We start from the raw sequence: 236,440 nt of genomic DNA, 5'->3' as shown, positions 1-236,440 counted from the left end.
TTATAACCATATTGACATTTGTATAAATGTATGCTAAACTCCTTTTCATGGTACATGGACATCGTTATATTTTTTTATCAATTAATTTAGTAAAACTGCATATACTTTCTAAATTAGTGGACTAACCACTATAAAATCGCTATTCTCTTGAGAAATAGACACAACAAAGGTTCCAAACTTATTTGACCATCATCATATGTTATTTCAGGATTAAAATATGTGTTAAAACAATATTGTCATATTTTTTGAATTTTTTTCAAAATCTATGTGATAACAACCCCAACGAAAATATTGAGTTTTTTTGGTAAATCTTCTATATATTGAAGATAATAATCTTTAGATTTGCTTTAAAATTTATAACCATATTATAAATTTTTATTAATGTATACTAAACTCATTTTCATGGTACATGGACATCGTTCTAATTTTTCATAAATTAATTTAGTAAACTGCATATACTCCCTAAATAAGTGGACTAACCATAATAAAATTGATATTCCCTAGAGAAACGGAGACAACAAAGGTTCCAAACTTCTTTCAACTTCATCATATGTTATTGAAGGATGCAACTATGTATTAAAACAGTATTATCATATTTTTTGATTTTTTCTCAAAATCTATGTGTTAACCCTTATGAAAATATTGAGTTTTTCGGTAAATGCTCTATATACTAAAGCCTATAATCTTTAGTGTTGTTTTAAAATTTCTAACCACATTTTATATTTGTGTTAATGTATGATAAACTCTCTTTCATGGTACATGGACATCGTTCTTATTTTTTATCAATTAATTTAGTGAAACTGCATATACTCCTTAAATCAAAGGAATAACCACAGTAAAATCGTTATTATCTTGAAAAACGGAGACAACAAAGGTTCCAAACCTATTTGAACATCATTATATGTTTGTGTAAGATGCAACTATGCATTAAAACAGTATTGTCATATTTTTAAATTTTTCTCAAAATCTATGTGTTAACCCCTACGAAAATATTGAATTTTTCAGTAAATGCTAATATACTGAAGCCTATTATTTTTTAGTGCTGTTTTAAAACTTCTAGCCATATTCTTCATTTTACTAATATATGCTAAACTCCATTTTATGGTACATGGGAATCGTTCTAATTTTTAATCAATTAATTTAGTAAAACTGCATATACTTTTTAAACTAGTTGACTAACCACTATAAAATCGCTATTCTCTTGAGAAACGGAGACAACAAAGGTTTCAAACCTCTTTGACCATCATCATATGTTATTTCAGGATTCAACTATGTGTTAAGACAATATTGTCATATTTTTTTTGATTTTTCTCAAAATTTATGTGTTAACCCCTACGAAAATATTGAGTTTTTCGGTAAATGCTCTATATATTGAAGTTTATAATCTGTAGATTTGTTTTAAAATTTATAACCACATTATACATTTGTATTAATGTATACTAAACTCATTAAAACATTATTGTCATATTTTTGAATTTTACTCAAAATCTATGTGTTAACCCCTACGAAAATATTGATTTTTTCGGTAAATGCTATATATATACAGATGCCTATTATTTTTAGTGTTGTTTTAAAATTTCTAGCCATATTCTTCATTTTTACTAATGTATGCTAAACTTCATTTTATGGTACATGGGCATCTTTCTAATTTTTAATCAATTAATTTAGTAAATCTGCATATACTTTTTAAACTAGTTGACTAACCACTATAAAATCGCTATTCTCTTGAGAAATGGAGACAATAAAGGTTCCAAACCTCTTTGACCATCATCATATGTTATTGAAGGATTCAACTATGTATTAAAAATGTATTGTCATATTTTTTAATTTTTTCTCAAAATCTATGTGTTAACCCCCACCGTCTCCTGCTCCTCTTCCGCCGTCGTCTCCGACGGCGCAGTCATATCCGATGGCTTCGCCGGAGATTTTTCTCCCCCCTTTCCGTCTCTGCTTTTCTCATTCGACGCTGTTTCGTCTCGACTCGACTCCGGCGCCATCTCACGACTAGGAGAGGACAGATCCTCCTCCGTCTGCTCCACCGTCTCCTGCTCCTCTTCCGCCGTCGTCTCCAAAGGCTTCGCCGGAGATTTTTCTCCCCCCTTTCCGCCTCTAACCCCCTACGAAAATATTAAGTTTTTCGGTAAATTATCTATATACTGAAACCTATAATCTTTAGATTTTAAAAAAAAATTATAAACAAATTAACATTTGTATCAATGTATGCTAAACTTCTTTTCATGGTACATGAACATCGTTATATTTTTCATCAATTAATTTAGTAAAACTGCATATGCTTTCTAAATTAATGGACTAACCACTATAAAATCGATATTTTCTTGAGAAATGGACACAACAAAGGTTCCAAACTTCTTTGACCATCATCATATGTTTCTGCAGGAGACAACTATGTGTTAAAATAATATTGTCATATTTTTTCAAAATCAATCTGTTAATCCCAACGAAAATATTGAGTTTTTCGAGCTCTATATATTGAAGATATTAATCTTTAGATTTGTTTTAAAATTTATAACCACATTATACATTTGTATTAATGTATACTAAATTCATTTTCAGGGTACATGGACATCGTTCTAATTTGTTATTAATTAATTTAGTAAACTGCATATACTCCCTAAATCAGTAGACTAACCACTATAAAATTGATATTCCCTAGAGAAACGGAGACAAAAAAGGTTCAAAACTTCTTTAAAAATCATCATATGTTATTGAAGGATGCAACAATGTATTAAAAAAGTGTTATCATATTTTTTGAATTTTTCTTAAAATCTATGTGTTAACCCTTACGAAAATATTGAGTTTTTCGGTAAATGATCTATATATTCAAGCCTATAATCTTTAGATTTGTTTTAAAATTTATAACGACGTTACACATTTGTATCAATGTATGCTAAACTCTTTTTCATGGTACATGGACATCGTTATAATTATTTATCAATTAATTTAGTAAAACTGCATATACTTTCTAAATTAGTGGACAAACCACTATAAAATCGCTATTCTCTTGAGAAATGGAGACAACAAAGGTTTCAAACTTCTTTGACCATCATCATATGTTATTGCAGGATTCAACTCTATGTTAAAACAATATAGTCATATTTTTTTTATTTTTTTTCAAAATTCTCTATATATTGAAGATATTAATCTTTAGATTTTTTTTTTAAATTTATAACCACATTATACATTTGTATTAATGTATACTAAACTCATTTTCAGGGTACATGGACGTCGTTCTAATTTGTTATTAATTAATTTAGTAAACTGCATGGACTAACCACTATAAAATTGATATTCCCTAGAGAAACGGAGACAACAAAGGTTCAAAACTTCTTTCAACATCATCATATGTTATTGAAGGATGCAACAATGTATTAAAACAGTGTTATCATATTTTTTGAATTTTTCTCAAAATCTATGTGTTAACCCTTACGAAAATATTGAGTTTTTCGGTAAATGATCTTTATATTGAAGCCTATAATCTTTAGATTTGTTTTAAAATTTATAACCAATTACACATTTGTATCAGTTTATGCTAAACTCTTTTTCATGGTACATGGACATCGTTATAATTATTTATCAATTAATTTAGTAAAACTGCATATACTTTCTAAATTAGTGGACAAACCACTATAAAATCGCTATTCTCTTGAGAAATGGAGACAACAAAGGTTTCAAACTTCTTTGACCATCATCATATGTTATTGCAGGATTCAACTCTGTGTTAAAACAATATAGTCATATTTTTTTTTTTTTCAAAATGCTCTATATATTGAAGATATTATCTTTAGATTTTTTTTTAAATTTATAACCACATTATACATTTGTATTAATGTATACTAAACTCATTTTCAGGGTACATGGACATCGTTCTAATTTGTTATTAATTAATTTAGTATACTGCATATACTCCCTAAATCAGTGGACTAACCACTATAAAATTGATATTCCCTAGAGAAACGGAGACAACAAAGGTTCAAAACTTCTTTCAACATCATCATATGTTATTGAAGGATGCAACAATGTATTAAAACAGTGTTATCATATTTTTTGAATTTTTCTCAAAATCTATGTGTTAACCCTTACGAAAATATTGAGTTTTTCGGTAAATGATCTTTATATTGAAGCCTATAATCTTTAGATTTGTTTTAAAATTTATAACCAATTACACATTTGTATCAATTTATGCTAAACTCTTTTTCATGGTACATGGACATCGTTATAATTATTTATCAATTAATTTAGTAAAACTGCATATACTTTCTAAATTAGTGGACAAACCAGTATAAAATCGCTATTCTCTTGAGAAATGGAGACAACAAAGGTTTCAAACTTCTTTGACCATCATCATATGTTATTGCAGGATTCAAATATGTGTTAAAACAATATTGTCATATTTTTTTATTTTTTTCAAAATCTACGTGTTAACCCCTACGAAAATATTGAGTTTTTCGGTAAATGCTCTATATATTGAAGATAATAATCTTTAGATTTGTTTTAAAATTTATAAACACCTTATAAATATGTATTAATGTGTACTAAACTCATTTTTATGGTACAGGGACATCGTTCTAATTTTTTATCAATTAATTTAGTAAACTGCATATACTCCTTAAATCAGTTGACTAACTACTATAAAATTGATATTCCCTAGAGAAACGGAGACAACAAAGGTTCAAAACTTATTTCAACATCATCATATGTTATTGAAGAATGCAACAATGTATTAAAATAGTATTGTCATATTTTTGAATTATTCTTAAAATCTATGTGTCCCTACGAAAATATTGAGTTTTTCGTTAAATACTCTATATAATGAAGCCTATATTCTTTGGTGTTGTTTTAAAATTTTTAACCATATTCTTCATTTTTATTAATGTATTCTAAACTCCATTTTATGGTACAAGGGATCCTTCTAATTTTTAATCAATTAATTTAGTAAAACTGCATATACTTTTTAAATTAGTTGACTAACCACTATAAAATCGCTATTCTCTAGAGAAACAGAGACAACAAAGGTTTTAAACCTCTTTGACCAACATCATATGTTATTGCAAGATTCAACTATGTATTAAAAATGTATTGTCATATTTTTTGAAGCCTATAACCTTTAGATTTTAAAAAAAAATTATAACCACATCAACATTTGTATCAATGTATGCTAAACTCTTTTTCATGGTACATGAACATCGTTATATTTTTTATCAATTAATTTAGTTAAACTGCATATACTTTCTAAATTACTGGACTAACCACTATAAAATCGATATTTTCTCGAGAAATGGACACAAAAAAGGTTCCAAACTTCTTTGACCATCATCATATGTTTTTGCAGGATTCAACTATTTGTTAAAACAATATAGTCACATTTTTTTATTTTTTTTCAAAATCTATGTGTTTAACCCCTACGAAAATTTTGAGTTTTTCGGTAAATGCTCTATATATTGAAGATATTAATCTTTAGATTTTTTTAAAAATTTATAACCACATTATACATTTGTATTAATATATACTAAACTCATTTTCAGGGTACATGGACATCGTTCTAATTTGTTATTAATTAATTTAGTAAACTGCATATACTCCCTAAATCAGTGGACTAACCACTATAAAATTGATATTCCCTAGAGAAACGGAGACAACAAAGGTTCAAAACTCTTTTCAACATCATCATATGTTATTGAAGGATGCAACAATGTATTAAAACAGTGTTATCATATTTTTTGAATTTTTCTCAAAATCAATGTGGTAACCCTTACGAAAATATTGAGTTTTTCGGTAAATAATCTATATATTGAAGCCTATAATCTTTAGATTTGTTTTAAAATTTATAACCAATTACACATTTGTATCAATTTATGCTAAACTATTTTTCATGGTACATGGACATCGTTATAATTATTTATCAATTAATTTAGTAAAACTGCATATACTTTCTAAATTAGTGGACAAACCACTATAAAATCGCTATTCTCTTGAGAATTGGAGACAACAAAGGTATCAAACTTCTTTGACCATCATCATATGTTATTGCAGGATTCAACTATGTGTTAAAACAATATTGTCATATTTTTTTATTTTTTTTTCAAAATCTATGTGTTAACCCCTACGAAAATATTGAGTTTTTCGGTAAATGCTCTATATATTGATGATAATAATCTTTAGATTTGTTTTAAAATTTATAACCACATTATACATTTGTATTAATGTGTACTAAACTCATTTTCATTGTACATGGAGATCGTTCTAATTTTTTATCAATTAATTTAGTAAACAAATCAGTGGACTAAGCACTATAAAATTGATATTCCCTAGAGAAACGGAGACAACAAAGGTTCAAAACTTCTTTCAAAATCATCATATGTTATCGAAGGATGCAACAATGTATTAAAATAGTATTGTCATATTTTTGAATTTTTCTCAAAATCTATGTATTAACCCCTTACGAAAATATTGAGTTTTTCGTTAAATGCTCTATATACTGAAGCCTATAATCTTTGGTGTTGTTTTAAAATTTCTAACCATATTCTTCAATTTTAATAATGTATGTTAAACTCCTTTTTATGGTACATGAGCATAGTTCTAAATTTTAATCAATTAATCTAGTAAAACTGCATATACTTTTTAAACTAGTTGACTAACCACTATAAAATCGCTATGTGTTAACTCCTACGAAAATATTGAGTTTTTCAGTAAATGATCTATATATTGAATCCTATAACCTTTAGATTTTTTTAAAAAAATTATAACCACATTAACATTTGTATCAATGTATGCTAAACTCATTTTATGGTACATGAACATCGTTATATTTTTATCAATTAATTTAGTAAAATTGCATATACTTTCTAAATTTGTGGACTAACCACTATAAAATCGATATTTGTTTGAGAAATGGACACAAAAAAGGTTCCAAACTTCTTTTACCATCATCATATTTTTTGCAGGATTCAACTATGTGTTAAAACAATATAGTCATATTTTTTGAATTATTTTCAAAATCTATGTGTTAACCCCTACGAAAATATTGAGTTTTTCGGTAAATGCTCTATATATTGAAGATATTAATCTGTAGTTTTGTTTTAAAATTTATAACCACATTATAAATTTGTATTAATGTATATTAAACTCATTTTCAGGGTACATGGACATCGTTCTAATATGTTATTAATTAATTTCGTAAACTGCATATACTCCCTAAATCAGTACACTAACCACTATAAAATTGATATTGCTTAGAGAAACGAAGACAACAAAGGTTCAAAACTTTTTTCAACATCATCATATATTATTGAAGGATGCAACAATGTATTAAAATAGTATTGTCATCTTTTTTGAATTTTTCTCAAAATCTATGTGTTAACCCCTACGAAAATATTGAGTTTTTCGTTAAATGCTTTATATACTGAAGCCTATATTCTTTGGTGTTGTTTTAAAATTTCTAACCACATTATACATTTGTGTTAATGTATGTTAAACTATCTTTCATGGTACATGAGCATCGTTCTTATTTTTTATCAATTAATTTAGTAAAACTGCATATACTCCTTTAATCAATGGAATAACCACAGTAAAATCGTTATTATCTTGAGAAACGAAGACAACGAAGGTTCCAAACCTATTTGACCATCATTATATGTTTGTGTAAGATGCAACTATGCGTTAAAACAGTATTGTCATAATTTTGATTTTTTCTCAAAATCTATGTGTTAACCCCTACGAAAATATTGAATTTTTCGGTAAATGTTATATATACTGAAGCTTATTATTTTTAGAGCTGTTTCTAGCCATATTCTTCATTTTAACTAATGTATGCTAAACTCCATTTTATGGTACACGGGCATCGTTCTAATTTTTGATCAATTAATTTAGTAAAACTGCATATACTTTCTAAACAAGTTGACTAACCACTATAAAATCGCTATTCTATTTAGGAACGAAAAAAACAAAGGTTCCAAACATCTTTGGTCATCATCATATGTTATTGAAAGATTCAACTATGTAATAAAACAGTATTGTCATAATTGTTTTCTCAACGTGTTAACCCCTACGAAAATATTGAGTTTTTCGGTAAATGTTCTATATATTGAAGATATTAATCTTTAGATTTGTTTTAAAATTTATAACCACATTATACATTTGTATTAATGTATACTAAACTCATTTTCAGGGTACATGGAGATCGTTCTAATTTGTTATTAAATAATTTAATAAATTGCATATACTCCCTAAATCAGTGAACTAACCACTATAAAATTGATATTCCCTAGAGAAATGGAGACAACAAAGGTTCAAAACTTCTTTCAACATCATCATATGTTATTGAAGGATGCAACAATGTATTAAAACAGTGTTATCATATTTTTTGAATTTTCTCAAAATCTATGTATGATCTATATATTGAAGCCTATAATCTTTAGTTCTAAATTTTAATCAATTAATTTAGTAAAACTGCATATACTTTTTAAAATAGTTGACTAACCACTATAAAATCGTTATTCTATAGAGAAACGGAGACAACAAAGTTGCAAACTGCTTTGACATTCATCATATGTTATTGAAGGATGCAACTATGTATTAAAAATGTATTGTCATATTTTTTGCAGCCTATAACCTTTAGATTTTTAAAAAAAATTATAACCACATCAACATTTGTATCAATGTATGCTAAACTCTTTTTCATGGTACATGAACATCGTTATATTTTTTATCAATTAATTTAGTTAAACTGCATATACTTTCTAAATTACTGGACTAACCACTATAAAATCGATATTTTCTCGAGAAATGGACACAAAAAAGGTTCCAATCTTCTTTGACCATCATCATATGTTTTTGCAGGATTCAACTATGTGTTAAAACAATATAGTCATACTTTTTGAATTTTTTTCAAAATCTATGTGTTAACCCCTACGAAAATTTTGAGTTTTTCGGTAAATGCTCTATATATTGAAGATATTAATCTTTAGATTTGTTTTAAAATTTATAACCACATTATACATTTGTATTAATGTATACTAAACTCATTTTCAGGGTACATGGACTTCGTTCTAATTTGTTATTAATTAATTTAGTAAACTGCATATACTCCCTAAATCAGTGGACTAACCACTATAAAATTGATATTCCCTAAAGAAACGGAGACAACAAAGGTTCAAAACTTTTTTCAAAATCATCATATGTTATTGAAGGATGAAACAATGTATTAAAAAAGTGTTATCATATTTTTTGAATTTTTCTCAAAACCTATGTGTTAACCCTTACGAAAATATTGAGTTTTTCGGTAAATGATCTATATATTGAAGCCTATCATCTTTAGATTTGTTTTAAAATTTATAGCGACGTTACACATTTGTATCAATTTATGCTAAACTCTTTTTCATGGTACATGGACATCGTTATAATTATTTATCAATTAATTTAGTAAAACTGCATATACTTTCTAAATTAGTGGACAAACCACTATAAAATCGCTATTTTCTTGAGAAATGGAGACAACAAAGGTTTCAAACTTCTTTGACCATCATCATATGTTATTGCAGGATTCAACTATGTGTTAAAACAATATTGTCATATTTTTTTATTTTTTTTTCAAAATCTACGTGTTAACCCCTACGAAAATATTGAGTTTTTCGGTAAATGCTCTATATATTGAAGATAATAATATTTAGATTTGTTTTAAAATTTATAAACACCTTATACATTTGTATTAATGTGTACTAAACTCATTTTCATGGTACATGGACATCGTTCTAATGTTTTTATCAATTAATTTAGTAAACTGCATATACTCCTTAAATCAGTTGAATAACTACTATAAAATTGATATTCCCTAGAGAAACGAAGACAACAAAGGTTCAAAACTTCTTTCAACATCATCATATGTTATTGAAGAATGCAACAATGTATTAAAATAGTATTGTCATATTTTTGAATTTTTCTCAAAATCTATGTGTCCCTACGAAAATATTGAGTTTTTCGTTAAATGCTCTATATAATGAAGCCTATAATATTTGGTATTGTTTTAAAATTTCTAACCATATTCTTCATTTTTATTAATGTATTCTAAACTCCATTTTATGGTACAAGGGATCCTTCTAATTTTTAATCAATTAATTTAGTAAAACTGCATATACTTTTTAAACTAGTTGACTAACCACTATAAAATCGCTATTCTCTTGAGAAACAGAGACAACAAAGGTTCCAAACCTCTTTGACCAACATCATATGTTATTGCAAGATTCAACTATGTATTAAAAATATATTGTCATATTTTTTGAAGCCTATAACCTTTAGATTTTAAAAAACAATTATAACCACATCAACATTTGTATCAATGTATGCTAAACTCTTTTTCATGGTACATGAACATCGTTATATTTTTTATCAATTAATTTAGTAAAACTGCATATACTTTCTAAATTAGTGGACTAACCACTATAAAATCGATATTTTCTTGAGAAATGGACACAAAAAAGGTTCCAATCTTCTTTGACCATCATCATATGTTTTTGCAGGATTCAACTATGTGTTAAAACAATATAGTCACATTTTTTAAAATTTTTTTCAAAATCTATGTGTTAACCCCTACGAAAATTTTGACTTTTTCGGTAAATGCTCTATATATTGAAGATATTAATCTTTAGATTTTTTAAAAAATTTATAACCACATTATACATTTGTATTAATGTATACTAAACTCATTTTCAGGGTACATGGACATCGTTCTAATTTGTTATTAATTAATTTAGTAAACTGCATATACTCCCTAAATCAGTGGACTAACCACTATAAAATTGATATTCCCTAGAGAAACGGAGAAAACAAAGGTTCAAAACTTCTTTCAACATCATCATATGTTATTGAAGGATGCAACAATGTATTAAAACAGTGTTATCATATTTTTTGAATTTTTCTCAAAATCTATGTGTTAACCCTTACGAAAATATTGAGTTTTTCGGTAAATGATCTTTATAATGAAGCCTATAGTCTTTAGATTTGTTTTAAAATTTATAACCAATTACACATTTGTATCAATTTATGCTAAACTCTTTTTCATGGTACATGGACATCGTTATAATTATTTATCAATTAATTTAGTAAAACTGCATATACTTTCTAAATTAGTGGACAAACCACTATAAAATCGCTATTCTCTTGAGAAATGGAGACAACAAAGGTTTCAAACTTCTTTGACCATCATCATATGTTATTGCAGGATTCAACTCTGTGTTAAAACAATATTGTCATATTTTTTTATTTTTTTCAAAATCTACGTGTTAACCCCTACGAAAATTTTGAGTTTTTTGGTAAATGCTCTATATATTGAAGATAATAATCTTTAGATTTGTTTTAAAATTTATAAACACCATATAAATTTGTATTAATGTGTACTAAACTCATTTTTATGGTACATGGACATCGTTCTAATTTTTTATCAATTAATTTAGTAAACTGCATATACTCCTTAAATCAGTTGACTAACTACTATAAAATTGATATTCCCTAGAGAAACGGAGACAACAAAGGTTCAAAACTTATTTCAACATCATCATATGTTATTGAAGAATGCAACAATGTATTAAAATAGTATTGTCATATTTTTGAATTATTCTTAAAATCTATGTGTCCCTACGAAAATATTGAGTTTTTCGTTAAATACTCTATATAATGAAGCTTTTATTCTTTGGTGTTGTTTTAAAATTTCTAACCATATTCTTCATTTTTATTAATGTATTATAAACTCCATTTTATGGTACAAGGGATCGTTCTAATTTTTAATCAATTAATTTAGTAAAACTGCATATACTTTTTAAATTAGTTGACTAACCACTATAAAATCGCTATTCTCTTGAGAAACAGAGACAACAAAGGTTTCAAACCTCTTTGACCAACATCATATGTAATTGCAAGATTCAACTATGTATTAAAAATGAAATGTCATATTTTTTGAAGCCTATAGCCTTTAGATTTAAAAAAAAAATTATAACCACATCAACATTTGTATCAATGTATGCTAAACTCTTTTTCACGGTACATGAACATCGTTATATTTTTTATCAATTAATTTAGTTAAACTGCATATACTTTCTAAATTAGTGGACTAACCACTATAAAATCGATATTTTCTCGAGAAATGGACACAAAAAAGGTTCCAAACTTCTTTGACCATCATCATATGTTTTAGCAGGATTCAACTATGTGTTAAAACAATATAGTCTCATTTTTTGAATTTTTTTCAAAATCTATGTGTTAACCCCTACGAAAATTTTGAGTTTTTCGGTAAATGCTCTATATATTGAAGATATTAATCTTTAGATTTTTTTAAAAAAATTTATAACCACATTATACATTGGTATTAATATATACTAAACTCATTTTCAGGGTACATGGACATCGTTCTAATTTGTTATTAATTAATTTAGTAAACTGCATATACTCCCTAAATCAGTGGACTAACCACTATAAAATTGATATTCCCTGGAGAAACGGAAACAACAAAGATTCAAAACTTCTTTCAACATCATCATATGTTATTGAAGGATGCAACAATGTATTAAAACAGTGTTATCATATTTTTTGAATTTTTCTCAAAATCAATGTGGTAACCCTTACGAAAATATTGAGTTTTTCGGTAAATGATCTATATATTGAAGCCTATCATCTTTAGATTTGTTTTAAAATTTATAGCGACGTTACACATTTGTATCAATTTATGCTAAACTCTTTTTCATGGTACATGGACATCGTTATAATTATTTATCAATTAATTTAGTAAAACTGCATATACTTTCTAAATTAGTAGACAAACCACTATAAAATCGCTATTCTCTTGAGAATTGGAGACAACAAAGGTTTCAAACTTCTTTGACCTTCATCATATGTTATTGCAGGATTCAACTATGTGTTAAAACAATATTGTCATATTTTTTATTTTTTTTCAAAATCTATGTGTTAACCCCTACGAAAATATTGAGTTTTTCGGTAAATGCTCTATATACTGATGATAATAATCTTTAGATTTGTTTTTATATTTATAACCACATTATAAATTTGTATTAATGTGTACTAAACTCATTTTCATGGTACATGGAGATCATTCTAATTTTTTATCAATTAATTTAGTAAACAAATCAGTGGACTAAGCACTATAAAATTGATATTCCCTAGAGAAACGGAGACAACAAAGGTTCAAAACTTCTTTCAAAATCATCATATGTTATCGAAGGATGCAACAATGTATTAAAATAGTATTGTCATATTTTTGAATTTTTCTCAAAATCTATGTATTAACCCCCTACGAAAATATTGAGTTTTTCGTTAAATGCTCTATATACTGAAGCCTATAATCTTTGGTGTTGTTTTAAAATTTCTAACCATATTCTTCAATTTTACTAATGAATGTTAAACTCCTTTTTATGGTACATGAGCATAGTTCTAAATTTTAATCAATTAATCTAGTAAAACTGCATATACTTTTTAAACTAGTTGACTAACCACTATAAAATCGCTATTCTCTTGAGAAACGGAGACAACTAAGGTTGCAAACCTCTTTGACCAACATCATATGTTATTTCAAGATTCAACTATGTATTAAAAATGTATTTTCATATTTTTTAAATTTTTCTCAAAATCTATGTGTTAACTCATACGAAAATATTGAATTTTTCAGTAAATGATCTATATATTGAATCCTATAACCTTTAGATTTTTAAAAAAAAATTATAACCACATTAACATTTGTATCAATGTATGCTAAACTCATTTTCATGGTACATGAACATCGTTATATTTTTATCAATTAATTTAGTAAAATTGCATATACTTTCTAAATTAGTGGACTAACCACTATAAAATCGATATTTGTTTGAGAAATGGACACAAAAAAGGTTCCAAACTTCTTTGACCATCATCATATTTTGCAGGATTAAACTATGTGTTAAAACAATATAGTCATATTTTTTGAATTATTTTCAAAATCTATGTGTTAACCCCTACAAAAATATTGAGTTTTCGGTAAATGCTCTATATATTGAAGATATTAATCTGTAGTTTTGTTTTAAAATTTATAACCACATTATAAATTTGTATTAATGTATATTAAACTCATTTTCAGGGTACATGGACATCGTTCTAATTTGTTATTAATTAATTTCGTAAACTGCATATACTCCCTAAATCAGTAGACTAACCACTATAAAATTGATATTCCCTAGAGAAACGGAGACAACAAAGGTTCAAAACTTTTTTCAACATCATCATATGTTATTGAAGGATGCAACAATGTATTAAAATAGTATTGTCATCTTTTTTGAATTTTTCTCAAAATCTATGTGTTAACTCCTACGAAAATATTGAGTTTTTCGTTAAATGCTTTATATACTGAAGCCTATATTCTTTGGTGTTGTTTTAAAATTTCTAACCACATTATACATTTGTATTAGTGTATACTAAACTCATTTTCAGGGTACATGGAGATCGTTCTAATTTGTTATTAAATAATTTAATAAATTGCATATACTCCCTAAATCAGTGGACTAACCACTATAAAATTGATATTCCCTAGAGAAATGGAGACAACAAAGGTTCAAAACTTCTTTCAACATCATCATATGTTATTGAAGGATGCAACAATGTATTAAAACAGTGTTATCATATTTTTTGAATTTTTCTCAAAATCTATGTATGATCTATATATTGAAGCCTATAATCTTTAGATTTGTTTTAAAATTTATAACCACATTACACATTTGTATCAATGTATTCTAAACTCTTTTTCATGGTACATGGACATCGTTATAATTATTTATCAATTAATTTAGTAAAACTGCATATACTTTCTAAATTAGTGGACTAACCACTATAAAATCGCTATCCTCTTGAGGAATGGAGACAACAAAGGTTTCAAACTTCTCTGACCATCGTCATATGTTATTTCCGGATTCAACTATGTGTTAAAACAATATTGTCATATTTTTTTATTTTCTTTCGAAATCTATGTGTTAACCCCTACGAACATATTGAGTTTTTCGGTAAATGCTCTATATATTGAAGATAATAATCTTTAGATTTGTTTTAAAATTTATAACCACATTATACATTTGTATTAATGGGTACTAAACTCATTTTCATGGTACATGGACATCGTTCTAATTTTTTATCAATTAATTTAGTAAACTGCATATACTCCCTAAATAAGTGGACTAACCACTATAAAATTGATATTTCCTAGAGAAACGGAGACAACAAAGGTTCAAAACTTCTTTCAACATCATCATATGTTATTGAGGGATGCAAAAATGTATAAAAATAGTATTGTCATATTTTGAATTTTCTCAAAATCTATGTGTTAACCCCTACGAAAATATTTAGTTTTTCGTTAAATGTTATATATACTGAAGCCTATAATCTATGGTGTTGTTTTAAAATTTCTAACCATATTCTTCATTTTTACTAATGTATGCTAGACTCCATTTTATGGTACATGGACATCGTTCTAATTTTTAATCAATGAATTTAGTAAAACTGCATATACTTTATAAACTAGTTGACTAACCACTATAAAATCGCTATTCTCTTGAGAAACGGAGACAACAAAGGTTCCAAACCTCTTTGACCAACATCATATGTTATTGCAAGATTCAACTATGTATTTAAAATGTATTGTCATATTTTTTTATTTTTTTCTCAAAATCTATGTGTTAACCCCTACGAAAATATTGAGTTTTTCAGTAAATGATCTATATATTGAAGCCTATAACCTTTAGATTTTTAAAAAAAATTATAGCCACGTTAACATTTGTATCAATGTATGCTAAACTCCTTTTAATGGTACATGATCATCGTTACATTTTTTATCAATTAAGTTAGTAAAATTGCATATACTTTCTAAATTAGTGGATTAACCACTATAAAATCGATATTTTCTTGAGAAATGGACACAAAAAGGTTCCAAACTTCTTTGACCATCATAATATGTTTTGCAGGATTCAACTATGTGTTAAAACAATATAATCATATTTTTGAATTTTTTTCAAAATCTAAGTGTTAACCACCCCCTACGAAAATATTGAGTTTTTCGGTAAATGCTCTATATATTGAAGATAATAATCTTTAGATTTGTTTTAAAATTTATAACCACATTATACATTTGTATTAATGTATACTAAACTCATCTTCATGGTACATGAACATCTTTCTAATTTGTTATTAATTAATTTAGTAAACTGCATATACTCCCTAAATTAGTGGACTAACTACTATAAAATTGATATTCCCTAGAGAAACGGAGACAACAAAGGTTCAAAATTCTTTCAACATCATCATATATTATTAAAGGATGCAACAATGTATTAAAATAGTATTGTCATATTTTTGAATTTTTTTCATAATCTATGTGTTAACCCCTACGAAAATATTGAGTTTTTCGTTAAATGCTATATATACTGAAGCCTATAATCTTTGGTGTTGTTTTAAAATTTGTAACCATATTCTTCATTTTTACTAATGTATGCTAAACTCCATTTTATGGTACATGGGCATAGTTCTAAATTTTAATCAATTAATCTAGTAAAACTGCATATACTTTTTAAAATAGTTGACTAACCACTATAAAATCGTTATTCTCTAGAGAAACGGAGACAACAAAGGTTGCAAACTGCTTTGACATTCATCATATGTTATTGAAGGATGCAACTATGCATAAAAACATTATTTTCATATTTTTGAATTTTTCTCAAAATCTAGGTATTAACACCTCTACGAAAATATTGAGTTTTTCGGTAAATGCTCTATATACTGAAGCCTATAATCTTTAGTGTTGTTTTAAAATTTCTAACCACATTCTACATTTGTGTTAATGTATGATAAACTCTCTTTCATGGTACATGGGCATCGTTCTTATTTTTTATCAATTAATTTAGTGAAACTGCATATACTCCTTAAATCAATGGAATAACCTTAGTAAAATCGTTATTATCTTCAAAAACGGAGACAACAAAGGTTTCAAACCTCTTTGACCATAATCATATGTTATTGCAGGATTCAACTATGTATTAAAAATGTATTGTCATATTTTTTTATTTTTTCTCAAAATCTATGTGTTAATCCCTACGAAAATGTTGAGTTTTTCGGTAAATGATTTATATATTGAAGCCTATAATCTTTAGATTTTTAAAAAAAATTATAACCACTTTAACATTTGTATCAATGTATGCTAAACTCATTTTCATGGTACATGAACATCGTTATAATTATTTATCAATTAATTTAGTAAAACTGCATATACTTTCTAAATTAGTAGACAAACCACTATAAAATCGCTATTCTCTTGAGAATTGGAGACAACAAAGGTTTCAAACTTCTTTGACCATCATCATATGTTATTGCAGGATTCAACTATGTGTTAAAACAATATTGTCATATTTTTTATTTTTTTTTTCAAAATCTATGTGTTAACCCCTACGAAAATATTGAGTTTTTCGGTAAATGCTCTATATATTGAAGATAATAATCTTTAGATTTGTTTTAAAATTTATAACCATATTATACATTTGAATTAATGTATACTAAACTCACCTTCATGGTACATGGACATCGTTCTAATTTGTTATTAATTAATTTAGTAAACTGCATATACTCCCTAACTCAGTGGACTCACTACTATAAAATTGATATTCCCTAGAGAAACGGAGACAACAAATGTTCAAAACTTTTTTAAACATCGTCATATGTTATTGAAGGATGCAACAATGTATTAAAATAGTATTGTTATATTTTTGAATTTTTCTCAAAATCTATGTGTTAACCCCTACGAAAATATTGAGTTTTTCGTTAAATGCTCTATATACTGAAGCCTATAATCTATGGTGTTGTTTTAAAATTTCTAACCATATTCTTCATTTTTACTAATGTATGCTTGACTCCATTTTATGGTACATGGGCATCGTTCTAATTTTTAATCAATTAATTTAGTAAAACTGCATATACTTTTTAAACTAGTTGACTAACCACTATAAAATCGCTATTCTCTTGAGAAACGGAGACAACAAAGGTTCCAAACCTCTTTGAACAACATCATATGTTATTGCAAGATTCAAATATGTATTAAAAATGTATTGTCATATTTTTTGAATTTTTCTCAAAATCTATGTGTTAACTCCTACGAAAATATTGAGTTTTACGGTAAATGATCTATATATTGAATCCTATAACCTTTAGATTTTTAAAAAAAAATATAACCACATTAACATTTGTATCAATGTATGCTAAACTCATTTTCATGGTACATTAACATCGTTATATTTTTTATCAATTAATTTAGTAAAATTGCATATACTTTCTAAATTAGTGGACTAACAACTATAAAATCGATATTTTCTTGAGAAATGGACACAAAAAAGATTCCAAACTTCTTTGACCATCATCATATTTTTTGCAGGATTCAGCTATGTGTTAAAACAATATAGTAATATTTTTTGAATTGTTTTCAAAATCTATGTGTTACCCCCCTATGAAAATATTACGTTTTTCGGTAAATGCTCTATATATTGAAGATATTAATCTTTAGAATTGTTTTAAAATTTATAACCACATTATAAATTTGTATTAATGTATATTAAACTCATTTTCAGGGTAAATGGACATCGTTCTAATTTGTTATTAATTAATTTAGTAAACTGCATATCCCTAAATCAGTACACTAACCACTATAAAATTGATATTCCCTAGAGAAATGGAGACAACAAAGGTTCAAAACTCCTTTCAATATTATCATATTTTATTGAAGGATGCAACAATGTATTAAAATAGTATTGTCATCTTTTTTGAATTTTTCTCAAAATCTATGTGTTAACCCCTACGAAAATATTGAGTTTTTCGTTAAATGCTCTATATACCGAAGCCTATAATCTTTGGTGTTGTTTTAAAATTTCTAACCACATTCTACATTTGTGTTAATGTATGTTAAATTCTCTTTCATGGTACATGAGCATCGTTCTTATTTTTTATCAATTCATTTATTAAAACTGCATATACTCCTTTAATCAATGGAATAACCACAGTAAAATCGTTATTATCTTGAGAAACGGAGACACCGAAGGTTCCAAACCTATTTGACCATCATTATATGTTTGTGTAAGATGCAGCTATGTGTTAAAACAGTATTGTCATAATTTTGAATTTTTCTCAAAATCTATGTGTTAACCCCTACGAAAATATTGAATCTTTCGGTAAATGTTATATATACTGAAGCTTATTATTTTTAGTGCTGTTTTAAAATTTCTAGCCATATTCTTCATTTTAACTAATGTATGCTAAACTCCATTTTATGGTACACGGGCATCGTTCTAATTTTTAATCAATTAATTTAGTAAAACTGCATATACTTTCTAAACTAGTTGACTAACCACTATAAAATCGCTATTCTCTTGAGAAACGGAAAAAGCAAAGGTTCCAAACCTCTTTGGCCATCATCACATGTTATTGCAAGATTAAACTCTGTAATAAAACAGTATTGTTATATTTTTTGAATTTTTCTCAAAATCTATGTGTTAACCCCTACGAAAATATTGAGTTTTTTGGTAAATGTTATATATATTGAAGATATTAATCTTTAGATTTGTTTTAAAATTTATAACCACATTATACATTTGTATTAATGTATACTAAACTCATTTTCAGGGTACATGGACATGTTCTAATTTGTTATTAATTAATTTAATAAACTGCATATACTCCCTAAATTAGTGGACTAACCACTATAAAATAGATATTCCCTAGAGAAACGGAGACAACAAAAATTCAAAACTTCTTTCAACATCATCATATGTTATTGAAGGATGCAACAATGTATTAAAACAGTGTTATCATATTTTTTAAATTTTTCTCAAAATCTATGCGTCCCTTACGAAAATATTGAGTTTTTCGGTAAATGATCTATATATTGAAGCCTATAATCTTTAGATTTGTTTTAAAATTTATAACCACATTACAAATTTGTATCAATGTATGCTAAACTCTTTTTCATGGTACATGGACATCGTTTAATTATTTATCAATTAATTTAGTAAAACTGCATATACTTTCTAAATTAGTGGATTAACCACTATAAAATCAATATTTTCTTGAGAAATGGACACAACAAAGGTTCCAAACTTCTTTGACCATCATCATATGTTATTGCAGGATTCAACTATGTGTTAAAACAATATTGTCATATTTTTTTATTTTTTTTTCAAAATCTATGTGTTAACCCATACGAAAATATTGAATTTTTCAGTAAATGCTAATAAACTGAAGCCTATTATTTTTTAGTGTTGTTTTAAAACTTCTAGCCATATTCTTCATTTTTACTAATATATGCTAAACTCCATTTTATGGTACATGGGCATCGTTCTAATTTTTAATCAATTACTTTAGTAAAACTGCATATACTTTTTAAACTAGTTGACTAACCACTATAAAATCGCTATTCTCTTGAGAAACGGAGACAACAAAGGTTTCAAACCTCTTTGACCATCATCATATGTTATTTCAGGATTCAACTATGTGTTAAAACAATATTGTCATATTTTTTTGATTTTTCTCAAAATCTATGGGTAACCCCTACGAAAATATTGAGTTTTTCGGTAAATGCTCTATATATTGAAGCTTATAATCTTTAGATTTGTTTTAAAATTTATAAGCACATTATACATTTGTATTAATGTATACTAAACTCATTAAAACATTATTGTCATATTTTTGAATTTTACTCAAAATCTATGTGTTAACCCCTACGAAAATATTGAATTTTTCGGTAAATGCTATATATATACTGAAGCCTATTATTTTTAGTGCAATTTTAAAATTTCTAGCCATATTCTTCATTTTTACTAACGTACGCTAAACTCCATTTTATGGTACATGGGCATCGTTCTAATTTTTAATCAATTAATTTAGTAAAACTGCATATACTTTTTAAACTAGTTGACTAACCACTATAAAATCGCTATTCTCTTGAAAAACGGAGACAACAAAGGTTCCAAACATCTTTGACCATCATCATATGTTATTGTAGGATTCAACTACGTATTAAAAATGTATTTTCATATTTTTAAAAAATTTCTCAAAATCTATGTGTTAACCCCTACGAAAATATTGAGTTTTTCGGTAAATTATCTATATATTGAAGCCTATAATATTTAGATTTTTTAAAAAAATTATAACCACATTAACATTTGTATCAATGTATGCTAAACTCCTTTTCATGGTACATGAACATCGTTATATTTTTTATCAATTAATTTAGTATAACTGCATATACTTTCTAAATTAGTGGACTAACCATTATAAAATCGATATTTTTTTGAGAAATGGACACAACAAAGGTTCCAAACTTCTTTGACCATCGTCATATGTTTTTGCAGGTTTCAACTATATGTTAAAACAATATAGTCATATTTTTTGAATTTATTTCAAAATCTATCTGTTAACCCCAACAAAAATATTGAGTTTTTCGGTAAATGCTCTATATATTGAAGATATTAATCTTTAGATTTGTTTTAAAATTTATCACCACATTATACATTTGTATTAATGTATACTAAACTCATTTTCAGGGTACATGGACATCGTTCTAATTTGTTATTAATTAATTTAGTAAACTGCATATACTCCCTAAATTAGTGTACTAACCACTATAAAATTGATATTCCCTATAGAAACGGACACAACAAAGGTTCAAAACTTCTTTCAACATCATCATATGTTATTGAAAGATGCAACAATGTATTAAAACAATGTTATCATATTTTTTGAATTTTTCTCAAAATTTATGTGTTTAGCCCCTACGAAAATATTGAGTTTTCGGTAAATGATCGATATATTGAAGCCTATAATCTTTAGATTTGTTTTAAAATTTATAACCACATTGACATTTGTATCAATGTATGCTAAACTCCTTTTCATGGTACATGGACATCGTTATATTTTTTATCAATTAATTTAGTAAAACTGCATATATTTTCTAAATTAGTGGACTAACCACTATAAAATCGCTATTCTCTTGAGAAATTGACACAGCAAAGGTTCCAAACTTCTTTGCCATCATCATATGTTATTTCAGGATTCAACTATGTTAAAACAATATTGTCATATTTTTTGAATTTTTTTCAAAATCTGTGTGTTAACAACCCCTACGAAAATATTGAGTTTTTTGGTAAATCCTCTATATATTGAAGATAATAAATTTAGATTTGTTTTAAAATTTATAACCACATTATACATTTTTATTAATGTATAGTAAACTCATTTTCATGGTAAATAGACATCGTTCTAATTTTTTTTCAATTAATTTAGTAAACTGCATATACTCCCTAAATAAGTGGACTTACCATAATAAAATTGATATTCTCTAGAGAAACGGAGACAACAAAGGTTCCAAACTTCTTTCAACTTCGTCAAGATGCAACTATGTATTAAAACAGTATTGTCATATTTTTTGAATTTTTCTCAAAATCTATGTGTTAACCCTTACGAAAATATTGAGTTTTTCGGTAAATGCTTTATATACTAAAGCCTATAATCTTTAGTGTTGTTTTAAAATTTCTAATCACATTTTATATTTGTGTTAACGTATAATAAACTCTCTTTCATGGTACATTGGCATCGTTCTTATTTTTTATCAATTAATTTAGTGAAACTGCATATACTCCTTAAATTAAAGGAATAACCACAGTAAAATCGTTATTATCTTGAAAAACGGAGACAACAAAGGTTTCAAACATATTTGAACATCATTATATGTTTGTGCAAGATGCAACTATGCATTAAAACAGTATTGTCATATTTTTAAATTTTTCTCAAAATCTATGTGTTAACATCCCCTACGAAAATATTGAATTTTTCAGTAAATGCTAATATACTGAAGCCTATTATTTTTTAGTGCTGTTTTAAAACTTCTAGCCATATTCTTCATTTTAATAATATATGCTAAACTCCATTTTATAGTACATGGGCATCGTTCTAATCTTTAATCAATTAATTTAGTAAAACTGCATATACTTTTTAAACTAGTTGACTAACCACTATAAAATCGCTATTCTCTTGAGAAACGGAGACAACAAAGGTTTCAAACCTCTTTGACCATCATCATATGTTATTTCAGGATTCAACTATGTGTTAAAACAATATTGTCATATTTTTTGATTTTTCTCAAAATTTATGTGTTAACCCCTACGAAAATATTGAGTTTTTCGGTAAATGCTCTATATATTGAAGCTTATAATCTTTAGATTTGTTTTAAAATTTATAACCACATTATACATTTGTATTAATGTATACTAAATTCATTAAAACATTATTTTCATATTTTTGAATTTTACTCAAAATCTATGTGTTAACCCCTACGAAAATATTGAATTTTTCGGTAAATGCTATATATATACAGAAGCCTATTATTTTTAGTGCTGTTTTAAAATTTCTAGCCATATTCTTCATTTTTACTAATGTATGCTAAACTTCATTTTATGGTACATGGGCATCGTTCTAATTTTTAATCAATTAATTTAGTAAAACTGCATATACTTATTAAACTAGTTGACTAACCACTATAAAATCGCTATTCTCTTGAGAAATGGAGACAACAAAGGTTCCAAACCTCTTTGACCATCATCATATGTTATTGAAGGATTCAACTATGTATTAAAAATGTATTGTCATATTTTTTAAATTTTTCTCAAAATCTATGTGTTAACCCCCACCGTCTCCTGCTCCTCTTCCGCAGTCGTATCCGATGTCTTCGCCAGAGATTTTTCTCCCCCCTTTCCGTCTCTGCTTTTCTCATTCGACGCCATTTCGTCTCGACTCGACTCCGGCGCCATCTCACGACTAGGAGAGGACAGATCCTCCTCCGTCTGCCCCACCGTCTCCTGCTCCTCTTCCGCCGTCGTCTCCGAAGGCTTCGCCGGAGATTTTTCTCCCCCTTTCCGTCTCTAACCCCCTACGAAAATATTGAGTTTTTCGGTAAATTATCTATATATTGAAGCCTATAATCTTTAGATTTTTTAAAAAAATTATAAACAAATTAACATTTGTATCAATGTATGCTAAACTTCTTTTCATGGTACATGAACATCGTTATATTTTTTATCAATTAATTTAGTAAAACTGCATATGTTTTCTAAATTAGTGGATTAACCACTATAAAATCGATATTTTCTTGAGAAATGGACACAACAAAGGTTCCAAACTTCTTTGACCATCATCATATGTTTCTGCAGGATTCAACTATGTGTTAAAATAATATCGTCATATTTTTTCAAAATCAATCTGTTAATCCCAACGAAAATATTGAGTTTTTTGGAGCTCTATATATTGAAGATATTAATCTTTAGATTTGTTTTAAAATTTATAACCATATTATACATTTGTATTAATGTATACTAAACTCATTTTCAGAGTACATGGACATCGTTCTAATTTGTTATTAATTAATTTAGTAAACTGCATATATTCCCTAAATCAGTGGACTAACCACTATAAAATTGATATTCCCTAGAGAAACGGAGACAACAAAGGTTCAAAACTTCTTTCAACATCATCATATGTTATTGAAGGATGCAACAATGTATTAAAACAGTGTTATCATATTTTTTGAATTTTTCTCAAAATCAATGTGTTAACCCTTACGAAAATATTGAGTTTTTCGGTAAATGATCTATATATAGAAGCCTATAATCTTTAGATTTGTTTTAAAATTTATAACCAATTACACATTTGTATCAATTTATGCTAAACTCTTTTTCATGGTACATGGACATCGTTATAATTATTTATCAATTAATTTAGTAAAACTGCATATACTTTCTAAATTAGTAGACAAACCACTATAAAATCGCTATTCTCTTGAGAATTGGAGACAACAAAGGTTTCAAACTTCTTTGACCATCATCATATGTTATTGCAGGATTCAACTATGTGTTAAAACAATATTGTCATATTTTTTATTTTTTTTCAAAATCTATGTGTTAACCCCTACGAAAATATTGAGTTTTTCGGTAAATGCTCTATATACTGATGATAATAATATTTAGATTTGTTTTTATATTTATAACCACATTATAAATTTGTATTAATGTGTACTAAACTCATTTTCATGGTACATGGAGATCATTCTAATTTTTTATCAATTAATTTAGTAAACAAATCAGTGGACTAAGCACTATAAAATTGATATTCCCTAGAGAAACGGAGACAACAAAGGTTCAAAACTTCTTTCAACATCATCATATGTTATCGAAGGATGCAACAATGTATTAAAATAGTATTGTTATATATTTACTGAAGCCTATATTCTTTGGTGTTGTTTTAAAATTTCTAACCATATTCTTCAATTTTACTAATGTATGCTAAACTCCTTTTTATGGTACATGAGCATAGTTCTAAATTTTAATCAATTAATCTAGTAAAACTGCATATACTTTTTAAACTAGTTGACTAACCACTATAAAATCGCTATTCTCTTGAGAAACAGAGACAACAAAGGTTGCAAACCTCTTTGACCAACATCATATGTTATTGCAAGATTAAACTATGTATTAAAAATGTACTGTCATATTTTTTGAATTTTTCTCAAAATCTATGTGTTAACTCCTACGAAAATATTGAGTTTTCGGTAAACTATCTATATATTGAAGCCTATAACCTTTAGATTTTAAAAACAAATTATAACCACATTAACTTTTGTATCAATGTATGCTTAACTCATTTTCATGGTACATGAATATCGTTATATTTTTTATCAATTAATTTAGTAAAATTGCATATACTTTCTAAATTAGTGGACTAACCACTATAAAATCGATATTTTTTTGAGAAATGGACACAAAAAATGTTCCAAACTTCTTTGACCATCATCATATTTTTTGCAGGATTCAACTATGTGTTAAAACAATATAGTCATATTTTTTGAATTATTTTCAAAATCTATGTGTTACCCCTACTAAAATATTGAGTTTTTCGGTAAATGCTCTATATATTGAAGATATTAATCCTTAGATTTGTTTTAAAATTTATAACTACATTATAAATTTGTATTAATGTATATTAAACTCATTTTCAGGGTACATGGACATCGTTCTAATTTGTTATTAATTAATTTAGTAAACTGCATATACTCCCTAAATCAGTGGACTAACCACTATAAAATTGATATTCCCTAGAGAAACGGAGACAACAATGGTTCAAAACTTCTTTCAACATCATCATATGTTATTGAAGGATGCAACAATGTATTAAAATAGTATTGTCATCTTTTTTGAATTTTTCTCAAAATCTATGTGTTAAATGCTTTATATACTGAAGCTTATAATCTTTGGTGTTGTTTTAAAATTTCTAACCACATTCTACATTTGTGTTAATCTATGTTAAACTCTCTTTCATGGTACATGAGCATCGTTCTTATTTTTTATCAATTAATTTAATAAAACTGCATATACTCCTTTAATCAATGGAATAACAACAGTAAAATCGTTATTATCTTTAGAAACGAAGACAAGGAAGGTTCCAACCCTATTTGACTATCATTATATGTTTGTGTAAGATGCAACTATGTGTTAAAACAGTATTGTCATAATTTTAAATTTTTCTCAAAATCTATGTGTTAACCCGTACGAAAATATTGAATTTTTCGGTAAATGTTAAATATACTAAAGCTTATTATTTTTAGTGCTTTTAAAAATTTCTAGCCATATTCTTCATTTTAACTAATGTATGCTAAACTCCATTTTATGGTACACGGGCATCATTCTAATTTTTAATCAATTAATTTAGTAAAACTGCATATACTTTCTAAACTAGTTGACTAACCACTATAAAATCGCTATTTTGTTGAGAATCGGAAAAAACAAAGGTTCCAAACCTCTTTGGCCATCATCATAGGTTATTGAAAGATTCAACTATGTAATAAAACAGTATTGTCATTTTTGTTTCTCAAAATCTACGTGTTAACTCCTACGAAAATATTGAGTTTTTCGGTAAATGTTCTATATATTGAAGATATTATTCTTTAGATTTGTTTTAAAATTTATAACCACATTATACATTTGTATTAATGTATACTAAACTCATTTTCAGGGTACATGGAGATCGTTCTAATTTGTTATTAAATAATTTAATAAATTGCATATACTCCCTAAATCAGTGGACTAACCACTATAAAGTTGATATTCCCTAGAGAAACAGAGACAACAAAGGTTCAAAACTTCTTTCAACATCATCATATGTTATTGAAGGATGCAACAATGTATTAAAACAGTGTTATCATATTTTTTGAATTTTTCTCAAAATCTATGTGTTAACCCTTACGAAAATATTGAGTTTTTCGGTAAATGATCTATATATTGAAGCCTATAATCTGTAGATTTGTTTTAAAATTTATAACCACATTACACATTTGTATAAATGTATGCTAAACTATTTTTCATATTACATGGACATCGTTATAATTATTTATCAATTAATTTAGTAAAACTGCATATACTTTCTAAATTAGGGGACTAACCGCTATAAAATCGCTATTCTCTTGAGGAATGGAGACAACAAAGGTTTCAAACTTCTCTGACCATCGTCATATGTTATTGCCGGATTCAACTATGTGTTAAAACAATATTGTCATATTTTTTTATATTCTTTCAAAATCTATGTGTTAACCCCAACGAAAAAATTGAGTTTTTCGGTAAATGCTCTATATATTGAAGATAATAATCTTTAGATTTTTTTAAAAAAATTATAACCACATTATACATTTGTATTAATGTGTACTAAACACATTTTCATGGTACATGGACATCGTTCTAATTTTTTATCAATTAATTTAGCAAAACTGCATATACTCCCTAAATCAGTGGACTTTCCACTATAAAATTGATATTCCCTAGAGAAACGGAGACAACAAAGGTTCAAAACTTCTTTAAACATCATCATATGTTATTGAAGGATGCGACAATGTATTAAAATAGTATTGTCATATTTTTGAATTTTTCTCAAAATCTATGTGTTAACCCCTACGAAAATATTGAGTTTTTCGTTAAATGTTCTATATACTGAAGCCTATAATCTATGGTGTTGTTTTGAAATTTCTAACCATATTCTTCATTTTTACTAATGTATGCTAGACTCCATTTTATGGTACATTGGCATCGTTCTAATTTTTAATCAATTAATTTCGTAAAACTGCATATATTTTTTAAACTAGTTAACTAACCACTATAAAATCGCTATTCTCTTGAGAAACGGAGACAACAAAGGTTTCAAACCTCTTTGACCAACATCATATGTTATTGCAATATTCAACTATGTATTAAAAATGTATTGTCATATTTTTTTATTTTTTTCTCAAAATCTAAGTGTTAACCCCTACGGAAATATTGAGTTTTTCGGTAAATGATCTATATATTGAAGCCTATAACCTTTAGATTTTTAAAAAAAATTATAACCACATTAACATTTGTATCAATGTATGCTAAACTCCTTTTCATGGTACATGAACATCGTTACATTTTTTATTAATTAATTTAGTAAAATTGCATATACTTTCTAAATTAGTGGATTAACCACTATAAAATCGATATTTTCTTGAGAAATGGACACAAAAAGGTTTCAAACTTCTTTGACCATCATAATATGTTTTTCAGGATTCAACTATGTGTTAAAATAATATAGTCCTATTTTTTGAATTTTTTTCAAAATCTATGTGTTAACCACCCCCTACAAAAATATTGAGTTTTTCGGTAAATGCTCTATATATTGAAGATAATAATATTTAGATTTGTTTTAAAATTTATAACCACATTATACATTTGTATTAATATATACTAAACTCATCTTCATGGTACATGGACATCGTTCTAATTTGTTATTAATTAATTTAGTAAACTGCATATACTCCCTAAATCAGTGGAGTAACTACTATAAAATTGATATTCCCTAGAGAAACGGAGACAACAAAGGTTCAAAACTTCTTTCAACATCATCATATGTTATTGAAGGATGCAACAATGTATTAAAACAGTATTGTCATCTTTTTTGAATTGTTCTCAAAATCTATGTGTTTAACCCTTACGAAAATATTGAGTTTTTCGTTAAATGCTCTATATACTGAAGCCTATAATCTACGGTGTTGTTTTAAAATTTGTAACCATATTCTTCATTTTTACTAATGTATGCTAGACTCCATTTTATGGTACATGGGCGTCGTTCTAATTTTTAATCAATTAATTTAGTAAAACTGCATATACTTTTTAAACTAGTTGACTAACCACTATAAAATCGCTATTCTCTTGAGAAACAGAGACAACAAAGGTTCCAAACCTCTTTGACCAACATTATATGTTATTGCAAGATTCAAATATGTATTAAAAATGCATTGTCATATTTTTTGAATTTTTCTCAAAATCCTACGAAAATATTGCGTTTTTCGGGAAATGATCTATATATTGAAGCCTATAACCTTTAGATTTTTTTAAAAAATTATAACCACATTAACATTTGTATCAATGTATGCTAAACTCATTTTCATGGTACATGAACATCGTTATATTTTTTATCAATTAATTTAGTAAAATTGCATATACTTTCTAAATTAGTGGACTAACAACTATAAAATCGATATTTTCTTGAGAAATGGACACAAAAAACATTCCAAACTTCTTTGACCATCATCATAATTTTTGCAGGATTCAACTATGTGTTAAAACAATATAGTAATATTTTTTGAATTATTTTCAAAATCTATGTGTTACCCCCTACGAAAATATTGAGTTTTCGGTAAATGCTCTATATATTGAAGATATTAATCTTTATATTTGTTTTAAAATTTATAACCACATTATAAATTTGTATTAATGTATATTAAACTCATTTTCAGGGTAAATGGACATCGTTCTAATTTGTTATTAATTAATTTAGTAAACTGCATATACTCCCTAAATCAGTACACTAACCACTATAAAATAGATATTCCCTAGAGAAACGGAGACAACAAAGGTTCAAAACTTCTTTCAACATTATCATTTTTTATTGAAGAATGCAACAATGTATTAAAATAGTATTGTCATCTTTTTTGAATTTTTCTCAAAATCTATGTGTTAACCCCTACGAAAATATTGAGTTTTTCGTTAAATGCTCTATATACCGAAGCCTATAATCTTTGGTGTTGTTTTAAAATTTCTAACCACATTCTACATTTGTGTTAATGTATGTTAAACTCTCTTTCATGGTACATGAGCATCGTTCTTATTTTTTATCAATTAATTTAGTAAAACTGCATATACTCTTTTAATCAATGGGATAACCACAGTAAAATCGTTATTATCTTGAGAAACGGAGACAACGAAGGTTCCAAACCTATTTGACCATCATTATATGTTTGTGTAAGATGCAACTATGTGTTAAAACAGTATTATCATAATTTTGAATTTTTCTCAAAATCTATGTGTTAACCCCTACGAAAATATTGAATTTTTCGGTAAATGTTATATATACTGAAGCTTATTATTTTTAGTGCTGTTTTAAAATTTCTAGCCATATTCTTCATTTTAACTAATGTATGCTAAACTCCATTTTATGGTACACGGGCATCGTTCTAACTTTTAATCAATTAATTTAGTTAAACTGCATATACTTTCTAAACTAGTTGGCTAACCACTATAAAACCGCTGTTCTCTTGAGAAACCAAAAAAACAAAGATTCCAAACCTCTTTGGCCATCATCATATGTTATTTCAAGATTCAACTATGTAATAAAACAGTATTGTCATATTTTTTGAATTTTTCTCAAAATCTATGTGTTAACCCCTACGAAAATATTGAGTTTTTCTGTAAATGTTATATATATTGAAGATATTAATCTTTAGATTTGTTTTAAAATTTATAACCACATTATACATTTGTATTAATGTATACTAAACTCATTTTCAGGGTACATGGACATCGTTCTAATTTGTTATTAATTAATTTAATAAACTGCATATACTCCCTAAATCAGTGGACTAACCACTATAAAATTGATATTCCCTAGAGAAACGGAGACAACAAAAGTTCAAAACTTCTTTCAACATCATCATATGTTATCGAATGATGCAAGAATGTATTAAAACAGTGTTATCATATTTTTTGAATTTTTCTCAAAATCTATGTGTTAACCCTTACGAAAATATTGAGTTTTTCGGTAAATGATCTAAATATTGAAGCCTATAATCTTTAGATTTGTTTTAAAATTTATAACCACATTAAAAATTTGTATCAATGTATGCTAAACTCTTTTTCATGGTACATGGACATCGTTATAATTATTTATCAATTAATTTAGTAAAACTGCATAAACTTTCTAAATTAGTGGACTAACCACTATAAAATCGTTATTCTCTTGAGAAATGAAGACAACAAAGGTTTCAAACTTCTTTGACCATCATCATATGTTATTGCAGGATTCAACTATGTGTTAAAACAATATTTTCATATTTTTTTTTATTTTTTTTCAAAATCTATGTGTTAGCCCTTACGAATATATTGAGTTTTTCGGTAAATGCTATATATATTGAAGATAATAATCTTTAGATTTGTTTTAAAATTTATAACCACATTATACATTTGTATTAATGTGTACTAAACTCATTTCCATGGTATATGGACATCGTTCTAATTTTTTATCAATTAATTTATTAAACTGCATATACTCCCTAAATCAGTGGATTAACCACTATAAAATTGATATTCCCTAGAGAAACGGAGACAACAAAGTTTCCAAACTTCTTTCAACATAATCATAAGTTATTGAAGGATGCAACTATGTATTAAAACAGTTTTTCATGTTTTTTGAACTTTTCTCAAAATATATGTGTTAACCCTTACGAAAATATTGAGTTTTTCGGTAAATGCTCTATATACTGAAGCCTATAATCTTTAGTGTTGTTTTAAAATTTCTAACCACATTCTACATTTGTGTTAATGTATGATAAACTCTCTTTCATAGTACATGAGCATCGTTCTTATTTTTTATCAATTAATTTAGTGAAACTGCATATACTTCTTAAATCAATGGAATAACCACAGTAAAATCGTTATTATCTTGAAAAACGGAGACAACAAAGGTTTCAAACCTCTTTGACCATCATCATATGTTATTGCAGGATTCAACTATGTATTAAAAATGTATTGTCATATTTTTTGAATTTTTCTCAAAATCTATGTGTTAACCCTTACGAAAATGTTGAGTTTTTCGGTAAATGATTTATTATTGAAGCCTATAATCTTTAGATTTTTAAAAAAAATTATAAACACGTTAACATTTGTATCAATGTATGCTAAACTCATTTTCATGGTACATGAACATCGTTATATTTTTGATCAATTAATTTAGTAAAACTGCATATACTTTCTAAATTAGTGGATTAACCACTATAAAATCGATATTTTCTTTAGAAATGGACACAACAAAGGTTCCAATCTTCTTTGACCATCATCATATGTTTTTGCAGGATTCAACTATGTGTTAAAACACTATAGTCATATTTTTTGAATTTTTTTCAAAATCTATGTGTTAACCCCTACGAAAATATTGAGTTTTTCGGTAAATGCTCTATATATTGAAGATAATAATCTTTAGATTTGTCTTAAAATTTATAACCACATTATACATATGTATTAATGTATACTAAACTCATCTTCATGGTACATGGACATCGTTCTAATTTGTTATCAATTAATTTAGTAAACTGCATATACTCCCTAAATCAGTGGAGTAACTACTATAAAATTGATATTCCCTAGAGAAACGGAGACAACAAAGGTTCAAAACTTCTTTCAACATCATCATATGTTATTGAAGGATGCAACAATGTATTAAAACAGTATTGTCATCTTTTTTGAATTGTTCTCAAAATCTATGTGTTTAACCCTTACGAAAATATTGAGTTTTTCGTTAAATGCTCTATATACTGAAGCCTATAATCTTTGGTGCTGTTTTAAAATTTATAACCACATTCTACATTTTTGTTAATGTATGTTAAACTCTCTTTCATGGTACATGAGCATCTTTCTTATTTTTATCAATTAATTTAGTAAAACTGCATATACTCCTTAAATCAATGGAATAACCATAGTAAAATCGTTATTATCTTGAGAAACGGAGACATCAAAGGTTCCAAACCTATTTGACCATCATTATATGTTTGTGTATTATACAACTATGTGTTAACCCCGACGAAAATATTGAATTTTTCGGTAAATGTTATATATACTGAAGCCTATTATTTTTAGTGTTGTTTTAAAATTTCTAGACATATTCTTCATTTTTACTAATGTATGTTAAACTCCATTTTATGGTACAGGGGCATCGTTCTAATTTTTAATCAATTAATTTAGTAAAACTGCATATACTTTCTAAACTAGTTGACTAACCACTATAAAATCGCTATTCTCTTGAGAAACGCAGAAACAAAGGTTCCAAACCTCTTTGGTCATCATCATATGTTATTCCAATATTCAACTATGTAATAAAACAGTATAGTCATATTTTTGAATTTTTCTCAAAATCTATGTGTTTAACCCCCTACGAAAATTTTGAGTTTTTCGGTAAATGCTCTATATATTGAAGATATTAATCTTTAGATTTGTTTTAAAATTTATAACCATATTATACATTTGTATTAATGTATACTAAACTCATTTTCAGGGTACATGGACATCGTTCTAATTTGATATTAATTAATTTAGTAAACTGCATATACTCCCTAAATCAGTGGACTAACCACTATAAAATTGATATTCCCTAGAGAAACAGACACAACAAAGGTTCAAAACTTCTTTCAACATCATCATATGTTATTGAAAGATGCAACAATGTATTAAAACAATGTTATCATATTTTTTGAATTTTTCTCAAAATCTATGTGTTAACTCTTACGAAAATATTGAGTTTTTCGGTAAATAATCTATATATTGAAGCCTATAATCTTTAGATTTATTTTAAAATTTATAACCACATTACACATTTGTATCAATGTATACTAAACTCTTTTTTCATGGTACATGGTAATTATTTATCAATTAATTTAGTAAAACTGCATAAACTTTCTAAATTAGTGGATTAACCGCTATAAAATCGCTATTCTCTTGAGAAATAGAGACAACAAAGGTTCCAAACTTCTTTGACCATCATCATATATTATTGCAGGATTCACCTATGTGTTAAAACAATATTGACATATTTTTTTATTTTTTTTTCAAAATTTATGTGTATTGAGTTTTTCGGTAAATGTTCTATATATTGAAGATAATAATCTTTAGATTTGTTTTAAAATTTATAATCACGTTATACATTTGTATTAATGTATACTAAACTTATTTTCATGGTACATGGACATTGGTCTAATTTTTTATCAATTAATTAAGTAAATTGCATATAATCCCTAAATCAGTGGTCTAACCACTATAAAATTGATATTCCCTAGAGAAACGGAGACAGCAAAGGTTCCAAACTTCATTCAACATCATCATATGTTATTGAACGATGTAAATATGTATTAAAACAGTATTTTCATATTTTTTGAATTTTCTCAAAATCTATGTTTTAACCGTTACGAAAATATTGAGTTTTTCGGTAAATGCTCTATATACTGAAGCCTATAATCTTTATTGTTGTTTTAAAATTTCTAACCACATTCTATATTTGTGTTAATGTATGATAAACTCTCTTTCATGGTACGTGGGCATCGTTCTTATTTTTTATCAATTAATTTAGTGAAACTGCATATACTCCTTAAATCAATGGAATAACCACAATAAAATCGTTATTATCTTGAGAAACGGAGACAACAAAGGTTCCAAACCTATTTGAACATCATTATATGTTTGTGTAAGATGCAACTATGCATTAAAGCAGTATTTTCATATTTTTGAATTTTTCTTAAAATCTATGTGTCCCTACGAAAATATTGAATTTTTCAGTAAATACTAATTTACTTAAGCCTATTATTTTTAGTGCTGTTTTAAAACTTCTAGCCATATTCTTTATTTTTACTAATATATGCTAAACTTCCTTTTATGGTACATGGACATCGTTCTAATTTTTAATCAATTAGTTTAGTAAAACTGCATATACTTTCTAAATTAGTTGACTAACCACTATCAAATCGTTATTCTCTTGAGAAACGGAGACAACAAAGGTTTCAAACCTCTTTGACCATCATCATATGTTATTGCAAGATTCAAATATGTATTAAAACAGTGTTATCATATTTTTTGAATTTTTCTCAAAATCTATGTGTTAACCCTTACGAAAATATTGAGTTTTTCGGTAAATGATCTATATATTGAAGCCTATAATCTTTAGATTTGTTTTAAAATTTATAACCACATTACACATTTTTATCAAAGTATGATTAACTTCTTTTCATGGTACATGGACATCGTTATAATTTTTTATCAATTAATTTAGTAAAACTGCATATATTTTCTAAATTAGTGGACTAACCACTGTCAGATGTACTTTGTACATTGTGGTACACTGTACGTTGTACACTGCGGTACGTTGTACACTCTTGTACAACTATGCTGTACGCTGTGTTTTACACTATACATTGCGGTTTATGCTACGTTGTACATTGTACACAGCGGTGTACGCCTCCGTGTATGCCAAGTGTACGCTCCAGTGTACGCCCTAGTTTACGCTCCGGTACGCCCCGGTGTACGCCCTGGTGTACGCCCCCGTGTACTCACTGGTTTACGCTCCGGTGTACGCCCCCGTGTACGCTTTCATGTATGCTACAGTGTATGCTACGGTGTATTTCTTAGTGTACGCTATGGTGTACACTGCAGTGCACTGTACATTGCGTTACACCACAATGTATTCTACGGTGTATATCTTAGTATACGTTATGGTGTACGCCCGGGGTACACAGAAGTGTACGCTCCGATGTACGCTATGTGTACGCCCTGGTGTACGTCCGGTGTACATTCCGGTGCACACCCCGGTGCACGTCCATTTGTACGCCCCCGTGTGCACTCTAATGTATGTTATGGTGTAGGGTGTATGCTACGATGTACACTCTGGTATACTACTATAGTGTATATTGTACACTACGTTGTACAACGGAGTGTACTTTATTGTATAGCTCGATGTACATTATTTTGTACACCATGTATTATCAACAGGAAGCAAGTTTATATACACCATAGTGTACACAATATTCATACTATATGCATTTAGCATAGCGTAGACATAGTGAACAAAAACAATAAGCAATAGTAAAGGGATCATAGTAAGATTCAAATAAAACATGAAAGCCAAGTATTGGATGCCATTCAAATAGGTTCTTGGTTTGGATTTTATTTTTTTTTGTTTTGAATCAAGTAAAAAAACTAATATTATGTACTATGTATACTTTGTTTTACAACTTTGATTTTTATAAAAAAATCAGCTTAGTCTTATCCTTGTGTTGTCAAACCTTAATCCCGGAATTTTAATGACCTTTCTGGATGGCTAACTAATACACGACTGAACAATGGATTTCAATATATTATAACATTGATCTTCAAATTGCCCAAGACCTCTTAACCTTTTTTGTGAATTAGAAATTTGAAAAGCAAATATAAAGATGACTTAGTTTGTAGCTCAAAGAAATGAGATTTTAAGAATCCTAATTATGCATACTGGGTAGTGTAAGTCCAAAGTCATTGTCGTTAGGATATATAATGATATAGCGTAAGAATAAATTAAAAACTGATGAAATGTTTGTTGGCATAGAATGAGTAGATAATATTCCTTTATTCGATATTAGGTTTCTTGAACTCCAATAATTCATTATTTAACTATGTTTTAGTAATATGTAAAGCTTAAATTTTTAATGCGAAAAAAATAGACAACACAGATTCACGATAATTAATTGTTCAAGTATCATATTCATTTATTTACTCTCGTCATCGTGTTGCGTCTATTATACAAAAGGTGGAGCAACTTTTACCTTATAATGGGGTTGCTTTGCAAGGGAAACAACGACGTACAATAAGACAATTGATAGAAAACAAAGAGACAAAAAACTAAGTTGTTTGAAATGCTCGACATTTCTACATCTTTAACGACGCTACTTGAAAATGCCAAATATATATATGTGTGTATTTCAATCTAAAATATATGCATAGACATAGTTTATACTTTATAAGACATCTCAACTACGGCCAGTTACACCCAAAAAACTACGGCCAGGTCTCATATATATGAAAATAATTTGATTGATATATATATATATATATATATATATATATATATACATAAAAGAAATTTGTGTAATTTAACCCAAAAGCTTGTGTGAAATTTACCATGGTCTTAGAGTTTGCAAACATGAAGAACAAGATATGGAACTTCTTAACATTAGCGCCCCAGAAAACAAAATATGAAACTTCTATAAACCCATAAAAATCTTATCTAAGCATAAGTAAACGTTTAACTTTTTCTGAATATAAGTAAATGTTTAACTTATCTTCGCAAGTCCATCTTTACAAGTTTACAACCTTTTACATCGAATTATCAGATGTAACAGGTCATTCGGTTAGGTTGTGTCTCCGATTACCATGGTTTGAACACGTCATCCCAGCACTAGAACCAATCGCCCGGGCGATCTGCGTTTCTAGTGGATGTGTTCTTCCGGTTACTGCGATGGCTCCGGACTGCTTTGTTTGGAGTGGCTGCTTCTTCTCAACCCGTTTTGTATAGGTTCTCTTGTTGTTCGTGGCTTCTCTGTTGTCCCCTCTCTGCAATAATGCTCGTCTTATGTTATGCGAGTGAGGCTGCTCGGGTGTTGCTCTCTGTCCATGGTGGCTACAGTTAAGATGTCTTTCGCGAGCTGTTCTTGAGGAGCCATTCTCTTAGATCTGATCATTGGGTACTGCCAAATCTACCGGGTTCAGGTCTTGTGCTTCACCGTGGTTCCATATTTTGTGGCAAGTGGTCGTACTGATTTGTTTGTGTCCTATGGTTTTGTTGCTATGCTCGTAGTTGTTCTCTTTGTATAGCTTAGGCTGAGTAGGTGTTTTAGTTTAAATATTTTGCATCTGCTTCTCCATGTTTCTATATGTAGTTCTGTCAAAAAAAAAATGGTAATAAATTTTAACAGTTTTACCAAAAAAAAAAAAAAATTATCAGACAAACAGCGAAAGTTATGAAGCTATACAATTTCATTAAAATTAATATAAAACATAGGTGTGACCACTCGATCGTAACATATACGCAGAGGCAGGAAAAAACCGTTGGAGATTATGGTTAGGTTTGGCCAAAGACAAAGCATCACTTTCTACTTTTATCCTCAGGATTGGACCAAGTTGTGGTCACTATGGAGAGCCTATACGCTACATCATTCATTTATTGAACTTGATAAATGTAGCAATGTAAAACAAAAACATCGAAACAAATTTTTGTTTTGAACGTTAGAAAGAAAATTATTGATATGGGATTTTATCAGCTTTTCACGTATTGAATGTGTTTTCTTTCATATTTACCTTGACGAGATGACGCATTCATTGTTGTGGATTGAATGCTTCGTTAAATTAACACTTTTGAAATTTGGAAAACTTTATATTTCAAACTATTTTAAATCAGATGCAGTGCTTTTTAACCTTTAAAAAGAAAATAGAAAATATTTTGTATTTTGTATTTTGAGTTATCTAATAACATAATCAGATAAGTCAAAGTACAAGAATAAAATCTGACAAAATTAGATTTAGAGTATATAGATATATTGATATAATTCAGCCGAAATTGTAACTTACTTTTCATTTTCTCTGTCCTTGTTATTTAGTTATTCTAATTTCGAACTTTACAAAATTTAAAAAATTGATATCACAAAGTATAATAAAAATTGAAGCTGTGATATAAATCCATAAGGAGTTTTCGTAAGGAGTCGTGGTTGGTCCAACTGAAGACGTCGGGTCCAATTGGCCTAAACCAAAATAGTGACACCAACAAGAAGAACATTTGTGAATGTTCAAGAGTAATAATAAACGTGACAAGTAGATACAAATTGTTGTTAGAGGAACTAGCATTTGATGAATGCAACTTTCTTCTTAAAATATCAATTATGATTTTATAGAATGCAATATACAAATCTTGTAGAATACATGTTACCAACAACAAAAGAAATGGGTAGAATACGTAATTTCTAATATTTTGTGGTTAACAAATCACAATCAAAAACTAGAAACAAGAGAAATAAATAACCAAAAAAAAAAGAAAGAGAGAGAAATAAACCGGAGGGGATCGAAGGTGGATCCGTCGACCACACGATTGCCATAATGAAAAACATTAAAAGGAAGGATGTTGTCGTCATCGATTTGGATTAGTTTACAATTAACGCGAAGATTAAAATAATAGTTAATCAACTTGTGCGTAGAGAGAGATAAAGTAGTTGTTTTTAAAACTGAAGCTGAAGATGCAGAGATCGAGGAGAGAGCAAGGAGAGCCTCGTCACTCACACAAGTCTTCGATTGAAGAAAGAAAGAGCTCATTAGTGTAATGCGATTCAAGCACGAGAATATCCAGTGAGGCTCTTTCCTTCCTTCCTTCCTTCGAGAGCGTTTTGGCTTCACGTGTTTAGATATCGAAGACTGTGTTGAAAGAGAGAGAGAGAGAGACCGGCGTAGTGATAATGGGTGCTTCGCCGGAGAAGTTGAGAATCGACATGCGAGAGGTAGAAGAGAAAAGAAGAGAGAGCAGCTGCTGCAGCAGCTCTGATTTTCTGATATCGGAAACAATCAGACGAGAGGAGGAGGAAAGCCCTGGCACTACGGAGGATTTCACAGCTTCTCCGCTTTCGTCTCGTTGGTCGGTGAAGAATGTCGACGACGGAGATAAGAAGCTTCGCCCCGTCTGTGCCAAACAATCAAGAGTCTCAGGTTCGTCCAAATGCACCCACCAAGTGTTTGCTTTTATTCCTCACTCACACTCTCAGTCTTAAAGTTCGTACCTTTGGCTATTTTGTTTACCCCTTGGAGTTTAATTTAAAATGCTGTTCTGACTAATGTAGAGATTGAGATGATGAAGGAAAGGTTTTCGAAGCTACTACTTGGAGAAGATATGTCTGGTTCTGGAAATGGCGTCTGCACTGCTCTTGCCATCTCTAACGCCATCACTAATCTTTGCGGTATGTGAAACCATCACTCTCGTGGCTTGTTGATTTAGTTCTTCTTTCGACAGATCTTGATAGGCTTGACTTTGTAAAAAATAAAGCTACCTTGTTCGGGCAACTATGGAGGTTAGAGCCTCTTCCTAAGGAGAAGAAAGACATGTGGAGACGAGAAATGGAATGGCTTCTCTGTGTCAGTGATCACATTGTTGAGATGACTCCTACTTGGCAAACATTCCCCGATGGAACCAAACTCGAGGTACATTTTGCTTATTGAGGATTTTGGATTTGTTAGGCTTGTTTGGATTTGGCAAACATTCTCAGCTTTTTTGGATGCCATTGTTTGTAGATAATGACCTGCAGACCAAGATCAGACCTTTATGTTAACCTCCCAGCTCTCAGAAAACTGGATAACATGCTTCTCGTAAGAACCCATAACCTCTCTAGCTTCTCTTTAGAGTAGTAGCAAAGGCCTCATCTTCTTCTCCTTACCTCTTTGCAGGAGATATTAGATAGCTTTGAGGAGACTGAGTTTTGGTATGTCGACCAAGGAATCGTGGCACACGAATCAGCAGCAGACGGATCATCTTCTTTTCGAAAATCATTTCAGAGACAAGAAGACAAATGGTGGCTACCGGTTCCACGTGTTTCACCAGGAGGCTTGCAAGAGAACTCAAGAAAACAGTTGCAGCATAAACGAGACTGCACTAATCAGATACTAAAAGCTGCTATGGCCATCAACAGCATCACACTCGCCGACATGGAGATCCCTGAATCATATCTCGAATCTCTTCCACGGGTAATAATATGGGAAACAAATCAATATACAATCTATATATTCAGCTACTACCTTTAAACCGTAAATTGCATTTTTTTCTTGTTAAATGTTTTCAGAGAGGAAGATCATGCCTCGGTGATTTGATCTACAGATACATTTCGTCAGATCAATTCTCACCTGAATATCTTCTTGATTGCCTTGACTTATCCTCTGAACACCAAGCCATAGAGATAGCTAACCGAGTCGAGTCATCCATCTACCTGTGGCACAAAAGGTCTAATTCAAAACCAGCTACTAATACCAAAACGTCGTGGGAGATGGTGAAAGAACTAATGGTTGATGGAGAGAAGCTAGAGTTGATGGCTGATCGAGCTGAAAGTCTGTTGATTTCCTTAAAACAACGGTTCCCTGGTCTCCCTCAAACCGCTCTTGACATGAGCAAAATCCAATACAACAAGGTAGCTTTCTCTCTAGAGATCCCCCAATCTTTCTGCTGTTTTTGATTGAATTCGTGGTTAAACAGTTTTCCATCTTGTTCTTTTGTTTTTAGGACATTGGAAAATCGATTCTGGAAAGCTACTCGAGAGTTCTAGAGAGCTTAGCGTTCAACATTGTCGCACGTATCGATGACTTGCTTTTTGTTGATGATCTTACAAGACACTCATCGGATCAGATACCGACTACATTAGGTAACAACGGTAGTGACGCTGTTAAGAACAATGCATTGTCTGCTACAACCTACACAACTCCAAGCTACTCTCCTGCAAAACCGGAGCTGGGAACATCAGTCACAACAGTGCCGCCGTCTCCTTCAAGGTTCAAGATTCCTCACAGTAGCAGCGTTAAAAGGGTCTTGACGGCTTATGTAACAAAGAACGAACCAAGACTGAAGGATATTCAGGTGGAAAGATCAAGCCGTTCATCGTCGAGTGAGAGGTTGTCTCTAGAGAAATGCATGAAGGAGTCGTTGAATGTATCGAACCTTGATCCTGGGATTTGAAAATGAATGCTCTAACTACTTGGAATAGTAGTCTCTGCTTTTGGATCTGTTCTGTTTTTTTATTATTATTACTACTTTCTCCTCCCTAGTGTTCCCTTTCTTTCTTCTTCTTGCTTGTGTGTATAGCTTTTAGATTGTATGATATTTGGAAAGATTGGGTTTAAGAGTTACAGAAAAGGAGTCTTGAGACGATAAACAGATCAGAATTTTTAGCTTTGAAGTTGTGAAGTGTATCAGGATTTTCTTATAAAAAAGTGGATGAAAGACTAAAGGAACAAGAACTACGACAAATGTATAAAGAAGCGGGAAACAACAACCTTTATAGCAATCCAAACCGATTTAACCAGACCAACTACACCATCACTCAAAAAATACATAGCAAAATAACAACTGTTTCCTTCAATGAAACTTTAGAACCAACAGCAGTTGATTTTATTTATATGCATGGAAACTTGAAACTTACTAGAGTTTTCTTACAAAACCCATATCACTGTCTTATTCATATTCTACGGAAAGTTAAATCTTGAACCGGTCGGGTTAATCACTAAAACCACGACAAAACCCCCCCCCAGACAAGCTTTCCTGGTCTTTTGCATCTAACCTTACAAACTTCTTAATACTTTTTTTGTAATAATAAGATGAGAAGTTTTTACTAATACCAACTGAGATCCACTGCTACCTCTATTCTTTTTCTTCTTCCTATGTACCTGCGGAATCAAACAGCGAACCAAACCAAAATCAGACTTTTCAGTCTTAGAACCGGGAGTAGAATTGTTCAACAATACCTTGCTGCCTTTGTAGTATAACACACTGGCTCAAGTAGTAAGATCTCCACTTAGTAATACAGAGACCCTGTAAGTTTGCAAAGAGCAGTTAGACAACGGAACAAAACAAAACAAGATAAAAAAAGATGGGGAATCAGATACCTTGCCACCAATTTCCTCTGGAAGCACTTCCGGAATCATCTTCGCCTCCCTCTTTCTTCTTCTGCTAACGAAACAAAAAAACATAACCCAATAGTTCAAAAATAATCTCTGAACAAGAGCGATAACTCTAGATTCTTTAGAGACAACAGTCAATGAACGACAGCAATAATAAGTTTAGTACTAAGACCCTTATTATAGCTCATCAACAATAACCAGTGACCAAGCACGATAACGTTAGTTCTAAACACTTTTAAAACCTCACCAAAAAAGGGTTCACAAGACCTAGTTATTGTACATGAACAATATATAACCAATGAAGTTTTTGTATTACCGCAGCAGAGTTGGCGCTGGAATTCTGACTCTGAGGCTGGAAATAAACATCAGGGCCACCGTAATAGATGGAAGAGCTCAGATGACAAGGTTGAACTCTCTCTTGTTGTTCCTGTTGATAAACTGATCCAAACTCTAATCTGTTTTTCTCAACATCACCACCTGCACATATAAACATTTCAAAACCTCCATTTATAAAATAAATAAATAAATAAATGAAATAAAGAGCAAGAACAAAGGCTTTCGTCAAAAGATTACCAGCCTTGGAGGACTTGTCGTTCCAGCCACCAGTCACAGTCTCTTGTCCCATCACCTTATGAAACAAAAGAACACACCCCATCAAATCTCAAAATCAAATTTTGATTAGAGAAACTTGTGCTCCAAGCCACCAATCACGACAAACTCTTCTTTATCTTTGTGGGGTTTTCCACTTTAAAATATATAAAAAAGTCTTCTTTTTCAAAATTAATCCTTTTTTTTCTCTTTGCAAACTATGAATAAGAACGAAATGATCTGCTATGATCGGATCAGAACAATTTCGAAAACCCTAATTTGTAAAATCTCAAAGAAATCGGCAATTAATGGAATTAGAAACAGAGATGCGCCCGATCAAAATAATAAAAATAAAAATCGAACCTTTAGAAGAAAAGAATCTCACCTTAGAAGGAGGAGCAAAAATGGATCCGAAAATCCCAGAGGAAGAAGAAGAAGGAGGATTATCTCTGGACCCAAAAAGCTGAGAAGTTAGAGATGGAGAAGAAGGAGAGGAACCGCTCTTCTTTATTCCTTCCATTCTTTCCTCTTTTTCAGCTGAACCCAACAATTCTCTGTATTGTATTAATACATACACCCGCGAGAGTATATGGAGACGTGTATGTATGAATCTGTGATGTTAGAGAGATTGCAACTTTTTTGAGAGACACAGAGAGGGGTAACAAAACCGTGGGTAGTTCTCATTTATTTATATACCAAGGATTCCAACCTAATTACACCTTCATTTTATATATATATATATTTTTTTTTTTCCAAGTATCAAATCAAATCTTTTTTTTGGAAACTAAAATCTTTTAGTTTTCCATGTTTATTTTACTTATATAATAGTATAATTTGTTTACGTGTAACATTCAACATTATTATGAACTTTTCTTATAAGTACTTACTAGATTAAGATCCGCGCCTTGCGCGGGATAAACATTATATATATAATTTATTTTATGTATTATATGTTCTTACATATTATATTATAAAATAATAAATATATATTGAATAATTAAAAGTCAGTAACTATTACATATATAATTAAATTGGTGCGAACATATAAATCAATTTTATTAATCCAAACATCTTTTTTAAAAAAATTGATAGGATATGTAATTAAATTTAAATGATATTAAAATACATAGTATATTTTTAATATTAATGTCTATTTTTTTTTTTAAATGATGTTTTCTACTCATATGTTTTTTTATCATGTGTATTTTTAATAGCAAAAACTTTAAATTACTGATAACAAAATTTTCATTGTGGGATTAATAATTTTAGTAATTGATAATTTAAAAAAATTTATCAATGTTAATTCAAAACTTTTATCAAAAAAAATTATTCAAAGTAAATTTTGAAACTAAAATATTTATTTATTCAATATGGTGTATAGTTTAATTTAGAATGATATATATACATATATATTTTAAATCTTAATGATTAATTAAATTAGACTTTTACTTATATGATTTTCTAATCATTTGTATTTTGTCATAACAAAAATTTTAAACCATGGATCGCAAAATTTGAATGTGAGACTTTTAACAGTTTTAGTAATTTATAGTCATTTTTTAAAATTCAAAATATAAAATATACAGAAAAATCTAAATTTTTATAATATGGTTATTGTGTTTTTTTTTTAATTATTTTAATAGTTTTAAATTAAACAAATTTGATAGAAGATACTTCTTTTTTTATCAGATCTTTATTATTCAAAATCATTAATTGTCATATATACTTAACCCACATTAGGCAATTCCGTAATCTTTATTTAAGGAAATAATAAATGACATTAATAATGAATTTATGGTTAGTTTAATAAAAAGCTTATTATATAATTAGATGGATCAACCTATTTCTCTAATAATTCTAATAATCATCCTAGTGATGACATGTGGCTACAAAAAGAAGTTGTAATGTTTCACAAATAATATATAGGGGATAAATTTATGTTTTATTAATCTAAAACCAACATAATAAGTTATTATTTATGTTTTCAGACGGTTAAATCAAACATCAAAATATTTATATATGTCAAATATTTTTTATCAAAATATATGCTTATTATTGTGTTAAAATTTTTAAACACTCCTATCTAAAAATAGTTTAGAAAATATCTTTATATAAGTGTTTTTTGTTGACTAATATTTAATTATAATTTTTTTGGTATCTTAATTTTTAAATTTTATAATAAAAATATTGTTTCAGATAGCAACACAATATATAAGAATATATTTTTTTTTAAATGATAATTTTATTTTATTACTCAGAGTCAATTATTTAATATTTAATATAACATATAAATTTTGTATGATTGAAATAAAATTTGTTTTAATTATATATAAAATTAATCAAGTGTATTGTTTTAATTAAAAAAATTAGTGAATCAGTTAGAAATTAATAATAAATCAATAACCTAGCTAAAAATCTAAAACCTAATAAAAATATGACAAATAAGAAAAACTAACTAAATTTTAATATATAACATATAAATTTAATATTATTAAAATAAAATTCATTTTTAACATATATAAGATTCATTAAGGGTATTTTTTAAATTAATAAATTAGTGACTTCGCTAAAAATAAATAATAAATCAATGATTTAGCTAAAACCTGATAAAAACATGACAAATTAGCAAAATTAACTAAAATCTTGGAGAACATGACAAATCAGCAAAATCACTTCATAAATAATAATATAGATAGATGTAACTGATATATTTAATATGTTTTTTTAATAACACCATAATTTTATTAATATCAAAAGAGATTTAACAAATTATCAGAATGAAACCTACAATAAATATATTATTGAGCTGAACATGATAATAGAATAATAATAACAGGATGCTACCTAAATTTATTGTAAGATAAACTGATTCGCTAAATTTTGTATTGTTGTTCTTAGTTTTATATGATTTTGTGTTAAGATATCATCCATTGTGTGTTATTATTGAGCTGAACATGATAATAGAATAGTAATAACACAATGCTTCCTAAATCTATTGTAAGATAAACTGATTCTCTAATTTTTGTATCGTTGTTTTCAGTTTTATATGATTTTTTCCAACTCGTTTTACCATTTAATATGTTTAATTTGTTTATATTCTAGTTTTATTCAGCAAAATACCAAAAATGCATATGCTAATTATGGTGATACAACTTTAGCAGTACCAATATAAGGAAAATTTGTATCATGTACGGTGACAACAAAATAAACTATGAGATAGTTAGAAATATCAAAAGTATATATTTGATTTTTGTTTTAATTTTCATATACTATTTTATTGCAATGATATATTTACTTGTCCTGCGTAATAGTTTTTGCTTTATTGTAATTTCTCTAAAGCATATCTTACTCTTTTAAATTCGTTGTTACTTTGTGAGAGATAAAGCAAGTTTAAACCACGCGTTAGTGGTCCAGTGGCGATCCTCGACCTGGGAAGTCATGGGTTCGAGTCCCGCTAGCGGATGTTGCTTTTGAGGGCCTTCGGGCCCAATACGGACACTTCCAACTACGCTGGCCACTGGTGGGATTTAAATGGGGTGATCACCAGCCCTCCTGGAGACCTCGGCGGGCTCCCCGGCTTAGCTCCGGTGGACGGTCATTGGTTGATAGTCGGAGCCTTACGAGGTCTTCGGATACCAGGGTTATCAAAAAAAAAATAAAACTTGATCTTCTAAGTGGTAATCTGGATACTTTTTCTAGGATGAGCCAATAACAATTCGACATCTGGTACAATTGAACATATATAACAATTTACAGCGACTAAGAGCATCATTATCCCAGAAACTCCAAATTGGGTTTCTTAATTATTATTTTTTTTTTACTTTTTCGAATTTAGAAAAAATAAAAATTAAAAACGAACCCATACGTTAAGAACTCGTCTAGTATCCTTGGATAAAGATGCAGGGAAGGTTATATCTCTTGGATGACTTAACTAACTGAATATTTGCTGACATACATACTACCGAAGAACAAAAAAGAAGGAAACGTAGCGTCGGTAGTTAGTTGGAGTATAATATAAAGTTTTTTTCTAGGAATCAATATCAATTACCGTTATCTTGTTACTTCCATACAACTCCCACTCGAGGTGTCTAATAGAACGATCGACACATGGCTATCGAATAGTAAGTAGGCCCAGTCTTATCTTAGGCCGGTAGTTGCCGCCACTTGCTACGAGTAACTCCATAACAAACAAACAAATACTATCCAAAATGGATAATTAGCGAACCCACGTAAGGATGAGTCAAAGCTCGTTGGGTGACTCTTCCACGTCTCTCATTCGCTCTTTGAAGATATCAGTTTCACGTGACAGTTAAAAAAAAGAACAAAAAATCCTTATCGTATACTTCTACATGACCTTATCTCTTTCATATTGTCGGCTGCAATATTGAAATTGACCTCTCTAAATATCTCATTGCGATGAATGAGACGTTACATTAAATGCGAATCAATTTGTATCTTTTTCCAACTTCGTTTTTTCAATATGCTTAGTATAGTTTTTCGAGATGTGAACGAATCAGTTTGAAATATACTTGCCTTTCAAATCAAATTCATTTTTCAAAAATATGCATGAGAAAAGTAAAAGATATTACATGCATAAGCCCAGGCTACTTCCGGCGGGGGTTTTGTTCTAGACCAAGAAGACGGGAACTCAATCTCGGGTTCCTTTGGGAGAAATCAAGTCCTCTCTTCCATTCACGCGGAGTTCCAGTTCCTGCTATGGGCAATGGGGAAGAATCTATGCATTTTGAATCGGATTGTCTGCAGATCGAAGAAGGAGAATATTCGCCATCCTTGACTTCAGAATTAGATAAATTCTTTCATCTCCGTTCTTTGTTTACTTTATTTTCCTTTTTTTTATTCATCGTGAGTTCAATTCTCGTGCAGATCTCCTTGCTAAGGATGCTCGTATGAAAAACTCTGAATTCTCCCATGTAAACATTTTGGTTCATCCGGGGTTAGCTCAGTCTAACCACCCCGAACCAGTTTAATGAAATATTGATCTTTTGTTGTCAAAAAAAAAAAAAAAGCTCAGGCTAACCGTCTAAGGCCTAATTGTTTTTTTCAAAATAAAGTTCAAGTTTCGAACGTGGTTTGGTTTGGTAGTTGATTCTCATGTGGGCTATACGAAACATATTAGTAAACATTTTTGTATACTTCATGGCATCGGGCAAATGATAGAGAAACATTTATTTTAATGGATTTGAAAATCTGAACTAAATCTAGTGTTATTGGTTCTATGATTTTCAAATTTGTATTAAAATCATGTGTTATTGGTTTAATGATTCATAAATTCTGTATCAAATCAAGTGTTATTCAATTGTACGGATTTACTAATATATTTGATTTTATAATGGATTTGAATGGATTTGTTTGGATTTTTTAGTTAAAAATACAAAGACTCAAATCCGAGAGAAAACCTCTGGATTTGCATATTTTACTTGAATTTATAAATACTATATGGATTTCTAAATCAATCAAAATATATAAACCAATAACATCTCGGCATGCATGTAGGCATTCCCATTCCACATCCTGAAAGCAGATGCAAAGCGGCCTACGACGAATTATATTGGGCTCCTTACGTAGTATAGAGCTTAATGGCTCATAACAATAAATGGGCTTGCTTAGGTTTTAAAATAAGAAGAAAAAAACGGTTGCACCCGGGTGCTATGACAACCATTTTATTTTAGCTAAAATAGCATAAACCAGTCTATCAACAAAATAAATCATAAATCAATTTATGAAATGAAAAGGGTATGGAAGAGATAGTGGCGTAATACAGATACAGCGCCCAGGAGTCACGCAACCGAACAGATGACGTCATTACAGTGTTCTCTGTACCACTGCCTCGTGGACCCTATTCTATAAAGCTTATTTGAAAAATAAAAAAAGACATCATAAACTTTTTATTTTCTCGGGATAAGATTAAATAACAAATATACCATCTTATCAAAGAAAATATTATACGTTGGCTTAACTACTTCTGTGTATTTCTGTTTATACATCTGTAATTTCTGTTTGAATCAATGAAATCATTCTGAGGAAAAAAACAACTTCTGTGTATTTCATTTTCTTACGAAACTATAATGAATTCCTGGTACTTCTAAAAACAATGTTAAACTATTAACCTTATTAGGCGCTAATAACCTTTCAAATTTCTTTTATAACATACTCCTTCCATTCCAAAATATAAGATGTTCTAGGTAAAACACGGTTATTAATAAAATTATTTTCTATCTAAAATATATTATTGAAACTATAAATTAAAAATATTTAATCAATTACAAAATATAACTATTAAATTTGATTGGTTACACAGATTTTGATAAAGTAAAAACTACCAAAAAATATGAAAACATCTTACATATTAAAACATAAAATATTTTCTAAACATCTTACATTTTAGAATAGAATGAGTATAATCGACCACAACTAGAAAAAACTACTGCATTATGTTATTCATGATTAACATAAATTTAACTGAAATACTCCCTCTGTTTCAAAATACTTTATGTTTTAGGTGAATACACAAGAATTAAGGTATACTCTTTTTCCTAAAAATAACATTAAAAATATAAAGTAAAACTAAGTCAGCCAATCATAAAAACAACTATAAAACATTATTGGTGACACAGTTTTCTGTAAAACTAAAACTAATATAAAAATATCAAAACATCAAGTATTTTGAAACATTTTAAACTCTCAAAACATCCTCTATTTTGAAACGGAGGGAGTGGTATTTATTATGTGTAGAAGTCTTTAGCAAAGTTATTATTTTTACATGGTTAATTACTATTCTCTTCGATCTTACTTGTGTGATAAGTCGTGCAATTTGTAGTCAGTCCTTTTCGTTCATTCATTGTGTCATTGTTTGTAGTTCATTACTTCATTATCTAAACTACGTTCTAACTTGTAAGCTAATAAGAGAAAGATTGATCAAAAAAAAAAAAGGTAAAAAGAGAAAGAATTTACAAAACGATAAAATCAGTAAGCTTTTCACATAGGTACTAACTACTAAGTTGGATTTGATGGAACATAACATAATATAGTCGTCGACATGTGGTGTGGATTTGTCATTTTTTGATGATATGACTATTTATTAAATCTAATTTTAAGCGTTCATCTAATTTGATTTACGAGCACTAATTATATGTGTGTATATATTGGTTCAAATTTTTAAAAAAGCATCGAGTGACTGATGTGATTTTTACTTTAAGAAGTGAGTTTGATTTATTTTTCAATATGCCAAAATATGGTATTGGTACCATGAAATTTGATTTCTATTTTCATAATTCTCCTTTCATATTTTGATATGTAACATATGTATTGTAGGTGTTGTGAGACGTAGTTATCCTACATTTTTCTAATCGATTACGATTTTTTTCAAAAATGTTAAGATTAGTCATTTTATTTGATGAAAATTATATTGTAGTGCGTGGACGGCAAAAAGAAATATTGTGTGCGTGGAGTGCACTCGCAAGTGAATAGAAAATGAGTAGATATTTGTTCCAGAACGAACATGTACGGAGTTTTATGAAGAACGAGAAACGGCGTTACATCAAATGACGGCAAACTCGGTGGATTCTCGCTAAGCAAAAGATTTGTGCAGACAAAATCAAACGTATTAATGTTTGAAATTTATTTATAAATAAAATCTAGACGACGTCACCGGAGAATCACATTGGACTCAGAACTTGAGTCTTTGCAGTTGAACAGTATCTGTATACTTTAATTAACTCCTGCTAAATTGCGAACAGTCTCTCTAGATTCACAAAGAAAGCTTTTTCTCTCCTGCTCTATAGATTTTTTTTTTTCCATCTATTTATTTTATTAATGTCCAAATTACAGGAAACAAACCCAAGTACAATACATAGATAGAAGAAAGCCTAAACCCGAATGGCAAACTAAGCCCACTTGGGCCCAAAACCCATGAAACGAAAACCCTAATTGAAGGGGTGCCGCCAACTGCGTGTCAAGGGGAAACCTGCGTACCATGACCGTCGCAACTTGACCACCATGCCCAAAGCCCTTGCCTCTACGTCGCGCAAGACGCTCAAAGACCACCACTTCATCATCACCGCTTATTCCAACGGAGATCTTCAATCGATCTAGATCGAGATCTCATCCTTAACACAAACGAAGCCACCACACTCAGAACCATCTTCAGTCCGCCGGAGAGCATCATCAAACGAATCAATATCTCATCCGACCATTAAAACATACAGAAAAAAGAAATAAAACCAGAAGCCCCAAAAACACTGCCTCCTTCTCACGGGACATCCCGAGCCGACTACAACGACTCCCGCAGAGCCAAAACCACCAAACGCCTTCATAGACAACGACGCAGAGCTAAGAGAGTCTCCGTCCCCCGGGAACAAGAGCCGGAGCTATATAAGCCTCCACCACCCGGAAACCAAGCTAAAAGGAAAAAAACGCTTTCTACCTCTCCAAAACAGACACATCAAATCGAGCAAAGGATCCAAAAACGGATAGGGGAACTCAACGCCGGACCGATGGTGGCTGTGGAAGCCCCTCCATCGGTCGGAAACCAGATCTCACTTTCTCTCCACTCCTACTCTGTAGATTTATGATGTAGGTAATCTATAGAATGATAAAAAAATGTTGGATTTTTTTTTTTGCTGTTGTTTTTGTTTGAATTACGTCTTGCAAAATCACAATTATCCAGAGTTGTGTAATAAATCAAATAGTGCAAAACATGCTTGTGCTAAATGACTCCAATAAAATCAATAAGGGCATATATGCTATCTATCGTCCTATATATTAAATGAAAAGTCACTTAATTGATTTTTGCTTAGGTGTAAATCATAAAGAAAATTTAAGAAAAATTATTATAATTTGATTAGTTGAAGAATATTCAAATTTTAATTATTTTAATTAGATCTAAAATAAAAAGTAAACCTAGAATAATTAACATCACTTACCAAATAATCTAAATGATATTACAAATAATATTTTATGGCAATAATGTTTGATTAATTATTTTTATATTTATGTACTACATAAAATAATTAGTAGAACACAATTTATAGAAATAGATATAATGATTTCATATTCTTATATAAAATATTATATTCGTAGATAAAAAATGATAATAATTATTAATGTCTTATAATGTCCATATATGTCTGATAAGTCATTTATAAAAAAAATAAAATATTTATAAAGTTATCTATCATGGCTTACAAAATTATTTATCTTAATTTAAATTATTTATACGAGTTTATAAACATTTATAAAAAAAATTATATATATTAAATGAGAAGTCACTTAAGCGACTTTTGCTTACATGTCGATTATTAGTGGAGTCTTAAGATTTTTTTTATAATTTTATGGGTCGATAATTTTTAAATTTTTTTTAGTTTATATTTAAAATAAAAATAAATCTAGAGCCAATTAATATCACTTGAAAAATAATCTAAATTATATTACAAATAATTATTTATGGTAACTAATTGTTGAAATAATATAAAAAATATTATATTTTGATCAATTCTTTTTTATATTTATAAACTATGTAATATAATGAACATAACTTTTTATCATTTTTAATTATTTTAATTACATCAAAAATAAAAGGTAAGTCTAAAACTAATTACTACCACTTGCCAAATAACCTAAATGATATTACGAATAATAATTAATGGTAGCTAATTTTCAAAAATATAGAAAGTGTAATAATTTTTGATCAATTCTTTTTATATTTATATACTACATAAAATTATGAATATTAAACAATATACATAAATCGATATAATGATTTCATATTTATATAAAAATATAGTTGTATCGATAATAATTATTAATCTCTTATAATGTTCATATATGCTTTATAAATAATTATGCTTTGAAGATTGGAAAGATTATATTTAAAGGAACATGTAAGAACTTTAATTTAACTTTTTTGCATTTAAGCCAAATATAGTGAATAAGGTAATGTTATCATTGAAAATAATTCTGAGATGGATTTTTGGTGTATTACTATTTTGAAAGATAAATAAATATTTGGGAAAGCATATGTAAAAAGTTAGGAAAATATTAGCAAAAATTTAATAAAAAGAACGAAATTATAACGAGGAAAATAATGTGATAATTACATATATATAATTCCACGAGCATTTGTTATTACTGAATATTCATCAGTTATTTTTACATCAAATTTATAAAAACTTTACGACTGATTTTCAAACTATTTGAAGTTAAAAATTATATTTTTAGTGTTTCTAATTATTACTCAAAATTTGAGACATTGTATCATAATATATATTTTCTTACAATATTTATATTTACGAATTCACGGACAACCAACTAGTTTGTTTTAAGTATGCATCCAAGTTATACTGTAATAAACATAAAAATAGTTTATAAAAGTAAGTGTTGGTTATTACCAGATGATCCAAGCATCTTATTTGTAGAAAAGGATTTGTATGCAATTGAAAATGATATGTACTTCCTGATATCCAAAAAATATGGATGATAATACATTTTTATTCAAATTACCATACTCGCGTAATGTTTATTACTTCTGAATCAAATCATCCAAATTACCTTCAAATCTTTTTAATTTTCTAATAAAGAAATTTATGTATCATCGCCATGGAAGCAACGATTGAAGTATGACTCTTAGAACATCTTTATCCCTCTAAAGAAAGGGTTGCTTATGGCCTGGGGCTCCACCAAAAACACAAGCAACATTCCTTCTGCATGCAAAATAAGCATCCAGTTTTCTTTATTGCTTGTATTGTTTGCGGACCCCATTAACACGTGGCGGTCAGCAATTGGTGCACTTTTTAATAATAATAAAAAAAATTTAAGCAATTTTTCATGGTTGTTAAGATAATCATGCTATTAGATCTCAGGGCATTACGAGTTGCGACTGATTTCTTTACCATAGTGGAATAAAGCGAGACAGTGGGTTTTACTTTTGTCCAAAAGATTATATTAAGTTAAATTTCAATAGTCTTGTGGTTGGGATGTTCTTTCATTATGATCAACCAAGCCATTAACTCATAATTATGTTTTAACCTCTTGAACTTTCATACAAAATAGATTTATGTTCATATATTACTAGGGATCGGAGTGAATAATTTAATGGTTATGTAAATGATACTATTAGAGTCGCAAAAGATTCATTGTATATACAGAGAACTACTATTTGTTTGTCAGCTACAGAGAGCTAATTAATAAAATCGCAGTATGTTAAATTTCAATTTTTTTTTATTTTCAGCCAAGCAATTATGAAAAAGAACGATTGCTCGGTATATCTCCATATGTGTGTAAAATCCGTGATGTAATGTAATAACTGAAGAGCAGAACTAATAATTACGTGCACTTTAATATACTGTGATACTTTAATGGAGTGCTTTGGTTCTTTTCAATTTTGTGGTCCAAATTAGCCAAAAGAGGAAATACTTTATATATAAATAAATGTAACAGGAAAGAAAACACTTGCTTAATGTTCGAAACACATTTTCAAATGCTTTACGTCGCATTATTTCCCATGCAAACGAAAATCATCTAATGATTATTTCAAACATGATTATTACAATACAGTAGAACTTACTATTCCGTTTTTAATCATTTTCTGGCAGATTTATAATACAATTTTTGCTAACTCACAAGCAGAGGTTTTTAATCATTTCCTGGCAGATTTATAATTCACGGGGTTTTTTAACTCGCTCTAATAACTTAGACCATCCTACGCAAAAATTTACTCTATATTTTACTCTAAAATAGAATAATTATATTATATAGTTAAATTTATTCCAACGGTTCATTCTATAATAGAGTAAAAAAACAACATTAGACTATATCTACTCTATTAAAATAGAGTCCTGTTTGAAATTACCATGGCATGCTTTTTAATTTGGGCTTATTAAACAATGTTGTGACTTAATATTAAAATATGTTTCATATACAAATTTATATGGTAACCAACATACTTAAATTGCTGACAAAAAAAAAAAAAAACCAACATACTTAAACTAAACCAATCTTCATTTAAACCATCATTTACAATTCGGTTTAAGTTTTGGAACTGTTCAAATTGTGTTTCATTAATATAAAATATACTCAGTTAATTTGGTTAGTCAATATTTAGTTATATGAACAATCATAATCGTTCCCAAAATTTACCAAAACTTCCAAAGCTACGTATTACATTATCAACACCACAATGCTTATCAAATCTAGATAAACAAAAAGGCAATTCGTTCAACTAGAACTCTGGCAATAACAATTGTCTTGGAGTCGATAACATATATCTCTTCAAGGTTTAACAAAAATTCAGAGTCATTTAACCCTGAATTTCTGATCCTGCTTTATCAAGAAAATTTGCATACGAATGACCAATATGAATAACTTTTGTCTTTGAGTCAATAACATAGATCTCTTCAAGGTCTCACAAATTCAGGGTTGTTTAATCCTCTATTCTAATAATGCTTTGTCAAGAAAACCTGCATATGAATGAACAAGATGAAGATGAAAACAATATTCTCAAATATCATTTTTTAAAATGTTTTACATCGACGATTAATTTGTATATTTATATATACAATTAAAAGATTTTATGTTGCATCATAATAGTGGAAAATTATATGTTTCATACAGTAACCATCATTTTATATTAATGAGTTAGTCTAACAACATTTTAAAAAATACATAAAATATGTGAAAACATTTTAGTATCTATGCATATTGTATAAACTTCCTACATTGATGGAAAGAAGATACAGAACAATTGACACTTTCTTATATGTTAAATGGTTGCTACAAAAACCTCCCTAAATTTCTGGTACAATTCTAGATATCTTAACAAATAATTTAAACTCAATATTTTCTGAACAATCATCTCTTATATATTAAAAGAGAAGCATTGTAATAAATGCATTCACATTATAATAGACATGTGGCAATCTCACAATGATTTGATAATAAGTATGCTAACGTGTTCACACTATATACATAAATGTGTTCATACTATGTACTTTGCGATTTTTTTTAATATAAAACTCATATAAATGGTTCCAATAAAACTTTAGATTTTTCGGTTCAAACAAAAATAGATAACGAATCAAAAGCCAAACTATATATATATTATTTTTATTGTTTACGGATAAAGTTGAGCAAAATATTCATAAATTTTGATTCGATTCGTTATCCGTTTTGATTTGAACCAAAAAATCTGGATATCCGTAACTCTACGAAACAAATCAAATACTAAAATACAATATCCAAAAAAGAAGCAAATCACAAATACCAATATTTTTAGGAACGAATATCTAATTTGATCTGTTATATGCATATATATACATATATGTAAAGAAAATATATATATATATATATATATATATATATATATATATATATATATATATATATATATGTTATATATATTATACTTTATATCAGTTTTACAATATTTTATGAATTAAATTTATTATATTAGGTACTAGAATTTAAAAAGTTAAATAATGTTTTATTTTTGTAACAAAATGTTATTATTAAAAAAAATAATTATTTTAAAATTTTATTTTATTTACGGATCAAATCAGATATTCTTTAAAATTCTAAAACATTTCGGATATCCGAGTCACCAAATATCTAGGTGGCTAAAGATCGAATCGACACAAATGCTTCCAAATACCCAGATATTCGATATGTGCCCACTCCTATTTACGGATACAATTTTATTTTCTTTATATGTAAAAATGACTTATGTCAAGGCCTTTTTTATTTTAAATTAATTTTAATTTTATCTTTCATGTATTATTTTGAACAAAAATGTCATTTAATATTAATTAACAATATTTTTATATATTTGTCAACTATTTTTGTATACTTTTTACATACACATATATGTGCACCTTGATGTGAGCACATTTTAACTAAGTATTCACCACAACTGAAGTGTCTAATTTTTTTGAAAGTTGAAATATTTTTTCTTAATGATTCTTTCACTACCGACCAAATTGTAGTGAAACGATTTGTTTTAATAATTTTCTTTTCTTTTTATTAAACTATTATATGTTTAGAAACTATTGGTTCGACATGACAGTTATTTAAAATTCATAACATGAAAATAAACAAATAATATTATTTTTTTGTTTTTACCGGAAAAAACCAAAAAACCAAACATTTTAACCAAATAAACTAAAATGAATATTAATTTAAAATAATAGTTATATTTTAGAAGATTAAAAACCAAAAAAAAACTTAAAACCGAACCAATATCCAGATTAAACAGATTTAATATCTTTTTATTAAAAATTACGAAACTAATAATCACATCCCGCGCAAGGCGCAGATTATTACCTAGTTAATATAATTAATATCTTGACAAAATATCTTAGATTTTACCTAGATTACGTAGTACAATAAATTACACTATTAAAAATACTTTTGATGAAACTTTTCATTAGCACAAACGAACCATAAACAACGTAAAAATGAATCCTTTTTCAATTGGCTCCTTTAAAACTTATCACCTTGCTAAAAGGTGTAAAGCACAAACGAAAACGTAAAAAATGAATCATTTTTCAATGGCTCCTTTAAACCCTATCACCTTGCTAAAAGGTTGTAAATTTGAAATTAAAATTATTTAATATCAATATATCATATATATATATATATATCATAGTTATTATAAATAGTGATCTAAAATATAAAATATTATCATCTATACCAGACACACACATTTCAAAAAAATCTTAAATCTTACAAATATATATATTTAATTATAAAAAATACATCAAATAAAAAGGTAAAATTTACAAAACGGGTTGGAAATTTGCTAAAGTTATGTATTAGATATATAAATTTACTACAAATAAAAACAAATACAAATGAATAGTATAAAATAAGATAGTATCAGTATAATTTTCAAATTTGTATGATTCTAACAAACTAAACATGTTATGATTTAAAAAAATTAACATGTATCATGTTTATCATAAAGAAGGTAAAAAAAAATTAAACCACAACTTTAATAAAACTTAAAGACGAATAAATTTTTTACTAAAAGTATATTTACAAAATAATCCTGCCCTCGAAAAGGGCGGGTCAAAATCTAGTTTCACATTATTATAGAGTAATTCTATTATAAAGTAAGTCTACTATAGAGTGAACCATTCAAGCAAATTAAACTCTATAATAGAGTTACTCTATTTTAACGTGAAATATAGATGAAATTTTTGTGTTCTATGGGAATGTTTTCAGAACGCATAAATAATAATCGTATTCCTTTGAACGACAAAATCATACTCAGTAATTATTGTCATTGTCTATTTTATATACTGAGCATAATTTTTGTCATCAAACAGGAATAATAAGGCAGTAAAATATGAAATAGGGTTTACAATTTTTTTATCCTCGTATGAAGGCTGTTGTCTGTTGACCTTTTTAACTGACAATGCATGGGTGACCGCATTAGTATTTATTAATTTGTTTACTGTGTATGTTAATATAGTTTACCTAAGTAATTTGTTGAAAATTAGTGAAGAAAAATACTGTAGTAATTGAATAATTGATTATATACTACAAAACTGAAATGCTCAAATTGGTTCTCTCGTTAACCTTGCGGGACACACCATCCACGCGTACTAGAGCGATTAGTATGATTATAATTTATGGTGTAAAAAGGTATTTATTCGAGCAAAAGAAAAGAAGAAAAACGACAAAAAGAAGACTTAAAAAGTAGTAGAAATGTCAGAAAGTATGTGAAAGACTAAGACACAGAACAGTTTGTACAAAGAACCTGTTCGACTGTCACCGGTTACAGCCGGTCATCTTCTCTCGATTTCCAATACAGCCTCTCCCACCAAACCCGGGATTTTTCACTTTTCAGTTTATACAACTTTAAATCATCTATACAAATCTCTAAATTACACTATTCTAGCTGATTTGCATGATAAAATTCAGCATCAATTACCGAACACAAAAAGTTTGACGAGTATACATCGCTTCCATACTCGTCTTTTTTCCAATGTTTAACACATCTTCCAAGAGGCAAGAGTTATATAGATGCGGTAAAATAGATACAAGTTAACGTGTATTGTTACTGTTGCACCCAAAAATAAGTACGCATGTGTACAAATGAAATAAATGATATAGTAAGAAAACCGAATAGAACGCAACAAATTGCTATTTGCCACCGCAATGGACTACTACGAAACTAATTAGTACCACGTTCAAAAACATTCCGATGGGTTGTGAACTTTACGATGACTAATCGTAAAATATAGATGAAAGTACACTATAAGACGGTTAAACAATTTGTAACCTAAATTTACAAATCAATATATAAAATTATCATAAGAAATGTCTTCTAAAATTTTGTTTTACGAATAACTAAATATAAACAACTATAATACGGGATCATGCAAAATAACTATAGTAAAAATATGCAGAATCATGTCACTTCTTATTCATTCTATGGATCACATACGAGAGAGCATTAACTATAGCTAGCTAGTAGCAAACATCAGACGGATGATCCTTTGACCAAAACTGTAATGCTCAATAATTTATTCCGCAATAAACATAACAGGTCTATAATAAGAACGTAGATATTTTTGTTTTCAGACAAAATAATTTATGATGATATACATACCTACTTGATAGTGCTTCGAAAAGAAAGCAAAAGAAGCCTCTCTCTCTCTCTCTCTCTCTCTCAACCTCCTACTCTCGTTTCACTGTCACACCATTATCTCTTCCACTGTTACTTCTCTCTCTCTCTCTTCTTCTTCTGCATCTCGAAATCATCTTTCTCCATGGCAGATGCTTATGAGCCTTACCATGTCCTCCAACAAAGCCGACGTGATAAACTTCGGATTCCTTCTCTCGATTCCCACTTCCACTTTCACCATCCTCATCCTCCTTCCTCTTCCGGTGGCGGCGCCGGCGTATATCCTCTCGGAGACTCCGACTATCTCGCCGCCGGTGGATTTCACTCCAATAACAATAGCCACATATCCAACCCTAGCTACAGTAATTTCATGGGATTTCTTGGTGGTCCTTCTTCCTCTTCATCCAACGCTGTTGCCGTCGCCGGAGATCATTCCTTTCACGACGGACTCTCCTCCGGAGACGTTCTTGTCTTCAAACCCGAGCCCTTATCTCTGTCCTTGTCATCTCACCCCAGACTAACGTACGATCTAGTCGTTCCCGGCGTTGTTAACTCCGGATTCGGTAGATCCGCCGCTGAAGCAGCCGCTGCCACCGTTACCGTCGCCTCGAGAAGCTCTGGCCCTCTCGGACCGTTCACTGGTTACGCATCGATTCTGAAAGGATCGAGGTTCTTGAAACCAGCACAGATACTTCTTGATGAGTTCTGTAATGTGGGTCATGGTATTTACACCGACAAAAACATCGACGAAGACGATTCTTCTTTGCTCTTTGATCCGACGGTTGAGAGTCTCTGCGGCACTTCCGACTCCGGTGGAGGAGAATATATGAAGAACAAATCAAAGCTCATCTCCATGCTGGACGAGGTATTATATATTAATGATACAATCTTGTTTTATATTCCTTATAAAGAACCAGATAAACCTGTTAATTCAGCGATTAGTATTGTCTTAAACTTTCTCATACTTCCATGTACATATGTGTATTACTGTGTTAAAATGTTCACAGTTTTTGGTCGGTGTCCTTCGAAGTTGGAGACAAAATTTGATAAATGATATGTGATAAATTGGTGTCTCCTAAAAAGATCTTCCTTGGAAAATGAAACTCTTGCAAAGCCATTTAAAATCTATATCGTTTTAATATATTTTATCTCATTCATTTTAATTAAACGTTCCCTACGTTTAGCATGAATAGAAGTATAGAATGATCTTATTAAGTCCCATATTATGACATGATATATATATACAAGGCTTGCCCCCCTTCTTCCTTATTTGTTACGTTTAATAGATTTTAAGGTTATACTAAAGTCTAAATTAATTATAAGGGATATCTAGATTTGTGAATTGGATGCTTCAAATCTTAGGGATATAAATTTAGTGATAAAAAGAGAATTTCTTCTTTATGAAAGGGAATATATGCACGAGACTGTTTATGTACTTATGTGAACTTAAAGATAGGGGTTTAAAGACTATGATTAGTTTATTCCGAGGTATATATATTAACATATTTTTTTAAGTGAGAAGATAATGTCTGATCCAATGGAAGCTATAATTTACATATTTTTAGTTAGATAATGGATTCGAATCTAAAGACATTTCCTCATGACGTTTTACAAGGTTTACAAGAGGTATAAGCAATACTATGAGCAGCTTCAAGCTGTGATGGGTTCATTCGAATGCGTAGCAGGTCTCGGGCATGCAGCTCCTTACGCGAGTTTAACCTTAAAGGCATTGTCTAGGCATTTCAAGTGTTTGAAGAATGCTATAACGGAGCAACTACAGCTTAGCACAAATAACAAGATACAACAACAACAATCTGGTCATCTGATGATATCTGAGAATAGAACTGAGTCTATGCGATTTGGAGGAAGTGATAGTAGTAGAGGCTTGTGTTCTGCTGGTCAAAGACATGGGTTTCCTGACAACCATGCTCCTGTTTGGAGACCGCACCGGGGCTTACCCGAACGCGCAGTCACCGTTCTAAGGGCTTGGCTCTTCGATCACTTTTTGCATCCGTAAGTATTTATGATTTTAGCCATATATATTTTTTATGGTTTTGAAAGCAGTTTATTTGAGTTTGAGCTTAGTTCTAACTGTCCTATGTGTTAACCATGTCAATTCAATCAGACCATCAATTTATTTTATTGAAGTTACAGTTGTAACTTGACATAAGCAAAGTCCAATACCCGATATCTATATGTCTACATCATATCTCATTTTTGATATTAATGTGTCAGGATGACATGCACCACTTATTTATATGATTGTGATTACATAGCTATAGATGCAAGAATGTGTATGTATGCATAGAAGTGTATAATAACTTGGAAGTATGTTTTTGATGGGACATTTCGAATGCTTGTTTTCTCTCGGACATGGATATGTCGTTTTGTAAATGTAATCATGTGTCTGTATATGAGTATATATTGTGAGAAAAATAATTGGTGTGTGTATCTTTTGTTGCAGTTATCCAACTGATACAGACAAACTCATGTTGGCTAAACAGACGGGTCTCTCCAGAAATCAGGTTTTCGCTTCTTCTTTTTTTTTGAAAATTCATCAGGTTTTCACTTGGGAAATCTTCAGTTTTGTTTTTCCTTTATTTCTTGTTTTTTCTTCTTCATAGCTTAAGGCATTTCTTACTATATAATTAAGCGCATATAAATAGTTTTTTTTAGAAAATAGGAAAACTATGCGCATATAAGCTTACAAAATGAGATTCTGCTCTCTGCGGTTATGTACGTTTATCAGCCTTCACTAAGTATTGCACTATATATTCTTGTCCAAAAAAATCTTGAAATTTTTACACAAGTTAATTTTGTAGGAAATAATCTAGAACGGCTTTTTAATAAAGCAAAATATGAATTTAAAATACAACAAAATAATGCAGTATTTACATTCCAATAACTCTATTTAGTCCAGTTTATTTCTAGTGTGAAGAATTTAGTTCGTCATTAAATAAAATTAACTAAATACCTAGGGTTTCTTTTTTGCTTTCCTTAGTTTTACTTCCTAGGTTATTAGGTTATGATTGATAACCATTAATTATCTTAAGATTTTTTTTTTGCAAATGTATTATATTATTGGTGGATTAGTAACTGTATTATTTTTAGGTATCGAATTGGTTCATAAACGCACGAGTTAGGGTATGGAAGCCGATGGTGGAAGAGATTCATATGCTAGAGACTCGACAATCTCAGAGATCTTCTTCTTGGAGGGACGAGCGTAACACCACCACCGTCTTCCCCGATAACAACAACCCTTCTTCCTCCACGGCTCAGCAAAGAGCTAACAATAACTCATCACCCGCTAGGCGGGTGCAAAATGACGACGTTCATGGCACCACCACCAACAATAATAGCAACAACTTTATGAACGCTGGAAACAGTGGTAGCGGCGGCGCGGTTGCCTTCTCCTACGGTATTGCGTCGTCTAATGTAGCGGGAATGAGTAGCAGCACAAATGGAGGAGTGTCGTTGACGTTAGGGCTTCATCATCAGATTGGGTTGCCGGAGCCTTTTCCGATGACAACTGCTCAGAGGTTTGGACTTGAAGGTGGCAGTAGTGGTGGAGGAGGTGGGTCTTACGGTGGTGGCGGTGGGTATGAAGTGCAAAATCGTCAGTTTGGGAGAGACTTTATTGGAGGTAGTAATCCTCAGTTTCTACATGATTTTGTAGGATGAGATTATTTGTGTGTTGATACAAAATATGTTTGACGTTTGGCTATGTATTATGGAAAATTGTAATGAAAATGATGTGTATATTTTTAGTGTTTTCATTTTTTTTGTTAGTGTTTTCCTTTTGACGAGTATCTCTAAGGAATGAAAATTGAAATGAATTCTATAGGCTCTAGCTCACCGAAATCATTTTCGATTAAGTCCAAAATGTCTGATAGGTAAATAAACAAACTATCTATTTTGCTCAAGTACTGGTTCTGAAACCCTAACTTTTCTAGAGTAATTGAACCAACTGGTTTAAGTGAGTGATAGGTAATACTATTTAACTATACTGTAAGAAACAAATTTGAACCGTTCAAACCGGATTTCAATTTGTTCGGTTTTTGTGGTTTGATTCGGGTTGCACTCCATCGAACAATGGTAAAAGGGTGGGTAACAGACTTGGCTTTTGAAGAGCCCATCAGAGCAAAAAAATTGAAAAAGGGTGCTTTTATTGCTTCAAAATAACTTTGCATTAGCTTTGGAAAACAAGGAAAATATATAACATTTCCCTCATCTTATACAAAAAGAAAAAGAAAATTTTCTTTCTTTCAGAATTGATTCTCTTGACCATTTCTTAAAACATCTCCAATACGCACCTCTATAATTTCCTCTAAAATAGAGATTTTTATTATAGAGGTGAAAATGTTACAATGTATGTTTTTATAATAGAATTCATCTATTTTAGAGGAAAATATAAAGAAAAATTACTTTTTGCCTCTATATTTAGATCATCTCCAACCCATCTCTATCTCCAACCCATCTCTATGATAGAGATGAGTTGAAGATGGTGAGCATCTCCAATGTATACTTCTATAATTTCCTCTAAAATTGAAATCTCTATTATAGAGATGAAAATGCTCAAATGTATGCCTCTATAATAGAGTTCCTCTATTTTAGAGGAAAATATAGAGGAAAGTTACTTTTTGCCTTTATATTTAGAGGTAAAAATAGCATATATTTATATTTTCCCCTATAAATAGATGAACTCTATTATAGATGCATACATTGGAGCATTTCACATCTATAATAGAGTTTTTCTATTTTAGAGAAAAATATAGAGATGAAAAAAGAGGTGGGTAGGAGATGGTCTTAGAGGTGAAAATATCATATCTCTATATTTTCCCCTATAAATAGAGGAACTCTATTATAGAGGCATACATTGGAGCATTTTCACCTCTATAATAAAGTTTCTCTATTTTAGGAGAAAATATAGAGATAAAAATAAAGGTGGGTTGGAGATGGTTTTGATACACCCTCTAAGAACATGATTATTGAGGGGTTTTTAGAGTGGAGTTTTTCGCGGAATATAACCCTTCTCTTAACTTTTAACTAAAAAAACTAAGAACCGACTCTTAAATATCTTATTTAAGAGCCGGTTCTTAGCTTTTTTTAGTTAAAAGTTAAGATATGAGTTCTTATATTCCGCTAAGAACCCCCAACAATCATGCTCTTGCATTCTCAAATTTCATATTGTGTACTTATGTTGTTTATACTCATCCCCTATATATTAATCCTGGAGCATTACGACATGTTTTCGTAGCCACGTGTCATCACGAGAATGATTCATAGAATTGTTAGAAAAATAAGTTGGTTCATATAAACATATACTATGCTTTTTATTAAACTAATTATCAAATTAATTAATATTGTACAAAAGAATATTTTTTCTTTCCTTAAATAAAAGCTACATAATTACTTAATATGATTAACATATATACGACAATTAATGATTATGAATAATACATATTTGATATAAAAAATTCTAACCTCTCTCTTTTTTGTTTAATTTTATACTATTAAAAGAAATTAAACAATCATATTAAGCATATAATAAAAACAATTAGATTTTTTTCTTATAAGTTATATTTTAAATTTTTTAAAACGACTATAAATTACTAAAAATGGTAAAAGTCTCACATTAAAAAAATTGTGATCAATTGTTTTAATTTTTTTTTTGTTCAATCAAGATACAAATGATCATATATCATAGGGGTGGGCGTTCGGATACACGTTCGGGTTTGTATCAGATATTTCAGTATAAAGGTATAGAATCCGTTTGGGTATTTCTACACTTTGAGTCGGGTTCGGGTATTCTATGTTTGGGTTCAGATATTTTGGGTCGGGTTCAGATATTTAAATTTTGAAGAAAAAATAAATAAATTATTCATTGTTTAAGTTTTTGTATTTAAAATATTTTTTAACTTAACTGTTTTTATGTTATTTTTAAGAGATTAAACTATTAATAGGTTTGGAGATAAAACTTTAAAAATAGAAAGACACTAATTTAGTTGTTGTTTTGAAATTTTAGATGCAACTTTTGTTAATGCAAGAAACAAGAACTTGATATATATTTTAAGTAAGTAACAAATGATTTTGTCCATAATTATATGTATATTATCTAATTTTGAGCAATAAGAATCATTAATATAAATATTTTGAATAAAATAAAAGAAATAAACTAGAAATATAAAGTTAAATACACTTATGTGTGGTTATCTTTGGATATTCATTCGGGTTCGGATATTACCCCTTCGGATTCAGATATTACCCGAACTGGTGAAATAAGTAATTTATTTTGTTGTTCTAATTAGATGATTTTTAGACCGAATTGGTGAATATATACTAGACAAACATTTATATTTTGAGTTTGCACTTATATTTTATAACAGCTTGATATATTAAAATTGAACACTAACCTGTTAATATAGTTTGCCGATGATTTTTTTTCAAAATTTCGATTCTTAGATATGTATATGGAGTGAAAATAATTTTTACAGATGTCCATTTTTTTAATTGACACTTATGTAATTCACTGAATTCATAAAATAAATTAAAAAAAAAGAAACCTAACTCATATCAATGAAACAAAGACGAGAACAAAAGCACAATTCTATATATGTAGAAAATGAAATCACTTATGAAGAGTCAATAGTAAACAAATCGAGAGCAGAAAACCTAATCCTTTTTCGTCATTATACAATCGATGTTGCATATTTGGTTTTGGTGATTTGTGCTAACCGCAAAACTTAATTTTCTTTTGTGCATACGAAGTCTTAAAATTAATTAAAATGAGATGTAATATGTTAACTCTTCAAAAACGATGATATATTTAAGAGACCAACATTTGTATTCATTATTTTATAATCGATAAAGATTGTAGTGTTGTAAAATGTTAAAATCATTTCATAAACAAACATTATTATAAGAACTCACCCCGCGCAGATTATCATCTAGTTACAAAGTATTTATCATCATAGCATCATCCCAATCGTAGAGTATTTAGTTTTGATTGTGAAAAAGTTTCAATATGTGGACAGATGGAATTAATTATTTAAATAAAAATGAAGAAGGCAACTGAATATCTCAATATGTTACGATAAGTTACAATTTAGAGATTTGAGCATGTAATTTACTAAAGATAAAATTATAGGAAATAAATTGAGAGGAGATTTGGTTCATGTGAATCGTGATGAGCTTGGAAAAGGAAATAAAAGTAGTCAAAGAAAATTTGAAAGACTATTTGAATATTAAAAGTTAGCCAGGAAAAAAAAACGAAGGTGCCATCATTGGCTCGTAAAGAACAAAGAATCAATATATCATGTGATTTGATCTTTCACAATCCGGCTCCTTTACGTGGATGCGAAAAACTACCCTCCACACGTTTTATGTTATAAAATCAAATAAATTTCTAAGAACACATATAACTATTCGATTATTCTTGAAAATTCAACAAAGGATTATTAAATATAAAAATGATGTTATAGCAAAAAGATTATTATAATAGTCATCGAGACAAACTTACTGGAGCAAAGTGTAGTAAGGTAAAGAGGAGAATGGAACCGGACGATTTTTCTAGACGTGGATCATACTTTTCAGAAGAATTATTTCGACTCTACTACTACGAACGGGTGATAGGGAATATTTTACTAAGACGAAAAACAGTGTTTACGGTTGCTCGGATCGGAGCAGGCCCGGCCTTGAAAAACTTTTTTAAAAGTTGGGCTGGAAGCACAAAAAAAAATAAAGACTGTCAAGTGGTCTTGAATCAGTTACCTTCAAATGGAACATTAGCTCCTTTAACCATATGAGGTAGTGTGATAAAATTTTAAAAATGGCCGAAATATACATCTAATTTATTTGCCGGAAGCAGATGCTTCTACTGCTTCTGCCCAGGGCCGCTACTGGATCGGAGTAAACTTGATACAAAAAGACCATCGTTGGTGAAAAATAAAGAAACTTAAACGACATGAAAATAAAGGATACTTACATAACGACCTCATTCGTCAATAACGTTAAAATCGATCTAAATTAAAACCCATGCAAGCAAAGGTATGTACATATGTAGGCCACTTTAGACATCAGACGCGCCAAGGCGTATATATCGATCGGTCTTTGGATATGCGCTGAACTGAAGATAAATATAGGAATATAAGAGAAATCATGGACAAGAAAAGATATTGTCTGTCTCTATGAGTATTTGTTCCGAAAGCATTAAACCTTTGGAATAAGTATTATACTTTTGCACCATCACTGTTTATTAGCTTCAATAGCTCTATATATATTCCCACCATTAACAACAACAAAACCAACTCACCAGATACAATAACAGCAGCAACAACGACAAAGAAGAAGATGATACTTGGTGAGGAACTGGTAATCTGCATCCTGAGGTTTAAAAATTCATACACATGTAAAGCAAATATATACATGATTTTTAATCCTCGGGACACAGATTACCTCTTCCTTACTCGAGGTACAAGGCAACACTCAGCTCTATACAGACTAATTATACGTAGACTTGCTTTGAGAAGAAGAAGCATCACATTCACATTACACCATTGAAATTGGTTAGTTAACGATAATCCTTACTCTTTGCATTTTATTCCTTTTTACTACAACTGAATCTTGTGAATTATAATCACTTCATCTGTAACTAAGACTTCATAAACTTCAAAAAAAACAACCTACATGTTAGGAGAGATTTTTAGTAAATATAAAACTTGCAAACATAGATTTAAATTTTCAAAATGTAGAACCAACATTTATAAATATAGTAACATGTTTGATATTATCTAGCCCGTATCTAAATATAAATTATGTATGCGCTGCTGTTATATGATTTTACCAGAAAACGAAAAGCAAAAAGAGAAATATTATATTTATTCATACAAACATTCTGGATAACAACGAGCAAAATCAATTGCACAGACGTAACCGAGAATGATTAATGGAGGTTCTTAGGATATGGTTATTAGCGAAATCTTTTAACTTTTAAATATCTTATTTAAGAACCGGTTCTTAATTTTTTTTAATTAAAAGTTACGAAACAATTTCTTATGCACAGAGTGAAAGAACCATAATCACCTATAAATTGGTTGATTTGATCAGCGATATTGATCAAATGTTTAAGGGAAAAGTTGTATCATTATCCAACAAGGAACCACTCATTTCAACGAATTTTCTGTATTATCATGGACCATTCTGATGAGAACAGGTTCATCTGAAATAAAAACTCTAAAACGATTTGAAGTAAAAAAGAAGTCTCAAGTAAGAGGTTCACTCTTATTATTCATGGAAACAAAGAGCAGTTATCACTTCTCAACAAAAGACTTGACATCCTTAAGCCATTGAAGATACTCTCTGCTGTCTTTGTTGGCCACGTAATCAGCGAGAAAGTCAGTGAAGCTCGGCTTGATCCCTCTGATCTCCAAGAACCTGTGGAAAGCTTTCTGCAGGTTCTCATCCAAGTCACTGCATAAATCCCCAAAACTCGAATCACATAACAGCATCCAACATACATTGCAGCAGCAAAGGAGAAATGGAATGAAACTTACTCAAAGTCAGGTCCTTCGTAAGCAAGCTCACTGTCAGATCCTTGAGGGTGTTTGATGGATAAACTATCAATCACAATCTCATCGGGGTAAGCGCTGACTCCAAACTCAAGGCAGACACCATCACCTTTGGAGACACTCACAACCATGGGAATCCGGATTTTAACAGAGTGTTCCTCATCTTCATCATCATTTCCTTCAGCTTGCTCTTGTTCTTCTTCTTCATCATCGTCATAAGGCGCAGAAGAGTCGACTTCGACTTGGATGGTTTCATCCTCAAAATTCCTTTGAAGCAACACAGTTCGTTCCCCAGGAGTATCAATGATCTTGAAAGGAAACCCTTGTGGCACATCTTCCATCTGTTTGTTTATAATCAGCTAATTTATTGCTCATACTCTTAATACAACTATTATAAACTAAAATCAAAAGGTTTCTGGAATTCGAGTAAAATAATAAACAATTCAACACAAATGTTTTTTTTTTTAAATCAAACAGAGAGAACTTACGAGGTTTTGATCAGGGGCCTCCTCCTTAACGGCGCAATCGATTTCAGATTCGAGAACGCTAACCAGATTCTCGTCGGCGGTTGTTTTAGTGACCGCACTTTCCGTCGAGTGAAATCTCGAGAACGGAATCGCCGACGCGCGGCTGAGCTGCTGGCTACCGAGAATCAGTCTCTCGGAGCCACTGCGGACGGCCAACGGAGATCTAACTGAGCGGAAGGCGAGAGTAGCGACTCTAGACGAGGCTCGACGGAACACGGTGGTCAACGACATTTTCGGGAGGATTCTAGGGCTCTATTGAAATGAAATGAAATGAGGGTTTTTAAAGTGAGGTTTAAAAGAGTTTTTATAATGACTCCTTTTTTATCTAATAAGATCGGATAAGGCCTCATTATTAATGGGCCTATCAAAGCCCATAGTTTGCTAGATTCGCGTCACTGTTTCTTCAGTTTCGTCACGACGGTTGGTAATTTCTTGAAGACGACTGATTGATTTTGAAATCTGGAATGTGAAATTTCCCAGATAAAGCTGATGGATTTTGGCGTTATGTTTTTCAAAACTCATCTCCTTAATTCAAAAAAAAAAAAAAAAATACATTTCTTCTTTCTCTTTTCTTCTTTATCTAATTCATAACCTGGAAACAGGGAAAGAAGAATACAGGTTCATTTTTTGGTGAGTGCCTAAGACAACTGTGTCTCAGTAACCTCTTGTGACAGAACATTGATGATGTACTCGATCTCATCAGCCACCTCTTTCATCGAAGGCCGGTTCTGTCTCCTCTCGTTAAGGCACGCGGATGCTAAATTCCCGAGCTGTTGCATCGTCTGCAGGTCAACCTTGCTAGCCGTCTTCTTCAGCACCGGATCAATGCATTCGATCAACCTCTCTTCGTCCATCATCTTGTTCATATACATCACCAGGTTCACATCTTCCTCTTGTCTACTGAAATCTATCGCCTTCTTCGATGTAACCATCTCCAGAAGCACGACCCCGAAGCTGTACACATCGCTCTTATCAGTTAGCTGGAAGTTCCTGTAGTACTCCGGATCGACATAGCCTAGTGTACCTTGAGCGCCAGTGAAGATATGGCTCTCGTTGTTAGCTGTTTCTGTCAAATCCACCAGCCTCGAGAGGCCAAAGTCTGAAACCTTGGCGTTTAGCTTGTCGTCGAGCAAGATGTTGCTTGACTTCACATCGCGGTGGTAGATGGGTGGCATTGCTGAGGAATGAAGATAAGCTAAGCCTTCAGCGGTTTGATACGCGATCTGCAGTCTTCGTCGCCAAGACAGGGGTTTCCAGCTGCAGTCTGAACTGCCATGGAGATGTTCGAATAGAGTTCCGTTGGGAATGAACTCGTAGATCAAGAGAGGCAGCTCGAGGTCGACGCAGCAACCAAGGAGCCTGACTAAGCTTCTGTGATTGACTTGGCAGAGAATCCGAACCTCGTTTAGGATTTGATCAGTGCCTTTGGTGTTGTTAAGCTTTGCTCGTTTGATGGCTGTTATGGTTCCGTCGTCAAGAACAGCTTTAAACACTTCGCCGAAACCTCCGGTGCCTATGAGATTTTCCTTTGAGAAGTTGTTGGTTGCTTTTGTGATTTCTCTGCCTGTGAAGATTCTTGATGATTTTCCTGTGGATTTTGCGCTGAGCATCTCTTGTCGCTCCTTCACTATGTTCTTATGGATCTCTTTTTTAACTCTTTTGTGGCTATGTTTGTTTGCAAGAACCGCTACCGCAATCGCCAGTGTAACCACCACAACCGCAACCGCCGCACCTTCAAGTGAATGAAGTTTAGAACGGTTTACAATCAATCAAATTTGGATTTGGTTTATATATTTTTCTTATGTACCTGCGAAAACAACGGTGCTCTTCTTCTTTTTCTTGCATAGTTTCCCATGGCGACATTTACCACCTAAAACAGTTATGTCAATTACTAATCAAACAGAGTTCTGTGATTTAATGGTTTAGTTCACTTTGTTACGCGGTTTACTTACATGTTGAGCTGACCGGATCCCATTCCAAACCCTTTTTGCAGAAGCATCGTTTCAGGCCGAGACTCGTAGTGTCAGGCAAGCACTTTGATTTAGTACCCAACAAGAGGCTACAATCTACATCCGTTTTGCAGACCGGTTCCTTAGGCAGTGTCCATTGCAACTCTAACCCTGGGTCTGGCCATTTTTTACCAGGAGGTGGAACCTCTTTGTTTGGATTCAACCCCACAAAGCTCTGGTACGCGAGACATCCTCCACCATTGATCCTGATCGTGTAAGCGTTTTGAGACCCGTCGGTTCTGAAGGTGCAACAAAAGGGAGCCTTGGAACAAGCTGATACATTGCTCTTGATGTAACTGTGGCATAAGCTGGTTCCGGTACAATCTATTGGCGCCTGCAGACCCCAAAATCTCTTTGTCAGGCCTCAAAACTGGGTTTCATCACATTTGATCTATAGTTTCGTTGTAGCTTAAAGAGTAGAGTATTGGACATTTTAACCGAACCTAATTAACTCCAATATCAATTTAAACCGAAACAAATTTTGACTGCCACTACAAATATAAACAGGTTAACTGGAAGCTCGTATTCAATCGAACCAGCCAAAACAATGTTTAAACCAGGAGAAAGAAAAAAATACTTAACCTGCAGCATAGCTTCAGGGCAACCAAGCAGCAAGATAGTGTTGCTATTAGTGATGCTAAAAGGAAGATGTGGGTCGAGCTCTAGACCAGCTTTAGAGACATCGGCCGAGAGACAAGACCCAGAGCTAGCAAAACCAGGCGGGTGTATGATTATCCGTTGTGTCACCGGGTTGATAGACGTGATGAGATAAGATGACCCATGAAGAGCACCGAAATAGAGCTTACCCCCAACACAATTTATCTTGTAGGCTTGGTCACCACAGTTTGGACCCGTGCTAAGCGGGTAAGGTACAACCATGGGTCCGCAGTTGGGACACCGTGGTGGTCCGGGCATGGGAGGTTTTACCTTAGGGTGACGAGCACAAGATTGCCCTACGCATGCTAGCCATACGGTCCAGAGAGTTGGAATCAATATGGCGTAGTATGATCGCTTGTTCTCCATCTTGGAAAACTAATTGAGTGTGGAAAAATGGTGATCAGAGTATGTGAAGAAAGGTTAAGGTTATGTACTAATGAAAGGTGATTATTATTAATGTTATTATTTGTGGTTTATACAATTGCTACGTATTTCATAGTGTGATAAAAGTAAAACTAAGCAATTCCCGAGTTGTTGTAAAACGAGAAAATGTGAGGATTTATTTAGGTTTGCTCAAAAAATCATGTTTGTATTTTCTAAGGAAGATTGTGCAGATTCAATGTCTGTCATGATCATCCCAACATTTTTATGACTCCCAAGTTTTATATACTATTCGTCGACAACTCTATGTGCGTGTAAAAGGCACTATATATGTTAGTGTTTTTTACCAAAAAAAAAAAAAAAAACTCTATGTGAGTGTATGCTTTGTAAAACTAAAGTTATAGAAAAAAAAAAAGATGAACAGAATATTCAAGATCCAAAGCACTGCACATGCAAAGATTTCACCGTCTTTCACATCTTTTGGAATTTTATGTTCACAAACTGTATAACTTTAAGAGCGTCCGGTTTCATTACGGAGTTATGTATCCAAGTTTGAGATACCGTTCCCGTTTCCCACACAACTGGAGAGCCACTTCGGATCAACAACCCTCTAATCACCTCTATGACACTATTTTAAATAGATGTGATTTCATACGTCTAATCACCTCTTATTCCCTCCATTTTTAATTGTAAATATTTTTGCTTAAAAACACGAATATTTAGAAAATTGTTATTTAAAAAAATATATCATTTAACCAATTAATTCAACCAATTATTAAAAACATAACATTATTTTATTGGTCACACAATATCCAATAAATGAAAAAAATGCATTGAAATATGTAAACTAGTTATATTGTGAAACAAACTTTTTTTGCTAAAACTATTTACATTTAGAAACGGAGAAAGTATTTTATAGTAGTATGATACTGAAAATCTTTATGAAAATACCATCGGATAGAAAAGTATTCGTTGTTATTCTTCTAACTTTAACGAAAATGTTTGGTATCATGAGAGTTGCAATTATAATAACATTACTTGCAAATATAATAATAGTCAATATACAATTACCACACAATCACATGTAGACCAATAGATATACGCATCAATCATTCATCATAGTCCCTACGCAGAAACATGGTGATGTCCCTAGCTATTGCGAGACAACTTTCTTTCGAACATATCATGACGTACGTTCTGATCCGAATCGCCTGAGAGGCGAAGGTCCAAAATCAGCGGAGGAGAGTCATGGTCGCTGAACAAAACGGACGATAGGCTTCTTTCTATTTTATACATAACAATGGCCTTGTACAAGAATGGAATCAGACCTTCCATTTGTTTTTCAGTTACAATCAAAAAAAAATTTCTATTTGTTTTCTTGTGAGATTTCTATGTTTTGATGATGGGATTTGTGACCAATGTGTATTAATATAGAAGAGAGAAATGTGTAGAGATAATGATGTAGCGTAATGGTTATATTATGAAGCCACACACGTATGGTCAATCGTGAGGGTAAGTAATGTTGTTAGTGCCTTAACGATAAGTAACATTGAGGAGAAAGAGAAGAAAATGTATATTAATGAGAAGGAAAGAAAAGATGTGAAAGGAAAGTCTCAACTTACATGAAGCAAACCTTTTGATGAGGCCTTTGAAGTTAATTTACAAGCAATCTTCAGCTTTAGCTGAAATAAATACATGATTAGTTTGTTTAATTTAATCCTCGAAACCTATACAATTCTTAATCTAACTTTTTTTAAGAAGCATACAGTAGTATAATTTTGATTTACAATCAAAAGCATACAAAGAAGAGAGAAATCTTCAAAAGTCTGCACCAAAACTCCAACATGTGGGATAAAGACAACAGAAGTTTATTATTTTATAGTTTCATTTTTTACCCTTTCCATGCATAATGGACTATAGTTAATGGGCCAGGGCTTTCGAAGGAATTATATTATTTTGACGGTTGAGATTATTATCCTAGATTTAAAGTATGGCCCGTTACGGCCCAGTTATCTTATCGTCTTCAACTAATCCGATTCGAACGTGGCGAAATGATGATGACCGGAGACGAGATCGTCGAGTTCGAGGCGGTAGATCTGCTTTGTAGTGATTAATTTTTGTGAGTAAGATTTGATCACTGATCTATATGTTTGTTGTTTATGAGAAGATATTTGGTAGAAATAGGTTCTGGTTTTGGTTGGATCTTCTTATCTTCTCGTATAAGAACTCTGATTCAGTAATTGTGTTTTCTTAGAAGAATTGAGAGATGAGTTCAATGGGGGAAGATGAAGTTAGCTCCTTTTTCGAATCGTCTCCGCCTCTCAAGAAGATGGAAGATATACTACAGAAGCTTAACGGCTTCATCGAGCACAATTCTTCAGGAGGGAGGAGGAGGATCGTATGCGTGACGTCAGGCGGAACTACGGTTCCACTGGAGCAGCGATGCGTAAGAAATATCGATAACTTCAGCTCTGGAAACAGAGGTGCTGCTTCTACTGAGTAAGTTTTGTCTTTTTCTTTTCAATCACTCTCTTATATAATTTTAGATGTTTTATTCTCCGGTCTAAATTTGTTTTTGATTATGTTGCAAAGGAACTTCGTCAAGGCTGGATATGCTGTAGTGTTTCTGTATAGGAGGTACGGTACTTTGCTTTTTGTTCTGGATTGTGTGATAATGGTGGTGCTCTCTCTCTCTCTCTCTCTCTCTCTTATATCGACTCTTTAGTGGAACTTGCCAGCCATATTGCCGGTCTCTTCCTGATGATCCATTCCTTGAATGTTTTCAGTTTCCAGATAACACCAACATTCAAGGTATTTGTCTTTCTTTCTCCATCTATATCCATAGATTTATCTTTAATCAGATGTTTTGTACGGTCTTTTTTTTTTTTTGTTTTCAGTTCATGCATCACATGTGGAAGCTGTGAAAATGGCTGTTATGGACCAGCAAGCTGTATGAATTAAACCACTTGTTTCCTTTTTAATGTGTTTGTTTTACCCCAAAAAAAAAAAAAAATTTATCACTTTATTTTTGTGTGTTTTTGAACATTGCAGGCAGTAGCTGAAGCTCGCTTACTGAAGCTCCCATTCACAACCATCTATGAGTATCTTCAGGTACAAGAATCCGGCTTATCGCAAATTCTTCGACAGAGTTGCAGCTGAAGTTGATTTTGGTGCTGTAAATGTTTTATGTTACAGATGTTGCGGTTGATTGCAACGGCATTCAAAGACGTCGGTCCATGTTCAATGTTTTATCTTGCTGCTGCTGTGTCTGACTTTTATGTGCCCTGGAATAGCATGGTAAGAGTCTCATGCCCGTATTACTATGCCTTTTTTTTTTCTTTTGGTCTGAAAAACTACTTTTTGTATGTTTGGTGAAACCAGACAGAGCACAAAATAGAATCAGGATCTGGTCCTTTGGACATAAGACTTGCTCAAGTTCCCAAAATGCTTTCAATCTTGAGAACAAATTGGGCTCCACAGGCTTTCTGCATATCATTCAAGGTCCAATCTCTCTATTCTCTTTTGTATCTAATTCTCTTTTGTATAGTTTACTTCTCTTAAAATTTGATAAAAACTTATTATTGATATTTGGATCCAGCTTGAGACAGACTCAAAGATTCTGATAGACAAGGCTACAAAGGCTCTAGGAAAGTACAAAGTGCACGCTGTTGTAGCTAATGAGCTGTCAACACGTAAGGAAGAAGTTGTGGTTGTTTCAAGCAGCGGTAATGTTGTGGTTAGGCGTGATAGCGATAAGCCTGAAGCTATTGTAGAAGACAATCTTATTCGCCTCATTGTAGATCGGCACTCAACATACATCAAAGAATCTCACACTTGATTTCTCAAATGCTTCCAAGTCAAAAACATGTATGAATCTTTCATCCACTCAACAGAAACAATCTATATAGTTTCCTCCTCTCTTTGTATTTGTGTACGCTATGTGAAAGAATGATGACTAGGTTTTTGACCATTGATCATTAATTTCACATTTTATTTATTAAACGAGCAAGAGTTTTCTTGAAAATGGAAAAAAAAGTCACCATCTATTTAGTTTTATTATAATTAAGATCCAACTATTTAGTTTGTAACAATCATACATGAGATTTTTTAAGTTTTTAAATACTCAAAATTTATTTGCACCCCATTAAAGTCAAATATTCAACATATATTTTCAAGCCATGAAAAGGTTTAACAATTTCGACTGTGACAAAAGTAATTATCAATTACCGAATCAACTTCGTTGACAGAGAAGAATGCATAAGCAACACGAAATCAAGTATTTACATAATACATATGATAAATAAGATGTTTGCTATAGAAAAAAAATTCACATATGATAGATATTACACACTTTTTCTTTTGAATGATCACACTTTAATTTACAAGTGCACACAATATTGACAAATCCACTACACAAATTATAAATACATGATCGATCCACCGTAAACTATTAACATCTTTGTTAAATTCCATCATCATAATTCTGGATGTCCTTATATTTACAGTTTAACCATGATTATGATGACTTAACAAAACGTAGTTTTACATGCAAGTATAATAATTTACGCTGAACTACAGGTAACATATATTAATACATAGTAGTTATATCGTTATGTAAATAGTATATATCCAGAACACTCCTTACGTACGTTTCGTGATGTTCCTAGTGGGCGAGCGAGATGGTGAAGAAGGCGTCGTTTTAAGCAATCCAAGACGGTCCGTCCCAAATCGCCTGAGGTCTGACGTTCGAAATCTACCGGAGGAGTCGTCAGGAAGTCTCATGTAGTAACCTGAAGTAGAAGGAGAATGATGGTCGCTGAGCAAAGCTGACGAAAAGCTTCCTTCTCTTTTATACATGACCACGGCTTTGTACAAGAATGGAATCAGGCCTTCCATTTTCTTTTATCTTTTAAACTATTCAAGTACTTGTGTTTTTCTTTTTTTGATGGGGATTCTTTGATGGTTTTGTCTTTGTGATCAATAAGATGGCTTTGGTGTAAAATATAAGAAGAGCGGAGAGGGTAATGATAGTGACGTGGCGTAATACCTTTGATGCCACGTATGCTTAAACGTCACGGTAAATAATGGGTTTAAGGATATGCATTGCAGAGGTAATTATAAATAAATATACTTTGTGGGCCAAAAAATGTGAAAGGAACATCTCAACTTACACCGAAGAAATCTTGAGCTTGAAATAGAATATATAAGAATAAATTAATTTTGTAAGAAATATATTCATTCTGCTGAAGAAGATATTCCATTTTTAATCGATAAGTCAATAAGGATTTTTAAAGTAGAGTAAAAAGTCGACGAACAAGTAACTGTTATCTTAAACATATTAAAATAGCTGATTTAAAATTAATTTCGTATCAAATTACCAACCCCACTAGCCTCACAATCTTGAATGAAGTCATAGTTTGCATCATGGATGGGGAAAAGTTTGATCCCATTGTCATTTTAATGCAAGGTTTGTCAACTGCGGTGAACATTGAGGAAGGCAGAAGCCTTGCGGAGGCTGAAGGTTTGTTTTTCATGGTAACATTTGCTCTGGACTCGATGAATGTAAAGACGGCTTTCGAGATGGTTATTCGCGAAATCTATAGCAACATGAGTTAAAAGCAACTCAAATCTGACTCTTACAAAGATAAACTAACCGTGAATCGGGTTAGCTTGGTCAAGATCGAGGAAAGTACAAATGTGTTCTTTTGCTGTTTGTGGTAACTGACAAATATATAAAATGACTGAGAGAAAATATATGAATAGAAGGGACCAATAGTAACACCTCTAGGGACCAATAGTAACATCTCTATGTACTTGTTTCTCTTATGGAATTGGTTGGTTTGAACTTATAGAAAGACAAATACATTCCAGTTCTTTTGGTTTCTCAACTGAAGCTAAAGCAAAATAGAGACAAAGATGTTTTGAGTTTCTATGTGACAAATATATAAGATCTCTAAGCAAAATTTTAAAAGAAACTTTGGTCAGTGTATAAGTTATGTGTTCATTACTACTTTTATGTACTTGAAACTTTTTGTAAACTTTGTGAATAGTTTTGATATTTCAAAATGTTCATTATTATTGTCCCATTCGAATCACACATAGAACGAGTATGAAAATTAATTTATTAGTAATATTATGTAACTTTTTATTACATTTTCTATCTCGTTTTTGTTTCATTACATACATTGTTATGAAAATGGTTTAGTCACTCGAGTGTTATATAACTATTTTAATATCCTGATTTATATGATTTAGAGGATCAAACTGTATTTTTTTTTTTTTTTTTTTTTTTTGTCACGGGCGTTCTCCGGAATCCCAGAGGACTCGAACCCAGGTGCCTTGGGATCCAGTTCACTCTAGAGGATCAAACTGTATATTTTAGTCAATCTATATCATTTAGATGCACCAACTAGTTTAATAAATATGCATCATCATCATCAAACCAAGTGAAGCCGAGAAATCTACATTATCTTTAGAGGAAGTTATAAGGAGATCATTACAACTGTATAAGCAATGAACTTAAGTTAATACTTTAAAATAAACCAAGTTTCTGGTCGCTGTTGTGGTCCTTGAATCAAATAACCAACCAAATCGTTAGAGAGTCTCAATTGATATTTCCAGATTCAAACATCCAATTCGTATCTCCTTCCAATTGAATAGATGCATGCACACTCATATCTATATATGAAATGAAAGAGAGAGAGAGAGAAGCAGAGAGTAGTTTTATTTACCTCTGGCTTTTTTTGCCGATGTCGGTGTAGAGACCTGGTCCTTTCCCCATTTTTCCCTTCTTTTGTGTTGGCCACAACTCTTTCCTGAAAAAAACTTCAAATCCTCCTTCAACTTCACCCTCTCTGTCTCGTCATTCTTGCCCCATGAAAGTAGTGTCTGAACACCCTCGTAGAGAAGAAAGGAGCCAACATGGATCACAACAGCAAATCTTCCCGCACCTCCTCCTTTCTTCTTTTTCACCTCATGGATCACAACTTTCCCAGCAGCCTTGTTGGTGATCACTCTTCTAGAATCATCAAACACATCAGAAGCAGAATCAAAGAACCTACCAGATCTAGGAAAGGTCTTCTCCACCCACACTACAAGAAAATAATGATATTGCAATAAATAAAAAATATTGCAATAGGTCAATATATTGTTGCAAATGTAAATTTGCAATGAAACCGTAATGAATTATACGGTGTTGCTGATTGATTGTTGCAAATTCCTTTTGTTGCAAAAATATTGCAAATTTTGTAATGGATTGATTTATTGCTAAATCTATTGTAATAGTGCAATAACCTTTGTGTTGCAAATTCGTTGTATCTTTACAACAGACGTTGCAATTCTAAACTCACACAATTTAGTGCTACATACTACGACAATATAATTCTAATGCAAATTTGATAAATTGTATTTTTTGGAATTATATTTGCTATTTCAAATGTGATGGTTATTTTCAATTTTAAAATAATAAAAATACAAATATAAATTAATCAAATAAATAATTTTATTAAATAATCAATTGTTACAACAATATTGAACAATTATTAAAAAACATGTTTCTAAGAAAAATGAACAATTCTACATCGTTATATCTTCTTCTTTTGATGGACTGGAAACACAGGAAACATATGTTGATTTGGCTTCCATATATATTTGATTATTTGACTCCGTTTTTCTCCATCCTCTATCACATCGACTAGGATTCATCCTGAATCTGAAACAAAAAAGTAATAGTAAAATTTTTAAATGAATATCAGAGAATACAACAAATACAAAGTATACACCAAATTACCGATATTAAACACTCTGAATTAAGGTTTTGTTTGTTACCTTCGTTAATTAACTGGCATGCGTTACGTGTAATTCTAGTTTCACAATCTCTCTTTCGTTGAAGAGGAAGCAGAACATGGAAACTTAATTTTCCACAAGTATAACAAGGAATTGAGAAATCATATTTATAAAGAACCGAGAAAAGAGAAAATCTTAATTGCTCAAGAATCATATCCCTAAGTTCACGTATATGCTGGTATCCTATTTTAAAAAAGTTATGGCGTGGAAATATACACCGAACTATGAATAAAGTGATATATATCAGTTACAAAAAAGGATATATTAGCGTGTTGGTTTCATCTTATAACAAAATGATACTTTAGAATTATAATTCAACAAATTGTCAAAAATATATAGTGAAATTTGAAATATAAGATGAATATAACTAAAAAATTGAAAATTTAGTTAACTTCAATTAGTTAAGTTTTCGTTATTCAGTATAAATTTAATAAATTTTGGTTCGAAATTATATTGATGAAATACTATTAAAAAAATTCTTTTAAGTGGGATATATATTAACTTTTAAATCAAAAAGAAATATCCTAAAATACATAAAGATGTTGCAAATACAGTGATAAACGTGTCACATATTAAAACATGGTACTTTCTTTCCTTTTTCCAAAAAGCCACATCTCATTTTCTTTGAATTTTTCATTGGAAATTTGCAAGAAAACTTTTATAAGTAGTAAAACAATTGCAAATTGGTAACGGAATTTTGTAACGAAATTTTTTGTCGTTGGTTTGTGGTGAATTTGTATTTGACTGTTGATATGTATTTATCATTGCAAAAACATGGTAAAATTTGTTACCAAATTTCAAGAGAATATAACGTTGCAGAAAATATGTTGCAATATCACCATTTTCTTGTAGTGGGTTTCACTTCTATGTTGCCTCTCTTCTCTGCTCCGTTGGCTGATGCGTATTGGGATAGATTCTTTACTATCCTTGCTTCTTCTTCAGTCTATTTTGTGGTACGAATCTTTTTTTTTTGGAACGCAACTTCATTAAATCATCAGAGTAGCGTGGTAAAACCACTTGAAACACAGCTTAGAGCCTGCTTGGCCAAACGGTCAGCAACAACATTCCTTTCACGAGGAATCCAAACAAAATAAGAGGTTTCGAAATCCATACATTCGATCCTAATGTCAGAGACGATCCCATAAATCTCTGGAGGTTCTGTCTTCGAGTTCAAAGCCTTGATGAGTTGAGATGAGTCTGACTGTGGTACGAATCTTTTACATTAAACTATATATATGTACATATTTGTGTCGGTAAATCTTGAATTACTCGTGAAGTATATGAATGTTGAAACTCTCTTTCACCGTCAAATATGCTGTTTAATAAGTTTTAGCTATTTGGCCATCTGATATCGATTATTGTTGCTTGGTATTCGTCTATTATTGAAACTGTTTTGTTAATAAACTGATGTATGCTGATAATATTTGGTCTCGTATGTCTGTATGCATATGCTTAACCAGTCATGCAGCATCCAAGTCATGATGTGCACTAGGTTGTATTAGAACGAATAGTTTTAGACTGTCTAACTTAAAAAATTAGAAAGTGAACATATGTGCTAAGTAGTGTTTGAAAAAATGGTTTAGACTATCTTAAATGGTAATGGGTCACCATTAGATTATAAATTTCTTTAACCACTAGTTGTGTTTATAGCTCTATAGTTCATGTAATTTGTTCTTTAATTACATTTTTGTTTGGTTCTTCTTAGTAAATTATTTTTTCCATAGACATTTAGTGTATCTAAGACTTCAACTATTTTATATAAAAAAATTGTGAAAAAACATTTTTTTTTTTTTTGAAAATTAGCCTTAGGCCCCCCAACGGCACTGATCATTAGTATAAATATTTTTTTAGAAAAAGGTAACGAAACAAGTGGAGTGGTAACGCGAAACATGAGCCATCTAAAAATAGCATGTGGTTACTCTCATGTGAGTAGATTTTTGCTTGCTTTTATATGGGATCATAAGTTACAATATACGACACCACTAACGAAGATGTTTCAAAAAAACAAAATGATGTACTTCATTGTGTTTGCTTTTCTTTTCAATGGTTGCACCGCCAACAAAGTGTCAGATTCTCTGATTCAAAAATCTTGTAAAGAAGCTTCAAAGTCTCCAGGTCCGTACATGATTCCAGATTTTGAAATAGTTTGCATTGCATCTCTCAAAGAGAATCCGAAGAGCCAGAAAGCGAGAAATCTCGGTGATTTGACCATGGTAGGAGCAAATAACGCCATATCAAACTTAACGAACGTGAAAAGAATGGTGGAGAAGATTATAAAAGAGAGAAAATATAAGAATAGTCTTACTAAGAAGTTGTTGGAAGAATGCCTTAAGCTTTACTCCAATAGCTTTAAATTGTTAACTTCAGGTTTGAATTACGTCAAAATGCGGAATTTCGATAAGGCTGCAGATGATTTTATGGATGCAGGGGAGGGACCGGCATTCTGTGGATTAAAATTTAACGGCGACAATCAACAGATATCTCCTGTGAAAGAAGAAAATATTGTTCTCATAACAATGTTCGATATTCCTAAGACGTTTGCTAGGGACGTCTCATACGAACAAAGAAACAATAAAAACAAAAAGGAAGAAACAAACTAGTGGAGTATCTCATTAGAAATAAAGTAGGTTTGTGAAGATGCTTAGCCAGACTAGCGTCCAGTTAAACAAAAGGGTGCTACGTGAGTTCTACTGAACAACAGTAATGAAAATTTATTTAGTTCTCATTAATAATTTTGTTTGTGTGTTATTTTTTTGTTTGGATCATGTAGTCAAATGATATTTATTATTTACGAGTTATATTATTCTGGTTATTGTTTTATTAATTATGTTTTGGTTATATCAGCTTTATATAAATCTAATTTATGTATACTGTGCAATTTAAAATGAAACTAACTTTTATGAGTTTCATATGCATGTTGAATTTTCAAGTAACGATTTTTAAACACTAAAATGCCTTTAAATGTATCATTCAACCCAAAAAACCTTTAGAATGCTGATTTTTAATAGTAGCGTATACTTTTGGGCCGTAGCATTATGAAAACCCAATATGATGAATATAAGCTCGTATTTTGGGCTCAAAAAATCCAAGGCACTTCGATTAATCCGGTCTACTTCGGTTTAATATTCCCGTTCTTTACAAAAAGAATACGAGAAAAGTAAACACGAATAGTCTAGTCTTGTGGAAAATCAAAGAACCGTCAAGGAAGACCAGCACAAAGTCTCCTTATCGCCTTCTCCACAGTTGATCTTCCATTTTTACTAACGAACATTCTTTGCCTATCCTTGTAAGGAATCATTCTCCATAAAAGCTCATATTTTTTCCTAAGGTTGAGCCAGTCGCCTCGTTTCTTCTATAATCGGCGGTGGTGAAAGTGATGTCTCCTAACGATTCAAAAAACAGAGCCGGTTTTCTTAACTCTCTTGCTTCTTCCATCACCAACTTCGGGTCGGTCATGACGAAATCAGTTAATGGGTAATAACTAATAAGCATAAGGATTGTGTTTTATGGATAAAGCAGTGTTGTGTGATGAGAAATGTTTGCTTGTTTCTTTTCTCAGTTTGATGGGATATGAAGGGATAGAAGTCATCAATCCAGATGGAAGTACAGAAGATGCAGAGGAGGAAGCAGGAAGAGGAAGATGGAAGCAAGAGGTATATACAACTGTTTATTTTATCATCTTCTAAAAAAAAAAGATTTTACCAGAATGGTAATAATAATTACTAATGACTTTTTCTTGGGTTCACCCCCTAGGGTGAACCTTTAGGTTCACTAACCAATAGAAAGTTGTCATTTTAGATCTAGTATTTTTTAATTAAGGAAACAAAATAACTTACCAAATTATATTATGCTTTTAAAATAAAAAATTAAAAATTAAATAAAGAGAAATAACAATAGTTCTAAAAAAAATTATTTAAAAAAAATATTTATTTTTTAAGATTTGGAGTTTAGTGTTTAAGATTTAGAATTTAGAATTTATCCAAATGTTTAGTGTTTTTCCAAGGGTTTAGGGTTTACCTAAGGGTTTAGGGTTTACCCAAGAGTTTAGGGTTTACCCAAAGGTTTAAGGTTTTCCCTAGGGTTTAGGATTAGAGTTTAGGGTTTAGTGTTTTGTTGACAACATGTTTAGTGTTTTTCCAAGGGTTTAGGGGTTTACCCAAAGATTTAGGGTTTACCCAAGGATTTAGGGTTTAGGATTAGAGTTTAGGGTTTAGTATTAGGGTTTAGTGTTTTGTTGACAACATTTTTTTTTTTTTTAATTCGTTTTTTATATATTATTTTTATTTATTTTGAAAAAATAATATAATTTGCCAAGTTATTTGATTTCCTTAATTAAAAGATACTAGATTTAAAATGACAATTTTCTATTGGTTGGTGAACCCAAGAATAACTCATTACTAATTTTGAATTGTTCAACGTGCCTCTCTGAGTTTCTATGTTTGGATGATTTCTCTCAGGAGCGTGATGGATATTGGAAGATGATGCAAAAGTATATAGGATCTGATATTACATCCATGGTGACTCTTCCTGTGATCATTTTTGAACCCATGACGACGCTACAGAAAATGGCAGAGGTTTTGTACATGTTCTTATATTACACATTTACATGAAAGCTCTCTTTTGAGCTGAATTATTATGTATATTTATTTTACCCATTTTGTTGTAACCTCTCGTTAGTTGATGGAATACTCGCATCTGCTGGATATGGCTGACAAAACCCAAGACCCTTACATGCGCATGGTATATGCATGTAAGCACATTCACATTCCTTCCTTGTGTTTTCAAACTCTGTATACCTCTTGAGTCTTGGCTAACTATTTAAAAATAATAATAATATCGAACAGCAACATGGGCTATATCTGTGTATTATGCCTACCAACGTACATGGAAGCCGTTCAATCCAATCCTCGGTGAAACTTACGAGATGACTAACCACAATGGGATTAATTTTATAGCTGAACAGGTGAGTCGTTTCTTTACAACTCTTATTGTACTTTGTCTGAAATGTAAAGATCATTAGTTTTTTGTTGATATATTGACGTTTAATTTGTTCCTCAGGTCAGCCATCACCCGCCAATGAGTGCTGCTCACGCAGAGAACGAGCATTTCTCTTACGACTGCACTTCAAAGCTGAAATCGAAATTACTAGGCAATTCAATCGACTTCTACCCCGTAGGAAGGTAGGGTAACTTCTCCTACTGTAATGTAACTGACCACAAATTCTTAGTGTTTAGATTTTATAATGTATCTATAGGACAAGAGTGACACTTAAAAGAGATGGTGTGGTTCTTGATCTTGTGCCTCCTCCGACAAAGGCTCATAACCTTATCTTCGGACGAACATGGGTCGATTCTTCAGGAGAGATGATCATGACCAACCTCACCACTGGTGACAAAGCGGTGCTTTACTTTCAACCATGTGGCTGGTTTGGGTAATTTAACTTCTTTCCTCATCACACTTCTTTTGACCTAATACTGGAGCTGAATTTTTTGACCTAATGGACAGATCTGGCCGTTATGAGGTGGATGGATACGTGTATAATTCAGCTGAAGAGCCCAAGATACTAGTGACCGGTAAATGGAACGAGTCCTTGAGTTATCAGGCTTGTGACACTGAAGGCGAACCTCTTACAGGCACCGAACTAAAAGAGGTTGTGTCAATATTCTATTCTTAGCAGAAAAAAAAAAGAAAAAGATTTTGTTACAAGTATTTAGACTATGTTACATTCCCACAGGTATGGAAGGTCGCTGAAGCTCCAGAGAAGGATAAATACCAATACACACATTTTGCTCACAAGATCAATAGCTTTGACACTGCCCCTAGTAAGCTATTGTCATCTGATTCACGTCTACGTCCTGATAGATACGCCCTCGACACTGGCGATATGACCAAAGCTGGTTATGAAAAGAGCAGGTAAACCATATATAGGCTTTTTGGTCATCATCCCCAAAGTAATTTTAAAGACTAGATAAAATCCTGGTTTTTTTTGTTTCTCAGCCTAGAGGAGAGACAAAGAGCTGAGAAGAGAACCCGAGAAGAGAAAGGCCAACGATTTGTTCCGAAATGGTTTGATGAAACCGAGGACGTTACTCCCACGCCATGGGGGGACCTCGAAGTGTACCAATTCAATGGTAAGTACTTGGTCCACCGCGCTGCAGCGGATAACTCCGAGATTAACACCGATATGGAGTCGACCAAATTCAACCCTTGGCAGTTCCAAGATACCTCTCCTTAAAGCTTGTAACAACAACAACAACAAAAAAGACTACAATCATATTCCATATCTCTTGTTACAGTATTAGTTAGTCACCATTCCCAATGTATATATATTTCTATAAAATATATATATATATATATATATACTTATCATATAAGCTCTAGTTGTACTCCATTACTGTTTTCTAAGAATTAAAGGTTTCTACAAAAGACAGTATGGATTTAAGCAGAGACAAACGGTAGAACAAGCTACGTAGAAAAGGCAAAATGAGAAGTTTCTTGGGTCATAAGCAACTAAAAAATGATATTTTTCTTGTTGCTCCAGCTCCACAAACATTTCCAATTACCAATAACGAAAGAACAAGATATCAAAAAGTAATATTTTTTTAAACAAAAATGGGGAAGTTGGTGCGGAAAAAATAAATATAAACAAATTTAAAATAGTAATGTATTTGCTGTCACTGGAAGAGGTAATTACACAGAGGTCGTGGACTCACGAGGTTGGTTAAGAATTTAAGATTAAGAAACACTGTACCCATTACCCATATATATATATATATTTGTCTTCTCTGAAACATTTATATTTTTACTCGTTTTGGTAACATGAAATATCTATGATGATAATCAGTTAACCAATTGGGTAGAAAGCATTTACCTCGTTTCATGTGGAACGACCTCTTCTTATTATACCCTTTGCAACTATCTCCACTCAATAAATAAATAAAATGATATTTTTTCCAGCTTTAATCAAGAAAAAAGAATGTATGCATATATTTAAGCTCTTGTCTAGTGTGAAACATGTAAAATTTACAGTCAAAAAATTTATAGATAAACAAACATGCAAAGTTAATTGATAAATTTTGGAAACGATATATAGTCTCCAAATCCAAGTTATCTATAGAACGATGGTTTTCTAATAGATTGTAATAATGGTTTTAAGTGATTCTTCAAACTCCATTAGTTTTCATATTTGAGCAAAATTATGGTACAAAGTTAAAGGTAAACAGGATCTTATTTATTTTCATATAGTTTTATATAATATCTTTGATACAAACTATAAAAGATTTTCTATATTTATTTGAAATCTATACAACATATATTGTCTTAAAAATAGATTCATGAGTCCAAAATAAATAAATAAGAAATAAATGAATAGATATTGTAGATTTTTTGAAATTGCTATACTAATCTGAAACCAATAAAACATCTATTGTTTTAAATAAGATAGATTTGTGAGTGCAAAATCAATAAATGAGTTAAATAACTGTAATTAAACATGAAAGAAAATATTTTTATCTCAAAATTAATTTTAAGTAAGTGCAATATATGATCTATGTTATCATATTATATTTAGTCCCTAATATGATACTACTATTTATTGTTAACTCACACTTCTAATCAAAAACATAAAAAAGTATTCACATGGATTTCAAATATTATTAACATTACTTAAAATCAGTTATTTGCAAAACAGCAGTGATTAAAAGATTGCCTAAATACATAGTTGAATAACTTCGAAGATATGAATGCTTATAAAGTATTTAAAAATTCATAGTTGAATAACCCAAGAATTCTCACTCATTGGATTTTGTGTTTACTTCATTCGTGTTTTCTTAGCTAGGAGCGATAATTAATTACGACTTGTATCCGGTTTAATCCGGTTTAATAAGAAAACGTAGCTCCTGTTAAATAATCTCTAACACAAACACCAATAAACCAACGCATCTTCTTATGGTCTAACCGACGTATCTTCTTAATCCTCTGAACTGTCTTTCTTAACTTCCCATGTTCTTCTCCACGACCATCTCTCTCTCCATATATATATAGGTCGCTTCCTCTCTCTCATTTCATAACACTGTTCTCAGAGTGAACAAAAAAACCGAATACCTTAAAACCGGTTTAACGAACCGGTTCCAATGGATCATCTTCTGTGTGACGAGTCATGGCTGTCGGGTCCTTCGACCCCGGAGCCTTTTCCAAACTTCCGCTTGAATATTCACGACGATCACGTGGAAATGTCTCCAGCCATGGATGCAGCAACGGTCGAGGAAGCCATTTCTATGGATTTGGAGAAAGAATCATGTTTCAGTAATCACGGAGACAAGTTTATTGAGTTTCTTGTTTCTAAGAATTTAACCGATGCTAGGTTTCAAACAGTTCAATGGCTCATTCAGGTGTCATAACTCTTATAATATACATCTTTTGTTTTTCATGTTTTGACCCAAAAAAAAACCTTTTGGATCGGTCACCGCAAGTCAAATTCTGCTTTTGAATAGGCTTATCTATTCATATTTTCTTTTACTTAAGCGTAATGTTTATGATTTGTTTGTGTGAAGTGTATATTGTAAACATGTTTATTCTAACGAGTAATCTGTCTGGATTTGTTGTTGTTTTGTCAGACTCGGAATCGTTTGAATCTATCATTTGAAACGATTTTTTCCGCCGCGAGTTGTTTTGATCGGTTCGTCTATGCGACTAGCTGCAATGTAAGTAAATGGATTTGTTAAATAACTCAACATTGCAGTTTAACATCTGTTTATCCGAAAATGAACGGAACTTACTAAATAAATTCAGGAATGGAGTAAGTGGATGGTGGAGTTAGTTGCAGTAACCTCATTATCGATCGCATCAAAATTTAACGAAGTTTCTTCCCCTTCACTTGAAGATTTTCAAATGGAAGGGCTAAATCATATGTTTCACCATAAGACCGTTCTTGAGATGGAACTCATTGTATTGAAAGCTCTAGAATGGCGTGTTAACTCGGTCACGAGTTTCTCTTTTTCGCAAATACTTGTTGCTACAACCGGGATGGGAGGAGGAGACATAATGATGAATCGTATCACAGATCATTTGCTAGATGATTTATGCGGTAATAAGATTTTCACATTTTATTTTGAAGTTGTTTTCTTGTTGGAGAAGAAAGTACATGAAATAATAAATGATTGATCGTTTTTGAATCGTAAATGTGGATGCAGATTTGAAGATGCTAGCATACGCACCAAGTGTAGTGGCGGTTGCGGTTGTGTTGGATTTTTTAGAAGAGAAATCAGCTCTAGAGGAGAATCTTGGAAAAATTATGAATCTCTTTGGAGAAGAACACAAGGTAAAATTGAAGTGTTGTAATAATTTGTATAATTGTAATATAGTTTCCACAAATGAAATATATTTGTAATATAGTTTCCACAAATGGAATACGTTCTGATCATTTATTTACGTGGATAACTGCAGGTGAGAATTGCGAAATGTATTAATGTTATGAAATCTCGAAACGTGGAAGAGGGCTGGAGAAGAGAAGTGAAGAGTCCAGCCAGTGTGTTGCAGAGAGGAGGCGTGATGAACATGAACATGAACATTGTTTATTACGTTGAGAATCTTTCTGCCATTTTTCAGATTTTACGATCCGATAAGAAGAGAGAAAGAGATAGTCACGAAGACGAGAATCGTCCTGCAAAAAGAGTGACGTTTGTTACGTCAAATTAATTATCTATCACATTTATGAATAGAATTATAGAAAACATACTACATTTTTTGTATCAACTGTAAACTGGCATGTACCATTTATCTATTATGTTTGACAATAAAAGTGAAATATTTTTATATAATTTAACATGCTATTGGGCATAGTATTGCCGATATGAGGATAATTAAATACAATTTAAAGGAAGAAATAATCCCCATAAATAAATAAATAAAAAGTCACCATAAATTATCAACATGCACATAATATCACGTGTGAGTTCAACGCATATATCCACAAGGACCACAACCGCAGGCTGACTTCTGAAGATAAAAATACTGTCGTGTGCTGTGAAAGTAAAATCCTCTTTTTTTAGTGCGAGTGTGTCAAAGTGTAACCCACATGTTAACTAGCGATTCTGGGATTCACACAAACGGCTGAGATATTGAACTCAGGAGCTTGCATTGTTGGCCTCATCAGCACTTCCATTGTTAATTAAACACAAAAAAAAAAACTAAAACTAAATAAGATTCTAAACAAGGGAAAGGGCTTGGGTCTTTCTCTGTAATGTGTTCAAGTCTAGTCACAAGAACAACTCTTTATGAAATGTAAAACTACTGAGACTAATTATACATCAAACTGTAAAATAGTATTTGTTTTTGGATTCTTTAAAACCATTGTTGGGTGAGCTTCAGAGGACACGAGTGGTGCGAGCATCTATGATGGCTACTTTATCTAATGGGTCGGAGGAGGGAGTCAATGCCTCTGAAAGAGAGATACGTCTGTTTCTCCATGCAGATTCAGCCCATGCTTTCATCTTCTCTCCTTCGCTTTTTCTGTTTTCTTGAATCAGTAGTAGCTCCGCATACCCTCCTGCACCAGTCACCAATCAAAAATCCAAGTTTTAAGCTAATTTCCTTATCGTGGAACAGAGTTATAAAGCGTGCATCTTTCTCACCTCTTGATAGAGCCATTACTTCCTGAGTTTCCACGTTTATTATCCCTAAAAAAATCAGAAAAATAAATGGGTTAGAGAGCAATCATAAAACTTGAGGCTCAAGAATCTCCCGTTTGAAGGTACCGTCTGAATCCAATGGAGGTGCTTTCATGAGCTCCAATGCTCTTCTAAAGAGGCCCTGACATGAACATAAACATGTATAAGATGAGGAAATTATAATGTTACGATGGAGTGTAAAGTAACTTGTTTCTGACCTCTTGAATCAGGATAGAACTCGAGCGTTCTTTTTTGGCTTTGTTTCGGTACATGAGAGCTACTCCGGTTAAAATCACGCCAACCTTGGGATGATTGTGTCCTGATCCGAGTAAGCGTTAGGCTGGTGCATTAAATTAAAAATGAATAGATGGGACCACACAGTGTACCATAATGTTCCTCAGCGCTTGTCAATGCGCTTGTCAGTGTTTCCTCCGCATCACCAAAGTTTCTAATTAATAGCAAAAAAAAAAAAAAAAACAGAGGTGAATAATTTAGATTAGCGACGAGGACCACAAAACTCAAAGCTTACCCAATGTGTGACTCGAGCTGGCCAAGAGCAAATGTGGCTGCCAGTGAGACTGCCTTCAAATTCATGTTACAAGAACTCATAGACTCTTTGGTGTCTGCTGCTCCTTGAATTGCCTTTTGATACATCTCCTTTGCCTTTTCAAAGTTTCCAGTGGCGTGCAAGAATTCACCATAAGAAAGTGCAACGTTACCTATATAAATGTAGTTAGGCACTTCACCGCAATAAAACGACAGAGCTACCTCCGGATTAACAGAAACGTACAAGTGTCAGTGTGTACCTTTGCATATGTCATGGTTCTCAAGTCCTCCAAACAAAGATTCGGCTGCACCAACAATTAGGCTATACATAAAACTAAGGAGGGTAATGTGGAATAAGAAAAGTAAAGATGAGGTGCTTTTTCTCTACCAGATTCAGTATTTCCTTTAACAAGCTCAACGAGGCCTTTGATAGTTTTAGTTGTGGCAGCCACGTCCTGAAGATTCTCATGGCCTCTCTCTTTAACCAGTTCCAGAAATTCATCAGAAACCATTAGTGAAGCATCATCCTAACCAGGAAAAAAAACATAATCAACTTTCTAACACAAGTTGCTATACGTTAACACACAAACACAGTAGCACTGTTGGGATTTGAACCTGTCCTGACTGAACCAGCAGACCAACAAGAGCTTCCACAGCAACAGCTGCACAACAGAAGACAGTTCCAGACTCAACAACAACCTTAAAAAAAACACACATATAGAAAATATCAAAGGTTTTGAGAAAAACCTCTAATAGACAAGGAAGAGAGGGTGAGAGACATGACATGCTTGAGGCGTTCAATGGCCTCGCTACTGTTCCCACTGTAAAACCACAAGAAACCAAACACTAATATAAAGTCCTAAGCTTTCCACCGCTAACTAACAAAAATTCAGAGAGAGAGAGAGATAAAGATGAAACCTTTCGTATAAAAGATCAGACATAGCAAGCAAGACCGTAGCTTTGGAATCTAGAGAAGCCTGATCATCGTTGGGTTGAGTCCCAAGGCACTGTTCAAGTACTAGCATCCCTTGAGCATATGATTCATCTGCAATTTTCGAAGAATCTCTTACAAAAACTAAAAGGTTTTAAGGGAATGATGATAGATTTTTTTTAAAAAAAACCTGATTTTTGAGAACGAGCGTGGGAAAGAGCGTAGTTGACCATCTGAATAGCCACATGATTCGCGTTTGGAACGCTGATTTCACCGTGAATCGCCCTCGACGGAATCGAGTACCGAACAGAGCTGCTTCTAACCGATATCGCGCGGCCACGAATCGTTGCGGCTGCTCTTGCGTATTTGGCAACAGAGTGAATCATGTTCGCTCGATTTACTCTTTCTGTTCTTCTTCCACAAGAAATGAGGTGAAGCTTCTTCTTCCACTATATTCTATGGACGGACGGACTCTTCACCGCCGTCACTAGCGGTCGTCAATTCAATCTGTTTTCCGATTATTTTAACCGGTTTAGTTTGAGTTTGGTTCGGTTTAGCATGAAATGTTCGTTTTGAATGGTTTGTTTGGTAATCATGATTGATTTTTTTGTTAATATTTCAATGACTAGTCTATTCTATCTCTTGCAAGATACTTTGTCTACCAAAAACTTCAACCTCCCTACTTGCTATAAAGATCAAACAGAGTCTACAGCCTATGACATTTTCAATCTCTAATACCACCTTTAGAAAACAATAATTTTTATAATTAAGAACATGGAAAAACAAGAGTATAATGTTTTTTTGGTGAAAATTTAAAAGAAAGCAAATCCTCACATTGAAGCAATGCATATATGCTCTTTGCTGATTCTACAAAGTGAATAGGTCTTTTGCATAAGTAAATATATGTCAGGAAATAAATACTAGTAAGCAAGTGGTGAAGTTTATACACATAAAACATACTAGGTAAAATTAAAACATAACTCTATAAACAAACAAAAAACAGCCAATCTATACAACATGAAAAGTCCTAAATTAGTTTAAATGTTTAATGGTGAAAAGAAACATAAATCTTAACTTTTTCTTTTAATCCTTCTTTAACTCATCAGTTAAATTGTTTTAGCATCCTTGCTTTAACCCACTCTTAAATTTGTAAAAGGAAAAGTACAGATATGATTTTGTAGAAGGCTAACAATCAAGCCTCTGTAAATCGCTCTATATCTTTTATCTTTCCCACTAATCCCATTAAAGACTCGGTCTATAAAAGATTAGCACTTGGCAGTTCCTTATACAACAAATCCACTTCACCATTTACACTCTTGCAACTCAAGTTTCCACTTATTCCTCAACCACGTCCTCTCCTATTCCTTTATTAATATCCTCTTGAAAATTACCCCAAAAAGAGCAAACTTTAGAGAGTGAAAGATCCCCATACACACAGAACAACAGCAATGGCGAGTTATGCAACTCTCTTACTTCTCTTTCTCACTATCTCAGCCTCCTTATCTTCCTCCATTGGTACGGTATCTCTCGTCCCCATTGTTTATAGAAATGGGCTTTGTTAAGTTTTTGTAATATTTTTATTTTCTGTGCAGATGGAACGCAGCTTATACTAGTGAACAACTGCCAGGAGAGCATATGGCCAGGAATTCTCGGCGGCGGAGGCCAAACCACTCCGAGAAACGGCGGATTCCACATGGGAAGCGGCGAAGAGACCATCATAGACGTGCCGGATAAATGGTCCGGTCGTATATGGGGTCGACAAGGCTGCACCTTCAACCAAAACGGCAAAGGCGGCTCATGCCAAACCGGAGATTGCAACGGCGGCTCGCTCAACTGCCAAGGAACCGGCGGTGTTCCACCAGCAACCGTCGTGGAAATGACACTAGGCTCATCGTCCTCGCCGCTTCATTTCTACGACGTGAGCCTCGTAGACGGATTCAACCTCCCCGTGTCGATGAAACCCATCGGAGGAGGAGTAGGATGCGGCGTGGCGGCTTGTGAAGTCGATTTGAACGTTTGCTGTCCATCGGCGTTGGAATTGAAGAGAGATGGCAAAGTCGTGGGATGTAAAAGCGCTTGCTTCGCGATGCAATCGGCCAAGTACTGTTGCACCGGTGAATACGCGAATCCTAAGGCTTGTAAGCCGACGCTATACGCGAATCTGTTTAAAGCGATTTGTCCGAAAGCTTATAGTTATGCGTTTGATGATTCGAGTAGTTTGAAAACGTGTAGGGCTTCTCGTTATGTCATCACTTTCTGTCCTCCCAAGTAACGACTCTGTGTGTTTTCTGGTTTTCGCTTATTGAATGAAAGTAACCATCCTAAGCAAATGTTACACGGGCCTTTAATTTTAATGGGCTTAATAGGCCCAATTGTCAGCTCGTAATATCTTGAAGGGCCCCACCTTATCCAGATAGAAAACAACTGAAGACCCCAAGAATCTGAACTGAAACGTTATCCATTTCAAGAGAGTGACACGTCGTGATTCCTAAGCGTTCGATATAAATCCAATCGCATTATTACTTGTTATTAACCGGAAACCATGGCGATCGTACCGGCATTGCAGACGACGTTCGTGGCATCGACGAACTTCCTGAAACAATCGAGACCTTCGTCTTCGTGGGGATCATCATCACCGAGCAATGTGACTCTTCCCAGAAACAAGAGATCGTCGTCCGTAATTGTTGCCGCTGTCGGTGATGTCTCTTCTGACGGAACCATATATTTGATAGCCGGAGCCGCTGCTGTAGCTCTTGTCGGAACAGCTTTTCCGATCCTCTTCAAACGCACCGACACGTAACCACTCTCTCCTGTCTCTTATTTGTGTATTGTCCGGTTCAACATTGGTTCACAATAAAACCGAGCTAAATCCTCTGTTAGATTTGATTAGCCGAATGGAAACAAGGCCTGAGTAGATTGAAAACATACAGTAAAACCCTTAACCGATGTAGTAAACCGAACTTAAGAAGGTCTGTGGTATGTATAGGTGTCCGGAATGTGACGGAGCAGGATTTGTGAGGAAGGGAGGAGCGACTTTGAGGGCCAACGCCGCAAGGAAGGATCAAGCTCAGATCGTTTGCGCCAACTGCAATGGCCTCGGCAAGCTTAACCAGATTGATAAATAAATTAACTCTCTTCTTTATTATATCTACAAACCGCTATTTCACATTCCTCTTCTTCTCTATGTAATATATACTCTGTAAGTTTTTCTGAATCCATGAGAGAAATATTCGATTCGCGATAGCTTGTTTGGAGATGCAATTGTTTCGAGTTGTTGTACCTTTATATGCTCTGCAACTGCAAGAGATAGTCTCTGTTATGTTTCTACATTATATTTGCTCTGCAACTGCAAGCGTTAATCACATGCATGCGAACTGTGTTGTTGTTCAGGTGGTTTTGTATCAAATATCGTCATGTGAAGCGTTTGATGGATTTTGTAATATTTTCAGGAGACCAGGAAGAAGATCGCTTGGGATGGTTTTGCTTTAAAATATTTGACAAAAAAATTGGTTTGGCTAGAAAAGTATCACTAGTTCAAACAATAACACAAGCAAACAGAAGAACAAACAAACAAGAAAATAAGCAAACAAATCTAAAGGACGTTATCTTTTAAAAATTCCAAAGAAGAACTTTTATAATTGCTAGATTGATTAAGAAAAACATAGTGATCATATGTGTCCGAATAAATAGAACGAACCATCTTTAACGATTTTAATGATAGGACACACTACATTTTATTTATTGTCACAAATTTACACTAATTCTATGATCAATCAAGTTAATGTAAAATTTATATATTTTATATAAATTTAAATATATAAATTTTCATAAATTTTGAATTTTTTTTAAGTTAAATATGTTAAACTGTGAAAATAATTTATTTTATATACCTGATGAAAAATAAATTTAAATAAAATTTTAATCATTTAACTTTTTTTTGATTAATACTGCTTTAGTTTTGTATTTGTTGATGCACACTCACAATTAATTTTGGTAAATATATATATTTATAAAAATATGATATATAAGTTGATGTAAAAAATTATATTTGTAGTTGTATTGAGCTTATTTCTATTAGTGTAATATATATAGTGATGTATGAATTCTTATATAGTGATATATTTGCTTATTTTTATTTGTAGTTATATATTAATTTAATAGTAATATATGAATTATTAATATATTTTAATAGTATTGTCAAAAATAAATATTTATACAAAAATTTTACATTAATGATGATATATAAATTAATAATGATTGCTATATTTAAAACATCTTACCAAAAAATATAAATTTTTATATGGAAAAAATTGTACATGTTGTAATTAAGTTAGTGTCATGTCATATTTTTTTCGTAAATCATGTCATTTTTTTTGTATCGAATGTGGTGATGACGCGTAAAATCACTTCACTAAAAGCTGTAATTGAATATTTTGATAATAATCATATATATATATAGAAAATAAATCAACGGTTAATGATGAATGGAAGAATATATTGGAAAATGGGACAGCGGTATGTTTGCATGTATCACCTGCAACCATAGATAATACAGTTTTGGAAGTTAGTCAACAAAAAAACAAAATGGAAATCTAAAATATATTGCTATTTTGGAAGTTCATAGGACACGAAGAATATCTTTAGCATCAATTCTACACCGCAAGAAGATGAAAAGAGAAACAAATATTAAAAAAAAAACATTGAATATATTATTACCCACCATTGATATGGTTCCCATATATAGAAGAAATCATTTTGACTAGCCTGAAACACTAAAACCCGATTTTACGTCTCTCTCTCAGCATTTCATTGAGATCGTGAGAAGATGAAACTCGACGAAGAATTCTTACACGACAGAGACCATTCGTTTCTGACAGATGACGAGGAAAATCAAGCAGATCTTGCTTGTTCTGACGATGAACACGATGGAGATGGTCGGAGATGCGGAGCAAATTCTGATACCTCCTCTCCGTTGTCTCGTAATCGTTCAGATAACAATCTCACTGATGTCCCTCCTCCATGGCCACAGAGCTACCGGTAAAAATAAAATAAAAATATCAATTTCCTGTTCTTTTTTCTTATTGAATTCTCTCAGAATTACAAAGGTTGAGATGATTTTTATTTTGTTTAGACGATCAATGGATTTAATGACGGGAATGACTCCACCTTCGGTGAGTTTCATGCCTCGAAGCCTGTCCCGGAGATCAGGCTCTTCCTTCCACAAGAAGCAACCGTCTTCCTTTTTCGATTCGTTTTCTTCTTCCTCAAGCAAGCCTCTTCTCTCTCAACCAGACCCTGACAAGGAAGATACCATATTACCTCCCCATTTTCTATCCCAGCTCAAGCTCTCCGTCACCGATCTTCCCTTACCACAATCTAATCTCTGCTCCGTCTCTCAGTCCATTCTCAACGGTAAAAATAAATGAAATGTTGTGATTAATAAACATGTTGTCACGTTCAAAGTAGTATATCATTCCATCGCCACTATTTAATTTTTAATTTTTATTTTTTGGGGGCATGCAGGAACCAATGTGCTGTGTGGGCTAGGATTAATAACAATGCCTTATGCAATAAAAGAAAGTGGATGGCTAGGTTTGATCATACTCTCCTTCTTTGGAGTCATCACTTGCTACACAGGCATTCTCTTGAAGAGATGTCTTGAAAGTTCTCCTGGTCTTCAAACTTACCCTGATATCGGCCAAGCCGCCTTTGGCATTACCGGTCGCTGCATCATTTCCGTAAGTTCCAAAAATCAAAATACTTTATAAAAATTATGTTTCTTGAAACTGAAGCTTGACTTCTTTTTCTTGAACGGCAGATCCTTCTGTACATAGAGTTGTATGTAAGTTTTATCCTCTCTATTGTTCAATATTTTTAAAATTCTTCAATGAATTGATGGCAATTGTTTCGTTAATTTAAACTTTGTTTTCCAAAAAACTAGGCAGCTTGTGTGGAATACATAATCATGATGAGTGATAACGTATCAGGACTATTCCCAAACGTTTCATTGAGCATTACCCCAGGGCTGTCTCTAGATTCTGCTCAAACCTTTGCAGTTTTAACCACTATTCTTGTTCTTCCAACTGTCTGGCTTAAAGACCTTAGCTTGCTTTCTTACCTTTCAGGTTTGCTTTTCCCCCTCCTGAATCTTTCTGTTTTAGCTTCTTTGATGATGTAATTGACCGTATTTAAACTCTCTGGTCTAGTTGGAGGAGTCTTGGCATCAGTCTTGCTTGGTCTCTGCCTCTTTTGGGTCGGTGCAGTCGATGGAATCGGGTTTCATGCAACAGGAAAACTTATGGACTTCGGTAACTTACCTGTTGCTATAGGGATTTTCGGGTTTGGGTACTCGGGTCATTCGGTTTTTCCAAACATATATTCTTCTATGAAAGATCCTTCCAAGTTTCCTCTTGTTTTAGTTATTTGGTAAGTCCAAGAAGCCCCTCTTTACGTGTATCTCACTATACCATAATATACTAATACATCCTTCTCTCTTGTGCAGTTTTGGTTTCTGTACGGTCTTATACACAGCGATAGCAGTCTGCGGTTACACCATGTTTGGTGAAGCGCTCCAATCACAATTCACATTAAACATGCCTAAACACTTCCTTCCATCTAAAATAGCGGTTTGGACTGCGGTAGGATAAGCTTTCTCATCTGATTTTCTCTATATACTTACATGTATAATCAAAATTGACTTTCTTCGATCTCTCAGATTGTTACACCGATGACAAAATACGCGTTAACCATCACTCCAATCGTTCTGAGTCTCGAAGAACTTATTCCAATGGCTAAGATGAGGTCACATGGTGTATCGATATTGTTCAGAACAATCCTAGTCATCTCTACTCTGGTCGTTGCTCTTTCAGTTCCTTTCTTTGGTAATGGTTTTTATATATGTATGTTGCCTCCTGTTTTTATATAATTTCATAAAGCATAAGCACGTAGCTTAATACCAAGCTACATTACCTAACTTCCTACGCAAGAAACCTATCTCATCATAGCTTCTCTGATCGAATTCCTTAACTTACAGGGATCGTGGCTGCACTCATCGGATCATTCCTTGCAATGCTTGTGGTAAGTTCTTCGATAGAGAAATATTTAAATTTTAAATTGATAGAATCCGCGAAAAATAATGTTTCTTTTGTTTACAGGCTCTTATCTTTCCATGTCTATGTTATCTTAGTATCCTCAAGGGTAAATTAACCAACACTCAAGTAAGTACATATAGCTACTTCACCCTTAACGCTGTTTTCCTTTTATTGGAGAATTTTATTAAGCATCTTCTTTGTGCAGATTGGATTATGCATGTTCATTATAATCTTCGGGTTGGTGAGTGGTTCTTGTGGTACTTACTCGGCTATCTCAAGATTAGCATACCAGATGACATGACTGGCTGAAAATTTTATGGAGATTTAAATTAGGTGTTTGTTGTATACTATACTACTATGTTTATAAATATCTATTCGGTTCAGACTTTTTTTTGGTTTTAGAAAACAAGCCTAAATGAAACCCCGAATATAGTCCAGTCTGGATTTTTGCCAATTGTAAGAATTTAAATCTTTCATATGTGTTCTGGTTTGAGTTTTTTTTTTAAAAACAGTATTAGCTTAGCAAATGTATGCGACTTGTTTACGTATTTGAATTGTATCTCTCCAAATTGTTACGTTCAGTGTTATATATGCGTCTCTGATTAAGTTCTGCATTTGGATTATGTTTGCCGCGAGTAGAAGGTCTATGACATCAAGTCATCATCAGAAAAGGAGAAAGAAATCAGGAGAAAACCAATGGAGAACATGAAGCTGAGAAGAGCTAAAAAAGCCGATCAGGACATATGTGCAATCAAAATACCATATCTTACAAACTAGGAGGAATTTATTCATGAAACTGGTTTTGCTGGATTCTACACTCAACAAGAGCACGCAGCGAATTGGTTTCATATCAAAAGGATAAATGGTTTAGAAGATATGTCATTTTCAAGTCAAGGTTGGCCCGACTTGCCTTATTTAGAAGATCAGTGGTTTATCAGTTGCAAACCAAACATTGGCGACCAGGAGATTTATCTATGCAATCAGGAGACACAAACCGTGCCTGACTCTTCTGGATCCTTGGATGTGTCTCCTGATTGCATAGATAAATCTCCTGGTCGCCAATGTTTGGTTTGCAACTGATAAACCACTGATCTTCTAAATAAGGCAAGTCGGGCCACTCTTGACTTGAAAACGGCATATCTTCTAAACCATTTATCCTTTTGATATGAAACCAATTCGTCGCGTGCTCTTGTTGAGTGTAGAATCCAGCAAAACCGGTTTCATGCATAAATTCCTCCTAGTTTGTACGTATGGTGTTTTGATTGCACATATGTCCTGATCGGCTTCTTTAGCTCTTCTCATCTTCATGTTCTCCATTGGTTTTCTCCTGATTTCTTTCTCCTTTTCTGATGTCCTCATCAGATCTGGAGTCCCATAACATATGATGATCCAACGAAATCATGTTACCATACAATTGTATAGTGTGAATAAGATTTAAGCCCTCTGACTCTAGAGTGCTAGTACATTACCTGCATCTTTTTTTCTCTTGTTTTTTTCTGCTCTTTCTCGACGAGAGTACTATGTAATATTTATCCATTCAAATATCTAAAATAAAATATAGCCAGATCAATAATGTTTGTATTGTATGAGTTTTGTTTTTATCGTCTGACTTGTTAGTAAAAATTGAATGCCGAAATTGAAAAGCCGAAGAAGAAGAAAGCCTAACACATACACTTTCCGTTTCATTTTAGTTTTCGTTCTAGGTTTATGGACATAGATTAAAAAATATATGATTTTATATATTTTCAAAAAAAACCACAATAACCTATATATCTAACCATATTTCAACCAATAAAAAAAATAAATGGAGAATTTTTTATAGGACCCTTTATGGTGTATTAATTAGAGCTTATGATTGCTTGATGTACGACCTTTTACTAAGCGGGTATTTGCTCTCAGCGATATCGACGATATGATGAGGGTTGCTGAGGAGGAGTCACTTGACTTGAGTAGAAAGAGGAAACTGCCAGCTGAAGAATCAGACATGTTACCCTTACCGAAACACTTTTGTCTGGAGCAGCAACAAGCCTCGCTTCCTGATTCTTCATCTCCATCCTCAGATATAGAATCGGCGGAATGCTCTTGTGCTATGGAAGACACAAAAACCGGAGATGATACCTCTTCATCTTCTGCATCTGTGTGCATGTCTAAAGACTCTTGTTATTCAACCGGAAGTTCAAGTTGGAGTTCTGGTTATGCAACGTCAGGCACAGATCAATGCTGTTCCAAAGGTACTGACAAAATACAAGAATATGTTGAAGAGCTGGAGTTTATTTGTCCCGAGTATGCGGTTGAAGATATTCAAGAGCTTATAGGGTGTCAAGATTCAAATGTAGAAGGGTGGAGCGTCGTTAGCAACCAAGGTAAAACTAAAAAAGATTAAAGAGCTAAAGAAGTCAATATTTGAAGTGTCACAATAATTAATGGGATTCATTTGTATTGCAGAATCGGAAGAAGCTACAAAGAAACCAACCATTGATCAAGAGTTTGAGGAGTATTTTTCAACACTTATGATGTAAACATCAAAGGCAATGTTATATGTAAATAAATATAAATTTCACATTGTTTCTGTTTTAGAAGAAACACATAAACATAAGAGCATTGCATTTTACAATGGTCTTGCTCACCATTTCTGATAACTTCTCATCCAAATATAACTGAGGAAACACTTCAAATATCACTCAACTAAAGAGACATAGTTTCGAATCAAATCTTCATTTTCCAACAAATTAAAACACAATCCAAAAACAAACCGCGGTTCCTTGTCTGAATAAAACCTTACGGAAAAAAACACAATTCGATTTTCTGAGAATCTCATTTTTTTTCATATAGCAAACTCAAATTCGATACACAAAGGGAAAACGAAGACTAAAACATAGTCATAGTCTCCGAGAGCAACGATACTACACTGAAATGGGAAACATGTATCTACAAAAACACAGCAAATCCAAACCAAACCCTAGATCGGGAAAAAAAAACAAGAACCAAATCTAAGCGCATGCTTCCCGTCGAGGATGTGCGTAGAACAGTGTCTCCAGATCCGGCGGCTGAAAATAACCGTTCCTCGGCGGATCTCGTTTCCTCGCCACCATTGATTTCTTCCTCAGCGGCGGAGGACAAACCAACGACACCGGAATCCTATACTTGGAGCTTCTCGGCGTCGTACACCCTTCCTCCGCCATCTCGGTCGTCCTCTCCACCACCTCCTCCATTCTCTCTCTCGATTTCAAAATCCTAAGGGCGGAAAAACTTTTGAAGTATGAGAAGAAGCGGTTACTTGATTATTTATATCTCTATAATAAAAATAAATAGATTCAATCAAATCTTGAATTTTTTTTTGGTTTCCTTTTAAAAACATTTCGAAATTTCTGAAATTTAGGAGGGAGATTAAAATAACAGAGAGGACGAGAATCTTTTTTTCTCCACAGAGTTGTTTTCGTCTCTTTCCAGATCAAACGGACGGCTGAGATTGATTCTAACAGCTTTGTATGAGCTGGATTTGCTTACGTGTTGACATATTATTAGTTGATGGCATCACATTTATGATGCGCGTGACCCCACTGCACCGTTTCAGACGCTCTACCATCATTATTGGTAATCTTTTCAATGCATTTATACTATTTTATTTCCTCTTTTAAAAGTAATTGATATTTTATCTTATTGTAATTTGTATTTTTTTTTTCCATTTCTGTGGCGGCGCCAACTTGCCCAACAAGTCCCTTTGCGCGGGAAACGAATAATAAAAAGAGTATTATCTTTTTGAAGCCAAAAGCCGAAAACTTTTAGGTTCATACCCAATCCGATATCAAAACGGTCCACTCAAGTCAACAACCTTATTTGATTGCCAAAAAGGGCCTAATATATACCCTATCAGGCCCATAATATTGAACGGGAAGAGCTTGTTCCCGTTTTGAACATTACCGGAGGCGACAAAAAGCTCTTCCTATTGATCTGCTGTTTGCTCCGGCAATGAGTAAATAAAACTCCAATGACTGATGACATTCGTGCTCGTCGTTACTAGTCGTCATCTACTTTTCTTCCTATCCTTTGCACTTTGACTCGGTCCTCTAGTTTCAACATTGGTTTAATTGGTCCTCGTATAAGTTCTACAATATTTGTTTGTTATTACAGCGAAGTTTCTTAGACAAATATTAACTTATTCAAATAAAATATATAAAACATATTTTATGTGGAAAAAGAGTTGCTTGCATGTCTTTGTTGTAAGGCGTTTTTATTTTTTCTTAATCTGTAGTTTCGCAGAAATTTCAACTTTTATGTGAACATGGATGCATGGCCTATCACACTCTCTATGATGTTTAGCCATTATGAATTATCAGAAATGTAATTGTATGTATCTATTGCCTGGTTTTACAATTAAAATTAATAATTACATATCAAACAAAACGTTACTCATACGTCTATACTTACTCCCAAGTCCTGCTGTTTATTATACGTTATACGTTTAGAGGTTCAATTATCAGAGGTAAGAAAACAAACAAAAATAAGAATGGAAGAAATTCAATCCAGATGATTTTTAAAAAGTTAATAATGAACGCAACAAGGAAAGGAAAAGATGTGAATAAAATAAAAATAATATAACGAGGAAAATGTACTTGGGTTTGCATGCATGGGTCATGATGGGGTCATCTTGGAAAAGGAATATATATTTTTTCAAAATCTGTTAGTGCCTGTAATTTTTTTTTGATAACCGTAGTTTGATCTCAAAGGCTTTCCAGGCCCAAAGACTAATCACTACGAGACCCGTAGGATCCACGTTTTTTTACCACTCCGGGTGACCAAAGAGAATCGAATTTTGGGCGGTACTCACAGCTGTGAACACTTTACCACTAGACCAAGACCACTCGGTTGTGCCTGTAATTTTTGTCTCTTTCACCAATGACTTAACCTATCTTTGAGCCAGGAACATTTTTTTTCTTTTCTAAGTAGCGCGATTTGGTTGTCCAAAAAAAAGTAACGCGATTTGAATATGGAGAGATATGCATACTGGAGTATGTTGGAGACATCAACAATACATTGACTTTTATTGTAAATAGTTCTAATAAGAGATTCGGATCTTTTAATAACTTTCAGATATGTTTTAAAAGTTAGCATTATATTCCAAATTAAATTGACCTTTTTTGTTAAAATTAATTTGACCTCTTTTTTAAGGTAATTAATTTGACCTCTTCTGTTGAAGCATTTGGGATCATATACAGTTTCAGATAGATTGTTTATTTATTCATTCTACAATTATTTGTGTATTTACATTTTGTTTATATACACGTTATGTGTTGAACGGTTTGGTTTTTTCTTGTTAAACAAGCTGTGTTTCTTCTAATTTCTACGTTCTCTAGATTTTCTTATATTGATTATAGCTGCGATGATAATTTTGGTACATATCAATATATGCTTACCTAGTGACATCGCTAATTGATGTTAATCAAGAAGAACGACAAATATTAAGCCCTTTCATAAAAAAAATTAAGAACAACAAATATTATTAACTAGCTATCACTATATTAAATCTAACTGAAAACGCTGAATCAAAATACAAGTAGGGTAAAGTTAAAAGAACGAATATGTCATTATCAGGGCCAACTAGCTGCTTTCGATGTAAATGCAACAGTTCGGACAGAAAAAGAGTTAGAGAACTCGTTCTGACCCCTAAAAAAAAAAGGGGGGGGGGGGGTGGTGTTAAGAATTAGTCAATATCAAAAACACCAGTTGTAATCTTAGTAATAGTAATCAGTGTTTCATTTTATACACGTAATTCCAAAAAATTAGTAAAGTATTTATAATTAAAGGAAGTTCCATACAAATGTTTAACAACTTCGAAGGTATACGGTACAGCAAAGTTTCTATTCAAGACACTTGCGTTGGTGTTTTTCGTTCGTATTTCTTCACGATCCACAAGTCCAATTATTTGCCACTTTTATATATATAATAAACAAATACTTTATTGTTAAAAATCTGAATTGCAAACAGCTGTTGTTTCCTTCTAACTCTCGACTCTTGTCTTTTTCAGAAGTACCAATCATATGGCCAATATTGTGTACTACCCCATATTCTATTTCCTTCTCCAATTAACTAAAGATTTTTATGACATAATTATATTCAGACATATTCGCACTTTAGTATCTTATATTCACGTCTTGGCTTATTTGGTAAATAACATTTCTCTGAATTTTTAAAAGTTTAAATTTCATAAATAAAAGAAAAAACACAATTTTTGAAAATAACCTAAATACGATTGAGAGATCATAACTGTTATTTATAGTAAAATACGCAAATTCAAAAATGTCTATACAAATAAATCTGCATATAGATGCGAATTTGGACAAGGAAATAATTTTGAATGGTATATATAAAAAATCGAATGGTAATGGTGTTTATGATAATTAAAACAACTTTTACTACTTTGTTCCTATTTCTAAACGATTGATCAAAGAGTTATTTTGGGTAGATTAAGCTAAATACATCTGGTGAAATGTATAATTAAATCTTTTTACATAAAAATTCTTTATTTTTTTATCCTTTACATCAACTAAAAATCCTTTATAAATGATGGTATCTTGAATATATTATTAATTCTCAAAAGTTAGTACACGGGGACTCTTATAATCAAATGATACTTGTGAACTTCGGGTTCACACCATTAAAATGATTCTCGAAAGTACTATTTAATTTTTGCCGATATTTAATACTCCATCTGTTTTTATTATTACACAAAATGTTATTATTACACAAAATGTTATTTTAGAATTTTAACATAATTTATGCTTATTTTAAATTTAATATTAGTTACAAAAAAAAATTGGTCTTATAAATAATTTATTTATCTTAAATATTATTATTTGAATGAATGTAATTAATATATTTTAATTATTTTTTAATATATTTAAAAATGTCAAAATAGCACTATTTACAAAACGGAAAGAGTACTAACATAGAATGCATATATGGAGAAAAGTGTACATTGAAATGATCGTTCGTGTTTAATTAGTTATTAATAAAAAATCAGAGGAATTAATCTCTTTTCATTTGCTTTGAGAATGTAATTGTGCAAGTTTGCAACAGTTGTCATAAATAAGGAGATGTACGCATGAATACCTTATTCACATACACCAACTTATAAACATAATCAAATTACCAGTTTGGTTTCAAAACTACTTTTAAATAAAAACATCATTGGTTATTCATTGAACCACAGTTTAACCAATAGTAAAATATACTGCATAATATTATTGGATATATAATATAAATTGTTAATAAATTTCATATTGAAAATTTAAAACGTCATCTAATCTGGAATAAAAAATTTCTAAAACGCCAAATATTTAAATCGGAGGGAGTATAAAAAATACATTATAAATAGAGTAGAATTTAATAAATGGAGTTCTATGAACAATTTATATATTTGTGCTTTGCTTTTTTTTTAATTTTGATAACAAAAAAAAAAAGAGACCGTCTAGTTTTTTTTTTTTTAACTCAGCACAAACTAATAAAACTAAGTTATTTATTGGAATTTTCTTGAAATTGACGAGAAAAGAACAAACTAAAAATGAATATCATAGTGTTGACAAAAGAAAAGATAAAATGAAATCCAGAATCATATATCTAATGCTACTTTGAGTGTTCACAATTAAATCTCAAAGTATTACGAGCTGGTCATCAACAATGTATAGTTTAGATATTTTTGCATTGATATTATTATAAAATAAAATGAGAGAAGAATTTATTTATATTGCATAAAAATCAATAGATTATTGCAGTTGAGCTATTTATTATATATGGTTGTGGTTTGTACTCGTTAACAATAAGAATTGTACTCCATCGTTTTAACTATAGACATAAGTGACATAATGTTCACCGGCATCGGCGGCAGAAATAAATAAACAGCTTTGATATCGACAATCCATGCATAAAGAATTAACAACTATAATTTTATACTTTGATGCACATGTCATGTATGTATATTACCATCACATGTTCACATTCATTTGTCAACGAAATATTCATATTTTTAATTCGAATAACCAAGGTAAATATTAATAAATTACACAAAAATAATTGAGATAATAAATAATATAGAAAATTTGACCATGCTCGTGTTTCTCGTGTTTTTAAAATGGAGGGCTATAAGCCTTATAGGTACAAGTGGAGGCTTCAAGCTTGCGTTACATGCATGCAACTCCCATTTCCCCGGCTCCCACTCACAACTAAAAGAAGTGTTAAGATCCCTTGATGCAATGAATCTATGGAGCTAGCCTAAATTTCAAAATCAGTATTGAAAAAAGCTTAAAGATTAACCAGTAGTGGTACTCCAGTGGCGCTTGAAGGAATATACTCAATACGGCGAATCCTAGTTCAAACTCCGCTGGCCACACGGATATGGGCTATTGCTTTCGGCTAATTTGAATGCCGAAGAGATGGTCTATCTGTGGGCTGTACCTCCACCCGGGGGACCAGTAGTGGTACTCCAGTGGCGCTTGAGGGAATATACCCAATACGGCGAATCCTAGTTCGAACCCCGCTGGTCACACGGATATGGGCTATTGCTTTCGGCTAATTTGAATGCCTAGGAGATGGTCTATCCGTGGGTTGTACCTCCACCCGGGGATTAGGTATGTGTCTTTAATAGACCCGGATTTAACCTTTTTTTTTCAAAAAAAAAAAACTTAGATTTCAGACCAAACATAAGACTAATTTCTTATGTATATGGATTAAAAAGTCATTTTCATTTAATATGTTTTGATAATAATTCATTTAATATGTTTATAATGTCCAAATTGAAAATATTTGTGTTTGTTTTTAATGCGACTTCAATTATGATTACATATTCTTGTCATCTTTTTTTTTTTGTTATGAACAATGTGGATTGCTAGAAGCCAAAGGCCAAGACCGTGGCCCATAGAGAGAGAGAGTATCCGCGGCCCAAAGAGGAGAGAGAGTCGGCCACCTCTTGTAGATAATGTTTCCATTTATGTTTCATGTTTATCTATTAGGAGGTTTTCCTTTTTACTCTAGGTTTATGATTTGGATACTTTCCATTTATCTATCCCCTTGTATCCCCTATATAAGGGAACACTTTGATTCAGAAATAATATAGACAAGAGTAACGATTTCATCTCTTGTTCACAACACGTTATCAGCACGATAGCCTCTGAACCCTGAGACCAAAACCGAAACCCCAAAAGCCTAAGCCGGCGACCCAAAACCAAAACCCTAAACACTAACCTGTTCTTAACTCTTCAAGAACTCAGGAGATCAATCTCAGCCTCTCAGATCACGTTCCAGACCGAGGAGAACAACCATCCAGCTCGCGATCGAACCCGAACCCCGCGACCAGCCCGAGACAATCCGATAGCCGATCAGCCCATAGCCGAGACGCCTCCATCCGCGATAGACCTCATCCGCGACCCGATAGGAGGCAGCAGCCATCCGATCATCTCAGCTTGAAGTCTCAACCATTCTCTGGTGGTCCGGTTCTAATCCACTACGAAACTAAGGTATAAACATGATCTGAGAACATAGAAAGTATAGAACCCTAATTCCATCATTATGGAAACCATGAAACCCTAAAAGAAAGATAAGACTAAAATCGACAAACTTTTAGAACTAGAAACATGAATTGATTCCAACTAGAACCTGTTTTGTCTGTTGATTGATTAAAACTGAAATTGACAAACCCTAGCTTATGGAATCGAGAACCCTAACCCCAAAAGAAGCATTAGCCGATTTTAAGATTGACTTTGGTTGATTGTTTTTCTGATCTAAATTGAGGTTTAGGAATGTTTAGATTGCTTGAATAAATCTGTCTGAACATGAAAACTTAAGGCCTTGAAACCTTAAACATAAGTTGATAGATTGGAACCCTAGAAATCATAAGAATGTTTCAAAACGTTTCTGCATGAATCCGAACTTGATTTTGCATTCACAACTGATTAGATAGGATCGGCCAGCATATTGAAACCGTTTGATCTTGAAATTGATTGCATTAAAACATACAAGGCCGTGTGGCATTAATCTTTTATAGGACATGTAGAATTGAATTCTAGGATTGATCGCACCATGGTAAAGTTAGAATTGCATAACCGAACCTATTGATTGTTCATATAGCCGTGCGGCTTGTTTGATAGCACCATGGTCGATTAGGATTGTTTGATATCATAAATGCATAAGACGTGTTGTGGCCGAGCTTGCATATATCATGCGGCCACGTGATCCCATTGTATATCTAATGTCTTGAATGATAATGAGGATCAGATGTCGAAAATAGCAAACAGAGACTATGCAGCCCTTAATCTCTCCGGAGACAATTACTTGCAGTGGGCGCTAGACACAAGGATCAGTCTAAAGTCCAAAGGACTCGGTGATACCATCACTGAGGGTAATGATGAGAATGAAAAGAATAGATACAGAGCCATATGTTATATGCGCCATCATCTCATCGAAGGTCTTAAGGATCAGTACATGACAATTGAGAGTCCACTCGATCTTTGGAATGCTTTAAAGCACAGATACGATCACCAAAAGATGGTGTTGCTTCCAAAGGCAAGACACGACTGGATGCATCTCAGATTCATGGACTTTAAGTCCGTGGACGAATACAATTCAGCCTTGTTCAAAATCGTATCCATACTAAGGCTATGTGGTGAAGAAGTGTCCGATGTGATGATGCTTGAAAAGACCTATACGACTTTCAATCAGTCGAATTCTGTGTTGCAACAGCAGTACAGGACAAAAGGTTTTGCCACATATACTGATCTGATCTCATGTCTTCTCCTGGCCGAGGCAAACAATGAACTCCTTATGAAGAATAGTGGAGTAAGGCCGGTCGGGACAGCACCATTACCCGAAGCCCATGATATGGAAAGGAAAGATCCCAAAGAAACCAAATACGCCCAAGACAACAGGAAACCATACGGTCAAGGCCGTGGTGGGTACAGGGGACGTAGACGTGACAATCACAACGGTAGAGATAACTACTCAACCGGCCGAAGGGGAAACCACCATAACCGTGGTCGTGGTTCCAATTACGGTCGGGGCCGAGGGAGTTATGGCCGTGGACGAGGTGGCATATCCAAACCATCTTACACGTCCAAGTCTTTATGTCACAGATGTGGGATGGAAAATCATTGGGCCAAGAACTGTAGAACTCCAAAGCACTTGTGCGAACTCTATCAAGAGAGTATCAAGAACAAGAACCCGGAGGCAAATATGATCCAAGAGAACAGTCAAGATGACAAGGGATATGATGCTGACAATGAATCCGACAGGGACAGCAAAGATGACCAAATGGATTTTGAGACGTCCGACTGTCTAAAAGACTAGTTTTTCGAATCACATTGTCTTATTGCTTTATGTGTTTGATTTGGTGTTTTTACTTTATGAAATGACATTAACATTAATGAAAGTTTTAAGTATCTAAAGTCTAGAAGTTTTATTTATAGAAATGAATGATGAGATGAGTGTAATTGTGGTGGATAGTGGCACAAGTCACACGATCCTAAGAGACAAAAGGTACTTCATGAATCTCACATTGCAAAGTGCAAAGGTACAAACCATTGCAGGTGAGGCCAGCCTGATTGAAGGTCACGGCCAGGCCTATGTGATGATGCCCAAGGGCACTCACCTAGAGATCAAAACCGCCTTATATTCCCCAAGCTCTAGAAGAAGCTTATTGAGTTTCAAGGACATAAGGTTGAACGGTTTCCACCTTGAAACATGGGAAGAAGGAAACAAAGAATTCCTTAATATAACTTTGATCACCAAAGGCAGTAAAAGGATCCTAGAGACCATGCCTGCAATGACTACTGGTCTTTACTATGCACGGATCAGTATGGTCGAGGCAAATGCCTCAGAGCTATTCACTTTATGGCATAACCGGCTTGGCCATCCCGGAACAGGAATGATGCGAAAATTGATGATGAATTCTCAAGGGCACACGTTCAAAGGAGTGATCCCACGAAATCTCACATGTGCTGCATGTGCACAAGGGAAACTCATAACCAGGCCATCACTAGCCAAGGTTAATAAAGAAACCTTGAACTTTCTGGAAAGGATCCAAGGGGACATATGCGGACCAATACACCCACCATGTGGGACGTTCAGATATTTTATGGTCCTTATTGATGCATCGACCAGATGGTCACATGTATGCTTGTTGTCCACTCGGAATCTAGCCTTTGCACGGCTGCTTGCTCAGATGATAAGACTGAGAGCACATTTCCCAGACTTTCCACTCAAGACTATACGTCTAGACAATGCTAGTGAGTTCACGTCCCAGGCGTTTAATGAATACTGTATGTCCATGGGGGTAAAAGTAGAACACTCCGTGGCACATGTCCATACACAGAACGGCTTGGCCGAGTCCTTCATTAAACGTATCCAGCTGATAGCCCGTCCATTACTTATGAAGTCTAAACTTCCGGTATCAGCATGGGGACACGCGGTTTTACATGCAACTGAACTGATACGCATCAGGCCATCTAGTGAGCATAGATATTCGCCATCCCAATTACTTAAGGGTCATGAGCCAGACGTGTCCCACATCAAAACGTTTGGATGTGCCGTCTACGTTCCAATTGCTCCACCACAGAGAACTAAAATGGGACCGCAGAGGAGGATGGGAATATACGTAGGATATGAATCCCCAAGCATTATAAAGTATCTAGAGCCAACAACCGGTGATTTGTTTAAGGCCAGATACGAAGACTCACAGTTTGATGAGTCCACATATCCGTCCTTAGGGGGAGATAACAGCCGGTTGATAACAAAAGAATTGGAATGGTTTAGACCATCGACATCTTGGCAAGATCCTCGGACTAAAGATTGTGATTTAGAAGTCCAAAAGATAATACATCTACAAGAGCTAGCTAATAGATTGCCAGATACATTTGCTGACCCAAATAGAGTAACAATATCACATATCCCGGCTTGTAATGCACCTGTAAGATTAGACGTCCAAAATGGACAGTGTCAAGTGGCTACAGAGTCTAAGCAACGTCTAAAACGTGGCAGACCAATTGGTTCCAAAGACAAACAGCCTCGGAAATCCAAGAAAGGTGCTGGAACCGAGAGCATCAAATGAAACCGTCCAGGACATAGATGGATCGGTCGAGCCGACCAGAATGGTCGAGCCAAGTGTACCAACCACACCCGATGATCCGGCCGTCCCTCCAAGTGAGGTCCGGGACGCTGGACTTCACGGGACACCAGGACCGGACAATCAAGAGATCTCTATAAACCATATGATGTCTGGAAAACAATGGAACAGAAAGGATATCAACGTTGATGATTTATTTGCATATAAAGTGGCACTTGAGATCATGGATAAAGATGAGGATCTAGAACCCACGTCAATACAAGAATGCATGCTAAGATCAGATTGGATCAAATGGAAACAAGCAATAAACGTGGAGTTAGAATCATTGAGAAAGAGAGGCGTTTTTGGCCCTATAATCTTGACACTCAGAGATGTCAAACCAGTGGGATACAAATGGGTCTTTGTAAGGAAAAGAAATGAGAAAGGAGAAGTAGTGAGATACAAAGCACGGCTTGTAGCACAAGGATTCTCACAGAGACCTGGAATAGACTATGAGGAAACATATTCCCCTGTGGTGGATGCGACTACATTAAGATACTTAATCAGTCTGGCCGTGAAAGAAAACATGGATTTGCGCCTAATGGATGTAGTCACCGCATACCTATACGGACCACTGGACAATGAGATACATATGAGAGTTCCAGAAGGCATTGAGCTCAAGGATAAGAAAGGTTCTCGAGAACAACATTGTATTAAGCTAAACAAAGCCTTGTACGGTTTAAAACAGTCAGGTCGGATGTGGTACAATCGGTTATCCGAGTACTTAACCAAAGAAGGTTATAAGAACGATCCAATGAGTCCATGTATATTCATAAAGAGGTTTGACAGCAAGGGCTATGTTATAATGTCTGTCTATGTGGACGACCTGAACATAATAGGAACCTCAGAAGAGATTTCCCAAACCGTCGAATGTCTAAAGAAAGAATTCGAGATGAAAGACTTAGGGAAAACTAAGTTCTGTTTGGGATTACAGTTTGAGTATAAAGGTAATGGCATCCTTGTGCATCAAGAAACTTATACAGAGAAGATACTCAAGCAGTTCAATATGGACCAGGCACACCCCTTACCGTGTCCTATGGTCGTGAGGTCCTTAGACCTTGAAAAGGATCCATTCGGTCCAAAGAAACCCGACGAGGAGCCACTCGGATCGGAAGTGCCTTACTTAAGTGCCATTGGGGCCTTAATGTATTTAGCCAATCATACTAGACCGGACATAAGCTTTGCCGTGAGTTTATTATCCAGATTTGGATCATGTCCGACTTTAAGGCATTGGAACGGAGTGAAACATCTGTTCAGATATCTGCAAGGAACAAAAGATCTTGGTTTGTTCTATACCAACCGACCAGAAGAAAACATAGTCGGATATGCAGACGCTGGGTACTTATCTGACCCACACCAGGCTAGATCTCAAACAGGATATGTGTTTACACATAGTGGAGCCGCAATATGCTGGCGTTCAACAAAGCAATCCTTAGTTGCTACATCGTCCAATCACGCCGAGATCATAGCCATGTATGAAGCAAGCCGTGAGCTTGTTTGGTTGAGGAACATGACCGGCCATATCTTGAAAGAGAGTGGTCTGTCCGTGGGACAAAAGAAAGAGGAGCCAATGATCATCTACGAGGACAATACCGCGTGCATAGCTCAACTCAAGGAAGGATACATCAAAGGGGACAGGACCAAGCACATCCTGCCCAAGTTCTTTTTCACCCACGATCTACAGAAGGCAAAGGAGGTCCAAGTAGTTCAAGTCCGATCCAGCGACAACTCAGCCGACCTTTTCACCAAGTCACTACCAACCTCAACATTCAGGAAGCTGGTTCATCAGATTGGGATGCGCCGCCTGAAGGATCTACAGTGATGCCTTCATCAGGGGGAGTATCATGCGTTGTACTCTTTTTCCTGTCTAAGGTTTCCATTTTTCCCACCTTGGGTTTTTGGTTTTCCTAGAGAGGTTTTAACGAGGCAACATCGTGCATGGTACGAGCCCATATGGTTCTAGCATCCAAGGGGGAGTGTTATGAACAATGTGGATTGCTAGAAGCCAAAGGCCAAGACCGTGGCCCATAGAGAGAGAGAGTATCCGCGGCCCAAAGAGGAGAGAGAGTCGGCCACCTCTTGTAGATAATGTTTCCATTTATGTTTCATGTTTATCTATTAGGAGGTTTTCCTTTTTACTCTAGGTTTATGATTTGGATACTTTCCATTTATCTATCCCCTTGTATCCCCTATATAAGGGAACACTTTGATTCAGAAATAATATAGACAAGAGTAACGATTTCATCTCTTGTTCACAACATTTTTCACTTATTCTTGTCATCTATATATTTGAAAATAATCCATGACTCTCCACATTTGGAAACTACCATATGTTTCTTGTAGGGAAAATAGTCTATTTTTCTATGAACTAATTGTTCCCGGCTTTTTCACACACGGATTTTTAAGCCATGCCAAAAACCACATGAACAACGGAAAAGTGGTTTATTCTCCTATAGACTAGTTTTTCCTGGTTTTTCACACACGAACTTTTAAACCATGCCAAAAAGCACATGAACAACTCTATTTTTTGAATAACATACACAAACTATCGATTTTTAAACTAATTTCCCTAAAACCGTAAATGGTGTTATTTAAATGTTAATTAGGTTTGTGACGGGTGGAGAACCGGTTTAATTTGGATTGATAAATACTATGTAGTTTTATCCTTCTTCTCTTTTTTTTTGTCAACTGTTCTTCTTTTTCAGAAATAGTTTTACTCTTCGTCATCAATTGGAGATAAAATTTATTATTCTGCAGAAAAATAAAACGTTTTACATGATGCATAAAGAAAGAAAAGCATCAACTACTAGCTTACAATCTCCATATATTGCCACAATGAACTATAAAATCGGCGCAATATCCCCAACTGATGATGAAGGGTAAAACGATTTCTGAAAAAAGAGCAATTGACAAAAAAAAAAGAAAAAAGAAAAAAACTACATAGTATTTTTTTTATCAACCCTAATTAAACCAGTTTTTCACATGTCATAAACCAAGTCAACATTTAAATTACACCGTTACAGTTTTAGGAGAATTAGTTAAAATAGATAGTTTGTGTATGTAATTCTAAAAATAGAGTTGTTCATGTGCTTTTTGGCATGATTTAAAAGTTCGTGTGTGAAAAAGCCAGAAAAAACTAGTTCATAGAGGAATAAACTATTTTCGTGTTGTTCATGTATTTTTTTGCATGGTTTAAAAGTTTATATGTGAAAAAACCGGAAACAATTAGTTCGTAGAGGAATAGGGTATTTTCCCGTTTCTTGCAAGCATATTTCGGTTATTATAAACATTTGTATTGTTGAACAGGCGGTATGTAGAGCTATACCATTCATCAATTAAAAAAATGTCACGGGACCTACTTTTCAATTAATTACCATTCAAAAAGTAATTGCTTTTTTTTATGAACAAATTTTCCAGGTAGTTAGTTAAATTGATGGGCAATAATATGATACCGAGCCAATAATATACGGATCAAAATGATTGTCAGTTCATCGTGTCATAGCTATAGAGATCCAAATAGAAGTATTACTAATTTAGCGAGTCCGTAAGTTCCAAAATTTTGAGACCTTGACACATGTGCTTAAGTTCTATGATGTCCTTGGGTCTAGGAACCTAGACGCACAGAAAGTCATAAAAGAAAATATTAAATGAGTTTTAATTCCTCAATAATTGGAACCAAAGAGATAGGATCGGCTTTTGACCCCAAAAAAAGAGATAGGATCGGCTTTTGATCATATCTTCTTCTTTAGATAATTAAATCCAATCAGACAATTAATTTTTTGATTAAATGTGAAATTTATTGAACAATGACAAAAAGAATAACCATTTACAAAAACTTATAGGCCTAAAAAACAACAAATTTACAAGGCTAAAAGATGAATCTTATTCTGCTATGTATTGGCTTAGACTTCAAACCATCTCTGCATCAAACCAGTGAATTTATGGTCAGCTCTGTAGCGAAGAGAGGAGATTCTGTTTCTCATTGCCTTGTCAATGACTCGGACTGTTTGATCAACCGTGCGATGGCCTGTCTGATGCCTTCTTCGGTTTCTTTCTTGCCATAAATGGTAGATGGTGGTTTGAAAGACCATCTTGAGCAGTATCTTGTCCATTATCTGCAGGTTGTTTGCGCTTAAAAACTGCAGCGAGGTCGTCCAATCAGGATCCGTTCTGTTACCACTCAGTCTGTTAGCTAACTTGTCCCACACTGTAAAAGAATAGGGACACACGAAGAAGACATGGTCCCGTGTTTCATCCCTCTCTCCACACAAAAGACAGCCTTGATGAATCCCCCAAGCTCTCATTCGGTCTCCTGTTGATAGTCTGTTCCTCACAGCCAACCAGACTATAAAGGAGAATCTCGGTACTCCTTGCGTGAACCAAACACTCTTGTTCCATAAAACTGTGGCCTTCTTTTGCCTGATCTGATCCCAAGTGCGCGCTGAACAGAACCATGGTTTGAAATTGTCATCGGAGTGATTCCACAGGATCACATCTTGTCCTTGTTGATCATCAGGGACCGGTTCTCTCTGAATGCGGGCATGTAGCTCATGGAAATGCCGAATCCTATGTCTTCTGACACTCCATTGCGCTTGAGTGACCGCCTCACATACTCTAGCATCGCGGGCAATGCCAAGATAACAAGTACCCACTGCACCCGTAATGTCAATAAGTCTTCCACTCTGCAATCAATTACCAAAAGAAAGCATTTCGCCCATCTTTGACCTCAATCCGTGTGAACAGATATGCTAGCGACCGAAGCTTTAACAGCTTTCTCCAAATCCAAGAACTTTTTGCATCCTCCCTAACGTCCCAAAAAGAGTTTTGTCTCAACAGGTACTGTTGTATCCATGATACCCACATCGAGCTCTTTTTCGAGATGATCCTCCAGATTAGGCTTAAAGCAAAGACTTTAGATGAATAGTGCAACTTTCTTATTCCCAATCCTCCTTCTTCTAGAGGACAACATAGGTCCTCCCATGCCACTTTAGCCTTGTGCGTCTGGTTAGGAGAGCCAGACCACAAGAAAGCGCTGCACATACTTTCTAATTCGTTCAGACAAGCCTTTGGCAAGATGAAGGCTTGGCTCCAGAAGTTGATAATGCCTCAGATTACTGATTTAATCAGCTGTAGTCGACCCGCGTAGGAGAGGCATTTGTTTCTCCATGCCAACATTCTTCCCCTCACCTGATCAGTGAGTGGCTCATACTCTTGTTTCGATAGAGCTTTGGTGGTAAGTGGCATGCCCAAGTACCTCACTGGTAGCTTCCCCGCCTTGATCCCTAACCGCTCTGCCTCATTTAGCATAGGAGTTACAGTCTGACCAGAAGCAAAGATAGATGACTTAAAGGCGTTTATATGCAGCCCAGAGATCCGAGCAAATTGATCCATGACTTGCAACACCCCGCGGAGTGACCTGCTAGTACCATTTGTGAATACTAGTATGTCATCTGCAAAGCTAAGATGGGTAAGCTTTCACTTCCCTGCATTGAGGATGATAATCAAACTGCTGCGCTTCTGCTGCTTTATTCAACATCTTGGACAGAACATTGTTCAGTATGACGTACAAATAAGGCGAAAGCGAGCAGCCTTGTTGAATTCCTCTCGCACTCGTGAAGAAACCTTTTAGACTGCCATTGATTGACACCGAGAAAGCAGCTGTCGAGATACAGACCCTAATCCAGAGTATAAACTGTGCAGGTAGACCCATGGCTTTCAGAACATATGTGATAAAAGACCACCGAACCGTGTCAAACGCCTTGGAGATATCAAATTTGATCGCAGCTCGATTGAAATTGCTGGTTCTGTGGTAGCCACTCACGAGCTCAGTGGCTAGTAGGACATTCTCCAAGAGTAGTCTACCATTGATGAAAGCAATCTGATTTAGCTCTATTGCCTCTGGGAGAATTTCTTTGAGCCGAGAGGCAAGAATCTTTGAGATGACCTTGTACAAGAAGTTACAGCAAGCTATCGGTCGATACTCCTTCATAGTCTACGCTCCTTCGGTTTTAGGTATGAGCGAGAGGGTCGTTGCATTGATTCCCGTGGGTAAGAATCCATATAAGAAGAAAGACTGCACTGAGACAACAAATTCCCTTCCTACAATAGACCAGGCTGCTACGAAGAACTCTTTGGTGAAGCCATCTGGGCCAGAGACCTTATCGCTTGGCAGAGCATGCAAGGCAGAAACAATTTCTTCAGCTGAGACCGGAGCTACAAGACTAGCAACTGATCCAGCAGTGCAGCGATACGATAACAGTTCCTGTAGGAGAGGGAGGGAGTCACCTTCAGAGTCCATATCCTGCACTTGGAGAAATTTCTGAAAATGCATGACCGTCTCCTTCTTTATGTCTGGAAGATTTGTGAGCGTTTCACCCGCCTCATTGACAAGAATTGTAATGGAGTTTGAAGCATTCCTAGTCTGAACCGAGCGGTGGAAAAGAGTCGTGTTCTGATCCCCTGTTCCCATCCATCTTACGCAAGACTTCTGTCTAAAAAACTTCTCCTCTATTGAAGCCAACTTGTTCCATCTCGCTGATGTCTCAGCTTCTGCAGCAAGTGTAACAGGGGTTGGATCCAGCAGTACCACATTTTGACAATGGCACATCTCCTCAAATGCAAGCTTTGTCTTGTTTGGTAGATTCCCGTAGTGAGTCTTGTTAAGGAGTCTCATTTCAAACTTGAGGAGCTTTAGCTTGGCTTGGAATCTGCTCAAAGCCGAGCGGGAGTGATGAATTTCATGATTAGTCTCCCACACTCTTTTAACAACTGGGAGGAACTCAGCATGCTCGGTAAGGTAGTTGAAGAAACGAAACGGTTTGCGGGCTTCATTGTGGTTACCAGTAATATGAACCACACATCTTGCATGATCAGATATGCCTCCAGCCTCGAATCGTGCTACTGACTGTGGAAAGTCTCTAAACCAAGCCGCGTGTATCAAAGCTCTATCCAACTTCTTGCCTATAGGATCCTCATCTCGCTTGTTCCACCAAGTGAATAGAGCTCCAGTTGACATCATATCAGTAAGATTACAGTCCCCTACCAATTCTTGGAAATACCTCATCCCCAGTTGAGAGGAAGGGGCGCCACCCCCACGGGGATGGTCTCTAGTAGAAAGGGTTGCCTTGAAGTCACCTATGACTATCCAAGGCAGGTCTAAATACTGATAAGCTACTTGTGTACCTCGTAATTCATCCCACAAAATTCTTCTTTCCATTTCACTGTTCGAAGCATACACCGCTGAACAAATGAACTGCTCTCCTGTTTCATGTGACTGGACGGCACAAGTGATGACCTGAGAGCTAACGTGAAGCTTTGTCACAACCACCTTGTTTGTCCAACAAAACCAAATGTGCCCTAGCTGACTGTACTCGTAATTGGCCATAGAGGCCCAGCCCGGTAGCGCTGCCTCCATACAAACTCCATAGTTTTCTTTCTGAACCCTCGTCTCCAGCAGACACCCAAAAGTGAATTTTACTGTTTGAACCCAACGCCGTATTTCTCTATGTTTGCGTGGCATGTTGAAGCCACACATGTTCCATGCACAAAAAGACTTCATAACTTCCGAACGGAAGCTTTTTTAGGATTGTTACTAGACTTGACCGCTTTAGAGTTAGCTCGAATCAGGCAATTATTGATTGAAACTGCAAACGAAAAAAAACATGGAAGTAACCATAGTTTCAACAATATTTTATAATTTTCTACACAATACTATTAGTTATATTTATGGTATGTACTAGTAATTGCAGAATTATAACCTAGACAAACAATGTTTGGCTTTCGTTAAATAATTGTTGCATATTTATGTATATTTCAACTTTCTAAAAGTTTATCTTAGATGCACATGATGGTGGATCTGATCAACTTGGTGTCTTACAGCTTATATAGTTGGCAACCGATATTGAATTCATATGATACTCCAATCAAAATCCAAATACCCAAAGTTGAACGTATTACTTACTCATACGGCCAAACTATTGGACCAAAACGGGATGAAAATTCAAAGACTAATTTAAAGCAAAATATATTTGTAAAATATGATATAAGAAGCTAGGTGGCTCAAGAAATTCGGTTGATATAAAAACGAAAGAATGCTATTATTCCCATAGGTTCTCGAGTCATCTAGAGACGCAAGCTTGGATTTCCATTGATAAAAAAAAAACGAAAATTATATTTTCTGGTCCATAAAAATGTTAAGTATCTTCTTGAGTTCTTTCTTTCTGTGAAACAATCATATGATACATATAATTATTGCAACTTTTGATATATTAGCACGCATTAAGAATTTAAGAATGTAAATGGCGTGGTCATCCTCTTAATTTGACTTGTACGCTAGAACTTAGAATTTAGAAACACACGGTTTAAATAAAACTAAACTAGTTAGGAAGAAATATAATTAATTAAAAAGTTAATATATAAAATAAATAAATAAATGCAAATAGCTTTTAGTGATCGAAAAGAGCCAGAGAGAGTTTCCTATATAAACTCCTTCTATGACTCTCTCTATCCCTCCCCCGCACCTTTCTCTCTCTTAACATATTCTGCTCTTTCTTCCTCTGCATCCGCCAGTTTCTGTTCTAAGCTTAAGGTAGAACTACTAAATCCTTCTTCAACACCTTCCTGTTTCCTTCTTGAGTTTATGAACATTTCGTTGGTTCTGTCTTTTGCTTACAAATCCCCTGCTGTTTTTCATCGGATCAGCTCTATAGCTTTATACGGTTACTTATACGGTTATACCGTTTTACTTTGATTAATACATCAGTCATTTCAGTAATAGAACCAATTTATCTTTATTTTCCTCAGCATCAGTTTAGAGCCATCACTATATTGTGTTGTCCACACACGTGTTAATGCTAAATGCATACATGATACGTACATATATAGACATATTCTCTTTTGTTTGTATATGTACTACTAATAATTATTTTGGAGTGGCTGTAACTCGCTGAATCTCTCTGTTCGCGTCTCAAAAAATCTTATCCCACTTTTCTTAAGACACAAGGAACCTTGTCCATTCATTTGACAAAATTATTTGTGTTAATTTCTGTGATTCAGAATCAAAACTCTATTTAAAGTAATAACTCATTTAATATTTTTGTCCTGTGATCCAATCAGAGAATGGAGTTCGAAAACCGGTACGGAATTGCAACGACGCAGAAGTACGACTGTCTCTTGTTCGGTACGTACCTTCCTAACCGGAATAAACCAATGAACTTAACATTAATTACGTGAACATAGTTTCCTGACCAGGCACTTATCAAAATTTTATCTTCAGATTTGGACGATACTCTTTATCCTCTTAGCACCGGAATCGCAAGAGAGTGTGGGCAGAACATCAAAGGTAACCTTATCTGTCTCACTGTCAACTTATCGACTAATTAATAGTTCGTTTCAAAAATTGGTTTTTATTTTTCCGGTACGATAGACTATATGGTCGAGGAACTCGGTATACCGAAGGACAAAATCGTTGAATTGTCTAATCTTCTCTACAAGAACTATGGAACAACAATGGCCGGTCTTAGAGTACGTGATCAATATTCAATTGTTTTGTATATACATTTTTAAGACGTATTATCCTAATTAGCCCGATACGTCTTATTGTTTCAGGCGATCGGATATGACTTTGACTACGATGAATACCATAGCTTCGTCCACGGTCGTTTACCGTACGACAACATAAAACCCGACCCTGTTCTTCGAAGCCTCTTGCTTAGCCTTCCTCTACGAAAAGTCGTACGTGATACATTTAATTAATACCATGCACTATATTATTATATAGTTTTGATAAATAGCTAAACCACGTTTTCCTCGGTTGTTAGATATTTACAAACGCGGATAGAGTTCACGCGGTCAAGGCGTTGAAGAGGCTGGGATTAGAGGATTGTTTCGAAGGGATCATATGTTTCGAAACGCTTAACCCGACGCACACAAATGCTGCGTCTGGAGATACCGAGATTTTTGATATCGTTGGACATTTCGACCGGTCTGAACCGGTTAGTTTACTCCCGAAAACGCCTATCGTGTGTAAACCGTCCGAAGCCGCTATTGAGAAAGCTCTCGAAATCGCCAATATTGACCCTAACCGAACGGTATAGCTAACCGAAATTTTAAATAATTATTTTCCGATTTTCGAAAAACGAGGACAGCAGAACTAAAGTTTTATTTATTTGTCATCGCAGCTGTTCTTTGAGGACAGTGTTCGAAATGTACAAGCTGGAAAACGCGTTGGTCTCGACACGGTTCTGGTATGATTACTTTCGTTAAACCAAACAGGAATCTAAACTAATCAAACCGAATTTGCAGTTGACACTTGAGGTTGTTGTTTTCAGGTTGGTGCATCAAACAAAGTCAAAGGAGCAGATTACGTCTTGGAAAACATTCACAACATGAAGGAGGCAATACCGGAGTTATGGAAATCGGACAGAAAATCGGTTGATGTTGGATATTCCGGCAAGGTCGCCGTTGAGACACCTGTTACAGCTTAGGACTGTTTCACCGTTGTACCTAATTTTCATCCACTGTCATTTTCAATCTTTTTTCAAATGACGTTATGTCATTTTTGTTTCTCGAGTCGTGTTTATAAATTTAAATAAAAGCAGAAAATAATCTCCATCTAGTTTGCAAGAGAAATACATAAACTAAAAATCTCCCAGTCGAGTGGAATATAAAACTAGTCAATACGCTTGATCCGAATAATTTCAATATACACTTCAAGAAACTAAAATATAGATTTTCTAGATATTAATAAGATCTCACCATACCATCGTATTATTATTTGATATTCTTTTTCCATTACATAAATATTTTTATGATCGGATATTCTTTATTTTATTTAACAAAGTACAGCTACATGCTAAATTTTGCTGATACAGTCGTATCCAATATGATTACTGTATTAGTAAATAAATATTAGTTTAAAAATCTACTATGAGTTGATAACTTGATATTGGCTTAAGCAAAGATTATTTAAGTGAGAGTATGATTTTCTTTTCTTTATTAAAATACAAACAAGACAGACTTGACAGTTCAGTGACAGTTGTTTCAGAATATGCTCAGAACAAATAATTTCATGGCCGAAAACGAAGGAACACCTTTCGCACCCTAAAAAGACTTGTCGTTTTTAAGAATGACGAGTCTAGGGAAAACGGCAGGTAGTTACATATTCAAAATGATCGATACCCATAAATGAACGTATCTGGCCCATAGCTGAACACAATAGAAGTTGGGCCCAAATGCAATAAAGAGATTAGTAAGAGTGTCAGTAATTTCACCACTAATCAATTGACACGTGTCAACGCTCAACAACAAACTGTCGAAACATCTGACGGTCATTAATGCTCGTACCGATCGCTTCTTCTTTAATGGCTTCGAAGCGTTTTCTTTTGTAGTAATCGGAAAATTCTAGAGCATCGAGAGTTTCTTCAATGGCGAATCTCCCCACCGTTCTCGTTACCGGCGCTAGTGGCAAAACAGGTACTCACTCTTTCGTTTCGCTGCTGTCAATTTTCATTTTAGTTCTCTTTTAGATTATAGTGGAGGCTTATGATCCACTATCCTCGTTGTGATTCTGAATGTGTGGTTTATGCATGTGATGATGATTCTTTTTTTTTTTTTCTTTTCTTTTATGTGATGATGATCTTGTTTAGCTTGGTGATTGTTTTAATGGAATTGAATTGATAGGTCAGATTGTGTACAAGAAGCTGAAGGAGAGGTCAGACAAGTTTGTGGCGAAGGGGTTAGTGAGAACTCCTCAAGGGAAAGAGAAGATTGGAGGAGAAGATGATGTGTTCATTGGTGATATAAGGGATGCTGATAGCATTACCCCTGCGATTCAAGGGATCGATGCGCTTGTGATTCTCACTAGCGCTGTGCCCAAGATGAAACCTGGGTTTGATCCCACTAAAGGTGGAAGACCTGAGTTCATTTTCGATGATGGACAATACCCTGAACAGGTAATTGAAAAAAATAGCTGGTAAATCCTTCAAAATTTCAGCTTGGATTGTCTTTTTCTTTGTGTGTAGGTTGATTGGATTGGCCAGAAGAACCAAATAGATGCTGGTATGTTCATCCTCTCTTGTTACTTGTGTTTGTCTTGTTAAGAAGTATAGAGTGCCTTATTTTGGTGAGCTTGCTTCTGTGAACAGCCAAGGCTGCTGGTGTTAAGCATATTGTCTTGGTTGGGTCCATGGGTGGAACAAATCCTGATCATCCTCTCAACAAACTGGGAAATGGGAACATACTGGTTTGCTCTTTTGTTTCTTCTTTCTTTCCTAATTGAGTTTGGTTTCTTATAATACGCCTAATAACCTTTTGGCTACCTCATGTGGGCTCAGATTTGGAAGAGGAAAGCTGAACAGTACCTTGCTGATTCTGGAACTCCTTACACAATAATCAGGTAACAAACAAACTCGCTCTAATGCTTGTTATTGTTGAAATTAACATCAAATTCTCTAGATTTTAAAACTGATGAAGAAGCTTTCTTATGATCTCATGGGTGTCTTAATTTTCTCAAACTTTGTCTGTTGATGGAAAATAGAGCTGGAGGACTTCTAGACAAAGAAGGAGGTGCACGAGAGCTCCTAGTTGGCAAAGACGATGAGCTTCTTCAAACAGACACCAAAACCGTCCCCAGGGCTGATGTTGCTGAAGTCTGCATTCAGGTTTGCTCTCACCAGCTTCGTCATTTTAAATATCAAGTTTACCCCATTCTTTCCTCGAGTTTTTCAATTGTATAAAAAAAATACAGGCATTGCTGTTCGAGGAAGCTAAGAATAAAGCATTTGATCTCGGTTCAAAACCAGAGGGAACCAGTTCTCCCACCAATGACTTCAAGGCTCTCTTCTCTCAAGTCACCGCTCGTTTTTAGATCTTCTATCTCTATTGCAACTGAATAATTTGTGTTGTAATGTACCAAACCTTTTAAAATAAAATCTCCGGGTTCAATAAAAAAGAGTCTATAAAATTAGTCACATTCTTGTAAATTCAAAGAAGTTTGGGCCAAAATAGCAAAACATAAAAATACGGGGAAGATATGTGAATTAATAAGAAAGTAGGGGCGAAACTTGAATATCCAGTTTCTATCACACCCGCTTCACTTGCCTTTCTATCGCCACATGAACCAGAGAGAACGATTTGTTCTTCTTCTTCCGTTATCGAACCTTAGCGTTCGGTGGCGTCTTCACCTTCAGCTACGAAGATGATGTCGGTGAGGGCAATTAACGGTTGCTTCATCATCCGCACCGCCACCACCGGCTGCGCTCCTCCCGTCTCTCTATTTCGCCACCGTATTCAGCGACTCAGATCGTCTCATCTCCGCGAATTCTCGAAATCAGGGCTTGGTTTTCCTCCACTGCGACAGAACACCGGCGGCGGCGATGCACCGAGCTGCTCGGCGTGCATTCATAGCCTCGTGGAAAGTGTTTCCCAAGAGCTCGAATCAGTCAGCAGGCGCAAGCGAAGCCGAATCAGCGTTCGCGCCAGTGTCAAGTACGTTTCACTATCCTTTCTTCTGTGTATTATCAGCAAAACTTGAACTAGAAATCTTGAATTAAACGAGGATTAGATGAAACTGTAGGGTGAAATTAACAAGCTACGGAGAGGTTGTTGAGGATAAGCTAGTAAACCAAGAGCTAGAGGCGGGTTTGCTTCTGGAGTTCAAGAAGGATCCAGAAAGGGTGTTGTTGGCAGTCACTCATAGACCTGATGGCAAGAAGAACTGGATGGTCTTTGATCAGGTTTCACTTGTACTCATACATATTGACCTTGCTGCAGATCGTTTGACTTATTCACACTTTAATGGTGCAGAATGGTGTTTCTTCTTCCATCAAACCGCAGCAAATTACCTACATCGTCCCAGGTCTTTATAATTTTAACCATACAGAGCTTACTGATTTCCTCCAGAGGGCTCAGGATAACTTGGTACGTAATGCTAATTACTGATTGTCAAAGGTTTTAGAAACCTGCTTTTTTTTTCTTTTTCTGGGGGTTCTACTCTAAGATGAGGTTGTCATGTTACATGAATGAGCTTGTAGTTATTATTTTGATGCAGGATACTCAACTGCTTGAGTTTGCTTGGATGGAGTTGCTTGAGAAGAACAAACCTGTGACGCCAGAAGAGTTAGCAGAGGTACCGTATCCTTGAGTGAATGCAGCGGTCGAGCCCTGTCGTTTGACTATGCCTTTTTAAATTTCAGATTATTTATGGTAGCTCAGATCCTCTCGAAAGCTATTGTGCTCATTTTTTGCTCTCAAAAGACGAGATATACTTTTCTGTATTGGAGTCAAAAGGTTCTCGATCGATCTATAGCCCCCGCCGTACTGAACAGGTATTACTTGTGCATCTTTTCCCCTGTATTCATAGGTTCATCTATGTCACTTGAAGGATGTTTTCTCCATAGACTTTCTATGCTTGGTAGTGTAAGACTTCCAATCCTTAGATATTAGGATTTTATTTGTTTTATCAAGTAGTGGTGAGCTTCATTTAGTTTCCATGAATTTGTGATATCAAGTAAAAGAATTCTATGTGGATGAAAGTTGCAACAATATTTGGAGATCATGGCTGAGATTTGACTTGGTTTGTTGGGTTATGCTATTATCAGGCTTGATGATATATAATTAATGAAAGAGATCTTGATTGTGCGGTTTTGACTCTTATAATTATTGATGCTCCACCACCTTATATCTTCTGATAATCTGTTTGTTGTTTTTCTTGTAGGTGGAAGAACTTTTACGCAGGCAACGTGTGAAGGAGGCAGAAGAAAGAGAGTTTGAGGAGTTTATTCAGTTGCTGAAGTCTGCCAAGAACGCGCCTAGTCACACTAAGCCCCCCAAATCTTCATGGTTAGCTAATGATAAAGTGCGAGAAAATATCGACTCACTCAAAGCTTATGCTATTGATGCGTGGGCAAGCATTGACCAACGCAAAGTGGCCGGAGTGGTGAGTCAGCTACATTCATTCTGCTAGCATTTTTAAGCTGTTGTTATACGCATGTGAAGCTACATCTCCCAAAGATTTTGATTGTTTGGTTGTTGAAGCAAAATCACAATCTTTTTGTAATCTAATGTATTTTTGTGGTTGACAGATCTTAAAATCCATGGGATTACAGAAAACGGCTGTCTCGGCACTAAACCTTCTCATAGATATTGGATATTTTCCTGTACATGTCAATCTTGATCTGCTTAAACTGAATCTCCCCACCGACCACTCCGATGCAGTTGTTGAAGCTGCTGAAATTCTTCTTTCAGAGTCTTCTGATCTTGATGCGGTGAGCACTTTGTCCTGCATTTGGATATGTTTGTTATATTGTCGCATGTTAGTGGTAATTTCGCAAAGTGTTGACATTCATTCTCCAAGATTCAATATTCTCACTTTCTCAAACCTTGTTTAGGCTAGGAGGATCGATCTCACACACTTGAAGGTATATGCAATTGATGTTGATGAGGCTGATGAGGTAAATACTTACATCTCCTATATTTGATTTCTGCAAAATCTACGTTTGAAAAATCAAGTCTGAATGCTATCTCATTTAACTGTCAGTATTTTTTCTCGTTCCATGGTATTTTCTGCAGCTTGACGATGCCCTGAGTGCAACGAGATTGCAGGATGGACGGATAAAGATCTGGATACATGTTGCTGATCCTGCTAGATATGTTACACCTGGGAGCAAAGTGGACAGGTAAAGTACGATGCATGTCTTTGATCACTATAACAACATATTTTTGGTCACTCTGATTTATTAGTATGTGCTCTAGAGAGGCAAGGAGAAGGGGAACTTCTGTCTTTCTTCCTACCGCTACTTATCCCATGTTTCCAGAAAAACTTGCCATGGAAGGAATGAGTTTGAGACAAGGAGAAACATGCAATGCTGTCTCTGTGTCTGTTGTCCTCCGTTCTGATGGCAGGTAACTGAATATTTCATTGCTCTTCTTTCGATTTCTTATCTACAGAATACTCAGAACTAAAAGAATACTTACAGCTTCTTGTTACAGCATTGCAGAATATTCGGTAGAAAATTCAATCATCAGACCGACCTATATGTTGACATATGAAAGTGCTGCTGAGCTGCTTCACATGAACCTCCAAGAGGAGGTTGAACTGAGATTGCTGTCCGAAGCAGCTTTCCTCCGCTCTCAATGGCGCCATGAGCAGGTTGGCTTGAGTTTTCTATTGTCTGTCATCAAAACCTTAGCATAGAAAAATCATAGTTTTTGCTAATGGTTTTACATTGGCTTTTTACATTTTCAACATCTATGGGCATTAAGTTTTTTTTTTTTTTTTTTTTTTGCTGAATGCTGTTTTTCTTGGAACACTTTCCTCTTTCTGGGCTGATACAGGGTGCAGTGGACACAACTACACTGGAAACTCGTATCAAAGTGGTGAATCCTGAAGATCCAGAACCGTTGATTAATCTCTATGTAGAGAATCAGGCAGACCCGGCAATGAGACTTGTCTTTGAAATGATGATACTTTGTGGGGAGGTTATAGCAACGTTTGGGTCTCAGCACAATATTCCATTGCCATATAGAGGACAACCACAGTCAAATATTGACGTGTCTGCATTTGCGCATCTTCCAGAAGGACCTGTTCGTTCTGCATCCATTGTCAAAGTAATGCGTGCTGCAGAAATGAATTTCAGATGTCCTGTTCGACATGGAGTGCTCGGAATTCCGGGTTACGTTCAGTTCACATCTCCCATTCGTCGATACATGGATCTTACCGCACACTACCAGGTAAAACGTTTTCACCCTCTCATGGTATCAGATGATTTTGATCTATTTGGGGTGGTGATTTATGCCTTAAGCTTTGTTTGAACATGGAACAATACAGTGATTTGGCAAAGCGTGTTGTTGAAATTACAGATTAAGGCTTTTCTTAGAGGAGGTGACAATTTTCCATTCTCAGCTGGTGAGCTAGAAGGTATAGCAGCGTCCGTAAACATGCAAAACCGAGTAGTGAGAAAACTCTGCAACAGTGGTCTTCGTTATTGGGTAATAGAGTTTCTAAGAAGACAACAGAAGGGTAAAAAATACACCGCATTGATCTTGAGATTTGTCAAAGACCGTATCGCATCTCTTTTGTTGGTTGAGGTAATTGCTCTTGATACAACCCAAAAAAAACATTTCTCTGCATATTTTTTTTATATTATACAACAAAGGCGAATTAACTCACCCGTAAATTGTTTATAGGTGGGTTTTCAAGCAACCGCATGGGTATCAGAAGGAAAACAAGTGGGAGATGAAGTCGAAGTTCGAGTAGAAGAAGCTCATCCCCGCGACGATCTTATTCTTCTCAAAGAAGTTCTCTAGGAGTTAACAACACCTTAGTTCCCAGACAAATTCATCAAAAATGAGGCCTGAAACTGATAGAGAGCTTGTTTTTTTTTTGCAAAATAGGTAACCAATCATCTCCACTAATATTCTTAATTTGGTTATTAAATAATTCACACTACTTAACTCTTTAGGTGATAAGGAAATCTGCTGATGAACGCAGCCAGTGGGGGCTCGAGCTATGTGCTTTAGGAGTTAAAACACATTGGTCATGTGGTACACGCTTATATGGTTCATACAATTTTACATGCTGTTGTTGTAAGTCGATATATGTAACTTGCTTTGGTTCTATTGAGCAAAAAGAAAAGAAAAAAGGGAATGTGAATATACTATTCCAGCCTTGGATTTGATCGATCTAAAAGTCTCAAACATAGGTTCAGAGCTATGTGAAAGGTATCTTGATATCCAAGTACGCAGCTAGCTTGGATCATAAGGTAGTTCAGATCTAATCATATGGACTTTCACATTGTTGATCCCTTAACTCTAGGATGAAGGTATCTATGGTAGTTTACAAAGTCAAAAATTGTACCGAGAGTTCAGTCTGCGCGTGGTGGAACATGAAAAAAAGTCAAATGCTGAAAATGTACGTCGTGTATTAGATAAGCGTATCAACAAAAATTAAATGTGAAGCAACAAACACTTGAAATGAATATTTTCATGTTACTGTGTCCTTGCATTTTGTTTTCTAACCATTAATACGGGTCACCGACTAGTTGAGAATTTGATATATCGTAAGACACATCCTCTACAGATAGGAACATTATAGTTTCCTAGTTGAGACTTTAAAAACGTATCAATTTTTTTTTTAAAGTTTCAAACGATGTTTTATTACGTAATGAACTAAAATTTTCATATCTATGATTATTAACGCAGTATATACTCTAATGATTAATGAAATTTTACCCAACTTGGAAGTATTAAAACAAGAAAAAGTAATGTTACGGTTTCGATTCTGCATTTGGAAACACTAAACTGCTCGATGTCAAGTGGTACGGACGAAGTGTAATCTAAGGATTTACTTGTAAAACTACCCTAACAAAATATTAACTGCAGTCTGCACATGCATTCATCTTTACTAATTTGTCATCAAACCTTTAGGTTAGGTAGGTAAACGCATTGATAATTCGCTCGCATGTAGTAACAATTTAATAAATTTCTACGAAAACATATTCATCTGTTTCATTTTAACTGTAATTCTAACATTTTTTTTTCTTACACAAAAATGCCACTTTAAAAATTCAATGCAAATTTTATTTAATTTCAGCTTAAATTAATTGTAAAATATATTGATTTTACAAATAATTTTATTTATTTTAAATATTATTGATCAATTAAAAACTTAATTACATTTCATTCAATTTATTAATATGTGTAGAAAATATCAAAGTAAAACTTATTTAGAAACGGAAAAAATATAAATTTTCGTCTAATGCCATAAATGATTACTTCTAGGTGAACATTCTTGGAAACAATCACATGTGCTTCTTGAACTTTTACTTGGAATAAATCTCTGACTTTTATTGACTTTCTTGTTTAATTACATTTAGTTACGTTCGATCTATGAGTAAACAATGTAATTGGATATCAATTTGTTAACTCGACAAAAACTCAACAAAAGTGTGAAAACGTTTATGGTGTACGTAACGTAGTAAAATATAAATATATGGGTTCCCTGCGAGTAATGGCTTACGTACCTTGAGAACAATTATTTATAAAGTTAAACAAATGTAAACTACTTGCAATAAATGAAGCCACATGGATATAGTGGTCGAAAAATTAAATTTCTATATAAATATGATATATATACACACAATATGGACAGATTTGAAATTTCCTTGGTTGGTGAAAATAATTTTAATTGTAACTAAATCATTTTTGTATATTTTATTTGATGTAATCTTGTGTGTTTTCTCTCTTTGAGTATTTACATGTCAGGGTGAAGTTGCACTATGCTTTATCTTTTTGAAGAAAAATACGTATATTTTCTTACAATCGATCAAACACATTTAATCATGTGATTATCTTACCAACTTGTACATCAGATGCGTTCACTTTGTGAAGATTACTTGATTACGAGTGTATGCATGCGTCGGTGGTAGAACAAGAATACGGGGACCCGCAATCAGTTGAAGCCTAACTGCATCAACGCACGGCCCTGTTAAATGTTATACCGTAGTTTCCGTGTACTTATACGGACACTCTAGTAATCCCATTTTTAATCCGTGAAGAAACAAACAAAATCTTACGTACATAACACATTGATACTAGTATTTAGTTAGCGAGTGATATCTTAGACCACTTTTTTACGTAAAAGTATTCCAATATGATCAAATGAATTGGATCGAATCGGAACGCAGGATTTAGTTCAGTGTGATTCTCAATTGGCCACTCGCAAATTGACCAAGGAAAATGCATTAGCTACCCATGTGCGGACCACGTGCGTTTGCTTTTCTCTTGGCTTATATCAAAAATTTCCTTATTGAGTTTTTTTTTTAATATATAAGATTTCCTACCTTTAAAAAAAAATCATTCTAAATACTTAAAGCTCCTATAAAAGCTGTTCACTAATTTGTATAAAATTATGAAATATGTATATACGATTATTAAGTCATAAACAGAGTGCCGAATGTTAAGAAAATACTAAAGTGGGAAATTTTCAAATTTTAAATGTTATAAAACATTTCAATAATAATCTAACCAGTTGAAACTATTTTCCTGAATGTTGAAATTTTTAAACAAAAACCAAATTCGGTGGAATATAATATAAACTAGACCCTGACCTGCGCGCCAGCGCGAATTTGAATTTTTGGTTTTTGGTTATTTATTTAACTAAATAATGTATTTGTAATATTTGATTTATTATATTCACCAAGCAAATAATTTTTTTGGCATCTTAAACCATCTATTTACGATGAATATTCGATATCATATAAAAAATTGAACAAATAGACGTAATTAGAGAATTGTAGACGATATATAAAAACAATGGTTATTAATGTAAAATATGAAAAAATATTATATTATGACTTAGTATGGCATAAAAGATTATAAATTAGTTATACATGTTTAAAGAAAATAAAATGATTTTTAAACTTCTATGAAAAATTTAACATATAAAAAAGGGCGATGAATTAGTCATCAAATTGTAAATAATTTCATAATTTTATTAATAATAAATTATTTATAGTCTTTGTTTTTTGTCAAGATAATTATTAAATGTCCATAACATTAATATGTTAAAAGACCATATTATGAAAGCCCTTGTTGTAACCGTTTTTTTTTCGGGAAGTGTAGCAAAAAAAAAATACATTTAACTCTTCGTTTTGTTTAAGTTTGTGTCGGTAAACGATTAAAAAAAATCTCTCTATCTTTTTTAATGTTCAATTTGAAGCTTATTATGCGGAAATCATACGCAAATATAATCAATTGGTTGGAATCTCTATATCTTTATATTCTTATAAATTTTAAATTTATTGTTTCCTCTTCTGCAAGCAAATCAATTACCGAAGTAATGGATCAATTGGTTGGAATCAAATCTATTCTTATAATTAGTGTAATTATGCTTACATTTTCTATATTTAATAGGTACATTAAAGATACAACATTGAAGATATTTTGTTTTGATTAATAGAAAATATTGAATTTTGAGTTTGTATTTATTGATTTGTTTATTTTATAAAGCTTAGAAAATCAATGGGATGATTTGTTGGTTGACACATCCTATAAAGAAAACAAAAACTATAGGTGGTTTGAATATTGTACATCGATCGATGCATGATGTAAGTTGACTATATAAAACTTGAACATGATCATTTCAAACTAAAGTATAGGTAGGTTATATGCATTTGTTGTATTGTAGTTAATATATTTTAAATATTATATAAGTCAAATGATTCACGTTTCCGTAAAAATAAAATTCAAGTTCATTATTGGGTCGTACTCGTACGTAATAAGCTACGTTAAATATGATATATTTTTAAGTTCATTTAATGACATTAAATTTAAATTTGATTAAGGAAAACTTATTAATTTAACTGGAAAAGACAAGCATTAAAATATATAGATTTATTTAATAACATTAAATTTAAATTTGATTAAGGAAAACTCATTAATTTAACTGGAAAATACAAGCATTAAAATAAGTAGTTTAATTTAATTCTCAGTGGCATGAAAATGTAAATAAGTTAGAAAAGTTAGGGATATTTTTTAATGGGTATTTTTTTTTTAATAATAGAGATATTTTTATTAGATCCACGAGGCAAGAAATGCGGAATTACAAATTCGTTGTTTTCTCATTAATAAAAAATACTTTATAAAATGATATTTTCTTTAAAAAAACATATAATAAGATATAGCCGCAAAACTCTTTTGAAGCATCATCTCTTCCTCCATAAGTAGCCTCCCTACCTCCCTCCTCCTTCACACACTTTTCTCTTTCTCTCAAAACTTTTTTCAGTACCGAAGAAAAATATGGCGGCGAAAATAATGACATTAATGGTGGTTGCTGCTCTGGTGGCGACCACAGTGAACGCCAGAATCCCCGGAGTTTACACTGGAGGTCCGTGGGTCAACGCTCACGCCACCTTCTACGGCGAAGCTGATGCTTCCGGCACTATGGGTACACTCTCTCTCAATTCACTACTGATGAGTAGACATTTAACATTAAGGTTTGTATTGTTGTAGGTGGTGCGTGTGGGTACGGGAACTTGTATAGCCAAGGTTACGGTGTGAACACTGCGGCTTTAAGCACTGCCTTATTCAACAATGGTTTGAGTTGTGGCGCTTGCTTTGAGCTCAAATGTGTCAACGATCCAGGCTGGTGTCTTCCAGGCAACCCATCAATCCTTATCACCGCTACTAATTTCTGTCCACCTAATTTTGCTCAAGCTAGCGACAATGGTGGTTGGTGTAACCCTCCTCGTGAACACTTTGATCTTGCCATGCCTATGTTTCTAACCATCGCTAAGTATAGGGCCGGTATTGTCCCCGTCTCTTACCGCAGGTAAAAATCTTCATCTCTATCTATTCTAGTCCACTCACTTTTATATTTCTTTAATCCATATTTACCCGAACAAGATAAACTTAGTCTTAATATATTATATAGTTTTTTTAAGCTGAGTTTTAATATATTACATAGTTGATCCGATGAAATCGCCTTATGTTGCTTAATCAAAGATATAACAATGTTTATTTTGTTTCAGACTTTGGAGGTTACATTATTATATAGTACTAGTATATAATTAGGATCTGGAATCTAAGAATCTGTGAGCTTGAAGATTTTCAGAGCCTTGGCATGTTCACTGTATTCTTTATTCCATTTTCCTCTTGTATTCCCGAGAAAGCTGCGTTGCTTATCTTTCTAAATTTTTCTAGGGACCAAACAATAAAGATTTTTTCTATTAACGTACTGTTTTAGTTGAGTCGATGCAATCACCTTTCCTGTCTTTTAGTCCTTTTAAAGCCATATCCTTTAACCAACTTAACTTAACCTTTTCTTTTGTCATCCCCTCCTCATACATACGTCATCTTTTTTCTTTTCTTTTCTTTTGTAAACGAAGTTCTTTGAAGTAACTTATTTACTAGGTCGGTTGTTAAATAATGCCTCTGACCCATAAGATTCAGAAACATTTTTTTCCAATTTTTCTGCATTGAAGTCAGGCTAAACCCCCGACACTTCCTCACCCCACCCCATACATCTGCCAGGCCATCCACATAACCCAAAACCCGAGTCATGTTGCCACAACATACTAGTATTATATTTAGCCAAAAAAATAACTAGTAGTATTAGTTTACTTTCCTTTCATGAAGTTACGTAAATTAAATATTCAAGTCTATCTAACCTATGGCTATACTCTTTAACAATTTGTTTTATTTTAAAATTATGTCCGCATTAAAAATAACCAAAAAATCAATCTACGTGAAACTAAGAGCAACTCCAAAGGGGTATCTAACCTACTTCCAACCAAGTATCCATCTAATTAATTGTGTTTTAATTAAATCAAAAATATAAAAGATACTTAGAAGTGTCTCTAACTTTAGATGTTTTGGAAGTGTATCCAAAAGAAACGTGTCAATCAATTGGTGAGTGTATAAAAAAAGGGGTTGAAATTTAGAACTTTTAGTTGGTTCTACCATTAGAAGGGTTGAAATTAAGCAAGTATCTAAAATTTTGATTTTATTAATTTCAATTAAAAAATTAATTTAGAACTCAAACACCATGTCTATGGCTGGAGATGGTCTAAGGAATCATTAAAATTCCACAGGGTTTAGAGTAATGTATATTTAATATATTTGTTTGTGTTGTTGCAGGGTCCCATGTAGGAAGAAGGGAGGTGTAAGATTCACGATAAATGGATCCAAGTACTTCAACTTAGTGTTGGTCACTAACGTAGCCGGAGCCGGAAACGTCCAGATGGTCAGTGTGAAAGGAAGCAACACAGGTTGGTTAGGTCTTAGCAGGAATTGGGGACAAAACTGGCAATCCAACGCAATTCTTGTCGGCCAGTCTCTTTCTTTCAGAGTCAGAGCCTCCGATGGCCGAAGCTCCACCTCTAACAACATAGTTCCCAGTAACTGGCAATTTGGTCAGACTTTCTCCGGCAAGAATTTCCGCGTCTGAAGATTAACAAAAAATCTTCGGAAGACATTTGAATCTTTATTTCTCTCTTTCCTATATAATATATATATATATATATATATACGTGTCTTTAATATTAGTTACGGTTTGGAATTGGGGTTTTACCATTTTTCCCTTATTTTCTCAGGGAAAGTATTGGGATTGCTTGGTTTAGAAGTTAGGGTTTTATTTTAAAAACATTTAGGCTTTGTTTTTGGTGTGTTGTGTCTTGTTTGGTTATGTAGTGAAGGCTGAAGCGGCTTCAAAGAGAAAGGGTTGAGATAAAGATAAATGTAGCCCGCAGCTCTCCTTTATGCTCTGATTGTATTAAGTATATATAACTATATATATGATATTAAGAAACTTATATAAATAAATAAATGATTGGCTATTTACTTAATTATCTTCAATGTTTTGATATACATATATTACTGTGGTGTATGGATTGCTCATGTTGGTTTGTGGTTGTGTTGGAATCGGTTTGTTCTGTTTAGACGTTTTTCTTTCAAATATCCGAACTTCACATTCCTTTTAAAAAAGTGAGTATCATCAAATTATATTCGCCTTTCATACAACCGTTCCTTATCATTCGTCTAAGTTAACGTCACCATACTTTGATCAGTCAAACCTATACGCACTGAACCTATATAGATTTATACGGTTCAGCATCCCGGGATATTCGGTGTAGCATACTGCATACGTATATTTAGGTGATGCATTAAGGAGAATATAATTGATGTGATGTGAATGCATTACACCATCTTCATGTGCAATCTGCGATCATAATTTATCAGAGAGAAATAGTGAAAGTAAGATAAGATATTGAATTAGATTTTACAGAATCTTATCTTTTGTTCTGACGATTTAGTTGATGGACCAACCAATGTATAATGTTTATATATATATATATATATATATATATAACTGTTAGATATTTTGTTACATTATTACTGTTTCTTTTTTGTTTAATCGGATGGCAATGTTACATATGCTAACATCTAGATGCATCCTATTTAGACAGCATCAGTCAGTGATGTAATAACAACGGCTTTAGTTTTTAGTTTTTTTTGTTTCCTCTTTCGAGATGAGGCAATTGTTAGTTACTGTACATCGATTCAATTTATGGTTAGTATGTATTTTAGTTTCCTTCTTTTTTTTAATCAGAAAGATAACACACAACATAGTTTTTATTTTTATGTTTAATCTGGGGATATCCCCGGACCTATGGAAGGCCCCAAACTAATTCCCAAGTGGAAGTGCAGCCCACGGATAGACCCTCTCTCCGAGTATGCAAATGAACCCTAAAGCATAGACCTATATCCGTGTGGGATGTCCAGAGACATCATCAAGTAGTTCTTTCTGGCAAGGTTCGAACTCGCAATCTGGGTGCAGGAAGAAATCCGTTTTTACCATTGGGTCACGATGTTCCGGACTAACACACAAGATAGTTGCGAAACAAAAGTGTGTTTCTTACGAAACCCAAAAACACGATCGACCATTAATCGTATAATTATCTTTTGCGGATCACAAAACCCGAAAAGTAGTTTAGGTAGCTGTATGTGGCATTGTAGCTGGTCGAGATCATGAACAAGTGTTATCTCATTTCCAGGCCATCAATATGAATCCGAATAACTTTTAAAGTTTCTTTTTTTGCTTCTAATATGTTTCAGATTCCTTTAAGTAGTAATACACAAGCCTAACGTTGCGATAAAAAATAAAGATATATCCATATGTATACAAAAAAAAGGAGTATATATCGTGTGGCCTGTCTACTTGGTCGGTTTACCAGAATGAATGTTACAGAAAGAAAGATTAAAAACATGGTGGAGGCTGGAGAGCATAAATCCTATATCAACTCATCTTTAAAGCATCAATAGTTTTGGGCACAAAAGAACATAAAAACAGTAGACGAACGTAAGAAAATCACCGATGACTTCAGATGTGACATATTATTTGTTTGTTGGGTCGATTCCCAATTCTTTTTGCATAACAAACGAAAGATGTCTTTGGTTTATTTATGATTGGAGATGTCATGATTCAAATAAAGATGTAATAACTTATTTAGTTCTGATTTTTTTTGTAACTTATTTAGTTCTGATTTTGCAAAAGAACATAGTTCGTCTTTGTCAAAAATACATAGGTCTGATTCATAGAAGCGAGATGAATGGATATGAAATTCGTAAAAATATAGAATGCAAAGTTCAATGATAAAGAATGATTACAATATAATTTTTTCTTTAATAACACAGTTTTAAAGAAGAATTTTTACTCTCTCTCACTTCTTCAATCTTCAATCTTGATCCTTCTCATTACCAAACTAAAGTATAGCTAGAAAATAATATAAAATTCATATCTCAAAATAACAAACACTCAAACGGGTTACAGAAAAAAAAAAGTATTATTCGTGGTTAAAAAAGAGAAAAAAAAAATACAGAAAATATTATTATGACCTTTTTGCTCCAGTGGAGTCTCTCGCATGCATGCTTATCTGAGAACCCTGTTTGAGCTTAAGACGAAATGATCTTCACCGCCTGCAATGGTAGAGTGAAGCCTCCCGGCAGCCCAGCCATTGTTGAGCATCCGAGCAGGATCACCGGTGACACGGCTTTCTTGAGCACGTGTTTCGAACTCAGGAAGGCCATTGGCTTTCCTTTCTTTCCTTGTTTTCCTCTCCTCGTCTCTTTCTTTCCTCAACCAACTCTCAACTGTTCTCATCAATGACTTCTTGCTTGTTTCCTTCACTTTCTCCATTGGCATTGCTAACTGTAACTTCCCGTTTGCTACATACACCTACAACAATGGAAGATTATATGGGTTTTGTTCTTTGGTAGTGTAGGAGCAAAACAGAGAATAGAGATTACAATGTGTGTAGGCCAATCCTCAAGGCCATCGAAAATATGAGTGGCGTAGATAATGGTAGCTCCTCGTTCTTGGCATTCCTTTCTCAGAAATGCCAAAAGGTCGGCTCTGGCGAGAACGTCAAGATCAACAGTGATTTCATCCAAAAGGAGAACCTGTAGATGATCCAATAAAAGCTAGATTCAGATAAAAGGTTTCTTAATTGTTTTTTCAAACACAAATGTTGGTACCTTGAAAGGCTTGAGGAGTCCCATACAGATCTGGACGCGTCTTCTTTGGCCATCAGAGACCTTGTGCAATCTCCATGAGATATCGATATCCAACACCTAAACCAACAACCACAATTAGAACTAAACAGAAAGGTGGAGAGCATCACATGAATTTGACCTCTAAGAGAAAAAAAACAGAATGATGATACTTGTTCGTAGCAAGTTTGGCATGTGACAAAGATGGAAGATCAGAACATGCTCTAGACGTGAGCAGTATGACAACCACAAATAAACTTAAAAAGGAAAGGTAGATAGCATCACATGCATCTGACTAAACAAAAAAAGGTTCATTCCAGCTTGTAAAACACACAATAATAGACACTTGAGATGCTTAGTATGTGACAAATATGGTAAGATCAGTATGACAAATACTATGAAGCCTGAGAATGTAAATTAATATGTAACAGAGAAGAAATAAGCATGTGATCAACCAAAAGTACAAAACCTTGATCAATTCATCTCTTCTCTTTGGATCAATACCAGCCACTCCGAATATCATCTTCTCTGCCGATATATCCATTTGTATCGGCACTTCAAATCCTGCAAATGCCACGTCACGCCTCCACTGCAAACACACACACACAATATCCAAAATCAATATTGTACAACCAAATCAAATTCACACGAGATTTGAAAACTGCATGACGAACCTCGCCGCCGAGATAGCAGAGATCACCCGAAGATGTCAATCCGGTGTCGTGAAACGCCGATCGACCAAGAACCCTAACCATGTGCGGCTCCACCATATGTTTCCCTCCCAATATCTTCAGTATCGTCGTCTTCCCTGATTTTTTTTTATTATTATCTAATTTCAGATCCTACACATACGCATTTCAAGCTCCTTATAGAGATAAACGAATTTTCACGTACCGGCGCCGTTAGATCCGACGAGGAGACACCGTTCGCTCGAATCGAGCTTCAGAGAGAAATCCTCGATGAGCGGTTTCGATCCCGGAGGTGGATGGCCGTCGATTCCTGGATACGTGAATCGTAATCCGGAGATCTCCACCGTTGTATCTCGCTTCTCCTCTTCCATCTTCACTACTTCTTCTTCGTTCTCTCTCTTCTGTCTCGTTTTATACTTTTCTTCAGACGTTTGGTAGTTGGTGGTGAGAGTAATTAACCGACACCGTTTTGGTGGAGACTTGAACATAAGTGCTCACGTGGCGCTCTGTGAGACGTTTGTTTACATTAAGACTTTTCTTCTTTAATGTGAACTAGGCCTGGGCATTTTATCCGGACCCGAAGACCCGAACCGGAACTGACCCGAAAATACAGGTTTGGGTCCTGGTCCGGATCCATGTTAAGTATCTATTGGATCTTTTTTTTTGGGCCCGCGGGTCTCGGTTTGGGTCCGGGTCCTATCCGAGACCCGTTCGGGTACTCGAAGTACCCGCAAATAATTGTATATACTAGGTATATTTGGGCGATTGGGTATATTTTTGGTATTTCGGATTTTTTAAAAGTTTCGGGTTTGGATTTTCGGGTATAATTGTAGGTTTTTGGTGAAATTTTAGTTTTTTAGAAAATATAATTTGGGTATTCAGGTAAAATTCGGGTATGTTTTGGGTTTTCGTATCTGATTTTGGATAATTTTTTGGGTATTTTTGCGGTTCTTCGGGTATTTTTAGAGTTTTCAGATCCAGTTCGGGTATTTCGGGTCTATTTCGGGTCATAAATACCCGAACCGACCCGGATCCGAAATATACCCAAAAAGTTTGGGTATTTTACGGGTATTGAAATTATAGACCCGATCCGATCCGGACCCGACAAGACCCGACCCGGAACCGGCCCGAAAAGTTATAGGTACCTATATGAGTCTAAATTGCTAGGATCCGAAGGACCCGGACCCGACAATACCCGATCCGAACCCGACCCGAAGACCCGGATGCCTAGGTCTTATTATTGTGAACGGAGGAAGGAAGTTGACGTGGCTCTGTTAGAGACCGTCTCCTCAAAAACGACGTCATTTTAATAAAATATATATTTTTTTAATTCGTAGTGTATTATTCCTCTGTTCTTGATCGTCTCGCTGAGATTTGTGGATCTTTTGGCAGACATGGCAGCGATCTACAGTCTTTACATAATCAACAAATCTGGTGGTTTGATCTTTTACAAGGTACTATCATTCATCTCTATCCCCCCCCCCTTCTTCTCGATCTCGCAGCTTTCTTAAGTACGATTTTTCATGTCTGGAGGAGAGTGACGATCTAATTGATGTTCAATTTCGCTGGATTCATCAATTTTATTCGAGGGAAAGACTGAAATACGACGTTTTTAGATCACTAGGGGTTTGTGATTTGTCTTGATTCAAGAACCATTTTGCTTTGGTCTGGCTTCCGACAACATTTAAGAACATAAAGTAGTTCTTTAGTTTTGTCGGATTTGCTTTTTTTTTTTTTTTTTGTGTTCTGTCTGTAACTCAAGAGATCTGTGTGTTTATGTCTGGAATTGGGAAAGTTCAGGACTGTGGAACAAAGGGAAGGATGGACACGAATGATAGCTTGAGGGTAGCCAGTTTATGGCACTCAATGCACGCCATTTCTCAGCAGCTTTCACCTGTTAATGGCTGTTCTGGCATCGAGCTTCTCCAAGCCGATACCTTTGATCTCCATTGCTTCCAGTCTCTCCCAGGTTTATATATATATTCTTACATCTGCCTTCCTTTTATGTTTATTCTTTCTCTTGATTGTTGATTGTTGATTTTTCTCTCAGGAACAAAGTTCTTTGTGGTATGTGAACCTGGAACTCCTCACATGGAGAGCCTTCTTAGATACATTTATGAACTCTACACCGACTACGTCTTGAAGAATCCTTTCTATGAGATTGAGATGCCTATTCGTTGCGAGCTTTTCGACATCAACCTTTCTCAAGCTGTTCTGTCTGACCGCGTTGCACTCTTAGGCCGATGAGCTCATGATTGATTGTGTCTCCTTGGATCTCACTTCTTTGCCTTTTTTTTTTTTTGTTTTTGTTTCCTATCCGGATAACATTTTATATGTGACAAAAACACTTGAACATTGCACCTAAGTTCATAGTCTATAAGTTTGTTTCTTCTCTCCCTTACATTGTCTAAACAGAGACCTTTTACTATGAAACAACCTAAGCAGAGAGAAGGTAAAAGAGTCTATACATATCTTGTGATTGTTACATAATTGAAGGCCTAGGATAATTCACAGCTTGTGGAGACTTGTTGTTGTTATCACTGCTGGGTTGAAGAAGATTCGGCTGCTCTTTTGGTGTTTCCTTCTGGACATGGAGTTCTTCAAGTGTCTTGACGACATCGTTCATGCTCGGTCTAACCTTGGAATCCATGGATATGCAGTCGAGTGCAAGAAGTGCGATTTTTAAAGCCCGGGTTAGGGAGTATTGACCTTGGAGACGAGGATCCATCACTCGGAGAAGCCTTCTTTTGTTTGTTAAGTAAGGTCTTGCCCAGTCCACTAGATTGTGTTCTCCCACCGGTTGGTTCTTGTCAATTGTTCGTCTCCCTGATAACAGCTCCAGTAACACCACCCCGAAGCTGTACACATCACTCTTTGCCGATAAATGACCTTTCAAAAATTTGACAAAGAACATCAGTAATGGAGTTTCTTTGCATTGGTATAAACAGCTATGGAGAAAATGCACATACCGGTAGCTAGATATTCAGGAGCAGCGTATCCTTGAGTTCCAACGACTCTGGTAGAGACATGGCTGTTGTCACCCTCTGGACCATCTCTAGCCAAACCAAAATCCGAAAGCTTTGCATTGTAGTTCTGCAGATACATAGAGAGAAACAGTAAAGATGGCTGCATCCCCAAAAAGAAACAAAGCTACACAGAGTATCTTTACTGAATCTAGCAAGATGTTGGATGCTTTGAAGTCTCGGTATATAACTTGAGGTTGAGCATTGTGAAGAAATGCTAGTCCTCTAGCTGCACCAAGAGCCATTCGAACCCGTGTGTTCCATGAAATTGGCTGAAAGAATGTTCCTCCTGTTTTTGAAAATTCAGAAAAAATATTAATCATTATGTAAAAGGGATTCTCTCTCTTTGAAGATTAGCTGAACTTACTTCTGAATAAGTGATTCTCAAGACTACCGCGAGGCATGAACTCGTAAACAAGAAGCCTCTGCTCTTCCTCTAAGCAGTATCCAACTAGTTTCACAAGGTTTGGATGATCCAGCTGTCCTAAATAATTGATCTCAGCCTGCAAAAAAAAAAAAAAAAAAAAAGGTTCAAGAACTTGAAATGGACTCTTGTGAAATAACAAATGGTGACTAACCAGCCATTCTCGATGACCTTGAAGCCCTTCTTGGTTGAGTCTTTTCACTGCGATGACAATTCCGGTCCCCGGTTTAGAAGGAGCCAAGGAAGTCTCATCGATCCATCCTTTGAAAACGCAACCAAAGCCACCTTCACCAACCATACTATCAGGCCTGAAGCTCCTCGTTGCAGACTTGAGTTCACCGAGGGTAAAGCTCTTGAGATTAGCATTTTTCAAGATCTCGCCTTCTGTTCGAGGCGTATGAGAGAAGGAAGTAGCCGAAGCTGAGCCTTTGCTCCCTTCCCTACTCAAAAATTTCGAACTTAGCCCTATAATAATTTCACAAAGCCCAGTGAGTTTAGATTCAACTCTTCTTACTAATAAAGGAAACAAAGTGTGAATCTAGAAACTTTCTAGTTCAGGACAAAAGCAAAGTGTGAAAGATACCACAGAGTCTCACTGAAGTATCTGTCACCTTGTTCGAATATAATAAATAATAATAAATATTAGTAAGAGAAAGGCAAGAAAGTGATGAAAGACTCACATGAACTGGAAGCGATATCTGTTTTGATCTGATTACTGAAACAAGCTCCCATTTAAACACCACAAGAAACCAATCACTCACACACTCAGCTCTAGCTAATCTTTTGATTAAAAGCAGACAAACAGAGAGTTTAATCTGTGTAAACACAGTCCCAGAAGGCGTACGAAGTGTAGGGGAAACGAAGATTCCCTCGGAAGAAGGCTCAGCAGGCTAATAATGAAACTTCAAACATTTATTCTCCCAAGAAAAGTCTTTATTGATAAAATAATGATTTTGTATAAAATGCAAAAGAAGTGTGTCAGAGATGAGTTCTTTTAAAAGCTCTTTCCTCTCTCTTTCCGTTGAGACGTTTTTTGGGTACGCCCTGTTGGACTTTCTTCCTCATCTGTCTCTGTTCATCGTCGACTTATTGACTTTTCCTCCTAAGACTTCCCCATTGAAGCTAGAGTTAAACCGGTTGCTTATGACAAAGGGTAGAATGGAACACCTTTAAGTTTTAATTGGAACAAAAATATACCTATAAATGAGAAAAATAATTAGTGATCTTTATAACCTTTTGACCCTATAACATAATAACTTTTGATCGAGAACTCAAGAAATATGCAACCAAAAAATTATCCACAAAACACTTTCACTTTCTTTTCTCTCCTCAAAATCTTGCATCCATTAACACTATTTTCTCTCCCGAAGCATCGAGTTCTAGCAGACCACTATTGATTTTGTTAATCATTATAACACACTTAATATATACTTCGATTATTCAGTCAAAACTTAAACCAAACATTAATAAAACATAATAAACACTAATAAAATACTATAACCTATATAATAAACACTAATAAAATAAATTATTAAACCCAAAACCCACATTAAACCCTTAACCTTATTTTAATCAAATATAAAATCCTAAGCCTTAAATGTTATATCTTATATAATAAAAACTAATAAAATATTATAGTTACTAGGTGTTTTCCTGCACCAAATGTAGAAATAAAAATTTTGGTTAATTTTAAGATTTTATTATTTGGTTACAAAATTTATTTTAATTATTTTTAAAATTAACATAAAATAAATAATATTTAAAAATTTATATTAAATAATATATATATGTAAAAATTTAAAATTATAATTTTGGAAATTTTTGTATATATTTATTTTTGTTAAAATATATTAAATAAAATTCTATATAATTAAGAATTTTTTTTGTTAAGTATATAACTATCAAAACGTAAAACTGAATAATATTTCTAAAATTTGTAGAATTTTTTTTAAGAATTAATGGTATTAGAATTATAAAATTACAACTTTTAAAAAAGCTGCATAAAATTTTAAAGATTTTTTAGTAAGAAAATTATATAATTATAAAAATAGAATTAAATAATATTTCATATATTACCTCCATGTAAATTTCTATAGTTTTATCTTATCTTGTCTATTTCAAATGTATCGAAATATTTTACAAAATTGAGTGTTAATGATCTATTTCCTCCTTATAACTATCATATATTACCATATCCACACGGAGTTAAGACCTCGTTCTATCCACAAAACTCGAAAAAAAAACTAAAGGGTTAAAATCCCCAAATCATCATAATTGAGAAGAATCACGTTACTTTATCCCTAATGATTTTGATGATCGGGAGATTTTAACCTTTTGATTTTCAAGGTTTGGGTTTTATTTCAGAAGAATGTGAGATTAATAATTTTATTCAGGCATTTTCTAGGTTAATTCAAGCTGAGATCAATTATCTACCTAAAATTATATTAATTTAATCAAAAATTATTTTACTATAAGTAAAAATAATTTTTTGATATTATTATTTATACATAAATATATTGATTGCATATATTATCAAAACTAACATCCATTTATCAAGTATAAAAAATCTATGAGATGCAATGAAAAATTGGCGTAGATATTTATAAAATAAATAGAGTTGATATAAATGATCCACAATTTTATTTTATTTCATTTTTTTTTATAGTTTCAGATCTTTTAAGAAAAGAAAAATGTGTGTAATAAAAGTTATCAATAGTTTCATTTAACATTTTTCGTTTAATCATTGGTTTCTTATTTTATCCTTGCAAAGTGAGCTGCACTTGATGTAACACAAGTTTATATTCATTCAAAAGAATTATCAATAGTTGCAAAGTGAGCTGCACTTGATGTAACACAAGTTTATATTCATTCAAAAGAATTATGAATAGTTGCTATGTAAATCGGCGCACAGCCCAATATCTTGAACACACCACTAAATCTTCATGGGCTATATAGGCCAATCACTAAAATACAAAACAGAACAATTTGGAATTTAAGAATTATCGATACATACTCAAATTGTTAGGAGAGAAAAGGATCAAAACCTGAAACAGTTCATTCCTCGTTTGTTAAAGAGACTTGCCGACCCTCCACCATGGATTAAATAAAAATCAGTAAAATATAATAATAAACTCTTTCGAATTAAGGTTTTTTTTTTTTTTTTCTCAAATTCTCTTGTTCGATTTTTGGAGAGAATTTGATCTGATCAAACGCTGATGATTAGATAATCGTCTGAATTTGCAGTTTCCTCGAACGATTTACGTTGCTTCTGGATCATTTTGTTGCTTCTATCCCACTCTCATCGTCGTCTTCGTTTGAGCCTGGAGAGTCGGAGCTAGGGTTGTATATATACGCGGGGAGATGGAGGACGACTCGCCTCTTCCCAGCTCACAAGAGTTTCTCCTCCAGGTATGCTTGCTGATTCAGTTCGTTATCTTTGTAGAATCGTGGTTGATTTTATAATTTTTTTTGTAGAGGCTTGGGGTTCCTAAAGAGTGCTGCTCCAAGCGTGGCCTAGTGGAGTTCGTTAGAGCTAACCACCAGTCCATGATCTCAGAGCTAGTCTCTGCTCTCTTACCTACTGATGAGGATGTTAATGCTGGATTGAAGGAAGCTATGGAAAAGTTTCGGAAGCCTACCATGAAAAAGAGGTTGAGAGAGAGCATGAATTGGCTCCAGTGGTTGATGTTCCAGGATGATCCTGCTGTTTCTTTGAAGGATCTGGCTAAACTGAATGTTGATCAGCGAGGAGTTTGCGGCTCCGTCTGGGGACACAATGATATAGCGTATAGGTGTAGGACATGCGAGAATGACCCAACCTGTGCAATCTGCGTGCCTTGTTTCGAGAATGGGGATCACAGCTCCCACGATTACTCCATCATCTACACAGGCGGTGGTTGTTGTGATTGTGGGGATGAGACCGCGTGGAAGCGGGAGGGCTTCTGCTCAAAACATAAAGGCTCCGAACAGATTCAGCCCCTCTCAGGAGATCTAGCAGAGTCAGTTGGGCCTGTACTTGATGCTCTCTTCGCTTGTTGGTATAACAAGCTCTTATCTGCAGAAAGTATTAGAGATGCCAGATCCAACGATGCTTCTTCTGTAGTGGTCCAAAAGATGTCAAACGAGCTGACGTTTGTAGTGGTTGAAATGCTTCTGGAGTTCTGCAAGTCCAGTGAGAGTTTGTTGAGTTTCGTTTCTAGAAGGATTATCTCTTCAAGTGGTCTACTGGATATTCTCGTAAAGGCTGAGAGGTTCTTGGACCAAGATGCTATGAAGAAACTACATGACCTGTTCCTCAAATTGATTGCAGATCCAGTCTTTAAGTCGGAATTTGCGAAAGCATTTGTGAGTTACTATCCGCTTGTCGTAAGTGAAGCGGTTAAGCAGGGTGATGATAATGCATTCAGGAAATATCCACTACTGTCTACATTTTCTGTGCAAATCTTCACGGTGCCGACTCTAACACCGTTTCTGGTGAAGGAAATGAATTTGCTAGCTATGCTTTTAGGATGCCTCAGTGACATCTTTCTTTCTTGTTCTGGAGAGGATGGTGTGGTTCAGGTACAGATAGCTTCTTTTCTCTTTTTTCTTTTTCTTTTGGTATAATGGCACTTCTTATCCAGTATTGTTTTATGTCACTTTGATTCTGTTCGCAGTCAATGTATTTGACGGTTTTCTTTTGTAGGCTACAAAGTGGGAACGGGTGTGTAAGACCAGCGACCGTGTCATTGACGACTTGAAATTTGTTCTGGGCCATGCTGCAATTTCGAAGTATGCAACACATGAACATCGGGAGTTGTCAAGATCATGGTTGATACTCTTGACCTTTGCTCAAGGAATGAATCCTCTAAAAAGAGAGTCTGGAATCCATATTGAAGAAGAAAATGAGTACATGAATTTGTTCTTTGTTTTGGGTCATTCAATAGCGGTTATTCACTCTCTGCTGGTTACTGGTGCATATTCTGCTGCCAGTGATGAAGAAGTAGAAAATGAGAGAATCACCAAGGTAGGACTTGATACGTGTGACGGAGATGGAGAAAGGTATGCAAAAGTTGGGAGATTGTCTCATGAAGATTCGGTATGTACTGCGATGGAAAGCAGCAGCTCATCTGATAGCTCGATGGCCTCTGCAGTCCACAAAATTGACCCTTTCTGTGCTCTGCTTCCTTCTTCTGCCATATGGTTGATACGCGAGTGTTTGAAAGTTCTGGAGACATGCCTCGGAGACGATGAAGGTATATCAAAATTTCTTTGCAAGTTGTGTTCTCCTAGCGGTAGAAACATCCCTGGCAGCAAGATCTCGTGGCCAAGCAGAAAATTGTTAAAGGTTGAAACTGGAAGAAGTGTATCTAGTGGTTTTGCCGGTTCCAGTAGAGATCCAAGTACTGGCTTATCACCTCTGTGCGGCGATATACACACAGATCTTCGCTTGGATAATGTTGGTGGATTTAATGGGGAGGTTCAGACAGATGTTACGGCTTACTCTAGGAGAGTTTCTTGCAACTCTTCCGATCAGGCGAAGAATGCATCAGAAATACACATACTTGGTCTGTGTGATTGGCCGGACATCCACTACGATGTGAGCTCTCAGGCCATATCTATTCATCTACCGATTCATCGGTTACTATCTTTGCTCATACAAAAAGCATTAGGGACGTGTTATGGAGAATCTGCATTGCACCATGGAGCCAATGTTAGTCATGAGATCCCTCATACCGACTTCTTCAGCTATGTGTTAGGAGATTGTCATCCTCATGGATTTTCAGCTCTTGTTATGGAGCATGTGGTCCGGCTTAGGGTGTTCTGTGCCCAAGTTACTGCTGGAATGTGGAAGAAGAATGGGGATTCTGCATTAGTATCTTGTGAGTGGTATCGGTCAGTTCGCTCGGTTCGCTGGTATGTGAAAGAATACTGTTGTTATCATGAAGTGCTGTAGATCATCACTCGCATGTTTCTCAATCTAGTTAGTTTCCATTTACAGGTCAGAACAGGGACTTGAGCTTGATCTATTTCTTCTACAATGTTGTGGTGCGTTGGCTCCCGCAGATTCTTATGTTAATAAGCTTCTTTCTCGATTTGGACTCTCGAGCTATCTTTCCCTAAACCCCGATACAACAACTGAGTATGTACCTATTTTCCTTTTACCTTCAATCGATCCCAGTGTATGCTTTAAAAGTTCTGCTAGACTCTTACTGTCAAGTACTCTCCTACAGTTTACCTGTCTCTTCATTTAATAGATCGGTCTGTATTTAAGCATATTGTCTCTATTGTTTTATTCTGCAAGTTTCCTTCTCCTCTTATTTATTTATTGCTAGACTGGTCAGTCAGAATGACTCTATTGTATCTGTAGATTTCACTGTTATGGTCTTTCTTACCTGATTTTGACATTCTTCGTATCATCAAATTCTTTTCAGGTATGAAGCAGTTTTGGTCCAAGAAATGCTTGCTCTTCTGATACAGATTCTGCAAGAAAGGCGATTTTGTGGTCTTTCTACTACTGAAAGTTTGAGAAGAGAGATCATCTTCAACTTAGCCACTAAAGATTTCACTCATAGTCAATTGGTCAAATCTTTACCCCGTGATTTGTCCAAGTCAGATGAGCTCCAGGAGGTCTTAGACGACGTTTCAGTCTTTAGTAATCCATCCGGAATGAACCAGGTCTTGATTCATACCCATATGCGGGCCTCACCTTTAAGTTGATACGCAATGTAAAAACCACTTGACACTAGTTATTTGGCAGGGAAAGTATTCACTACGGGCATCTTGTTGGAAGGAACTGGATCTCTACCACCCTCGTTGGAATTCAAGAGAATTGCAATCTGCAGAAGAAAGGTTTTCACGCTATTGTGGAGTGTCTGCGTTGGCCACTCAACTTCCTAGATGGAAGATGATCTATCCGCCTCTAAAGGGTCTTGCTAGAATAGGCACTTGCAAAGCCACATTTCAAATCATTTGTGCTGCTTTGTACTACGCACTACAGAGTGGTACATCTATTAAATCACGCGCTCCTGATGGCGTTCTCATAAGTGCACTGCACTTACTCTCGTTATCATTGGATATTTGCACTCAGCAAAGGGAATCTAATCTTCAGGCCTGTTACGTAGAAGATTCAATTCCTATTCTCGAATTAGCTGGTCTAGAAATAATTGGTACAAATCAAGGGACGGGAAAGCAAAGTTTGTTGTCACTTCTTGTTTCAGTAATGAGGAATCGTAAAGACGATGGTCGCCATCAATTTTCAGAGGCAGGCAGTTGCAATATATCGTCCTGGATTCGAGATCTGTTGAAGAAGTTCAGTGCAATTGATTCTGTTTGTATGAACCTCTTGCAAAGTCTTGCCCCGGAGGCGGTCGGTCAATCTGAGTTTGATAAAGTCACATCAGGCTCTACTTCTGATGAGAAACGCAAGGCTAAAGCTAGAGAGAGGCAGGCTGCTATACTGGTAAGATTTTTTCAAATTTCAAATCTTTGTTCTCGTGATGTTAATTAACAGGAGCATGCATGACTACATGCATTCCTTCCTCTGTGGTAATATAATTTCGTTTTGGACAGTCTCAATCCTTTAAATGTTTATTATTGAACTTTTTATCTACAGTAAGAATTGACATGATCCAGGATATGCTAGTTATGGTTATTCTAACTTGGATGCAGGCAAAAATGAAAGCTGACCAATCAAAATTCTTGTCTACCTTGAGTTCCAGCATGGATGGTGATGATCCAGTATCTGAAACTGAAAAAGGTGCTTCTGTGATGGAACATGATTCAGAAATTTATGTTCGTGAAGTTTGCTCCCTCTGCCATGACCCAGATTCCAAAGACCCGGTTTCTTTCTTGATTTTTCTCCAGGTTGGTAGTATGGATGTTATTATTTGTGACTTATAATTTTAACTAAATCTATACCCTGTGGAAATTTTGTTTTGTATTATTCTTAATTGTCGTTTTTACCTGCAGAAATCTAAAGTTTTGAGTTTTGTCGATAGAGGCCCTCCATCTTGGGAACAATGTCCACAGTTCGAAAAGACGATTCCCGTGTCTGGGTCTACTAATGTGCTACAGTTATCAGATGATGCAACCTCTGAGTCTAGGACAGATTCTGTGCTTGAAGCTTTAACAACCCGGCTTATAGGGAATGGTCAGAAGGAGAAAAGGTCTAGCGATGGGAGGGGAAAAGATGAATCTGACATTGAATCATTGGAGATGGCTATGTATCAAACTGTTCGCAGAAAAGTTGAAATGATAAATCAAAGCCTTGCACATGTTGATCATCAACGGCATGATGATGCTGAAAGTAGTTCGGAGAGAAGTTCTGTTGGTGCTCTATCTACTTTGCAAGTTAGATTACCTGATAGTCGACCAAAACAAACCTCCAGACATCCAGATGTCAGTTTCGATGGGTTTCACCCAACCGACTGTGACGGAGTTTATCTTTCGTCATGTGGACATGCTGTGCATCAAATCTGTCTTGAACGATATTTAAAGTCCTTAAAGGAAAGGTGAATCAATCATGTTTAACTTCTTAGTAGTCGTAGTTGGTGAACCCTGATTCGTTCATGTTGATATATCCTTCCTACCTAATGTGCATAGTTGAATTGATTATTTTGCTTTGTTGATTTACAGCGTTGATGTTATCATTGCCTATAAAAGTTCCTTTTCTTTTGCTTGGATGGTATAGGTCTGAGAGAAGAAATGTCTTTGAAGGTGCACATATCGTGGATCTTGCACAGGTATTTACGTAACCAGTTTAGAGATTTTGGGGCTTTATTCTGATCCTTTTGACGCTTCAACATTGTTTCTTCTTTCAGGGAGAATTTCTCTGCCCTGCATGCCGCCGACTAGCTAATTCTGTATTGCCTGCATGTCCTGGAGATTTATGTTCTGTCTCAAAGCTACAAGAAAGTTTGTTTGCTAAGTTAGATGGATCAGATGCACAAATGCCTTCTCTTTGGCTCTCTGAAGCGTTGTGTCTTCTGCAATCTGCAGCAGATGAGATTGAAGATGGTGATATTGTTAAAAACGTTTCTCTGCAAGGAGATGAGCGAAGAAGGAAAGATCTTGAATCTGTCTCCAACAAGCTCTGGAATTTCTATTTTGCTAAGCGACAGGACAAACCTCCTGGAACTTCTTGGCTGCCACAATCAATCCTCATGTGGGACACCCTCAAGTACTCTCTTATTTCAGTGGAAATTATTACTCGTTGTGCGAAGAATTCGATGTGTCCTGTGTATTGTATTGGCTCCTTGTATGAAGAGTTTAACACTTCTAAGGGAACTGCTTTGTCACTCTTATTACGAGTGGTACAGAGCACCCGAACAAAGAGTGCTTTACATGTCCGTCAGAGATTTATGGGTATGAGGCATCTTGCGGAGTCTATATGCTCTGGAGTTTCAAGTAGTTCTTCGAGCAGCATATTCGAAAGTGAAGGTACTTTTTCTATACTTCTGAAAGAGAATCAATTATATGGCAGTGTATGTCTACATGGCCACCGTGTGAGCACTTGAAACTGACATTAGTTGGGATCACTTTTAGTCTATCTACGTTTTACCAATTAATTATCAAAGAATTAGTTGCTCACTGTAGATGATATTTCCTGATAAAATCTGAGAAGAGTTGCCACCTTTTCAGGAACGTTAGGTTCGATGAAGCATATAAACCTGCTCTGGAACCGAGCATCTGATCCAGTTCTTGCCCATGACCCATTTTCATCATTGATGTGGGCTCTCTTTTGTCTCCCATCTCCTTTTATCACATGCGAGGAATCTCTATTATCACTTGTGCATCTTTTCCACAGTGTCTCTCTTGTTCAGGTATGCCAAATTGTTCTCTGTTTGTAGAGTAGTTTTACCTTTTAAAGACTAACTTTTCCTAATTATGTTGTCTTTGGTGCAGACTGTAATTGCCTATTGTGCAGGCCGCCTGTGTGACTTGAGCGAGTTAGATTTTGAGGAAAATCTTCTTAGGGATATCTCCATCGCTTTGAGAGAATCAGGTGGTTGGGGATATTTCAGGTCTAACTATATGGATTTATCATGTGATATAAAAGAGACAATCCGTAAATATAGTCTCCCTTTCTTGAGGAGATGTGCATTGTTGTGGAGACTACTGAAAACTAGTCCTGGGAAGTTTCATCAAGAGGTAGATATGTTTGATGTTCCCTCTGACTCCACCAACGACAGTATGGACTTCATGTGTGGTCCCAAATCTGAGCTGAATCATGTGCATGAATTGGAGAAAATGTTCAAGATTCCCCCTATCGATACCATTCTTAGTGATGAGCTTCTCCGGTCTTCAACACAAAAATGGCTTCGTCACTTTCAGAAGGAATACAGCGTTAACAGAGTTAAAGGGCCTCTTTGCATAACCCCTGTAGTTCCTTTCCAGCTTATGAAATTACCCAATCTATACCAGGATCTAATTCAAAGGTTTGCAGCAGCATCTCTCTCTAATTTTCACACATTTTTTTTCCCATTCAAAGAGAACGTCCCTAATCAAGAAGCATGCTTTATATATATATTAGGTGTATCAAAAAACCTTGCAGCAACTGCACGAAAGTTATAGAAGAACCTGCATTATGTCTTCTTTGTGGAAGGTTGTGTTCTCCCATATGGAACCCTTGTTGCAGGTATTTGTTTCGCTTTTCACGTCCCCAATTGTCATAGTTATTGTTTTGGTAGCCAAATAAATACAATGCCAACATACTTTTACAGGGAAAGTAGTTGTCAGACTCATGCCGTAACCTGTGGTGCTGGTACCGGTGTATATCTTCTGATACGGGTATCACCTCTCTCTCTATCTCTTTCTTGTGGCAATATAGAAGTTTCTCAATGGGCTTGTGTATGTATGGTGTTTTGCATCATCGTTGGGGTTTTAATTGATTACTAATCTTCATTTTTCCAATAGCGGACCACAATTTTGCTACAGAGATTTGCAAGACAATCACCTTGGCCGTCTCCGTACTTGGATACGTTTGGAGAAGAGGTAGACCTCTTCTTAGATTCAGATGTTTGCGTGCCAAGGAAGAAGGATATGGATTTCTGATTTTTTCGTCTTTTGTTTATAATTTTGTTCCAGGATATCGAAATGATCAGAGGAAAGCCACTCTACCTGAATGAAGAACGTTATGCTGCATTAACTTACATGGTAAGTAGAGATGTTTTTAGTCTCAACAAACGCTGAATCAATAGGGCAAGTTTTGTATGGATGGTAATATATCATGTTCTGGTTTGTTTAAATCCTTGTTGTCACTTGTCAGGTTGGTTCTTATGGACTGGATCACATTTCGAAAGTTCTCAATCAAACCACAATCGGAGGTGCCTTCTTCACTTGAGAGACACAAGCTGTTCCTTTTCCATCCTTCCTCTCTCAGGGGTTGTTCTCTCTATATAAATTGCATATGCATGCTACTGCTTTCAAGATTTGGGAGTTTTTCTGATGATTTTTTTTTTTAAACTTCTTTCACTTTGTTTGGTTGATTTCTTTATTTGTGGAGATGTTATCAAGTTTGTAAACCAGAGTTTTTTCTTTGCAGTTGAATAGCTTTATTATGAGTTAAAAAATAACCAACTTTAATCTCTTAACTAGTTAGTTTCTGCTGAGAATCATCTGGAAGTAAAAATTATTATTTCTCACCACGTGAAGAACAAAATTGAACTAGTATCATGAACTCTTCACAAAAGTTTCTGGTAAATTCTCCTGTTTCTTCATATAATCTCTGTATTCAAAAATGAAGGAATATCAGTTTATTGTCACAAACTCAGATTAGCGATATTAGAGAAAAAGATTAAGAAATTTTCACTCGCAGTTTTCTAAGTTGATATATATAATATCCAGCTGTGTATGCACAAGATGAAGAAGATTTCTGCATTAAGAAAAGGACTTCTACACACTCTTGTCTTCCTCAGATGTTTCCGGCTGATTCTCTTTTGCAGATGTGAACTCAAGCTGTCTTGATTTGAACACAGCTCTTCTTTTAGCTATTACACGATATGGCGGAGACACACTGAAAGTAAGTACTTCATTTGAATCATCAACCGTCTCTAGCAACAACAAAGCTTCTCTCCCAACTGGAGAAATCACTGCACTGTCTTTACTGTTTTCATTTTGATCAGCTTCCTTGACTACACTATTAACAACATCATCTGTTTTCTTTGCCAAGACAACCTTTCGCCTTTTCCTAAAGATAGAAGGTGTGTTTGGAAAAGTTCTAGCAGCTTCTCTCAAGAAGGATTCAGGACTTCTTGTTGCAGCAGCTAAACCACTGTCCTTGTTGCACGGTGGAGTGATCGTTAAGCTAACAGGTGATGATGATACAGCACTGGGACTGCAACCACATTCATATCCATACATACGTCGCAGATCCGCTTCTGATGCAAAGTAAGAGTCTAGTGGAGACTTGTAGTACAGGTTACCATGCCTTGGAGTTCCAAACCCATTTTCTTCTTTCTTTTGGACAAAAGCGTTTGAGTTGATTCTTGGTGACATTGGTCTCAGGTTAGGCAACTGAGGCTTGCACTCAACAGAAACTGGAGAACAAGCATACTCGTTCACACCTGACTCTTCAAGCATATCTGAAGAAGAGTCTACATGGTCTACTCCATCTTCATTTGCATCTATATTAACTGAAGAAGATTGGGTAACCGAATCAGAATCCTTTAAAGGCTTAGTTGCACTAGACAGCTTGGTTGCTGATGGTGGCAAGTTGCATGTAGCAAAATAGAAGTCTAATTTCTTCTTCAACGAACTATTCCAGTGATTCTTAATTGCGTTATCCGTCCTGCATAAAGCCAAGATAAGAGACTATTTCATGACATCAGAGGCAATTAGATATTAAAAATGTTATACCTTCCAGGTAAGACTTTAGCAATCTCAGCCCATTTGTTTCCGTGTTTTTGCTGAGCGTTTATGAGAGCAGTTTCTTCTTCTGTGGTCCAAGCATCTTTTCTAATACCAGGATTTAAATGGTTGTGCCATCTGTATATCATTAAGAAATACATTGAAAGCCTCCAAAATCAAAAGAGGCATACAACACTCACTATAGTCTAAACGTTTGTTACCTTTCTCTACATTGCTTCCCTATACGACCTGGTAAAGACTTTGCGATCAAAGACCATTTGGCAGGTCCATACTTTTTTACAAGCTCAACGATTATGGCATCCTCCTAAAAATTTAGAAAAGAAAAAAGATTTTCTTTTTAGCTCGCAAATTTGAAGTGAAATCAAAAGAGATGAGAAATAAAGGGAACCTCTTGAGTCCAAGTTCCTTTGATGAGCTCAGGATTAAGAACTTTCTGCCACCGGTGCAAGCATTGGACTTGTGTTCTTTCAGGGAAAAATTCAGCTGCAAAATGAAAATACAATATAAATCAAACAGCAAGAACAAGGAGTGAGACCAGCTACTCTAGCAAGGACTGAAACAGCAGAGATCATGTTAAGAAAATGAGAGAGATTCACAAAATTTACAGCAGAGAAGACAAGTGTAAGCTTATGAAATGTGGTGCAATACTCAACAGGAAACAGACTCAACTTGAGTCACTCAAGAAAAGAAGTTTTAAACCTATTTTCTTCCACCTCTTCCCCTTATACTTGTCAACAGCTTGTCTCAGTGTCTCATCCTGAAGAGTGATAGAAAACCAATAACAGGACACAATAAGGCTAAGTAAATGCTAATCCACTTAGTCGAATTAGTATTTGTAGACATTAGTCTATATATAAACACAAGGAACCACAAACCTCCTGAGGAGTCCAACCACCTTTAGCTCGCCTCATAGGGCCACTAGTCCTCCTGCAAATTCCAAGTAAGTGGTGGTCAAAGCACAATCTTTCCAGAACAAATTCACGGATAATATAGTAAGTACCGATGAGCTGGGGCAGGTGTTTTGAGTTGAGGTGAATAAAGGAAGATATTGACACTGCCTTCAGATGCAGAAGCAGGTGTAGGCTGCTTATTCTCCATACAGAGAATCTCAATTTTCATTTCGCTTCTTTCCTAAGAGTCAAAAAGATCACAGCTTTAATTAACATGGAACAACAAGTAAACGAAGGAAAGATCTAATCAAACAACCAGATAGATCTCACGGTTCAGTAAAAGCATTACGGTTTATAACAACAGCTCAAATTGCCAAAAAAAAACCCAATAAGAAACGTGTTCTGATTCAAACCTAGCAACCTCTGAACTTACAACTGATCTGATCACGAGATACCCAATCGGAATGGGTGACAAAAACTGACCTTAGCCGGTGAAAAGGCCAATGGATTCGAACCGGAGCTCTTCATCGAGGATAGACACGAGCAGAAGAAGAAGGGAACGCTAAACAAAGACGACAACTTTATTCGAAAAAACTTTGCCCGTTAGAACGACAGAGAGGAAGAAAGAGAGGAGGAGACTAACGGAAAAAGAGTTGGCGTTTGGAACAAGTGTTCTGATTTGACCTCTATCAGCCTGCTGCGTTGACCTTCAGTGCTTTCAGACCGTCGGATCACGAGTAAACAGTCGGCTTATTTAGTAGCCCAGACCAAAACAAAGAAATATAATTATCATATACAACATTTACAAAAACTTAATATTTTCTATGAGTTGTTAACCTATACATTTTGAAAAATATTCAAAAATATAACAATATTATTCTAATGCATAGTTGCATCCTAGACTAACATATAATGAAAGTCAAAGAGGTTTCAAACCTTTGTTGTCTCCGTTTCTGTAGAGAATATCGATTTTATAATAGTTAGTCCATCAATTTAGGGAGTATTATGAAATTTTACTAAATTAATTGATAAAAAAATAAAACGACCTCATGTACCATAAAAGAGAGTTTAATATATATTAATACAAATGTATAATGTGTTTAGAAATTTTAAAACAACACTAAAGATCATAGGTTTCAGTATATAGAGCATTTAACCAAAAAAAACTCAATACTTACATAGAAGTTAACACATAGATTTTGACAAAAATTCAAAAATATGACAATAATGTTTTAATGCATGGTTGCATCATGCACTAACATATGATAAATGTCAAAGAGGTTTGGAACCATTGTTGTCTCTGTTTATCTAGAGAATAGCGATTTTATAGTGCTTCATCCACCAATTTAGGGAGCTTTACGACGTTATACTAAATTAATTGATAAAAATTAAAAACATTTCCATGTACCATGAAAAATAGGTTAATATACATTAATACAAATTTAGAATGTGTTTAGAAATTTTAAAACAACACCAGAGCATTTACTAAAAACCTCAATATTTTCGTACAAGTTAACACATAGACTTTGAAAAAAATTCAAAAAGATGACAATAATGTTTTAATACATAGTTGCATCCTGCACTAACATATGATGAATATCAAAGAGGTTTGGAACATTTGTTGTCTCCGTTTCTCTAGAGAATAGCAATTTTATAGTGGTTAGTCCACTAATTTATGGAGTATTCTGAAGTTTTATTAATTAATTGATAAAACAAATTAAAATGATGCCCATATACCATGAAATAGAGTTTAATATACATTAATACAAATGTAAAATATGTTTAGAAATTTTAAAACAACAATAAAGATCATAGGCTTCAGTGAATAGAGCATTTACCGAAAAACTCAATATTTTCGTAGGGGTTAACACATAAATTTTGAGAAAAATTCAAAAATATGACAATAATGTTTTATTGCATAGTTGCAACATGCACTAACATATGTTGAATGTCAAAGAGGTTTGAAACCTTTGTTGTCTCCGTTTCTCTAGAGAATAACGATTTTATAGTGGTTAGTCCCCCAATTTATGGAGTAATATGAACTTTCACTAAATTAATTGATAAAAAACAAAAATGATGTCTATGTACCATAAAATAGAGTTTAATATATATTAATACAAATTTAGAATGTGTTTAGAAATTTCAAAACAACACTAAAGATCATAGGTTTCAGTGTATAAAACATTGACCGAAAAACTCAATATTTTCTTATGGGTTAACACATAGATTTTGAGAAAAATTCAAAAATATGACAATAATATTTTAATGCACAGTTGCATCCCGCACTAACATATAATGAAAGTCAAAGAGGTTTGGAATCTTTGTTGTCTCCGTTTCTTTAGAGAATATCGATTTTATAGTAGTTAGTCCACAAATTTAGGGAGTATTATGAAATTTTACTAAATTAATTGATAAAAAATAAAACGATGCCATGACCATAAAAGAGAGTTTAATATACATTAATACAAATGTAGAATGTGTTTAGAAATTTTAAAACAACACTAAAGATCATAGGTTTCAGTATATTGAGCATTTACCTAAAAAACTCAATACTTTCATAGGGGTTAACACATAGATTTTGACAAAAATTCAAAAATATGAAAAAAATATTTTAATGCATGGTTGCATCATGCACTAACATATGATAAAGGTCAAAGAGGTTTGGAACCATTGTTGTCTCTGTTTATCAAGAGAATAACGATTTTATAGTGGTTAGTGCACCAATTTAGGGAGTAATATGAACTTTTACTAAATTAATTGATAAAAACTAAAACGATCTCCATGTACCATGAAAGATAGGTTAATAGACATTAATACAAATGTAGAATGTGTTTAGAAAGTTTAAAACAACACCAGAGCATTTACTGAAAACCTCAATATTTTCGTAGGGGTTAACACATAGATTTTGAGAAAAATTCAAAAGGATGACAATAATGTTTTAATGCATAGTTGCATCCTGCACTAACATATGATGAATATCAAAGAGGTTTGGAACCTTTGTTTTCTCTATTTCTCTAGAGAATAGCGTTTTTATAGTGGTTAGTCCACTAATTTATGGAGTATTGTAAAGTTTTATTAAATTAATTGATAAAAAAAATTAAAATTATGCCCATGTACCATGAAATAGAGTTTAATAATTAATACAAATGTAGAATATGTTTAGAAATTTTAAAACAACAATAAAGATCATAGGCTTCAGTGAATAGAGCATTTACCGAAAAACTCAATATTTTCGTAGGGGTTAACACATAGATTTTGAGAAAAATTCAAAAATATGACAATAATGTTTTATTGCATAGTTGCAACATGCACTAACATATGTTGAATGTCAAAGAGGTTTGAAACCTTTGTTGTCTCCGTTTCTCTAGAGAATAACGATTTTATAGTGGTTAGTCCCCCAATTTATGGAGTAATATGAACTTTCACTAAATTAATTGATAAAAAACAAAAATGATGTCTATGTACCATAAAATAGAGTTTAATATATATTAATACAAATTTAGAATGTGTTTAGAAATTTCAAAACAACACTAAAGATCATAGGTTTCAGTGTATAAAACATTGACTGGAAAACTCAATATTTTCTTATGGGTTAACACATAGATTTTGAGAAAAATTCAAAAATATGACAATAATATTTTAATGCACAGTTGCATCCCGCACTAACATATAATGAAAGTCAAAGAGGTTTGGAATCTTTGTTGTCTCCGTTTCTTTAGAGAATATCGATTTTATAGTAGTTAGTCCACAAATTTAGGAATATTATGAAATTTTACTAAATTAATTGATAAAAAATAAAACGATGCCATGACCATAAAAGAGAGTTTAATATACATTAATACAAATATAAAATGTTTTAAAAAATTTGAAAACAACACTAAAGATCATAGGTTTCAGTATATAGAGCATTTACCTAAAAAACTCAATACTTTCATAGGGGTTAACACATAGATTTTGACAAAAATTAAAAAATATGACAATAATGTTTTAATGCATGGTTGCATCATGCACTAACATATGATAAAGGTCAAAGAGGTTTGGAACCATTGTTGTCTCTGTTTATCAAGAGAATAACGATTTTATAGTGGTTAGTCCACCAATTTATGGAGTAATATGAACTTTTACTAAATTAATTGATAAAAACTAAAACGATTTCCATGTACCATGAAAGATAGGTTAATAGACATTAATACAAATGTAGAATGTGTTTAGAAAGTTTAAAACAACACCAGAGCATTTACTGAAAACCTCAATATTTTCGTAGGGGTTAACACATAGATTTTGAAAAAAATTCAAAAGGATGACAATAATGTTTTAATGCATAGTTGCATCCTGCACTAACATATGATGAATATCAAAGAGGTTTGAAACCTTTGTTTTCTCCATTTCTCTAGAGAATAGCGTTTTTATAGTGGTTAGTCCACTAATTTATGGAGTATTGTAAAGTTTTATTAAATTAATTGATAAAAAATTAAAATTATGCCCATGTACCATGAAATAGAGTTTAATATACATTAATACAAATGTAGAATATGTTTAGAAATTTTAAAACAACAATAAAGATCATAGGCTTCAGTGAATAGAACATTAACCGAAAAACTCAATATTTTCGTAGAGACACATAGATTTTGAGAAAAATTCAAAAATATGAAAATAATGTTTTAATGCATAGTTGCAACATGCACTAACATATGATGAATGTCAAAGAGGTTTGAAACCTTTGTTGTCTCCGTTTCTCTAGAGAATAACGATTTTATAGTGGTTAGTCCACCAATTTATGGAGTAATATGAACTTTTACTAAATTAATTGATAAAAAAACTAAAATGATGTTTGTGTACCATAAAATAGAGTTTAATATATATTAATACAAATTTAGAATGTGTTTAAAAATTTCAAAACAACACTAAAAATCATAGGCTTCAGTGTATAAAACATTGACCGAAAAACTCAATATTTTCTTAGGGGTTAACACATAAATTTTGATAAAAATTAAAAAATATGAAAATAATATTTTAATGCACAGATGCATCCCGCACTAACATATAATGAAAGTCAAAGAGGTTTGGAACCTTTGTTGTCTCCGTTTCTCTAGAGAATATCGATTTTATAGTAGCTAGTCCAGCAATTTTGGGAGTATTAAGAAATTTTACTAAATTAATTGATAAAAAAATAAAACGATGCCATGTACCATAAAAGAGAGTTTAATATATATTAATACAAATGTAGAATGTGTTTACAAATTTTAAAACAACAATAAAGATCATAGGCTTCAGTGAATAGAGCATTTACCGAAAAACTCAATATTTTCGTAGGGGTTAACACATAGATTTTGAGAAAAATTCAAAAATATGACAATAATGTTTTAACGCATAGTTTCAACATGCACTAACATATGATGAATGTCAAAGAGGTTTGGAACCTTTGTTGTCTCGGTTTCTCTAGACAATAACGATTTTATAGTGGTTAGTCCACCAATTTAGGGAGTAATATGAACTTTTAATAAATTAATTGATAAAAAAACTAAAATGATGTCCATGTACCATAAAATAGAGTTTAATATATATTCATACAAATTTAGAATGTGTTTAGAAATTTCAAAACAATACTAAAGATCATAGGTTTCAGTATATAGAGCATTTACCTAAAAAACTCAATACTTTCATAGGGGTTAACACATAGATTTTGACAAAAATTCAAAAATATGAAAATAATGTTTTAATGCATGGTTGCATCATGCACTAACATATGATAAATGTCAAAGAGGTTTGGAACCATTGTTGTCTCTGTTAATCAAGATAATAGCGATTTTATAGTGGTTCATCCACCTATTTAGGGAGTTTTACTACGTTATACTTAATTAATTGATAAAAATTAAAATGATTTCCATGTACCATGAAAGATAGGTTAATATACATTAATACAAATTTAGAATGGGTTTAGAAAATTTGAAACAACACCAGAGCATTTACTGAAAACCTCAATATTTTCGTAGGGGTTAACACATAGACTTTGAAAAAAATTCAAAAAGATGACAATAATGTTTTAATGCATAGTTGCATCCTGCACTAACATATGATGAATATCAAAGAAGTTTGGAACCTTTGTTGTTTCCGTTTCTCAAGAGAATAGCGATTTTATAGTGGTTAATCTACTAATTTATGGAGTATTGTGAAGTTTTATTAAATTAATTGATAAAAAAATTCAAATGATGCCCATGTACCAAGAAGTAGAGTTTAAAATACATTAATACAAATGTAGAATATGTTTAGAAATTTTAAAACAACAATAAAGATCATAGGCTTCAGTGAATAGAGCATTTACCGAAAAACTCAATATTTTCGTAGGGGTTAACACATAGATTTTGAGAAAAATTCAAAAATATGACAATAATGTTTTAACGCATAGTTGCAACATGCACTAACATATGATGAATGTCAAAGAGGTTTGGAACCTTTGTTGTCTCGGTTTCTCTAGACAATAACGATTTTATAGTGGTTAGTCCACCAATTTAGGGAGTAATATGAACTTTTAATAAATTAATTGATAAAAAAACTAAAATGATGTCCATGTACCATAAAATAGAGTTTAATATATATTCATACAAATTTAGAATGTGTTTAGAAATTTCAAAACAACACAAAGATCATAGGTTTCAGTATATAGAGCATTTACCTAAAAAACTCAATACTTTCATAGGGGTTAACACATAGATTTTGACAAAAATTCAAAAATATAACAATAATGTTTTAATGTATGGTTGCATCATGCACTAACATATGATAAAGGTCAAAGAGGTTTGGAACCATTGTTGTCTCTGCTTATCTAGAGAATATCGATTTTATAGTGGTTCATCCACCAATTTAGGGAGTTTTATGACGTTATACTAAATTAATTGATAAAAATTAAAACGATTTCCATGTATCATGAAAGATAGGTTGATATACATTAATACAAATTTAGAATGTGTTTAGAAATTTTAAAACAACACTATAGAATTTACTGAAATCCTCAATATTTTCGTAGGGGTTAATACATAGACTTTGAAAAAAATTCAAAAAGATGACAATAATGTTTTAATGCATAGTTGCATCCTTCACTAACATATGATGAATATCAAAGAGGTTTGGAACCTTTGTTGTCTTCGTTTCTCTAGAGAATATCGATTTTATAGTAGTTAGTCCACCAATTTTGGGAGTATTATGAAATTTTACTAAATTAATTGAAAAGAAAATAAAACGATTCCAAGTACCATAAAAGAGAGTTTAATATATATTAATACAATTGTAGAATGTGTTTAGAAAATTTAAAACAACACTAAAGATCATAGGTTTTAGTATATAGAGCATTTACCTAAAAAACTAAATACTTTCATAGGGGTTAACACATAGATTTTGACAAAAATTCAAAAATATGACAATAATGTTTTAATGCATGGTTGCATCATGCACTAACATATGATAAATGTCAAAGAGGTTTGGAACCATTGTTGTCTCTGTTTATCAAGATAATAGCGATTTTATAGTGGTTCATCCACCTATTTAGGGAGTTTTACGACGTTATACTAAATTAATTGATAAAAATTAAAACGATTTCCATGTACCATGAAAGATAGGTTGATATACATTAATACAAATTTAGAATGTGTTTAGAAATTTTAAAACAACACCAGAGCATTTACTGAAATCCTCAATATTTTCGTAGGGGTTAACACATAGACTTTGAAAAAAATTCAAAAAGATGACAATAATGTTTTAATGCATAGTTGCATCCTGCACTAACATATGATGAATATCAAAGAGGTTTGGAACCTTTGTAGTCTCCGTTTCTCTAGAGAATATCGATTTTATAGTGGTTAGTCCACCAATTTTGGGAGTATTATGAAATTTTACTAAATTAATTGATAAGAAAATAAAACGATTCCATGTACCATAAAAGAGAGTTTAATATATATTAATACAATTGTAGAATGTGTTTAGAAAATTTAAAACAACACTAAAGATCATAGGTTTTAGTATATAGAGCATTTACCTAAAAAACTAAATACTTTCATAGGGGTTAACACATAGCTTTTGACAAAAATTCAAAAATATGACAATAATGTTTTAATGCATGGTTGCATCATGCACTAACATATGATAAATGTCAAAGAGGTTTGGAACCATTGTTGTCTCTGTTTATCAAGATAATAACGATTTTATAGTGGTTCATCCACCTATTTAGGGAGTTTTACGACGTTATACTAAATTAATTGATAAAAATTAAAACGATTTTCATGTACCATGAAAAATAGGTTAATATACATTAATACAAATTTAGAATGGGTTTAGAAAATTTGAAACAACACCAGAGCATTTACTGAAAACCTCAATATTTTCGTAGGGGTTAACACATAGACTTTGAAAAAAATTCAAAAAGATGACAATAATGTTTTAATGCATAGTTGCATCCTGCACTAACATATGATGAATATCAAAGAAGTTTGGAACCTTTTTTGTTTCCGTTTCTCTAGAGAATAGCGATTTTATAGTTGTTAATCTACTAATTTATGGAGTATTGTGAAGTTTTATTAAATTAATTGATAAAAAAATTCAAATGATGCCCGTGTACCAAGAAGTAGAGTTTAAAATACATTAATACAAATGTAGAATATGTTTAGAAATTTTAAAACAACAATAAAGATCATAGGCTTCAGTGAATAGAGCATTTACCGAAAAACTCAATATTTTCGTAGGGGTTAACACATAGATTTTGAGAAAAATTAAAAAACATGACAATAATGTTTTAACGCATAGTTGCAACATGCACTAACATATGATGAATGTCAAAGAGGTTTGGAACCTTTGTTGTCTCTGTTTCTCTAGAGAATAACGATTTTATAGTGGTTAGTCCACCAATTTATGGAGTAATATGAACTTTTACTAAATTAATTGATAAAAAAACTAAAATGATGTCTGTGTACAATAAAATAGAGTTTAATATATATTAATACAAATTTAGAATGTGTTTAAAAATTTCAAAACAACACTAAAGATCATAGGCTTCAGTGTATAAAGCATTGACCGAAAAACTCAATATTTTCTTAGGGGTTAACACATAGATTTTGAGAAAAATTCAAAAATATGACAATAATGTTTTAATGCATAGTTGCATCCCGCACTAACATATGATGAATGCCAAAGAGGTTTGGAACCTTTGTTGTCTCCGTTTCTCTAGAGAATATCGATTTTATAGTAGTTAGTACAGCAATTTTGGGAGTATTATGAAATTTTACTAAATTAATTGATAAAAAAAAACGATGTCATGTACCATAAAAGAGAGTTTAATATATATTAATACAAATGTAGAATGTGTTTACAAATTTTAAAACAATAATAAAGATCATAGGCTTCAGTGAATAGAGCATTTACCGAAAAACTCAATATTTTCGTAGAGGTTAACACATAGATTTTGAGAAAAATTCAAAAATATGAAAATAATGTTTTAATGCATCGTTGCAACATGCACTAATATATGATGAATGTCAAAGAGGTTTGAAACATTTGTTGTCTTTGTTTCTCTAGAGAATAACGATTTTATAGTGGTTAATCCACCAATTTAGGTAGTAATATGAACTCTTACTAAATTAATTGATAAAAAACTAAAATGATGTCCGTGTACCATAAAATAGAGTTTAATATATATTAATACAAATTTAGAATGTGTTTAGAAATTTCAAAACAATACTAAAGATAATAGGCTTCAGTGTATAGAGCATTTACCTAAAAAACTAAATACTTTCATAGAGGATTAACACATAGATTTTGACAAAAATTCAAAAATATGACAATAATGTTTTAATGCATGGTTGCATCATGCACTAACATATGATAAAGGTCAAAGAGGTTTGGAACCATTGTTGTCTCCGTTTCTCTAGAGAATAACGATTTTATAGTGGCTAGTCCACCAATTTAGGGAGTAATATGAACTTTTACTAAATTAATTGATAAAAACTAAAATGATGTCCATGTACCATAAAATAGAGTTTAATATATATTAATACATATTTAGAATGTGTTTAGAAATTTCAAAACAACACTAAAGATCAAAGGCTTCAGTGTATAAAACATTGACCGAAAAACTCAATATTTTCTTAGGGGTTAACACATAGATTTTGAGAAAAATTCAAAAATATGACAATAATATTTTAATGCACAGTTGCATCCCGCACTAACATATAATGAAAGTCAAAGAGGTTTGGAACCTTTGTTGTCTCCGTTTCTCTTGAGAATATCGATTTTATAGTAGTTAGTCCAGCAATTTAGGGAGTATTATGAAATTTTTACTAAATTAATTGATAAAAAAAATAAAACGATGCCATGTACAATAAAAGAGAGTTAAATATACATTAATATAAATGTAGAATGTGTTTAGAAATTTTAAAACAACACTAAAGATCATAGGTTTCAGTATATAGAGCATTTACCTAAAAAACTCAACACTTTCATAGGGGATTAACACATAGATTTTGACAAAAATTCATAAATATGAAAATAATGTTTTAATGCATGGTTGCATCATGCACTAACATATGATATAGGTCAAAGAGGTTTGGAACCATTGTTGTCTCTGTTTATCTAGAGAATAGCGATTTTATAGTGGTTCATCCACCAATTTAGGGAGTTTTATGAAGATGTACTAAATTAATTGAATAAAATTAAAACGATTTCCATATACCATGAAAGATAGGTTAATATACATTAATACAAATTTAGAATGTGTTTAGAAATTTTAAAACAACACCAGAACATTAGTTAGTCCAGCAATTTTGGGAGTATTATGAAATTTTACTAAATTAATTGATAAAAAAATAAAACGATGCCATGTACCATAAAAGAGAGTTTAATATATATTAATACAATTGTAGAATGTGTTTAGAAAATTTGAAACAACACCAGACCATTTACTGAAAACCTAAATATTTTCGTAGGGGTTAACACATAGACTTTGAAAAAAATTCAAAAAGATGACAATAATGTTTTAATGCATAGTTGCATCCTGCACTAACATATGATGAATATCAAAGAGGTTTGGAACCTTTGTTGTTTCCGTTTCTCTAGAGAATAACGATTTTATAGTGGTTAGTCCACTAATTTATGGAGTATTGTGAAGTTTTATTAAATTAATTGATAAAATAATTCAAATGATGCCCATGTACCAAGAAGTATAGTTTAATATACATTAATACAAATGCAGAATATGTTTAGAAATTTTAAAACAACAATAAAGATCATAGGCTTCAGTGAATAGAGCATTTACCGAAAAACTCAATATTTTCGTAGGGGTTAACACATAGATTTTGAGAAAAATTCAAAAATATGACAATAATGTTTTAATGCATAGTTGCAACATGCACTAACATATGATGAATGTCAAAGAGGTTTGGAACCTTTGTTGTCTCTGTTTCTCTAGAGAATAACGATTTTATAGTGGTTAGTCCACCAATTTAGGGAGTAATATGAACTTTTACTAAATTAATTGATAAAAAACTAAAATGATGTCCGTGTACCATAAAATAGAGTTTAATATATATTAATACAAATTTAGAATGTGTTTAGAAATTTCAAAACAACACTAAAGATCATAGGCTTCAGTGTATAAAGCATTGACCGAAAAACTCAATATTTTCTTAGGGGTTAACACATAGATTTTGAGAAAAATTCAAAAATATGACAATAATATTTTAATGCACAGTTGCATCCCGCACTAACATATAATGAAAGTCAAAGAGCTTTTAAACCTTTGTTGTCTCCGTTTCTCTAGAGAATATCGATTTTATAGTAGTTAGTTCACCAATTTAGGGAGTATTATGAAATTTTACTAAATTAATTGATAAAAAATCAAAACGATGCCATGTAACATAAAAGAGAGTTTAATATACATTAATATAAATGTAGAATGTGTTTAGAAATTTTAAAACAACACTAAAGATCATAGGTTTCAGTATATTGAGCTTTTACCTAAAAAACTCAATACTTTCATAGGGGTTAACACATAGATTTTGACAAAAATTCAAAAATATGACAATAATGTTTTAATGTATGGTTGCATCATGCACTAACATATGATAAAGGTCAAAGAGGTTTGGAACCATTGTTGTCTCTGTTTATCTAGATAATAGCGATTTTATAGTGGTTCATCCACCAATTTAGGGAGTTTTATGATGTTATACTAAATTAATTGATAAAAATTAAAACGATTTCCATGTACCATGAAAGATAGGTTAATATATATATTAATACAAATTTATAATGTGTTTAGAAATTTTAAAACAACACTAGAGCATTTACTGAAAACCTCAATATTTTCGTAGGGGTTAACACATAGACTTTGAAAAAAATTCAAAAAGATGACAATAATGTTTTAATGCATAGTTGCATCCTGCACTAACATATGATGAATATCAAAGAGGTTTGGAACCTTTGTTGTCTCCGTTTCTCTAGAGAATAGCGTTTTTATAGTGGTTAGTCCAATAATTTATGGAGTATTGTGAAGTTTTATTAACTTAATTGAAAAAAAAATAAAATTATGCCCATGTACCATGAAATAGAGTCTAATATACATTAATACAAATGTAGAATATGTTTAGAAATTTTAAAACAACAATAAATATCATAGGCTTCAGTGAATAGAGCATTTACCGAAAAACTCAATATTTTCGTAGAGGTTAACACATAGATTTTGAAAAAAATTCAAAAATATGAAAATAATTTTTTAATGCATAGTTGCAACATGCACTAACATATGATGAATGTCAAAGAGGTTTGAAACCTTTGTTGTCTCCGTTTCTCTAGAGAATAACGATTTTATAGTGGTTATTCCACCAATTTAGGGAGTAATATGAACTTTTACTAAATTAATTGATAAAAAACTAAAATGATGTCTGTGTACAATAAAATAGAGTTTAATATATATTAATACAAATTTAGAATGTGTTTAAAAATTTCAAAACAACACTAAAGATCATAGGCTTCAGTGTATAAAGCATTGACCGAAAAACTCAATATTTTCTTAGGAGTTAACACATAGATTTTGAGAAAAATTCAAAAATATGAAAATAATGTTTTAATGCATAGTTTCATCCCGCACTAACATATGATGAATGCCAAAGAGGTTTGGGACCTTTGTTGTCTCCGTTTCTCTAGAGAATATCGATTTTATAGTAGTTAGTCCAGCAATTTTGGGAGTATTATGAAATTTTACTAAATTAATTGATAAAAAAAACGATGCCATATACCATAAAAGAGAGTTTAATATATATTAATAAAAATGTAGAATGTGTTTACAAATTTTAAAACAATAATAAAGATCATAGGCTTCAGTGAATAGAGCATTTACCGAAAAACTCAATATTTTCGTGGAGGTTAACACATAGATTTTGAGAAAAATTAAAAAACATGACAATAATGTTTTAACGCATAGTTGCAACATGCACTAACATATGATGAATGTCAAAGAGGTTTAGAACCTTTGTTGTCTCTGTTTCTCTAGAGAATAACGATTTTATAGTGGTTAGTCCACCAATTTAGGGAGTAATATGAACTCTTACTAAATTAATTGATAAAAAAACTAAAATGATGTCCATGTACCATAAAATAGAGTTTAATATATATTCATACAAATTTAGAGTGTGTTTAGAAATTTCAAAACAACACTAAAGATCATAGGTTTCAGTATATAGAGCATTTACCTAAAAAACTCAATACTTTCATAGGGGTTAACACATAGATTTTGACAAAAATTCAAAAATATGACAATAATGTTTTAATGCATGGTTGCATCATGCACTAACATATGATAAAGGTCAAAGAGGTTTGGAACCATTGTTGTCTCTGTTTATCTAGATACTAGCGATTTTATCGCGGTTCATCCACCTATTTAGGGAGTTTTACGACGTTATGCTAAATTAATTGATAAAAATTAAAACGATTTCCATGTACCATGAAAGATAGTTTAATATACATTAATACAAATGTGTTTAGAAAATTTGAAACAACACCAGAGCATTTACTGAAAACCTCAATATTTTCATAGGGGTTAACACATAGACTTTGAAAAAAATTCAAAAAGATGACAATAATGTTTTAATGCATAGTTGCATCCTGCACTAACATATGATGAATATCAAAGAGGTTTGGAACCTTTGTTGTTTCCGTTTTTCTAGAGAATAGCGATTTTATAGTGGTTAGTCCACTAATTTATGGAGTATTGTGAAGTTTTATTAAATTAATTGATAAAAAAATTCAAATGATGCCCATGTACCAAGAAGTAGAGTTTAATATACATTAATACAAATGTAGAATATGTTTAGAAATTAAAAAAAAACAATAAAGATCATAGGCTTCAGTGAATAGAGCATTTACCGAAAAACTCAATATTTTCGTAGGGGTTAACACATAGATTTTGAGAAAAATTCAAAAATATGACAATAATGTTTTAACGCATAGTTGCAACATGCACTAACATATGATGAATGTCAAAGAGGTTTGGAACCTTTGTTGTCTCTGTTTCTCTAGAGAATAACGATTTTATAGTGGTTAGTCCACCAATTTAGGGAGTAATATGAACTTTTAATAAATCAATTGATAAAAAAACTAAAATGATGTCCATGTACCATAAAATAGAGTTTAATATATATTCATACAAATTTAGAATGTGTTTAGAAATTTCAAAACAACACTAAAGATCATAGGTTTCAGTATATAGAGCATTTACCTAAAAAACTCAATACTTTCATAGGGGTTAACACATAGATTTTGACAAAAATTCAAAAATATGACAATAATGTTTTAATGCATGGTTGCATCATGCACTAACATATGGTAAATGTCAAAGAGGTTTGGAACCATTGTTGTCTCTGTTTATCAAGATAATAGCGATTTTATAGTGGTTCATCCACCTATTTAGGGAGTTTTACGACGTTATACTAAATTAATTGATAAAAATTAAAACGATTTCCATGTACCATGAAAGATAGGTTGATATACATTAATACAAATTTAGAATGTGTTTAGAAATTTTAAAACAACACCAGAGCATTTACTGAAATCCTCAATATTTTCGTAGGGGTTAACACATAGACTTTGAAAAAAATTCAAAAAGATGACAATAATGTTTTAATGCATAGTTGCATCCTGCACTAAATATATGAATATCAAAGAGGTTTGGAACCTTTGTTGTCTCCGTTTCTCTAGAGAATATCGATTTTATAGTGGTTAGTCCACCAATTTTGGGAGTATTATGAAATTTTACTAAATTAATTGATAAGAAAATAAAACGATTCCATGTACCATAAAAGAGAGTTTAATATATATTAATACAATTGTAGAATGTGTTTAGAAAATTTAAAACAACACTAAAGATCATAGGTTTTAGTATATAGAGCATTTACCTAAAAAACTAAATACTTTCATAGGGGTTAACACATAGCTTTTGACAAAAATTCAAAAATATGAAAATAATGTTTTAATGCATGGTTGCATCATGCACTAACATATGATAAATGTCAAAGAGGTTTGGAACCATTGTTGTCTCTGTTAATCAAGATAATAGCGATTTTATAGTGGTTCATCCACCTATTTAGGGAGTTTTACTACGTTATACTTAATTAATTGATAAAAATTAAAATGATTTCCATGTACCATGAAAGATAGGTCAATATACATTAATACAAATTTAGAATGGGTTTAGAAAATTTGAAACAACACCAGAGCATTTACTGAAAACCTCAATATTTTCGTAGGGGTTAACACATAGACTTTGAAAAAAATTCAAAAAGATGACAATAATGTTTTAATGCATAGTTGCATCCTGCACTAACATATGATGAATATCAAAGAAGTTTGGAACCTTTGTTGTTTCCGTTTCTCAAGAGAATAGCGATTTTATAGTGGTTAATCTACTAATTTATGGAGTATTGTGAAGTTTTATTAAATTAATTGATAAAAAAATTCAAATGATGCCCATGTACCAAGAAGTAGAGTTTAAAATACATTAATACAAATGTAGAATATGTTTAGAAATTTTAAAACAACAATAAAGATCATAGGCTTCAGTGAATAGAGCATTTACCGAAAAACTCAATATTTTCGTAGGGGTTAACACATAGATTTTGAGAAAAATTCAAAAATATGACAATAATGTTTTAACGCATAGTTGCAACATGCACTAACATATGATGAATGTCAAAGAGGTTTGGAACCTTTGTTGTCTCGGTTTCTCTAGACAATAACGATTTTATAGTGGTTAGTCCACCAATTTAGGGAGTAATATGAACTTTTAATAAATTAATTGATAAAAAAACTAAAATGATGTCCATGTACCATAAAATAGAGTTTAATATATATTCATACAAATTTAGAATGTGTTTAGAAATTTCAAAACAACACAAAGATCATAGGTTTCAGTATATAGAGCATTTACCTAAAAAACTCAATACTTTCATAGGGGTTAACACATAGATTTTGACAAAAATTCAAAAATATAACAATAATGTTTTAATGCATGGTTGCATCATGCACTAACATATGATAAAGGTCAAAGAGGTTTGGAACCATTGTTGTCTCTGCTTATCTAGAGAATATCGATTTTATAGTGGTTCATCCACCAATTTAGGGAGTTTTATGACGTTATACTAAATTAATTGATAAAAATTAAAACGATTTCCATGTATCATGAAAGATAGGTTGATATACATTAATACAAATTTAGAATGTGTTTAGAAATTTTAAAACAACACTATAGAATTTACTGAAATCCTCAATATTTTCGTAGGGGTTAATACATAGACTTTGAAAAAAATTCAAAAAGATGACAATAATGTTTTAATGCATAGTTGCATCCTTCACTAACATATGATGAATATCAAAGAGGTTTGGAACCTTTGTTGTCTCCGTTTCTCTAGAGAATATCGATTTTATAGTAGTTAGTCCACCAATTTTGGGAGTATTATGAAATTTTACTAAATTAATTGATAAGAAAATAAAACGATTCCAAGTACCATAAAAGAGAGTTTAATATATATTAATACAATTGTAGAATGTGTTTAGAAAATTTAAAACAACACTAAAGATCATAGGTTTTAGTATATAGAGCATTTACCTAAAAAACTAAATACTTTCATAGGGGTTAACACATAGATTTTGACAAAAATTCAAAAATATGACAATAATGTTTTAATGCATGGTTGCATCATGCACTAACATATGATAAATGTCAAAGAGGTTTGGAACCATTGTTGTCTCTGTTTATCAAGATAATAGCGATTTTATAGTGGTTCATCCACCTATTTAGGGAGTTTTACGACGTTATACTAAATTAATTGATAAAAATTAAAACGATTTCCATGTACCATGAAAGATAGGTTGATATACATTAATACAAATTTAGAATGTGTTTAGAAATTTTAAAACAACACCAGAGCATTTACTGAAATCCTCAATATTTTCGTAGGGGTTAACACATAGACTTTGAAAAAATTCAAAAAGATGACAATAATGTTTTAATGCATAGTTGCATCCTGCACTAACATATGATGAATATCAAAGAGGTTTGGAACCTTTGTTGTCTCCGTTTCTCTAGAGAATATCGATTTTATAGTGGTTAGTCCACCAATTTTGGGAGTATTATGAAATTTTACTAAATTAATTGATAAGAAAATAAAACGATTCCATGTACCATAAAAGAGAGTTTAATATATTAATACAATTGTAGAATGTGTTTAGAAAATTTAAAACAACACTAAAGATCATAGGTTTAGTATATAGAGCATTTACCTAAAAAACTAAATACTTTCATAGGGGTTAACACATAGCTTTTGACAAAAATTCAAAAATATGACAATAATGTTTTAATGCATGGTTGCATCATGCACTAACATATGATAAATGTCAAAGAGGTTTGGAACCATTGTTGTCTCTGTTTATCAAGATAATAACGATTTTATAGTGGTTCATCCACCTATTTAGGGAGTTTTACGACGTTATACTAAATTAATTGATAAAAATTAAAACGATTTTCATGTACCATGAAAAATAGGTTAATATACATTAATACAAATTTAGAATGGGTTTAGAAATTTGAAACAACACCAGAGCATTTACTGAAAACCTCAATATTTTCGTAGGGGTTAACACATAGACTTTGAAAAAATTCAAAAAGATGACAATAATGTTTTAATGCATAGTTGCATCCTGCACTAACATATGATGAATATCAAAGAAGTTTGGAACCTTTTTTGTTTCCGTTTCTCTAGAGAATAGCGATTTTATAGTTGTTAATCTACTAATTTATGGAGTATTGTGAAGTTTTATTAAATTAATTGATAAAAAAATTCAAATGATGCCCATGTACCAAGAAGTAGAGTTTAAAATACATTAATACAAATGTAGAATATGTTTAGAAATTTTAAAACAACAATAAAGATCATAGGCTTCAGTGAATAGAGCATTTACCGAAAAACTCAATATTTTCGTAGGGGTTAACACATAGATTTTGAGAAAAATTAAAAAACATGACAATAATGTTTTAACGCATAGTTGCAACATGCACTAACATATGATGAATGTCAAAGAGGTTTGGAACCTTTGTTGTCTCTGTTTCTCTAGAGAATAACGATTTTATAGTGGTTAGTCCACCAATTTATGGAGTAATATGAACTTTTACTAAATTAATTGATAAAAAAACTAAAATGATGTCCATGTACCATAAAATAGAGTTTAATATATATTCATACAAATTTAGAATGTGTTTAGAAATTTCAAAACAACACTAAAGATCATAGGTTTCAGTATATAGAGCATTTACCTAAAAAACTCAATACTTTCATAGGGGTTAACACATAGATTTTGACAAAAATTCAAAAATATGAAAATAATGTTTTAATGCATGGTTGCATCATGCACTAACATATGATAAATGTCAAAGAGGTTTGGAACCATTGTTGTCTCTGTTAATCAAGATAATAGCGATTTTATAGTGGTTCATCCACCTATTTAGGGAGTTTTACTACGTTATACTTAATTAATTGATAAAAATTAAAATGATTTCCATGTACCATGAAAGATAGGTTAATATACATTAATACAAATTTAGAATGGGTTTAGAAAATTTGAAACAACACCAGAGCATTTACTGAAAACCTCAATATTTTCGTAGGGGTTAACACATAGACTTTGAAAAAAATTCAAAAAGATGACAATAATGTTTTAATGCATAGTTGCATCCTGCACTAACATATGATGAATATCAAAGAAGTTTGGAACCTTTGTTGTTTCCGTTTCTCAAGAGAATAGCGATTTTATAGTGGTTAATCTACTAATTTATGGAGTATTGTGAAGTTTTATTAAATTAATTGATAAAAAATTCAAATGATGCCCATGTACCAAGAAGTAGAGTTTAAAATACATTAATACAAATGTAGAATATGTTTAGAAATTTTAAAACAACAATAAAGATCATAGGCTTCAGTGAATAGAGCATTTACCGAAAAACTCAATATTTTCGTAGGGGTTAACACATAGATTTTGAGAAAAATTCAAAAATATGACAATAATGTTTTAACGCATAGTTGCAACATGCACTAACATATGATGAATGTCAAAGAGGTTTGGAACCTTTGTTGTCTCTGTTTCTCTAGAGAATAACGATTTTATAGTGGTTAGTCCACCAATTTAGGGAGTAATATGAACTTTTAATAAATTAATTGATAAAAAAACTAAAATGATGTCCATGTACCATAAAATAGAGTTTAATATATATTCATACAAATTTAGAATGTGTTTAGAAATTTCAAAACAACACAAAGATCATAGGTTTCAGTATATAGAGCATTTACCTAAAAACTCAATACTTTCATAGGGGTTAACACATAGATTTTGACAAAAATTCAAAAATATAACAATAATGTTTTAATGTATGGTTGCATCATGCACTAACATATGATAAAGGTCAAAGAGGTTTGGAACCATTGTTGTCTCTGCTTATCTAGAGAATATCGATTTTATAGTGGTTCATCCACCAATTTAGGGAGTTTTATGACGTTATACTAAATTAATTGATAAAAATTAAAACGATTTCCATGTATCATGAAAGATAGGTTGATATACATTAATACAAATTTAGAATGTGTTTAGAAATTTTAAAAACAACACTATAGAATTTACTGAAATCCTCAATATTTTCGTAGGGGTTAACACATAGACTTTGAAAAAAATTCAAAAAGATGACAATAATGTTTTAATGCATAGTTGCATCCTTCACTAACATATGATGAATATCAAAGAGGTTTGGAACCTTTGTTGTCTCCGTTTCTCTAGAGAATATCGATTTTATAGTAGTTAGTCCACCAATTTGGGAGTATTATGAATTTTACTAAATTAATTGAAAAAAAATAAAACGATTCCAAGTACCATAAAAGAGAGTTTAATATATATTAATACAATTGTAGAATGTGTTTAGAAAATTTAAAACAACACTAAAGATCATAGGTTTTAGTATATAGAGCATTTACCTAAAAAACTAAATACTTTCATAGGGGTTAACACATAGATTTTGACAAAAATTCAAAAATATGACAATAATGTTTTAATGCATGGTTGCATCATGCACTAACATATGATAAATGTCAAAGAGGTTTGGAACCATTGTTGTCTCTGTTTATCAAGATAATAGCGATTTTATAGTGGTTCATCCACCTATTTAGGGAGTTTTACGACGTTATACTAAATTAATTGATAAAAATTAAAACGATTTCCATGTACCATGAAAGATAGGTTGATATACATTAATACAAATTTAGAATGTGTTTAGAAATTTTAAAACAACACCAGAGCATTTACTGAAATCCTCAATATTTTCGTAGGGGTTAACACATAGACTTTGAAAAAAATTCAAAAAGATGACAATAATGTTTTAATGCATAGTTGCATCCTGCACTAAAATATGATGAATATCAAAGAGGTTTGGAACCTTTGTTGTCTCCGTTTCTCTAGAGAATATCGATTTTATAGTGGTTAGTCCACCAATTTTGGGAGTATTATGAAATTTTACTAAATTAATTGATAAGAAAATAAAACGATTCCATGTACCATAAAAGAGAGTTTAATATATATTAATACAATTGTAGAATGTGTTTAGAAAATTTAAAACAACACTAAAGATCATAGGTTTTAGTATATAGAGCATTTACCTAAAAAACTAAATACTTTCATAGGGGTTAACACATAGCTTTTGACAAAAATTCAAAAATATGACAATAATGTTTTAATGCATGGTTGCATCATGCACTAACATATGATAAATGTCAAAGAGGTTTGGAACCATTGTTGTCTCTGTTTATCAAGATAATAACGATTTTATAGTGGTTCATCCACCTATTTAGGGAGTTTTACGACGTTATACTAAATTAATTGATAAAAATTAAAACGATTTTCATGTACCATGAAAAATAGGTTAATATACATTAATACAAATTTAGAATGGTTTAGAAAATTTGAAACAACACCAGAGCATTTACTGAAAACCTCAATATTTTCGTAGGGGTTAACACATAGACTTTGAAAAAATTCAAAAAGATGACAATAATGTTTTAATGCATAGTTGCATCCTGCACTAACATATGATGAATATCAAAGAAGTTTGGAACCTTTTTTGTTTCCGTTTCTCTAGAGAATAGCGATTTTATAGTTGTTAATCTACTAATTTATGGAGTATTGTGAAGTTTTATTAAATTAATTGATAAAAAAATTCAAATGATGCCCGTGTACCAAGAAGTAGAGTTTAAAATACATTAATACAAATGTAGAATATGTTTAGAAATTTTAAAACAACAATAAAGATCATAGGCTTCAGTGAATAGAGCATTTACCGAAAAACTCAATATTTTCGTAGGGGTTAACACATAGATTTTGAGAAAAATTAAAAAACATGACAATAATGTTTTAACGCATAGTTGCAACATGCACTAACATATGATGAATGTCAAAGAGGTTTGGAACCTTTGTTGTCTCTGTTTCTCTAGAGAATAACGATTTTATAGTGGTTAGTCCACCAATTTATGGAGTAATATGAACTTTTACTAAATTAATTGATAAAAAAACTAAAATGATGTCCATGTACCATAAAATAGAGTTTAATATATATTCATACAAATTTAGAATGTGTTTAGAAATTTCAAAACAATACTAAAGATCATAGGTTTCAGTATATAGAGCATTTACCTAAAAAACTCAATACTTTCATAGGGGTTAACACATAGATTTTGACAAAAATTCAAAAATATGACAATAATGTTTTAATGCATGGTTGCATCATGCACTAACATATGATAAAGGTCAAAGAGGTTTGGAACCATTGTTGTCTCTGTTTATCTAGATAATAGCGATTTTATCGCGGTTCATCCACCTAATTAGGGAGTTTTACGACGTTATGCTAAATTAATTGATAAAAATTAAAACGATTTCCATGTACCATGAAAGATAGTTTAATATACATTAATACAAATGTGTTTAGAAAATTTGAAACAACACCAGAGCATTTACTGAAAACCTCAATATTTTCGTAGGGGTTAACACATAGACTTTGAAAAAAATTCAAAAAGATGACAATAATGTTTTAATGCATAGTTGCATCCTGCACTAACATATGATGAATATCAAAGAAGTTTGGAACCTTTGTTGTTTCCGTTTCTCAAGAGAATAGCGATTTTATAGTGGTTAATCTACTAATTTATGGAGTATTGTGAAGTTTTATTAAATTAATTGATAAAAAAATTCAAATGATGCCCATGTACCAAGAAGTAGAGTTTAAAATACATTAATACAAATGTAGAATATGTTTAGAAATTTTAAAACAACAATAAAGATCATAGGCTTCAGTGAATAGAGCATTTACCGAAAAACTCAATATTTTCGTAGGGGTTAACACATAGATTTTGAGAAAAATTCAAAAATATGACAATAATGTTTTAACGCATAGTTGCAACATGCACTAACATATGATGAATGTCAAAGAGGTTTGGAACCTTTGTTGTCTCGGTTTCTCTAGACAATAACGATTTTATAGTGGTTAGTCCACCAATTTAGGGAGTAATATGAACTTTTAATAAATTAATTGATAAAAAAACTAAAATGATGTCCATGTACCATAAAATAGAGTTTAATATATATTCATACAAATTTAGAATGTGTTTAGAAATTTCAAAACAACACAAAGATCATAGGTTTCAGTATATAGAGCATTTACCTAAAAAACTCAATACTTTCATAGGGGTTAACACATAGATTTTGACAAAAATTCAAAAATATAACAATAATGTTTTAATGTATGGTTGCATCATGCACTAACATATGATAAAGGTCAAAGAGGTTTGGAACCATTGTTGTCTCTGCTTATCTAGAGAATATCGATTTTATAGTGGTTCATCCACCAATTTAGGGAGTTTTATGACGTTATACTAAATTAATTGATAAAAATTAAAACGATTTCCATGTATCATGAAAGATAGGTTGATATACATTAATACAAATTTAGAATGTGTTTAGAAATTTTAAAACAACACTATAGAATTTACTGAAATCCTCAATATTTTCGTAGGGGTTAATACATAGACTTTGAAAAAAATTCAAAAAGATGACAATAATGTTTTAATGCATAGTTGCATCCTTCACTAACATATGATGAATATCAAAGAGGTTTGGAACCTTTGTTGTCTCCGTTTCTCTAGAGAATATCGATTTTATAGTAGTTAGTCCACCAATTTTGGGAGTATTATGAAATTTTACTAAATTAATTGAAAAAAAATAAAACGATTCCAAGTACCATAAAAGAGAGTTTAATATATATTAATACAATTGTAGAATGTGTTTAGAAAATTTAAAACAACACTAAAGATCATAGGTTTTAGTATATAGAGCATTTACCTAAAAAACTAAATACTTTCATAGGGGTTAACACATAGATTTTGACAAAAATTCAAAAATATGACAATAATGTTTTAATGCATGGTTGCATCATGCACTAACATATGATAAATGTCAAAGAGGTTTGGAACCATTGTTGTCTCTGTTTATCAAGATAATAGCGATTTTATAGTGGTTCATCCACCTATTTAGGGAGTTTTACGACGTTATACTAAATTAATTGATAAAAATTAAAACGATTTCCATGTACCATGAAAGATAGGTTGATATACATTAATACAAATTTAGAATGTGTTTAGAAATTTTAAAACAACACCAGAGCATTTACTGAAATCCTCAATATTTTCGTAGGGGTTAACACATAGACTTTGAAAAAAATTCAAAAAGATGACAATAATGTTTTAATGCATAGTTGCATCCTGCACTAACATATGATGAATATCAAAGAGGTTTGGAACCTTTGTAGTCTCCGTTTCTCTAGAGAATATCGATTTTATAGTGGTTAGTCCACCAATTTTGGGAGTATTATGAAATTTTACTAAATTAATTGATAAGAAAATAAAACGATTCCATGTACCATAAAAGAGAGTTTAATATATATTAATACAATTGTAGAATGTGTTTAGAAAATTTAAAACAACACTAAAGATCATAGGTTTTAGTATATAGAGCATTTACCTAAAAAACTAAATACTTTCATAGGGGTTAACACATAGCTTTTGACAAAAATTCAAAAATATGACAATAATGTTTTAATGCATGGTTGCATCATGCACTAACATATGATAAATGTCAAAGAGGTTTGGAACCATTGTTGTCTCTGTTTATCAAGATAATAACGATTTTATAGTGGTTCATCCACCTATTTAGGGAGTTTTACGACGTTATACTAAATTAATTGATAAAAATTAAAACGATTTTCATGTACCATGAAAAATAGGTTAATATACATTAATACAAATTTAGAATGGGTTTAGAAAATTTGAAACAACACCAGAGCATTTACTGAAAACCTCAATATTTTCGTAGGGGTTAACACATAGACTTTGAAAAAAATTCAAAAAGATGACAATAATGTTTTAATGCATAGTTGCATCCTGCACTAACATATGATGAATATCAAAGAAGTTTGGAACCTTTTTTGTTTCCGTTTCTCTAGAGAATAGCGATTTTATAGTTGTTAATCTACTAATTTATGGAGTATTGTGAAGTTTTATTAAATTAATTGATAAAAAAATTCAAATGATGCCCGTGTACCAAGAAGTAGAGTTTAAAATACATTAATACAAATGTAGAATATGTTTAGAAATTTTAAAACAACAATAAAGATCATAGGCTTCAGTGAATAGAGCATTTACCGAAAAACTCAATATTTTCGTAGGGGTTAACACATAGATTTTGAGAAAAATTAAAAAACATGACAATAATGTTTTAACGCATAGTTGCAACATGCACTAACATATGATGAATGTCAAAGAGGTTTGGAACCTTTGTTGTCTCTGTTTCTCTAGAGAATAACGATTTTATAGTGGTTAGTCCACCAATTTATGGAGTAATATGAACTTTTACTAAATTAATTGATAAAAAAACTAAAATGATGTCCATGTACCATAAAATAGAGTTTAATATATATTCATACAAATTTAGAATGTGTTTAGAAATTTCAAAACAATACTAAAGATCATAGGTTTCAGTATATAGAGCATTTACCTAAAAAACTCAATACTTTCATAGGGGTTAACACATAGATTTTGACAAAAATTCAAAAATATGACAATAATGTTTTAATGCATGGTTGCATCATGCACTAACATATGATAAAGGTCAAAGAGGTTTGGAACCATTGTTGTCTCTGTTTATCTAGATAATAGCGATTTTATCGCGGTTCATCCACCTAATTAGGGAGTTTTACGACGTTATGCTAAATTAATTGATAAAAATTAAAACGATTTCCATGTACCATGAAAGATAGTTTAATATACATTAATACAAATGTGTTTAGAAAATTTGAAACAACACCAGAGCATTTACTGAAAACCTCAATATTTTCGTAGGGGTTAACACATAGACTTTGAAAAAAATTCAAAAAGATGACAATAATGTTTTAATGCATATTTGCATCCTGCACTAACATATGATGAATATCAAAGAGGTTTGAAACCTTTGTTGTCTCCGTTTCTCTTGAGAATATCGATTTTATAGTAGTTAGTCCAGCAATTTAGGGAGTATTATGAAATTTTACTAAATTAATTGATAAGAAAATAAAACGATTCCATGTACCATAAAAGAGAGTTTAATATATATTAATACAATTGTAAAATGTGTTTAGAAAATTTAAAACAACACTAAAGATCATAGGTTTTAGTATATAGAGCATTTACCTAAAAAACTAAATACTTTCATAGGGGTTAACACATAGATTTTGACAAAAATTCAAAAATATGACCATAATGTTTTAATGCATGGTTGCATCATGCACTAACATATGATAAATGTCAAAGAGGTTTGGAACCATTGTTGTCTCTGTTTATCAAGATAATAACGATTTTATAGTGGTTCATCCACCTATTTAGGGAGTTTTACGACGTTATACTAAATTAATTGATAAAAATTAAAACGATTTCTATGTACCATGAAAGATAGGTTAATATACATTAATACAAATTTAGAATGGGTTTAGAAAATTTGAAACAACACCAGAGCATTTACTGAAAACCTCAATATTTTCGTAGGGGTTAACACATAGACTTTGAAAAAATTTCAAAAAGATGACAATAATGTTTTAATGCATAGTTGCATCCTGCACTAACATATGATGAATATCAAAGAAGTTTGGAACCTTTGTTGTTTCCGTTTCTCTAGAGAATAGCGATTTTATAGTGGTTAATCTACTAATTTATGGAGTATTGTGAAGTTTTATTAAATTAATTGATAAAAAAATTCAAATGATGCCCATGTACCAAGAAGTAGAGTTTAAAATACATTAATACAAATGTAGAATATGTTTAGAAATTTTAAAACAACAATAAAGATCATAGGCTTCAGTGAATAGAGCATTTACCGAAAAACTCAATATTTTCGTAGGGGTTAACACATAGATTTTGAGAAAAATTAAAAAACATGACAATAATGTTTTAACGCATAGTTGCAACATGCACTAACATATGATGAATGTCAAAGAGGTTTGGAACCTTTGTTGTCTCTGTTTCTCTAGAGAATAACGATTTTATAGTGGTTAGTCCACCAATTTAGGGAGTAATATGAACTTTTACTAAATTAATTGATAAAAAAACTAAAATGATGTCCATGTACCATAAAATAGAGTTTAATATATATTCATACAAATTTAGAATGTGTTTAGAAATTTCAAAACAACACTAAAGATCATAGGTTTCAGTATATAAAGCATTTACCTAAAAAACTCAATACTTTCATAGGGGTTAACACATAGATTTTGACAAAAATTCAAAAATATGACAATAATGTTTTAATGCATGGTTGCATCATGCACTAACATATGATAAAGGTCAAAGAGGTATGGAACCATTGTTGTCTTTGTTTATCTAGATAATAGCGATTTTATCGCGGTTTATCCACCTATTTAGGGAGTTTTACGACGTTATGCTAAATTAATTGATAAAAATTAAAACGATTTCCATGTACCATGAAAGATAGTTTAATATACATTAATACAAATGTGTTTAGAAAATTTGAAACAACACGAGAGCATTTACTGAAAACCTCAATATTTTCATAGGGGTTAACACATAGACTTTGAAAAAAATTCAAAAAGATGACAATAATGTTTTAATGCATAGTTGCATCCTGCACTAACATATGATGAATATCAAAGAGGTTTGGAACCTTTGTTGTCTCCGTTTCTCTAGAGAATATCGATTTTATAGTAGTTAGTCCAGCAATTTTGGGAGTATTATGAAATTTTACTAAATTAATTGATAAGAAAATAAAACGATTCCATGTACCATAAAAGAGAGTTTAATATATATTAATACAATTGTAGAATGTGTTTAGAAAATTTAAAACAACACTAAAGATCATAGGTTTTAGTATATAGAGCATTTACCTAAAAAACTAAATACTTTCATAGGGGTTAACACATAGCTTTTGACAAAAATTCAAAAATATGACAATAATGTTTTAATGCATGGTTGCATCACGCACTAACATATGATAAATGTCAAAGAGGTTTGGAACCATTGTTGTCTCTGTTTATCAAGATAATAGCGATTTTATAGTGGTTCATCCACCTATTTAGGGAGTTTTACGAAGTTATACTAAATTAAATGATAAAAATTAAAACGATTTCCATGTACCATGAAAGATAGGTTAATATACATTAATACAAATTTAGAATGGGTTTAGAAAATTTGAAACAACACCAGAGCATTTACTGAAAACCTCAATATTTTCGTAGGGGTTAACACATAGACTTTGAAAAAAATTCAAAAAGATGACAATAATGTTTTAATGCATAGTTGCATCATGCACTAACATATGATGAATATCAAAGAAGTTTGGAACCTTTGTTGTTTCCGTTTCTTTAGAGAATAGCGATTTTATAGTGGTTAATCTACTAATTTATGGAGTATTGTGAAGTTTTATTAAATTAATTGATAAAAAAATTCAAATGATGCCCATGTACCAAGAAGTAGAGTTTAAAATACATTAATACAAATGTAGAATATGTTTAGAAATATTAAAACAACAATAAAGATCATAGGCTTCAGTGAATAGAGAATTTACCGAAAAACTCAATATTTTCGTAGGGTTAACACATAGATTTTGAGAAAAATTAAAAAACATGACAATAATGTTTTAACGCATAGTTGCAACATGCACTAGCATATGATGAATGTCAAAGAGGTTTGGAACCTTTGTTGTCTCTGTTTCTCTCGAGAATAACGATTTTATAGTGGTTAGTCCACCAATTTAGGGAGTAATATGAACTTTTACTAAATTAATTGATAAAAAAAACTAAAATGATGTCCATGTACCATAAAATAGAGTTTAATATATATTAATACAAATTTAGAATGTGTTTAGAAATTTCAAAACAACACTAAAGATCAGAAGCTTCAGTGTATAAAGCATTGACCGAAAAACTCAATATTTTCTTAGGGGTTAACACATAGATTTTGAGAAAAATTCAAAAATATGAGAATAATATTTTAATGCACAGTTGCATCCCGCACTAACATATAATGAAAGTCAAAGAGGTTTGGAACCTTTGTTGTCTCCGTTTCTCTAGAGAATATCAATTTTATAGTAGTTAGTCCACCAATTTAGGGAGTATTATGAAATTTTACTAAATTAATTGATAAAAAAATAAAACGATGTTATGTAACATAAAAGAGAGTTTAATATACATTAATACAAATGTAGAATGTGTTTAGAAATTATAAAACAACACTAAAGATCATAGGTTTCAGTATATAGAGCATTTACCTAAAAAACTCAATACTTTCATGTTTTAATGCATGGTTGCATCATGCACTAACATATAATAAAGGTCAAAGAGGTTTGGAACCGTTGTTGTCTCTGTTTATCTAGAGAATAACGATTTTATATTGGTTCATCCACCAATTTAGGGAGTTTTATGACGTTATACTAAATTAATTGATAAAAATTAAAACGATTTCCATGTACCGTGAAAGATAGGTTAATATACATTAATACAAATTTAGAATGTGTTTAGAAATTTTAAAACAACACCAGAGCATTTACTGAAAACCTCAATATTTTCGTAGGGGTTAACACATAGACTTTGAAAAAAATTCAAAAAGATGACAATAATGTTTTAATGTATAGTTGCATCTTGCACTAACATATGATGAATATCAAAGAGGTTTGGAACCTTTGTTGTCTCCGTTTCTCTAGAGAATAGCGATTTTATAGTGGTTAGTCCACTAATTTATGGAGTATTGTGAAGTTTTATTAAATTAATTGATAAAAAATTAAAATGATGCCCATGTACCATGAAATAGAGTTTAATATGCATTAATACAAATGTAGAATATGTTTAGATATTTTAAAACAACAATAAAGATCATACGCTTCAGTGAATAGAGCATTTACCGAAAAACTCAATATTTTCGTAGGGGTTAACACATAGATTTTGAGAAAAATTCAAAAATATGAAAATAATGTTTTAATGCATAGTTGCAACATGCACTAACATATGATGAATGTCAAAGAGGTTTGGAACCTTTTTTCTCTCCGTTTCTCTAGATAATAACGATTTTATAGTGGTTAGTCCACCAATTTAGGGAGTAATATGAACTTTTACTAAATTAATTGATAAAAAAAACTAAAATGATGTTCATGTACCATAAAATAGAGTTTATTATATACTAATACAAATTTAGGATGTGTTTAGAAATTTCAAAACAACACTAATGATCAGAGGCTTCAGTGTATAAAGCATTGACCGAAAAACTCAATATTTTCTTAGGGGTTAACACATAGATTTTAAGAAAAAATCAAAAATATGACAATAATATTTTAATGCACAGTTGCATCCCGCACTAACATATAATGAAAGTCAAAGAGGTTTGGAACCTTTGTTGTATCCGTTTCTCTAGAGAATATCGATTTTATAGTAGTTAGTCCACCAATTTAGGGAGTATTATGAAATTTTACTAAATTAATTGATAAAAAAAATAAAACGATGCCATGTACAATAAAAGAGAGTTAAATATACATTAATATAAATGTAGAATGTGTTTAGAAATTTTAAAACAACACTAAAGATCATAGGTTTCAGTATATAGAGCATTTACCTTAAAAACTCAATACTTTCATAGGGGATAACACATAGATTTTGACAAAAATTCAAAAATATGAAAATAATGTTTTAATGCATGGTTGCATCATGCACTAACATATGATATAGGGCAACGAGGTTTGGAACCATAATTGTCTCTGTTTATCTAGAGAATAGCGATTTTATAGTGGTTCATCCACCAATTTAGGGAGTTTTACGACGTTATACTAAATTAATTGATAAAAATTAAAAAGATTCTCATGTACCATGAAAGATAGGTTAATATACATTAATACAAATTTAAAATGTGTTTAAAAATTTTAAAACAACACCAGAGCATTTACTGAAAACCTCAATATTTTCGTAGGGGTTAGTTAACACATAGACTTTGAAAAAAATTCAAAAAGATGACAATAATGTTTTAATGCATAGTTTCATCCTGCACTAACATATGATGAATATCAAAGAGGTTTGGAACCTTTGTTGTCTCCGTTTCTCTAGAGAATAGCGATTTTATAGTGGTTAGTCCACTAATTTATGGAGTATTATGAAGTTTTATTAAATTAATTGATAAAAAAATTCAAATGATGCCCACGTACCATGAAATAGAGTTTAATATACATTAATACAAATGTAGAATATGTTTAGAAATTTTAAAACAACACTAAAGATCATAGGTTTCAGTATATAGAGCATTTACCTAAAAAACTCAATACTTTCGTAGGGGTTAACACATAGATTTTGACAAAAATTCAAAAATATGACAATAATGTTTTAATTCATGGTTGCATCATGCACTAACATATGATAAATGTCAAAGAGGTTTGGAACCATTGTTGTCTCTGTTTATCTAGAGAATATCGATTTTATAGTGGTTCATCCACCAATTTAGGGAGTTTTATGACGTTATACTAAATTAATTGATAAAAATTAAAACTATTTCCATGTACCATGAAAGATAGGTTGATATACATTAATACAAATTTAGAATGTGTTTGGAAATTATAAAACAACACCAGAGCATTTACTGAAAACCTCAATATTTTCGTAGGGGTTAACACATAGACTTTGAAAAAAATTCAAAAAGATGACAATAATGTTTTAATGCATAGTTGCATCCTGAACTAACATATGATGAATATCAAAGAGGTTTGGAACCTTTGTTGTCTCCGTTTCTCTAGAGAATATCGATTTTATAGTAGTTAGTCCAGCAATTTTGGGAGTATTATGAAATTTTACTAAATTAATTGATAAGAAAATAAAACGATTCCACGTACCATAAAAGAGAGTTTAATATATATTAATACAATTGTAGAATGTGTTTAGAAAATTTAAAACAACACTAAAGATCATAGGTTTTAGTATATAGAGCATTTACCTAAAAATTAAATACTTTCATAGGGGTTAACACATAGATTTTAACAAAAATTCAAAAATATGAAAATAATGTTTTAATGCATGGTTGCATCATGCACTAACATATGATAAATGTCAAAGAGGTTTGGAACCATTGTTGTTTCTGTTTATCAAGATAATAGCGATTTTATAGTGGTTCATCTACCTATTTAGGGAGTTTTACGACGTTATACTAAATTAATTGATTAAAATTAAAACGATTTCCATGTACCATGAAAGATAGCTTAATATACATTAGTACAAATTTAGAATGGGTTTAGAAAATTTGAAACAACACCAGAGCATTTACTGAAAACCTCAATATTTTCGTAGGGGTTAACACATAGACTTTGAAAAAAATTCAAAAAGATGACAATAATGTTTTAATGCATAGTTGCATCCTGTACTAATATATGATGAATATCAAAGAGGTTTGGAACCTTTGTTGTTTCCGTTTCTCTAGAGAATAGCGATTTTATAGTAGTTAATCCACTAATTTAAGGAGTATTGTGAAGTTTTATTAAATTAATTGATAAAAAATTCAAATGATGCCCATGTACCAAGAAGTAGAGTTTAATATACATTAATACAAATGTAGAATATGTTTAGAAATTTTAAAACAACAATAAAGATCATAGGCTTCAGTGAATAGAGCATTTACCGAAAAACTCAATATTTTCGTAGGGGGTTAACACATAGATTTTGAGAAAAAATAAAAAACATGACAATAATGTTTTAATGCATAGTTGCAACATGCACTAACATATGATGAATGTCAAAGAGGTTTGGAACCTTTGTTGTCTCTGTTTCTCTAGAGAATAACGATTTTATAGTGGTTAGTCCACCAATTTATGGAGTAATATGAACTTTTACTAAACTAATTGATAAAAAAACTAAAATGATGTTCATGTACCATAAAATAGAGTTTATTATATATTTATACAAATTTAGGATGTGTTTAGAAATTTCAAAACAACACTAATGATCAGAGGCTTCAGTGTATAAAGCATTGACCGAAAAACTCAATATTTTCTTAGGGGTTAACACATAGATTTTGAGAAAAAATCAAAAATATGACAATAATATTTTAATGCACAGTTGCATCCCGCACTAACATATAATGAAAGTCAAAGAGGTTTGGAACCTATTTAGGGAGTATTATGAAATTTTACTAAATTAATTGATAAAAAAATAAAACGATGCCATGTACAATAAAAGAGAGTTAAATATACATTAATACAAATGTAGAATGTGTTTAGAAATTTTAAAACAACACTAAAGATCATAGGTTTCAGTATATAGAGCATTTACCTAAAAAACTCAATACTTTTATAGGGGTTAACACGTAGATTTTGACAAAAATTCAAAAATATGACAATGATGTTGTAATGCATGGTTGCATCATGCACTAACATATGATAAAGGTCAAAGAGGTTTGGAACCATTGTTGTCTCTGTTTATCTAGAGAATAACGATTTTATAGTGGTTCATCCACCAATTTAGGGAGTTTTATGACGTTATACTAAATTAATTGATAAAAATTAAAACGATTTACATGTACCATGAAAGATAGGTTAATATACATTAATACAAATTTAGAATGTGTTTAGAAATTTTAAAACAACACGAGAGCATTTACTGAAAACCTCAATATTTTCGTAGGGGTTAACACGTAGACTTTGAAAAAAATTCAAAAAGATGACAATAATGTTTTAATGTATAGTTGCATCCTGCACTAATATATGATGAATATCAAAGAGGTTTGGAACCTTTGTTGTCTCCGTTTCTCTAGAGAATAGCGATTTTATAGTGGTTAGTCAACTAATTTATGGAGTATTGTGAAGTTTTATTAAATTAATTGATAAAAAAATTAAAATGATGCCCATGTACCATGAAATAGAGTTTAATATATATTAATACAAATATAGAATATGTTTAGATATTTTAAAACAACAATAAAGATCATAGGCTTCAGTGAATAGAGCATTTACCGAAAAACTCAATATTTTCGTAGGGGTTAACACATAGATTTTGAGAAAAATTGAAAAATATGTCAATAATGTTTTAATGCATAGTTGCAACATGCACTAACATATGATGAATGTCAAAGAGGTTTGGAACCTTTGTTGTCTCCGTTTCTCTAGAGAATAGCGATTTTATAGTGGTTAGTCCACTAATTTATGGAGTATTGTGGTGTTTTATTAAATTAATTGATAAAAAAATTAAAATGATGTCCACGTACCATGAAATAGAGTTTAATATACATTAATACAAACGTAGAATATGTTTAGAAATTTTTAAACAACAATAAAGATCATAGGCTTCAGTGAATAGAGCATTTACCGAAAAACTCAATATTTTCGTAGGGGGTTAACACATAGATTTTGAGAAAAATTCAAAAATATGACAATAATATTTTAATGCATAGTTGCAACATGCACTAACATATGATGAATGCCAAAGAGGTTTGGAACCTTTGTTGTCTCCGTTTCTCTAGAGAATAACGATTTTATAGTGGTTAGTCCACCTATTTAGGGAGTAATATGAACTTTTACTAAATTAATTGATAAAAAAACTAAAATGATGTTCATGTACCATAAAATAGAGTTTAATATATATTAATACAAATTTAGAATGTGTCTAGAAATTTCAAAACAACACTAAAGATCAGAGGCTTCAGTGTATAAAGCATTGACCGAAAAACTCAATATTTTCTTAGGGGTTAACACATAGATTTTGAGAAAAATTCAAAAATATGACAATAATATTTTAATGCACAGTTGCATCCCGCAGTAACATATAATGAAAGTCAAAGAGGTTTGGAACCTTTGTTGTATCCGTTTCTCTAGAGAATGTCGATTTTATAGTAGTTAGTCCACCAATTTAGGGAGTATTATGAAATTTTACTAAATTAATTGATAAAAAAATAAAACGATGCCATGTACAATAAAAGAGAGTTAAATATACATTAATATAAATGTAGAATGTGTTTAGAAATTTTAAAACAACACTAAAGATCATAGGTTTCAGTATATAGAGCATTTACCTAAAAGACTCAATACTTTCATAGGGGGATAACACATAGATTTTGACAAAAATTCAAAAATATGAAAATAATGTTTTAATGCATGGTTGCATCATGCACTAACATATGATATAGGTCAAAGAGGTTTGGAACCATTGTTGTCTCTGTTTATCTAGAGAATAGCGATTTTATAGTGGTTAGTCCACTAATTTATGGAGTATTGTAAAGTTTTATTAAATTAATTGATAAAAAAATTAAAATGATGCCCATGTACCATGAAATAGAGTTTAATATACATTAATACAAATGTAGAATATGTTTAGAAATTTTAAAACAACAATAAAGAACATAGCCTTCAGTGAATAGAGCATTTACCGAAAAACTCAATATTTTCGTAGGGGTTAACACATAGATTTTGAGAAAAACTCAAAAATATGACAATAATGTTTTAATGCATAGTTTAACCATGCACTAACATATGATGAATATCAAAGAGGTTTGGAACATTTGTTGTCTCCGTTTCTCTAGAGAATAACGATTTTATTGTGGTTAGTCCACCAATTTAGGGAGTAATATGAACTTTTACTAAATTTATTGATAAAAAACTGAAATGATGTCCATGTACTATAAAATAGAGTTTAATATATAATACAAATTTAGAAGGTGTCTAGAAATTTTAAAACAATACTAAAGATCAGAGGCTTCAGTGTATAAAGCATTGACCGAAAAATTCAATATTTTCTTAGGGGTTAACACATAGATTTTGAGAAAAATTCAAAAATATGACAATAATATTTTAATGCACAGTTGTATCCCGCACTAACATATAATGAAAGTCAAAGAGGTTTGGAACCTTTGTTGTCTCCGTTTCTCTAGAGAATATCGATTTTATAGTAGTTAGTCCACCAATTTAGGGAGTATTATGAAATTTTACTAAATTAATTGATAAAAAAAATAAAACGATGCCATGTACCATAAAAGAGAGTTTAACATTAATACAAAAGTAGAATGTGTTCAGAAATTTTAAGACAATACTGAAGATCATAGGCTTCAGTGTATAAAGCATTGACCGAAAAACTCAATATTTTCTTAAGGTTAACACATAGATTTTGAGAAAAATTCAAAAATATGACAATAATATTTTAATGCACAGTTGTATCCCGCACTAACATATAATGAAAGTCAAAGAGGTTTGGAACCTTGGTTGTCTCCGTTTCTCTAGAGAATATCGATTTTAGTAGTTAGTCCACCAATTTAGGGAGTAATATGAACTTTTACTAAATTAATTGATAAAAAAAATAAAATGATGCCATGTACAATAAAAGAGAGTTAAATATACATTAATATAAATGTAGAATGTGTTTAGAAATTTTAAAACAACAATAAAGATCATAGGTTTCAGTATATAGAGCATTTACCTAAAAAAACTCAATACTTTCATATGGGATAACACAGATTTTGACAAAAATTCAAAAATATGAAAATAATGTTTTAATGCATGGTTGCATCATGCACTAACATATGATATAGGTCAAAGAGGTTTGGAACCATTGTTGTCTCTGTTTTTCTAGAGAATAGCGATTTTATAGTGGTTCATCCACCAATTTAGGGAGTTTTACGACGTTATACTAAATTAATTGATAAAAATTAAAACGATTTGCATGTACCATGAAAGATAGGTTAATATACATTAATACAAATTTAGAATGTGTTTAAAAATTTTAAAACAACACCAGAGCATTTACTGAAAACCTCAATATTTTCGTAGGGGTTAGTTAACACATAGACTTTGAAAAAAATTCAAAAAGATGACAATAATGTTTTAATCCATAGTTGCATCCTGCACTAACATATGATGAATATCAAAGAGGTTTGGAACCTTTGTTGTCTCCGTTTCTCTAGAGAATAGCGATTTTATAGTGGTTAGTCCACTAATTTATGGAGTATTGTGAAGTTTTATTAAATTAATTGATAAAAAAATTAAAATGATGCCCATGTACCATGAAATAGAGTTTAATATACATTAATACAAATATAGAATATGTTTAAAAATTTTAAAACAACAATAAAGATCATAGGCTTCAGTGAATAGAGCATTTACCGAAAAACTCAATATTTACGTAGGGGTTAACACATAGATTTAGAGAAAAAATCAAAAAATATGACAATAATGTTTTAATGCATAGTTGAACCATGCAATAACATATGATGAATATCAAAGAGGTTTGGAACATTTGTTGTCTCCGTTTCTCTAGAGAATAACGATTTTATTGTGGTTAGTCCACCAATTTAGGGAGTAATATGAACTTTTACTAAATTTATTGATAAAAAACTAAAATGATGTCCATGTACTATAAAATAGAGTTTAATATATATTAATACAAATTTAGAATGTGTCTAGAAATTTCAAAACAACACTAAAGATCAGAGGCTTCAGTGTATAAAGCATTGACCGAAAAATTCAATATTTTCTTAGGGGTTAACACATAGATTTTGAGAAAAATTCAAAAATATGACAATAATATTATAATGCATAGTTGTATCCCGCACTAACATATAATGAAAGTCAAAGAGGTTTGGAACCTTTGTTGTCTCCGTTTCTCTAGAGAATATCGATTTTATAGTAGTTAGTCCACCAATTTAGGGAGTATTATGAAATTTTACTAAATTAATTGATAAAAAAATAAAATGATGCCATGTACCATAAAAGAGAGTTTAACATTAATACAAAAGTAGAATGTGTTTAGAAATTTTAAAACAACACTAAAGATCATAGGTTTCAGTATATAGAGCATTTACCTAAAAAACTCAATACTTTCATAGGAGTTAACACATAGATTTTGACAAAAATTCAAAAATATTACAATAATGTTTTAATGCATGATTGCATCATGCACTAACATATGATAAAGGTCAAATAGGTTTGGAACCATTGTTGTCTCTGTTTATCTAGAGAATAGCGATTTTATAGTGGTTCATCCACCAATTTAGGGAGTTTTAGGACGTTATACTAAATTAATTGATAAAAATTAAAACGATTTCCATGTACCATGAAAGATATGTTAATATACATTAATAAAAATTTAAAATGTGTTTAGAAATTTTAAAACAACACCAGAGCATTTATTGAAAACCTCAATATTTTCGTAGGGGTTAGTTAACACATAGACTTTGAAAAAAAATCAAAAAGATGACAATAATGTTTTAATGCATAATTGCATCATGCACTGACATATGATGAATATCAAAGAGGTTTGGAACCTTTGTTGTCTCCGTTTCTCTAGAGAATAGCGATTTTATAGTGGTTACTCCACTAATTTATGGAGTATTGTGAAAATTTATTAAATTAATTGATAAAAAAATTAAAATGATGCCCATGTACCATGAAATAGAGTTTAATATACATTAATACAAATGTAGAATATGTTTAGATATTTTAAAACAACAATAAAGATCATAGGCTTCAGTGAATAGAGCATTTACCGAAAAACTCAATATTTTTGGAGGGGTTAACACATAGATTTTGAGAAAAATTCAAAAATATGTCAATAATGTTTTAATGCATAGTTGCAACATGCACTAACATATGATGAATGTCAAAGAGGTTTGGAACCTTTGTTGTCTTCGTTTCTCTAGAGAATAGCGATTTTATAGTGGTTAGTCCACTAATTTATGGAGTATTGTGAAGTTTTATTAAATTAATTGATAAAAAAATTAAAATGATGTCCATGTACCATGAAATAGAGTTTAATATACATTAATACAAACGTAGAATATGTTTAGAAATTTTAAAACAACAATAAAGATCATAGGCTTCAGTGAATAGAGCATTTAGCGAAAAACTCAATATTTTTGTTGGGGTTAACACGTAGATTTTGAGAAAAATTCAAAAATATGACAATAATATTTTAATGTATAGTTGCAACATGCACTAACATATGATGAATGTCAAAGAGGTTTGGAATCTTTGTTGTCTCCGTTTCTCTAGAGAATAACGATTTTATAGTGGTTAGTCCACCAATTTAGGGAGTAATATGAACTTTTACTAAATTTATTGATAAAAAAACTAAAATGATGTCCATGTACCATAAAATAGAGTTTAATATATATTAATACAAATTTAGAATGTGTTTAGAAATTTCAAAACAACACTAAAGATCAGAGGCTTCAGTGTATAAAGCATTGACAGAAAAACTCAATATTTTCTTAGGGGTTAACACATAGATTTTGAGAAAAATTCAAAAAATGACAATAATATTTTAATGCACAGTTGCATCCCGCACTAACATATAATGAAAGTCAAAGAGGTTTGGAACCTTTGTTGTCTCCGTTTCTCAAGAGAATATCGATTTTATAGTAGTTAGTCCACCAATTTAGGGAGTATTATGAAATTTTACTAAATTAATTGATAAAAAAATAAAACGATGCCATGTACCATAAAAGAGAGTTTAATATACATTAATACAAATGTAGAATGTGTTTAGAATTTTTAAAACAACACTAAAGATCATAGGTTTCAGTATATAGAGCATTTACCTAAAAAACTCAATACTTTCATAGGGGATAACACATAGATTTTGACAAAAATTCAAAAATATGAAAATAATGTTTTAATGCATGGTTGCATCATGCACTAACATATGATATAGGTCAAAGAGGTTTGGAACCATTGTTGTCTCTGTTTATCTAGAGAATAACGATTTTATAGTGGTTCGTTCATTCACCAATTTAGGGAGTTTTACGACGTTATACTAAATTAATTGATAAAAATTAAAACGATTTCCAAGTACCATGAAAGATAGGTTAATATACATTAATACAAATTTAGAATGTATTTAAAAATTTTAAAACAACACCAGAGCATTTACTGAAAACCTCAATATTTTCGTAGGGGTTAGTTAACACATAGACTTTGAAAAAAATTCAAAAAGATGACAATAATGTTTTAATGTATAGTTGTATCCTGCACTAACATATGATGAATATCAAAGAGGTTTGGAACCTTTGTTGTCTCCGTTTCTCTAGAGAATAGTGTTTTTATAGTGGTTAGTCCACTAATTTATGGAGTATTGTGAAGTTTTATTAAATTAATTGATAAAAAAATTAAAATGATGCCCATATACCATGAAATAGAGTTTAATATACATTAAGAAAAATTAATATACCAGTGTAAGATCTTATGTATCTAAAATTCTTAAGAAAATATTTTGTTGTATAAGTGGTGGGATACTTTCTATAATCAAATTATTACAAATATAGAATATGAAAGAAAAAAAACAGATTTTGACTATGATTGATACATAGTCCCGCCAAAGTCAAACTTTACATATATGTTTTCCACCAACCACACAACACAATTAATATAAAAGCCGAAGCAGAAAGACACACCACTTTTTAAGTCTTACATCACTCAGCCATGGGGAATATCTTCTGCTACTTAACCACAGGATGGAGAAGCAATGTTCCTCCAGCGACGGAAACAACTACTGTTCAACCACGATCACAATCACAGAGTGTAGTTAATCAATCTGTATCCTCAGCCTCGAAGTCGATTTCGAACCATTCTTCACCCAAAACTATGGCAGAGCCGTATCGTAGCGGAAGAAAGTGAGATTAAGCCAAGTATGATGAAGCAGAGTTGTTATTGGTGAACGGGACCAGTTATAAGTTGTACGACATTTAATAATATCCAAACTTTATGACATGTAATGTAATATCGTGCAACTTTGTGATCATACTCTTACTTTTATTTTATACAATCCTTCTTCAATATATATGTGTTCTCTCTTAAAGTGCATTGCTTCTTATTTTTTAGTAGACATAAAACAGGGAAGAAGATAAGACAAAGGCAAAGGTTACATTCATCGTCTCGGGCCGCTTAAACACCAATATTGAAAACTAACTTTGACATTTTACGAGTTACGACCACCTATGTACTAGCAAAAATGATAAAATACATGGCTGTAAATAAAGATATATACACCATGTACGACACGTTGACAAAAAGTACTAAGAATCAATTCTATTAAAACAGAAGCAATAAAAAATCTACTTACAAAAAGTCATAGTTGGACCAATACATTTATTTAACTTCCTATTATTTTGCATATAACAAATTTATCTACTATAACATTTACACTCTAACTTAACATATTATTATTTTTATTTTTAAAATAAATTATCCTAAAAGATATTCTGATATCCGTAAGAATCTTATTTAGGATTGTATTATTGATAATATCTTTTACCTAAAATGTAAATTTTTTTTTTGATGAAATGTGAAATTTATTGATCAAAGTAAAAGAATAGACATTTACAATGGGAAGTAAAAAACTATAAGCTATGAGCTATACACAAGAAAATGCTCGTAATAGACCTATGTATAATCAAATACCTCAAACCAGCGTTGCATCAGCCCAGCTAACTTATGATCCGGTTTGTATCGTAGAGAATTGATTCGGTTTTGTATGGCCTTGTCAATGATTCGGATAGCTTGCTCTGTTGTGTGATAACTTTTCTAATGTCTCTGGTCGTTCCTCTCCTTCCACATGTAATAGATGCATGTCTGAAACACCATTTGGACAAGTATCTTGTCCATGCTGCTAAGAGAGTTTCTAGTAACAAACTGCAAAGTGAGACTCCAATCAGGATTGATCCTTCTACCACATAACCGGCCTGCAAGTCTGTTCCAAACAGTGAAGGTAAAGGGACAAGCAAAAAAGATATGGTCCCTCGACTCATCCCTTTCTCCACACATCAAGCAAATTTGCTGTATACCCCAAGCCCTCATACGCACTCCGGTTGATAAGCGATCCTTTATTGCCAGCCATACAATAAAAGAGTATCTAGGAACGCCCTGTGGAAACCATACACTCTTGCTCCAAACCACCTTATCCTTCTTCACCCGTATTTGATCCCAAGTTTTATTCGATGAGAAGTGTGATTCATAAGTGTTCTCCGCATGCTTCCATAGCACCACGTCTCTGCCATGCTCGTCAAGAGGTACCCTTTCATTCTGGATACGGTCATGAAGAGCATGAAAATGCCTACTCCTGTTCCCCCTGATGTTCCATCGCTGACGCATAACTGCTTCACTAACTCGAGCGGTTCTCGCAACTCCAAGATAGTACGTACCCACATCACCCGTAATGTCCAAGAGTCTCCCCATCTTCAGCCAGTCATCATACCAAAAAAATGCAGTGTGCCCATCATTAATCTCAAACCGGATGAATGGATATGCCAACGTTCTCAACTTTAGCAGCTTCCTCCAGATCCAAGATTTCCTCCAGTGTGCCAGTGTAAATTATTTTTCAAATAATAAAAATGCTTAATTAATATTAAGCACTATTATAAATGAATATTAATTCATTTTTTAATTGATAGAATAATAAATAACATTTTATAATATTTATATATGCATAATTTATATTCATAATTAAATATTACACCAATTAATAAATATAAAATAACTTAATCCAGTTATTAAATATTTTATAAATTATAAAATTAAATATTTACATATACATATTAACATATATTTATGAATTTTACAACATACTTCAACTTATTAAAATAAATATTAAAGTAATATATTTAAAGTAACAAGTAATTTTATATTTTAATATTTATATTTAAATTAGAATGTTAAAATATTATTTAATATATTTGAGTATTATTAATATAAATACTAAACTTAGTTGATATTACTATTATTTGATTATATGGTACATCGACCTATAGGTTATGTTTATCATTACATTTTTGGTGGATTATTTATTAAATATGTAACTTTTTATTAAGTATGAGACGGGTTGAACGATATGTAGTTTATTTATATTATAATTTTAAAGCTTCAAAATATAAGTAAAAATAATACGAGGCATGTTATATAAAAGATTTATTTTCATAAAATAATATTCATATAAATATATTTTAATTATATACACTTTAAAACAATTTTAGGTAAAAATACATATATGTAAAATTTCTAATTTTTACTAAATAAATTTTCAAATGAAAATTATTTCTGTGCTTTCGTATCGCGAGTCAAAATCTAGTCAACGTTTAAAAAGTAAATAGTATATTGTTCACTAAACCGACCGATGTCAAGACCATACATGATTGAAGATTTATCATCATTTTAACTCAAAAGGGTCCCACAGATTCATCTTTTTTACTATTTAAACGGTCTTGTTTCTAGGTTTAGTTACTTTTGAACTAAGGATGATGGATGGTGAACAAGATACAACTCGTCGCCAAGTAGAAGAACATGAAAATGGTTCCTGCCAAGATGTTTCTCGTGCTGTAATGGTAGAGTTTTTCTCTGTTTTTAGCTGAGCCCTTGAGGTCTTTTTTTGGTTTTAGGTGTGATCTTCTGCATAAGACTTTTAATGGTTTCTCCTTGATGGAAATTTTGTGAGGGAACTGATACGTGAAACCAAGTGAATAGTCTTCTTTTTTTTGTGTGTTTTGTAGAATGGAGTTTCTGCTGAGATTACTGAAGAGATATCACCGAGCCAACACAACACGAAAGGTGGCGGGACCTTGTGTTTGATATACAGTTGAGAGAACAAGAAGACGATTTCCTGAGAGCAAATGGATCCTTTACTCTTCCTACTCCTAGTCCTGTCACCAAAAGGTTCAACTTCTCTCCTATGCAAGTCCTAGAATCGGGAGACGCGTCGGATCCATGAGTCCTTCCTCGTTAAGAAGAAGGACTAGTCTGAAGAATTTCTTTAACTTCAAAGGGCAGAACAACGATGCAGATATTGAGGAAGGTGTGGGTTTGGTGTATGATGGCAGAGATAAGTATAATATCCCAAGAACATGGTCTCTCACTAATCTCTTAACTCCTAGAAAATTCAAGCAGACAGAGTCTTTACCGTTTATGATCAAGTTACATCCATGGTCAGTATCCTATCTTAAAGAAATTGGTTTACTATAAGCAAGGGAGATAGACTTGTACATGTGTTATTTTTGCCAGAAAAGAGAGCGTACACTGCCTATACGCCGTACACGTTCTGTCCCAACGCTCATCGACAATGATGGTAACGTGAAGCCGTCAGGCCTTATACGTGTGATTCCTACATCTCGTGGGGATACTAAGAGTCTAGATATGATGCATGCATCAAAAACGAGTAATCTCAACTGCTAAACCTCTTTCATCATGTGTAACAACCTTACCTTATATATTTAGAGATATGTGTTCAGATGAAGATGTTCCTGAAGACAAAGGCAAAGGTTACATTCATCATCTCACGCCGTTTAAACACCAATATTCAAAACTAACTTTGACATGTTACGACCACCTACTTACTAGCAAAAATGATAAATACATGGCTGTAAATCTTTATATATAAAGTTGGGTTTGCTTTCTTCCTAGGCTGTCCACGTAGGCGGACACGTCACTAATTCGAGTCTTGAGAACTCGATACGTGTCCGCATCCAAAACGCGGCGTTTCATTAACTTGGAGTTGGAGATCGTATGGGCTTTTGGTGTAACTCATAAACATGCGGGAATATTGTCGTGTGAGCTTTAGATCAAATTAAAAATAATACTTTTAACAGTATACTTTTATATTTTAGTAAACAAATAATGGCGTATTCTTCGTCTTATGTATACGTCATAAAAACAGCTCTTATGATATTGTTGATATTCAATACGATCATACCGGTATGAAAATTAATGTAAATCAACAGAACCGAGTACGATGATTTTAATTGGATTTACATGTGTCGAAAAGACAATAAAATATTTTTGTTTATTTTAATGTATAAAATAGCCCGTAAAAACCAAAAAACTAGATGAACCAATAGATTTATAGTATATTATGAACTTACATATAAATGTATAATATTATATAGTGAATGCAAAATTGAATTTACTAATTTGATATACATATGCCGAGCATTTAACATATGAATAATGTTTTAGCAAAAAAAACATAGGAATAATTATTTGCTTTACCCATTTACATCAATTTATTTTTTAAGGTCCATGATTTCACGATAAATAGTGCTCCTAACTTTTTTTTCATACAACAGCGCAAACATATTATTATATATTACTCATACTTAGCTATTTGAATAAACGAACACTCTGATATTTGAAAATTTTAAACGATTCCCTTTGTACGGTAAACGGTTTCATTTCAAAGTATTAATACACCAATGCAAAAATATATTTTGCAAGATAATTACACGCATCTGCATCATAAGCTATTTATTACATACGAGCATTGATGCTACAAAAATGTAGAATGTGTTTAATATACATGCTAGCATGGATGTCCATGTACCATGAAAGCGAGTTTAGTATACATTAATACAAATTTAGAATGTGTTAGATTTTTTTTAAACAACACAAAAGATCATACGCTTTCAGTATATAGAGCATTTACCAAAAAAAAACTCAATATTTTTGTAAGGGTTAACACATAGATTTTGAGAAAATTTCAAAAATATGACAATACTATTTTAATGCATAATTGCATCTTGAATTAACATATGATGAAAGTCAAAGAGGTTTGAAACCTTTGTTGTCTCTGTTTCTCTAGAGAATAGCGATTTTATAGTGGTTAGTCCACTAATTTAGGAAGTATATGAATTTTTACTAAATTAACTGATAAAAAAATAAAACGATGCCCATGTACCATGAAAGAGAGTTTTTTATACATTAATAAAAATGTAGAATGTATATTGAAATTTTAAAACAACACTAAAGATCATAGGCTTCAGTACATAGAGCATTTACAAAAAAAAACGCAATACTTTCATAGGGGGTTAACACATAGATTTGGAGAAAAATTCAAAAATATGACAATACTGTTTTAATGCATAGTTGCATCCTACACTAACATATGATGAAGGTCAAAGTGGTTTGGAACCTTTTTTATCTCTGTTTCTCTAGAAAATAGTGATTTTATAGTGGTTAGTCCACTAATTTAGGGAGTATATGAACTTTTATTAAATTAACTGATAAAAAAATAAAACGATGCCCATGTACCATGAAAGAAAGTTTAATATACATTAATAAAAATGTAGAATGTATTGAAATTTTAAAACAACACTAAAGATCATAGGCTTCAGTATATAGAGAATTTACCAAAAAAACGCAATACTTTCATAGGGGTACACACAGATTTTGAAAAAAAAAATCAAAAATATGACAATACTGTTTTAATGCATAGTTGCATCCTGCACTAACATATGATGAATGTAAAAGATGTTTGAAACCTTTGTTGTCTCCGTTTCTCTAGAGAATAGCGATTTTATAGTGGTTAGTCCACTAATTTGGTGAGTATTGTGAAGTTTTACTAAATTAATTGATAAAAAAAAAATGATGCCCATGTACCATGAAATAGAGTTTAATATACATTAATACAAATGTAGAATGTGTTTAGAAATTTTAAAACAACACTAAAGATCATAGGCTTAAGTGTATAGAGCATTTACCGAAAAACTCAATATTTTCGTAGAGGTGTTAACACATCGATTTTGAGAAAAATTCAAACATATGACAACACTGTTTTAATTTATGGTTGCATCATGCACTAACATATGATGAAGGTCAAAGAGGTTTAAACCCTTTGTTATCTCCGTTTCTCTAGAGAATTGCGATTTTATAGTGGTTAGTCCACCTATTTAGAAAGTATCATAAAGTTTTACTAAATTAATTGATAAAAAATTAAAATGATGCTCATGTACCAAGAGTTTAATATACATTAATACAAATGTAAAATGTGTATATAAATTTTAAAACAATACCAAATATCACATGCTTCAGTATATAGATCATTTACCAAAAAAACTCAATATTTTCGTAAGGGTTAACACATAGATTTTGAGAAAAATTCAAAAAAATGACAATATTGTTTTAATGCATGGTTCCATCATGTACAAACATATGATGAAGGTTAGAAAGGTTTGAAATCTTTGTTTTCTCCGTTTCTCTAGAGAATAGCGATTTATAGTGGTTCATCCACCAATTTATGGTGTTTTATGAAGTTATACTAAATTAATTTCTAAAGAATTAAAAAGATTTCTATGTACCATGAAAGAGAGTTTAATATACATTAATACAAATGTAGAATATGTTTAGAAATTTTAAAACAACACTAGAGTATTTACCGAAAAACTCTATATTTTCGTAAGAGTTAACACTTAGATTTTGAGAAAAATTCAAAAATATGACAATACTGTTTTAATGCATATTTGCATCATGCACTAAAATATTATTAATTTTAAAAAGGTTTGAAACCTTTGTTATCTATGTTTCTCTAGAGAATAACGATTTTATAGTGGTTAGTCCTTATGGAGTATTATAAAATTTTACTAAATTAATTGATAAAAAATTAAAATGATACTCATGTACCATAAAAAAGAGTTCAATATACATTAATAAAAATATAGAATGTGTTTAGGAATTTTAAAACAACGCTATCGCATTTACCGAAAAATTATTCGTATGGGTTAATTACTCGTTACGGGCCCATTAAAAAGCCTTTTTATAAAAAAAAAAATAAAAAAAAAATAGAGAGTGATCAAATTCAAACCAAGGGGATCGGGTCACTCGCTTGTACTAAACTCAAAATTTGAATAAAAGTGTTTTCTCTCTCTCTCTCTATTCTCTAACATACACACACAGAGATGGATTCGAAAACCCCATTGAAAACCAACATTCTCAATTCGTCTTGCGTTTCGAAAGTGAGGGTCGTCCTTAGGGTTCGTCCCTTTCTCCCCCGAGAGATCTCCGAAGTCCAGCCGTGTGTTTCCGTAATCGACAGACACCATGACAGCGAAGTGGCGGTTCATCTCAAAGATCCACTTAGCTGGTAACCCTCTTTCCCTTCTTTCCAAATTGATTTATGGATTCTGACGAATCGGTGGTTTTACTGTGGAGCCAGTCGGAAGGAATGCTACCAGCTGGATGCGCTGTTTCACGGGAGAGATGGTGATGAGAAGGTGAGGCAGATATTTGATAGAGAAGTAAATCCTTTGATTCTGGGGATTTTCAACGGTTTCAACGCTACTGTGCTTGCCTTTGGAGCTACCGGAAGCGGGAAGACGTTTACCATGCAGGTCGATTCGCTTTAAGATTTCACAGATTATTTTTGGATTTCATGGAGTTTTGCCTTTGATCTTTGCTTTTCAAAACCTTTATCACGTTTGAGCTCTAAAATGCGTTTCAAAAGACTATACCTTTTCTTCAAACTAGTTTGTTTGTTTTTTCTGTAAATTGCATCTTCATTATAGCAAATGATGTGTGGTTTCAACTCTTCTTGCATTATCTGTCTCAGGGAACCGATGAGCTGCCTGGCCTTATGCCATTGGCCATGTCCACCATCCTGTCTATGTGCGAGAAGACAGCAAGTAGTGCTGAGGTTTCGTATTATGAAGTTTACATGGACAGATGTTGGGATCTCCTAGAGGTTAAAGCCACCGAGGTTGCTATTTGGGAAGATAAGGATGGACAAGTTCATCTCAAGGGACTGTCTAGTATCCCAGTTAACTCCATGCCTGAGTTTCACGAGGCGTACTCATGTGGCGTCCTGCGGAGGAAAGTTGCACACACTGGTCTAAATGATGTCTCTAGTAGAAGCCACGGAGTGCTTGTGATCTCAGTACTCTCGGAAGGTGGTGTCACTGGAAAAATCAATCTCATTGATCTGGCTGGTAAATTTCTTCCTGTTTTCCAAGTATTTAATTGTATACCATCTTTCTCTTTAACGTTAACTCTACACGACTTAAGCAGGTAACGAAGACAATAGAAGGACAGGCAATGAAGGAATCCGTCTGCAAGAGAGCGCCAAGATTAACCAGTCATTATTTGCATTGTCCAATGTGGTTTATGCACTGAATAACAATCTGCCCAGAGTGCCTTACAGGGAAAGCAAATTGACTAGAATATTGCAGGATTCACTTGGGGGAACTAGTAGGGCTCTCATGGTAGCATGCCTGGTAGGAAGATAATTGTTTTATTGTTTTACAGTGAGGTTCATTTCTTTGATCAGGAAATATCCTATGTCGCTAATGTGCTGAATATGTTTGTTCGTTTCAGAATCCTGGAGAATACCAAGAATCTCTTCGCACTGTTAGCCTCGCTGCAAGGTCTAGGCAGATTTCAAACGTTGTGTCTATGAATCCCAAGGTTGAGACCCCCAAGGTTAAAGTAGACATGGAAGCAAAACTGCAAGCTTGGCTGGAATCAAAAGGCAAGACAAAAAGCTCGCATAGGATGATGCCTATACGTTCTCCGCTGATAGGTACAAATCAAAGTTCAATATCTCGAAGCTCGGTCAAGAAACTCGGTGTTCATAGATCAGCCGTTGCAGGAAGTGCTAAACTTACTGGCAAAGAACAGAGGTACCCCTTTGAATGGTTGAGTTTATTAATCGTTCCATATGCCAGAACCTCTTCCCTCACAACTTATCTGTATACAGGAACGCATTTGTGAGTGCCAGGAACTTATTTGGTGGGGAAATCTCTGATGCTTCACAGTTATGGGTAAGCTGATCCTCTTGTGAAAAACATAGACATTTGTATATTATATTGCACGTTTTTGACTTATACCTTTCATACTACTGAACGGGAAGTTTACATTTAAGTATTGGAGTTCTTTGAAAAATCCAGGAACCAATACAGAATCTGCACTTAGCTTCTCCAACCAAAGAAGATGAGAGAGAGACATCTGGCGAAGAGAGTCTGTTGGTATCAGAGGCAAGCTTGAGAGGTTTGCTGCTATACATGAACCACTTGTTTGTTTAATATTTGTGGACGTTTTCTTTTAATCCTCACTTTGGTTTACGTTTATGTTAGATAACCAATTGGAGGTCGAGAAGAATTATAATGAACTCAGTCCTCTTCGGGAAGCTCTATCTCCGATAGACTCAAATGCAATGACCCCAAAAGCACCTCTTCTTTCTGGAAACGCTAAGAATTTGCAGATGAGTGGCAATTGCCAGAAGTTCAATGCCTGGAGCACTAATTTAAAGGTAGGAAGGAATCAAATTTTTCAAAAAAAAGTAAGGGCTATTATGTTGACAAGACTTAGAAATCTGATCCTTTTGGCAACTTTCTTTTCATTTCACAGACTTCCCTCGTAAATGAATATATTCACTTCTTGAATACAGCCAACAGGTAATCATAGTGTCCAGTTTCATCTGCCTGCCTTAGATTCTTTATAATCCTTTGGATCTCATAAGAACTAACTTTCACCATTTAACTATGTTTTAAAACACAGAGAAGAGCTACTGGAGTTAAAGGTAAAGCCGCATGAATTTACATAATCTCTGCTTCCGTAGTCAACTATTGGTTTAACTACTTCACATGGCTCTGTTTCATATATTTTTCTCAGGGAATTGGAGAGAAGATGGCTGATTACATTATCGAACTCAGAGAAACAAGCCCTGTGAAATCGGTATCTCATTCATTATTCTCCCCCAAACTTAAAACTATCTTTCATCTACTAACCAAATGTCTGAATATTTCAACAGCTTGCTGACTTAGAGAAGATCGGCTTCACCTCAAGACAGGTACACAACTTATTCAAAAGAGCCACTGAAGGTATTCTTGAGAAGCCACTTGCTGCTTCCACAACAACACCTTAGTTGTTGTCTTTATCAAAACAAGAACACTTTGGTTTCTTCACGAATTTGTGTATTGTGTTTGGAGAAGTTTCATTATGTTTGTTCTTGTCAACGCTTTATAACCAGGGAGACATTGCTTTGATTTTAGTTTGTGTATTGTGTAAGACAGAAGCAAACTTAAAATTTCTGATTACTCAAAAGACTCAAACCCATAACATTTTTTGGTTTATATATATAGTCAGAGAGATACAACTTAAAGAGATATCTTATGACCAAACCATAAACACGCACACAGACAGAGGACAAAGAAGACTCACGTCGCCGGCAAAACAACCGGAGAAATCAGCCATTATTACACAACATTTTAGATATATTGCAGACTCTTAGGGTCTTATATGATTCTTCATTTGCAGGTGCAAGGGTTGCACTTGCAGTCAGATCCACATTTGCAGGCATCGTTCTCGGCGACGAAAGTCTCGCCGGAAGCCTCGTACTGAGAGTTCATAGCCGGAGCAACGCCAAGGACAAGAGTCTCGGTGGTGGTGGTCTCGCCGGAGAAGCCCAAGTCTGGGTACATTTTGCAACTGCACAAAGATGGAAATGGTGTATCAAAATTTTAGAAAATTTAAGCTATCAAAACGGAGTCACAATCACTCAGAACGCCGACAGAGATGAGTCATTCATGCATGAAGCAGAGATTGACAACTTTAGAAAGAAGGTGATGAGAGTGTAGACTTTACCCTCCGCAACCAACGCACTTGCAGCCAGCTCCGCAACCACAGTTTCCTCCGCAGCAAGACATTTCCTCTAGAGAATTGGAAGATAGAAAGTTTTTAATTTGTGGTTTGGAACAATAAGTGAATGAAATTATAATACAGAGGAGTCTCCTTATTTATAGGCTAAATGAGAATGTATCAGCCGTCCACCACCTGTCAGAGCACTCTTACAACTTTAAAATAAAAATCTATCATTTTATTAATTTAAACTTTTTAAAGCTTCACTATAGGGTGAAAAGAATCAATTACTTACAGTTCAATTAAATACCAATACCAAAAAAATTATACTATGTTTTATGGAGTAACTAGGAAAAATATATAAGAAAAATAAATAGATACATAATTATATAGTATTTTCTTGAGATGTCACCATTAAGGTTCAGCTTTTATGCCTTACTCCTTCATTTGTTTATAGGTTTACGAGTTTATAATTTAAAGTTGGCTCTAATTTAATGTTGATTGAGTGTTTCCATAGTAATCCTTATTTTCAAAAAATATACAGAGAAAATAAAGTTCATAAACTGAATAAAACTGTTTCTCATTTAACATTAACACCTAATTTGACTTTTAATCTTTTATGTTTCATTATTTTTCCTTCAGAATCTCAACAATTTTCGTTTTGACTTGGCATATCATATTTGAATATTAAATATATGGTTATAGACTGATATTACAATGGTTTTGTCTTGTTTAGGTGATGCTTGAAAAGATCTTGTAGGTTCTGGGCTGGGTATTGGTTTAGATAAGTATCACTTTGGTTGATCTCGTTTCATTAAGAAAAGAGTCTAAAACAAGATGTTGCCAAAGGAAAGTAGTGTTCCAAAGTCTGGCTTCAAAGACTTCTCTGTTCAAATTGAACTGAAAGTACACAAAAGAAAGGATGCATGAGCCAACTTGAGGTGGGTCCATTATCGACCATGTCCATTCTATGTGCGTATTCGAATCGAATCTCTCCTTTTGAACACTTTCTCTAAAATCGATCTATAAAAAAGTAATAGAAAAGTTAGGAGAACCATCCATATGGGAATATTGCAGTGTCGATAAGTCTAATCCCTACAAAAAGTTAAAAGAGTGCTTGTATGAATAAAGATTACGTACGTGAAGAAAACAAAAAAAACATGATTACTGTAGTATTTGGGTTTGCGTTGAGCAACAGTTTTTGACGTGAAAGATCATTGCTCTAGTTTGGTGTTTGGTCCAAAAAACTTAAATGAATCTAGAACTTCGATTCTGAGCCGGTAACTTTTGTATTATTTCTTCACAAACGAGTGAACGAGGAAAAGATATCAGAAAAGGAAATTGCAAGTTGATGATTTCCTTATTAAAATACTAGAACAATTCCAAAACAGGTAAAAAGAATATCGCCCACCGTGGGGCTCGAACCCACGACCACAAGGTTAAGAGCCTTGCGCTCTACCAACTGAGCTAGACGGGCTTTTGTTAGGTACTGTAAGTGAAGCACTCAGAGCTTAACATCATGTTTTATTCCTCTACAGTACTTCATCACAACAGAAAAAACCTCATACAAACAACAAGTTTTTTCCTCTCTGTTATGTACCTTAAACTCCAAGCAAAACAACAACAACCCAAAAATGAAGAAATGATTCAAGTTCTCGAGTGCCCTATTAACCCGATATAAGCAGCTCTTCGAGGAGCTCCTCGAAGATTAAATCCTCAACTTCAATCCCCACACATTCACTCTCAAACTGCAAGTCCATCCACCCATCCTCTCTCGACAAATCCCTACTCATAATCTTATCAAAAGATTCCTCGTTGAGTGGCTTGTAACGCAAGTAACAGTTTATCCTAACCCAAACCTCCTTCAAAACACTATACCCCACTGGCATTGGATGGATTCTACACAGCGATGATAACGGTTTGGGACAATAATGGTAAGACCTTTCGTAGATTTCGATTAGTACCTCGTTGATTAGATCGAAGAGAAGCAAGTGGTTGCAGTTACCGCCTTCTTCTTCGTTTCTTGAACATTCCGGATCTTGGATCATACAACCTGTTGTTGTTGTCACTTCTTCGTAGACTAATGGATCTAACGGCTGGTATTCTGATTGCCACATTGAGAGCGATTCAGGTGCGTTGAAACCAGAGATCTCGAGAATGTCTCTTACATAGTTGAACTTCCCTTTATCTTGTGCTTCTACCTGGAGGACTTGGTCGATCTCTGCTGCTGGTATGCTTTCTAATTGTTTGCTTCTAGAAACACTCTCGGTATCCGAATCTGCTAAGAAACAAGTTTGTCATTATCAATCCAAGTGACTAGAGTAAGGCAATGAGATCAAAAATCTCTATATGGAGAGAGTGACTTAATGTTTAATATTTACCTAGTGGCATTAGAGATTCAGAAGCAATCTCATCAAAGGTAGGACTGTCTCCTGATGATTCATCCAAAGATTTTGTTTCAGGTTCCACATCAAGCATAAGAATTTCTCTGTCTTGTTCTGCTTCAGAAGAAGGATCATCTGTAGTCTCAGGCATTTCATGTTCTGAAGACTCAGATTGATCTTCTGAGATCTCTGAAATGTCTTCCAAAACATCTTGTTCTTGTTTGAGTGATCTACTAAAAGTTGTAAGTTGGCCAGGAAGGTCCTCAATCTTCAAAGCATAAGGAGATTTCATTTCAGGTGATGAAAGAATCCTTCCCAAGACTTTAGGAACTCTCTTCTCAGAAGGCACCGCCGACTCCTCAAGCTCAGCCTCCAATTTTTCTGAAGTATTATTATTCTTCTTCGCTTCTCTTTGAACGCTACTTTCATACAGCTGAAGATACCTGTCAACAGACCCACACAGAGACGATGTTCTTCTTATCTGCTTCAGTTTCGCGCCTTGCGCTTTGTTGGCAGGACTTGCTTTCAAAATGTCATGCCTCAAATCTTTAGAAAACCCGTACTTTCGAGGTACTTTGTCTAAGACAGCATCCATAGTGATACGGTGTTTCTCGTTCTTGTTCTCGTTAATCACATGCTTTATCTTCTGCCTTAGATCCTTGAAACGTTTGATCACCACTTGGTTCTTTCCTCTCTTCCTCGTGTAGCCAGAACCAGATAAATCCTCTTCATCAGCAGATTTTTCCATGGCTTCATTAAACGTCTGGACCCCGTCTGCCCTGTGTTGTGCAGCAATGGAAGGAGAAGACATTGACTTATTCTCAACCGAGTCAAAACCATTGTTATGATCTTCTCTATTGCTACCATGAGTAGGGAATGATCCAGCTTTAGTCATTGTTTTGGAGCTAAAAGATTGTTGGCTCTGGAAATGCCTGGCTAGCGGAGAGCCTGGATCCTGCAGAACTTTTAGCAAGAAGTTTCTATTCATGTGTATCAAATTGAGAGCATCGAGACATGACTTCGCACGTCTAGGAGACGTATCATCATCCTCATTCTCAGTATGTCTCAGCTTTGGATCAAGCCAAGCTTCCTCCTCATCATCCTTCTTCTTGGAATCACTTTCATCAAAATCTGGTTTATTTTCGTCAGTATCATCAACTGGAATGTTATCTAACTTAAAGTCTTCGCTGTCACTGTTGCTTGATTCCTCGGACATGAGATAAAGCGGGTTCAACGAACCAATGGCGGGTGAGATGCCAATCGTCTGGTTAAAGACTCGGTTACGCTCATCACCGTTTGAGGAATTCTTATCAGAAGATTCCACCAACTCACTCAATGAGTCCTTCTCTTTTGGGTTTGATTGGACAGGATAAGTAGAGCTTCTTCTGTGGTGGCGACCTTTCTTCTTAGACTTGTCCTCGATTACAAGCGCCTTGATCAGAGCTTTGACAGACCTTTTGATCTCAGAATGTGTTTTTCTCCGCTTCTCTTCTGAATTGAGATTCTTGGACTTGTCCTCTGGCTTCTTTGGTTTCTCCCCTGAGTTAGACTCTTTGGACTTAACTGCAGAAGAACTAGGCTTCTTTGGTCTTTTCACTGAGTCCTGAAGCAATGAAGCCAATGGTTGTGAGAGTTGATAAGTAACTTTTATCTAATGCATATCAAAGTTTGTATGGGCTTACTACAATAGTTTCATCTTCCACCTTGCTCTTAGATACGGAAATACAATCTGGAAACAAAAAAAACATGGTAAGTATTATAAACAGATGTAGAACCATGGCATTAGTTTAGGCGCAATGCTCATGAGGTTATAAAAAGCTAATGAAAAAAGGAGAGACTAATTATAGAAGTTAATCATTACCAGCAGAAGCACTACGTGTACAAGCGAGGGGTCGTTTGTGAGGAAGACGTTTCTTGATGTAACGCCAATGGTTGTGCTTAAGAATGTCAAAGAGACCCCACATGAATCCAGGATGGCTTTGTATTGGGGAGCATGTCACTTTCTCATGCAACTTCCTCCCCATTCTGATTGTTGCAGCCTGTGTGATCTTTAACAACTCACTCCACTCCACTCCACCTACAATTTTCTTTTAAAATCAAACCTGAAAGCAAGTTCCAAACATACACATATCAATCTTCTGCCAAAAGTATGAGCCATGTATTTTTTTTTTTTTTTTTTTTTTTAGTCTGTATCAATCAATGTCTCTACCATATGAAATGTATTGGATCATTAACCGATTATGAAGGCCAAAGGTTATTCTGAATTCATTCCGTAGTGAAACGTAATCATAATCTTCTTTTGTTATCGTAATCAGAGGCAAAATGTAGTTAATGTCATCTAAACACGATCAGATTATGCCATTTTTACACACAACCAAAAAAACAATTATCTCATTTTCCAAGGCGCTCATCAATATAATCGCAGAAACCGAGGAAACGGAGTCAATTTCATTTACCTGTTGGAAATGAATTTCTACAGGATTTTCGTGGAGCATCTTCTCGGTCGTCGTGTCCATGGCGAAATCGAAAACGAGAGAGTGAGAGGAGAGAGCGGAAGCGTGCGTAACATGAACATTGGCCGTCTCGCGAATTTTTGATTTATTTGTTTTAAAAAAAAAAAAATATTATTAAAGGACAAATAAAAACTACCTCCCCCATTAGAGTAGTACTATGTGGCCCATTATTATTCGTAGCCCATTATGGTTTAAGGCCTTTTACATTTAGCAACCGGTTTTGACAAGAAGCATTTGGTGGCTCTGGGTGTATAATATTTCTAATTTCAGAAGGTGAAAGGACAAGTCGAGTCGAATCTCACGATTATTCAGATCTCTTTCTTTACAGATTTGACTCCACAAGACTTATTCACTATCCCAAATTAGCATTTTTCATGCTCTTCACCTTGTTTTCTGCAATCAAATCTTCATAGAAAGTCTGAAACAAATACTATTATGAGATCGCCATTTAGTACTGTTTTTTTTTTGTTTTTACATATAGAGTTTTTTTTTTGTTCTAAATACTTGTAGAGTTCTTTTTACCATTTTCACAGTAACGTAATGATTTAAATGAGCTTTTCAAATAAATTTGTTAATTGGTATCTACGAGACTTCAACACTTAATTAAGTCATTTGACTTTTTGCCAATGTATATTTTAATGCCTCTCCTTTATCTTCTTCAAAAGTCAACTCCCTACAAAAAAAACAACCTGTTTTTTATAAAATTCTGAACAGAAAATATGGTGTGTTTATATTTGGTTTAGTTAAACTCAAATTGTATAGAGCATCACTAATTCAGAATGTTGACAGGGGCAAAGTTATACACCCTCCTCATTAGTCATTACCTTATTTTAAAACTAATTATTTTTGTATCGTTAGTTAGTATTAAAATAGTAGAAAGCATAATGTCGGAAATAGTATATTGAAGTAGTATAATTTTACTAATTCCACTAACATTAGAATAAACCAAATTCATAAAAGAATAAACTTTCAAATGTCAACTCTCTCTCTCTTTCTCTCTCTCTTACATAGGTGGTGACTCTGTCTCTTCTTCTTCCTCATTTTGGTTCCACCATAAATTAACCAAACTCCATTCACACCATCGATCTCCTCCTTTTATGAACCATCGCTTCATATCTGTGTGTTGTTACTTACTTCTTTGACAGATGGGGAATGGAGTCACCACTTTGAGCCCCTGTTGCACCGGCACCGTCGCCGGAGAAATCTCCCGGCGATACGACGTATCTCTCGTCCACGATGGACTTGGCCACTCCTTCTGCTACATACGACCGGACGTCACCGGAGTAGCAGTGTCACCTTCTTACACGCCGGAGATTCCTCTCCGATCAGAACCTATCCCAGAAACCACCACTTTCCGATCGATCTCCGGCGCGTCGGTCAGCGCGAATCCGTCAACAGCTCTCTCCGGTTCTGCGTCGTCGGACTCCGATTGTATGTACAGCTCAGCCTCCGCGTTCGAGAGCTCTGGTAACTTCGCGTCTCTCCCTCTCCAGCCTGTGCCGCGCAGCGGCTCCACGTGTCAGTCAGGTCCGATTGTTAACGAGTCGGGTCACGAGTCGGGTCCGTTTGAGAGGAGGTTCTTATCGGGTCCGATCGAAAGCGGGTTGTATTCGGGTCCGATAGAGTTTATGAAAAAGAATAAGACAGAGAAAGAGAAACCGATGAAGAAGAAGAAGGTAAGAAGAAAAGCCTCACCGGAAAAAACTAAACCGAAGAAAAAGAAGAACTTTCTCACATTCAAAGCCTTGTTCACCAATCTAATCTCCAACAATAAACCTAGCTCGAAGAAGAGTGTGATCGAGCCGATCAACGGTTCTGAATCACCAGACTCTGATCGTCATCATGAACCTGAGATTGTCAACGAGAATCCTAAACCTGATCACAAGCGAGAAGCTAAAGAAGAGGAAGAAGAACAGAGCAAATGCTCTGTTTTGGATGTTCAATGGGCTCAGGGGAAAGCAGGGGAAGATCGTGTACACGTGGTCGTCTCTGAAGAAAACGGATGGGTTTTTGTCGGAATCTACGACGGTTTCAGCGGTCCTGATGCGCCGGATTATCTACTCAACAATCTATACACCGCCGTGCAAAAGGAGCTCAACGGGTTACTCTGTAACGACGAAAAGCTCAGAACTTCAGGAGAAAACGGTGACACCCAAATCGGGAAACGTTCCGACAAGGAAGATTCGGATTCGGGCAAAGAGAATTTCCCTGTAACGACGAACATTGACGCGGTTGCTTCCGGCGCAAGAAACCAAGAGAAGAGTGTGAAATGGAGATGCGAGTGGGAGAATAACGATACCAAATCTGACAACGACTGTGATCAGAAAGGATCAAACTCAACGACAACAGACCATGGAGATGTCCTCAAAGCTCTTGTACAGGCTTTGAGGAAAACAGAGGAGGCGTATCTAGAGCTAGCTGATACGATGGTTGAAGAGAATCCTGAATTAGCATTGATGGGATCATGCGTTCTCGTGACGTTGATGATAGGAGAAGATGTTTATGTCATGAATGTCGGAGATAGTCGAGCGGTTTTAGCGAGGAAGCCTAATGTGGTGGTTGGAAGCAGGAGGCAAAAGGAGCTGGAGAGAATCAAGGAAGTTAGAGAAATGTTTATGAATGGAGCAATAGCGCGTAATAGTTTGGTTCCTCTACAGCTTAACAAAGAACATAGCACACGTATTGAAGAGGTAAACACACAAAGAATCAAATGTTAAGTCTGTGGATTGAGAAACTGATGGGTTAAAATTTTGTTTGTTTAAATGAGTACAGGAAGTGGGAAGAATCAAGAAGGAACATCCTGAAGATGATGGTGCAATAGAAAATGATAGAGTTAAAGGTTATCTTAAGGTTACTCGTGCATTTGGAGCTGGATTTCTCAAACAGGTGAATATTATTAACATTATTAATATATCATGGGCTATCCAAAACAATTTGATATAGACAATTTCCTTTAGCATTATTTGGGTTTTGTAAGATGATTTTATGAACCAACACTTATAGACAAATCTTATTGTATCTTATATTTGTGTTTTTATTTTTGTCTCTTTGTTTTTGTTATCAGCCTAAATGGAACGATGCACTTTTAGAGATGTTCAGGATCGACTACATCGGGACATCACCGTACATCACATGCTCTCCATCTCTATGTCATCACAAGCTAACGTCACGTGACAAGTTCTTGATCCTCTCTTCGGATGGGTTGTATGAATATTTCTCTAACCAAGAAGCCATTTTCGAGGTTGAATCTTTCATCTCTGCTTTTCCTGAAGGCGATCCAGCTCAACACTTGATCCAGGAGGTCCTCCTACGTGCTGCCAACAAATATGGTAAGAAAAAATAAAATATTTAATAAATAAGTCGAACTACATTTAAATTTGATTATCTCCAACCAACGTTGAAGTCTGATTTTTTGGTTTGTTATATTTTAGGTATGGATTTTCATGAACTGTTGGAAATACCACAAGGAGATCGTCGGAGGTATCATGATGATATCTCTTTGATTGTTATCTCACTTGAAGGAAGAATATGGAGATCGTCCATGTGAATATTGTTAATTATTATTTTTTCATGAATTGAATCCTTTGAAGAACTAATTCCAATAACTCGGTTTGTTTTTTTTCTTTTTCCAATTTGAATTTTTCTCACAATATTTTTCATTTGATGTATTTATTTTTACCTAAATAGTTTAGTGAACAAAAGCGAACCAAAGTGGGCATATACATATCTTTGGCTTTTCTTGGTTTCCTTGTAAATCAAATCTTTTTCTCTTCGCTTGATATAATAGAACTTTATCAAAAACCGCAAGTATTCTTTCTATCTCATATCCTAGGTTTCTAACTACAGTACTTACAATTTAATATCAACAGCAACACAACATATGTCTGAGTCTGCAACTCTTTACTATAGACCATTGAATACGTGCGTTGTTGAAATAATTAGTATGTTAGATCTAGAAGATCCCAATGTCAAGACCATATATAATACATACGTGTGTCGGTGTGTGTATACTTCATTTTAAAAAATTCCATGCGTTTAACTTCTTTTTAGAAAATATTTCCCACATTTTTCATGGATATATTATATTCCTTAAGAACTTTGTTTTAAAATTCAAACTATTTAAAACCTAAAAAAAAAGCCTTTAAGTCCCAACTTCGAAGGGTTTGTATCAGTTTCTTTTGATCTGAAAATGTGGAAAGACGTGTTCGGGACGCTTTGTCAATGGTTAGATAAAAACCTCATTTGACATATGATCTATCAACTTATCCATCATACTCACAGTTTTGAAATCAAAAGTTTTTTTCCTCTCAGACTTCCAATAAAAAATATCTTCTTTTACTTTCACAAAGACTTTTGCCTTGTTGTTCTTGTTCACGAAAATATACAAAATGTTACTTTTTCAAGTTTCATATTATGAATGTCAATATGAAGATATATTTCATCATACTCGGCCATAAAGATAGAATATGATCAGCTTCACATTTTCTTATCAGTCACGATATGTATTGACAAATTCAAAATGTATTTGTGACTATTATAAATTTATAAGTCAAAAAGTTGTCTCTTTTATTTTTCTCGTTGTCAAAATTATTTATCAGAATAAGTCATATTATTAAGAGAGCAATTTTTTTTGCTTAAAAGAGCAATGTTACACATATATGATCTGCATTTTACATATATCTTTTAGATTTATTTGTTCTAACAATAAGAAAATGGTCACAGCTCTCAACTAGTAAAACTTTAATTTTCTAGTATGATCAATCATATATATTAATAGAGAAATGTTACAAATATTATGAGCTTTAAGCTAAATAGATGAACTGTTCGCCATTTTTCTGAGTTTGGTAAAACTACTAAAACATTTAGGACTGTATCAAAAGAAAAAAGCACACATTTGCTCCTAACATTCGACTGTATCTATTTCTGACAAAATAGTAAAGCTCTGCTCCCAAGACTTTGGAAGTTCTCTTCCACATTGACTCACCAAACATTCTCACACACATAAACCATCCACTTTGCTTTTCCTTATTAGGTGACCATTACCTAGTCTTCATATCGGAAATACATAGTTGGTAATGTGTAAGACAGCAACATTTTCATTTTCAATCACAGTTTCACATACGTAGGACCACGCTTGAGACAATTTCCAATACTAAAATTAGTTAAATCAATTTTTTAAATAAACACACAAGTAGAAGAATACAACTAACTTCTCTTATCACAAGCTCATTTTACTTTTATGCAAATTTTATTTTTGTAGAAAGCCTAAATTCAATATAAGAAAGAAACACAACATTTCAGTAGCGGCAAGATCGGTTAACCTAAATCGGTGTAGTCGAGTCAGCATTTCAAGTAGTTGAACCCCGAATCTCTCCAAGACCGTTGCAATGGATTCCAGTAACAGAAACCTCAAAACTGATGATTTTTTTGAAGAATGCAACTAACTTCTATGATCTGCATTTTACATATATGTTTTAGATTTTTTTTTTTTGTTCTAACAATAACCAAATAGTCACAACTCTCAAGGACTTATCCTTGTGCTTATCTTGTGCATATATTATCTAGTGCTTATCATTGCAGGGAAATAGGAGGGATACATGTTTTTTTTTTTGCAAGAGCAGTGTGCTGGTCTGCAGAGCCAAATAGAAGAACTAAGTCAAGAGCATGAAACTTCCTTGATGGTATTTCAGTTTCCTTCAAACGAAATTTATTAGATTTCTTCTTTGATTCCTCCAACTTTCCAGTGTCAAAAGTAATTTGATGTTTTAACCATTTGCAGATGCTCTCAGAACACCATATGTCACGTAAGTATTTTGTTGATACATATGTGTTGTGTTATTGGCTTAGGTGAGAGTGGAGACATTTGCAACAGACCCAAAGAAAAACATTCCATGGAAGAAGATTCTTAAAATGGGAGAGACTGTGTTCCATCGAACACGCAATCCAGCTGATCCGAAGGACAAATGGAGGAGGCACAACCCTAGCCACTAGTGCTACTATCACGTCGTCATTTTGTAAATAAAAACTATATATTAGACTTTGGTTTATATTTAATGATGTGATGAATTGTGCGTTCCAACATTGGTCTAAGTCTCAAACGTATGAAAAATTTCAAAACAAAACAAGAGTAAGTATAGGTTCGAGTGTTTAGGTACCCGTTGGTATTCGGGTCAGATATTTTGGATTTTGGTTTTAATTTGTAACACACCATAGATCCCGTTTTAGTAAATTTGTGAGTACGGGCCGAGTTCAGATATAAAAAATCGATTTCGGTTCTAATATGTATCACATCTTAAAATCTATAAAGTAACCATATACCGTTAGGATTCAGGTTATATCAGATTGGTTCGGATTACCCAAAGCAAAATCTAAAATTTTAAAACAAAGCATAAGAAATACTTCTTAAACATTATTTGAGAAGTCATTTGCCACATGTACTCTACACAATCAATTTCACAAAAGAAATGTGACATGTCTACTGAAATTGATAACATGGATTATGTCTAAATCTGAGATGGACAATTACACTTACCGTGATTTATATTTTTGATAAGCTTTTTAGAATATGGTAACAATTCATACATTACATTTAATGTTGATTAATGTTTGATAAACTTTTTAGAATGTGATAATAACTTATAAATCATCATTAAATTATATATATATATATATTCAAATACGACATTACAAGTTCTGAAATATTATTGTAATGTATTGTTCACAAGCGTAAAACAAGATCAGCTTGATATCAATGTATTGTCATCATCCAACCAATATTCGGCATGGATTTCATCATTGATTTCTCTTGTAATCGTTATTGTCAAATCATATTTTTTGACGGGTTAGATTATTTTCTCAAGAGTTTGTTTTGGCTTTCTTGATGCGATATATCATATCAACTATTGTGTTATTGTCTTTGATAGACAATATTGGATAAAAAAAGCCTTAGCCGAAAAAATGTTCTGAAATATTACTTAATTCTAATTTTTAGAAGTATACAATTTTATTACTAAAATTTTCAAAATTTTCTACATTTTTTTAAAAAGCTTATAAATTTTTAAATCGCAATATCATTAGTTTCTTTTATATATCTACAAATTTTATAAATATTTTTTAGTTTAAAATTTTGATAATCATACAATTTTTATATCGTTTTTTATTAATGTTATACAAGTTGATTTAAATATTTAACCAAAGTAAATAGATAAAAATCTATCTGAGATTATACTTTTATATATACTCACATATTATCAAATATAATTTAAAATAACAAAAATGTTTTTATCTTAATTTTTATGTTTAATTTAATTAATTTATATTAAAATATTGATAAGAAACTAATAAAATTTACAATATTAAAAAAATATTTTTAAATATCATTTAAATTGAGAAAATTTATTAAGCACGTTGTGTAGGAAAACACCTAGTATATATTTATTTATATAAAATTAGATATATAAAGTACTTATTTGAAATTTAAATGCTTATCGTAAATATCATATCAAAATAAATATAAAATTGAATATTGAAATACATATTATGCTTCAAATATTTCTATTATCACAAGCTCATTTAGCATGATGTAAATTTTATGTTTTGTGCAAAGGCTAAATTCAAAATAAGAAAGAAACACAACATTTCAGTAATGGATTCCAGTAACAGAAACCTCAAAACTGATGTTTTTATATCGACAGAAAATGGTATGAACTCGCCAGTTTCCGAGGGACCTACTAGTAACTAATTGCAGCAAAAGAGTATAAACCTTTGTCCCTACCAAATAAACCTTTGGACACCATCCTCATGGCTCCACTTGAATGGTCTAAACAAGAACATAGCCATTGTAAACACATTGATACACACAAAAATCGTTCCAGTAAGAAGCCAAGTTGTGTAACCGCTGCTTCTGACACAGGAGTGAAGCATGAAGATATAAAACGGAATGGTGTAATATCTGAACTCGATCAATGGCGTAGGAACAAGAACAGCACATGTAGCTAAGAAATAGACCAACACCCAGATCTTGCTTCGAGTTTTTGCTGTCGGATTGAGACAGAACCAAAGTCAAATTCACAATGCCAAAAAAGGAAGATAAAAAAACCATCTCACACAAAAATGATTTGAACATACCTAATAAAGTTAGGATTGAGAACCAGGAATAGACGTAAACCGGGACTAGCATGTATTTCATCAACCAATGAGCGTTGATAATTTTCCTCCATAGATAGAATGGATAGTGGCGATTATCAGCGAGAAGATAAGGATGAGCCAAGCTGCAATTATTTTTCAGAATGAGAGTTTGTAGTGGAAGACCTTAAGAGGTGTTTTGAGAGGTGTCAAGAAACTGAACCTGAAAAAGTGTACAGAGGCAAAACCAGCTACTAGAGCCACAAGAGTTAGTAGAAGGCTTAAGGGCCAATTTCCTCGGAGCTCTTGGAGTAGATTTCTCACTTGCTCTACTGAGAAGTGTAGGGGAGCAGTAAAAAGTGCAGAGACGAGGCTAAAATACATTATCTGCGCAAAATGTGGTGAAACCACATGAGCCTCTTTTGCACCTGCGGATTTTGAAATTGATGGATTAGTAAAAAAGACAACAGAAACATAACTTTCCATTTACAGAAAACGCATATGGATGAATCATACCGAGGACTATACCGCCGTTCCAGAGTATAAAAATACCAAAGGCTACCACAACCACGATGAAAGGGCTGAATTTGAACAAAATCTTCCACTTCATATTCCAAGATGTGGAGATTACATCATAAACATCATAGACTAAGCCTGTATATTGTTTTCATTAAAAGATATGTACAAAAAGACCCTTAGATATTGTAAGAGTAAGGAACACTTATGTTTAACAGTATATATGTCAAACTATTAGCAACATACCTGAAGTATCCTCTGCTGAAGAAACAGATTTGCCACGGTCAAAACTGTCTCTAGTATCCAAGTTGTTATCAGGTTTTCTATTTCTAAGATTCGATCTCAGAGTTGCTTCTTTCCTATCAATGGACTGATGCAAATCTTTATTTACTTTTTGTTTATCCATTTTCCGCGGAGAGTCAAGAGTGAAGTCTAAAACACCTGAGCAAGCAACGAAAAGCATCCAGACTACATTTGTTTGCCTGATCAAAATCGCTAAAGTACCAAACTGCAAGGACAATAAGCATAAATAAATTTGTAATTCTGACAGGAAAACAACAAACAGCTTCAAAATGACTTACCACAGCACTGAGGATATATCTTCTCCTCAAACAAGCGAGGTACATGGCAAGAAAAGTGGTGAGAGACGCAACATCCGTATAGTAGAGGAAAGTGAAGAACCAGTGGAGAGGGTAAAGAGACATGACCAAAGCCATTAAAGTTGCTTTTCTATCACTGAGACTCGGCCCCAAGAACCTGATAATCTCATACACTAGAACTCCACACAAGACTGCAAAAACAGCATTGGTAGACCTCAGGACAGACGTAGAACAAGCTTCTGAAAAGGACTGAGAAGTAGTTCTCATCAATAACATTCCTGGAAACAGAGAAGCAACATGTGCAAGTGATAGATAGTACCTGCAACAACAACAAAAAGTCAACATTTTCAGCTACTAGTTACAAAATATTCAAACTTTCAATCACTCTCTTCTTAAGTTTTGCACTAACAAGACAAAATTAAATTAAGAAGGAAGAGAGCATTACAATCCAGGTGGGGTAGTGATCATTGGATCCCAGCTCCTGAAATTGCCATTGCAGTATTGCTGAGCCTGAGGCACATGGAATATCTCGTCCATGTAGGGATCGGGAACAATGTGGTTGACGATGATCGACATGGGAATCACCCACAAGCTCGTTATAGCTGCAATCGCTAGTCTCCCCATTGTTTTTTTTTTTCCCTTCAATTCCCCGGGGAAAATTGAAATCGAATTTTGCCGGAGAAACAAGTGAGCTGAATACAGTGCGGTGCGATTCCGATTGACCAGAGAGAAGAGTCAAATCCAAAATCAACATTACTAGATTTTTATTGGGCCTTACTAGTTTTCTGACTAAAGCCCAAGTCCGTTCTAAAGAAAAAGCCCAAATCAGTTCTAAACTAGTAATATAAAATGGTGATAGTTTATCTTTATTAGTTTTTTTTTTTTTTTTTTTGTTAAAAATGTAAATATATTATTACTAATTTCTTCCTTTTCGACATAGATACAGAAGATAACAGAAAACAGAGAAACGAGGATAAAATTCTAAACACAGACTCAATCTAACTATAAAAGGCGAGGCAGACACAACAACCACAACCGCAGTCCCGAGACTTGACCATTAAGTCCGCACCATCAACTTGTCGCAAAAGGATGAGCCAAGTTCAACCGAAAGTTGAAATCAGGTAATTTATCTTTATTAGTTATTACTATCACCATTCTATTTTAGGTTTTCTGCTCAAAAGCTCCATATTTTTTAATTTTATATGAATATATTTAATTTTGCTTTGAGAATGGTTCATTTGAATAAAGTTTTTCTAGCTAAGTTCAACAAAAAAATTCTTACAATTTAGAAATATATTCCTTTAGTATATAACTCTTATCTGTTTTTGGTTTAAAAATTTAACAGTATCGAGTTGAAACTACTTGCAGCTTGCAAATCCATTGATACAACTAAAATATTCATCTTGACCAAACAATCAAACAAATTATAAAATATGTGTATGTGTCGTAAAAAGCGAAATTCTATAATTCATGTAAACAATGTAAGTTCCATTATAATTTTGAATCTGGGAAGCGGTGATTCTCTTACACCGCTATCGCCGGCTTTTGCTTCCGGGAAACGGTGGATCTGACAGCACCGGTTTCACCTGCTTTCATCTCCGGAAAAGCGGTGGCTCTTATAGCACCGTTCTTTCGCCGGCTTCTTCTCCGGTTTCATCCGGAATCAAGTTCTCGATCTATGCTTCTACTCTTCCTCTGTCCAATTGACTCTCGGTCTGAAAATCTCTGTTGATTTTTGGATTGATCGAAGATGATTGATGGTTTCTTCAAAGCGTAGATCGATGTTTCTTCGAGATCTACAGTTTTCCTCGGTGAAGGCTGTTTGATCTTCTTGAAGGCGGGTTGTTATGAAACAGAGAGTATGAGTTTGGATGAGATCTTGATTCTTTTCGATTGATGCTCTCCAAAGTTCAAGGTGTGTGTAGCTGATGAAGCCTAAAGCTTCCAATACAGTTGTTGGAGGTGGTTTTTTCGGTAGTCGTGGTTGAATCTCCGGTGGTTCCGGTGGCGATTTGCATAATGTGGTTTCGGTGAGACATGGTGGTTTCGGTGACTCGGCGGTTGTTCTCCGACGTAGATCATCGAAGCGGTGATCGTGGTGGGGCATGGGTGACACATGGGCTCGGAGTCTGAAAGTCATACACGTGGTTTACCTAGTGTTCCGTTTGGGTTTTGTAGTTTTGGTTTGGGCCTCTATTTGAGGTTTTGTATGTTTGTTGTTTTGGGCTTTGCCCGATTAATAAAATCAGATGGAAAAAAAAAAAGTTCCATTATAATTATACTATATGCAGCAGTATTAAGATTAACATTAAAAGTGGAAGGCCATGATTGATAATTACTAGAGGACAAGGCTAAGCATGTCTTACACATATAGACAGCAAAGCTGCCGTGAAGAATATGCACTGCAAAGCGAATTTATCAAAAGACGAGGGAATCACTATCGAAGCTTTTAAGATTGAAAGCATTTAATCAGTCTCTGGACCCAGATCCCAATCGTTATCTAATTTACTATTAGTACTATTTGTTTTGACTTTATTTTATATTAGTACTTTTGAGGAGATCACTCTACAAATAAGCTGTTTTTGTTTTGTTTACAAATGGGTAACTAAAATGACATAAAGTTAGCAATAAAAACATAATCATTGATTCCAAAAGATTGTAGGATGTTTCATATGGTATTCAAGTTTCAAGAGATTTGAAATTTTTTGACGTCAAACACACAATTTTGCGGTATGCCTTAAAAGGTAAAACTACCCCCATTTATCTATTAAAAGAACTAGGGAAATGAGAGAGAAAAAACTAGGGAAAAGAAACCTAGTTGTAATTTCTTATTTATTAGATATAGTGGGTAAACCCAAGAAAAATAAATGGTCCAAATTTTCCATGTGGATTTGATTCAAATCTGTCTAAGCAGCATTGGTGATATACCATAAAATATCTCATTTTATATCTCTCCATGTGTAAAAAGTACATCACTTTTGCGATAAAAAAAAGAGAGAAACAACCTTTTGTAATGTTACTTGAAGAATCTTTGTTGATACTGGAGTTGGTTATTAATTTATTCCAAATCAATATCACATTTATAGGAACTAATATTATAGAACTTGTTAATAATATCAAACTTTTTGAAATTCTTAAATTTAATATAATGCATAAATTTTTGTTGAATGATATGTTAGCACAAAAGTCCTTTTTTTTTTACTTGTTGGTGAACTGCTTTATAATAGTTTGTGAATTTTTATTGTACGAAGTTGTGATTATTTTTCAGATTATTGAAATTGGTCAATGGGAAAACATATTATTAGATTATGTTTGTACTCAAGTTGAGAACTTTGCTGTTAAGTTTTTGACCTCTTAAATAGTTAATACTTTAAATCTTATTGAGTTAGGAAAAAAGCAAATAACAAAACGTGAAAGATGGAGGACATGATGATCAACCATGTGCGTAGGCATCACCACCACATGTATAGCTATCAACCAATCTTTCATTATCCCTCTCTAATTCATTTAACCTTATCACTTAATCCATACATAATTCCGTGATATAGATATTATAGCCTACGTCGTTATTCATAACTTATTAATCTGGAAGGACCTGCTGGTAGACATCGTTTAATTAAAAAAGCATGGTAAGTTTACCAAATCTAAATTTAGTGGTTCGCATTTTACGGCTGAGGAATCCAAGTTATAGGTTTCCACTCGTATCAAGAATAAATTTAACTCCTTTAATTTATAAAGATAGTTTTCAGTTATAGGCTAGCTCTGAACATGAAAGATCGCATCTAAATTTAAAGATCTCAAGATTAGGCTTATGATTAGTAAGTAGTAGTCATAGTCATACCCCGAACTATTGGCTATTACTGCTGTTGTAACGGACGTGAGAAGGAACATATGCGGAAACAGAAGAATAAAAGCGATGTAACTACGACACAGATATTTAACGTGGTTCACCCTTAGGCCTACGACCACGGACAAAGAGATATCTTATTATTGGAAGCGATATTGAGCTTAAAAAGTGCAAGTTTAAGGTTAATTCGAATACAAGATATATATAGTACCATTCCGTATCTAAAACCCTAGACTTTATGGATTCATGGGTCTAAGCCCACAATCAGATGTAACATCCATAATAACTTGATGTAACGCTCTTGATGCAACCGAATCGGTATGATGTACGTGACGTAACATCCATCACCTAGATATAACATCCAGATTCAAGGCATATCAACAACTGCATATTCGATATATTATGCTCTTCTTTACGATACTATAAAACAATAGATGGACAGAAACTAAAGTTAGAACATGAAACATAAATTAGTTCGATTTTCTTACATGTTAAGTTGGCTTGAAAGCATTATTATTTTCATTTAGGATTAGAGAAATATTCTAGGAAATATTCTAAAGGATATGCATTAAAATACAAAGAAAAACACCATATCTCCATCTTATAGTACATATATATTTTACTGCGCAGAATTGGAATTGACTTTCATTCTACTTTTACACTAAAAGAATCATTTGTACCATTAATTCGTTTTCATATTTCAAATCTCAAACTGTCAAACATAACATCTTCTAAAGTCATTGAGAGTTTAAACATATCATTTATGTCCTGTGGGTAAGCAAAATATTTCGATTTTTTTTTAAAAAATTAAAAATTAACTTTCTCGTGTTTGCTCACGGAGAAGGAAAACAATGTCAGTAAATTAATTAGTTTAGTCAATTATTAGTTGGTGCTTTGTTGCTTGCGTGCACGATAAAGTAAGCAAGAGAAACTATTTCTATTTTTCTTTTCACAATTTTCTTTTCTTTGTCGCACAATGGGCCAAAAATGGTAAGACATCATCTGATAAAACATGAGAAACTAAAATATACTCAGAAGTTAAAAATGTATCGCGAGGTCCCATGCAAGGCAAAGGCTCGTGCGTCTGATATTGATCAAAGTTTGTGGAGACATTTTTTACCTTTTAGTTTTCTTCCCGATCGATATATTCATTTCCGTTTAGTTTTCTTCGAAAATTAAATCCTTAAATTTTACAGAATGCAAATGCTCAACTCAAAGTAAAAGAAAGAGGGATTAAAAACACTATTATAACAAATGCAGTATTGATGTATGAATGTTAAGACTAAGTACAACTATATGAAACTTTATATAATACATTCATGATCATGCTTATATTAGAGCTTTGACAAACTTCAGTATATGAAACTAAGAGTTCAAAATCGTAAGTAGAATTAGGTTTCCCACACGTAAATTAATAATAGCAAAATTATGTAATTTACTTTTTCCAATAAACACATGTAAACCATTTAACGCGAGGACAACCAGAGGTCTGTTGATAATTGCATTGAAATAAAGATATATAAACATAACTTTGCAAGGAGAATAGTTTTTTTTTTATATTACTATAGTTGAAAATCATACATTAAGCTAAATATGTTTTTTTTTTTGCTATATGGATATATCAGACTCTATCTTAAACAATGTTGTACATCGAAAAGGCTCTAAGAATTAAGTTGTGCTAGTTAAATGGTCAATTCTATATATGTGTGCGTATACATGTATGTACACAATAATGAGCATATAATATATAAAAGAAAAATCAAATAAACTAATATTTTCTTTTGTATCCCGCCAATTAGGAGACAGATCATTAGTTAGTTGAAATGTTGGCTTTCAAGTTTCGGATCCAACGCACGTTATCTCTCCTTCTCTTTCCATAACTTTGCTTTTCTCTTTTCTCTCTCTCTCGTTCGACTAATGGCAGATATTTGCTGCGTCAAAGAGATCCAAGAAGAGGACGTAGACAAGATCCGGTTACCGACACGACCTGATCAACTGATCCTCCCCGATCACGAAGATCCAACGGTCAACAACGAAGATGGGTGCAAGACTCCAACATCTTCCGCTCACAAGATTCCAGCGGCGAAGTATACGTTATGCCCACCAGCTCCTAGAAAACCCAGACCAAAAAGAAAAGTGACACCGGTTAATGTTGTTAACCGTGTACCGATTGATCTGAGCCGGGAGATCGAGATGTTCTTTGAGGATTTGGACCGCAGGATCAAGAAGTCAAGGAAACAATAAGAAGAAGACCAAGAAGAGTATATTGATCATTTCTAATTTATGACTGTGTGGTGGTAATTGATCCTTTTAATTTTTTCCCTTCATCTGTTCTTTTCATTTTCTGTATAATACAAGTGGCATGTTGATAATTAACAATAAAAATGTATCTCATTATGAATCCTTTATTTCTGATCTATACAACTTTTTAAAGGTAAAATTTCTCATGATAGTTACTTGTTTTCAGCAGTAATTTGTGTGTTTCATTTACCAAAATCCAATGTTATGTTTCTGATTTTGTTACTATTTGAGACCTTAGATGTGAGAAGAAAAAAACTGAGATTAGCAGTGGAAGCAAAACATCCTTCATAATGGATCATGCTTCCTTGTTTGGGTACACCTTGCCATGATCGATGAATTGATCAATATTCTATACTTTAATCTATGTGTGATGAGATGTATATCGAGTTAAATGCACATCAACCAAGAAGAATATCGTTTAACTTCACAGTTTTTTTAAAAAAAGAACTAGATAGTAATACATATATTCTTCAACTTTCATGAATGCAAATGTTAAACTGTTCTGTAACAGGATAATAATATATCAGCATTTAATTAAAATAATAAGTAATTATTGATCTGTTTTGATCGCTTATAATTTAGGCAAAACAGCCAAAACCTTGCACTAATTGTCAAATATTGCACGGTGTTTTTAACGACGCAAATGCTGGTTAGTGGACTATCTAGCCTGAACCAGTTAAGGTTTGGTCAAAACAGGTTGGGTCTGCATAACCAACGACACATTTCATATATAGTAAACCAATTATTCATAGGTCTTGTGGCAGATTCTTGCTTCATATTTTTTAACTATGCCTCCAAAAATTCACTACTTTATTTTTTTTGGATATCAGAAGAAACCAATTTATTATTTTAGTGATGTTTTATACTGTACGTTGTTAAATAAACAAATTCGAATTTGATTTTGCGTGTTTGAATGTACAACAGAGATTCTATAAATTAATACTCGATAAATTAATAAACACTATAAATTACTCTCCGTTTCACTTTAGTTGTCATTTTAGGTCTATGCACACATATTAAGAAAATATTTAACTTTGCATATTTTCAAAATAAAAACATCATTACCCATATATCTAACCATATTTCAACCAATAGAAAATAAACAGGAGAATATTATTAATAAATTTTGCATTGAAAACATAAAACGACACTTAAAATGAAACAAAGTTTTAACTCTAAGACGACAACTAATATGAAACAGAGGGAATAATAAAAAATTTCGGTCTCGAATTGAACCAGTTCAAAATATAAATAAAATAAAATAATAAAATAATAATTTTTCAGAAAGTTTAATGTAAATATATGGTCCTAATAAAATCACAAATTAATGATCTATCTATACATACATTTTATATAAGTACAAATAAAATATTATATTGTTAATTTTATATTCAAAATAAAAATTCTTCTATTTTTTAGTAACATTTCAATATATTTTGATAATATTTAGTAAAATTATATCGAAAACCACATTTTAAATAAAATGTGTACCTCAAAATAAAATCACAATATTATAGGAGTTTCGGATCTTCACAAAGCCCAATAAAAGCCCACTTATAGCAAGCCCAGCTTGACAAAACACTTTCGTTCTGGAATCATCATTTCTCAGTGGATTTGTTTACGAATCAGAAACTTGAGAGCTTCGGAATCAATGGCGGAACCAAAGCTTAGGGTTCTAATGGTCTCCGATTTCTTCTTCCCAAACTTCGGTGGCGTTGAGAATCACATCTACTATCTCTCCCAATGCCTGTTAAACCTCGGTCACAAGGTCAGTCTCCGATCAAAATCGAAACTTTCTTCCCCCCGTGAAATCAATTTGTGGGCTTGATTGCAGGTTGTGGTGATGACGCATGCTTACGGGAACCGCACGGGAGTCCGATACATGACGGGCGGACTCAAAGTCTACTACGTCCCGTGGAGACCTTTCGCTATGCAGAACACATTCCCCACCGTCTACGGAACGCTTCCCATCGTGAGAACCATCCTCAAGCGCGAGAGAATCACCGTTGTTCACGGCCACCAAGCCTTCTCCACCCTCTGTCACGAAGCCTTGATGCACGCCAGAACAATGGGATACAGAGTTGTATTCACTGATCACTCCCTTTACGGGTTTGCTGATGTTGGGAGTATTCACATGAACAAGGTCTTGCAGTTTACTCTAGCTGATATAGACCAGGCCATTTGTGTTTCGCACACTAGTAAGGAGAACACTGTTCTGAGGTCGGGATTGTCTCCGGGGAAGGTTTTTATGATTCCGAATGCTGTTGATACTGCTATGTTCAAGCCAGCTGATGTCAGGCCAAGTAGTGATGATGTTATCACTATAGTTGTTATAAGTAGATTGGTTTATCGGAAAGGTGCGGATTTGCTTGTTGAGGTCATTCCAGAAGTGTGCCGTTTATACCCCAATGTGAGTGAGTGTTCAAGTAAACCAATCATTATTCCGCTATGGCTTCTTTTGTATCTGTATTTATGTTTTTTGGTTTTGTGAAAGGTTCGTTTTGTAGTTGGAGGGGATGGACCGAAGCATGTGAGACTTGAGGAGATGAGGGAGAAGCATTCTCTGCAAGATAGAGTCGAGATGCTTGGTGCTGTTCCTCATTCTCGTGTGCGCTCTGTTCTGGTCACCGGTCATATATTCCTTAACAGGTGTGTGCATTGCACTGATTCTTACAACTCTTATGAATCGCATGGATTTGTGAAAATGTTCATCTCTTTGAACCTGTGACAGTTCTTTAACAGAAGCCTTCTGCATAGCTATCTTGGAGGCGGCTAGTTGCGGGTTATTAACCGTCAGCACTCGTGTTGGAGGTGTCCCTGAGGCATGTACCTTATTCTCTATACATACATTCTTGCTCTGGTCTCTCATTGTCTTTGGATTTTATATGATTTAAAGTTTTGTTCATGATTTGTGTAGGTACTACCGGATGACATGGTTGTGCTTGCTGAGCCAGATCCGGATGACATGGTACGAGCAATCGAAAAGGCGATATCAATACTTCCAAGTATTAACCCGGAGGAGATGCACAATCGAGTGAGTTTTCCTCTAAATATAAGATTTAACATATCATAATCTACTTATTAAGAGAGAAAAGGAGACTTGTTCCAAGCCTTTGATATACAGTATTTTGTTTGCTACCCACCAGATGAAGAAGCTGTACAGTTGGCAAGATGTTGCCAAAAGAACCGAGATTGTGTATGACCGTGCTTTGAAGTGTTCCAACAGAAATCTTCTAGAACGTCTATCGCGGTACAATTATATGCTTACTAGTTCTAACTCATCAACCAGTGAAAAGGTAATATAAAGATTTGATGGTTGGTTAGGTTCCTGTCATGTGGAGCGTGGGCTGGGAAGGTATTCTGTATGGTTATGATCATTGATTACTTGCTTTGGCGGCTACTTCAGTTTCTTCAGGTGCGTATATAATCGTTGCGTTACAAATAAATATAAATAAAAGAAATGTCTTCAAAATTTGGTAATGATAATAATCTCTTGATGGAATTGGCCTCAATCAAAGCCTGATGATGATGTTGAGGAGGCACCCGATATCAATTTCTGCAATTAGGGAGGTTTGTCAGAGGTCCTCAAGGAAGAATATCAAGTTAAAGAAACGAGTGATAAGCAGAGTTTCAGCTCCCTCGATTGTTAGAAGCTCTTCCTTGATGATTAATTCTATTTTGTATTTTTTTTGTTTCAAAAATTTGTTTTATTCAAGAGTTTGAAATCATTTTTCCTTGCATCAATGTATGTGATATGTATAATTGAAAAATGATGTGGATATTATATGTTTGTATAGTGAACACTTATAGAACAGAAAAAAAGAGTAATCTAATAAGAAAGCAGCTCTTAAGATTAGCAATAGCTCTCACAAAAAGAGAGACAAGAATGCACGACGTGGTGAAGCTGATAGAGTTGTACCAACTCTGAGGCTGGAACACTTGTTCTCAGGGAAGAGAGGTAAGGGAAAAAACAGACGGGCGTTGATGAAAACCAAACAAGGCACTCTAACAAACCGTACTTGTTTTGGTTCTGTTACCATAATTGTGTGATGATAATTGTTTGCTATCTCGACATTAATGTGTTATTTTGTTGTGTGCAATTTTATAGTGGTTAGTCCACCAATTCAGGGAGTATTACGATGTTTTACTAAATTAATTGAGAAAAAATTAAAACGATGCTCATGTACCATGAAAGAGAGTGTGATATACATTAATACAAATGTATAATGTGTTTAGAAATTTTAAAACAACACTAAAGATCATAGGCTTCAGTATATAGAGCGTTTACAGAAAAATTCAATATTTTCGTAGGGGTTGTTAACCCACAGATTTTGAGAAAAATTCAAAAATATGAAAGTAATGTTTTAATGCATAGTTGCATCCTTCACTAACATATGATGAAGATTAAAGAGGTTTGGAACCTCTGTTGTCTCCGTTTCTCTAGAAAATAACGATTTTATAGTGGTAGTCCACCAATTTAGGAAGTATTATGAAATTTTACTAAATTAATTGACAAAAAATTAAAACGATGCTCATGTACCATGAAAGATAGTTTGATATACATTAACACAAACGTAGAATGTGTTTAGAAATTTTAAAACAACACTAAAGATCAAAGGCTTAGTAGATAGAGCGTTTACAGAAAAATTCAATATTTTCGTAGGGGTTAAACCCACAGATTTTGAGAAAAATTAAAAAATATGAAAATACTGTTTTAATGCATAATTGCATCTTTCAATAGCATATGATAACGGTCAAAGAGGTTTGGAACTTTTGTTGTCTCCGTTTCTCTAAAAAATAACGATTTTATAGTGGTTAGTCCACCAATTTAGGGAGTATTATGATATTTTACTAAATTAATTGACAAAAAATTAAAACGATGCCCATGTACCAAAAAGAGAGTTTTATATACATTAATACAAACGTAGAATATGTTTAGAAATTTTAAAACAACACTAAAGATCATAGGCTTCAGTATATAGAGCGTTTACAGAAAAATTCAATATTTTCGTAGGGGGTTAACCGACAGATTTTGAGAAAAATTCAAAAATATGAAAATACTATTTTAATGCATAATTGCATCCTTCACTAGCATATAATAAAGGTCAAAGAGGTTTGAAACCTTTGTTGTCTCCTTTTCTCTAGAGAATAATGATTTTATAGCGGTTAGTCCACCAATTTAGGGAGTATTATGATGTTTTACTAAATTAATTGACAAAAAATTAAAACGATGCCCATGTACCATGAAAGAGAATTTGATATACATTGATACAAATGTATACTGTGTTTAGAAATTTTAAAACAACACTAAAGATCATAGGCTTCAGTATATAGAGCATTTACAGAAAAATTCAATATTTTCGTAAGGTTGTTAACCAAAAGATTTTGAGAAAAATTCAAAAATATAAAAATACTATTTTAATGCATAATTTCATCCTTCACTAGCATATGATAAAGGCCAAAGAGGTTTGGAACCTTTGTTGTCTCCGTTTCTCTAGAAAATAACGATTTTATAGTGGTTAGTCCACCAATTTAGGGAGTATTATGAAGTTTTACTAAATTAATTGACAAAAAATTAAAACGATGCCCATGTACCATGAAAGAGAGTTTGATTTACATTAATACAAATGTATAATGTGTTTAGTAATTTTAAAACAACACTAAATATCATAGGCTTCAGTATAAAGAGCGTTTACAGAAAAATTCAGTATTTTCGTAGGGAAACCCACAGATTTTGAGAAAAATTCAAAAATATGAAAATAATGTTTTATTGCATAATTGCATGCTTCACTAGCATATGATAAAGGTCAAAGAGGTTCGGAACCTTTGTTGTCTCCGTTTCTCTAGAGAATAACGATTTTATAGTGGTTAGTCCACCAATTTAGGGAGTATTATGATGTTTTACTAAATTAATTGAGAAAAAATTAAAACGATGCCCATGTACCATGAAAGAGAGTTTGATATACATTAATAAAAATGTATAATGTGTTTAGAAATTTTAAAACAACACTAAATATTATAGGCTTCAGTATATAGAGCGTTTACAGAAAAATTCAATATTTTCGTATGGGGTTAACCATAGATTTTGAGAAATATTCAAAAATATGAAAATACTTTTTAATGCATAATTCCATCATTCACTGGCATACTATAAAGGTCAAAGAGGTTTGGAACCTTTGTTATCTCCGTTTCTCTAGAAAATAACGATTTTATAGCGGTTAGTCCACCAATTTAGGGAGTATTATGAAATTTTACTAAATTAATTGACAAAA

The 236,440-nt window shown here is 32.7% G+C and overlaps 35 protein-coding genes and 1 non-coding gene across 48 annotated transcripts; 20 read left to right on the top strand and 16 right to left on the bottom strand.

Annotated features, from left to right (window-relative positions):
* Positions 1-39,290: 39,290 nt before the first annotated feature.
* LOC106372562 (rop guanine nucleotide exchange factor 7) lies at positions 39,291-42,166 on the top strand. Its single transcript, XM_048768424.1, has 7 exons — positions 39,291-39,938; positions 40,070-40,186; positions 40,273-40,427; positions 40,518-40,592; positions 40,671-40,967; positions 41,063-41,404; positions 41,497-42,166. The coding sequence occupies exons 1-7, from the start codon at positions 39,692-39,694 to the stop codon at positions 41,944-41,946; spliced, it is 1,683 nt and encodes a 560-aa protein (XP_048624381.1). The 5' UTR covers positions 39,291-39,691; the 3' UTR covers positions 41,947-42,166.
* Positions 42,167-42,246: 80 nt separating this feature from the next.
* On the bottom strand, positions 42,247-44,181 carry LOC111211101. Of its 4 annotated transcripts, none has more exons than XR_002662282.2 (6): positions 43,861-44,181; positions 43,461-43,515; positions 43,204-43,364; positions 42,873-42,936; positions 42,732-42,798; positions 42,247-42,653 (listed from the first exon to the last, which is right to left on the bottom strand). XR_002662282.2 is itself a non-coding variant. In XM_022693827.2 (5 exons), exons 1-5 carry the CDS (start codon positions 43,993-43,995, stop codon positions 42,782-42,784), a joined length of 432 nt encoding a protein of 143 aa, XP_022549548.2. In that variant the 5' UTR covers positions 43,996-44,173; the 3' UTR covers positions 42,729-42,781. The 4 variants fall into 4 exon arrangements, 2 of the variants coding, with proteins under 2 accessions (XP_022549548.2, XP_022567704.2); XR_002662284.2 differs by having other exon boundaries at positions 42,873-42,933; XM_022693827.2 differs by lacking the exon at positions 42,247-42,653 and having other exon boundaries at positions 42,729-42,798; positions 43,861-44,173.
* A 15,900-nt stretch (positions 44,182-60,081) lies between these two features.
* Positions 60,082-63,905, top strand: LOC106372564 (BEL1-like homeodomain protein 9). The gene is made up of 4 exons (XM_013812809.3): positions 60,082-60,982; positions 61,733-62,130; positions 62,582-62,642; positions 63,229-63,905. Exons 1-4 carry the CDS (start codon positions 60,263-60,265, stop codon positions 63,796-63,798), a joined length of 1,749 nt encoding a protein of 582 aa, XP_013668263.2. The 5' UTR covers positions 60,082-60,262; the 3' UTR covers positions 63,799-63,905.
* A 5,333-nt stretch (positions 63,906-69,238) lies between these two features.
* LOC106372565 (uncharacterized protein At2g39795, mitochondrial-like) lies at positions 69,239-70,499 on the bottom strand. Its single transcript, XM_013812810.3, has 3 exons — positions 70,172-70,499; positions 69,669-70,024; positions 69,239-69,585 (listed from the first exon to the last, which is right to left on the bottom strand). Exons 1-3 carry the CDS (start codon positions 70,439-70,441, stop codon positions 69,426-69,428), a joined length of 786 nt encoding a protein of 261 aa, XP_013668264.2. The 5' UTR covers positions 70,442-70,499; the 3' UTR covers positions 69,239-69,425.
* Positions 70,500-70,717: 218 nt separating this feature from the next.
* On the bottom strand, positions 70,718-75,096 carry LOC106370707 (wall-associated receptor kinase-like 20). The gene is made up of 4 exons (XM_013810703.3): positions 72,802-75,096; positions 72,163-72,553; positions 72,018-72,080; positions 70,718-71,942 (listed from the first exon to the last, which is right to left on the bottom strand). Exons 1-4 carry the CDS (start codon positions 73,240-73,242, stop codon positions 70,849-70,851), a joined length of 1,989 nt encoding a protein of 662 aa, XP_013666157.2. The 5' UTR covers positions 73,243-75,096; the 3' UTR covers positions 70,718-70,848.
* A 154-nt stretch (positions 75,097-75,250) lies between these two features.
* LOC106433563 (phosphopantothenate--cysteine ligase 2) lies at positions 75,251-77,259 on the top strand. 4 transcript variants are annotated; one of them, XM_013874393.3, is made up of 9 exons: positions 75,251-75,376; positions 75,515-75,756; positions 75,850-75,894; positions 75,983-76,068; positions 76,155-76,207; positions 76,309-76,368; positions 76,453-76,554; positions 76,639-76,758; positions 76,856-77,259. In XM_013874393.3, exons 2-9 carry the CDS (start codon positions 75,524-75,526, stop codon positions 77,093-77,095), a joined length of 939 nt encoding a protein of 312 aa, XP_013729847.1. In that variant the 5' UTR covers positions 75,251-75,376; positions 75,515-75,523; the 3' UTR covers positions 77,096-77,259. The 4 variants fall into 4 exon arrangements, with proteins under 4 accessions (XP_013729847.1, XP_013729845.1, XP_013729846.1 ...); XM_013874391.3 differs by having other exon boundaries at positions 75,254-75,376; positions 75,512-75,756; XM_013874392.3 differs by having other exon boundaries at positions 75,259-75,380; positions 75,512-75,756.
* A 292-nt stretch (positions 77,260-77,551) lies between these two features.
* Positions 77,552-78,512, bottom strand: LOC106433543. Its single transcript, XM_013874371.3, has one exon. It carries the CDS (start codon positions 78,151-78,153, stop codon positions 77,899-77,901), a length of 255 nt encoding a protein of 84 aa, XP_013729825.1. The 5' UTR covers positions 78,154-78,512; the 3' UTR covers positions 77,552-77,898.
* A 5,758-nt stretch (positions 78,513-84,270) lies between these two features.
* LOC106433559 (oxysterol-binding protein-related protein 3A) lies at positions 84,271-87,476 on the top strand. Its single transcript, XM_022711980.2, has 10 exons — positions 84,271-84,576; positions 84,662-84,755; positions 85,560-85,676; positions 85,780-85,852; positions 85,947-86,065; positions 86,161-86,282; positions 86,357-86,533; positions 86,608-86,752; positions 86,837-87,015; positions 87,100-87,476. The coding sequence occupies exons 1-10, from the start codon at positions 84,479-84,481 to the stop codon at positions 87,335-87,337; spliced, it is 1,362 nt and encodes a 453-aa protein (XP_022567701.1). The 5' UTR covers positions 84,271-84,478; the 3' UTR covers positions 87,338-87,476.
* Positions 87,477-88,658: 1,182 nt separating this feature from the next.
* LOC106433545 (putative cyclin-D7-1) lies at positions 88,659-91,244 on the top strand. Its single transcript, XM_013874372.3, has 5 exons — positions 88,659-89,492; positions 89,718-89,804; positions 89,893-90,187; positions 90,294-90,421; positions 90,547-91,244. The coding sequence occupies exons 1-5, from the start codon at positions 89,235-89,237 to the stop codon at positions 90,796-90,798; spliced, it is 1,020 nt and encodes a 339-aa protein (XP_013729826.1). The 5' UTR covers positions 88,659-89,234; the 3' UTR covers positions 90,799-91,244.
* Positions 91,245-91,270: 26 nt separating this feature from the next.
* LOC106372566 lies at positions 91,271-93,743 on the bottom strand. The gene is made up of 12 exons (XM_013812811.3): positions 93,437-93,743; positions 93,234-93,360; positions 93,063-93,136; positions 92,931-92,977; positions 92,704-92,842; positions 92,576-92,620; positions 92,299-92,488; positions 92,156-92,217; positions 91,988-92,088; positions 91,857-91,911; positions 91,734-91,778; positions 91,271-91,648 (listed from the first exon to the last, which is right to left on the bottom strand). The coding sequence occupies exons 1-12, from the start codon at positions 93,630-93,632 to the stop codon at positions 91,467-91,469; spliced, it is 1,263 nt and encodes a 420-aa protein (XP_013668265.2). The 5' UTR covers positions 93,633-93,743; the 3' UTR covers positions 91,271-91,466.
* A 604-nt stretch (positions 93,744-94,347) lies between these two features.
* LOC106370712 (thaumatin-like protein) lies at positions 94,348-95,576 on the top strand. Its single transcript, XM_013810710.3, has 2 exons — positions 94,348-94,761; positions 94,839-95,576. Exons 1-2 carry the CDS (start codon positions 94,695-94,697, stop codon positions 95,516-95,518), a joined length of 747 nt encoding a protein of 248 aa, XP_013666164.2. The 5' UTR covers positions 94,348-94,694; the 3' UTR covers positions 95,519-95,576.
* Positions 95,577-95,666: 90 nt separating this feature from the next.
* Positions 95,667-96,489, top strand: BNACNNG03650D. Its single transcript, XM_013874382.3, has 2 exons — positions 95,667-96,042; positions 96,233-96,489. The coding sequence occupies exons 1-2, from the start codon at positions 95,789-95,791 to the stop codon at positions 96,369-96,371; spliced, it is 393 nt and encodes a 130-aa protein (XP_013729836.1). The 5' UTR covers positions 95,667-95,788; the 3' UTR covers positions 96,372-96,489.
* A 1,389-nt stretch (positions 96,490-97,878) lies between these two features.
* Positions 97,879-100,851, top strand: LOC106372568 (amino acid transporter AVT1D). The gene is made up of 11 exons (XM_013812813.3): positions 97,879-98,283; positions 98,378-98,658; positions 98,770-98,984; positions 99,065-99,088; positions 99,188-99,371; positions 99,453-99,672; positions 99,749-99,884; positions 99,962-100,127; positions 100,280-100,323; positions 100,401-100,463; positions 100,543-100,851. The coding sequence occupies exons 1-11, from the start codon at positions 98,072-98,074 to the stop codon at positions 100,636-100,638; spliced, it is 1,641 nt and encodes a 546-aa protein (XP_013668267.2). The 5' UTR covers positions 97,879-98,071; the 3' UTR covers positions 100,639-100,851.
* A 1,273-nt stretch (positions 100,852-102,124) lies between these two features.
* Positions 102,125-102,976, top strand: LOC106370713 (protein FAR-RED-ELONGATED HYPOCOTYL 1-LIKE). The gene is made up of 2 exons (XM_048768423.1): positions 102,125-102,700; positions 102,783-102,976. The coding sequence occupies exons 1-2, from the start codon at positions 102,250-102,252 to the stop codon at positions 102,854-102,856; spliced, it is 525 nt and encodes a 174-aa protein (XP_048624380.1). The 5' UTR covers positions 102,125-102,249; the 3' UTR covers positions 102,857-102,976.
* Positions 102,977-103,138: 162 nt separating this feature from the next.
* Positions 103,139-103,722, bottom strand: LOC106433530 (cyclin-dependent protein kinase inhibitor SMR4). Its single transcript, XM_013874358.3, has one exon. The coding sequence runs from the start codon at positions 103,547-103,549 to the stop codon at positions 103,328-103,330; it is 222 nt and encodes a 73-aa protein (XP_013729812.1). The 5' UTR covers positions 103,550-103,722; the 3' UTR covers positions 103,139-103,327.
* A 7,049-nt stretch (positions 103,723-110,771) lies between these two features.
* Positions 110,772-111,671, top strand: LOC106433538. The gene is made up of 2 exons (XM_013874365.2): positions 110,772-111,084; positions 111,184-111,671. The coding sequence occupies exons 1-2, from the start codon at positions 110,772-110,774 to the stop codon at positions 111,669-111,671; spliced, it is 801 nt and encodes a 266-aa protein (XP_013729819.2).
* A 5,715-nt stretch (positions 111,672-117,386) lies between these two features.
* Positions 117,387-118,875, bottom strand: LOC125592811. Its single transcript, XM_048768232.1, has 4 exons — positions 118,600-118,875; positions 118,342-118,485; positions 118,226-118,288; positions 117,387-118,166 (listed from the first exon to the last, which is right to left on the bottom strand). The coding sequence occupies exons 1-4, from the start codon at positions 118,873-118,875 to the stop codon at positions 117,387-117,389; spliced, it is 1,263 nt and encodes a 420-aa protein (XP_048624189.1).
* A 601-nt stretch (positions 118,876-119,476) lies between these two features.
* On the bottom strand, positions 119,477-121,018 carry LOC125592810. Its single transcript, XM_048768231.1, has one exon. The coding sequence runs from the start codon at positions 121,016-121,018 to the stop codon at positions 119,477-119,479; it is 1,542 nt and encodes a 513-aa protein (XP_048624188.1).
* Positions 121,019-121,900: 882 nt separating this feature from the next.
* Positions 121,901-124,095, top strand: BNACNNG03600D (uncharacterized protein C24B11.05). The gene is made up of 8 exons (XM_013874343.3): positions 121,901-122,071; positions 122,599-122,662; positions 122,759-122,824; positions 122,909-123,006; positions 123,091-123,216; positions 123,303-123,572; positions 123,663-123,728; positions 123,813-124,095. The coding sequence occupies exons 1-8, from the start codon at positions 121,916-121,918 to the stop codon at positions 123,966-123,968; spliced, it is 1,002 nt and encodes a 333-aa protein (XP_013729797.2). The 5' UTR covers positions 121,901-121,915; the 3' UTR covers positions 123,969-124,095.
* Positions 124,096-124,801: 706 nt separating this feature from the next.
* LOC106372572 (uncharacterized protein At5g02240) lies at positions 124,802-126,448 on the top strand. Its single transcript, XM_048768422.1, has 7 exons — positions 124,802-124,956; positions 125,164-125,435; positions 125,505-125,541; positions 125,628-125,725; positions 125,817-125,878; positions 126,020-126,143; positions 126,230-126,448. The coding sequence occupies exons 1-7, from the start codon at positions 124,908-124,910 to the stop codon at positions 126,347-126,349; spliced, it is 762 nt and encodes a 253-aa protein (XP_048624379.1). The 5' UTR covers positions 124,802-124,907; the 3' UTR covers positions 126,350-126,448.
* Positions 126,449-126,582: 134 nt separating this feature from the next.
* Positions 126,583-131,163, top strand: LOC106438827 (ribonuclease II, chloroplastic/mitochondrial-like). Its single transcript, XM_048768421.1, has 15 exons — positions 126,583-126,969; positions 127,058-127,217; positions 127,288-127,401; positions 127,532-127,609; positions 127,677-127,808; positions 128,198-128,419; positions 128,565-128,747; positions 128,871-128,933; positions 129,052-129,158; positions 129,235-129,384; positions 129,472-129,631; positions 129,817-130,212; positions 130,342-130,569; positions 130,669-130,875; positions 130,944-131,163. Exons 1-14 carry the CDS (start codon positions 126,680-126,682, stop codon positions 130,786-130,788), a joined length of 2,403 nt encoding a protein of 800 aa, XP_048624378.1. The 5' UTR covers positions 126,583-126,679; the 3' UTR covers positions 130,789-130,875; positions 130,944-131,163.
* A 4,003-nt stretch (positions 131,164-135,166) lies between these two features.
* Positions 135,167-137,828, top strand: LOC106438829 (expansin-A9). Its single transcript, XM_013880113.3, has 3 exons — positions 135,167-135,427; positions 135,493-135,811; positions 137,119-137,828. The coding sequence occupies exons 1-3, from the start codon at positions 135,280-135,282 to the stop codon at positions 137,426-137,428; spliced, it is 777 nt and encodes a 258-aa protein (XP_013735567.2). The 5' UTR covers positions 135,167-135,279; the 3' UTR covers positions 137,429-137,828.
* Positions 137,829-139,592: 1,764 nt separating this feature from the next.
* Positions 139,593-141,690, bottom strand: LOC106433562 (ABC transporter I family member 20). The gene is made up of 6 exons (XM_013874390.3): positions 141,424-141,690; positions 141,204-141,337; positions 140,999-141,118; positions 140,515-140,610; positions 140,287-140,439; positions 139,593-140,215 (listed from the first exon to the last, which is right to left on the bottom strand). Exons 1-6 carry the CDS (start codon positions 141,587-141,589, stop codon positions 139,910-139,912), a joined length of 975 nt encoding a protein of 324 aa, XP_013729844.1. The 5' UTR covers positions 141,590-141,690; the 3' UTR covers positions 139,593-139,909.
* Positions 141,691-142,474: 784 nt separating this feature from the next.
* LOC106438832 (trafficking protein particle complex subunit 4) lies at positions 142,475-143,615 on the top strand. The gene is made up of 3 exons (XM_013880117.3): positions 142,475-142,672; positions 143,019-143,187; positions 143,269-143,615. The coding sequence occupies exons 1-3, from the start codon at positions 142,613-142,615 to the stop codon at positions 143,463-143,465; spliced, it is 426 nt and encodes a 141-aa protein (XP_013735571.2). The 5' UTR covers positions 142,475-142,612; the 3' UTR covers positions 143,466-143,615.
* Positions 143,553-145,774, bottom strand: LOC106438831 (probable serine/threonine-protein kinase PBL11). The gene is made up of 6 exons (XM_048768420.1): positions 145,346-145,774; positions 144,820-145,130; positions 144,609-144,744; positions 144,388-144,530; positions 144,188-144,311; positions 143,553-144,107 (listed from the first exon to the last, which is right to left on the bottom strand). The coding sequence occupies exons 1-6, from the start codon at positions 145,395-145,397 to the stop codon at positions 143,701-143,703; spliced, it is 1,173 nt and encodes a 390-aa protein (XP_048624377.1). The 5' UTR covers positions 145,398-145,774; the 3' UTR covers positions 143,553-143,700.
* Positions 145,775-147,614: 1,840 nt separating this feature from the next.
* LOC106372576 (E3 ubiquitin-protein ligase PRT6-like) lies at positions 147,615-156,232 on the top strand. 2 transcript variants are annotated; one of them, XM_048768415.1, is made up of 18 exons: positions 147,615-147,811; positions 147,909-148,073; positions 148,140-149,225; positions 149,350-150,560; positions 150,646-150,786; positions 151,079-151,322; positions 151,405-152,106; positions 152,316-152,510; positions 152,616-153,157; positions 153,337-153,388; positions 153,467-154,085; positions 154,287-154,468; positions 154,551-155,083; positions 155,179-155,283; positions 155,369-155,435; positions 155,562-155,639; positions 155,733-155,801; positions 155,914-156,232. In XM_048768415.1, exons 2-18 carry the CDS (start codon positions 148,026-148,028, stop codon positions 155,986-155,988), a joined length of 5,949 nt encoding a protein of 1,982 aa, XP_048624372.1. In that variant the 5' UTR covers positions 147,615-147,811; positions 147,909-148,025; the 3' UTR covers positions 155,989-156,232. The 2 variants fall into 2 exon arrangements, with proteins under 2 accessions (XP_048624372.1, XP_048624373.1); XM_048768416.1 differs by having other exon boundaries at positions 147,767-148,073.
* A 205-nt stretch (positions 156,233-156,437) lies between these two features.
* On the bottom strand, positions 156,438-159,155 carry LOC106372577 (transcription factor MYB3R-5-like). Of its 3 annotated transcripts, XM_048768418.1 has the most exons (9): positions 159,048-159,155; positions 158,888-158,966; positions 158,515-158,645; positions 158,390-158,441; positions 158,184-158,271; positions 157,903-157,997; positions 157,715-157,818; positions 157,503-157,631; positions 156,438-157,434 (listed from the first exon to the last, which is right to left on the bottom strand). In XM_048768418.1, exons 2-9 carry the CDS (start codon positions 158,930-158,932, stop codon positions 156,540-156,542), a joined length of 1,539 nt encoding a protein of 512 aa, XP_048624375.1. In that variant the 5' UTR covers positions 158,933-158,966; positions 159,048-159,155; the 3' UTR covers positions 156,438-156,539. The 3 variants fall into 3 exon arrangements, with proteins under 3 accessions (XP_048624375.1, XP_048624374.1, XP_048624376.1); XM_048768417.1 differs by having other exon boundaries at positions 158,888-159,107; XM_048768419.1 differs by having other exon boundaries at positions 158,214-158,271; positions 158,888-159,107.
* A 40,925-nt stretch (positions 159,156-200,080) lies between these two features.
* LOC106433533 lies at positions 200,081-200,731 on the bottom strand. Its single transcript, XM_013874361.1, has one exon. It carries the CDS (start codon positions 200,729-200,731, stop codon positions 200,081-200,083), a length of 651 nt encoding a protein of 216 aa, XP_013729815.1.
* Positions 200,732-206,131: 5,400 nt separating this feature from the next.
* LOC106372581 (kinesin-like protein KIN-10B) lies at positions 206,132-209,350 on the top strand. Of its 2 annotated transcripts, XM_048768413.1 has the most exons (12): positions 206,132-206,396; positions 206,469-206,643; positions 206,862-207,237; positions 207,317-207,522; positions 207,623-207,927; positions 208,005-208,068; positions 208,195-208,294; positions 208,381-208,556; positions 208,655-208,701; positions 208,805-208,826; positions 208,919-208,981; positions 209,058-209,350. In XM_048768413.1, the coding sequence occupies exons 1-12, from the start codon at positions 206,212-206,214 to the stop codon at positions 209,169-209,171; spliced, it is 1,833 nt and encodes a 610-aa protein (XP_048624370.1). In that variant the 5' UTR covers positions 206,132-206,211; the 3' UTR covers positions 209,172-209,350. The 2 variants fall into 2 exon arrangements, with proteins under 2 accessions (XP_048624370.1, XP_048624371.1); XM_048768414.1 differs by lacking the exons at positions 208,805-208,826; positions 208,919-208,981; positions 209,058-209,350 and having other exon boundaries at positions 208,655-208,705.
* A 3-nt stretch (positions 209,351-209,353) lies between these two features.
* On the bottom strand, positions 209,354-210,108 carry LOC106372582 (metallothionein-like protein type 2, MT2-4/MT2-25). Its single transcript, XM_013812825.3, has 2 exons — positions 209,891-210,108; positions 209,354-209,734 (listed from the first exon to the last, which is right to left on the bottom strand). Exons 1-2 carry the CDS (start codon positions 209,950-209,952, stop codon positions 209,554-209,556), a joined length of 243 nt encoding a protein of 80 aa, XP_013668279.1. The 5' UTR covers positions 209,953-210,108; the 3' UTR covers positions 209,354-209,553.
* A 1,180-nt stretch (positions 210,109-211,288) lies between these two features.
* On the bottom strand, positions 211,289-211,361 carry TRNAK-CUU. Its single transcript has one exon. It is a non-coding gene; the product is annotated as a tRNA-Lys (tRNA).
* Positions 211,362-211,391: 30 nt separating this feature from the next.
* On the bottom strand, positions 211,392-214,882 carry LOC106372583 (protein TRM32-like). Of its 3 annotated transcripts, none has more exons than XM_048768409.1 (5): positions 214,725-214,882; positions 214,130-214,370; positions 213,951-213,997; positions 212,266-213,871; positions 211,392-212,165 (listed from the first exon to the last, which is right to left on the bottom strand). In XM_048768409.1, exons 2-5 carry the CDS (start codon positions 214,290-214,292, stop codon positions 211,552-211,554), a joined length of 2,430 nt encoding a protein of 809 aa, XP_048624366.1. In that variant the 5' UTR covers positions 214,293-214,370; positions 214,725-214,882; the 3' UTR covers positions 211,392-211,551. The 3 variants fall into 3 exon arrangements, with proteins under 3 accessions (XP_048624366.1, XP_048624367.1, XP_048624368.1); XM_048768410.1 differs by having other exon boundaries at positions 211,392-212,162; XM_048768411.1 differs by having other exon boundaries at positions 213,954-213,997.
* Positions 214,883-215,403: 521 nt separating this feature from the next.
* On the top strand, positions 215,404-218,517 carry LOC106438839 (probable protein phosphatase 2C 66). The gene is made up of 4 exons (XM_048768412.1): positions 215,404-217,471; positions 217,554-217,667; positions 217,846-218,110; positions 218,213-218,517. The coding sequence occupies exons 1-4, from the start codon at positions 215,927-215,929 to the stop codon at positions 218,326-218,328; spliced, it is 2,040 nt and encodes a 679-aa protein (XP_048624369.1). The 5' UTR covers positions 215,404-215,926; the 3' UTR covers positions 218,329-218,517.
* A 3,856-nt stretch (positions 218,518-222,373) lies between these two features.
* On the bottom strand, positions 222,374-224,756 carry LOC106433531 (dol-P-Glc:Glc(2)Man(9)GlcNAc(2)-PP-Dol alpha-1,2-glucosyltransferase). The gene is made up of 7 exons (XM_013874359.3): positions 224,466-224,756; positions 224,003-224,339; positions 223,668-223,929; positions 223,422-223,559; positions 223,129-223,333; positions 222,909-223,051; positions 222,374-222,817 (listed from the first exon to the last, which is right to left on the bottom strand). The coding sequence occupies exons 1-7, from the start codon at positions 224,642-224,644 to the stop codon at positions 222,552-222,554; spliced, it is 1,530 nt and encodes a 509-aa protein (XP_013729813.1). The 5' UTR covers positions 224,645-224,756; the 3' UTR covers positions 222,374-222,551.
* Positions 224,757-229,402: 4,646 nt separating this feature from the next.
* LOC106433540 (cyclin-dependent protein kinase inhibitor SMR3) lies at positions 229,403-230,319 on the top strand. Its single transcript, XM_013874368.3, has one exon. The coding sequence runs from the start codon at positions 229,785-229,787 to the stop codon at positions 230,109-230,111; it is 327 nt and encodes a 108-aa protein (XP_013729822.1). The 5' UTR covers positions 229,403-229,784; the 3' UTR covers positions 230,112-230,319.
* Positions 230,320-231,738: 1,419 nt separating this feature from the next.
* Positions 231,739-234,024, top strand: LOC106433521 (phosphatidylinositol N-acetylglucosaminyltransferase subunit A). The gene is made up of 8 exons (XM_013874346.3): positions 231,739-231,936; positions 232,003-232,578; positions 232,663-232,817; positions 232,900-232,990; positions 233,086-233,202; positions 233,315-233,418; positions 233,493-233,583; positions 233,687-234,024. The coding sequence occupies exons 1-8, from the start codon at positions 231,820-231,822 to the stop codon at positions 233,732-233,734; spliced, it is 1,299 nt and encodes a 432-aa protein (XP_013729800.1). The 5' UTR covers positions 231,739-231,819; the 3' UTR covers positions 233,735-234,024.
* Positions 234,025-236,440: the final 2,416 nt, after the last annotated feature.

The sequence above is a fragment of the Brassica napus genome, chromosome C9 (genome assembly GCF_020379485.1).
Source record: "Brassica napus cultivar Da-Ae chromosome C9, Da-Ae, whole genome shotgun sequence".
Taxonomy (NCBI): Eukaryota; Viridiplantae; Streptophyta; class Magnoliopsida; order Brassicales; family Brassicaceae; genus Brassica; species Brassica napus.
The sequence above is the reverse complement of the archived record's forward strand: the minus strand, read 5'-3'. Positions and strand labels throughout refer to the sequence as shown.

Coding starts and splice junctions, on each gene's coding strand:
- LOC106433562 (XM_013874390.3), bottom strand. CDS start 141,589: ATGGAAGAGGAGAAGCGAGATACAACGGTGGAGATCTCCGGATTACGA. Junction 141,338..141,423: donor CGTCGGATCTAACGGCGCCG/GTACGTGAAAAT, acceptor AAAAAAAATCAG/GGAAGACGACGATACTGAAG. Junction 140,440..140,514: donor GACTCCTCAAGCCTTTCAAG/GTACCAACATTT, acceptor GATCATCTACAG/GTTCTCCTTTTGGATGAAAT.
- LOC106433543 (XM_013874371.3), bottom strand. CDS start 78,153: ATGGAAGGCCTGATTCCATTCTTGTACAAAGCCGTGGTCATGTATAAA.
- LOC106433559 (XM_022711980.2), top strand. CDS start 84,479: ATGTCTCCTAACGATTCAAAAAACAGAGCCGGTTTTCTTAACTCTCTT. Junction 85,853..85,946: donor CATGCGCATGGTATATGCAT/GTAAGCACATTC, acceptor AATATCGAACAG/CAACATGGGCTATATCTGTG. Junction 86,753..86,836: donor CAGGCACCGAACTAAAAGAG/GTTGTGTCAATA, acceptor ACATTCCCACAG/GTATGGAAGGTCGCTGAAGC.
- LOC106372568 (XM_013812813.3), top strand. CDS start 98,072: ATGAAACTCGACGAAGAATTCTTACACGACAGAGACCATTCGTTTCTG. Junction 99,673..99,748: donor CCTCTTGTTTTAGTTATTTG/GTAAGTCCAAGA, acceptor TCTCTTGTGCAG/TTTTGGTTTCTGTACGGTCT. Junction 100,464..100,542: donor GTAAATTAACCAACACTCAA/GTAAGTACATAT, acceptor TTCTTTGTGCAG/ATTGGATTATGCATGTTCAT.
- LOC125592811 (XM_048768232.1), bottom strand. CDS start 118,875: ATGGATCAATTTGCTCGGATCTCTGGGCTGCATATAAACGCCTTTAAG. Junction 118,486..118,599: donor GACTACAGCTGATTAAATCA/GTAATCTGAGGC, acceptor TCTCCTAACCAG/ACGCACAAGGCTAAAGTGGC. Junction 118,167..118,225: donor CTTCGGTCGCTAGCATATCT/GTTCACACGGAT, acceptor AATTGATTGCAG/AGTGGAAGACTTATTGACAT.
- LOC106433521 (XM_013874346.3), top strand. CDS start 231,820: ATGGCGGAACCAAAGCTTAGGGTTCTAATGGTCTCCGATTTCTTCTTC. Junction 232,579..232,662: donor TGTGCCGTTTATACCCCAAT/GTGAGTGAGTGT, acceptor GTTTTGTGAAAG/GTTCGTTTTGTAGTTGGAGG. Junction 233,203..233,314: donor CGGAGGAGATGCACAATCGA/GTGAGTTTTCCT, acceptor GCTACCCACCAG/ATGAAGAAGCTGTACAGTTG.
- LOC106438827 (XM_048768421.1), top strand. CDS start 126,680: ATGATGTCGGTGAGGGCAATTAACGGTTGCTTCATCATCCGCACCGCC. Junction 129,159..129,234: donor CCTGGGAGCAAAGTGGACAG/GTAAAGTACGAT, acceptor TATGTGCTCTAG/AGAGGCAAGGAGAAGGGGAA. Junction 130,570..130,668: donor CATCTCTTTTGTTGGTTGAG/GTAATTGCTCTT, acceptor AATTGTTTATAG/GTGGGTTTTCAAGCAACCGC.
- LOC106433533 (XM_013874361.1), bottom strand. CDS start 200,731: ATGGGGAGACTCTTGGACATTACGGGTGATGTGGGTACGTACTATCTT.
- LOC106370707 (XM_013810703.3), bottom strand. CDS start 73,242: ATGGAGAACAAGCGATCATACTACGCCATATTGATTCCAACTCTCTGG. Junction 72,554..72,801: donor GCCCTGAAGCTATGCTGCAG/GTTAAGTATTTT, acceptor TGGGGTCTGCAG/GCGCCAATAGATTGTACCGG. Junction 71,943..72,017: donor GAGCACCGTTGTTTTCGCAG/GTACATAAGAAA, acceptor ATTCACTTGAAG/GTGCGGCGGTTGCGGTTGTG.
- LOC125592810 (XM_048768231.1), bottom strand. CDS start 121,018: ATGTGTGGCTTCAACATGCCACGCAAACATAGAGAAATACGGCGTTGG.
- LOC106370713 (XM_048768423.1), top strand. CDS start 102,250: ATGATGAGGGTTGCTGAGGAGGAGTCACTTGACTTGAGTAGAAAGAGG. Junction 102,701..102,782: donor GAGCGTCGTTAGCAACCAAG/GTAAAACTAAAA, acceptor TTTGTATTGCAG/AATCGGAAGAAGCTACAAAG.
- LOC106372562 (XM_048768424.1), top strand. CDS start 39,692: ATGGGTGCTTCGCCGGAGAAGTTGAGAATCGACATGCGAGAGGTAGAA. Junction 39,939..40,069: donor CAAACAATCAAGAGTCTCAG/GTTCGTCCAAAT, acceptor TGACTAATGTAG/AGATTGAGATGATGAAGGAA. Junction 40,428..40,517: donor CCGATGGAACCAAACTCGAG/GTACATTTTGCT, acceptor CATTGTTTGTAG/ATAATGACCTGCAGACCAAG.
- LOC111211101 (XM_022693827.2), bottom strand. CDS start 43,995: ATGGAAGGAATAAAGAAGAGCGGTTCCTCTCCTTCTTCTCCATCTCTA. Junction 43,516..43,860: donor TTTTTGCTCCTCCTTCTAAG/GTGAGATTCTTT, acceptor TTGTTTCATAAG/GTGATGGGACAAGAGACTGT. Junction 42,937..43,203: donor CCAGCGCCAACTCTGCTGCG/GTAATACAAAAA, acceptor TTGTTTCGTTAG/CAGAAGAAGAAAGAGGGAGG.
- LOC106438832 (XM_013880117.3), top strand. CDS start 142,613: ATGGCAGCGATCTACAGTCTTTACATAATCAACAAATCTGGTGGTTTG. Junction 142,673..143,018: donor GTGGTTTGATCTTTTACAAG/GTACTATCATTC, acceptor GGGAAAGTTCAG/GACTGTGGAACAAAGGGAAG. Junction 143,188..143,268: donor TTGCTTCCAGTCTCTCCCAG/GTTTATATATAT, acceptor TTTTTCTCTCAG/GAACAAAGTTCTTTGTGGTA.
- LOC106372582 (XM_013812825.3), bottom strand. CDS start 209,952: ATGTCTTGCTGCGGAGGAAACTGTGGTTGCGGAGCTGGCTGCAAGTGC. Junction 209,735..209,890: donor AAGTGCGTTGGTTGCGGAGG/GTAAAGTCTACA, acceptor ATCTTTGTGCAG/TTGCAAAATGTACCCAGACT.
- LOC106370712 (XM_013810710.3), top strand. CDS start 94,695: ATGGCGAGTTATGCAACTCTCTTACTTCTCTTTCTCACTATCTCAGCC. Junction 94,762..94,838: donor CTCCTTATCTTCCTCCATTG/GTACGGTATCTC, acceptor TTTTCTGTGCAG/ATGGAACGCAGCTTATACTA.
- LOC106372566 (XM_013812811.3), bottom strand. CDS start 93,632: ATGATTCACTCTGTTGCCAAATACGCAAGAGCAGCCGCAACGATTCGT. Junction 93,137..93,233: donor TCTGATCTTTTATACGAAAG/GTTTCATCTTTA, acceptor GTGGTTTTACAG/TGGGAACAGTAGCGAGGCCA. Junction 92,843..92,930: donor TGCTGGTTCAGTCAGGACAG/GTTCAAATCCCA, acceptor TTTCCTGGTTAG/GATGATGCTTCACTAATGGT.
- LOC106433545 (XM_013874372.3), top strand. CDS start 89,235: ATGGATCATCTTCTGTGTGACGAGTCATGGCTGTCGGGTCCTTCGACC. Junction 89,493..89,717: donor CAGTTCAATGGCTCATTCAG/GTGTCATAACTC, acceptor TTGTTTTGTCAG/ACTCGGAATCGTTTGAATCT. Junction 89,805..89,892: donor TCTATGCGACTAGCTGCAAT/GTAAGTAAATGG, acceptor AAATAAATTCAG/GAATGGAGTAAGTGGATGGT.
- LOC106433538 (XM_013874365.2), top strand. CDS start 110,772: ATGCGCCATCATCTCATCGAAGGTCTTAAGGATCAGTACATGACAATT. Junction 111,085..111,183: donor ACAGCAGTACAGGACAAAAG/GTTTTGCCACAT, acceptor CGGTCGGGACAG/CACCATTACCCGAAGCCCAT.
- LOC106372565 (XM_013812810.3), bottom strand. CDS start 70,441: ATGTCGTTGACCACCGTGTTCCGTCGAGCCTCGTCTAGAGTCGCTACT. Junction 70,025..70,171: donor AGGCCCCTGATCAAAACCTC/GTAAGTTCTCTC, acceptor ATAAACAAACAG/ATGGAAGATGTGCCACAAGG. Junction 69,586..69,668: donor TACGAAGGACCTGACTTTGA/GTAAGTTTCATT, acceptor GGATTTATGCAG/TGACTTGGATGAGAACCTGC.
- LOC106438829 (XM_013880113.3), top strand. CDS start 135,280: ATGGCGGCGAAAATAATGACATTAATGGTGGTTGCTGCTCTGGTGGCG. Junction 135,428..135,492: donor TGATGCTTCCGGCACTATGG/GTACACTCTCTC, acceptor GTATTGTTGTAG/GTGGTGCGTGTGGGTACGGG. Junction 135,812..137,118: donor GTCCCCGTCTCTTACCGCAG/GTAAAAATCTTC, acceptor GTGTTGTTGCAG/GGTCCCATGTAGGAAGAAGG.
- LOC106372576 (XM_048768415.1), top strand. CDS start 148,026: ATGGAGGACGACTCGCCTCTTCCCAGCTCACAAGAGTTTCTCCTCCAG. Junction 154,469..154,550: donor ACAGTGTCTCTCTTGTTCAG/GTATGCCAAATT, acceptor TCTTTGGTGCAG/ACTGTAATTGCCTATTGTGC. Junction 155,640..155,732: donor TGGATACGTTTGGAGAAGAG/GTAGACCTCTTC, acceptor ATTTTGTTCCAG/GATATCGAAATGATCAGAGG.
- LOC106372583 (XM_048768409.1), bottom strand. CDS start 214,292: ATGGGGAGGAAGTTGCATGAGAAAGTGACATGCTCCCCAATACAAAGC. Junction 213,872..213,950: donor TGGAAGATGAAACTATTGTA/GTAAGCCCATAC, acceptor TCATTGCTTCAG/GACTCAGTGAAAAGACCAAA. Junction 212,166..212,265: donor TGAATCTCTAATGCCACTAG/GTAAATATTAAA, acceptor CTTGTTTCTTAG/CAGATTCGGATACCGAGAGT.
- BNACNNG03650D (XM_013874382.3), top strand. CDS start 95,789: ATGGCGATCGTACCGGCATTGCAGACGACGTTCGTGGCATCGACGAAC. Junction 96,043..96,232: donor CTCTTCAAACGCACCGACAC/GTAACCACTCTC, acceptor TGGTATGTATAG/GTGTCCGGAATGTGACGGAG.
- LOC106372564 (XM_013812809.3), top strand. CDS start 60,263: ATGGCAGATGCTTATGAGCCTTACCATGTCCTCCAACAAAGCCGACGT. Junction 60,983..61,732: donor TCATCTCCATGCTGGACGAG/GTATTATATATT, acceptor ACGTTTTACAAG/GTTTACAAGAGGTATAAGCA. Junction 62,131..62,581: donor TTCGATCACTTTTTGCATCC/GTAAGTATTTAT, acceptor CTTTTGTTGCAG/TTATCCAACTGATACAGACA.
- LOC106433530 (XM_013874358.3), bottom strand. CDS start 103,549: ATGGAGGAGGTGGTGGAGAGGACGACCGAGATGGCGGAGGAAGGGTGT.
- BNACNNG03600D (XM_013874343.3), top strand. CDS start 121,916: ATGCAAATAGCTTTTAGTGATCGAAAAGAGCCAGAGAGAGTTTCCTAT. Junction 123,007..123,090: donor CAACAATGGCCGGTCTTAGA/GTACGTGATCAA, acceptor TTATTGTTTCAG/GCGATCGGATATGACTTTGA. Junction 123,729..123,812: donor TTGGTCTCGACACGGTTCTG/GTATGATTACTT, acceptor TGTTGTTTTCAG/GTTGGTGCATCAAACAAAGT.
- LOC106438839 (XM_048768412.1), top strand. CDS start 215,927: ATGGGGAATGGAGTCACCACTTTGAGCCCCTGTTGCACCGGCACCGTC. Junction 217,668..217,845: donor GAGCTGGATTTCTCAAACAG/GTGAATATTATT, acceptor TTTTGTTATCAG/CCTAAATGGAACGATGCACT. Junction 218,111..218,212: donor ACGTGCTGCCAACAAATATG/GTAAGAAAAAAT, acceptor GTTATATTTTAG/GTATGGATTTTCATGAACTG.
- LOC106433540 (XM_013874368.3), top strand. CDS start 229,785: ATGGCAGATATTTGCTGCGTCAAAGAGATCCAAGAAGAGGACGTAGAC.
- LOC106433531 (XM_013874359.3), bottom strand. CDS start 224,644: ATGGGGAGACTAGCGATTGCAGCTATAACGAGCTTGTGGGTGATTCCC. Junction 223,052..223,128: donor GCCTCTGTACACTTTTTCAG/GTTCAGTTTCTT, acceptor AAATAATTGCAG/CTTGGCTCATCCTTATCTTC. Junction 222,818..222,908: donor CTCAATCCTAACTTTATTAG/GTATGTTCAAAT, acceptor TCAATCCGACAG/CAAAAACTCGAAGCAAGATC.
- LOC106438831 (XM_048768420.1), bottom strand. CDS start 145,397: ATGGGAGCTTGTTTCAGTAATCAGATCAAAACAGATATCGCTTCCAGT. Junction 145,131..145,345: donor AGATATCGCTTCCAGTTCAT/GTGAGTCTTTCA, acceptor AAATTATTATAG/GGCTAAGTTCGAAATTTTTG. Junction 144,108..144,187: donor TCCTGAATATCTAGCTACCG/GTATGTGCATTT, acceptor AATTTTTGAAAG/GTCATTTATCGGCAAAGAGT.
- LOC106372572 (XM_048768422.1), top strand. CDS start 124,908: ATGGCGAATCTCCCCACCGTTCTCGTTACCGGCGCTAGTGGCAAAACA. Junction 125,436..125,504: donor ATGGACAATACCCTGAACAG/GTAATTGAAAAA, acceptor CTTTGTGTGTAG/GTTGATTGGATTGGCCAGAA. Junction 125,879..126,019: donor ACTCCTTACACAATAATCAG/GTAACAAACAAA, acceptor GATGGAAAATAG/AGCTGGAGGACTTCTAGACA.
- LOC106433563 (XM_013874393.3), top strand. CDS start 75,524: ATGAGTTCAATGGGGGAAGATGAAGTTAGCTCCTTTTTCGAATCGTCT. Junction 76,555..76,638: donor ATGTGCCCTGGAATAGCATG/GTAAGAGTCTCA, acceptor TGGTGAAACCAG/ACAGAGCACAAAATAGAATC. Junction 76,759..76,855: donor CTTTCTGCATATCATTCAAG/GTCCAATCTCTC, acceptor ATTTGGATCCAG/CTTGAGACAGACTCAAAGAT.
- LOC106372581 (XM_048768413.1), top strand. CDS start 206,212: ATGGATTCGAAAACCCCATTGAAAACCAACATTCTCAATTCGTCTTGC. Junction 208,069..208,194: donor CTGATGCTTCACAGTTATGG/GTAAGCTGATCC, acceptor TGAAAAATCCAG/GAACCAATACAGAATCTGCA. Junction 208,982..209,057: donor AAACAAGCCCTGTGAAATCG/GTATCTCATTCA, acceptor ATATTTCAACAG/CTTGCTGACTTAGAGAAGAT.
- LOC106372577 (XM_048768418.1), bottom strand. CDS start 158,932: ATGAAGAGCTCCGGTTCGAATCCATTGGCCTTTTCACCGGCTAAG. Junction 158,646..158,887: donor TGGCCTTTTCACCGGCTAAG/GTCAGTTTTTGT, acceptor TTTGACTCTTAG/GAAAGAAGCGAAATGAAAAT. Junction 158,442..158,514: donor ACACCTGCCCCAGCTCATCG/GTACTTACTATA, acceptor TGGAATTTGCAG/GAGGACTAGTGGCCCTATGA.